General features: G+C 36.2%; 29 protein-coding genes and 1 pseudogene across 53 annotated transcripts; 20 read left to right on the top strand and 10 right to left on the bottom strand.

Annotated features, from left to right (window-relative positions):
* The first annotated feature begins 768 nt into the window (after window positions 1-768).
* Window positions 769-3,970, top strand: LOC143449433 (uncharacterized). The gene is made up of 11 exons (XM_076949642.1): window positions 769-915; window positions 989-1,120; window positions 1,248-1,349; window positions 1,627-1,821; window positions 1,930-2,057; window positions 2,185-2,305; window positions 2,422-2,544; window positions 2,763-2,882; window positions 3,000-3,061; window positions 3,198-3,402; window positions 3,624-3,970. Exons 1-11 carry the CDS (start codon window positions 873-875, stop codon window positions 3,701-3,703), a joined length of 1,311 nt encoding a protein of 436 aa, XP_076805757.1. The 5' UTR covers window positions 769-872; the 3' UTR covers window positions 3,704-3,970.
* Window positions 3,971-6,143: 2,173 nt separating this feature from the next.
* Window positions 6,144-12,816, top strand: LOC143450356 (uncharacterized). Of its 4 annotated transcripts, XM_076950868.1 has the most exons (17): window positions 6,144-6,307; window positions 6,439-6,549; window positions 6,743-6,850; window positions 7,039-7,140; window positions 7,286-7,438; window positions 7,874-7,969; window positions 8,686-8,781; window positions 9,495-9,593; window positions 10,117-10,200; window positions 10,340-10,411; window positions 10,480-10,638; window positions 10,784-10,899; window positions 11,120-11,237; window positions 11,373-11,639; window positions 11,746-11,807; window positions 12,019-12,223; window positions 12,465-12,816. In XM_076950868.1, exons 1-17 carry the CDS (start codon window positions 6,268-6,270, stop codon window positions 12,539-12,541), a joined length of 1,965 nt encoding a protein of 654 aa, XP_076806983.1. In that variant the 5' UTR covers window positions 6,144-6,267; the 3' UTR covers window positions 12,542-12,816. The 4 variants fall into 4 exon arrangements, with proteins under 4 accessions (XP_076806983.1, XP_076806985.1, XP_076806984.1 ...); XM_076950870.1 differs by lacking the exon at window positions 9,495-9,593; XM_076950869.1 differs by lacking the exon at window positions 8,686-8,781.
* Window positions 12,817-14,017: 1,201 nt separating this feature from the next.
* Window positions 14,018-19,313, top strand: LOC143450764 (uncharacterized). Its single transcript, XM_076951439.1, has 17 exons — window positions 14,018-14,172; window positions 14,365-14,475; window positions 14,659-14,766; window positions 14,882-14,974; window positions 15,162-15,350; window positions 15,430-15,495; window positions 15,591-15,692; window positions 15,894-16,019; window positions 16,884-17,036; window positions 17,119-17,277; window positions 17,405-17,520; window positions 17,596-17,713; window positions 17,827-17,970; window positions 18,081-18,206; window positions 18,342-18,403; window positions 18,538-18,739; window positions 19,080-19,313. The coding sequence occupies exons 1-17, from the start codon at window positions 14,130-14,132 to the stop codon at window positions 19,157-19,159; spliced, it is 1,998 nt and encodes a 665-aa protein (XP_076807554.1). The 5' UTR covers window positions 14,018-14,129; the 3' UTR covers window positions 19,160-19,313.
* Window positions 19,314-21,672: 2,359 nt separating this feature from the next.
* LOC143450829 (uncharacterized) lies at window positions 21,673-32,211 on the top strand. Its single transcript, XM_076951549.1, has 8 exons — window positions 21,673-21,828; window positions 27,569-27,665; window positions 27,845-27,930; window positions 28,088-28,240; window positions 28,666-28,788; window positions 29,077-29,172; window positions 30,060-30,143; window positions 30,347-32,211. Exons 1-8 carry the CDS (start codon window positions 21,733-21,735, stop codon window positions 30,548-30,550), a joined length of 939 nt encoding a protein of 312 aa, XP_076807664.1. The 5' UTR covers window positions 21,673-21,732; the 3' UTR covers window positions 30,551-32,211.
* A 708-nt stretch (window positions 32,212-32,919) lies between these two features.
* LOC143450828 (uncharacterized) lies at window positions 32,920-42,815 on the bottom strand. The gene is made up of 18 exons (XM_076951548.1): window positions 42,621-42,815; window positions 42,215-42,340; window positions 39,038-42,067; window positions 38,782-38,896; window positions 38,420-38,589; window positions 38,111-38,260; window positions 37,836-38,000; window positions 37,646-37,750; window positions 36,968-37,144; window positions 36,371-36,535; window positions 36,049-36,165; window positions 35,764-35,903; window positions 35,470-35,646; window positions 35,102-35,334; window positions 34,744-34,923; window positions 34,437-34,630; window positions 34,024-34,186; window positions 32,920-33,748 (listed from the first exon to the last, which is right to left on the bottom strand). Exons 1-18 carry the CDS (start codon window positions 42,669-42,671, stop codon window positions 33,678-33,680), a joined length of 5,529 nt encoding a protein of 1,842 aa, XP_076807663.1. The 5' UTR covers window positions 42,672-42,815; the 3' UTR covers window positions 32,920-33,677.
* Window positions 42,816-50,384: 7,569 nt separating this feature from the next.
* Window positions 50,385-52,439, bottom strand: LOC143449169 (uncharacterized). The gene is made up of 3 exons (XM_076949264.1): window positions 51,541-52,439; window positions 51,334-51,455; window positions 50,385-51,120 (listed from the first exon to the last, which is right to left on the bottom strand). Exons 1-3 carry the CDS (start codon window positions 51,599-51,601, stop codon window positions 50,869-50,871), a joined length of 435 nt encoding a protein of 144 aa, XP_076805379.1. The 5' UTR covers window positions 51,602-52,439; the 3' UTR covers window positions 50,385-50,868.
* Window positions 52,440-54,180: 1,741 nt separating this feature from the next.
* LOC143448331 (heat shock 70 kDa protein 12A-like) lies at window positions 54,181-60,631 on the top strand. The gene is made up of 14 exons (XM_076948021.1): window positions 54,181-54,305; window positions 54,731-54,852; window positions 55,217-55,457; window positions 55,624-55,691; window positions 56,964-57,132; window positions 57,711-57,779; window positions 57,879-57,999; window positions 58,068-58,184; window positions 58,254-58,358; window positions 58,421-58,537; window positions 58,759-59,118; window positions 59,384-59,560; window positions 59,753-60,044; window positions 60,131-60,631. The coding sequence occupies exons 1-14, from the start codon at window positions 54,241-54,243 to the stop codon at window positions 60,535-60,537; spliced, it is 2,430 nt and encodes an 809-aa protein (XP_076804136.1). The 5' UTR covers window positions 54,181-54,240; the 3' UTR covers window positions 60,538-60,631.
* A 2,947-nt stretch (window positions 60,632-63,578) lies between these two features.
* Window positions 63,579-69,841, top strand: LOC143448334 (membrane metallo-endopeptidase-like 1). The gene is made up of 15 exons (XM_076948028.1): window positions 63,579-63,808; window positions 64,220-64,351; window positions 64,637-64,798; window positions 65,009-65,089; window positions 65,308-65,513; window positions 66,565-66,726; window positions 66,855-67,111; window positions 67,269-67,491; window positions 67,702-67,985; window positions 68,204-68,357; window positions 68,594-68,752; window positions 68,820-68,885; window positions 68,997-69,098; window positions 69,174-69,250; window positions 69,367-69,841. Exons 1-15 carry the CDS (start codon window positions 63,637-63,639, stop codon window positions 69,473-69,475), a joined length of 2,346 nt encoding a protein of 781 aa, XP_076804143.1. The 5' UTR covers window positions 63,579-63,636; the 3' UTR covers window positions 69,476-69,841.
* Window positions 69,842-70,796: 955 nt separating this feature from the next.
* LOC143448332 (membrane metallo-endopeptidase-like 1) lies at window positions 70,797-103,693 on the top strand. 3 transcript variants are annotated; one of them, XM_076948022.1, is made up of 17 exons: window positions 95,996-96,002; window positions 96,204-96,305; window positions 96,398-96,527; window positions 97,590-97,685; window positions 98,607-98,768; window positions 99,000-99,080; window positions 99,259-99,464; window positions 100,813-100,974; window positions 101,142-101,398; window positions 101,577-101,799; window positions 101,989-102,272; window positions 102,393-102,546; window positions 102,685-102,843; window positions 102,911-102,976; window positions 103,090-103,191; window positions 103,267-103,343; window positions 103,544-103,693. In XM_076948022.1, the coding sequence occupies exons 2-17, from the start codon at window positions 96,207-96,209 to the stop codon at window positions 103,650-103,652; spliced, it is 2,367 nt and encodes a 788-aa protein (XP_076804137.1). In that variant the 5' UTR covers window positions 95,996-96,002; window positions 96,204-96,206; the 3' UTR covers window positions 103,653-103,693. The 3 variants fall into 3 exon arrangements, with proteins under 3 accessions (XP_076804139.1, XP_076804138.1, XP_076804137.1); XM_076948024.1 differs by lacking the exons at window positions 95,996-96,002; window positions 96,204-96,305; window positions 96,398-96,527 and adding an exon at window positions 70,797-71,051; XM_076948023.1 differs by lacking the exons at window positions 95,996-96,002; window positions 96,204-96,305; window positions 96,398-96,527; ... (12 more) ...; window positions 103,267-103,343; window positions 103,544-103,693 and adding exons at window positions 70,801-71,051; window positions 71,627-71,725; window positions 72,649-72,810; ... (10 more) ...; window positions 77,310-77,386; window positions 77,587-77,975.
* Window positions 82,855-90,570, top strand: LOC143448333 (membrane metallo-endopeptidase-like 1). Of its 2 annotated transcripts, XM_076948026.1 has the most exons (16): window positions 82,855-82,956; window positions 83,049-83,178; window positions 84,241-84,336; window positions 85,258-85,419; window positions 85,651-85,731; window positions 85,910-86,115; window positions 87,456-87,617; window positions 87,780-88,036; window positions 88,215-88,437; window positions 88,627-88,910; window positions 89,031-89,184; window positions 89,323-89,481; window positions 89,549-89,614; window positions 89,728-89,829; window positions 89,905-89,981; window positions 90,182-90,570. In XM_076948026.1, exons 1-16 carry the CDS (start codon window positions 82,858-82,860, stop codon window positions 90,288-90,290), a joined length of 2,367 nt encoding a protein of 788 aa, XP_076804141.1. In that variant the 5' UTR covers window positions 82,855-82,857; the 3' UTR covers window positions 90,291-90,570. The 2 variants fall into 2 exon arrangements, with proteins under 2 accessions (XP_076804141.1, XP_076804142.1); XM_076948027.1 differs by lacking the exons at window positions 82,855-82,956; window positions 83,049-83,178 and adding an exon at window positions 83,640-83,667.
* Window positions 103,694-108,276: 4,583 nt separating the features above from the next.
* Window positions 108,277-116,538, top strand: LOC143450634 (membrane metallo-endopeptidase-like 1). Of its 2 annotated transcripts, XM_076951261.1 has the most exons (18): window positions 108,277-108,364; window positions 108,524-108,609; window positions 108,811-108,912; window positions 109,005-109,134; window positions 110,197-110,292; window positions 111,214-111,375; window positions 111,607-111,687; window positions 111,866-112,071; window positions 113,419-113,580; window positions 113,748-114,004; window positions 114,183-114,405; window positions 114,595-114,878; window positions 114,999-115,152; window positions 115,291-115,449; window positions 115,517-115,582; window positions 115,696-115,797; window positions 115,873-115,949; window positions 116,150-116,538. In XM_076951261.1, exons 1-18 carry the CDS (start codon window positions 108,292-108,294, stop codon window positions 116,256-116,258), a joined length of 2,529 nt encoding a protein of 842 aa, XP_076807376.1. In that variant the 5' UTR covers window positions 108,277-108,291; the 3' UTR covers window positions 116,259-116,538. The 2 variants fall into 2 exon arrangements, with proteins under 2 accessions (XP_076807376.1, XP_076807377.1); XM_076951262.1 differs by lacking the exons at window positions 108,277-108,364; window positions 108,524-108,609; window positions 108,811-108,912; window positions 109,005-109,134 and adding an exon at window positions 109,596-109,623.
* Window positions 116,539-120,824: 4,286 nt separating this feature from the next.
* LOC143448528 (membrane metallo-endopeptidase-like 1) lies at window positions 120,825-139,116 on the top strand. Of its 3 annotated transcripts, none has more exons than XM_076948321.1 (10): window positions 120,825-120,967; window positions 135,039-135,124; window positions 135,325-135,426; window positions 135,523-135,652; window positions 137,174-137,242; window positions 137,559-137,720; window positions 138,094-138,174; window positions 138,373-138,578; window positions 138,659-138,820; window positions 138,979-139,116. In XM_076948321.1, the coding sequence occupies exons 1-8, from the start codon at window positions 120,895-120,897 to the stop codon at window positions 138,552-138,554; spliced, it is 885 nt and encodes a 294-aa protein (XP_076804436.1). In that variant the 5' UTR covers window positions 120,825-120,894; the 3' UTR covers window positions 138,555-138,578; window positions 138,659-138,820; window positions 138,979-139,116. The 3 variants fall into 3 exon arrangements, with proteins under 3 accessions (XP_076804436.1, XP_076804434.1, XP_076804435.1); XM_076948319.1 differs by lacking the exon at window positions 120,825-120,967 and adding an exon at window positions 134,728-134,877; XM_076948320.1 differs by lacking the exon at window positions 120,825-120,967 and adding an exon at window positions 134,728-134,877 and having other exon boundaries at window positions 138,663-138,820.
* Window positions 121,093-129,135, top strand: LOC143448525 (membrane metallo-endopeptidase-like 1). 3 transcript variants are annotated; one of them, XM_076948313.1, is made up of 17 exons: window positions 121,093-121,212; window positions 121,411-121,512; window positions 121,605-121,734; window positions 122,797-122,892; window positions 123,814-123,975; window positions 124,207-124,287; window positions 124,466-124,671; window positions 126,020-126,181; window positions 126,345-126,601; window positions 126,780-127,002; window positions 127,192-127,475; window positions 127,596-127,749; window positions 127,888-128,046; window positions 128,114-128,179; window positions 128,293-128,394; window positions 128,470-128,546; window positions 128,747-129,135. In XM_076948313.1, exons 2-17 carry the CDS (start codon window positions 121,414-121,416, stop codon window positions 128,853-128,855), a joined length of 2,367 nt encoding a protein of 788 aa, XP_076804428.1. In that variant the 5' UTR covers window positions 121,093-121,212; window positions 121,411-121,413; the 3' UTR covers window positions 128,856-129,135. The 3 variants fall into 3 exon arrangements, with proteins under 3 accessions (XP_076804428.1, XP_076804429.1, XP_076804430.1); XM_076948314.1 differs by having other exon boundaries at window positions 121,138-121,278; XM_076948315.1 differs by lacking the exons at window positions 121,093-121,212; window positions 121,411-121,512; window positions 121,605-121,734 and adding an exon at window positions 122,196-122,223.
* Window positions 139,117-139,956: 840 nt separating the features above from the next.
* Window positions 139,957-142,367, top strand: LOC143448527 (endothelin-converting enzyme homolog). Of its 2 annotated transcripts, XM_076948317.1 has the most exons (7): window positions 139,957-140,243; window positions 140,868-141,021; window positions 141,148-141,306; window positions 141,487-141,552; window positions 141,648-141,749; window positions 141,943-142,019; window positions 142,229-142,367. In XM_076948317.1, exons 1-7 carry the CDS (start codon window positions 139,966-139,968, stop codon window positions 142,332-142,334), a joined length of 942 nt encoding a protein of 313 aa, XP_076804432.1. In that variant the 5' UTR covers window positions 139,957-139,965; the 3' UTR covers window positions 142,335-142,367. The 2 variants fall into 2 exon arrangements, with proteins under 2 accessions (XP_076804432.1, XP_076804433.1); XM_076948318.1 differs by lacking the exon at window positions 141,943-142,019.
* A 153-nt stretch (window positions 142,368-142,520) lies between these two features.
* Window positions 142,521-145,337, top strand: LOC143448526 (uncharacterized). The gene is made up of 2 exons (XM_076948316.1): window positions 142,521-144,350; window positions 144,451-145,337. Exons 1-2 carry the CDS (start codon window positions 142,954-142,956, stop codon window positions 144,794-144,796), a joined length of 1,743 nt encoding a protein of 580 aa, XP_076804431.1. The 5' UTR covers window positions 142,521-142,953; the 3' UTR covers window positions 144,797-145,337.
* A 383-nt stretch (window positions 145,338-145,720) lies between these two features.
* On the bottom strand, window positions 145,721-149,653 carry LOC143449848 (uncharacterized). The gene is made up of 3 exons (XM_076950177.1): window positions 147,181-149,653; window positions 146,878-147,078; window positions 145,721-146,730 (listed from the first exon to the last, which is right to left on the bottom strand). The coding sequence occupies exons 1-3, from the start codon at window positions 149,651-149,653 to the stop codon at window positions 146,045-146,047; spliced, it is 3,360 nt and encodes a 1,119-aa protein (XP_076806292.1). The 3' UTR covers window positions 145,721-146,044.
* A 314-nt stretch (window positions 149,654-149,967) lies between these two features.
* On the top strand, window positions 149,968-157,628 carry LOC143448523 (membrane metallo-endopeptidase-like 1). 6 transcript variants are annotated; one of them, XM_076948306.1, is made up of 18 exons: window positions 149,969-150,739; window positions 150,900-150,985; window positions 151,190-151,291; window positions 151,385-151,532; window positions 152,638-152,718; window positions 153,032-153,193; window positions 153,561-153,641; window positions 153,837-154,042; window positions 154,123-154,284; window positions 154,444-154,691; window positions 154,987-155,209; window positions 155,715-156,001; window positions 156,112-156,268; window positions 156,398-156,556; window positions 156,765-156,830; window positions 156,926-157,027; window positions 157,212-157,288; window positions 157,500-157,628. In XM_076948306.1, exons 1-18 carry the CDS (start codon window positions 150,658-150,660, stop codon window positions 157,603-157,605), a joined length of 2,535 nt encoding a protein of 844 aa, XP_076804421.1. In that variant the 5' UTR covers window positions 149,969-150,657; the 3' UTR covers window positions 157,606-157,628. The 6 variants fall into 6 exon arrangements, with proteins under 6 accessions (XP_076804426.1, XP_076804421.1, XP_076804422.1 ...); XM_076948307.1 differs by having other exon boundaries at window positions 152,641-152,718; XM_076948309.1 differs by having other exon boundaries at window positions 151,385-151,514; window positions 152,641-152,718.
* A 2,842-nt stretch (window positions 157,629-160,470) lies between these two features.
* Window positions 160,471-171,787, bottom strand: LOC143448522 (prominin-1-A-like). Of its 2 annotated transcripts, none has more exons than XM_076948305.1 (23): window positions 171,403-171,787; window positions 170,979-171,090; window positions 170,339-170,412; window positions 168,968-169,176; window positions 168,157-168,341; window positions 167,607-167,690; window positions 167,231-167,442; window positions 166,905-167,052; window positions 166,549-166,702; window positions 165,910-166,062; window positions 165,710-165,836; window positions 165,501-165,601; window positions 165,081-165,215; window positions 164,629-164,701; window positions 164,387-164,461; window positions 164,129-164,266; window positions 163,767-163,916; window positions 163,552-163,638; window positions 162,691-162,797; window positions 161,624-161,677; window positions 161,458-161,496; window positions 161,248-161,304; window positions 160,471-161,154 (listed from the first exon to the last, which is right to left on the bottom strand). In XM_076948305.1, the coding sequence occupies exons 2-23, from the start codon at window positions 171,082-171,084 to the stop codon at window positions 161,124-161,126; spliced, it is 2,499 nt and encodes an 832-aa protein (XP_076804420.1). In that variant the 5' UTR covers window positions 171,085-171,090; window positions 171,403-171,787; the 3' UTR covers window positions 160,471-161,123. The 2 variants fall into 2 exon arrangements, with proteins under 2 accessions (XP_076804420.1, XP_076804419.1); XM_076948304.1 differs by having other exon boundaries at window positions 171,233-171,787.
* A 149-nt stretch (window positions 171,788-171,936) lies between these two features.
* LOC143448530 (protein FAM72A-like) lies at window positions 171,937-178,353 on the bottom strand. The gene is made up of 4 exons (XM_076948322.1): window positions 178,105-178,353; window positions 176,075-176,152; window positions 174,141-174,265; window positions 171,937-173,567 (listed from the first exon to the last, which is right to left on the bottom strand). Exons 1-4 carry the CDS (start codon window positions 178,272-178,274, stop codon window positions 173,479-173,481), a joined length of 462 nt encoding a protein of 153 aa, XP_076804437.1. The 5' UTR covers window positions 178,275-178,353; the 3' UTR covers window positions 171,937-173,478.
* A 318-nt stretch (window positions 178,354-178,671) lies between these two features.
* Window positions 178,672-179,879, top strand: LOC143449849 (uncharacterized; annotated as a pseudogene).
* Window positions 179,880-180,632: 753 nt separating this feature from the next.
* On the bottom strand, window positions 180,633-183,370 carry LOC143449850 (membrane metallo-endopeptidase-like 1). Its single transcript, XM_076950178.1, has 8 exons — window positions 183,149-183,370; window positions 182,747-182,952; window positions 182,505-182,666; window positions 182,099-182,346; window positions 181,483-181,705; window positions 181,122-181,408; window positions 180,856-181,010; window positions 180,633-180,802 (listed from the first exon to the last, which is right to left on the bottom strand). The coding sequence occupies exons 1-8, from the start codon at window positions 183,156-183,158 to the stop codon at window positions 180,633-180,635; spliced, it is 1,461 nt and encodes a 486-aa protein (XP_076806293.1). The 5' UTR covers window positions 183,159-183,370.
* A 1,159-nt stretch (window positions 183,371-184,529) lies between these two features.
* Window positions 184,530-191,971, bottom strand: LOC143448521 (coatomer subunit beta'-like). Of its 5 annotated transcripts, none has more exons than XM_076948300.1 (22): window positions 191,806-191,971; window positions 191,461-191,566; window positions 191,027-191,145; window positions 190,785-190,911; window positions 190,474-190,677; window positions 190,019-190,210; window positions 189,752-189,843; window positions 189,317-189,467; window positions 189,003-189,213; window positions 188,394-188,589; window positions 188,034-188,180; window positions 187,733-187,863; window positions 187,552-187,621; window positions 187,322-187,459; window positions 187,089-187,199; window positions 186,796-186,967; window positions 186,467-186,602; window positions 186,148-186,325; window positions 185,901-185,969; window positions 185,622-185,687; window positions 185,391-185,465; window positions 184,530-184,941 (listed from the first exon to the last, which is right to left on the bottom strand). In XM_076948300.1, exons 1-22 carry the CDS (start codon window positions 191,806-191,808, stop codon window positions 184,852-184,854), a joined length of 2,784 nt encoding a protein of 927 aa, XP_076804415.1. In that variant the 5' UTR covers window positions 191,809-191,971; the 3' UTR covers window positions 184,530-184,851. The 5 variants fall into 5 exon arrangements, with proteins under 5 accessions (XP_076804415.1, XP_076804414.1, XP_076804417.1 ...); XM_076948299.1 differs by having other exon boundaries at window positions 185,355-185,465; XM_076948302.1 differs by lacking the exon at window positions 185,622-185,687.
* A 974-nt stretch (window positions 191,972-192,945) lies between these two features.
* On the bottom strand, window positions 192,946-200,123 carry LOC143449786 (activating molecule in BECN1-regulated autophagy protein 1B-like). Of its 2 annotated transcripts, none has more exons than XM_076950112.1 (11): window positions 198,854-200,123; window positions 198,561-198,758; window positions 197,542-197,647; window positions 196,951-196,985; window positions 195,800-196,808; window positions 195,550-195,637; window positions 195,191-195,334; window positions 194,853-195,029; window positions 194,299-194,412; window positions 193,969-194,051; window positions 192,946-193,792 (listed from the first exon to the last, which is right to left on the bottom strand). In XM_076950112.1, exons 1-11 carry the CDS (start codon window positions 199,226-199,228, stop codon window positions 193,641-193,643), a joined length of 2,481 nt encoding a protein of 826 aa, XP_076806227.1. In that variant the 5' UTR covers window positions 199,229-200,123; the 3' UTR covers window positions 192,946-193,640. The 2 variants fall into 2 exon arrangements, with proteins under 2 accessions (XP_076806227.1, XP_076806226.1); XM_076950111.1 differs by having other exon boundaries at window positions 195,541-195,637; window positions 198,854-200,122.
* A 469-nt stretch (window positions 200,124-200,592) lies between these two features.
* On the top strand, window positions 200,593-204,873 carry LOC143449787 (F-box only protein 24-like). The gene is made up of 14 exons (XM_076950115.1): window positions 200,593-200,687; window positions 200,922-200,987; window positions 201,140-201,289; window positions 201,750-201,957; window positions 202,035-202,197; window positions 202,358-202,439; window positions 202,545-202,669; window positions 202,735-202,909; window positions 203,020-203,164; window positions 203,266-203,378; window positions 203,478-203,647; window positions 203,779-203,908; window positions 204,124-204,267; window positions 204,536-204,873. The coding sequence occupies exons 1-14, from the start codon at window positions 200,655-200,657 to the stop codon at window positions 204,845-204,847; spliced, it is 2,016 nt and encodes a 671-aa protein (XP_076806230.1). The 5' UTR covers window positions 200,593-200,654; the 3' UTR covers window positions 204,848-204,873.
* An 11,300-nt stretch (window positions 204,874-216,173) lies between these two features.
* On the top strand, window positions 216,174-220,679 carry LOC143448271 (E3 ubiquitin-protein ligase COP1-like). The gene has a single exon (XM_076947922.1). The coding sequence runs from the start codon at window positions 218,293-218,295 to the stop codon at window positions 220,240-220,242; it is 1,950 nt and encodes a 649-aa protein (XP_076804037.1). The 5' UTR covers window positions 216,174-218,292; the 3' UTR covers window positions 220,243-220,679.
* LOC143448272 (3'-5' exoribonuclease 1-like) lies at window positions 220,270-222,605 on the top strand. Its single transcript, XM_076947923.1, has 5 exons — window positions 220,270-220,875; window positions 220,975-221,188; window positions 221,297-221,490; window positions 221,710-221,824; window positions 222,075-222,605. The coding sequence occupies exons 1-5, from the start codon at window positions 220,700-220,702 to the stop codon at window positions 222,384-222,386; spliced, it is 1,011 nt and encodes a 336-aa protein (XP_076804038.1). The 5' UTR covers window positions 220,270-220,699; the 3' UTR covers window positions 222,387-222,605.
* Window positions 222,606-223,380: 775 nt separating this feature from the next.
* LOC143448273 (uncharacterized) lies at window positions 223,381-228,017 on the top strand. Its single transcript, XM_076947924.1, has 4 exons — window positions 223,381-223,574; window positions 225,231-226,863; window positions 226,973-227,139; window positions 227,524-228,017. Exons 2-4 carry the CDS (start codon window positions 226,679-226,681, stop codon window positions 227,796-227,798), a joined length of 627 nt encoding a protein of 208 aa, XP_076804039.1. The 5' UTR covers window positions 223,381-223,574; window positions 225,231-226,678; the 3' UTR covers window positions 227,799-228,017.
* A 10,448-nt stretch (window positions 228,018-238,465) lies between these two features.
* On the bottom strand, window positions 238,466-248,443 carry LOC143450170 (uncharacterized). Its single transcript, XM_076950609.1, has 3 exons — window positions 247,301-248,443; window positions 245,126-245,342; window positions 238,466-239,263 (listed from the first exon to the last, which is right to left on the bottom strand). The coding sequence occupies exons 1-3, from the start codon at window positions 248,337-248,339 to the stop codon at window positions 239,086-239,088; spliced, it is 1,434 nt and encodes a 477-aa protein (XP_076806724.1). The 5' UTR covers window positions 248,340-248,443; the 3' UTR covers window positions 238,466-239,085.
* A 4,016-nt stretch (window positions 248,444-252,459) lies between these two features.
* Window positions 252,460-267,605, bottom strand: LOC143449970 (nephrocystin-4-like). Of its 2 annotated transcripts, none has more exons than XM_076950332.1 (28): window positions 267,057-267,605; window positions 264,181-264,336; window positions 263,749-263,951; window positions 263,392-263,450; window positions 262,973-263,134; window positions 262,500-262,693; window positions 262,102-262,232; window positions 261,078-261,211; window positions 260,847-260,959; window positions 259,373-259,458; window positions 259,024-259,144; window positions 258,682-258,785; window positions 258,407-258,560; window positions 257,960-258,191; window positions 257,696-257,856; window positions 257,236-257,402; window positions 256,914-257,044; window positions 256,729-256,828; window positions 256,495-256,630; window positions 255,891-256,117; window positions 255,553-255,661; window positions 255,235-255,408; window positions 254,696-254,852; window positions 254,374-254,518; window positions 253,998-254,169; window positions 253,574-253,759; window positions 253,233-253,376; window positions 252,460-253,091 (listed from the first exon to the last, which is right to left on the bottom strand). In XM_076950332.1, exons 1-28 carry the CDS (start codon window positions 267,219-267,221, stop codon window positions 252,948-252,950), a joined length of 4,167 nt encoding a protein of 1,388 aa, XP_076806447.1. In that variant the 5' UTR covers window positions 267,222-267,605; the 3' UTR covers window positions 252,460-252,947. The 2 variants fall into 2 exon arrangements, with proteins under 2 accessions (XP_076806447.1, XP_076806446.1); XM_076950331.1 differs by having other exon boundaries at window positions 258,407-258,563.
* Window positions 267,606-274,567: 6,962 nt separating this feature from the next.
* On the top strand, window positions 274,568-277,883 carry LOC143448424 (kelch-like protein 9). The gene has a single exon (XM_076948173.1). It carries the CDS (start codon window positions 274,659-274,661, stop codon window positions 276,558-276,560), a length of 1,902 nt encoding a protein of 633 aa, XP_076804288.1. The 5' UTR covers window positions 274,568-274,658; the 3' UTR covers window positions 276,561-277,883.
* Window positions 277,884-278,749: the final 866 nt, after the last annotated feature.

Consider the following 278,749-nt stretch of genomic DNA (forward strand, 5'->3'; position numbering starts at 1 on the left):
ACCAAAAAAGGAACAAAGCTATATTTAACTTGATTTCTGGAGATCGGTCAAAGTTTCACATAACATAGTGCCCAGTGCAGTTTGTTTTTCAGCCTGAAAAACTTCCAAGCCTATAAATTATCATTCGCAAGAACAACCACCAGTTGTTGGAACGTTTTTCACAAATTCAAATTCGAACAAACTGTTTTCAAAACAAAATACTACAGTTTTTATCTGCGAGAAGAAGGCTTATAACACTTTTACTCACGCCCAGTAATATCTACCTTGTTTTGGCGATGACGTTTCTTTTATCAATTTTGTACCTTTATTATCAAATAGAAAAACTTTTGGGTGTTCGTATAATGAAGAAACTCCGAAATTATTGAATTGGGAGAGAGATTCGTAATGTTTTTGAAAAACAATGTCAAAAATATTTCAAGGTTAGATTTATTTACACTCATGATCTTAACCAGCCCTTCTGCTAACAAACTGACGTGACAAACTTTCCTCATAGAATTGTTTAAAAACATTTCTTCGGTTATAAGCTTATTGACTTAGTGACGTGACAATAACTACCTTATAAAACTGCTTTGTTATAGTTGTTAAAATTCCAAGTTTACAAGCCGCTAAGTGACATGTTTTTGTTTGACTTACAGCCGGAAAACATGTGCACGAATTGTATATATACCAGGTTGGACTTTCAATCTCCATCAGTCGTCTCTTACATGGAGACAGTGAGCACATTTCAAAAATGTTTCAAAACCTGACGTAAGCTATGGAGCTACATGGCAAATAGAATTTAGCGAAATTGAAACAGGGATCGCGGACAAACTATAATATATCTGATGTGTTTTGCAGAGTTTTTATACCTGATTTAATTTGCATTCTCAAAAATGTTCAAAAAACTTTGTGTCTCTTTTCTCTTGCTGTGTGTTGGTAAGTGGAAATGGCCTATAGCATTTAACGCGATTTAGTTGCATTATAGCGCTAACCACAGTTTTGTTTTCAGCAAAAGCAATCGCTGTTCCCACTGGATGGGGCTACATCGTTCCTGATCCAGAGGGTCGTTGCACGGGGCGGGAAAGTCCCGACCACTTCGCTATTCCGGGGATTTGTGACAAGTTTTACCGCTGCGTTTACGGTAAGTGATACTGAGTAGCATGCAAGGTTGGTGATACACAATGTTTAATGCGGTAACCTTATGAACAATACTTTGTATGATTGTGCCGTAACTTGATCTCCTTCATATAATAACTTTATCACTGCAGGTTACTTGTATGAACACCAATGTCCGGACGGTTTAGTTTTCAATCCTTCCATCAGTGTGTGTGACTGGCCACGGAACGTTCGCGGATGTGAAGACGGCGGAGGTTGGTGTTCTTCTAGTTAGATTTTTTTTATAAATCTAAAATTGTGAGTTGTGAATAGAATTTATAGCATTGTTGCTCTGAAATGCTTTGTGTTAGAAATATTTATATCACTCATATTTTTGATCCCAAAACAACAACTACAGACACCCCAGCAGGTTATTCTTTGAACAAATGTTTTAAACAAGTTATTTCTTTTCTTCTGCTTTCTGTAAACAGTAAAAACATTGCACACATTGGAACACAAATAATTTTAACTTCTATGTTTGTTTTGTGACAGATAAGCCAACTTATGTTGGATTTGTCTTGGACGACTCGGGTTCAATGAGCAGCGAAATCTCGGCAGTCAAACAATGGATGCAAAACTGTGTGAGCGGAAGTTATGCAACGTGCGCTTCTGCGCCAACTGGCGGATGGATTGTTTCGACTTTTAATGATCCATATCCATCTGGATCTTCTACCCCATATCCACCAAGTATATAAAAAGATTACAACGGATAACTTTAATTATTTATAGATTAATGACTGGTTTTTCATTTTTAACAACAACCATGAAAATAAAAAACACTTGTTTGGGTTTCAGCTTTCCCGTCTTCCTTCTTCACTCGTTTCGGGCCATCTACTGATGCCAGCGCTGTTGTCGACTTCATCGATGACATCGCGATTCACAGCGGGTATGACTGCCCCGAGTATGCATTCTTCGGAAACAAAGTGAGTCTTCGTTAAGAATGAAGGCAATTGATATACAATAAAGTTATAACATATCAAGTGAGATAAAGTTTATTGAAGCTTATAGATAAATTAAAGATAACTAAAGTTGAACTTTACGAAATTCCAGAATGCGCTTGACGTCATCCCTGACGACAACGGTGGCTGCAAAATATTCTTTTTCTCTGACGCAACAGCCAAGGACCCGTCAAGCGCCCTTGCTCCTCTTATTGTTCAATTTGCCGCCAAAGGTAAGAACCATGAAGTATAAAAGCACGCAACGTCGCTATGTTGATAAGATGTGGTTGTTTATCGTCCTACATGAGTTCCAGCTCTAAGCGAATGAGCACGTTGCGTTTAAATCCAGGTTGTTCCTTCATCCCGGTGCTGACTGGATGCTGCCATAGGTGCGAGGATCCTTGCGCATCACTCGATTCAACTTATTGTCACGAACACGTTGTAGATGACAGAAGTTTTGGCTCAAGCTCAGGTAAACCTAATTATTCCAGTGTCTGGAAAATCACTACAAAAGCTCATAGTTTAGTCTGTGATAAATATCTCCTTGAATTGGACCTTTAAGTTTCGTAGCAGCGTAAATGATGTTGAAAGATAAGTTTATTTGATGGCCAAGGGCCAATGCAAGATAGATGTTTAAATCGATAAAAAAATTCGTTTTTATTAATTAATCTTGTTCATGTTTGCAATCAGGCGGATTTGAGGAGCGTGCTTACTATGATCTTGCTTACGTCACCGGAGGTTCTATTTATCTGACGGACAAAGCCAGTGCCGATGATTTTCTGAAATTTTTGGAGGACAAAATCACACTTGGTAAAATATGAAACTTGTTTGCAAATTCTAAAACTTTAAATGATATTCATAATTGCTTTATATGATTTGCTGGTCTATGCATCATACAGTGAATGTGACGCAAATTTTGTGTTACAGGATTCTGTCCGACCACTTCTATCGCTGGACCACTTCCAGAAGGTTATACGAGTAAAACTGACGTAAGTGCTTATTGATGATTACAGCAATACGTATAATTCAAATGTTAAACGAGAATTCATTATATCCTTAAAATATAAAGAAATGTATTTTATTCACTCATGGTAAGTTCTAATACCAAGACAACTTGGTTTTTAGTGCGAATCAACCGGATCTTGCTGGGACAGCAGCGTTGGTAAATGTTACTGCTCGAGTGCAAATGAAACCTGTTCCCACCACCCTATTGTTAAGAAACCAAAATGCCTTGTCACTGACGTTCACACGTTTAAAGCCGACCCAGAAGACTGTACAAGATATTACGAGTGCGCAAGCGGCAGGCAATGGAACAGGCCTTGTGCACCAGGTATGGATAATTATAACTTAGTTGATGGTTTGTACATTTTTCGCGAAGGTTGGCTTTTATTTTTATTAAAAGAGATGAGTTAACATTTTATAACATATGGCAATATTGATAAGTTTCAAATACTTTTACTCTTTTAATTCAACTTCTTGTTAAAAATCGTTTCATTAACTATAAACGGGTTCATGGAAGGAAATTTTACTATGGTGTTATCTTGTTTTCAGGAACCGTATTTGATCCTGCTGTCGGCGTTTGCAATCACCCTTACCTTACAGCTCCACCGTGCGGAACTAAAATTGACTGAAAACATTTTTATCGGAAGACATAAAAATTTAAAAAAATTATGTTATATGTCGTCGATTTTTAATTGAAATGATTAACTGAAATTTTAAAAATTTATTAAATTTATAAAAAGAATATCAGATAATTGATTGACTTTATTATAATACTTTTATGAGTGTAAGAAAATAATGTTTTTTGTGATGTTTAACTACTTTTTTCACGTTATTTAAAAATGAACATTCGTGTTTCTTGTTGTGTATTTCAAGAAATAAAATTTCAATCTTCCTAAAAGCTTGTTTTGGAAATTTTAGGTACAGCATCGAAAAAATTAAGGAGACCTGTATCTACACGTCAGTTTAAACTTAGTAATTTAAACGTTTTTCAATTGTCTTTAGTTATAGTTTAGAAAATTACGTTTTCGAAATTTGCTACAACGAAAACAAAATTCTGCTTTTTCTAACTTCCCTAAATAAAAAGTGCCATGTACCACCAACGGCTTGAAGTTATACCGATTCCCTGGTAACTTCTTCATATTATTATTGTATTTAAATTATTGTTATTATTTTTTTTTATAATTACTTATCAAAAATTTGAATTTGGTTAATACTGGTTACTGGTTACTTATTTGCAGTTCAAGGTTTTTTCCCCATAAGCAGTTGCTGATTGTTGTATAAGCTATATTTAAAAAAAAATCATATAAATTAAGTTAAATCAAAATGATTTTATACCAATTTAATTGGGTTGATTTCAAGTTATGTTAATTGTTAAAAGCTAAAATGAAGCCGATTCCTAGCCAACCGGACTATGGCTGCCACGAGATGGCGTATCAGCGCTTCGCAGGCACGAATCTACATTTAAAAGTAAATCGTTTCCGTTTGTCAATGATCACATTAATCAGTAATCAATAACTCATAAATTTCCGTTCATAAAACCCTTTTTGTAGTTAGCCTGCTTGTATATATAGCCGACATAAAAAGACAGCCATAAAACTTTAGCAAGTAAATAAAAGTAGTAGTGCTCCCTACAGACGACGCAAAGATTACAAGAAACAGTCTCGAGATATAGAAAAAGATTTTGTTTAGATCAATTCAGTCGATAAAAAATATATTTTGGCGGAACAATCTATAAAAAAGCATGAAAATACTCAGCTAATATATCAAAACACTTTAAGCGTGGTAAAAATTAAAAATGCTTTTCGATTTGAGGAATTAGAGCTCATGCTTTCAGCACGGATTCGTGCATGCATGGTTGGTAAATGGAGATGATACTATAAAATTACTCAATTAAAAATTTTGTACATTCAACGCGAGTTATTTCAATTCAGTGATAGTGAAGACTATAAAACTCCTTCTCTGTCCGACTATATTTGAACAGGAACTGAGTTCTATTAAATGACTATACTTTGGAGAGAACTTGTGTAACGAAATTATGTCACGCGTTATTCACAGTTTTTTGTATTTTACCGTTTTTGTGAGTTTGTTCTCTAGTGCGTTGATTGGTTGCAATTACCGTTGTTTATCTCACGTTTTGTGCACTTTTATCTTATCACTAATTTGGCGCCTTGCCTTTTGTACCCTATAAAAGCCGTTCGTTAAGTGATTTGAGAAAGTCGGTTTTAGTTTTGGGTCGTAGAGGCTGTTGAATAAAATGAGTTGATTAGTTGGGTTTTACTAGTGGTGTCGCGGTTCACCGTGAATGTGGAAATTGAGCCTGGCTACACGAAAGAAAAAGTTCTGTTACACTTGCACACTACAAGTTTAACGGCTTTAACCAATTGGTATACGTATAACTTAGTTTGATCGAAAACACTTTTCACATAAAAAGTTCATAAAATTTACGGATACTGTGGACTTGAATTTCTCACAACGTTTATATGAATTTCGGTGCTTTACAACAAACATGAACTTCTCATAAACTTTCCTTACCGGACATTTTTCACTTTAAATACTTTATTGTCCTTTAAATGTAAAAGGTTTATCTTTAAAAAATGTAATGGAGTTGAATGACATAACAGTTAAGGTTAAATGACTTGCTTTTGTCCATGCAATTTGTTTTTCAAACCAACTGTCACTACATAAATAAAAGTTGAGCCATAACCTTTAAAACACACAAAACATTCCGATTCCTGTTTGCAAAGAAGTGTCTGAATTTTGCTGAGGCAGCCTAACGTATATTACTTACTTTAACAGAAGAATACCAAATTGCGCAAGCAAGCAACAAAGACATGAAAAAAAGCGAAAGTACGCAGCCCATTGTTTGCAAATGGCGTTGCTAAAGTAATATTGACACTTGAGGAGAGAAAAGGTTTATTTACCTGCCTGTTTAAAGACAGGGACTTTTTTCAACACTTAAAACTTTATTTTGGATTCAAATAAAAAGAAAAAGTTTTATCAGTTATATCTACTCAGAAACTTTGCATATAAACTTCAGACGTTAATGAAACTGTGTTCTTTCAATGCAATGCACGCTAGAGACAGGTTTAAGTTCAATTTTTCAGCAATTTTTATCGCCCATTCTTTTCCAGTCTTTAGGTTTCTCTTTCTTTTCAACTTTAAAATTTTTAGAAAAGTGGAACATTTTGAAATTATGAAAACTTTGAAGTTGTTTTCCGCGCTTTTGCTTGCAGGTAAGCACTGTACAAGGTTAATTTAATTATGATCAGGCAACAAAGCTCGGAATATTCATATCTGCAAAAATGTTTCTCATAATTTTACGAATGAAATTTAAACTATACTATAGCTTTGCTTTAAATTTCAGTTTGTGCGGCTGCTGAGCGGATAGAAGATGTCGATGGATTGTGTGTGGGTAGAGACAGCACGTTATTTGCTGTTGAAGGAGACTGCACAAATTATTATCAATGTGTTTCAAGTAGGGTACATGTTGTTTGTCCAAAATTCTTAGTTAAGTGTGATTTGTGGCAAATTCTTAAATTTCTTGATCAAAATGTCAATTGATACAAAACACCCGATATGGCATTTGGAAACTATATTGAAACTTGCTTCTATAAAGTTCTAACATTAGTATAAAGTAATACTAACAACCAAATTGTTGATTGTTGTAGATGAACTTCATCAAGTTGCTTGTCCAGAAGGACTTGCTTTCGATGAAAGCATTGGGATTTGCAATTGGCCAAGAGACGTAAAAGGATGTGAGCACGTGGACGGAATAGGTAATTTCAATAATTTCATTCCAATGTTAAGATAAAATAATCAAATATATAGTAAACGTTCATAAAGTTATTAACATTTATTATATATTCAAAACATTTATTAAAAACAATTTTACTGAAAGTGCATGAAAGGGTGGCCTGTTGCAACGCTTTCAATTCACAATCGAATTGTCGCTTTTGTGTTTAAGGAGCCGAAGAGCTATATTGCCTCGATGAAGTGGGAAACCCGGTAACTGGAGAACATTTCCTCAAACCAGGAACCTGTGACGTTTACTACAAATGCGAAAATGGTAAAGTCCTGCGAATTTGTCCAATTCGAGCCGGTTCTTTCAAACATTTTGCTTTTTTGTACGTTTTGCTCAAACATTTAGAGCACGTAGGCCAATAAAACGTTATTGTATTTACCTTCAAGTAAACATTTTGTCTTCTTGAAAGGATTTCTTCATGAGTGGAAATGTCCACCGGGGCTAATTTTCAACAGCGAAACCAAAGTGTGTGACTGGGAACAGAACGCACCGGAGTGCACCCCAGGACCAACCCAGTATCCTTCAATATATGAAACGCCAAAAGCAACCGAAAAGCCCGAAGGTATATACATAGCCTACTTGCATAGGCTACTATAAGGAGAATTTATTGTATTTACTCTGCAACGAATAAAGAAGCACAACTGTATTGTGCTGATACTGACTTTGATAAATATCGCAGCATTTAAAATCGATAAAACAAACTGGTTTTAATTCTCTGTGAAAAAGCGTTACAGTTTCTTGCAAAGAGTGAGTATAACTGCTTTTATATTGAAGATATTTTGAATAGGTATAACTTAGTGTAAAACTTACCCACTCTCTGTGAACAATACAAAATAATATTATTGTACTGTTCTGAATTTAGCAACTGAAATCTCTAAACCGCAAAATGCAACCAACGGAATATCACAAGTGCAACCACTTGCTTTTAAATAACTCTAAGTTAAAAGTGTTTTAGTTTTGATAACGAATGATTTATTGCTGACATGCTGAACTACAGGGCCAGACGAAGGTACGCATGATCCCCCATTCGAACCAAGCTCAAGTACGAGTTCCACCACTACAAGTACGTCCACCACTACCACCACAACGGAAGGTAAAATGTAAAGTTGTTTAAATTGTTAGTGTTATGCTCATTGTGGCAAATTTAGGAATGATAGAAAATGTTCTTGATATATAGTACATGGCATAGGTTGCACTTTCGGGTAAAATTTATTTACATTTTGTAAAAGAACAAAAAAGCACAGTTGGTGCTTTGCCAAAGATGACCATGAATAAGCCTAAAGTTACAAAAGAGAATTTAGTTAATTTGGTTTTGAAACTAACACGAACGCATTGCGGTGTTACATCTTACTGATTCTGAAGTGGGACAAAGCATGAAAATTTTGCTTCTGCTCGTTGACTTGTTTCTGTTGTAGCAGTAAAACTTGTAGAAACATTCCTAGATAGCTTATCTACAAAACTTTAAAATGTTTGTACTACTTCTCTGTGTACAATGCTTGCACTATAGCATCGAAATAGATGATTTATATACTGCGGATATTTTGGGCATAGTTAAGTGCAGAACTTTTTCCCTACCCTCTCTTCGTAAAAAACAGAAAATAAATAATTAGCAAATTAATTAGTAAAAAAAAGCTAATAATTAGTAAATGGTTTTTGTGATCTACAAAATGCTACAAAAAATTTAGCTGCCAATATAATAGGTGCAACCGTTTGCTTGCAGCCTTTTGGAAAAATATAATTATAAATTGCTCATACTTAAGTGCGTAGCTTTAGTAACGCGTAATTCATTGCTGACATGTTGAACTACAGGCCCAGACGAAGGTACGCATGATCCCCCATTCGAACCAAGCTCAAGTGCGAGTTCCACCACTACAAGTACGTCCACCACTACCACCACAACGGAAGGTAAAATGTAAAGTTGTTTAAATTGTTTTTGTTGTGCTCATTGTGGAAATTTCAGGAATGATAAAAAAATGTTCTTGGTATATAGTACATCATATAGGTTGCACTTTTGGGTAAAAATTATTTACATTTTGTAAAAGAACAAAAAAGAACAGTTGGTGCTTTGCCAAAAATGACCAAGAATAAGCCTAAAGTTACAAAAGAGAACTTAGTTAATTTGGTTTTGAAACTAACACGAACGCATTGCGGTGTTACATCTTACTGATTCTGAAGTGGGACAAAGCATGAAAATTTTGCTTCCGCTTGTTGACTTGTTTCTGTTGTAGCAGTAAAACTTGTAGAAACATTCCTAGATAGCCTATCTACAAAACTTTAAAATGTTTGTACTACTTCTCTGTGTACAATGCTTGCACTATAGCATCGATGTAGATGTTTTATATACTGCGGATATTTTGGGCATAGTTAAGCGCAGAACGTTTGCCCTACCCTCTTTTTGTAAAAAAACAGAAAATAAATAATTAGTAAAAAAAGCTAATAATTAGTAAATGGTTTCTATGATCTACAAAATGCTACAAAAAATTTAGCTTCCAATATTATAGGTGCAACTGAAGCCTTTTGAACTTGAAGCCTTTTGAAAAACTATAATTAGAAATTGCTCATACTTAAGTGCGTAGCTTTAGTAACGCATAATTCATTGCTGACATGCTGAACTACAGGGCCAGACGAAGGTACGCATGATCCCCCATTCGAACCAAGCTCAAGTACGAGTTCCACCACTACAAGTACATCCACCACCACTACCACCACAACGGAAGGTAAAATGTAAAGTTGTTTAAATTGTTTGTGTTATGCTTATTGTGGCAATGTCAGCAAGATGAAAAACTCTACTTGCGAAGCACTTTTGGTCAAAACTTATATCCATTTTCTGTTTTCGATTTGAAATCTTGTTCTAAAGATTCAATTTGGTTCTAAAGTACAAGAAATAACAGTTGAGATTTTGCCAAAAGCAACTATGAATAAGTTTTTTATTGCAATCTAACAAAATTATTAAGTACAAGGATCAATATTTAAAAAGGACCCCATGGAAACCTCTAGTTAAAGTAGGCCGGGTCTTGAAAACCTGAAACACTTCAAAGATAAAGTTGACTTCACCTTCTCCGACTTATTATAACTTCTTTGTCTCAAATAAAAATGAAGGCCACACAAACTCTGAAGCTATGTTTCGATTTTTATCTGTCTTGTCAAATAACTTTAAAATCTTGAACAACTACAAAACCACTCAACTTGTTTGCATTGGATCAGAGCAGTTTAATTAACTTTTCAAACATGTCTATACAGGACCAGATAAAAACACTCCTCCGTTTACACCGAGTGAGGCTCCTCCAATTGAGACCACGCTTGATGACAAAAGCGATATCAGAGGTAAATATTTCATAAACAAACACTATAGGCGGTAAATAAGCAGTTCCAAGAATTCCTCTATTTCTTCGTATAGCGGCAAACCTCCTAATACGCATATAAAGGTTCTATTGTCGGTTTAATCTGGGCTTTCTGTTTGTAGACGATACAAAACCCGCCAGCACAACCACCACGACATCCACAACCACAACCACAACGACTTTGCCTGATGCGGGTAAGTCTATTGTAGATGTTGTTACTATTGATCTCATGATTTATTTTACTCTTCCTCGAATTGTTCAGCTAAAACTTACATTGGTTTCGTGGTCGACGACACTGGATCAATGAGCAAAGAAATCATCGCCGTCAAAGAATGGATTGAAAATTGCGTCGATGGCAGCTATACGCAGTGCGCAAAGAAACCCACTGGTGGATGGGCTGTAACCTCTTTCAACGATCCAGGTACAAACTTTTCCATAATGTCACAATGAACATACAATACGCAAAATAAGATTTCTCCTTTCTCTTATAGCTTTAGGTAAATATTAATAGCACGGGATAATATAACGAACTAAAGAAATGGTTTTCTGTAATTCTTCGCTTGCAGATACTGGAGACGTGTTGGGTCCTCTTACAGACGTCGATAAAGTCATTGAATTTATTGATGATTTGACGGCACACGGCGGTGGAGACTGCCCCGAATACTCTATGACAGGACTAAGGGTATAAATACGTCTTTCATAGTTAACTTATAATCAGATCTTTTACATTCGCCGTTCAACATACAATTGAAGATTTGTTGATACGCAATACATCACTATACTATATTTTAAGCAGTGTTCACCTTATTTTTCAATGCAGACTATTTAACATTTAACACGTAATAGGCTATATTTTAGACTGTATATAGCCTACTCAAAATTGGCTTGGGTTCCTGTTATAGAAACTCGCGGACGCCATACCAGCTGAAAATGGTGGATGTAAGATTTTCTTCTTTACGGATGCAATAGCTAAAGACGAAGTTTACGCAAGCAGCACTTCACAAGCGTTTAAGGAAAAAGGTTTTGCAAAAAAGACATTTTCTTATCTGTGACATGCACTTTCCTTTTCTAACTTATTAAGATGTATAACTTCATTTAAAAAATGTATGATAATGATATGAAAGGATAATTGTATCCCATTGTTCTTCTCATCAGGTTGTTCTTTTGTCCCGATGCTAACTGGATGTTGCGGAACATGCTCTGATCCTTGCACTTCCCTCGATCCAGAGTATTGCATAAATAACGTAGTGAACAACGCATCGGGAAAACGGAAGCGAAGATCCATTTCACGAAGATCCACTTCGTCAGGCGAGGCATTGTATTATGAGCTTGCTATGGACACAGGCGGCACAATTTACTTGACGGATAAGCCAAGTTCCCCGGATGATTTCCTTGATTTTTTGGAGGAAGAGGTTACGTTAGGTAATAACCTTTATTTAAACCCATATACTGTTGCGCTACAATTTTGTAACAAATATTGCCCCTTATCTAAACAATTCATTTTGATGTGAGTGTCTCGATTGTACAGGTTTTTGTCCAACTGATTCCATAGCAGGACCATTGCCACACGGTTACACCAATGAAAAAGACGTAAGTGAGAGGAATTAACCAATGAAACCATTACATTATATTGTTTACCTGCAAAGCCATTAAGAGCAAATCACGTATTTGTGAAGGCAATTGTTATTAATTTAATTGTCGGGTTGTCGGAATTTTTCACAGAATAACGGAATTTTTTACTGGTCTCAAATAATTAATTAAGTTACAAAAATTTTTATTATCTTGATTTATCATATTGCAGTGCAACTCCACTGCTTCCTGCTGGGACAGAAGCGTTAGCAAATGCTATTGCACCGGTTCCATTGAAACCTGTCCTCACCACGAGATCACTCTGGATCCAATATGTCCGGAAGGAGGAGAACACGTTTTCCTTGAAAAACCCGGGGAGTGCGAAAAATACATCGAATGCTTTGGTGGACAACAGCTGACTAGGCCTTGTGCGCCAGGTAGAGTAGCAGTATATTGGCCTGCATGTATAGTGATGGTGTACAATAAATTAAGCATTGGTACTTGATGGTTGACAGCAACACACAGCAAGATAACATAAACAAACGTTTTGCAGATTCTATCTAGCTTACTTTCAAGCATGTTTTGCATGTTACGATTTCGAACCAAACTATTTCGAGATAAAACTGTTCACTTTAAGTTATTGTGCTAAACATGTCGTTCATTTGGTTTTTTCCTCAGGTACCGTATTTGACGGAGAGAAAAAGCAATGTAACCATCCTTACCTTGTGGCGCCACCATGTGGGACTGCTGGCTAGTGTGTAACACAAAAATTAGCCCTCTTTATTTTATGTTGAAATAATTCAAGTCGCCTGTTACATTACTTTTGAATTTCAATGCGTAATTTCATGTCATCTACAAATATTCTTTTTTTAATTTCTCTCCAAGCATTATCTCTTAATTCCACCCTATTGAGACATTGTTCCGTATTGAAATAAATAATAAGCTTTTTAACAAAAAGAAAAATGCAAGTTTCTTATTACGTGATCGTTATAGAGTTATTATAATAAAGTTTCGGACGTTTGTGACTACAGCATGCTGTCTGGATTCTATGTCATCGTCGTCCTGTAGATTTAACGATGTTAGCTAAGCACTTCAGGTATAGTATATATTTTAAATTATCCGATAGATATAAATTTAACACGATAAAGAAATAGGGTCCTGCGGTTATAATTTTGACTCCACACGTCCCGACGAGGCTGTTGACCTCAGACAAATTTGACATTTTATGACTTTGGCACTCAAAGCCATCTCATGGTTCCGCTTATACAGATATTTCGCAATAATCGGCTGAGATGGTGTAACTAAGTCCAAACCTGCCAATACCGGTATAATCTTGTTCAACAACAAAACCGTATATCACCGTTAAACAAACAGAATGGTGGGCGAGAACAAATAAAGTTTTTTTACGAGAATTTGAAAAAAATGCATAATTGCAAAAAAAAAAAAAACTAATTTGGCTCGTATACGTGTGTGTATATCCTTGTCAAACACGCTTTGTTAATGCTCCGGCTCGCTTATGACGTCACGAGCACGTCAAACTCATTACAAGCAAACCGTAATTTCCAGAATCAATTATATTATCAAGCAAACCGACTTCCTTAGCCATGGAACACGAGGAATTCACGACAAAGGGTTGAAAGGACTTGGAACTAATCTGCAAGAACAAACATTTCTGAGAATTTCAACAGCAAACCGCAAAGAAGAAAATATTTACACAGGCTGTATGAGGACAAAACATTGATTTAAAAGCCCTGGTTCGTTTGTTGAATGTCGACTAGATGTTGAAATAAAAAACAACCGCATGTCTGACTCCAAGTAATTGAAATTTCATTTTTTCTTAAACGGCGAATCATCGATTTTCATCGTTTTATGTTAAATAAACCAGTAGCAAAGGATTCTGCTTTTTGTATTTTAAAATAATTTGTTGAATGAAGGAGACAGACAGTTGGCTTTCCGCTTTCTGACACCTCTGAAGCTTTCCCCATAGACTTAAAACTTTGTCGGTGACGTATGGTTGAGGCAAAGCAAAAAGCAAACTTTGCCTCAAATGTTTTGCAACAAACTTCTCGATGCTCTCCAAAACCGTAGCTTTAACTGAACAAAAGAAATAATTTTCTATAACAGTCAAGAACGTTGTAAAAAAGATGGAGTAGTGTATATTGTTGCGATGAAGCCTACGTACGGAATTTTACAGATTCAAATTATTTTGTCATGGTGGATATGCTGTTTTGTTTCACATCAAACATTTTTCTGAATTTAGAACAACTGTAAAAAGACGTAATATTCTAAACAAAAAGTTATTTGCAAATAATTTACTTAGAAGATTAGTTCCATTTCGAAGTAATGATTGTTTCCTCATCGATTTTCCTATTGTTAGCCTCTATCGGTAAGTAGGATAATGTTTTTATTTCACCATCAAATTTTTGTAATTATCAAGAGAAATTCAACATTTTTGAATCAATGAACTACGGCATCAAGCAAGATTAAAAGTATTGATAGATAATAAATATTTATGCATTTCTAAAATTGGAAATATTGTACGGAACTTTTTGCATTATCACAAGAATATTTTACACAGCCCTTGCAAGCGCGGAGGGCAAAAGAGTGGCCATTGAGGTTTCCTGTGGCCCAGATAGTCCCATTTATGGGAACAAAGGAGACTGTATACACTTTTATCAATGCAGCGGAGGTAAAAATTTTTAGTCAGATATAATTTTTGCAGTAAAAAAGTATCTAAATCATTTAAACGATTGACTGATAGTTTCAATTTCAGTTACACAAGTTAGCTGTACAGCTGTCGTGTTTCAAGTATAGGCCTGTTTTTTTATCTTAAAATATAGGTAAATAAATTATTCTTATGCTCCGTTTGTAGATGTACTCTACCAGTTTACCTGTCCAGATAATCAGGCGTTCGATCCAATACATCTGACCTGCACGTGGCCAAATTCTGTCGAAGGATGCGAGCACGTAGATGGTATAGGTCAGTCAGCTTAGTCAGAAAAATCGTACTGTTTATCCGCAATTGTGTATAAATGATAAGAGAAGTAGTTGAATAAGTTGGAAATATTATGCAAGACTTTTAATTAAACTTACAGGCGCAGAAGAAACATACTGCAAAGGAAACAATGTCCCAATTAAACCGTTTCTTAAACCTGGGACTTGTGATGTCTATTACGAATGTCTTGGGGGTCAGTTAGTATGTTTTACTGTAGTTTCGCGTACCGCATTTGAAGTTTACTTGTGATTTTTATAACATATTTTATTTTGTTAACTTTTCAATATTTTAAAACTTGTCCATATACAATGGATTAAGTGCAACTCTAAAAAAATCTTATACATGTACGTGAAGAAAAGTGTCCAACTTTTTTATTTTAGGAAAAATATACGAAACGCAATGTGTGTCCGGGCTTTACTTTAACCCAGAAACATATCAATGTGATTGGCCCCAGGACGTGGCCCCGTGCGTTCCTGGAACAACTCAGCTTCCTCCAATATACGCGACAACAACCAACAGCCCGGATGTCATCTCTGAAACCGATGAGCTGCCTTCGCATGATGGGCGTGGTTAGAGTTTATTGAAACTTTTTGTTGTCGATGTTGTTACAAGATTAAACAAAATATTTGTCATTTGTCTTGAAAACAGTTACGACAACAATTAAAGCTCAAACCCCAGGAAACAACAAAACTCAATCACCGGAATATAAAGAAGGTGCTGGAAAGAGTTTATTGCCTTGTTGTTTCGTTGCTTTGTTTCACTGATTTGTGTCATTTATACTTATTGAAAAACCAATGTTTTTTGGGCAGATACAAGCAAACCATCTTGCAAAGACATTAACGGCAATCCGATTACTACGGAAAGATTTGCTAAGCCGGGAGAATGTGATACGTTTTACCAATGTGTTGATGGTAAGTTTGAAGTATGCTGTTTCTTACTTACGTAAACGTTTCCAAATGTTTTCCAATAACATTAAATAAAATAATATAATTAGCCTTAACTTTATGTTCGCTTAATATTGTTTGCAATATTTCTGAATGCAAATTTAAAGTTTCGACCAAACTAAGCAACAGGTTTTGTTAATTTTCGAAAACTGGAATTTTACTGCGCAGAGATCTTAACAGAAACAAGTTGCCCAGAGGGTTTAAATTTCAATCCTGAAACTCTGACATGTGATTTGGCTGAAAACGTTGATTGTGAACTCTCGGTAATCACAATGGCATCGTCTGATGGAAAAAGTTAGTAACGGTTTAGTAATAGTGACAGGTTAATCAATAATTTAAGAAACATTCCAAAGTTTTTAATGTAGGCCTAATTTTTTATATTTGGTCCAAACATCATACTAGTCTATATCTGAAAGGATTATCAGCGGCCAAGGCCACGAACATACGTAATGTATTTATAGCGCTTTATCATCTCAAATATTAACTTAGCTATTAAAACGTAGTTCCACGGTGCTGCAATATTTGTTTTCGCTCTTAAGAAATTTATTCCTATTAATTATATTCGTTCTATAAACGAAGCACGAAATGACAACATAGGTGAGTCAATTCTAGCTCTTCAACTTTATATCAAAGAGGCGATTACATAATCATGAGGATATCAAACAAACGTTTTCTTTGGAAATTTTCAGCGACTCGATAAAAGAAATAAACAAATGCCGTTTACCCTGACTTTGTAAGCTTTAAATACTCTCGTTTTAAAATATTCAGGCTACTGTTTGATATTTGCTGGACACTCTCGAAGCGGTTAACTAAAAACTCAACCATTTTTCCAAACATTATTCTCGCAGCTTTCCTTTTGAAAAGAATAAGCCAAAATTAGTGGTATTACCTGGAGACAAAGATATGTTGCTAACTTACCGTAACAGGTATTAATCAAAGATCAGTTAATCAATTATCAGAAGACAGAAATTTTCTTTTCGTTTTCCTTGTCAAAACATTTAGATCATTTGAAAATAGTTTTAGCGACTTCCACAAAATATATCAACAAACCAGTCAACTATGACGTTGCTGTGACGAGGTGCTGTATTTAATCGACGTAAGTTTTTTTTCTTCCCACGTTCTTGTGTTACAAACTTTTTAAACAATGCATATGACCAGGTACAACAGCGGAAAACAAGCCATCGCCAGTTACAACAACAATAAACGTGCCGGAGAGGACAGCAACAAAAATACCGCCAAAAACTACAACATCTACCCCGCCACAGACAACAACGAATACGACAACCGTGACGCCGACAACTGAAAAACAAGGTAATTTATGAGAAACTTTTCAAAAGCAAAATATTGCAAATTGAAATTTGTAGGTGGCTTAAAATTCCTTTACAAAATGCAGGCGATACGTTTGTTGGTTTCGTGGTTGACGACACTGGATCGATGAGCAATGAAATAATCGCTGTCAAAGAATGGATTCGAAACTGTGTTGATGGCAGTTATGATCACTGCGCCACAGGGCCATCTGGCGGTTGGGTTATAACCTCTTTTAACGATCCTGGTAAGAGTGTCCACGTCATATAAGAATGGTATGCAGAGCATCCACCGAGATAAAAAGTTTAGCCCTTTCAAGGAGATAACAGTTTGCATGCGGAATTTTAAAAGTGTATCCTATTGTTCCTGTTTAGACACTAAGACAGTGGTAGGGCCAACTACCAACGTCAATGACGTAATTAACTTCATCGATCACCTCAGCGCTGACGAAGGCGAGGAGTGCCCGGAATATTCGATGACAGGAATAAAGGTGAGAAAAAGTTGGCAAAGAATTAACTTTCTTGTATAGTTTCTTACAAAACCATAAAGTGTTTAATTTTGTCAGAGTGTTGGCGACGTGATCCCGACAGACAACGGAGGATGCAAAGTTTACTTCTTCACAGATGCTATTGCGAAAGATTCAAGATACGCAGATGACGTACACCAAGTGTATTTAAAGAAAAGTAATACATATCCAATAGGAATGGGAAACTAAAAATATGAAAATCTTTCTCTCACAAGGTGTTTACAGTACATACTGTAGCTGTAGGAAATATTGACTAAGATTAATTTTTAGAATGCGTATTCATCCCGATGTTGACCGGATGCTGTGGGACTTGCGCAGACCCGTGCATCTCTACGCAGCCGGAGTATTGCATCAATTTTGTCACCGACGGAAGAGATACAAGCAAAAGGAAAAGAAGAGATGCCACGTCATACTGTAAGGCATCATCGACCTTAAACGATTATTCTGTTGATTAATCTGAATTTACTTCGCCAAACGTAAAATTTGCGAAGTCCAGGTACTAAACTGTTTACGCAATATTTCAGCCACATCGTCAGACGAATCTATCTACTACCAGCTCGCTAGCAACACTGGTGGCAGAATTTATTTAACGGATAAACCCAGTTATCCCGTTGATTTCTTGGAATTCTTAGAAGATGAGGTCACATTAGGTACAAAAGAAAATTTTTCACCACACACATCATCGTGAACGATAGATCAACAACCACTCACGTAGCTTCGATTAAATTATGGATGCAAGTTAACCGCACTGCAAAGGTTGACCTTTGACGTTTTAATTTTTTCAGGTTTTTGCCCAACCGATCTGATTGCTGGACCACTGTCCCTCGGCTACACTAACGAAGAACATGTAGGTCTTGATAAGTCTAAACACAGTTGAAGTAGATAATCGTTTTCGGTTTGTTTATCATTGGACGGACGAGCTATCCGCTTAACTGCCAAGACACGAAGAAATTGTTTTTCAACAATTTAAACAATTTTTAGTGCAATATTTCTGGATCTTGCTGGGATAGAAGCGTGAGCAAATGTTATTGCATGAACACCACAGAGCCTTGTCCACATTACGAGATTCTTGCTAAGACAGAGTGCCCGAAAACCGGCCAAGTGCTATTGCCTGTTCCAAACGACTGCAGTTCTTATTATCACTGTAATGAAGGCGTGAAGTGGGAACGACCTTGTGCTGAAGGTTTGAATGCGCTTATGCAATAGCCTGAGGCTTATGCTTTCCAGAATCATTTATATACCAGCTCTTATTACTTCTTTGACTTGAGCCTATGTACTTGAAACATGAATTTTTAGTGGCACAATTTCAACTATAGCGTATACACATCCCAACAAAAATATATAAATTCACTTATATACAGTAGCTTATGCTATAAAATAACATGTGAACTTACTTATACACAGCACATGTGCCATGGATTCCATAGCTGTATCCGGTAGATACATTTCCTGTACATTGTACATTGTTATTTGCTTTTCCGTTTTAAAGATTTCATTTATTTAAAAAAAACTCATTCTGCCAGGAACCGTCTTTGACCCAAAAGTTGGAGTCTGCAACCATCCATGGAAGGTTACAGGAGACTGTGGAACACCAATTGCTTGAAGAGCTTGTAGTCACAATCTGAAAAAAATTTGAGAAAACTCTGACTTCGCTGCACTTTATGAACTGTCACTTTCATTTCTTTTGTCATGTCGTGTCGGTTGATCATACGCTATGATGCTGTATCAACAACTTTAAGTTTTTATATGGTTTTCTAAAAAAAAATAACGTAAAAACGTAATTTCAAAGTAAATCTTGCGAGCAAGGTACTGTTTTGTTTTTACTGAACCCGATATGCCATGAAAACTCGATGGTACCTCAGCGGACAGTACAGCAAAGGCTGCAGTTAAAAAGCGGATAAGACAGAGGCGTATTTCTGCAACAAAACGAGTCTTCACCTAAACACAACTTCAAACTATAGGCTATCTGTACAAGGCCTTGACATTACAGACCAACGTAAGGAAGATTACTTTCGATCATTCTTTGAATCAACGGTTATATAACAGAATTGTTTGCGTATAATGCTAATGCTCAGTACAAACTTTCTGAGTGATCGAGAATCGAGATGCAGTACTCAGTTTTGCCAGCCATTCTGTTATAAGGAAGAAGGTTCGGATAACAGTTAATGGTATTTAGCCTACTGTCCCGATAACGGATATTTCTGTTTTAGCTCCTGTGCTATATATGTATAGAACCGTAAGTGTACGGCAACCTTTCTCCTAACTTTCACAGTAAAGGAAACTATGAGTTTTGTTTTGACAATGACAACACATGTATAAGAAAAATTCACAAAGTCTTCAGGACTTTGAAACTGCCCAGCAGTTCTTAAGGTGCCAAGCGCCTACGAAAATATCAACGCCTGGAGCTGAAAGTTAATTTGCAATTTTACGGTCACATTTCAGTTGCTTTGCGTGATGTTTGTGCTATAACACTGTAGAAGGAATTCTTTCTAGCAATCTGCGACTTGAAGAGAATAGTGGACAAAGGTTCAAATTACAGGGGTCAAGTCAATCATCCTACGGGGTTATAAGCTGCCAGTAACTGCAAACAAAGGAATTTTTGCTAAAAAGATAAAACGATACGTTAATAACTCATTTGTTATACCCGGTTAACCGATTTATTCGGACATCGCATAGGTAAAGTTGCTTCAGTCAACAGGTTATGACTATGAGTTAAGAAGCGATATCTGATTACTTTAACCCTAGTTAGAGTTACCACGTTGAATAAAAAAAAAGAAATCCTCTTGCTTTGAACTTAGGTTGACCAACGAGTAATCCAATATTGAAGCAGTAAAAACTATAAGTTGCACGTTATAGCAACTATTGGTAACCTTGTTACAGTTGGCATAATAATATAACCAGTCTTTTTCATAATGGCTTTAATGCCGATTCTAATTTTGGACGTTCTATGACGTAATTAAAGATGGAAAATTTGAAGTGTTACAATTCATCCATCTTACAGTTGTTCCAGGTTTTTCACAATATATTCTAGGAAACAAAATTTTAAATACCAGGCAGATGCAAAGAAAAAGTAAGACAATTTATACAGTAGTGTGTTTCTGTAACAGTATTTTCCTGTAGTCGTGCTCATTTCATTCTACCGCGAGAGGACGCTCAAGGTGAAGGTACAGCTGCTAAATCTCTGGTGCCTTTTTTCTGATGCAAATTAGCGCAGAACCAGAAGGCTTCAATGCTGGTTGATTAGTGAGGTGCTGTGGTGAATGCGGTCGCAGTGTGCTGGCCTTGGGCATTGCATATGTCACGTAAGAGTGTTGAGATAAGACGTGCTACCGATAACAGAAAAGATTAAGATCTTGTACAGGAAAGCGCCAGATTAGAAACATTGTTTTCTTAACTTTCAAATTATTCTTTAAAGTTGAGTTTTGTTAAGGCATGATAATGTTTTTGTAGAGAGCTCCATGGCAAGGCCATCGTTTCAGACGTTTCACCATTTCTGATGTGGAATCAAAGGTTAAGTTATCACTATAGAAGTATAATAAAGTAGAGATAACATTATATTGATGACAGTGGCAATTACTTAACCCAGAATATCTCAGCATTATAGTAAGTTGGTAAAGTTGTTCAGTTATTTTCATCATATATCCGCCCTAGGTCAACTATTTAACTCCTATCTCTTTGGTGACGTCAATTTAAGACAAACAGAGCTTTATTTGCTCATCAAGTCCCACCGCGTAGCTCTGGCTACATTGTCAGATTGTTGACAGGCAGAACTTATCAGAGAAACAGCGCACAAAACAAAGATTAACCTTCTTGTAGAGTCGGTAAACGTTATAAACAGCAGAGAAAATTGACGCTATAAACGCAGTATTTATGAAAGCAGAAAGGCTAGAAGAGTTTACTACAGTTGTTCAAGCTTCTAGCTGGCTGGTGACCATGCGTCATTTTACATCACAGAGGTGGCATTTTTGAGTCATAGTAAACAGGAGGGTGCACAACTTCTCAGGCTAGACGTGAGGAAACACAACCCCCAGTGTCTTACGCAGTATTACTTATTATGACGTCACGTTTTGCCCCAATCAGTGGCGGTCAGTAGACAATGATGCGTATTGAGCACGTGATCCTTTTACTATAAAGACGTTGTTCGATCACAGGGAATCTTATACTTAAAATAGGAAAATGAAATTAAAATGTAAAGCAACACATTTTTTCTTCTGTTTTCATCCAAAGTTTGACACAGGAACCTGGAGCATTGCGATTGCATTCGCTTGCGCGGTAAGTTGTTATTGTTACGTCATACCGGTATTGGTAGGTAATTAAATAATTTTTTCTGTATTTCATAAGACCATGAAAAACAACTGATTGAAGTTTTGAAATTTCCAAAATGTACTTTTTGGTTGTACGTTGCATTTTTTGCTTAGTTGGTAACGATTGAGTCAAAGGGCATTTCTACACAGCATGTAACTGCTCATGGCTGCTTTTCAATCCGACTCGACTCGATATCCAGCTGTGGTGCAATTTTAACTGTGTCAGTTCGCCGTTCCATATCGCTGAATTTCATCGTGTAGTGCAGATACGTCACAGATCTGCAATTTAGGTCACCAGTAGCGTCACAGATGTGATTGCCAGAGAAAAACCTCACAGTTTGTAGAAACGTCTTTGTCCAGAGCAAAAGAAAATCGTTCTTTCTCATGAATGTTTCCAATTTTCCATATCATTAAGCGCTTCAGTGGAAGATGGTAATTTCGAAATGCCACAGTAAAGACGCCAATTACCTGAACAGTAGCAGATTTATTGCCGAGTTAATTTATATTTTTTAGAAAATAGCGTCGGACAACCCACACCGATATCGATTGTTTGGACAGACGTAACTTATAAAGTGCCCTTTACCTTTACGACATTTTCCAACGTCACTTGTGGCTTAGTTCTGCAAAATGCTGCCTTTCATTTCGTTTGTATTTTGCCGATAAATAAAGTTGGTGGCCTGGCGGCAAATACAATGCAAGGTTATTCGAGAAGGCTTGCCACTCGCTGCCGGCGTGAAACAGTATTTAAAGAAAGATCACCCGCTAACCTTTGGACTATTTTTATACCTTTTGCTTTAGTGATGTGTTTGTATTAGATCAGTTATTGACATTTGCGGCGTATAAGATGTATCAATCATCAACATATTGTCCGGGTGGTTTGTTATAGAAAACATAAATCTGTATTTAGGCTGCCGCTACGTCATTTTAAACTATCCGCTGAGCGTATAAAGAATTAAATTAACCTCCTTCTGAAGCGGTTGATTGTTGGAACGGCTGTAAAAGTTTGCACATAAAACAGCTTAAGTTCTATTCCGTGGTTAAGACAGTAGACATAAAATGTTAGCAAGGCCGGACAAATTACTTTAGAGCTCACATGCTGTAGTTTTATTATGTCAAATCCCAAATGAATTCCAGTGTTTAATTTGATGCGTAGGGTATCGGCGTGCGACATGACACTAGACACTCCAGTCAACGAACGAAATGTAACTCTACACCACAACCTACCTATAATCTTTCCAGAAGAGTTATTTGGCTTTCTGTGTTTCAGTATTGCTGGTTAAAGGACACCATAATTCCCAACTCGATGTAATCCTAAGAACGAATACCGAACATTGTAACCGCTCTAAATGTTCACATTTTGTCAACGTTGCACAGATGCTCCAGATAGCATTCGAAATGTTCAATAATAATTTAATAGACCGTACATACCGTACTGAAAACGTACACAATATGAACACATTTTGATTTTCACGTCGTTGTTAGGTCTACTTATTCGTAATGTGATTGCATGCGTGACGCTATAATAAACAGTCCCTGTCCCTGTAACATCATTTTTGTTAATTACTGACTATCTGTGTGTAGTCTCTGCAGATTAATCGTTCACAACTGCCAGGTTGCGTTGGCAGAATGCTTAATGATTCAGTTGTTAGGCAATAGCAGTCATAGTAAAAGTATTTTGGTACAATCTACTCTAACATATGTAACACTAATAAAGGATAAACATGTATGCTGATCGCCCTTCGTTTTCGTTTAATTGTTAAAAGCGGGTATAGTTTCATTGCTTGACGACGGTCGCTTTATGAAGTGTGTTTAAGTGTTGAAGTTACGCTCCGATGACCTAAAAGTTGAAGTACCCTCAAGCAAAATAACCCATAAAACAAAGAATTGGTAAACGTGTTTCTTTGCTGCAGGCCGATACATATGTTATTGAATTGCCTTGTGTCGATATTATACACGCTATACTGTACTACTTTGGGTGGAAAGTTTGGTTTGCGCCAAATGTTCCTGCTGATAACTTCGTTGCGTTTTCAAACGGGTTTCTTTGTAAAAGGACCAGTCGAGACGCTATATAGCGGTGTTTCATGACGTATATAGCGGATGGTTTTGCGGTGAAACCTCTTTTCCAAGCACATTACCCTTTCAAATATGTATTTGTAGGCGCCCGATTTCACCAGGATATATATTCTTTGGAGTGTGCGTGTATAGGGTAATGTACTTGGAAAAGAGGTTTCACCGCAAAACCATCCGCTATATACGTCATAAAACACCTCTATATAGCGTCTCGATTGGTCCTTTTACAAAGAAAACCGTTTGTTCAAGCAGAGAAATTTGTGAGTTTTATCTTAGCAAACGTCCGCCACTAAAACAACACATCGATCCTCCTGCGAAGAACGCAGACTGTATCGTCATAATGTATAATTATGATGTGACAAAATCTGTACTAAAGCACTTCGCGTCTTGGACAGTATTGGTACGAAAGATTTGAACTTTAAACCGCTCGCTTGGTCGCTTGATTGATATTTCGTTATTGAAATTGTCAATTTATTTAGATTCATTTGGGGTAAATAGGCTCATGCGTTTTGAATAGCAATATTTTTCGATCTATTTGTTATCGTTTTTTTAAGAAAAGTTTCCAGGTTCACAAAAAAGCGTTTTTACTAATAATTATTAATATCAAGCATTTTGTCCTATAATATTTACAGTGGAAATTTTTCCTTCGCTTATACGCATACATAATAATTAGTTCTTTTATGGTAATAATTTCACCCAACATTTACACAACTTGCTCGGGTGCGGATGATTTGATTTATTTCCAGGGTAAAATCGGGTAAATCCGATACGAATCCTGTTCAAATTTGCCAGACCGTAAAATTTCTTCAGATTTTGGTCGAAGAAAAATGCTTGTAACTGTTGAAAGATGTTTAAGCCGACTTTAAAGTTTTAAAGCGCCAAATTTTGTACTTTGATTTTTTCACGTGGGTTATTGTTGGGAAATTATCTAGTTATTAATTATTTAATGGTGACTAACGAGTTCGCATTAATGATAACGCGATCTTAAAATCAAAAGTCTGCTTTTCAAAACACCGTTTTTTTTTCAAGATTAACCCAAAAACCATTATAGCTCTTCTTACAGTTTTTCCGTTTTAACTTGGATTGAAAAACGCGCGCACTTCATGTTACTACGTCACAATACCTTTACAAAAGAATTTGCAATCGTGACAATGGACGCTTCTGTTAACAAAGGCACTGAAAACAGTGATTTACGGCGGGACAAAAACTTACACCATAACATGACGTCGCTATTTTGGACGGGAAGAACATGCGCAATAAACAAATTTTCATTCCGCTTTTGCCAGTCTCTCACAGGTTGTCTTCTTACACAAAGCATCCGGTAATTAGCGGTTAAAAGCTTTGAAGAAAACGGAAACTGATTTCCTCCTTGGCAAAAATTACTCTGAAATCTATGTTGTAGCAGACGTTGGAAAAATCCCATTGAAACAAAAAGCGTGATGTACAGCAAATAGGTCACGAATCAAACCGCACCGTTCCATTTTTAAAGTCGATGTATATTTTTGACACAATCTGTGAATTTCTGACGTAATATGTCGCGCATATCGATCCCTGGCCCTGATTGACGATATGACACGATGCATTGGCCTCGTAATATTACATTTCTTGTTCGAATTTTTATTTTTGGCTCTTGCTGATTGGGCTTGTCTTGTTGTGAAGCAGGTTTCGTTTCGGCACCATCGTCGTTTGTTACGTAATAATAGCCTCTGAACGTGACTGGACGGAACCCAAAAGCAATAATTTTCGCTTTTACAATGAAATGATCTGGCACGTAATTAGAAACTTCCATGTCGTGATTCTGTTCTATAAATAGTTAAAAAAACTACCGATGTATAATTATATTGCTGGAAAATAGCCACTAGCGATACGTGTGTTTACGATCCATGGTCACTTTGAAAAGCATTTCCCCAACGTCACAATATAAGGTTTTACGTGTATGACGTCATAAAACGGATAGATTGGCAGATGTTTCAATCAAATGATCAAAACCCGTTGCATTCGATCGGCCACGATGGACAAAATTAAACAAGAGAAGTCGGTAGTACGTCACAAATGAATCGAGCTTCTTCGACATGCTTTCTCAAACTTATTCGAACGTTGTCAGACTAACTTTTCTAATTTTGTCAAAATATTGTATGTCGTCGCTGAGACATGTTTAATCCGGCTGAGGTCCATTATTTGGCGAGTCACACTGTAAATTCTGTTGACTTTTTGTGAGTTTTAGTTTTATCCTTTGTTAGATCACTGACGTCACAATACGAATGTAAATAAAAGTTAAATGCATCCCTTTCATAGACATCGATCCTATTATAGGAACTTTTCTACAAAACTAAATTTTTGTTTAAACAGTCGAAAGGTTAAAACAGTTTCAACTCCGGGCTAAAAACTTTAATAAACAGCATTCAGAAAGCTTTAATTTACATCAAGTAAACATTGTAAAGTGGTAACGTGATGCTTAAAATTGGTCTTCGAAAAGTTAAAACTATTTCGTATGCCGAAAAAGCGCCTTGTCTAAATGAGAAACCAAGCCAAAAAAATTTCGTTACATCACGAGGCGTTTACGTGTTTTACACAACGCGAAATGCTTAGTTAATAAGTAACTTTACACCCAACAATTCTTGCTGGTAATACTGTAGGTCTACCACTTGGTGTAAGTCGGTCATAAAACCAGCTTCTTACTTGTGTTTCTTGTCAAGTGTTTTGTCGTTTAAGGTGTTAGCTCACCATATTGTGGCACAGTTTTTATGAAATCCATTCTAATTAAATTTTTTTCTGTTAAATTATGCAGGATATCGATTCTAAGCGATCCCAGGTACCTTGTCATGTGCCTTTCATGTTTCATCATAAATTACCATTCTGTCGTCATAATAAGACGAATGATAACAATTTTTCTTTTGTTGAGTAATCACTGTTCAAACTTCTTTTGTTTTGTAACTATGGGCAGCCAATAAGTGTTGTCGTCTCACGTGATGTGACGTCGTATGTTATAATCAGGTGTTTGTGACGACACCGATATCGTACGATATGCGAGCCATCTCTAAAACCAACAAGGAGTGATTGAACGTTTCACAAGGACAAAACTTCATAACCTTAATCATGAACACTTTGTTAAAATATTCGTTTACCGCCGTTTTAAGTACGCACCGCGGCATAATTATGAATTGAGTTGTTTCGTTGCTAACGCAAGCCGTAAAAAAAGCAACAAACAACAAATTGGCAACTGTGTGAAACCAAATGCAGTAATACACGCACCACTGCAATTGCTAAACCGCTCATAGTTTACAAAACACAGTAATCTAAACCAAACCGAGAAACTAGACATGAATTTATATCAGACTTGGCAATTTTTGGTTTGGCTACAACTTAAAAGTGATTTTCTCCTAAATATACCCCCACCCCCTACGAAACAGATTTTTTCCTAGAATTTTAAGGAGACCACTTTCAGCCGATATACGATGACGCAATCTGCTTTTCTCGTTTACGTAATCTGAGGTACAAATCTAGAGCGTTTGTCATTATGACGTCAAACTGTTTGTTATCAGATCCACTATTACTCTTTGGCATCAGCTAGTGGTCGAAGTTGTTTATCATAAACACTTCTTTATTCTCACGTATCAATTTTATGTTATCGATTTCAGGTTTTGTTTGCTGCCATGTTCACATTGACGTTGTCATATTCTGCCCCAAAATGTGCCTGCCCACAAATTTGGGAACACATTGACGTTTTGCCGACGGGTAAGTCATCTAAAATAACTTGCTCTTAGCATTTGCTAACGTTAAATTTTAAATGGTTTTAGGCTAATGAGAATTATAGTTTGAACATTCAGTTGTTATTTCCCATGCAAATTCGTTTTTGATATTCAATACGTTAACTGAACTGAAGCCTTTTCTAAATTCTGTTTTTTGTTTTTCAGCATTTAAAGTGATTTATGTTCTACTTCTGTTATATTTTACTGCCCTACTGGTTGCGTGCGTTTTAACCATTTATGGGACATTTAAGGTGAGTTTAACGACCGTTATTCAGTCGTGAAACATAAACTTATTAAAATTTATTCATTCCAATAGCTATTGCTGCTTGTAACGTTAGGTCAGACCTAAGAGCCTGCATACCTTTGTTGCCGCGATTGCGATAACGGTATGTTGATATTTTTCGACAGGCGCAATACAAGAAACTCCCAATGTTCATTATAATGATGATATTCACCGAACTGGCTTTTATTGGAATTTCCATCTTCGTATTCGTGCAGTTGGCTCATATCGAAGAATATCTCTTGTTTGACAACGATACTTACTGGAATATGGCCAGGATGGTATATGATGTTGATTTATTATTTATTTTTCCTTTATACGACTCTGCTTTAATAGATTAGTGTTCTTAGATTGCAATGCTAACATCTTGTATTGTTTCAATAACAATATTACCAACACTCACCTAGTTATTAGTAGTTATTGGTTTGCTAACAAGTTGTTTAACTTGTTTTAACTCACGTTGTTTATCCGACCAGCACATGCTTGGCGCTGAGATCTAATCACATACAGTCATACCCATGGCAAAAATATGGAAAGCAAAACACAGCTTACGTCTTGATATGGGGCTGTGCGGCATTATTGCACCATTTTGATCAATGTTTAAATCGGTTAAAGGGCGTTTACTCATCATAAATTAGAAAATTATTCCTCTGTGAATCCTAAACAAACCTCACCTATGCTACGTTAAAAATAGCACATTGTCTAGGTATTGAAAGACGACCTGATGAATAGCGTCGAAAAGATGATGGATTTGATGAGTGAGTTGCTCAAACAATTGCTTGACATTGACATGTCTGAAAGTCTCAATCTGGATATGCTTATGGATGCTGTATGTGTTTCACTAATTTTTCAGTAAAGTTCGTTTAGTTTTCTTAGCGTTTAATTCATATGTGTTGTGAATTTTAATAACACAGCCAATCTTTCCCGCTGTTCTTTGAAATTGATTTGTGTGAGTGGCGATATTAACATAATTAAAACTTACCGTTATATCGCATTATATTATTATACCGTACTGTTATCGTCTTTTACATGGCCATATCATTTTCTTACAAGTACGTCATGAGGTTAGACTCAATTTTGATACATGGTACTTACCGACTACTTTTCATATGCGCAGGCTTTGAAAGACGAAGTGCTGGTTGTACTGGGAGGAATGAAAAGACTTATGTACATGTCAGCTGTCTTGTTGCTTTTGGGAATTAACACGTTCTTCGTAAGTTCAATTAATTTTTATAGCAGAAATATTTCATAAATTTTGATGACTCTCTGAAGTAAATTCTTATGCGATTACCTAAAGCACCCAATCCCGTAAACACCCAGTTAAACGTTATTGTGGTCATTGTAACTATGACTTTCAGGTTTTGAAATTTAAATAACGTTATCAAAGTATATCTGAAAGGAATAAAAAAATGCCATATGTAAGGAAACTGAAGCAAGTTGACTTGTGCTGTGCTGATATTAATCAAGTATAGACGACCTTGCTGTAAAGCAAATACAATTAGTTCGTTTCTCTGCTGTTACGACAATTTTGTGATATTGCCATTAAACGTGTGTAACCCCGTCCAAGGTCCTGTAGACACAACACACTGTTACGCTCTAGTAACCCGCTTTTTCATGCAAGAAGAAATGCGGTATCGAATGACCTGTATAACGTGAGTCTCTTAACGTTTTTCTGTGTTTATTGACGGAAAACTTCGAGCTTGGTCATTTCCCCATGTCGGTCGACCTATATAAGCTTGCCAATAGTACAGTAGTTTGACACACTGTGGCCCCTATCTGTTGTAAAGTGTCTACGTAACATTACACAGCAACAAGCAACCAGGGTATAACACATTGAGACACCCTGCACAGCACCACACGATATGGTTGGCATTTCGGTTTCTATCAAATTAACCCATGTTCCATGTGTATCCTTGTTCATCCATGTTCCATGTGTATTTTCCCTTATAGGACACTTAGATACTGTAATTACCGAAGCGTTTTTCATCTACGTTTCGAAGCTTTCTTTCAATTTTAATTAATAACGATTTTATGCCTGGTGCGATCAGAATTGATCCCCCAGTGGTTCGTTTCATAACTTTTGTGTTCTCTGTGTTCCAGATTACGTCGGTGCTAGTGGTTGGATCGCATTATATGAGATTAAAGAATGGCCTGGTACGAACTTACACGGGGGTGCCTGGTCTGGTAAGTCTATTAACCATATAGATAAACGTGTCTGTGTTATTGATAAATTTCAAGCAAACGGAGAGATAAGATAATCGTTTTGATCTGGAGCGTCTTAATGACATTTCCACGTGGTTCAGACTTTGTTATTTAAAACGTAAGGACAACAAGTGACACATACGGGCTAGTCCTGCGTAGGATACAAAAGTTGTTTTTTCTTGCAGGTCATGTCAAAAGTGGTTTTGTCGAACTCTGCTAGGAGCACGGCATCTGATACTATGAGCGACGATTGTTCGGGAACTCCTTTGAAGGAGATAAGGCGACTTCGCTCCAAGGATTATAACAGCTCGACCCGGAGTTCAAAGAGGCTTTACAATCTGGAAAAATTAGACGTCGAAAATCACTTTCCTAAAGGAGACTTCTTATGATCGCTACGTGACATGATAAGCCAATTATCATATGAATTAGCACGCGATAAGCCGCTGTACACTGAACCTATCAGAAAGGTCCTAGCCCACTCACTGTCCTGCCGTGTTTGACCTGAAAATCCATGACATGCTTTTTCTCTATATTGCCTGTGTCATAGGTCACTAATTATTTTTACACATTCACTGGTACTACCGGGCTACAGCACTTACTGGGGCGGTGTGTTTCTTTAATTTTTGAAGGAATTGGTATTTTTTCCAGTGCCCGAGGAATTGCATCCACGCAAACTTTACATCCTCAAGCTACTAAAAGGCATTATGTTTTGATAACAAGTACTGCTAAACCGTATAAAGTAATAATTTTAACGAAACCGGTTAAAACTGGTTATCACACAACAAATTGTGTCCTTGGGTGCAACTACGCGTGGGTGTAAGACCGTGGTTGCCAATTTTACCTGCTAAATAGATATCTTATTTATTGTGTAGGCACGGTTCTGTTTTAAAACAAATCTAAAGTCGTACTAATTTTGTATCAGATTTTTTACTTCATAGATATTACACCATTATTACCACCTTGTATCCTAAAACGAACAACAATTTCGACGTAGTTTGACGTAACGATTTTCGTCATTTTTACAAAAGAATTGCTCCTTTATTACGTCTTCCCCACTTCTTGTATCTTTCGCTAGAGACGCATTGCTTTAATTTAACGTCGAAGTGCATTCGTACGCCCCCAGTGTTCTTATGTCTCTTCTGCAATCTTTATGCAAATGAAATGACAGCTGTTAGCTAGCTAGATGAAGTATTATTACGTCATACATATTTACGTAATTAAGGTTAATCCTGTTTTTCTTCGTTGTTGCTTGGTCCCAGTTATGTTGTCTGATGATCTTACAGACTGTGCCAAATTTACTGCAATTATTTTACTATTATTATTTCTTTTTGTGTAACAAGCGCGTTTTTGATACAACACGGTTGTATTTGTAGCTGTATGTGAAACTGCACGAAGGATGATTAATTCATCCTGTCGACTTGCCAACTGTTTGGTTAAAAGTTCTAAGTATATTTCGAGAAGCATTATTCGAGTATAAGATGCTCGTATGCTTTGTCATATGCGCGAGCAATGATTGTAAAAGCCGAGTAAGTTCTGTTATCACACCATCTTCGCTGTTATTACATTTAATTATTGTCATTGTGCCTTGTCCTAATGTACTTGGGGACGTTTCAATACGGACAGAAACTTTTCCGATGAATTATTTTATCAACGTAACAGAATTGATCCAGGCTTAAATGGAGTCTCTCTCAACGATTTCGTCTAAAATCTTAAAAACGATTTTAATTGATGTGGTCATTATGGAAATAGTTAAAACTGATATTGTTTCGTTGCAACAACTATTTGGCATCTTTTGTATTAACCAAAATCGAACATTTTTCACTCGGCAATTACCGCGCTTGCTTGCTTCAGCGAAGTCTTTATTGGCAAACCACGTAATTTGAATTATTTGTTACACTAAATCATAATCATTATTGACTGTTGTTAACCACTTTGTTTAATTTTGCTGTAAGTTTTTGTATGTTTGCTGTTTTTATGAAATACTGACACGGCCTAGCATTGTGCATCACCGAACGAGACGCTGCAATACAACACCAGTATGTTAACTCAACCGTTGCCGTGTGAAACCAAATGTTTTCAGGAAACGTTATCATAATAGCCTACCCTAGAGTCTAGACTCTAGACCAGGGGTGGGCAACATACGGCCCGCGACGGGATTTTGAGCGGCCCGCAGACTTTCCGGTCTTACATGATAATGTGGCCGCAGGCCGCATCCCTGTATTGCGTCACTGAATAAGTCCAAGTTTGCCAACCTGAGAAAGATGGCCATGAATCTACTTGCTCTGTTCGGGTCTACATACATTTATGAGCAAACATTTTCGACCATGAACATTAATAAGACAAAGCTGCGTTCCAATCTATTCAGCAATCCGGCCCGCCAAGTACTTCATTTTCTCATATCAGGCCCGCCGACCGAAGAAGTTGCCCGCCCCTGCTCTAGACTATGGCAGGTAGAACCCCGTCATTTCGCATCAAACTTTACGTTGAAGCAGTTTTACACAAAAAGAAAATTTACAGTTGCGAAGTGATCATTTTGAGCTTAGCAACATTCTTTTTAGTGCAAATTCTCACCACACGGGAAGGCCGAAGAACTTCAGCTACGTGTTTGTTCAATTTCCAGCTAACAAGTCAAGGGTACGAAAGCAATGGACTGTGGTTGTTGTGATAACCTTGCTATGGTATTCTACGATGCAAATAATTGAAGCCTTCGTTTGTTTAACTTTCACGACAATGCGCCGATGGTTGTCGGAATGCAATATCAATAATGAGAAATTTATTACGTCATACCTATAGTTGTAATACATCAAGAATAAAAGAAATGCACAAGCAATAAGATAAAAAATCTACTTTGCGAACAAGGATTGAAATCCTACATCTCCGGGAATTATCATAGTTGCCTACAACATTATAAGCTTACAATGAAAAAGGCAAGTTAATTAGCCCAAACAAGCTTAATGGCTTCGTTCAGTTAGAATGCAAAGATGCGCAAACATGTTTGGAGCAGATTTATCACCCGATAACACCCAATACACAAACAATGAAGATTAACTATGGACAGAGAAAGGTGTTTCTTTGTGAAAGAGTAAAGCACAGCAGTAAGAAAATTGCAGAATCGCGAAAGAAGCACCATAGAATTTCACAGCTACGGTGGCTGTTAACAAAGAATGAGATCACCATATTGCACACTGACGCATCGTCCAACTCGACCCTGGTGAAAAATGAAGACCATTTCAAGGAATAACGCTCCCTGATGGTTTTGGTATGTTAAACCAACGCCCTTGCTGTTGTGATTTGATATAAAGCGCTTGGAAAGCAAACAAAGCTAGCTCTGCCATTGTCTTTGTCATATTAAAAACATGGCGAAAAACATTACAACAGGATTCTATAACTGGATACGTCTAAGTAAGTGCATAAAAACTTGTATACGGAAAAATATTAAAATTTCTGCATATTCCATTCATTTCGGACACGTCGTGGTGACGTCCCATAATGATGTCGTGTCACGTCTTAATGACGTCACTGCATTCCTGACCACCGCTGGAGGTAGCTTGTCCAGCCCGATGAGCTTTCCTCCAAAGATTCCTCTCCTGAAATAACAATCAAAGGTCGTCAAAAGAAGTGATCATCATAAAACAAGATCTCGCAGAATGGGAATAAGGGCTCCTTAAAAGCAGAGTTAGCCAGTGAAAACTTGGACGAAATTATAAAAATTTCACTGGCACCTTGATTTCATAATCATGTATTATATAGGCAAGTTAAATGCTGCATGATTACTTAATTAACTTGCGCAAACCACGTATTCAACCTGTTGCTATCGCCACAGAGATGTCTTGTATAAAGCATACAAAGCGCACAAACTTACCAAGAGCAAGGGTATGGAGTGTCTTCTTCTCGTCCGGGTTTAACTTTAACATCATGTCAATGACTGGAACTAAATGGACGCGTTCGTCGCACGGTGGCAGTGTGACGAACTTATAAACGACGTTTTTCAAATATTCCATGTTAGATACTGACGTGTCGCGTTCCTGAAAAAACATGGGGTTGATTTTCACTTTAATTGACTTTCTTTAATCGTCAGAAGCTTTCCTTATGAATATTCAGCATTGACAGAATATCTTGATATGTTTAACATATTCTTCTGTTTACTTTGAGTTATTTTATTTATGCTTGCTTGGTTTACAACACTACATATGAAAGCCAGTTCCGATATGTTATTTCATATGACTTGGTTAATAAAACTGGGTTTTGGTTAAAATTGGTGAGAATTGGCGTCACCTGATTCTTTTCCAGCCTTCGAATTTCCTCTTTCAAGACTTTGTTTTGATCGGCCAATCGCAAAGCAGTCGATTCATTCTCTCTGGCGACCTCCGTGGTGTGTTCAAGCTGTTTCGACTGAGCAGTGAATTTTGTTTCGAGCTGTTTCAACAAGACTTCTGACGTCACACTTGCCGATTCTGACATTTCTGTGACTAAAAAAAAACGGAACACACATGTCTGGTAATTATTATCTTAGACTGAGAATGTCTCCAATTTTCATTATACAATACTACCCCGTAACATTGAAATCTAAGCTGCTACAAACCTGATTTGATCTGGGAGCTCTGCAGGAGTTGCTCGAACGAAACGACTGATGCCTGATCGGGATTTTCTTCCCCTTCACCTGCCTCCCGTGCCACCGAGCGATAATCAACATGAGCATCCGTGGAGTGGAGTCGTGGGAAGAATGGAGGAGTACTCACTGATGAGCGTTTTGGAGTAGAAGCTGGAAAGATATTTAGAGAATAACAGAAAGCTCTGGGATCCACTACCTACGCAAGACACTTTCTTCTTTTTAAAAACGTTCGGAAATGTAAAGCAAATATAAGCTACCAAGACAGATTTTAATTTTTCTTTGAAATAAACAAAAACTTGGAAACAAACCGTCTAAAAAAACTACAAACCAATTTTTTCGTCCATTTTTGCTTTCAGCTCATTTCGAACCCTGATTAGTTCATTTTCTTTGCATGCAAGTTCTTCCTTCAAGGAACCTACTTCCTTCTCATGTTCACTCTTTAAATTAGAAACTTCATTCGCTACCGATGTGGTGATGATGTCGTCCTGTTGTGCAAGTTTGCTTGTGACATCAGAATGCTGCTTTCGAAGTGTTGCCAGTTCTTGTTGAAGACTTTTAACTCTGAAAAATAAAAGCTTAATAATTAAGTACTAGTTAACATAATTACTAGCTACTAGTTGTTATAATAGTAGCAGTTTGCCGTTATTGGTACGATAACTTCATTAATAATAACAACTCTAACAAAATAATTGTTACCTCGATTTCCATCTTGTTTCACGCTCCAGCGCACTTTCGGAAGATTGTTGTTGTTGCCGCAGCAACCTGTCATAGTCGCCCTGCAGTAGATCGAGTTCGTTGTCGCGTGACGAAAGGATGTTTTGGATCTCGACAAGTTTCAGCTGCAATTGCTCTGTCTTTTGTCGCAAAGATATTCTGCATTCAAAAACATGAAAGTTATTAAAGATTATATATTAATAACTTACGTTCATAGTTTATTAAAATTATTTTATCATGATAGCTATTAATTATTATGTTATCATGATAACCTACAGTTCAGTGTCATCCGACTGCACATGCTGGTTTGAATCTTTCGATTTCTGCTGCTTGAGAACAGAATGCACACGGACTTTGTAATTTTCATAGTCTGATGCTAATGTATCTTTCTCATTCTTAAGTAGATCCGTTTCAGCCTACAAGAGATACAATAATAAATAAATGCCAAAAAAAAATAAAGTTATTGCTATTTACTAACTACTGTAACATCATTGTAAAAAGAAATATACATCAATCCACATTCCAAAAAAATTACCAGTTCACAGATGAAGTTCAAAGTACCTGCAAATTTTTCAGTTTTCTCTCATAATTTTCAGAATTGCGCTGATTTGATGTTTGAAGAAGAGCGATTTTATCCTGAAGAACTCTCTCTTCCGATGCTTTGGAAGAGAGATCAATCTGAGACAGACTTTTATGAGAGACGGTTTTATACAAAAAGGCCAGTTAAAAAGCTCCTTATACGCATTTTAAGTTATTATTTATCAAGTTATCATCAGTTGAATAACCATAGTAAATTCCACAACACAATGTTCAAGAAGTAATCAGCATATCCCAAAACATAGTTCATGAAGATGTTACATCAGCAACTGAACACACTGTTTACCTTATACTGTTCGTTCTGCTGTTGTAACTCTTCAAGCTGGTGATTTGCATCATCGAGTTGACCTCTGATCTTTTGATCTTCTTCAACGAGTCGACTAAGTTCATCACGGGTTGTGTCGAGCAGTTGCTTGGTATCAGTAATTCGTTCTTCTGCTTCCAACCGAAGCTGTACATGACAATCACACCAGATAAACGACTTATTTTATACTAGTTGTTGTAAAATCTTAACCAGATATACGTACTTGGTGTTCTATAAGTGCTAGCAAAACAAAAGAGCATGATATTAAAAGCCCGGCACTTTAGGGTTAATTTTTAGTTTTAATTTCTCTGCACAAGTTAACCCTGTAGTGCCATCCAATATCCTGCATTTTTATTTTACTATTAACAGATTATACTGGGTTAACACGGTTCAGCCACCATCATAAATGTTATTGTACGTCAATTTATGTTGCTGCGCAAGTCACACTATTCAATTTTAGATCAAGGTTGATTATTATCTGGCGATCTTGAATAAATTTAGCAGATGATTGGATGGCAATTCAACTAGTAGTGATTTACACATTGTAGTATCTGAAAAATATAACTTCATATAAAATACCTGCTCGGTGGTTCGTCTGTCTTCATAAAGCTCAGCAATTTTCTTCTCCAAACTTTCAGCCTTCACATCACCTTCTTGCACTAATACTTGGAATTCAGCAACTTGAGATTGAAGGTCGCATATCGTCTCCTCGTACTGTGCCATTTCTAATGACATCACATCGTGCTGCTTCATGTTCTGGACAGCATGAAATGGTAAACAGATTAAGCTGCTGTTAAACAAATTTTTAAGCAATTTTTTCATCAACATTTAACAACAGTATGTATAATAGTTCGGAAGTGCGACTGAATATCATGGACTCCATATTGGGTTACAGTGTTGTCTGCATGTGTCATGCCACTATTTGTCCTTTACAATCAGTCTGGTCGATAATTAATATGCTGATTATGTAGGATGAACTAGGATAAGGTGATTTTAATAGATGTTTCGTTATGTGACGTTAAACTAAGGCACAATGTTTTCATCAGACATAAATTGTTGTTTTTGTCAGCATTTGGACCAATAATAATTTAAATACGTGCATCAACAACTCTTATTGGAGATTATATAAATGGGATTTAAATACCGGCTAGAAAACACTCGGTTATTTATAACAAAATCCATGGCGATGTTTTTCCTTCACAGGCATTGCATAATAGCGTAATAATTAAACATGTAGCTTTTTATCATAATCAGTACCTTGTTCGCTTCCAGTAAAGAAGTCTGACTATCTGTGAGTTTTCTTTCATTATCTTCCAGTTTCTTTGTGAGAGAATGCAATTGGATCTTTGAAGCTTCAAGTTCCTGTTTATAACACGGTTTGAGTCTAATGAAAAAAACTATATAAAAGAATGATCTTTGTTTGTAAAAGATACAATCTGAACCCAACCTGCTTAACAACGTTTTTCTCTTTACTTAGACCGTCTTTCTCTTTTTCAAGTGATCCAATCCTTGCCTTTGATGTTGTGACGAGCCTTTCAGTGTCTGATTTACTCTTCCTCAGTGTCTCCATGTCTTCGTTAAGTGATGTTATTTTCCTCACAAGCTCCTCTTTCTAAGACGGATGAAGAAATTAAAAGATGATGAGTATAATACAAGTTGAATTGTCAAGCTACATTTGAATGAACGTTGGTAGGTGAGACATTTGAGTTTTTGTGACAAGACCTGTGAGGTAATGGCTGCCATCTGGTTGATGCCCTCCTCAAAATGTTTTTGCAGATTTTGTTTCTCATTTGTCACTTGATCTACTTTGTCTTGTAGTTTGTCACATTCAATCTGCATCATCTGAACATTGCTTGCCTGTGCTTGGCTTCCCTGTAAAATGATGTGTGATTCTGTCAATAATTGACAGCTGCATGTTGTAAACCAACATGGGTACCCATGACAAAGTTAGTTAGAATATTTTCGTTTGGGCCAAAACTAATATATATATCATAAATCTGCATATCTTAGGTATGTTTATGTAATATGTACCATTAGTTTAGATTCTGTATTAGCTAATTTCATATTTAGTTGAGCATTTTCTTCCTGGACAGTCTGTAGTTGTTGTTTGATGACATCTAGTTCTTTCTTAGCCTTCACAGCAATTATTTTTAGTTTGGAGCTGTATGTGTCCTTATCTTTGATGCTTTGTTGAAGTGTTTCTATATGTATAACAAACATGTGTAAGCTACCAAAATTGTAGGACTTAATACAGATGTGAATCGTGTGATATATAGACAAATTAGACATACTGGTTTGCATTACATTCTAAACAATGCTGCAGGCAGCACAGCATTCATTTACTCCAGATAGATATCAAGCTTAGAGAAAAACATGTTGCACACTGCAAATACCCATTTCCTTCTGTTGTTTTGTATTATTTCCAGGGGAGGATGACTCATTGTTTGTTACAATTGATGATTCTATCTGCTCTTTTAGTTCTTCACATTTTCTGGTTAAATTTTCATTCTGTAATAGAGTTAACCATTTAAGGTAAATAGCCTTAAACATTAATTTTAGAACTAAAATATATTATGTATAGTTTCATAGCAATGGTTACAAAACCAGCACATTGTTTTAAAAGTAGTCCAGATAGCATTAGCATGTTACCTCTTTTTGCAGATTTCCATTTTCTTTTTGAGTTTTCAAAAACTTGAAATTTTCTTCTTCTAATGTGGCAGTCAATTTTCCTATTTCAGCGATTTGTTTTTCATTTTGTAATTCTCCTTCCATGCACAATTGTTGGAGGCTTTTAATTTCATCATTAAGGGCATTGATCCTTGTGACATTTTCCTGGGTCATGGACTTTTCTGCAAAAAGACTATCCTTGGCTTCACCTAAAAGCTTAGTGAGTTCTTCAACCTTAACCTCAAGACCATTGAAATCAGTTTGTTTTTCGTTCAACAAAGCATTCGAATCAGCTAATTTGTTCTTTAATTCAACATTGTGAGATTGTTCGGCCTCATATTTGTAGTTTATATCTTCTAGCAAACTCTGTGCTGACTTCAGTTTGTCTTCCAAAGCAGTGAGTTGTTCCTTGTAACTGTTCATTGCTGCATTTTCCCCATTTCGACTGGATTTAACAAAATTCTCATGCTGCAGATTGACCTTATTTAAATCATCTTGCAGCAGCAGGATTCTGCTATGAAGTTCATTTCCTTCAGAAAGACGAGCTTCCAATTGGTTCATGAGATCTTGGACTTGCTGGTCATATTTTAATTGACACTGCGTCAATTGCTCCTTTGTCTTCATTAGGTTATTTTCTGTGGTTTGAAGAGATGATCTTGCATCATCCAGAGAATTTTCCAGTTGATTTTTGTCATTTTCCAAAACACAAATTTTATTAGTCAGCTCTTCACAAGTGGAAGAAAGCTCGCGCAGCTCTAACGTTAGTTTGTCAATTTTAGCGTTTGATGATAAATTCATTCCTTTAAATTCTGCTGCAGATTTAACAACAGTTTGAAGTTTCTCTTCTAAATCTGATGCTTTGCTGGCTTGCTCAGCATATTCTTTCAGTTGTGATTTCAAATTGGTGTTCTCCGTCTTCAGCAATTCAATAACGTCGCTGTTGCTATGGGGTAGATTTTCGACTTCTTTCTGGGCAGCGTTGGACTTGTCCCACATTTCAGTCTGAAGTTTTTTGATTTCAAGTTTAAGATTTTTGCATTGTTGCTGAGTGGATTCAGCCTCAGTTTGAAGTTCAGAGTTGGTGTTTTCCATCGCTGCCAATTTGGTTTCAAATTTTTCTTTCTCATTGTGATTTTGTTGCTTTAATTCAAAGCACTCTGACCTCACTTCATTAAGGCTCAACTGCAAATTAAACATTATCTGGGTGTACTCGGCATTCTCTTTCTTATGTGAGTTTAACTCTTCCAGCAAGCTATCACCAGAAGTTTGACATTTTTTCAAGGAACTAATTTCCTCCGTGAGTTGCTCACTCTTTGATTGGTACAAGCTTAATTCACTTTCCAGATTGGTAACTTTGTTCATCAGGTCATTCATGTTTGCTGACTTCTCATTTAGCTCTGAAGATAGTCTTTGGCTGTCATTTTTAAATGTATTCACTTCGTTCTCAAGGGATTTGCGTTCCAAGTTGAGTTGGGACATTTCTTCCTTTAAATTTTCTTCTTTCTTTTGCATTTCTGTGATCTTGGATTTGTAACCTTGACATTCTTCTGTAAGTTTTTGTATTTTGCTTTCAGATTCTTCTTTTAGTGTTTCATCTTGTGAGACACGTCGTACCATAGCTTCATCTTGATTGTTCAAGCTTTTCGTAAGCATCTCTACTTCTTCTTTAAGACTGTAGATGATGGCATTTGCTGAATCCAGAGCTGATTTAGCTCCACTGCATTCACTCTGCAAAGTACTAAGTGAAGCATTCTTTGCATTGATATCTTCCATCAAATCTCCAACAGTCTTTTTATTTTCTGAAACAACTTCTGCCCACCGTTCTTTATGGAAATGACTTTCCTTCAAAATATTCTGCTTATCCAGAGATATATCTTCAAGAGACTTTTTTAGAGCCGCATTTTCGGCTACAAGCTTCTTTAAGTTTTCCTTATGAACATTTATTTCATTACTCTGCTCATCCACGACTTTGGACAATCTATCTAATTCATCAGATGAAACATTTGTTTGTTGAAGTTCCAGCTCCGAAAGCTTCAAATTTAAATCATGCATTTTTGATTTTAAACTTTTAAGTTCCTCCTCAACGGCTTCCCTACACCTTGTTGACTCAGATAGTGTGTGTTCAAGCTCTTTTTCATGGCTAGACAGTTGTTTGTTACTTGTAGATAAAGTTTCATTTCTTTGCAGCAAATCTTCAAATTCTTGCTTCAGTTTTTCAAAATTTTCTTTGTGCATCTCCTTCATCTTGTTGATTTTATCATCTGCATCTTTCAGTTGAGTTTCTTTCGTTTGCAATGAGGTTTCTAATTCATCCTTTGTATCAGTCATAGACTCCAATTTTTCCTGCAAAGTAAAGCATCTTTCTTTCGCAGTGTCACATTCCAGTTGTTGAATATCTTTTTCCTCAATGGTTTGTGCGAATTCTCCTTTCAGCTTTTGATGAATCTCTTTAAATTTTAAGAGTTTTGCAGTCAAGGTTTGAACGGTTTTGTTTAACTCTGCAATTTTTTCACTGCTTTTATCATCACTAGACTTTTGTGTGCTTTTAAACATGTCCAAAGTTATTTTAAGAGCAGCCAACTCATTTCTGATTTCTTTGTTTTCTGTTTGCAAACTCTTGTTAGTTTCTTGCAGTTTTTCATCACTGGCAGTAATTTTTTTGATATGATCTTTAAGAGCAACAAGTTGCTGTGTTTTATCATGCAGTTGGTCAGTACTGTCTTGGCGTTCATTTTGTAGTTCAGCAAATTTTTCTTTTAACTCTTTTTGCATAACCTGAGATTCTTGGTTTGTTTTGAGCAAAGTCTCTTTTTCTTGTGAAGCACTGTTAAAGTCATTTTGCAAGTATTGCAAAGATGTGAGAAGGGTTTCTTGTTTCATTTTGATGCATTCTAACTCTTCAGTCAACGAACTGTTCAGCTGCTTTAATTTTGCCTCAGAATCTTTTAAGGATGTCAACTCTTGGGAAGAACCATTAAGTTTTGTCTCAGCATCAGACAAATTTAACTTTATCTGTAACAATTAAACAAAAATATTAACAGAAGTGACATCTATTTAAAAAAAAAAACAGTAAATAATCACAACAACTTTTTGTTACAAACAACATTTTTAGTCATCAAATCACATAATGCACTGAAACAGCCAATACAACATATTTACTTCATCATAATCAGACTTCTGTTTTAATTTCGCCTGGAGTTCATCGCATTTTGCTTTGAGTTTTTGCAAAAGAACCATCTGCTTTTTACTGTTCTTGATTAGTTCCTCCGGGGACATGTTTTCAAGCTGCAACAAAACAACGTGATAATTCATTAATAATTATTGGTGAAAGAATATAAAACGTTCAACTTCTAATTTTCAGAAATTCTGTCCATAACAGCAACTGGAAGTAAAACAGAGATTGCAGCAAGAGCAACAGTACACCACCGGTCTGATGTGCTGATAAAAACTTAATAATCCGTTTGCTCATACCAGCTGAATCCACTGTCATTACTCAAGTTTCAATTGTATTTGGTCTATAGTGCAAGATTCAGAGTTAAACACAAGTTACACAAGGCATCAATACCTTTCTAGGAGTTGAAGGTGCTGAACCCGAACCTTTCTTTGGAGTTTCCATGATGAAAAACTTGACTACAGGTTTCAAAAGTTGTATAACTTTTAAATGGACACAAAAAATACTTCAGCCCTTATTTCATTTGAAATCAGACATATCATACAGTGTCCAATTCTAAAAAAACGAAACCATCTGTTCAAATGTTGAATGTAAGAAATTTATTGCAACAATTAAATTAAGCTTGTGTTAAATCAGGGTCGCGACCCGCAAGGGGTCGCGTAACGAACTTCAGGGGTCGCAGAGCGTATACCAATTTTACACGAAGTACTGCATATACTACTTATCAATGCACTGCACTGCTTATTAATTTAAACGTGAAGGGTCACGGAAAACTTCGGAAGTTTGAAAGGGGTCGCGAGCAAAAAAGTTTGGGAAGCCCTGTGTTAAATGAAGCTAAAAGTATCTATTATATAATATTTATACTGTCTATACACAACATTAAATATATATGCTAGGGCAAGATTGCACAATCTTTTCGCTATTGCCAGCCGCATTACAGACTTTATTTACTAACAGCCGCCAGTAAGTCAAAGGTAATTTTTAACAATTGCATGTTTTAAAGAAATGGAATTTATGATTACGATTCATCATTTTTAGCACACTACACTAAACCAGCTTTTGATTCTTCGGATATCACTACTGTGGTCATATTCAGTCATTAGTGGCCCATATATTCAGTCTACAGCTCGCCTTGTGTTCATTATATTATACTTTGATGTCACAATCCACATTGTTACGCTTTGTGTTGTTTAGTGTAAAAGCAGCAGCTGGAGGGGCAAGTCTGCTTAACCTGTAATATGGAAACCCTGCGTTTAGTCCTTCAAATGCACCCATACATGCCATAAAGTAGCCAAAGAGTTTTTATCAATGCATGGCCACAATAGCTTACATTTTAACATATATATATATATATGTATACGAGCACACCACATAAGTTATTATCCAAGGCCACAAAGGTTGTGAACCCTGTGCTAGGGTAACCAACTGTCATAAATTTCACATGTCTGCCAATATTTGAAAGTTTTAAATATACTATGTCAAAATGTCATGTAATTATTGGCACAAAAAAACTTTTTATACAAAACAAGCCAATTTAGAATTGAAAAATTAATAAAGACTGTCTATCAAATGAGATTATAAACCAAAAAAATTCTTATAACAATACTATATTTATATATGACTACTTAGAGAGTACCTGAGAAGTTATTTTATTTACAAGAGTATTTCTTGACTGAACAAGCAGTGGAAAAACACCGAGCTAGAAGTTACATGTTCACTTGCAAGCACTGAAAGCATTCAGTAAACGTTTACTGCCCCAGATAATCATACCCAAGTTTGAGATCTGAGTGAACCTACAGGCTTTGTTGGAGTGCAATGTCATTGATAAATAAATTTTTAACTTAAATTTATGCTTCACCCAATTTCTGAACTCCTCAAGCTCATTAAAATTTCACAGATAATTATAAGTCCACATAGGCAACATTATGCAATCTACTTTATACTGATTTAAATAGCCTACTTTCACTAGCATCATTCTACTAAAAAAGTTTAACTGGATTTGTGGCATTTGACACAAGAACAAACAAAACAATTGCCATAGGCCAACATGGCTTTGGCCAAGAAGGATCTTGGGTAAAACCAAGTTTGACCGGTTAAACCAGTTCCATTAGTAGTGATTACTTTACCATTGTAATGTTATCATGAAGAATCTGCAAATGCCTTTAAGGCATTTTTACATAATTGCAAGGAAATTAGTCTGCCGCTACCAGCTGATTGAATGACCAGTACTATTCAGATCAATCAAACTCATACGAGCATATGAGACTCACAAATTTGCAATCCACGTGAAACATTATGTGAGCATTTCCCTCATATTGATATTTTTGGCAGTCAATTTGGCTGAGAAATAATTAAAATCAGCATTTTCACATATTTACAAAGACTCCAGCTACGGTTTAGTCTATGGATTTTTATAGATTTTGCATCAATACAACCTGGAAAAAAGGCCCCCAGCCACCAATCCGCGAACCAGGGGCCACATACTATCCTTTTCGCATAAACACGAATATTTCATTATTCATCATTTTGCTATACTATGGTCTTCGGGCAAATTGGTATTCCCACTTTTATAAATTGCAAACATTCTGGGCAACGGCTTGCAAAGGTTTCGCTCAGGTAGGCAGCGTAGCAGGTATGAAAATTTTTACATAGTACAGGAAAAATAATGAATGAAGGTTGTCTAGTTTTAATTTTACAGCGCTTTGAATACTAGGCATTGGTTTTGTTCAACATGAAGTCACGTTCTGTGGTCAGCGCAGCATGTGACGTGAAATGCATTACAGCTTGTGTGGTGTTTGCGCCATGTCACGCATGTAATTTCGACTAAAATTTCATGCGAAGTTTAAAAAATTGACCAGCAGTAAATAGAAACTGAATTACTATTATCACATGCGCCGCAGAAATCACATGAAGTCTTACACATTTCACACTGCATGCTTCACTAACCACGTATCCAGATGTCATATCAAACAAGTCCCAGGCCCAGGATTCAAATACCGCTCTAAAATAAAAACTTGGACACATATTTTTCATGTTTTTTTTTATTGTGGAAAGAAATTCATATGCGACTTGTGTCAACAAAATCGCCACAATCCGATGCCTGAAACATTTGCAATTTAAAAAAAGGATCGAAGTGGGTGGACAACTTTCGTTGTTATTTGGTATGTATAGGTGATGAAATAAATCTTGCCACCCAGACAGTTACTTGGTAAAGGTCTATTATAAATTGGTGTTATAAGTAAAACATTCTGTATTCATGTTGATGAAACTTTTGCGCACGGACCTGACTGGAAAATATGGCAGTCTCTGTCAAGAAATCGTGTGTGTAAAGATGCAAATTTTGGCATGATGACAAACACCGAAGCCTCAATTCTTTGTTTACTTATTATCAATTGGCGTTCAAACAATCAGTTTTTCTTTATTTATTATCAATCGACGTGGTAAGTAAAATATTCGGTGTGCAAATTGATAAACCTCAAAATGTCATGCGTGCAAGTGTACCACTTTTCACTAAGCCTATAGCCTATGGTAAATTAGCCTCACTAAAACTTTCAGAAATACACCAATACTGCCAATACAGCAATAACAATAAATTATATAGAAGTACTTCAAACCAGTTTATTTAAAAAATCTGCCGACTTAAAATATATGTAGGTTCATCAGACCTAGTCTGCCTATGTATATTCAAAATTTACATCCGCCAAAATCCACTGGTGTAAAAGTTGCGTTCTATACATTGCGATATAGGACTAAATCTTTAAGAAGCCTGAAAGGGCTGAAATGAAGAAAATAGGCCTCGTTTGAAATCAATGTATTCGATTTCAGCCCTTTCAGCCTTTTAGTGTGTCCTGATCTTTGGCAAAAAGGCCCTAACTACTAGCCCAGTGGTTCTTAAACTTTCTTGGCTTTCGGCACCCTGCTAACAACAAAAATATTTTGCAGCACCCACAGTCGAACCTGAGAGCTTCCGTATTGAATGAAATCATATTTATGTGTAGGTTAGAGCTTGAAATCAAAATGTTACATTGAAAACAGTTTTGAAAAACTACAGAACCGGTGCATAACATTTGTGACGTCAAACATAGCACCGGTATTATGGCATTGGCTAATAAAAATTTATGACTTCAAAATTACATCACAGCACGCTACCGTATTCCCTGGACTAGTGAATAATGTGCAATAGCTTGCGGCACCCCAGCCAAACGCAAATGGTTGAAAACCAAACCAAACCCGGCCAAACAAAAAAAAGCCAAACCCGGTTGAAAACCACTGCACTAGCCAGTAAGCAATAGCTCATAGCTTGTAAAATCCAGACTGGCTCCGGGCTAAGGTTCGATTAAAATATTAAATCAATCTTTAAATGAATTGAAAATTGAGTGCGTAGAAGTCCTGTTCAAGTCAATAGATGCAAAATTATGCACCTAAATTGTGTCACTGTAGCTCTTCGAAAACAACCTTCAGTGCACCTTTGGAAAACTTTGCAATCATAACTATTTTTTTTCTCACTAACGTTAAGCACACAATGGGAGCGCAGGAAATTCACATTTGTCATCGATATACAGTTTGACTGGTGACAACAACAAAACATAATCAGTTGTAAATTTATTCATGCGTAATGATTTCCTACCACATAGAAATCTCAACTATTTGATGCCGAATTTTTGTAAGAAACTTATGTTTGAAGCGTGAACACCCGTCAGATGAACGGGCGCCCAGATTAGTTCCGTCTAAGGAATATTGTTACAATTGGAACAAGATTATTTATTATCAACCGGGGCTCCAGCAATTAGAAATCATCACCAAGTTTATGACGTGAAAGATTTCTCTCAATCCGAGGATCATGACACCGTAACAAATTTTAATTGCATCAGCATTATGTCATGCATCATAAATGATCACAATTTTCATAACAAAGGCTATGGGTACATCAGCTGGTGATTGGGTGGCCCTTTTTCATTACGTCTATTAGCAAAATGTTTTCCTTGATAATGATATAAATTTCTTTGTTACAAACTTATCGTAAACGTGAAAGTGTGAAGTCTGGGTGTCTCGCTTGGTCTGCCACTTTAAGAACCACAAACGGAAAGTCCACACAGCTTACTAGTGTCTATAATCGACCATTGGCAATAATTACCAAGGTGTGAGTCGGCTGCATATTTTTGGATATTATCAAATGGCAGGCGGGTCCAATCGCTACATATGAATGTCATGCATAAATACTGTAAATAGTGTCTTTATATACTTCCATATAAAGATATCTAACTACTCTGCTGTAACCTGTAATAGACCTTTTGCACAATTCGTTGTGCCCATGCCCGAGAAATGCGTTGTCGGAAAATTTGATGACAAATGAGCTTCAGGTCATAGGAAATGTATGTGAATTTTTTTACCGGCACTATTTTTGTTATTTTCAACGGCACCACTATTTTTCAACAAAAAATCATAGATTACGGACTCATGTATGTGTGGCGATCGTGATAAGCAAATTAAACAAGTTCTATAATTGGCATTTGTTAAGCAATTTTTGTGTTCCCAGTCAAATTCTAAACAAATTTGAAATGTATTGTTCCTAGTTTAATCCTTATTCAATCTTAGTTACAAATCGACATGTGACGTAGTTAAGTATGTCAAGTGGTTTTCTGTACCCGGTGCAAAATCGATTTTAATTCTTTGTGATAAAAGCTTAGAATGTAACATAGACAAGTAGATACGTGTCATTGTATGGCTAATTTGGCATTCGCTCATTGGTCAAAATATGGGAGTATAAAACCTAATGTTTGGTCTAAATCCCTCTCTTCTCTCTGAGTTATTTCTTCTGTTCTGCCGAATTGAAATGATTGCTGAATTATTCGGAATTTGAATCATTACTGAATTGGAGTTATAGCGATGTTTAAATGTGGAAAGATGGTGTAAATGTTCTAATTCGATACAACCTATTCGGACAATATAACAATTAGACTTTATGAAGCTGGTGTTGATTTGAAGAAACATTATAGAGACAGTAAACGCAACGGAGTCAAAGACAATTATCTCGGAGTCTAACAGTAAGACTGACAGTCTTGGCTGTAGGCCAACTAAAAGCAACACCGCACCATCATCCCCATATATGCATTCCAACAAACGTCGGACGAGTCCCGAATGGTAAACCATTCAAAAATTAGGCCATATCCTACTAGAAAAGTAGGACTTCAGACAACAGCAAGGCAATGAGCCCTGTGATAATTTTGTCATATTATGTGGCAACGTTAAAAGTTGCTGAACGAGGATAGCGTATAACTATAATTCAAATTGGCCTATTTTAGGCTTGAAATGGTACGGAACCGTTTAACCGTAGATACCGGACAACCATCAATAGAAAATGATAGGCTATAGAGTAGACCATGCAGTTTCCTTTAAGTTAGAATTTTTGTGGAAAAATAATTTTTATGATATCTATTCAAAACATAAACAAACTTCGACAATTTACTATTTTTTAACATAGTGAAAGCCACCAAAAAAAGTCTGCATTGTAGACCCTAAAAAAAATCAGCGAAACAGCCGATTTTCATAAAAAACAATCACGTGGCCGACGTCTTAATTCAAGCGTTTAGGCCTAATGTGTGCAAAAGGTTTAGGCCAGGGATGTCCAACCTTATATTATAGTGGGCCGCATTGTCACTTGAAATAATTCTACGGGCCGCAGAACCTATTAAATTTCAAGAATAATGGGTGCATGAAGTACATACTTTTGGAGTGAAAATGACTAGCGGGCCGCACAAAAATCTCAGGTGGGCCGCACTGTGGCCCGCGGGCCGCAGGTTGGACATCCCTGGTTTGGGCCTATTAGCAAGCAACGTTTTGGAAAAAATCCTGTGTGTTCTTTCCTAGATTTGGCTTTCCAAAATTATCAAAATCAATTGAAGCTTATCAATAGTTTATAAGCCGATATTATACTTTTTTGCTTGAAGTTTTCAATAACACCCGCTATATATAGATACCTTTAGGCTATCTACTTGTGTTGTTTTTATCTCCTTGATAGCAATCAAGCAAGCCCCGTTATCAAACCAATCATCATTTCCAATACTCTTTACTAGGTTATAAAGGTTAGGAGTTTGAACAGCTACCAAAGAAAGAAAAACATCAAGCGACAACAACATACAAGGAAACGTGATAACACTTTTGAATTTTTATTATAACTCGAATACCAACTTATATAAAATTAAAAAATGCCAAAATCTAGGAAATGTTTTCTCGTGAAAACTTGTGGGGAACAAAAGTAGAAACATCTACAGAGTAACACATTAGGTAAGGTCGTAAATAGTACTCACTCAAAGTAGTGTGACTTCGGACAAAGTTTGGGGATGGCCTTCCATCGGACCTCATGCGCAATAGTTTTAACGGGAGACTATAACCACTAGCGATCCGCGTATATCATCACAAACCCAACTTTTATGGGCCATAAACCTTTTTACGGCTTCAGTCTTTTTCCTTTTTTGCATTTCCTTGTTTACGACTACCTATAGCTGCAGCTGTATAACCTACATTTGAAAACATAACTAGGCGGGTAAACGACGTTTCAAAATTGTTGGATACGGCCTTAAAGTTATAGACGACGTTTCAAAAGTGTGCACTATAATTTGGCAGCTATTGTTTGTACCAATGTGAGAATATATTTTACTTCAAGGCGTTTCAAAGCGGTAGCTTAGGTGTAAAAACAATAAAATTGTTGCGCTTCGCCCATTTTGAACGTATACTATATCTACTACTATACTAACTACTATAGTAGACAAGCACGGGAATTTGAAAACCAGCTTTTAAAATTTTTTAGCTTCCCCCTAAACGCAATCCTCACTACGTCACTGATTATAATAACTTAATTGATTAAAATCAAGCACTGAAAAATAGAAAAGTTGAAGTGGTCAATAAAAGGGCTTATGTTAGACATATATGCTGCATTTTTGTAAATGGCTTTCGACCACAAGTACACAAATTTATTCGGGTAAAACAAAATTATTTTTTTTCTGCATTCCGGTTTTAGTCTAGTCAGGTTTGGTTTATAAGTAGGCTAAACCTAACTATGCCTAGACATGCACAAATCCTGTAGTCTACTGTGTCCCGAAATTATTAGTAATATCGATTTTTAAACTAGAGACAAAGCTATTAAGAAAATGTTACCAGTTACGAGACATTCGAGTTTAATCAAAATTTCAAATTGAATTGTAATGTCAAATTTATTCTTCTGGTCGAGAAAATAACTTATATTTGCAGTATTTTGAAAATACACAAGTCTCCGAGACAATATCAAGATGCAAAATACAATGAAACAATTGCAAACATGTCACTTTCGAACGGAAAGAAAGTAGAAAAACAGACTTAAGCGAGATACAGTATAGTGTGTGACGTTACAGAGAAATCGTGTTACTTCGGGACTTTTTCCCTGGCAATTAAAAAAAGTAATAACTGATGCAAAAAAAGCGTCTTTTTAATTTTTTCCAAAGACCGTGTACAGGCTTCATTTAAATCAGCAGCAATTTAAAAGCCAAGTGAGAAAAATCACATCACGATCATCACCTTGAAAAGAGGGCTGCAAACACGTGATAATTAAATAAAATCAAACACTGAACATTGTGAAGTTATAGCAACAGATTAAATAATTAATTAATTAGTCACATGTCACATCTCTTTCAAATGTAACTTTTGGTGAAGTGCATTCGTTTGTGCTTATTTGGATAGGGAGCTTTGTGTTTAAATTTTCTTTCTCATTCTTTTTATTCTGTCGGTACATTGCTTCACAAAGTTTACACTGGTTAGGAAAAGGTGTCGGTCTCCCGTCTACGAGAGCACAGATATAGTCATAATCTCTGCTGCAACGGAAAAAGGACCTCCAGTTCTTGTAAAATTGCATGCAGAATGTCTGTTAGAGAAAAGCGTTTCGGGTTAGGCTAATTCTCTTGAAGTAAATTACAAATATAAGAGATTAACTATTTGTTGTACTGCCGTTGAACATCATCTTTATAGATAATATTCAACTTAATATTGAGCGACGGGACTTCTTGTTACTATCAATAATCATTAGATTTTATACCTCTCGGTGTAATAAGTCTTCCTAAAAAGTCAATTTACCTACCAGTGATCGAGCGCAACAATTCTTTTTACAATAGGTTTTGCAAGATTCATTGCGCGTGTCGTTTTCGCACTGGCTGCAACTGCATTCAGTCAAAGACACATCAATACTTTTACTTCGAACATCTAAAAATTAAAAGAAAGATGCAGCAGTGATAAAACTTGTCTCTCACGAAAACAGACGAAAAACTATTAAGTCGCGCAAGCTTACCTTCAATGAATAATCCAAATATTACAATCACAGCTGATATCCTGAAGAAGGTGTGAGACATATTTCACTTGTTTAAAACTAGAAAATTTGAATAAAAGTAGAACGGCTCTGCGAAAATATTAATTCAAATAAGTTACAAAAAGACTTACTTTTATAGTTGTTGTCATTACAACTGTAAACACTGCTCTATCACAGAACTAATCACATTAACCATAAAGCTGTATTTTTTTAGATAGAATTATTTGTTAGCATGTTGCGTTAAACCTTAGAGATAATCTCTCTCGGTTTTCCTACAAATTTAAGTGTTTGCAGTTTTGTTCTTATGCGGTGTATGCTAAATACTGTAATGAACGTTTAGTATACTGACTGAATTACTTTTATTTTAACTTGCGAAGTTAGAAATCATTTAGGCTTTAAATTGTTTTTTTTATGCTGTCAAAAACAACATGTATATCACGATCATGTATATATACAACATGTATATCACGAGTATATGAAACTGCTTATTGTCAAACACTACCAACTTAGATACTAGAGAGTAAGAAATAAGTTTAACCTAGTCTGTAGGTTTCGCAGTAACCAACTTCTCGTAAGGCGGTAAAGTGCCTTTAGGTAAATTCACGTATTAATTCCCTGATTCTTAATTTTTAATAATTAAAACGGCTAGCTCGGAACACTTACGGAAACAATCATTAAGCTTAATAACATAGAGTAGTTGCGATCACAGAAGTTCTATAAGCTGTAAACTATTATAGACAACTTATCTATCTAGTTTAGAAAGACATTATAAAAAACATCCTAAAACCTTCATAACAGTTTATGCTGAGGGAATTGTAAAAGCTCCTTGAAGTTTACTTGACCGCAACTGATATGAACCAAGGACTCAGTTGTAAGCTCTTCGACATTTCTCTGTTCGATGTGTCTGCACGCAATCGTTATATATCGGAAACGTAACGCTTTCTTCTTCAAAGAAGGAAACCTTAGCGCTTTTTTCATGATAGGACACAGGATATTTGCCGAGAAGAACGGCCTGTAATTTTTGGCGTATCGAAATGGCTAAGTCACTGTAGCTGGCCTGTGCTTTATTCGTATTTTATTTTATTTACTACGATTTTGATAAAGTGCCATGACGCAGACAAGCCAATTATCTCGTCAATTCTGCTGCAGGCGACCTTTGCTAGGGCAGTGTGGGCATCTCACGTTACCTGACGTCATAAAGTTTTAATAGATATCTCCTGTGTTGTCACAATGATCGATTGGCAAACCTTCACACGCTTAAGGAAGAAGATATCCTATACTATGCACGTTGTCCTTTCGCTTTGCAGAATCTTTTTGAGAACAAAGTCCCACCAAAATGCTACATCACACGTGATAGGTTAAACTTCCTACAGTTTATAGGTAAAGGTTTTACGTATTAAGTGTCTGATAAAAACTAATCACGTGTGCAAACTTTACCCTTTAATTAAAAAGTTGGATGATACAGATTACAGCAAAAGCAGAACTTGAGCCGTTTTATGCAAAAATAAACTTTACTTCAGTAAACGATACATAAAACCTGCAGCATTGTATGGCTAAAAACAAATAAAACGATGTTTTTCATAAAAGTTGCCGCTATTTTACTGGAAAAAATCGTGCGTTCAAAGCTATTTTACTGTTTCTTGTGAACCTAATTTAAATGTTATAACGTTTTAACCTAAATCTACCTTCTAATTTAAAGTTAATTCCAATAAAACCTTAAATAACTAAGGTCAACTTTTTGCATATCCACTCTCCTAACTTAACCGCCTTTCTTTAGCAACAGGCTATGTTACTTACGGTAAAATAGTCACTCTCTTTCGTAAAATGTTATTGATTTTAACTTTTTTGCAAACATAAAGTTATTAGTCTTGTAATAGTAAAATTCAATTGCAAAAAGCACAAAAACAACGGCAAAGTTTAAGACATAATAAGTTAGTAACTTTTCGCCGTTCTAATTTTGCTTTTTGTAGTTTTTAACTTGGAGAGTGAGGGTTAACTGTATATTTGGATGAGAGATATTTTCCGGGAAATATATGTTTTGTGTCTATACAAGTCCATTAGACGATTACTGTGCCAAATGATTTTGATTTTTAGAATACTTACATAACCAGTAACAAATATTAAATTTGGTAAATCTTTTTATTTATTGTAACACAAAAGAAAATCCAATCGGACCTTAACGTAAAAGAATGAATCTTTTTATTCTTGTGGCCGAAAATCTTTTGATAGAAAAATGGTTTCGGCCAAAAAATCATCTTAGTCATAAAACATTTCAAATTCTAATCTTGCTTTATCGTTATTCGTTATCTTATTGCCAGTGTGCCATTTAATTCATTCATCAACAAGCCAGGAGCAAAAAAAATTCCATCGTGCAAAAGTTCTGCATTTGTTTTTGTAAAAAATGGATCCGGCCAAAATTTATTTTGAGCTAAATTTCTGCCACGTTTCGCACGATTTCCGTGAAAAATTTATCGGAAAAATTTTAGTAAGAAATATTATGTTCCCATAACATCTTGGCTACCAAGTATTCAGTAACATATTCTTTGTAATCCGTTTCTTTATTACGTTGCCATGTTGCTTTTATTACGTTGAACAATACGGGTCACATTCCAAACAGATTTATGTCATTGTTTCAATTCCCTCCATTGTTACATAACAAAAGTCATACGTCGCGCAACAATCATGGACGGTCATCAGTCCTCGAAAAGCGACATGAAGATGATACGCAATTGGGGCAAGGAATCGTAGTAAGTTTTATGTAGTTTTTATGCAGTATTCTAAGTGAAAAAATAAACTTAAAGCGTAGGCTGATTGGCAGTTATTGATGTGTTTGAAGCTCGTTTCCGCAATGAAGTTCGTAGAGTTTTTGATTAACTTCATGAAAGCCATTCGGACTCGACTCTTAGATACGAGCTTTGAAAATATCTACATCTGCTTGAAGCGCAAAGGCTTTGAAGTCAAACATCCTACAAGCAATCAGACAAGAGTTATATGTTGCGTGTTGTGTGGACTGAGAATAAACGTTCCACGCATTAACTGCCGTTCTATATTTAGAGTAAACGATGTGGTACGGTCGGAAAAATACTTTTAAAACGTTAACGTTTTGAAGCAAGAGGCCGAAACATAGTTCCGGATTAACACTTTAGCTCTTTAATTAAACGTTTTGTTGCAGCCGGGAAAAGCTTTCGGTAGTTCACGCACCAGCGCCACCTGGCTGCGAAGGGAGAACCAGAGTTGTTCCGGTTACCGTAGAAACAAGTGACGACAGCAATACAGTAAGCAGTGATGACGATGGTAGGTCAAATTTCTTAAGCTTCATTTTACTTTACTATTGACGAGTTTGATTTGTTTAATCATTTATTCTTGACAGGTGGTTTTACGTCATAATTATAATAAATTAACAGCGTATACGATCAACCCGAACCCACGTAAGCTTAACGTCCAACATCAAAGCAAATTAAGAAGCGTTCACTTTTAATAAAAGACTACTGCAGGGAGTATGAAACACGATACCGCCACGTATAGTTTATAGATTACTTGATCATTGCACTTAATGACCACATTCTACGCCCCACTCAAATCTAACGATTATTACGCGGCGGCCAAGTTGTCTGCTCTTTTATGTCTTTTTAACAGAAATTTAATTTTGCTTCAATAGAAAGTCTCTCGACTTTGTACGAGGCGGAGGAGGAACCTCTCGATATCAAAGAGCCCGACGAAGAGCTTGATGATGATGACATCATAATCGACAGTACGACGTCATCGTCAACTTTGACCGTCATCCACAGGAAAGACGACTCGCTGGATGACATTGATGACATCATAGAGACCCCTAAAAACGTCTCGATGACGAGCGTGGCAACGATTGGCTCAAAAGAAAGAACAAGAGTGACGCGACGGTCTAATAACTTTGACTCCCTTTTATATAATACCCGAAGAAATTAATATAGTCTTATAGTGTTATTTTATATGCGTTAACTTTGCGATAGTAAACAATTGCTTGATTTCCACACCAAATGTCTTCAACTAGTTTTTGTAAAGCCAAATGGTTTTTTATCTAATTAGACTGCCCGAGGAATCCAGTTTTATTGGAACGTTCATCAGAGGAAAGCTGAAAGCCATTCACAAGCCTGGTACGTTGTAAATAAAATAAGTCGCACGACACATATTTTATATTTATAAGGTTCCGGACTTGTGCTGTAAACGACGATTTTATGACGATCACTATATGCGGCCACTTTAAGTGTTGCATCAGTTTGAACTATATTAAAAACGGAATAGCGGTGTAGCCAATTCAGCAATTTTGCAGATTATAATAACTTCGTTTTCAGCAATATCATCACGCCCTGAGCAAACTTTTAACGATATTAGATTTACCACAAATCGCACCAGACAAGCAACAATGGTTAAACCGAGGAATTTAATGTAATTTGCAAGTGTAAGCTAATACTTGTGGGATTTTCCACGGGTGTCATTTGTGGTTTTGTTGGCGGATAAAGCGCTGTTATGAATTGAGCAGCATATTCGTTGAATATGGGCGTTGGCGAGATTCATATCAGCACTGTAGCGATTGTTGTCTACAATGGAACGAAATCTCTCCCGTAAGTTACATTGTGTGTTTACCGTAAAGCGCAATCAACATATCTCAATTCGAGGGACGGGCTGTAATGTTAACTCGACGCTTCGTGGTGTCAGATATCGGTTTAAATGCCCTCTGTGACATTATAAACATCTTTTAATAAGGTGAGTTTGTATGGCATTGTTGGGATAATTGCGACGTATTAGGTACAAATATAAAAAGAAATTGCCTTATTACATACCAGCAATTTGCTAAGGAATTTCCCTTTATTAAATCATACGTCTGTGGTTGCCTAAGGTGATATGGTTTGGATATTTTTATACCTTGGCTCACTTAAGCTAATCATTTTATCATTATACGTACGCATCATCTCGACATGGCATCGAATTTTTAAGAAGTAAATCGTCCGAAAATAGATCGCGGCTCTTATACTGATGAGTTCACATAATCGATGGCAAAATGTGGCAAAACACTCCAAAATGTTGACCTTTCTGCAAAAACAACCTACGCAGATATCACTGGACATGCCCTACATCACGGACTTTTTATTTAACTATAAATCCTTTTTTGTACCGATTCTGATAATGTGGGAATAGCCGATAACATGCCAACGCAGCCGCATTTGGTGGACATGCAAAGAACGGTGCTGTTATCTGAGCACATACAGCGATTCCTGCATAATGTCAAACGGGCGAAAATTCCACTGACATGCCTCTTGTAAACGTCACAGCTCTACCCCTATGTATAACGCTTCATACACACATTTATTTGGGTTCGTCCAACAATATTGCGTCATCTCACAAATGATTCGTTTTGTAAATCACAGAGATAACAAAACGTCAGCGACTGGCTACGGGACGCGAGGATGTTACACTAGTGCGTAGATCGTCATCAGCAAAAGCGGAATACGCGATGTATAAAGAGGAAGAATTTACCAGTTCTCAAAAAGATGAAACGTCATCATTAAATACGTCACGGTCTTCATTATCGTCCGGGTGAGTGAAATAGATTGTGGTACTTCTATATACTGTGTAATGTTCTAGAGCATAGGTGGGCAAAGTGTGACTTGCCGACATGTTTTTAGTGGTTCTTTTAATTGAATAGTAATATCTACTATTGTTCATTATCCATACATTGTTTACCGTATTTGTATTTACACTACTAATTTTGTGGCTCGCTGGTGTTCGTAGTTCTCCGCAAGTTCTATTTCTCTTTCATTGAACAAGTTTGCCCATCCCGCTCTAGAGAGTAAAACTTTTAGTATGAACGAGCAGCAGAAAAAAATACGATATTTGTTTGGGCAACGAGTAGTCCTATACTGTAGGCAACAATAAATATTCCAAAAAAAATTGACCCTTTAGCGCAAAGGACTTTGGTGCCTGTGGCAAATGCGGTCATGTGTCATACCAGTGCAATAGGGTATGGGATGAAAAGCTAAGTTATAAAAGTATAACTCGCTTACAAAATCTTCATGTTAAACGTGGCCTAGGGCTACGTTTGGTAAACGTTTTAGTGCTAAATATAGCTGTAGCCAGTTGTTATACCGACAGTTAAACGAGGGCATGTTTTGCAGATTTTTATCCATGACACCTAGACCTCCGCACTTCGTAGTCGTTGCGATAGACTTTGGAACGACTTACAGGTGACGTTTATCACACAGGAAATAACGAGTTTTTATGAAAAAACTTTTTATGTAACTTTAGCTTGGTTGTTAAAATCCTGATTTTTGGTGATTTTGTAGTGGATACGCGTTTAGTTTTGTCCATCAACCAGAGTCTGTCCACTTGATGCGAAAATGGTCGGGCGGTGACCCAGGAATAACCAATCAAAAAACGCCAACAGTTGTACTACTCCGTCCATCGGTATGCAGCCTTTGTGACGCCACCGTACAAATCATTGTTGTGAAATTTAATTCTTTGTGACCTCACAGGGCGAATTTCATTCTTTTGGATTCGAAGCACGTGATTTTTATCATGATCTGGACGCAAATGAAGCAAAGAAGTGGATTTACTTGGATCGATTCAAGATGAAACTTCATTGTGATCAAGTAAAATTGACCGAAAAAGTAAAAGTCCTTTAAATGGAACAATTACATTCCATCCTTTATCACATATAGACTTTGAGCAAGGCCACCCAGCTCGAAGCTGCCAACGGGACACTTGTACCTGCCCTAAAAGTGTTCGCACACGCATTACGATTCTTCAGGCATCACGCTCTTCAGGTAGACACCAGTAGTAACCTGTTCGTGCTTCTGCAAAAACTGATAACAATTTCTTTTGTCAGGAATTATCAGATGAGCTTGGCACACGCATGCGCAGTAACGACGTGCGCTGGGTAGTCACCGTACCTGCTATCTGGCGCCCTCAGGCGAAACAATTTATGAGACAAGCAGCATACCAAGTAATTATAATAAGATTGAATTTGACTTTTATTCAGAACAGGGGTTACATAGAACATTGGATATAAATTTCAAACTATTGAACAAAAGCGAGTGTCCTAGCATTGGGCAAGGTATAACTCTTGTCATAGTTATTTGCATATATTAGGAACTTTTCGATTGCTTTAAACAGTAGTAATCTTATCTTCTGATGTCTATAGCTCATTTCCGGTTGTAATTACAGGCAGGATTAGCGACTGAACATTATCCGGAGCAACTCGTTATCGCTCTTGAACCGGAAGCCGCGTCGATATTCTGCCGCAAATCACGTTTCACTCAGCTGCAGAACCCTATGAATGATGACGTCACAGTAGAAGACACCTTGACGATCGGAAGTCAGTACATGGTGGTCGATTGTGGGGGAGGTACCGTTGACGTCACAATTCATGAAGTCCTCGGAGGGGCAGGGTTAAAAGAGGTAGAAGCGGCGAGTGGAGACGCAATGGGAAGCGTGTCTGTAGACAGGGAATTCGAAAATCTTTTGAAGAAGATATTCGGGGAGAAGTTCATCTCCACTTTTCAAAGAAAGCGACCCATAGGATGGGTAAGAATATCCAAAATCGAACTAAAGTTTGAACTTTGATGCATGCAAATTGTTTTAGTAAAGAGCAACCCTAAGACATTTCAAACATTCCCACTGCTCTTTTTTTATCCGCGGATACTTCTTATTAATGTTCTCAGATTCTTGGTGTACAGGCTGATTTTACTGGTCACACAACACTCATAGGCTTCTTTATAATGCCTGTATAGGTTGAACGGGTTGAATATCCGGGAAACCGATTCGTTGATTTTGTTCAATCTTGTCTTAGGTGGACATGATGATTGCCTGGGAGTCTCGAAAGCGATCGACCACGCCCGACCGTACTTCGCCGCTAAATGTCGCTTTGCCGTTTTCATTCATCGATTTACATCGGAAAATTCGAGGTTTTTCGGTAGAGACCGCGATTCGAAATCTGTCTGACAGCAACATCAAATGGTCTCCACAGGTACTACATGTATTTGCAGCAGTAGGATATAAAGCTTTTTACACAAACAGGATGTAAGTAAATATCGACAAAGTTAAAAGTAGAACAATTTTCTCCAAATGACTGCAAATGGTATGTCCGACAAAGTAAAAGTTTTTACGTCTCTTTTTCACAAGTGTTGATTTGTCCTGTGAAAATGCGCTTATACTTCAGGGAATGCTGCGAATATCGTCATCACTCATGCAAGATTTGTTCGCTCCCACCTTGAACGCCATCACAACCCATGTTACAAGCCACTTAAATAAGACTATCTCCCATATTTTCCTCGTCGGTGGTTTTGTGGACTCCCCAATGCTTCAAAGAGCGGTCCGTAACGCGGTTGGGAACCGTGTTAAGGTCATAATCCCACCTGATGCCAGCCTGACTATTTTGAAAGGGGCCGTTTTGTTCGGATTGGACCCGACCGCAGTGCGAATGCGTACCAGTCACATGACATATGGCGTCGGTAAGTGTTTGCTTTAAAATACCAATACTTGATACAGAAGCTATTATTCAATCACACACTAACCTTCATAAAACAAACATCACCAGGGGTCTTGAACAGATACGTCACTGCTCTACACCCGACCTCGAAAATGCTCACAAGGGGATCCGATGTTTGGTGCAAGGACGTATTTGATGCTTACGTCAAATCAGGTGACGTAATTGCCCTCGGTGACGTCGTGCAACGAAGTTACGCTCCTGTTCGACCGAATCAGACCGAAATCGTCATCAACTTTTACAGCTGCCCGCGTCCTGAAATCCAATTCATCGACGAACACGACGTCATCAAATGCGCTACGTTACGCATCAAATTGCCAGTGGCGCATGCCATGCCACCAATGCGGCGTCGTGAATTAAGAATTTCGATGATGTTTGGTGACACTGAGATAAAAATAGACTGCGTTGACGTAACGACGGGATCTCGTGCCGATGCCCGAGCAGATTTTCTCTCATAATTTAATGATTTACTTTGACTACGTAACCATATACGCATTGTGTATATAACAAAGGTCAATCATGGTATGTTTGCAATAAATACGCCCGACTTTCCGGAGTGTAGTTTCTATTCGGTAACCTCGATCACCTTTCAAATAAAATAAATTGAAAGATTTAGTTACAGATACATGACGAGTCCGTGCATCGAGAATTTCATGATGAACAGCCAAGTAAAACATAAAGAGGTCCAGCTTACACCTGACAAAGCTGCTCCCATTTGTAGTATATGTCAAACATAGGCTATATATATGCAGTATTACTGTTATGTAAAGTAAATCTTTTACAAATATAAAAATAACTATAACAAATTTTACCATAATGACTTTGAAGCTGTGATGGCTTTTAGACGTGACAGCTGCAACTGCAGAGAACTGTAAACGAACCTCTGGCTGAAATCTGTGCTGCGTATCAGTGCCGGTAAACGTTGCTGAGTCAAACAAATTGACGTTTTATTTAAATTTACTCGTGCGAAGTTGTACAGTACATTGAGCAAAAAGCACTATCTGTTTGCTTGAAAATAGGTACTTGATAAGGCAATATGATATGAATATGCCGAATTAATTACGATTGGTTCACGTAAGAAAGCAATACCCAATACGCAATATTAACTTGATTGATTTAAAGGCGAATTATGCAAATCATTATCTTGCTAAATGCACGTCTTGGAAATGTGGAAATCTTGTTCTCTCAATATTATCAGCAAAGGAAGCTCGAAGAAGTACGCGTAACCACCGCGCCTCCTAATTACTGATCAATAGGGTTAGCAGAGGAGCACATGAGTACATGCCGACCTCATTGCTATGCAATTCTGGTCAAATGAATTTACTAAGGCAAGAAAAAAATAGAAGCTTCGATTAGAAAACCTAAATTAGAAATCGCACAAAATGCTTTCAAATCCAATAATAGCCGGGGCTTCTATTTGAGTGAATATAGTTTAATCAGAATCTAAAAATGTAACACGTACGTGCATAATATCTACACTCTACAGTATGGTGCCATTTCTGATTGGGATAAAGCGCTTATGACAAAACTTGATATATCAACATCTTTCAAGTTATTCAGCAAGTTCTAATAACGTCATATGTAATTGTAAGCATTGCTTAAAACTATAGGCCTAAAGATGCATTTTCCTGCTGATGGGGACACTGTTTACGGCACACTTAGAAGAAATAGATTTTAAGTTTTGAACAGCAGTGTATATGTGTCTATTCTTTTGAGTAGACAGTAGCTTGTTTTTGTCTGATTCATCAGATGTTTTTACAATGTTTTTGCAAAAAAAAGGAACTGGTAAAAAAACTGCTAACTTTGTAAAGCGTTGGTACATGGTTAATCAAAACATAAACGAATCACCCATAAACTTTTGTCAACACAAATCGCTTACAAATGCTGTGATCAGATCGACCAACATTTATCAGAAAATATGGATCGATTGAACTTTACCTAGGTCTGACTCACAATAGGTCTTGGCAAAATATTTGCTCGCGGCTCCTTCAGAACAGTTTGGTCGCTATCTACTTAGCTTTGTATGATTCTTTATCCCATTATAATTCTTCGCTAGTTCAACACGTTGCTAAAAGCCATCGCTACAACTTATAAGGGCTCATGTAATATTTGCAACAACGGTCAATGCGCTAGTAATTATACGGGTTCAAAAAACACGGTATGTAAAATTTAAAGTAGGCCATTTCAAAACAATACAGCTTGACGTTAAAACGTTTTCCGTGAACATATTACCATTCAAAGCCGGCCCCACCTTGCCAAAAATGTTTGGTTTTATGCTTTCTTACACGTACAATAATTGCCAATTTATAGTGAACACTTTTGACAAGCCGTGTACAACGATTTTGTAAAACTGTACTGTTTATAACGATTTTGAAACGTCATATACTCTCCTATTACAGACTATGTTTTTCATTAGGTTATAGCTGATAAGTGGGGGCCACAATCAAGGAAACGCGATAAACCAAGAAGATGAAAACGTAATCCAGTGCATACAATTTTTTTAATTAGTTGGTACGATTGTTTTTTAATATGCTAGAATTTTATAGCCTCTCAGGTGAAGTATAATGCAAGTGATTTTCTTAAATGCATCGTTTCTACAAATCAAAGGTAAAATAACCAAACCAGACGGCTATTTAATAGAAACTAAACAACAGGATTTAAAGCTACAACTATAGATCAGATTGTAATAAACTAGATCCATGTGAGTAAACAATCGATTTGCGATCGAAATTAAACAGGAAGTTTTCTCCCACGTTTGCCAGAAAAGTTTTAAAGTTGTCATTATTTATTGTGAAGTGCTGGAGAATAAAATTATTTTTGCAATACTGATTATTTAAAGCCAATAAACCTTGCGAGAATAACATGTGCATCCCCGTTTTTCTTTCTCTCATGTTCCTAAAAGTGCGGTTCAAAAGAAACTATATGGCAATCGAGGCCGTCATCCCGTCCAATTATTCCAAAGGCGAAAAGATTAGACTTGAGTGTACTATGCTTGCGTGCTAATCACATGAGATATGATATGAGTAAGTGTTTACATTGACGGATATAATTAATTATCCAATCGCATAAGAGCTATTACTCAGTAACAAAAAAATTTTGCTTACACAGCAAATAATGGCGTTCGGAAGTATGTTTAACAAATAGCTTACTGCCCTCCAAAATACTTACATAAGGTACAGAGGTTTAGAGCAAAGAAGTATCTACGCGTCCGAAATTTCAATTTAAAGGTTACAGAACAACGTCAAATGCGCCAATGTGCGCAAAAAGTGGCCAATGGCGCCGGCCATGCCATCAATGCGGTGTCGAAAATTAAGAATATCGAGAATGTTTCGTGACACTGGTATAAAAATAGACTGTTGATATGGCCACTGAAACTCGTGTCAACGCTCGAACGAATTTTATCTCTTAAGCTGTTGATTAACTTTTGCTTCGTATTTGCGTACGTCACAAGCTGCAAGCCAAAGGTCAATCATGGTAAGTTTGCAATAAATAGGGAATGATCCACGGACAGCTTTTATTCGACAGCAGCAGTCAGCTCGTAGATAGAGTTAAGCAAAATGACAAGTCAGAGTACCGACGTCTTAATGATGGACACGAGAAAATCGAAGAAGTCCTGCCGCGTGACATTAGTTCTTGGATTTGTGGCCGGCGCCATGACAATTGCAACCATTACTCTCGCTGTTGTTTACGGTCTTGAAGTCAATAAAACTAAAACCTGTGACGATAAGGGTAAGACAAACAACAGAGTTGTTTTATGGAAAACCACAAAATTTAATTTTTAAATAATCTTCCTAATTAACGTCTGTTCATTGACGGTTCCAATTCACAGACAAAAATACTCGCTCCAGACTCATAGACTTTCAAAAGTTAACCAACATTGATTTTTTTATTGTGAAGCATATGTTAAACTTTGAAAAGTCACTTTTTAATTTTAACTAACTTAATGGTAAAAGCAAAAAACGGTTTCTAAACAAATGAAAAATTGTTAAAACCATAACAACTTTATCTCGAGATATAGATATAATGTGTTTCAAAATTATCATTCTACCATATATTATATTTAAAAGATTATGTATGAAAGCGGTATTTTATACCGTACTTGGTGATGAAGTAAACTATTTTATTTACAATGGGTTTCAGGTACTGTAGTAACCACAGAAGCACCTACAAAAACAACGACCAAAGGTGTCACCACTACAACTGTCGCCAAAGAAACTACTGTCGCAGACACCCAGGCTGAAATCTGCGAGTCTCAAGCTTGTGTAACAGCAGGTAAATATTATAGAGTAAACATAGACAATCATATAATTTTCTACTTAAAAGTTTTAAGTAAATGCGGCAGCACAAAATTGGCCAAATATTTGTTGTTTTGAGACGACGGTTCGCAATATCGGTTTTACTTCTGAATTTATTAATATCGATCGACGACGACTCATCCATATATGAAATGGTATTCAAAGACGATGAAAAAACTATAAATAACATGTAACATAATTACAACTTCTGTCAATTATGAACAAAGCTATCATCAGCATTTTGTTTTGACACAATTTCAAGCATCACGGATATTGAACGCAATGAATCGAGACGTGGATCCGTGTGACGATTTCTATGAGTTTGCATGCGGCACCTGGAACATGGATCACATCATTCCCGATGATCAGTCATCCATATCCACCTTCAATACGCTCCGTGATGACGTGTCTAAAGTTCTTAAAAGTTAGCATTTCATATATATCAACTATAACCTTTGATGTGTTCTGTTCTACATAAAGTAATTTGTATAACATACTGTATTTATAAAATAACGTTTTTGAAAACTAGGAGTTTATGTTTAAAAAGTACCTCAAGTAAAATAAATTTTTAATCAGATAAAATGTTTCTCAACATTCACGTTGTAAATTTATATCCAATATTTCTCATTTCAAGCTGTTTTGGAAAAACCTTCTGATGACGACCGGGATTCAATTAAAAAAGCTAAAGAGTTTTACGCCTCCTGCATGAATACGAGTACGTAAATCAGGTTTTATTATCAATATCTATACCTATCGTCACCTGCAGTGCTCTATCGTTTCATCTTGTGCAGGTCACAATTTGCCACTTCTCATTTTGAAAATGTGTATAACTCTTGCAGCATGCTGTTGAGTGTTTCATGCAATTGTGGTGATCATTTTTTAAGCAGAGTTTCAAAGCATAGGATAAAAAGACATATCTCTTGTGATTTTTAGGTGTTATTGACACGCTCGGTGTTGATCCAGTAAAGGCATTGATCACTGAAATGGGCGGTTGGCCGGTTATTGGTGACGCATTTGATAGCTCTTCTTTCGATTTTGAAGACACGCTCGGTAAATTTAGGTCTGTCTATGGCACCTACGGTATCATGTCCAGTTGGGTTAGCGCTGACGACAAAGATTCATCGGTCAACATATTTCAGGTGAATTTAGTTGACTTTATGAGGAAGAATCGTGAATTTTGTCGAAACAATTCCTTTATTGAACGTTGACTATAGCAGCTCACTCATTGCAAACAATAAGAAGTTAATTTAATGATTAATTTATTGCGCTGGTGGTTGACGACGTTGGAGGCTGTACATTAATAACAATTAATTAATATAAAAAAATCAAGCACGAAAACAAACTTGATGAAAAAAATAACGTATATCAGCCCTAATATAAATTTTAAACAGGTTAAAAATCCGTGTGTTACGGATATAAATTTAGAAAAACTCAATTCCTTTTCAACGTCACCATTTACTGATTATTATAATTAAGCACACAAATTCAAATACAATAAAGAAAACATAATAAAGCTTTTCCAGTTGCAACAATGCAGAAATTTTAAGGTAATATTCGCAAACGTTTTCTTATCGCTGTCGCTGACTGTCGCTCATTGCAAACAATAAGAAGTTGATTTAATAATTAATTTATTGCGCTGGTGGTTGCTGATGTCGGGTACAGTAAATTGATAATTGTTATTAAAATGTTGGTTGACGTAAACGACTACAAAATATTTTCGCAGTGACTGGGAATCGAAAACTTTTATGTTAAATGATTTTTGTATAGCATGACAGAACTCGATACCTTTCTGCCAGCATGGAATTCATTAACACTTGAAATTCCAACTTTGAGTGTTTGCATATATTGGTCGCTCTCTTTTTTAACTGGTGTATATCGAGATTAGTTTATCATGGTTAAACAATTTGGATGAATGCATAGGTGATACTTTCTACTAATATAAATGACTTAACAGGCGGCTTTTCCTATTCTCCAATAATTCGTATTAATACCAAAGCAAATGTTATAATGATGTTTTGCGTAAAGACTTACATTTTTCCACTTACAGTCTATTTATTGGACATTTATTGTTCAATCAGCTTATCAATTGTATGAAATATATTACTCATTTACTTACAGAAAACAATACCAGACCGTAGTGAAACAAGCAGCTAACATAATCAGCAGGTCTAATTTTCCTCAAATTTTTAGATGGACCAACCTAGCCTTGGCATGCCGGATCGTGATTACTACCTCAACGAAGACACCCGTGACAAAACTGAGCCTGGTTATAGACAATTTATGATTAACTTCATGACAATGATCGCAGGTTCTTCGGCCGACGCTACGAAAATTGAGAATGTTACTACAAAGGTATATAAGCTTCTTGTTTCAGTGTACAGATCTAAACATAATGCTACTGCTTATGAAATGTGATTACGTAAAAATTAGCGCTTCTCTAAACCACAGAACAGGTTTATTCTTGACTTCGTACATTTCAGATCATCGATTTTGAAACCGAGCTAGCTAAGGCGATGGCGCCAGATAGCGAGCGACGAGACACCTTTGCAATCTACAACAGACTGACGCTAACGGAGCTGAGCACTAATGTTTCAGGCGATATTGATTGGGTTCAATACATGAATAAAGTGCTTGAGGTAACTGAAGGTCCCCTCACTGCTACTGCTGATGAAGAAGTTGTTGTCTACGATCCCGAGTATCTGAGCAACGTGTCTTCCATTATCAACATGGATTGGGAGTAAGCTAACAAATTAAATAAATTATTATTATTAAATAGTAGTTCAATCATAGAAAAGAAAGTAGATTTTAGATAAATTGCAATACGTTTCACAACAATCCTTAAACCATTTATATTCGATCACAAAACATTTCAAGTAAACAACTTTATCACTTAGGCTTGTTCAAAACTATCTGGTATGGCGAGTTCTGAAAGATAGAGTTAGCTACATGAGTGCGGATCTGAGAGAAACAAGAGCGCCATACACTGAAGCTGTATCAGGAACAACTTCGGAGGAGGCGAGATGGCTGACATGCAGCGACACCGCCGAGGGATACTTTGAGATGCCGGTTGGGTCGCTTTTTGTGGAGGAAGCTTTCCCGGAAAAGAACAAGGCAGTGGTACGAAAAATGTAAAGTAAATTTCTAACTTCAATCTAAGAAGTTTTTGAGATATAACAAACAAGTTTGAACGGAATTAAATTAGTCAAAAAGGTGGAATTGCCACAAATTTGTGTCAAGATATTGATTGCTATCTTATTTGTGTGCTAAACTTACATATTGTCTTTTGTGTTTATTAGAAATTCAAACTGAATTTTTTGTGTCCATTAGACTGAGCAACTGGTAGAGAATATAAGAGTCGCTTTCAAAGGGTTCCTGCCCGCAAACGACTGGATGGATGACCAGACAAAGTCAGCTGCTGAAGTCAAAGCTGATCAAGTAACACCGATCATCGCTTATCCTGATTATATCGTGGACGCGTCAGATCCGAAGATGGACAACGATTATGACATGATAATCACACCGAACGAATACTTCAAAAGCATCCAAGAGTTGGTTGTTTGGGGAAATAAAAATTCATTTGGCAAACTCCGAGAACCCATTGATTTCACCGAGTGAGTATATTGCATGGCAAATTCGTTATGTTGTGGCTTAAGCCATTAGAGTAGTTATTTCGATAAGTGACAATTATTACCAGTATAATTTTAGATGCACATGATGCATGTATATGATTAGGCTGCATCTAAGCCATTAATTACTACGATGAGTTACAGCTCTATTTGAATATCCTGTCGTGGTTAATAATGTCTCCTTTACGCTCGTACGTGTTTAGATGGATAACCGGACCAGCCATTGTAAATGCTTTCTATTCGCCGTCAAGAAATCAAATCGTTTTTCCGGCCGGTATTTTGCAACCACCCTTCTACGATGCTGGGCAACCTAATTCTATGAATTATGGTGGAATTGGAATGGTCATCGGCCACGAGGTGCCAACATTGTATATTTGTCATCATCGTTCATTCATACAGTCAGTCAGTCTAAGTAATACTATAATTAAAAATGAAAAGAAAACCACATAGCAACCAACTAAAAGTGAGCAATCCACTGACACGTTATACTATGTCTTTCAATGCATGAAACTTTAAAGTAAGGAAACCCATTAGATAAACCAGTTACCTAGCTGAATAAAGTAAACGTTACAACAACATTTGGTTTTCCCAAGATCACTCACGGATTTGACGATAGCGGCTCGCAATATGATGGGTATGGCAACCTGAATAACTGGTGGACCGATTCATCAAAGGAGAATTTCAACAACAAGACTCAGTGCATGATTGACCAGTACTCGTCTATGACTTGGGCAGTGGCGGATAATCGAAATGTATGTGGAGCACAATTGTGATTGAAAGACATATTACCGATGTTAAATATCGACTTTATACTTGTAGCTGAATGGTGAACTGACTCTTGGAGAAAACATTGCCGACAACGGTGGCATTAGAGAAGCATATACTGTAAGCCAATTTTCCGAACTGTGTTCAAACTATTGCAAATATTTGTGTCAATTAAGAATATGCTTTATTTATAGTTAATTTTTACCTATTTCTACTTTATTTACCACACAGGCTTATAAAACATGGCAATCCCAAAATCCTCAAGGTGACCTTAGGTTACCTGGATTAGGAAACTTCACACAAGATCAATTATTCTTCCTCGGATACGGTCAGGTAAAGCTTTGCTTTGATCAAACGAATTGTTACCTTTTGCAAAAGTAAGTCAGTTGTCTCCGTTCAAAAATGCAGGTATGGTGCGGCACATACAAAGAAGCATATGCCATTAGATTGCTCACAACTGACCCTCATAGTCCTGGAGAGTTCAGGTTCGTAAAGTCTCAACACTTAAATCGTTGTAATCTACTATATTCATTTGACGCATTTAAGCATGAAATGTACAGAGACTAATGTATAACTTTACAGCAAGCTTTCAATTTATCAGAGTTAACGTACCGAGCATGAATTTCCCTGAGTTCGGTGAGGCTTACAGTTGCCAGCAGGGCAAAGATGGAATGTATCCGAACCCAAAAGACACGTGCCGAGTTTGGTGATCTGAAGTTGATGAAAACTGGTGGTGGATTATGTGAAAATAGATAGAAGGCGCGCCCTGTAAATACAATGTATCCGATAACAAGCACTGTTTCAGTTTTTAACATTTAAGGAGATTTATTTTCTTTGCTCAAATGTTAGGTTATCATCTGAAACGCTTGAACCTGTTTTAAAAGTTCCTTTCAAATGTGATTTTTTGCATTGTAAATTTGCAATAATCTGATATTTGTTGATTGTCACGTGTGTTAAAATGCTTATTCAATTGTTTTTCTAAAAATGGCAACTTCATATAAGGGTTGTTTATATCTTCAGTTGTGGCAGCAAAGGTCGCAAAGTGATGTAATAAAATGTGACCAACAAAAGTTTAATAGCATGTACGGTGGTGCAGTAGGCCGACAGAATATCAAATAAAGATCAGTAAGTCTATATAGTATAGTCAAACAACATCAATATCGGTATAGTCTTTGTCAAACACCAGAAAAAACATGTAAGTCTATACATAGTGTATGTATAGATATGATAATGATAAGTTTTATATCCATTAAAGTTGATGCCAACAACAAGTTGAACAATAGCACCTCAATTTTTTTGGCATTCACGTCGTCCCTAAACCCATACGTCATTGACACTAAATAACTGTATTCAGTTGCACGCTTTACTTTGTTGTACTTATTACGTCCATATTTTTGATCTTTGCAGAAGTTATGTTTAATAATTTTTAGATGAATCAAGCGCAACGAAAAAACAACACGAGAAAACTAGAATTTCGTTAGCATTTGTGAAATGCTTGTTCTCAAAATTTCGATGCAAAATGTACAACTGTTGCGCAAAATTATTGATATTGCATCGGTGTGAATACTTTAAAAATAATCAAGTCCACGCTCTGGGAACGTTAAAAAGTTTTAGCTCGGTAAATCAAGAAAACCTGTGGACATACAAAGTGCCTGTGTGACATATCCCATAAAATGCAACTGGTTTTATCGCAGAGGTTTTTCAACGGCCATAAAACCGTACATCTTTTATAACAAATATTACGCAAGGTGATCTTGTGTGACGTCTACAACTTAGTGCATAGACGTATAACCTATATGATGTTTCTGTCAAATTCAGCGGCCTTTGTGCTAAGTTTGAAGCAAATCTGACGCAAATTGTCATCAATTTCAAATGGCCAAACTTTCAGTCGCATCCAGCATGTTGCCCGTATCATGCCGCCATGCTGCGTAGAAATTTATGATATCTCGTTCAATCTCTCTCTTAATTTAATGATTTACTTCTGTTGCGAGATATATGGCACGATGTGTGTGACAGCGTCGACTTTCAATAAATGCGCTCGGCAGAGCAAAGGAACCTGTATTCGGCGGCGACTGTCAGCTCGGGAGCATCTTTAAGCGCAGCATTTAGTCAACAAGATGGCAAGTCAGAGTACCGACGTTTTAATGATGGAGCCGAAGAAATCAAAGAAGTCCTGCGGGCTCACGGCAAAAATAATTGGATTTGTCGCATTTAGCATGACAGTTGCAACCATTGTTCTTGCAGTTCTTTACGGACTTGAAGTTAATAAAACCAGTGATGACAAGAGTAAGACATGACTTGATACTAAAGTTTAAAAAATAACACCAAGTATTTATCATTATACAATCAAACCCGGAAGTGAACACTTCTCCTTTGGCGATGAACGCACGGAAGGGTTATAATACTATACCACATACTTTTAAGCTATATATCTAATATTGACATCTTATTGATAAGTTACTGTTAAACCCGGAAAGTGCTCGGAATTATTAGTGTGAGCCCAGTTTATTAATAAAAACAATATTTCTTTATAAAACTATGCCCCATGTTTTTATGGGAACCTACATTGCTACAAGTCTATAGCAAGATCTTCGTTTCAGTTTTACAAAAAAGTATATAAAGTTAATAAAAGATTTTGCCCAGCCTACGAACTATCAATAGGATTTTAACCAGGATTTCAATTTAAATGTATATCTGAGGTTGATGTTTCTATATAATGAAAGTAACTTTAACTAAGAAGGAGTCGGTATAGCGAAAGTCAGCTTCACACTTTTGTCGTATTTAATGTTTTTGAAAATAGCCACAGTATACTTTTCGTGAAAACGCAAACTTTTATATTAAAAGTTTAAAATTGATTTCAGGTCCGGTTGTAATTACCACCCAGCCACCTCCAAAATCAACGACCACTGCAGGTGAGACTCAGAGTGAAATCTGCGAAAGTCCGGCTTGTGTTACTGCAGGTGAGTGTAATTGAAAAAAGTCTTGTTCTTAGATTTGCTTGAAAAGGCGATTCCGGAATAATTGTGCCCAAACGGTTGCCGTTGTCAACGGAAGTTTGAAATAACGATTTTACGAGCTGTTTGCATAATTTTTGTAAAGAAGACACAAGAAAAGTGTTTCTTTTTAATATTGAAGCAATGATGTTCGCCATGGAGACTGCATTTACACAAAAATTAAGAATAGCGTCGACACTAAGTCGTAAATTTTATGGAAGCGTTTCGCATTAACCCTGTCTAGAAAAGCAATCTAAGCAAAAATTTAAGCGCTATACTGAAAAGCAAAGTTTCTTGATAAAGCAGATATGGACATTCATTGATCACTTGCGAGTGATCCACATATAAGATTAAGAAATACGCATTGATAACACTTAACACAATTAACCCTTAAGAAGGCGTCAAACACCTAAAACTATGACCTCTATGATTTTGTTGGACTCTTACGTAGGGCTTTAAAAAGCCTATTTAGACCAATCAGAAGGCAGTATGTTTGGTGTTGCTTTCTAGCCTGGGAATTACCCCAGCAGCTGGCGTGCTTCAATGTCCCAGGTCGCGTGCAAAATTACAATAAAACTTAGCATGAAAGTAGCTAAAATTGGGTTTTTAGGCCAAAACTTCTAGGGTTTATTTTGGGCTTCTGTTAAACAGATTTTAATCATGGTTTTTCGATGGTATTGTATGAAATGGTAAACCAAATCATACTAAACTGACATGCAAAATTTCAGAGAGTCCCATGAAGGATTTTTCGAGAAATTTGTCATTTAGTAAATTCAATGTATAATAAAACAAACGATTTTATGACATTTTTGGTGTTCGACGCCTCTTTAATGTGTTTTGTCCTGTGCGGACAATAATTGTTATTTATTTTATTTTCATACATGTTCAAGCATCACGGATATTGAACGCAATGAATCGAGACGTGGATCCGTGTAACGATTTCTTCGAATATGCTTGCGGCACCTGGAATGTGGACCACATCATTCCCGATGATCAGTCATCCGTATCCACCTTCAACACGCTGCGTGATGACGTGTCCAAAGTTCTCAAAAGTTAGCATATTAAAGCTGCACTGTGTACAACATAATTAAACTAAAATTTGTAACACAATATATTTGCAATGCAAGAGAACATACATATAAAATCTATGTATATCATTTTCAACTTAAATTACTTAACTTTATAAAATACTGCAAGTATAATGCCGTATTAAATATCTTGTTCGTTTTAACTGCCTTTTCAGGCAAGTCTTACGTGTTAAAATGCGATATTTCTTATATAAGCTGTTCTGGAAAGACCTTCCGATGGCGACCGGGATTCAGTTGTTAAAGCAAAAAACTTCTACGCTTCGTGCATGAATACAAGTATGTGAATAGCGAACTTCTTTCTTGAACTAGGTAAAAAAAATACTTTTCCATGCTGCAGTATATCATGAATGGATAAATTCTAATAAAGATGTTAAGGACCACCCATAACCAATATTGATAATATAAGTTTGCCATTACTCAAAGGAAAAGACATATTTCCTGTGTTTTTAGGTGTTATTGACACGCTCGGTGTAGATCCAGTGAAGGCATTGATCACTGAAATGGGCGGTTGGCCGGTTATTGGTGACGCATTTGATAGCCCTTCTTTCAATTTTGAAGACACGCTCGGTAGATTTAGGTCTGTGTATGGCACCTACGGTATCATGTCCAGTTGGGTTAGCGCTGACGACAAAAATTCATCGGTCAACATATTTCAGGTCAGTTATTTGGCTTTATTTTTACGATTTGTACAAAGTATCCATCACACAGTTTAGATAATATTTTTACTTTGAATATTCTCGTTTAAAAACCCATATAAAATGGGTTGCGCACTGCTAGACTCGACTCATTCAACGCCGTGCTCAGTTCAATTTCGTTAATGCTTCACTGTCAGCTTCATACAAAGGAGCGACAGAAGTAAATATAAAAAACCAAAGCATCAATTAACTTATCAACATAGCATCAGCCACCAACAGAATTTTAGAACATTGAATGGTATGCGACCCAGTATCATTCAATGTAAACAAAAGGTATTGATGAAATGACTATAATTTATCGTGTTTGTCATTATTGACGTCAGGGGGCTGTAAATCGGTAATAAATGAAAGAATAGCCAAAAGTATGAAAAGTTTGACGTGTGGAAAACATTTACGTAACCTCTCCTAATATGTTCAGCAAAGCAAACATTGCACGGTGTGGCTGATACAACAGGATCGTAAATCATAAATCCATTTTAAAATCAATTACCGTTTCTAACGAAAAAAAAAAAAATCTTCCTAATTGGCGGTTAGCAAAATTTTTCAATTTCAAAAGAAAAAAGAAGGAAATAAAAACCAACCAAAACAAAAATGGCACCTTTCACTTTCCAAGAATAAATGAATGAGATCGAAAACTTTCTATCCTGCATATTACGCCTATAGCTATGCTTCTCAGATAGTGCAAAGTAAATATATACAGTTTATCCATCACGTGTAGCACCCTGACAAACGCAATAGATCAGATACTCGGCCATTATGAGATAGGAAAACGTTCCTGAAAGCATTCTTTATACATTTTATGTCACAATGTTGACTTCCACAGAGTAACGACCTGTTTGCACAGTTGCAATAGGTGTAGCCAAAAGCAAACCTTGCTACCACAGAGCTTTAGCTTGAGCTGTGTGATAAGTTAGAACTACAAATATTAATTTTGGTTCTCCAATCAGATAGACATCGTAGAATAAACTGAAAAAATGCCCTAACCGGTGCACAAGTTTGCCTGTGACGTAGTCAAGTCGGTTTGCAAATACAAAACAAAAACAGAGAAAAAACTGTCAAAGGGATCTAACCTATGTAAATATAATTTTGATCACGTATTAGCACGCTATTGTAACGTACCATGCCGCCTTGTCCTCGATTCAACAAAAACTCGTTGAACGGAGTTGTTAAATTTATCACTGACTAATTAAAACGTCGAATGCAAAGAAAAAACCATGAAATATATTACTCATTTATTTACAGCAAACAATACCAGACCGTAGTGAAACAAACAGCTAACATAATCAGCAGGTCTAATTTTCCTCAAACTTTTAGATGGACCAACCTAGCCTTGGAATGCCGGACCGTGATTACTACCTCAACGAAGACACTCGTGACAAAACTGAGCCTGGTTATAGACAATTTATGATTAACTTCATGACAATGATCGCAGGTTCTTCGGCCGACGCTACAAAAATTGCAAATGTCTCTGATGAGGTAAGAAGGCTTTGCGTCCATTCCTATAATAAGTGCTGCAATGTGTGAAATGTGATTTTGAAAATAGTAGATTTTCAAAGACAAAAACATTTTTTTATAATTCCGTTTTTGTTAAAGCCACTAAATAACTTTTTCAAATACGACTTATAGAAATCGTACATTTTCAGATCATCGATTTGGAAACCGAGCTAGCTAAGGCGATGGCCCCAGATAGCGAGCGACGAGACACCTTTGCAATCTACAACAGACTGACACTAACGGAGCTGAGCACTAATGTTTCAGGCGATATTGATTGGGTTCAATACATGAATAAAGTGCTTGAGGTAACTGATGGTCCGCTCACTGCTACTGCTGATGAAGAAATCGTTATCTACGATCCCGAGTATCTCAAGAACGTGACATCCATAATTAACAGCAGATGGGAGTAAGTTAACAAATCAAAGTTTAAACTGATTAGAACAAGTTTTGCAACAAAACTGTTTCTTTTCTTTGTCGTTTTTATTTTAGGCGAGTGTAAATTTTTAACAAGTCGACTTCAACACCTTTAACTGACGTATGCTGTTTGGCTCTACAATATTCTAAAAATTCCATCCGTTGTTTAGGCTTGTTCAAAACTATCTGGTTTGGCGAGTTCTGAAAGATAGAGTTAGCTACATGAGTGCGGATCTGAGAGAAACAAGAGCGCCATACACTGAAGCTGTATCAGGAACAACTTCGGAGGAGGCGAGGTGGCTGACATGCAGCGACACCACCGAGGGATACTTTGAGATGCCGGTTGGCTCGCTTTTTGTGGAGGAAGCTTTCCCGGAAAAAAACAAGGCAGTGGTAAGACAAATGTAAAGTAATATTCTATTCTCAACCTAAGAAGTTTTTGCGATATAACAAGCAAGTTTGAACAGAATTAAATTAGTCAAATCGTATCAAAAGTTAATTACTATATTTTTCGATATATTATTGAAATTCACAAAGTTTCAGACCCATTAAAATTTTGAACTCAATTTGTTTGTCTTCTAGACCTTGGAAATGGTGGAGAACATAAGAGTCGCTTTCAAAGGGTTCCTGCCCGCAAACGACTGGATGGATGACCAGACAAAGTCAGCTGCTGAAGTCAAAGCTGATCAAGTGACACCGATCATCGCTTATCCTGATTATATCGTGGACGCGTCAGATCCGAAGATGGACAACGATTATGACATGATAATCACACCGAACGAATACTTCAAAAGCATCCAAGAGTTGGTTGTTTGGGGAAATAAAAATTCATTTGGCAAACTCCGAGAACCCATTGATTTCACCGAGTGAGTAGGCTACTGCATGCATACCATTAAGGTGCAGCTAAGTCATTAATTACCACGACAGCTCTATCTGAACATCCTGTCGTGGTTAATAATGTCTCCTTTACGCTCGTACGTGTTTAGATGGATAACCGGACCAGCCATTGTAAATGCTTTCTATTCGCCGTCAAGAAATCAAATCGTATTTCCGGCCGGTATTTTGCAACCACCCTTCTACGACGCAGGGCAACCTAATTCTATGAATTATGGTGGAATTGGAATGGTCATCGGCCACGAAGTGAGTCATCGTTGCAGTTGCAATCATTATTCGTTAATTTGGAAAGTCGGTCTGTAAGCGTTAGAGAAAAGTAAACGGTTCAACAAACGAGAAACCTTGAGTAAAGTAAAAATTGCAACAAAATATACTTTTACCAAGATCACTCACGGATTTGACGATAGCGGCTCGCAATATGATGGGCACGGCAACCTGAATAACTGGTGGACCGATTCATCAAAAGAGAATTTCAACAACAAGTCTCAGTGCATGATTGACCAGTATTCGTCTATGACATGGGCAGTGGCGGATAATCGAAATGTATGTGGAGCACAATTGTAATTAAAAGACATATTAGCGATGTTAAATATCGACTTTATACTTGTAGCTGAATGGTGAACTGACCCTTGGAGAAAACATTGCTGACAACGGTGGTATAAGAGAAGCATATACTGTAAGCCAAATTTTCCAAACTATATTCAAACTATTGCAAATATTTGTGTCAATTATGAAAAAACTTTATTTATAGTTAATTTTTGGTCTATTTCTACCTTATTTACCATACAGGCTTATAAAACATGGCAATCCCAAAATCCTCAAGGTGATCTGAGGTTACCTGGATTAGGAAACTTCACACAAGATCAATTATTCTTCCTCGGATACGGTCAGGTAAAGCTTTGCTTTGATCAAACGAATTGTTACCTTTTGCAAAAGTAAGTCAGTTGTCTCCGTTCAAAAATGCAGGTGTGGTGCGGCACATACAAAGAAGCATATGCCATTAGATTGCTCACAACTGACCCTCATAGTCCTGGAGAGTTCAGGTTCGTAAAGTCTCAACAATGAAACAAATGCGTTTTAAACTAATTAGTTTGACCCATTGAAACATAATGTAAAGAAAGCATGATCAAATGGATCATATCAATTTCCAAGACAAAGCAAAGATTTCAAATTAGTAAGCTAAATCTTCTGTAGGTTATGTTAATACAATTAGGCTACTCACGAAAAGTATTCTCTTTATCAGAGTTAACGTACCGAGCATGAATTTCCCTGAGTTCGGTGAGGCTTATGGTTGCCAGAAGGGTAAAGATGGAATGTATCCAAACCCAGAAGACACGTGCCGAGTTTGGTGATTAAATGAAAAAATTGATACTGACAAAACAGATGGACGGTAAAAGACGGGCCCTGTAAATACAACACTGTTTCAGATTTTTTCATCTATCATTCCATATAATCGTTTCATGTTTAATTTATATACAGTATTTTGATAACATTGAACTAACTTCACGAATTCGTTCCACGTCACCCTATGCAATATGCATTTTAAATCTGCAGTAATCTGATGTCTGGTAATTTTCACTTGTATTCTAGCGTTTTGCAAATCAAGTTTTTAATAAAAGGCGTTTTGCGAAGTATCGGTTTTTCTTTCAGGTCGGGAAGAAAAAATTGAAAAATAATTGAAATTGAAAATTAATCCAATAAAATTTGCTAAACGAAATCTTGGCAGTATTTATCATAGCACAATATTAAAGGGGTAAATTAATTTACAGTAAGTATCAATATAGTGATCATTCGTTTCTTAAGACCAGCAGTAACGTACTGCAAATTCAGATGAAGCCTTAAATCGAGTGCAAGGCGCCCAGTTTTATAAAAAGATCACTTTGTAACTTCGCAAATAAAAAGTTGCTTTAGAGTTTAGACAGTTGGAGTGCAGCAATAAAGGTAAGTTTTGAAGTTATACAAACAATTTGTGTTGCCTGTCTGTATATTTTGCTATGTACATTACATTATTAACTATTGTGAAACAGGTAAGTTTTCGTTTCGTTTCATTTCATTTCATTTCTGAAATAATGATACCATACATGTAATTACTAATTACGAGTTACGATATAATTTTAGCATATCAAACAAATTACCTGTAGAAGACATTTCTATATGGGGAAGATAAATTGCGAGAAGGCATTCGATAAAACTATAGAGAAAGTGCCAAAAGCGCTTGTTTGGTGCGTGGTAAATGAAAATATGTCAATAAGGTAATATTTTTGCTTTTAAAGTAGATGTCTGACGGTTTTAGCAGAAACTATACGCAAGTTGTGTTTAAGAAGATTATTCGCAAATCATAATCTTGAAAGCGTGTGATTGGTGGTTGTTGATCTAACGCCAAAAGGCTTACATCAACTGTGTAAGATTAAACCTTTTAACTATAAACAAGCGGAACAGCTTTGACCACCTGGTCACCACCTGATCAGATACTTTTGACAAGGCAACTGCTCTGTGTATTGCACTGTATATATCAGCGTTGAACCGGCGCCTGCCAGAAATTTTCAAAACAATGCATATGACATCGAAAAAGACTTATTTCACCAACCTTTAACGCAGTGCATATATCTGGGTAACAGTAATAATGAATATGTTTAAATAAGACTGTGATCTCGTTAATGAAATAAAAACACCATCAAAGAAAAAGTTGTAAGAGGCCATAAGTTTGATTATACACAATAGGAAAGTTACAATAGGAAAGTTACACATTATTCTAAATATATGGTTACAAATAATGCTTACAGCTGTCAGGTTGTCCACTATTGTATGCAGCTGGGTAAAACGTTAAAGGTTTTGATCACTTGCCCCCAGACAAATAATAAAATCTTAAAACTTGTTTGCTCGATTCATTCCTACTTTAAATATGCGATGCGATGGAAAAATAGTATTTTGGCAAGTTCCTTTACTTTGGAGATAACTTCCAGTTAAACAAAATTTACTTACACTGTATGAAGTTTTATCAGAGTTATAAAAGTACTGTCCGAATGTTTCTTTAATAATTAATTATAATAATTTTGCTCCACACTTGAATTCATTATTTCTAATGTCAAGTACTGACACAGTGACAGCCAGTGTTGTAGATGAAACCACAGCCCGTGTTAAGAAAACTTGGATAGTCGTCAAACTACGTAACAGACCAAGTAGGCAACTTGTCTAAAATCGCTTGGCTGTCTACATTGTGTGCGTACGTACACAAAAGTGTAAGATATTCGTTTTAGGGTAAACGCTTAAAAGTGATCAAAACCAACCGACTCGAGACAAGTCGAATCGTTCGAAACATTGAATAGATTCCAATCCATTCTTTGAAAAAAATGACTCGGGTTATTGTAGGACTCCGGTAAATATTGCAGCAAACCCTGAAGACAAAGAAAATGCCCGCGTACAAGACAACAACATCAGCACAAATACATTTCTATGCTCCAATAGAATCAAATTGGCTAATCTTTGAAGTGAAACATGATTTGATATAAAAGAAGGAATTACCTGGTTAAAGTTATAGGGTGAACTAACTCTTGCAGAAAACATTGCTGACAACGGCGGCAATGTAAAACATAGTTCGTTGTCATAACGTTCTTTTGGACAATTTCATCAATCTACAGTGAACTGCGATCTAAACGTTTGTGAAGGTGGATAACACGACCAGCGCAAGTGAATGCCTTCTACGCCTGACTGAGAAATCAGATCATTTTTCCGGTTGGTTTTTACAGCCGCCCTGTTATGATGTATTGTAGACCGGTATTCGGTACGAGTATACCCTCAGGCATTGAAGCGTACATAACACACGCGGTGACTTTAACACGTGTTTCCTTCTTTCTATTTCTATAAGTGTAGCTTTTGAGGAAAAGTGAGAGCTTTTTGCTTCTTCGAACCAACAAACAAACGAAATGATCAATGACCACACCTGAAGTACTTCACAGCAGTCATCTTACAACACATGTTTTTTACGTAGATAACGCATGGATTCGACAACGTTGGTGGCCAGTTTGACAAATACGGAATCCTATAAAACTGGTGGAGCCGTACCTCGCAGCTTAATTTCTTACATAATATAACTTGTATTGTAGACTAATATTCGGCAGTTAAGTGGGATCTGGCAGATGGTCGTAATGTAAGCTTAATAAGAATGTTGAAAGAGCAACTTGGTACGGTAACAAACAAGTTATTTTAACCTTGCAATTGACAGATAAACGGCAAGCAAACCACCCATGAGAACCTTGCAGACAATGCCGCAATTCGACAAGCATAAGTTTTAAATGAAATTTTAACAAAACCGGTACTGTATGTAAAACATTGGTGTGTGTAATGTTAATATATTTGTATTTTGAAGTATTTTAGTTTGCTGATATGAAACTTCATTCATGTTTCCTTCAAAAAATTACTTTCATTTTCAAGAATAAAAACTCCAATTATGAATTTCCAATAATTTGGAAAAGCTTACAATTGCAAGAGAGGTGATGATGCCATGTATCCCCAGCAAGCCGATATATGTAAAGTATGGTCACCACCTGATCAGATACTTTTGACAAGGCAACTGCTCTGTGTATTGCACTGTATATATCATCGTTGAACCGGCACCTGCTAGAAATTTTCAAAACAATGCAAAGGCATCGAAAAAGACTTATTTCACCAACCTTTAACAAAATTGCATATCTGGGAACAGCAATAATGAGTATGTTTAAGTAAGACCGTGATCTCGTTAATGAAATAAAACACCATGAAAGAAAAAGTTGTAAGAGGCCATAAGTTTGATTATACACAATAGGAAAGTTAAAAATTATTCTAAATATATGGTTACAAATAATTAAAACCCTTACAGCTGTCAGGTTGTCGACTATTGTATATAGCTGGGTAAAACGTTAAAGGTTTTGATCACTTGCCCCAGACAAATAATAAAATCTTGAAACGTGCTTGCTCGATTCATTGCTACTTGTATGTAGTATTTCGGAAATTTTCTTTACTTTGGAGATAACTTCCAGTTAAACAGAATTTACTTACACTGTATGAAGCTTTGTCAGGGTTATAAAAAGGACTGTCCGAATGTTTCTTTAATGATAAATTATAATAAATTTTGCTCCCCTCTTGAATTCATTATTTCTACTGTCAAGTACTGACACAGTGACAGCCAGTGTTGTAGATGAAACCACAGCCCGTGTTAAGAAAACTTGGATTGTGGTCAAACTACGTAACAGACCAAGTAGGCAACTTGTCTAAAATCGCTTGGTTGTCTAGGCTACAAACTCTACATCGTGTGCGTTCGCAAACAAAAGTGTAAGATATTCGTTTTAGGGTAAACGCTTAAAAGTAATCAAAACCAACCGACTCGAGACAAGTCGAATCGTTCGAAACATTGAATAGTTTCAAATCCATTCTTTGAAAAGAATGACTCGAGTCATTGTAGGACTCCGGTAAATATTGCAGCGAACCCTGAAAACAATGAAAATGCCCGCGTACAAGACAACAATATCAGCACAAATACATTTTTATGCTCCAATAGAATCAAATTGGTTATTCTTTGAAGTGAAACATGATTTGATATAAAAGAATGGATTACCTGGTTCAAGTTATAGGATGAAAATTACAGCGCTACACAAAACTTAAAGTCAACAAAAAACAATTTGATTCTTTCAAAAAGGAGAAAAATCATTATTTTTCATGCTTGTGTTTAGTAGAATCACCAGAATAATTATAATAGAAAAAGTAGGCAATAGCAAGCCTAATCCATAATCACATAAAATTGTTAATTGAATATTACGGCACAACCACAAAAAAGTTAAGCTTAGCATTAGCTGTCAGCGCAAAATCAGGAGAATGCCTTCAGGTTTAAATAATCTGGCCATTTATGCTTTGCGAGAAAAAGTTAATAAAGCGAACTGAAGCTTGGGCAGAAAGTTTATAAATAGAGAAGGCAACGCACGGAAGCTCAATACAAAATAATTTATTTTAGATGTAGAATATGAAGATGTTAGGCGAAATTCGCAAATACGTGTTTTTTTGCGCAGTTTGCTATATTGTAAAGTCTGCTGTAGGTAAGTAAAACAAGCAACTAAGAGAGGTTATTACTTTACAAATGGGACCAAAAACCGTTGTTTTAATGTTGATATCAATAACATAAAAGAACACCGCTATATCTATTATAAGAGCGAGTGGATAGTTTTAATCATGTGTTGATTAATTATAATTTCCAGGTAAGATCTGCTGGGATTGTCCTCCTTCTAAAACCAAAGAAGAATGTCACGATAGAGGTCGCCTTGTGGAATGCAACGATCCTGGGGTGAAAACGATAACTCATTATATTAAAGTTCCTTGAAAACAACCAGTATAATATCAAACTTAAACAAAAGTAAAACCAGTCATGTATGCACCATCCTTTTCCCTTACTAACTTTAAATTATCTATTGTGATAAAATGTGACGTAACTGATTTCAAGGAGTTTGAGAATAACGCTTACAATAATCGCGATGCAAAATTCTAGGCAATGTGTCAAATTCAAGTTCGATACGGAGGTTGGGGAAACGACCCAATGGTGAAAAAATCTTGCAAAAAGAGATATGCTTGCAAAAATGATTATCGCCAGGTAAAATCGTTACATCGAGAAAAGTCGACTTTTGTCTAATTTACTGACATCGTTATATAATAGCGGCAACCAAATTGTTTGAAATTGCTTAGAACTTTCGCAACGCTGGAGGAAAATATGGTTCAACATTACAATGCAATGGAGGCCCGCCTACCTCGGTCTGTACATGCTGCTGTTCCAAGGATCTGTGTAATAAAGATTCTTGGGAATGCAAACCAAGAGGTAACCATAGTACTTAACTCTTGTCAAGAGTAATAGTATAGTCTATAATTGCTTGCGGAAAGAAATCACAGCTGCTAAAGTGCTCAAATACAGAAGCATATAGTCGAGTGGAAAGAACTCGAGTCAGAGACTCGTCTCCGACTCGAGTTACTTTTTCAAATACTTGATATCAGTCTTTTTCTAAGAAAGTGAATAAATGACTTGAATCGAGACTGTAGCCTACTTGAAACGACCCGACTTGACTCGGGTCGTTTCTTTATATTACGTTTTAACATTCAGATAAAACGATTCTCTATCAGTTGGTCCAAACACATGAAATTGAAGGGGCAAGTCCTGAAACAACTTGGCCTTAAATCAAAGAGTATCAGTCAGTAAATAAAATGGTGAAATAATTTGTGCTGATATGTACTGGTTCAGTAGTTATTGTCATAAATAAGTGGCAAAAAACGCAAATTGGACTTGAAGTTAATAAAACCAGTGATGACAAGAGTAAGACATGACTTGATACTAAAGTTTAAAAAATAACACTAAGTATTTATCATTACACAATCAAACCCGGAAGTAAACACTTCTCCTTTGGCGATGAACGCACGGAAGGGTTATAATACTATACCACATACTTTTAAGCTATATCTAATATTGACATCTTATTGATAAGTTACTGTTAAACCCGGAAAGTGCTCGGAATGATTAGTGTCAGCCCAGTTTATTAATAAAAAGAATATTTCTTTATAAAACTATGCCCCATGTTTTTATGGGAACCTACTTTGCTACAAGTCTATGGCAAGATCTTCGTTTGAGTTTTACAAAACAGTGTATAAAGTTAATGAAAGATTTTGCTAAGCCTACGAACTATCTATAGGGTTTTAACCAGGATTTCAATTTAACTGGATATCTGAGGTTGATGTTTCTATATAAAGAAAGTAACTTTAACCAAGAAAAAGTCGGTAAAGCGAAAGTCAGCATCACAATTTTGTCGTATTTAATGTGTTTGAAAATAGCCACAGTATACTTTTTGTGAGGACCCAAACTTTTCTATTAAAAGTTTAAAATGGATTTCAGGCACGGTTGTAACCACCCAGCCACCTCCAAAATCAACGACCACTGCAGGGGAGACTCAGAGTGAAATCTGCGAAAGTCCGGCTTGTGTTACTGCAGGTGAGTGTAATTGAAAAAAGTCTTGTTCTTAGATTTGCTTGGAAAGGCGATTCCAGAATAATTGTGCCCAAACGCTTGCCGTTGTCAACGGAAGTTTGCAATAACGATTTTACGAGCTGTTTGCATAATTTTTGTAAAGAAGACACAAGAAAAGTGTTTCTTTTTAATATTGAAGCAATGATGTTCGCCATGGAGACTGTTTACACAAAAATTAAAAATAGCGTCGATACTAAGTCGTAAATTTGATGGAAGCGTTTCGCATTAACCCTGTCTAGAAAAGCAATCTAAGTACAAATTTAAGCGCTATACTGAAAAGCAAAGTTTCTTGATAAAGCAGATATGGACATTCATTGATCACTTGCGAGTGATCCACATGTAAGTTTAAGAAATACACATTGATAACACTTAGCACAATTAACCCTTAAGAAGGCGTCAAACACCTAAAACTATGACCTCTATGATTTTGTTGGACTCTTACGTAGGGCTTTAAAAAACCTATTTAGACCAATCAGAAGGCAGTGTGTTTGGTGTTGCTTTCTAGCCTGGGAATTACCCCAGCAGCTGGCGTGCTTCAATGTCCCAGGTCGCGTGCAAAATTACAATAAAACTTAGCATGAAAGTAGCTAAAATTGGGTTTTTAGGCCAAAACTTCTAGGGTTTATTTTGGGCTTCTGTTAAACAAATTTTAATCATTGTTTTTCGATGGTATTATATGAAATGGTAAACCAAATCATACTAAACTGACATGCAAAATTTCAGAGAGCCCCATGAAGGATTTTTCGAGAAATTTGTCATTTAGTAAACTCAATGTATAATAAAACAAACGTTTTTATGACATTTTTGGTGTTCGACGCCTCTTTAATGTGTTTTGTCCTGTGCGGACAATAATTGGTATTTATTTTATTTTCATACATGTTCAAGCATCACGGATATTGAACGCAATGAATCGAGACGCGGATCCGTGTAACGATTTCTTCGAATATGCTTGCGGCACCTGGAACGTGGACCACATCATTCCCGATGATCAGTCATCCGTATCCACCTTCAACACGCTGCGTGATGACGTGTCTAAAGTTCTTAAAAGTTAGCATATTAAAAGTGCACTGTGTACAGCATAATAAAACTAAAATTTGTAACACAATATATTTGCAATGCAAGAGAACATACATATAAAATCTATGTAGATCATTTGCAACTTAAAATACTTAACTTTATAAAATACTGCAAGTATAATGCCGTATTAAATATCTTGTTCGTTTAAACGGCCTTTTCAGGCAAGTCTTACGTGTTAAAATGCGATATTTCTTATATAAGCTGTTCTGGAAAGACCTTCCAATGGCGACCGGGATTCAGTTGTTAAAGCAAAAAACTTCTATGCTTCGTGCATGAATACAAGTATGTGAATTGCGAACTTTTTTCTTGAACTAGTTAAAAAAAATACTTTTCCATGCTGCAGTACATCATGAATGGATAAATTCTCATAAAGATGTTAAGGACCACCCATAACCAATATTGATAATTAATATAAGTTCGCCATTACTCAAAGGAAAAGAGATATCTCCTGTGTTTTTAGGTGTTATTGACACGCTCGGTGTAGATCCAGTGAAGGCATTGATCACTGAAATGGGCGGTTGGCCGGTGATTGGTGATTCATTTGATAGCTCTGCTTTCAATTTTGAAGACACGCTCGGTAAATTTAGGTCTGTGTATGGCACCTACGGTATCATGTCCAGTTGGGTCAGCGCTGACGACAAAAATTCATCGGTCAACATCTTTCAGGTCAGTTATTTGGCTTTATTTTTACGATTTGTACAAAGTATCCATCACACAGTTTAGATAATATTTTTACTTTGAATATTGTCGTTAAAAAACCCATATAAAATAGGTTTCGCACAGCTAGACTCGACTCATTCCACGCCGTGCTCAGTTCAATTTCGTTAATGCTTCACTGTCAGCTTCATACAAAGGAGCGAGAGAAGTAAATATAAAAAACCAAAGCATCAATTAACTTATCAACATAGCATCAGCACCCAACACAATTTTAGAACTTTGAATGGTATGCGAGCCAGTATCATCCAATGTAAAGAAAAGGTACTGATGAAATGACTATAATTTATCGTGTTTGTCATTATTGACGTCAGGGGGCTGTAAATTGGTAAAAAATGAAAGAATAGCTAAAAGTATGAAAAGCTTGACGTGTGGAAAACATTTACGTAACCTCTCCTAATATGTTCAGCAAAGAAAACATTGCACGGTGTGGCTGATACAACAGGATCGTAAATCATAAATCCATTTTAAAATCAATTACCGTTTCTAACGAAAAAAAATAATCTTCCCAATTGGCGGTTAGCAAAATTTTTCAATTTCAAAAGAAAAAAGAAGGAAATAAAAATCAACCAAAACAAAAATGGCACCTTTCACATTCCAAGAATAAAGGAATGAGATCGAAAAATTTCTATATCGCATATTACGCCTATAGCTATGCTTCTCAGATAGTGCAAAGTACGGTTTATCCATCACGTGTAGCACCCTGACAAACGCAATAGATCAGATACTCCACTATGAGATAGAGAAATGTTCCTGAAAACATTCTTTATTCATTTTATGTCACAATGGTGACTTCCACAGAGTAACGACCTGTTTGCACAGTTGCAATAGGTGTAGCCAAAAGCAAACCTTGCTACCACAGAGCTTTAGCTTGAGCTGTGTGATAAGTTAGAACTACAAATATTAATTTTGGTTCTCCAATCAGATAGACATCGTAGAATAAACTGAAAAAATGCCCTAACCGGTGCACAAGTTTGCCTGTGACGTAGTCAAGTCGGTTTGCAAATACAAAACAAAAACAGAGAAAAAACTGTCAAAGGGATCTAACCTATGTAAATATAATTTTGATCACGTATTAGCACGCTATTGTAACGTACCATGCCGCCTTGTCCTCGATTCAACAAAAACTCGTTGAACGGAGTTGTTAAATTTATCACTGACTAATTAAAACGTCGAATGCAAAGAAAAAACCATGAAATATATTACTCATTTATTTACAGCAAACAATACCAGACCGTAGTGAAACAAGCAGCTAGCATAATCAGCAGGTCTAATTTTCCTCAAATTTTTAGATGGACCAACCTAGCCTTGGCATGCCGGATCGTGATTACTACCTCAACGAAGACACTCGTGACAAAACCGAGCCTGGTTATAGACAATTTATGATTAACTTCATGACAATGATCGCAGGTTCTTCGGCCAATGCTACAAAAATTGCAAATGTCTCTGATGAGGTAAGAAGGCTTTGCGTCATTCCTATAAGTGCTGCTATGTGTGAAATGTGATTTTGAAAATAGTAGATTTTCAAAGACAAAAACATTTTTTTATAATTCCGTTTTTGTTAAAGCCACTAAATAACTTTTTCAAATACGACTTATAGAAATCGTACATTTCAGATCATCGATTTTGAAACCGAGCTAGCTAAGGCGATGGCCCCAGATAGCGAGCGACGAGACACCTTTGCAATCTACAACAGACTGACGCTAACGGAACTAAGCACTAATGTTTCAGGCGATATTGATTGGGTTCAATACATGAATAAAGTGCTTGAGGTAACTGATGGTCCGCTCACTGCTACTGCTGATGAAGAAATCGTTATCTACGATCCCGAGTATCTCAAGAACGTGACATCCATAATTAACAGCAGATGGGAGTAAGTTAACAAATCAAAGTTTAAACTGATTAGAACAAGTTTTGCAACAAAACTGTTTCTTTTCTTTGTCGTTTTTATTTTAGGCGAGTGTAAATTTTTAACAAGTCGACTTCAACACCTTTAACTGACGTATGCTGTTTGGCTCTACAATATTCTAAAAATTCCATCCGTTGTTTAGGCTTGTTCAAAACTATCTGGTTTGGCGAGTTCTGAAAGATAGAGTTAGCTACATGAGTGCGGATCTGAGAGAAACAAGAGCGCCATACACTGAAGCTGTATCAGGAACAACTTCGGAGGAGGCGAGGTGGCTGACATGCAGCGACACCACCGAGGGATACTTTGAGATGCCGGTTGGCTCGCTTTTTGTGGAGGAAGCTTTCCCGGAAAAAAACAAGGCAGTGGTAAGACAAATGTAAAGTAATATTCTATTCTCAACCTAAGAAGTTTTTGCGATATAACAAGCAAGTTTGAACAGAATTAAATTAGTCAAATCGTATCAAAAGTTAATTACTATATTTTTCGATATATTATTGAAATTCACAAAGTTTCAGACCCATTAAAATTTTGAACTCAATTTGTTTGTCTTCTAGACCTTGGAAATGGTGGAGAACATAAGAGTCGCTTTCAAAGGGTTCCTGCCCGCAAACGACTGGATGGATGACCAGACAAAGTCAGCTGCTGAAGTCAAAGCTGATCAAGTGACACCGATCATCGCTTATCCTGATTATATCGTGGACGCGTCAGATCCGAAGATGGACAACGATTATGACATGATAATCACACCGAACGAATACTTCAAAAGCATCCAAGAGTTGGTTGTTTGGGGAAATAAAAATTCATTTGGCAAACTCCGAGAACCCATTGATTTCACCGAGTGAGTAGGCTACTGCATGCATACCATTAAGGTGCAGCTAAGTCATTAATTACCACGACAGCTCTATCTGAACATCCTGTCGTGGTTAATAATGTCTCCTTTACGCTCGTACGTGTTTAGATGGATAACCGGACCAGCCATTGTAAATGCTTTCTATTCGCCGTCAAGAAATCAAATCGTATTTCCGGCCGGTATTTTGCAACCACCCTTCTACGACGCAGGGCAACCTAATTCTATGAATTATGGTGGAATTGGAATGGTCATCGGCCACGAAGTGAGTCATCGTTGCAGTTGCAATCATTATTCGTTAATTTGGAAAGTCGGTCTGTAAGCGTTAGAGAAAAGTAAACGGTTCAACAAACGAGAAACCTTGAGTAAAGTAAAAATTGCAACAAAATATACTTTTACCAAGATCACTCACGGATTTGACGATAGCGGCTCGCAATATGATGGGCACGGCAACCTGAATAACTGGTGGACCGATTCATCAAAAGAGAATTTCAACAACAAGTCTCAGTGCATGATTGACCAGTATTCGTCTATGACATGGGCAGTGGCGGATAATCGAAATGTATGTGGAGCACAATTGTAATTAAAAGACATATTAGCGATGTTAAATATCGACTTTATACTTGTAGCTGAATGGTGAACTGACCCTTGGAGAAAACATTGCTGACAACGGTGGTATAAGAGAAGCATATACTGTAAGCCAAATTTTCCAAACTATATTCAAACTATTGCAAATATTTGTGTCAATTATGAAAAAACTTTATTTATAGTTAATTTTTGGTCTATTTCTACCTTATTTACCATACAGGCTTATAAAACATGGCAATCCCAAAATCCTCAAGGTGATCTGAGGTTACCTGGATTAGGAAACTTCACACAAGATCAATTATTCTTCCTCGGATACGGTCAGGTAAAGCTTTGCTTTGATCAAACGAATTGTTACCTTTTGCAAAAGTAAGTCAGTTGTCTCCGTTCAAAAATGTAGGTGTGGTGCGGCACATACAAAGAAGCATATGCCATTAGATTGCTCACAACTGACCCTCATAGTCCTGGAGAGTTCAGGTTCGTAAAGTCTCAACAATGAAACAAATGCGTTTTAAACTAATTAGTTTGACCCATTGAAACATAATGTAAAGAAAGCATGATCAAATGGATCATATCAATTTCCAAGACAAAGCAAAGATTTCAAATTAGTAAGCTAAATCTTCTGTAGGTTATGTTAATACAATTAGGCTACTCACGAAAAGTATTCTCTTTATCAGAGTTAACGTACCGAGCATGAATTTCCCTGAGTTCGGTGAGGCTTATGGTTGCCAGAAGGGTAAAGATGGAATGTATCCGAACCCAGAAGACACGTGCCGAGTTTGGTGATTAAATGAAAAAATTGATACTGACAAAACAGATGGACGGTAAAAGACGGGCCCTGTAAATACAACACTGTTTCAGATTTTTTCATCTATCATTCCATATAATCGTTTCATGTTTAATTTATATACAGTATTTTGATAACATTGAACTAACTTCACGAATTCGTTCCACGTCACCCTATGCAATATGCATTTTAAATCTGCAGTAATCTGATGTCTGGTAATTTTCACTTGTATTCTAGCGTTTTGCAAATCAAGTTTTTAATAAAAGGCGTTTTGCGAAGTATTGGTTTTTCTTTCAGGTCGGGAAGAAAAAATTGAAAAATAATTGAAATTGAAAATTAATCCAATAAAATTTTCTAAACGAAATCTTGGCAGTATTTATCATAGCACAATATTAAAGGGGTAAATTAATTTACAGTAAGTATCAATATAGTGATCATTCGTTTCTTAAGACCAGCAGTAACGTACTGCAAATTCAGATGAAGCCTTAAATCGAGTGCAAGGCGCCCAGTTTTATAAAAAGATCACTTTGTAACTTCGCAAATAAAAAGTTGCTTTAGAGTTTAGACAGTTGGAGTGCAGCAATAAAGGTAAGTTTTGAAGTTATACAAACAATTTGTGTTGCCTGTCTGTATATTTTGCTATGTACATTACATTATTAACTATTGTGAAACAGGTAAGTTTTCGTTTCGTTTCATTTCATTTCATTTCTGAAATAATGATACCATACATGTAATTACTAATTACGAGTTACGATATAATTTTAGCATATCAAACAAATTACCTGTAGAAGACATTTCTATATGGGGAAGATACATTGCGAGAAGGAATTCGATAAAACTAAGATAACTAACTTATAGAGAAAGTGCCAAAAAGCGCTTGTTTGGTGCGTGTTAATTGAAAATATGTCAATAAGGTAATATTTTTGCTTTTAAAGTAGATGTCTGACGGTTTTAGCAGAAACTATACGCAAGTTGTGTTTAAGAAGATTATTCGCAAATCATAATCTTGAAAGCGTGTGATTGGTGGTTGTTGATCTAACGCCAAAAGGCTTACATCAACTGTGTAAGATTAAACCTTTTAACTATAAACAAGCGGAACAGCTTTGACCACCTGGTCACCACCTGATCAGATACTTTTGACAAGGCAACTGCTCTGTGTATTGCACTGTATATATCAGCGTTGAACCGGCGCCTGCCAGAAATTTTCAAAACAATGCATATGACATCAAAAAAGACTTATTTCACCAACCTTTAACAAAATTGCATATCTGGGTAACAGCAATAATGAGTAGGTTTAAGTAAGACTGTGATCTCATTAATGAAATAAAAACATCGTCAAAGAAAAAGTTGTAAGAGGCCATAAGTTTGATTATACACAATAGGAAAGTTACACATTATTCTAAATATAAGGTTACAAATAATGCTTACAGCGGTCAGGTTGTCCACTATTGTATGCAGCTGGGTAAAACGTTAAAGGTTTTGATCACTTGTCCCCAGACAAATAATAAAATCTTAAAACTTGTTTGCTCGATTCATTCCTACTTTAAATATGCGATGCGATGGAAAAATAGTATTTTGGCAAGTTGCTTTACTTTGGAGATAACTTCCAGTTAAACAAAATTTACTTACAGTGTATGAAGTTTTATCAGAGTTATAAAAGGACTGTCCTATGGGAATAGGGTGTGTGGTTTCTAGACTGGCCTAAGCCAAGTCTGACTGTTGACTCCGCTAATTGTCTTTGACTCCGTTGCGTTTTACTGTCTCATTTGCTTCTTAAATCAACACCAACTTCATAAAGTTTAGTTGTTATATTGTCCGAATCAGTTGTATCGAATTAGCAATATTTACACCATGATCCCACTTTCTTAATAATTCAGTAATAACTTCAATTTTACAGAACAAGGGAAATAACTCAGAGAAGAGAGAATTTCCAAGAGAGCGATTTAAATCCAACACTTGTTTTATATACTAAAATATTGACCAATGAGCGAGTGCCAAATTAACTGCTATCACACGTGTACATGTGTCCATGTTATTCTAAGCTTTTCATCACAAAGAATTCAAATCGATTTTACACCAGTACAGAAAACCACTTGACACACTTACTACATCACATGTTGGTTTGAAACTACGATTGTGATTAAAGATACTAGAACAATACCTTGCTACCATAAACCACGTGTCGCATTGTACGTTATCTGAACGTTTTCAAGTACACTCAAACTTTACGCCGTGAAAACAATGCTATTTGAAACACTTCAATCTGCGTTAAATATGTCGGTTCTGAATTTCTTGTTTGAATAAGAGATTAACACGATAAATACGTCTGTTTTAACATTTACTTAATTCCAGCCAGAGAGAATGCAAAAACCGCCTTTTAAAAGTGTCAATTATAATTTGATGATATCCAAACGCCACAGTCCGAATATTTCTTTAATGATTAATTATAATAGAGTTTGCTCCACACTTGAATTCATTATTTCTAATGTCAAGTACTGACACAGTGACAGCCAGTGTTGCAGATGAAACCACAGCCCGTGTTAAGAAAACTTGGATAGTGTCCAAACTACGTAACAGACCAAGTAGGCAACTTGTCTAAAATCGCTTGGCTGTCTACATTGTGTGCGTACGTACACAAAAGTGTAAGATATTCGTTTTAAGGTAAACGCTTAAAAGTAATCAAAACCAACCCACTCGAGACAAGTCAATTCGTTCGAAACATTGAATAGATTCCAATCCATTCTTTGAAAAAAATGACTCGGGTTATTGTACGACTCCGGTAAATATTGCAGCAAACCCTGAAGACAAAGAAAATGCCCGCGTACAAGACAACAATATCAGCACAAATACATTTTTATGCTCCAATAGAATCAGATTGGCTATTCTTTGAAGTGAAACATGATTTGATATAAGACAAGGAATTACCTAGTTAAAGTTATAGGGTGAACTAACTCTTGCAGAAAACATTGCTGACAACGGCGTCAATATAAAACATAGTTCGTTGTCATAACGTTCTTTTGGACAATTTCATCAATCTACAGTGAACTGCGATGTAAACGTTTGTGAAGGTGGATAACAGGACCAGCGCAAGTGAATGCCTTCTACGCCTGACTGAGAAATCAGATCATTTTTCCGGTTGGTTTTTACAGCCGCCCTGTTATGATGTATTGTAGACCGGTATTCGGTACCAGTATACCCTCAGGCATTGAAGCGTACATAACACACGCGGTGACTTTAACACGTGTTTCCTTCTTTCTATTTCTATAAGTGTAGCTTTTGAGGAAAAGTGAGAGCTTTTTGCTTCTTGGAACCAACAAACAAACGAAATGATCAATGACCACATCTGAAGTACTTCACAGCAGTCATCTTACAACACATGTTTTTTACGTAGATAACGCATGGATTTGACAACGTTGGTGGCCAGTTTGACAAATACGGAAACCTATAAAACTGGTGGAGCCGTACCTCGCAGCTTAATTTCTTACATAATACAACTTGTATTGTAGACCAGTATTCGGCAGTTAAGTGGGATCTGGCAGATGGTCGTAATGTAAGCTTAATAAGAATGTTGAAAGAGCAACTTGGTACGGTAACAAACAAGTTATTTTAACCTTGCAATTGACAGATAAACGGCAGGCAAACCACCCATGAGAACCTTGCAGACAATGCCGCAATTCGACAAGCATAAGTTTTAAATGAAATTTTAACAAAACCGGTACTGTATGTAAAACATTGGTGTGTGTAATGTTAATATATTTGTATTTTGAAGTATTTTAGTTTGCTGATATGAAACTTCATTCATGTTTCCTTCAAAAAATTACTTTCATTTTCAAGAATAAAAACTCCAATTATGAATTTCCAATAATTTGGAAAAGCTTACAATTGCAAGAGAGGTGATGATGCCATGTATCCCCAGCAAGCCGATATATGTAAAGTATGGTCACCACCTGATCAGATACTTTTGACAAGGCAACTGCTCTGTGTATTGCACTGTATATATCATCGTTGAACCGGCACCTGCTAGAAATTTTCAAAACAATGCAAAGGCATCGAAAAAGACTTATTTCACCAACCTTTAACAAAATTGCATATCTGGGAACAGCAATAATGAGTATGTTTAAGTAAGACCGTGATCTCGTTAATGAAATAAAAACATCGTCAAAGAAAAAGTTGTAAGAGGCCATAAGTTTGATTATACACAATAGGAAAGTTAAAAATTATTCTAAATATATGGTTACAAATAATGCTTACAGCTGTCAGGTTGTCCACTATTGTATGCAGCTGGGTAAAACGTTAAAGGTTTTGATCACTTGCCCCCAGACAAATAATAAAAATCTTGAAACGTGCTTGCTCGATTCATTGCTACTTGTATGTAGTATTTCGGAAATTTTCTTTACTTTGGAGATAACTTTCAGTTAAACAGAATTTACTTACACTGTATGAAGCTTTGTCAGGGTTATAAAAAGGACTGTCCGAATGTTTCTTTAATGATAAATTATAATAAATTTTGCTCCCCTCTTGAATTCATTATTTCTACTGTCAAGTACGAACACAGTGACAGCCAGTGTTGTAGATGAAACCACAGCCCGTGTTAAGAAAACTTGGATTGTGGTCAAACTACGTAACGGACCAAGTAGGCAACTTGTCTAAAATCGCTTGGTTGTCTAGGCTACAAACTCTACATCGTGTGCGTTCGCAAACAAAAGTGTAAGATATTCGTTTTAAGGTAAACGCTTAAAAGTAATCAAAACCAACCGACTCGAAACAAGTCGAATCGTTCGAAACATTGAAAAGTTTCAAATCCATTCTTTGAAAAGAATGACTCGAGTCATTGTAGGACTCCGGTAAATATTGCAGCGAACCCTGAAAACAATGAAAATGCCCGCGTACAAGACAACAATATCAGCACAAATACATTTTTATGCTCCAATAGAATCAAATTGGTTATTCTTTGAAGTGAAACATGATTTGATATAAAAGAATGGATTACCTGGTTAAAGTTATAGGATGAAAATTACAGCGCTACACAAAACTTAAAGTCAACAAAAAAACAATTTGATTCTTTCAAAAAGGAGAAAAATCATTATTTTTCACGCTTGTGTTTAGTAGAATCACCAGAATAATTATAATAGAAAAAGTAGGCAATAGCAAGCGCAATCCATAATCACATAAAATTGTTAATTGAATATTACGGCACAACCACAAAAAAGTTAAGCTTAGCATTAGCTGTCAGTGCAAAATCAGGAGAATGCCTTCAGGTTTAAATAATCTGGCCATTTTTGCTTTGCGAGAAAAAGTTAATAAAGCGAACTGAAGCTTGGGCAGAAAGTTTATAAATAGAGAAGGCAACGCACGGAAGCTCAATACAAAATAATTTATTTTAGATGTAGAATATGAAGATGTTAGGCGAAATTCGCAAATACGTGTTTTTTTGCGCAGTTTGCTACATTGTTAAGTCTGCTGTAGGTGAGTAAAACAAGCAACTAAGAGAGGTTATTACTTTACAAATGGGACCAAAAACCGTTGTTTTAATGTTGATGTCAATAACATAAAATAACACCGCTATATCTATTATAAGAGCGAGTGGATAGTTTTAATCATGTGTTGATTAATTATAATTCATAGGTAAGATCTGCTGGGATTGTCCTCCTTCTAAAACCAAAGAAGAATGTGACGATAGAGGTCGCCTTGTGGAATGCAACGATCCTGGGGTGAAAACGATAACTCATTATATTAAAGTTCCTTGAAAACAACCAGTATAATATCAGACTTAAACAAAATTAATATCAGTCATGCATGCACCATCCTTTTCCCTTACTAACTTTAAATCATATATTGTGATAAAACGTGACGTAACTGATTTCAAGGAGTTTGAGAATAACGCTTACAATAATCGCGATGCAAAATTCTAGGCAATGTGTCAGATTCAAGTTCGATACGGAGGTTGGGGAAACGACCCAATGGTGAAAAAATCTTGCAAAAAGAGATATGCTTGCAAAAATGATTATCGCCAGGTAAAATCGTTACATCGAGAAAAGTCGACTTTTGTCTAATTTACTGACATCGTTATATAATCGCGGCAACCAAATTGTTTGAAATTGCTTAGAACTTTCGCAACGCTGGAGGAAAATATGGTTCAACATTACAATGCAATGGAGGCCCGCCTACCTCGGTCTGTACATGCTGCTGTTCCAAGGATCTGTGTAATAAAGATTCTTGGGAATGCAAACCAAGAGGTAACCATAGTACTTAACTCTTGTCAAGAGTAGTAGTATAGTCTATAATTGCTTGCGAAAAGAAATCACAGCTGTTAAATTGCTCAAATACAGAAGCATATAGTCGAGTGGAAAGAACTCGAGTCAGAGACTCGACTCCGACTCGAGTTACTTTTTCAAATACTTGATATCAGTCTTTTTCTAAGAAAGTGAATAAATGACTTGAATCGAGACTGTAGCCTACTTGAAACGACCCGACTTGACTCGGGTCGTTTCTTTATATTACGTTTTAACATTCAGATAAAACGATTCTCTATCAGTTGGTCCAAACACATGAAATTGAAGGGGCAAGTCCTGAAACAACTTGGCCTTAAATCAAAGAGTATCAGTCAGTAAATAAAATGGTGAAATAATTTGTGCTGATATGTACTGGTTCAGTAGTTATTGTCATAAATAAGTGGCAAAAAACGCAAATTGGACTTGAAGTTAATAAAACCAGTGATGACAAGAGTAAGACATGACTTGATATTAAAGTTTAAAAAATAACACTAAGTATTTATCATTACACAATCAAACCCGGAAGTAAACACTTCTCCTTTGGCGATGAACGCACGGAAGGGTTATAATACTATACCACATACTTTTAAGCTATATCTAATATTGACATCTTATTGATAAGTTACTGTTAAACCCGGAAAGTGCTCGGAATGATTAGTGTCAGCCCAGTTTATTAATAAAAAGAATATTTCTTTATAAAACTATGCCCCATGTTTTTATGGGAACCTACTTTGCTACAAGTCTATGGCAAGATCTTCGTTTCAGTTTTACAAAACAGTGTATAAAGTTAATGAAAGATTTTGCTAAGCCTACGAACTATCTATAGGGTTTTAACCAGGATTTCAATTTAACTGTATATCTGAGGTTGATGTTTCTATATAAAGAAAGTAACTTTAACCAAGAAAAAGTCGGTAAAGCGAAAGTCAGCATCACAATTTTGTCGTATTTAATGTGTTTGAAAATAGCCACAGTATACTTTTTGTGAGGACCCAAACTTTTCTATTAAAAGTTTAAAATGGATTTCAGGCACGGTTGTAACCACCCTGCCACCTCCAAAATCAACGACCACTGCAGGAGAAACTCAAAGTGAAATCTGCGAAAGTCCGGCTTGTGTTACTGCAGGTGAGTGTAATTGAAAAAAGTCTTGTTCTTAGATTTGCTTGGAAAGGCGATTCCAGAATAATTGTGCCCAAACGCTTGCCGTTGTCAACGGAAGTTTGCAATAACGATTTTACGAGCTGTTTGCATAATTTTTGTAAAGAAGACACAAGAAAAGTGTTTCTTTTTAATATTGAAGCAATGATGTTCGCCATGGAGACTGTTTACACAAAAATTAAAAATAGCGTCGACACTAAGTCGTAAATTTGATGGAAGCGTTTCGCATTAACCCTGTCTAGAAAAGCAATTTAAGCACAAATTTAAGCGCTATACTGAAAAGCAAAGTTTCTTGATAAAGCAGATATGGACATTCATTGATCACTTGCGAGTGATCCACAAGTAAAATTAAGAAATACGCATTGACAACACTTAACACAATTAACCCTTAAGAAGGCGTCAAACACCTAAAACTATGACCTCTATGATTTTGTTGGACTCTTACGTAGGGCTTTAAAAAACCTATTTAGACCAATCAGAAGGCAGTGTGTTTGGTGTTGCTTTCTAGCCTGGGAATTACCCCAGCAGCTGGCGTGCTTCAATGTCCCAGGTCGCGTGCAAAATTACAATAAAACTTAGCATGAAAGTAGCTAAAATTGGGTTTTTAGGCCAAAACTTCTAGGGTTTATTTTGGGCTTCTGTTAAACAAATTTTAATCATGGTTTTTCGATGGTATTATATGAAATGGTAAACCAAATCATACTAAACTGACATGCAAAATTTCAGAGAGCCCCATGAAGGATTTTTCGAGAAATTTGTCATTTAGTAAACTCAATGTATAATAAAACAAACGTTTTTATGACATTTTTGGTGTTCGACGCCTCTTTAATGTGTTTTGTCCTGTGCGGACAATAATTGGTATTTATTTTATTTTCATACATGTTCAAGCATCACGGATATTGAACGCAATGAATCGAGACGCGGATCCGTGTAACGATTTCTTCGAATATGCTTGCGGCACCTGGAACGTGGACCACATCATTCCCGATGATCAGTCATCCGTATCCACCTTCAACACGCTGCGTGATGACGTGTCTAAAGTTCTTAAAAGTTAGCATATTAAAAGTGCACTGTGTACAGCATAATTAAACTAAAATTTGTAACACAATATATTTGCAATGCAAGAGAACATACATATAAAATCTATATAGATCATTTGCAACTTAAAATACTTAACTTTATAAAATACTGCAAGTATAATGCCGTATTAAATATCTTGTTCGTTTAAACGGCCTTTTCAGGCAAGTCTTACGTGTTAAAATGCGATATTTCTTATATAAGCTGTTCTGGAAAGACCTTCCAATGGCGACCGGGATTCAGTTGTTAAAGCAAAAAACTTCTATGCTTCGTGCATGAATACAAGTATGTGAATTGCGAACTTTTTTCTTGAACTAGTTAAAAAAAATACTTTTCCATGCTGCAGTATATCATGAATGGATAAATTCTAATAAAGATGTTAAGGACCACCCATAACCAATATTGATAATTAATATAAGTTCGCCATTACTCAAAGGAAAAGAGATATCTCCTGTGTTTTTAGGTGTTATTGACACGCTCGGTGTAGATCCAGTGAAGGCATTGATCACTGAAATGGGCGGTTGGCCGGTGATTGGTGATCCATTTGATAGCTCTGCTTTCAATTTTGAAGACACGCTCGGTAAATTTAGGTCTGTGTATGGCACCTACGGTATCATGTCCAGTTGGGTCAGCGCTGACGACAAAAATTCATCGGTCAACATCTTTCAGGTCAGTTATTTGGCTTTATTTTTACGATTTGTACAAAGTATCCATCACACAGTTTAGATAATATTTTTACTTTGAATATTGTCGTTAAAAAACTCATATAAAATAGGTTTCGCACAGCTAGACTCGACTCATTCCACGCCGTGCTCAGTTCAATTTCGTTAATGCTTCACTGTCAGCTTCATACAAAGGAGCGACAGAAGTAAATATAAAAAACCAAAGCATCAATTAACTTATCAACATAGCATCAGCACCCAACACAATTTTAGAACTTTGAATGGTATGCGAGCCAGTATCATCCAATGTAAAGAAAAGGTACTGATGAAATGACTATAATTTATCGTGTTTGTCATTATTGACGTCAGGGGGCTGTAAATTGGTAAAAAATGAAAGAATAGCTAAAAGTATGAAAAGCTTGACGTGTGGAAAACATTTACGTAACCTCTCCTAATATGTTCAGCAAAGCAAACATTGCACGGTGTGGCTGATACAACAGGATCGTAAATCATATATCCATTTTAAAATCAATTACCGTTTCTAACGAAAAAAAATAATCTTCCCAATTGGCGGTTAGCAAAATTTTTCAATTTCAAAAGAAAAAAGAAGGAAATAAAAATCAACCAAAACAAAAATGGCACCTTTCACATTCCAAGAATAAAGGAATGAGATCGAAAAATTTCTATATTGCATATTACGCCTATAGCTATGCTTCTCAGATAGTGCAAAGTATATACGGTTTATCCATCACGTGTAGCACCCTGACAAACGCAATAGATCAGATACTCGGCCATTATGAGATAGGAAAACGTTCCTGAAAGCATTCTTTATTCATTTTATGTCACAATGTTGACTTCCACAGAGTAACGACCTATTTGCACAATTGCAATAGTTGTAGCCAAAAGCAAACCTTGCTACCACAGAGCTTTAGCTTGAGCTGTGTTATAAGTTTGAACTGCAAATATTAATTTTGGTTCTCCAATCAGATAGACATCGTAGAATAAACTGAAAAAATGCCCTAACCGGTGCACAAGTTTGCCTGTGACGTAGTCAAGTCGGTTTGTAAATACAAAACAAAAACAGAGAAAAAAACTATGAACGGGATCTAATCTATGTAAATATGATTTTGATCACGTATTAGCACGTTATTGTAACGTACCATGCCGCCTTATCCCCGATTCAACAAAAACTCGTTGAACGGAGTTGTTAAATTTATCACTGACTAATTAAAACGTCGAATGCAAAGAAAAAACCATGAAATATATTACTCATTTACTTACAGCAAATAATACCAGACCGTAGTGAAACAAGCAGCTAACATAACCAGCAGGTCTAATTTTCCTCAAATTTTTAGATGGACCAACCTAGCCTTGGAATGCCGGACCGTGATTACTACCTCAACGAAGACACCCGTGACAAAACCGAGCCTGGTTATAGACAATTTATGATTAACTTCATGACAATGATCGCAGGTTCTTCGGCCGACGCTACAAAAATTGCAAATGTCTCTGATGAGGTAAGAAGGCTTTGCGTCCATTCCTATAATAAGTGCTGCAATGTGTGAAATGTGATTTTGAAAATAGTAGATTTTCAAAGACAAAAACATTTTTTTATAATTCCGTTTTTGTTAAAGCCACTAAATAACTTTTTCAAATACGACTTATAGAAATCGTACATTTTCAGATCATCGATTTGGAAACCGAGCTAGCTAAGGCGATGGCCCCAGATAGCGAGCGACGAGACACCTTTGCAATCTACAACAGACTGACACTAACGGAGCTGAGCACTAATGTTTCAGGCGATATTGATTGGGTTCAATACATGAATAAAGTGCTTGAGGTAACTGATGGTCCGCTCACTGCTACTGCTGATGAAGAAATCGTTATCTACGATCCCGAGTATCTCAAGAACGTGACATCCATAATTAACAGCAGATGGGAGTAAGTTAACAAATCAAAGTTTAAACTGATTAGAACAAGTTTTGCAACAAAACTGTTTCTTTTCTTTGTCGTTTTTATTTTAGGCGAGTGTAAATTTTTAACAAGTCGACTTCAACACCTTTAACTGACGTATGCTGTTTGGCTCTACAATATTCTAAAAATTCCATCCGTTGTTTAGGCTTGTTCAAAACTATCTGGTTTGGCGAGTTCTGAAAGATAGAGTTAGCTACATGAGTGCGGATCTGAGAGAAACAAGAGCGCCATACACTGAAGCTGTATCAGGAACAACTTCGGAGGAGGCGAGGTGGCTGACATGCAGCGACACCACCGAGGGATACTTTGAGATGCCGGTTGGCTCGCTTTTTGTGGAGGAAGCTTTCCCGGAAAAAAACAAGGCAGTGGTAAGACAAATGTAAAGTAATATTCTATTCTCAACCTAAGAAGTTTTTGCGATATAACAAGCAAGTTTGAACAGAATTAAATTAGTCAAATCGTATCAAAAGTTAATTACTATATTTTTCGATATATTATTGAAATTCACAAAGTTTCAGACCCATTAAAATTTTGAACTCAATTTGTTTGTCTTCTAGACCTTGGAAATGGTGGAGAACATAAGAGTCGCTTTCAAAGGGTTCCTGCCCGCAAACGACTGGATGGATGACCAGACAAAGTCAGCTGCTGAAGTCAAAGCTGATCAAGTGACACCGATCATCGCTTATCCTGATTATATCGTGGACGCGTCAGATCCGAAGATGGACAACGATTATGACATGATAATCACACCGAACGAATACTTCAAAAGCATCCAAGAGTTGGTTGTTTGGGGAAATAAAAATTCCTTTGGCAAACTCCGAGAACCCATTGATTTCACCGAGTGAGTAGGCTACTGCATGCATACCATTAAGGTGCAGCTAAGTCATTAATTACCACGACAGCTCTATCTGAACATCCTGTCGTGGTTAATAATGTCTCCTTTACGCTCGTACGTGTTTAGATGGATAACCGGACCAGCCATTGTAAATGCTTTCTATTCGCCGTCAAGAAATCAAATCGTATTTCCGGCCGGTATTTTGCAACCACCCTTCTACGACGCAGGGCAACCTAATTCTATGAATTATGGTGGAATTGGAATGGTCATCGGCCACGAAGTGAGTCATCGTTGCAGTTGCAATCATTATTCGTTAATTTGGAAAGTCGGTCTGTAAGCGTTAGAGAAAAGTAAACGGTTCAACAAACGAGAAACCTTGAGTAAAGTAAAAATTGCAACAAAATATACTTTTACCAAGATCACTCACGGATTTGACGATAGCGGCTCGCAATATGATGGGCACGGCAACCTGAATAACTGGTGGACCGATTCATCAAAAGAGAATTTCAACAACAAGTCTCAGTGCATGATTGACCAGTATTCGTCTATGACATGGGCAGTGGCGGATAATCGAAATGTATGTGGAGCACAATTGTAATTAAAAGACATATTAGCGATGTTAAATATCGACTTTATACTTGTAGCTGAATGGTGAACTGACCCTTGGAGAAAACATTGCTGACAACGGTGGTATAAGAGAAGCATATACTGTAAGCCAAATTTTCCAAACTATATTCAAACTATTGCAAATATTTGTGTCAATTATGAAAAAACTTTATTTATAGTTAATTTTTGGTCTATTTCTACCTTATTTACCATACAGGCTTATAAAACATGGCAATCCCAAAATCCTCAAGGTGATCTGAGGTTACCTGGATTAGGAAACTTCACACAAGATCAATTATTCTTCCTCGGATACGGTCAGGTAAAGCTTTGCTTTGATCAAACGAATTGTTACCTTTTGCAAAAGTAAGTCAGTTGTCTCCGTTCAAAAATGCAGGTGTGGTGCGGCACATACAAAGAAGCATATGCCATTAGATTGCTCACAACTGACCCTCATAGTCCTGGAGAGTTCAGGTTCGTAAAGTCTCAACAATGAAACAAATGCGTTTTAAACTAATTAGTTTGACCCATTGAAACATAATGTAAAGAAAGCATGATCAAATGGATCATATCAATTTCCAAGACAAAGCAAAGATTTCAAATTAGTAAGCTAAATCTTCTGTAGGTTATGTTAATACAATTAGGCTACTCACGAAAAGTATTCTCTTTATCAGAGTTAACGTACCGAGCATGAATTTCCCTGAGTTCGGTGAGGCTTATGGTTGCCAGAAGGGTAAAGATGGAATGTATCCGAACCCAGAAGACACGTGCCGAGTTTGGTGATTAAATGAAAAAATTGATACTGACAAAACAGATGAACGGTAAAAGACGGGCCCTGTAAATACAACACTGTTTCAGATTTTTTCATCTATCATTCCATATAATCGTTTCATGTTTAATTTATATACAGTATTTTGATAACATTGAACTAACTTCACGAATTCGTTCCACGTCACCCTATGCAATATGCATTTTAAATCTGCAGTAATCTGATGTCTGGTAATTTTCACTTGTATTCTAGCGTTTTGCAAATCAAGTTTTTAATAAAAGGCGTTTTGCGAAGTATTGGTTTTTCTTTCAGGTCGGGAAGAAAAAATTGAAAAATAATTGAAATTGAAAATTAATCCAATAAAATTTGCTAAACGAAATCTTGGCAGTATTTATCATAGCACAATATTAAAGGGGTAAATTAATTTACAGTAAGTATCAATATAGTGATCATTCGTTTCTTAAGACCAGCAGTAACGTACTGCAAATTCAGATGAAGCCTTAAATCGAGTGCAAGGCGCCCAGTTTTATAAAAAGATCACTTTGTAACTTCGCAAATAAAAAGTTGCTTTAGAGTTTAGACAGTTGGAGTGCAGCAATAAAGGTAAGTTTTGAAGTTATACAAACAATTTGTGTTGCCTGTCTGTATATTTTGCTATGTACATTACATTATTAACTATTGTGAAACAGGTAAGTTTTCGTTTCGTTTCATTTCATTTCATTTCTGAAATAATGATACCATACATGTAATTACTAATTACGAGTTACGATATAATTTTAGCATATCAAACAAATTACCTGTAGAAGACATTTCTATATGGGGAAGATACATTGCGAGAAGGAATTCGATAAAACTAAGATAACTAACTTATAGAGAAAGTGCCAAAAAGCGCTTGTTTGGTGCGTGTTAATTGAAAATATGTCAATAAGGTAATATTTTTGCTTTTAAAGTAGATGTCTGACGGTTTTAGCAGAAACTATACGCAAGTTGTGTTTAAGAAGATTATTCGCAAATCATAATCTTGAAAGCGTGTGATTGGTGGTTGTTGATCTAACGCCAAAAGGCTTACATCAACTGTGTAAGATTAAACCTTTTAACTATAAACAAGCGGAACAGCTTTGACCACCTGGTCACCACCTGGTCACCACCTGATCAGATACTTTTGACAAGGCAACTGCTCTGCGTATTGCACTGTATATATCATCGTTGAACCGGCGCCTGCCAGAAATTTTCAAAACAATGCATATGACATCGAAAAAGACTTATTTCACCAACCTTTAACAAAATGCATATCTGGGTAACAGTAATAATGAGTAGGTTTAAGTAAGACCGTGATCTTGTTAATGAAATAAAAACACCATCAAAGAAAAAGTTGTAAGAGGCCATAAGTTTGATTATACACAATAGGAAAGTTAAAAATTATTCTAAATATATGGTTACAAATAATGCTTACAGCGGTCAGGTTGTCCACTATTGTATGCAGCTGGGTAAAACGTTAAAGGTTTTGATCACTTGTCCCCAGACAAATAATAAAATCTTAAAACTTGTTTGCTCGATTCATTCCTACTTTAAATATGCGATGCGATGGAAAAATAGTATTTTGGCAAGTTCCTTTACTTTGGAGATAACTTCCAGTTAAACAAAATTTACTTACAGTGTATGAAGTTTTATCAGAGTTATAAAAGGACTGTCCGAATGTTTCTTTAATGATTAATTATAATAGAGTTTGCTCCCCTCTTGAATTCATTATTTCTAATGTCAAGTACGAACACAGTGACAGCCAGTGTTGTAGATGAAACCACAGCCCGTGTTAAGAAAACTTGGATAGTGTCCAAACTACGTAACAGACCAAGTAGGCAACTTGTCTAAAATCGCTTGGCTGTCTACATTGTGTGCGTACGTACACAAAAGTGTAAGATATTCGTTTTAGGGTAAACGCTTAAAAGTAATCAAAACCAACCCACTCGAGACAAGTCAATTCGTTCGAAACATTGAATAGATTCCAATCCATTCTTTGAAAAAAATGACTCGGGTTATTGTACGACTCCGGTAAATATTGCAGCAAACCCTGAAGACAAAGAAAATGCCCGCGTACAAGACAACAATATCAGCACAAATACATTTTTATGCTCCAATAGAATCAGATTGGCTATTCTTTGAAGTGAAACATGATTTGATATAAGACAAGGAATTACCTAGTTAAAGTTATAGGGTGAACTAACTCTTGCAGAAAACATTGCTGACAACGACGTCAATATAAAACATAGTTCGTTGTCATAAAGTTCTTTTGGACAATTTCATCAATCTACAGTGAACTGCGATGTAAACGTTTGTGAAGGTGGATAACAGGACCAGCGCAAGTGAATGCCTTCTACGCCTGACTGAGAAATCAGATCATTTTTCCGGTTGGTTTTTACAGCCGCCCTGTTATGATGTATTGTAGACCGGTATTCGGTACCAGTATACCCTCAGGCATTGAAGCGTACATAACACACGCGGTGACTTTAACACGTGTTTCCTTCTTTCTATTTCTATAAGTGTAGCTTTTGAGGAAAAGTGAGAGCTTTTTGCTTCTTGGAACCAACAAACAAACGAAATGATCAATGACCACATCTGAAGTACTTCACAGCAGTCATCTTACAACACATGTTTTTTACGTAGATAACGCATGGATTTGACAACGTTGGTGGCCAGTTTGACAAATACGGAAACCTATAAAACTGGTGGAGCCGTACCTCGCAGCTTAATTTCTTACATAATACAACTTGTATTGTAGACCAGTATTCGGCAGTTAAGTGGGATCTGGCAGATGGTCGTAATGTAAGCTTAATAAGAATGTTGAAAGAGCAACTTGGTACGGTAACAAACAAGTTATTTTAACCTTGCAATTGACAGATAAACGACAAGCAAACCACCCATGAGAACCTTGCAGACAATGCCGCAATTCGACAAGCATAAGTTTTAAATGAAACTTTAACAAAATCGGTACTGTATGTAAAACATTGGTGTGTGTAATGTTAATATATTTGTATTTTGAAGTATTTTAGTTTGCTGATATGAAACTTCATTCATGTTTCCTTCAAAAAATTACTTTCATTTTCAAGAATAAAAACTCCAATTATGAATTTCCAATAATTTGGAAAAGCTTACAATTGCAAGAGAGGTGATGATGCCATGTATCCCCAGCAAGCCGATATATGTAAAGTATGGTCACTACCTGATCAGATACTTTTGACAAGGTAACTGCTCTGCGTATTGCACTGTATATATCAGCGTTGAACCGGCACCTGCTAGAAATTTTCAAAACAATGCAAAGGCATCGAAAAAGACTTATTTCACCAACCTTTAACAAAATTGCATATCTGGGTAACAGTAATAATAGTAGGTTTAAGTAAGACCGTGATCTCGTTAATGAAATAAAAACATCGTCAAAGAAAAAGTTGTAAGAGGCCATAAGTTTGATTATACACAATAGGAAAGTTAAAAATTATTCTAAATATATGGTTACAAATAATTAAAACCCTTACAGCTGTCAGGTTGTCGACTATTGTATATAGCTGGGTAAAACGTTAAAGGTTTTGATCACTTGCCCCAGACAAATAATAAAAATCTTGAAACGTGCTTGCTCGATTCATTGCTACTTGTATGTAGTATTTCGGAAATTTTCTTCACTTTGGAGATAACTTCCAGTTAAACAGAATTTACTTACACTGTATGAAGCTTTGTCAGAGTTATAAAAAGGACTGTCCGAATGTTTCTTTAATGATAAATTATAATAAATTTTGCTCCCCTCTTGAATTCATTATTTCTAATGTCAAGTACGAACACAGTGACAGCCAGTGTTGTAGATGAAACCACAGCCCGTGTTAAGAAAACTTGGATTGTCGTCAAACTACGTAACGGACCAAGTAGGCAACTTGTCTAAAATCGCTTGGTTGTCTACATTGTGTGCGTTCGTAAACAAAAGCATAAGATATTTGTTTTAAGGTAAACGCTTAAAAGTAATCAAAACCAACCGACTCGAAACAAGTCGAATCGTTCGAAACATTGAATAGTTTCAAATCCATTCTTTGAAAAGAATGACTCGAGTCATTGTAGGACTCCGGTAAATATTGCAGCGAACCCTGAAAACAATGAAAATGCCCGCGTACAAGACAACAATATCAGCACAAATACATTTTTATGCTCCAATAGAATCAAATTGGTTATTCTTTGAAGTGAAACATGATTTGATATAAAAGAATGGATTACCTGGTTCAAGTTATAGGATGAAAATTACAGCGCTACACAAAACTTAAAGTCAACAAAAAACAATTTGATTCTTTCAAAAAGGAGAAAAATCATTATTTTTCATGCTTGTGTTTAGTAGAATCACCAGAATAATTATAATAGAAAAAGTAGGCAATAGCAAGCGCAATCCATAATCACATAAAATTGTTAATTGAATATTACGGCACAACCACAAAAAAGTTAAGCTTAGCATTAGCTGTCAGTGCAAAATCAGGAGAATGCCTTCAGGTTTAAATAATCTGGCCATTTATGCTTTGCGAGAAAAAGTTAATAAAGCGAACTGAAGCTTGGGCAGAAAGTTTATAAATAGAGAAGGCAACGCACGGAAGCTCAATACAAAATAATTTATTTTAGATGTAGAATATGAAGATGTTAGGCGAAATTCGCAAATACGTGTTTTTTTGCGCAGTTTGCTATATTGTAAAGTCTGCCGTAGGTAAGTAAAACAAGCAACTAAGAGAGGTTATTACTTTACAAATGGGACCAAAAACCGTTGTTTTAATGATGATGTCAATAACATAAAAGAACACCGCTATATCTATTATAAGAGCGAGTGGATAGTTTTAATCATGTGTTGATTAATTATAATTTCCAGGTAAGATCTGCTGGGATTGTCCTCCTTCTAAAACCAAAGAAGAATGTCACGATAGAGGTCGCCTTGTGGAATGCAACGATCCTGGGGTGAAAACGATAACTCATTATATTAAAGTTCCTTGAAAACAACCAGTATAATATCAAACTTAAACAAAAGTAAAACCAGTCATGTATGCACCATCCTTTTCCCTTACTAACTTTAAATTATCTATTGTGATAAAATGTGACGTAACTGATTTCAAGGAGTTTGAGAATAACGCTTACAATAATCGCGATGCAAAATTCTAGGCAATGTGTCAAATTCAAGTTCGATACGGAGGTTGGGGAAACGACCCAATGGTGAAAAAATCTTGCAAAAAGAGATATGCTTGCAAAAATGATTATCGCCAGGTAAAATCGTTACATCGAGAAAAGTCGACTTTTGTCTAATTTACTGACATCGTTATATAATAGCGGCAACCAAATTGTTTGAAATTGCTTAGAACTTTCGCAACGCTGGAGGAAAATATGGTTCAACATTACAATGCAATGGAGGCCCGCCTACCTCGGTCTGTACATGCTGCTGTTCCAAGGATCTGTGTAATAAAGATTCTTGGGAATGCAAACCAAGAGGTAACCATAGTACTTAACTCTTGTCAAGAGTAATAGTATAGTCTATAATTGCTTGCGGAAAGAAATCACAGCTGCTAAAGTGCTCAAATACAGAAGCATATAGTCGAGTGGAAAGAACTCGAGTCAGAGACTCGTCTCCGACTCGAGTTACTTTTTCAAATACTTGATATCAGTCTTTTTCTAAGAAAGTGAATAAATGACTTGAATCGAGACTGTAGCCTACTTGAAACGACCCGACTTGACTCGGGTCGTTTCTTTATATTACGTTTTAACATTCAGATAAAACGATTCTCTATCAGTTGGTCCAAACACATGAAATTGAAGGGGCAAGTCCTGAAACAACTTGGCCTTAAATCAAAGAGTATCAGTCAGTAAATAAAATGGTGAAATAATTTGTGCTGATATGTACTGGTTCAGTAGTTATTGTCATAAATAAGTGGCAAAAAACGCAAATTGGACTTGAAGTTAATAAAACCAGTGATGACAAGAGTAAGACATGACTTGATACTAAAGTTTAAAAAATAACACTAAGTATTTATCATTACACAATCAAACCCGGAAGTAAACACTTCTCCTTTGGCGATGAACGCACGGAAGGGTTATAATACTATACCACATACTTTTAAGCTATATCTAATATTGACATCTTATTGATAAGTTACTGTTAAACCCGGAAAGTGCTCGGAATGATTAGTGTCAGCCCAGTTTATTAATAAAAAGAATATTTCTTTATAAAACTATGCCCCATGTTTTTATGGGAACCTACTTTGCTACAAGTCTATGGCAAGATCTTCGTTTGAGTTTTACAAAACAGTGTATAAAGTTAATGAAAGATTTTGCTAAGCCTACGAACTATCTATAGGGTTTTAACCAGGATTTCAATTTAACTGGATATCTGAGGTTGATGTTTCTATATAAAGAAAGTAACTTTAACCAAGAAAAAGTCGGTAAAGCGAAAGTCAGCATCACAATTTTGTCGTATTTAATGTGTTTGAAAATAGCCACAGTATACTTTTTGTGAGGACCCAAACTTTTCTATTAAAAGTTTAAAATGGATTTCAGGCACGGTTGTAACCACCCAGCCACCTCCAAAATCAACGACCACTGCAGGGGAGACTCAGAGTGAAATCTGCGAAAGTCCGGCTTGTGTTACTGCAGGTGAGTGTAATTGAAAAAAGTCTTGTTCTTAGATTTGCTTGGAAAGGCGATTCCAGAATAATTGTGCCCAAACGCTTGCCGTTGTCAACGGAAGTTTGCAATAACGATTTTACGAGCTGTTTGCATAATTTTTGTAAAGAAGACACAAGAAAAGTGTTTCTTTTTAATATTGAAACAATGATGTTCGCCATGGAGACTGTTTACACAAAAATTAAAAATAGCGTCGATACTAAGTCGTAAATTTGATGGAAGCGTTTCGCATTAACCCTGTCTAGAAAAGCAATCTAAGTACAAATTTAAGCGCTATACTGAAAAGCAAAGTTTCTTGATAAAGCAGATATGGACATTCATTGATCACTTGCGAGTGATCCACATGTAAGTTTAAGAAATACACATTGATAACACTTAGCACAATTAACCCTTAAGAAGGCGTCAAACACCTAAAACTATGACCTCTATGATTTTGTTGGACTCTTACGTAGGGCTTTAAAAAACCTATTTAGACCAATCAGAAGGCAGTGTGTTTGGTGTTGCTTTCTAGCCTGGGAATTACCCCAGCAGCTGGCGTGCTTCAATGTCCCAGGTCGCGTGCAAAATTACAATAAAACTTAGCATGAAAGTAGCTAAAATTGGGTTTTTAGGCCAAAACTTCTAGGGTTTATTTTGGGCTTCTGTTAAACAAATTTTAATCATTGTTTTTCGATGGTATTATATGAAATGGTAAACCAAATCATACTAAACTGACATGCAAAATTTCAGAGAGCCCCATGAAGGATTTTTCGAGAAATTTGTCATTTAGTAAACTCAATGTATAATAAAACAAACGTTTTTATGACATTTTTGGTGTTCGACGCCTCTTTAATGTGTTTTGTCCTGTGCGGACAATAATTGGTATTTATTTTATTTTCATACATGTTCAAGCATCACGGATATTGAACGCAATGAATCGAGACGCGGATCCGTGTAACGATTTCTTCGAATATGCTTGCGGCACCTGGAACGTGGACCACATCATTCCCGATGATCAGTCATCCGTATCCACCTTCAACACGCTGCGTGATGACGTGTCTAAAGTTCTTAAAAGTTAGCATATTAAAAGTGCACTGTGTACAGCATAATAAAACTAAAATTTGTAACACAATATATTTGCAATGCAAGAGAACATACATATAAAATCTATGTAGATCATTTGCAACTTAAAATACTTAACTTTATAAAATACTGCAAGTATAATGCCGTATTAAATATCTTGTTCGTTTAAACGGCCTTTTCAGGCAAGTCTTACGTGTTAAAATGCGATATTTCTTATATAAGCTGTTCTGGAAAGACCTTCCAATGGCGACCGGGATTCAGTTGTTAAAGCAAAAAACTTCTATGCTTCGTGCATGAATACAAGTATGTGAATTGCGAACTTTTTTCTTGAACTAGTTAAAAAAAATACTTTTCCATGCTGCAGTACATCATGAATGGATAAATTCTCATAAAGATGTTAAGGACCACCCATAACCAATATTGATAATTAATATAAGTTCGCCATTACTCAAAGGAAAAGAGATATCTCCTGTGTTTTTAGGTGTTATTGACACGCTCGGTGTAGATCCAGTGAAGGCATTGATCACTGAAATGGGCGGTTGGCCGGTGATTGGTGACGCTTTTGATAGCTCTGCTTTCAATTTTGAAGACACGCTCGGTAAATTTAGGTCTGTGTATGGCACCTACGGTATCATGTCCAGTTGGGTCAGCGCTGACGACAAAAATTCATCGGTCAACATATTTCAGGTCAGTTATTTGGCTTTATTTTTACGATTTGTACAAAGTATCCATCACACAGTTTAGATAATATTTTTACTTTGAATATTGTCGTTTAAAAACCCATTTAAAATAGGTTTCGCACAGTTAGACTCGACTCATTCAACGCCGTGCTCAGTTCAATTTCGTTAATGCTTCACTGTCAACTTCATACAAAGGAGCGACAGAAGTAAATATAAAAAACCAAAGCATCAATTAACTTAACAATATAGCATCAGCACCCAACACAATTTTAGAACATTGAATGGTATGCGAGCCAGTATCATCCAATGTAAAGAAAAGGTATTGATGAAATGACTATAATTTATCGTGTTTGTCATTATTGACGTCAGGGGCTGTAAATCGGTAATAAATGAAAGAATAGCTAAAAGTATGAAAAGTTTGACGTGTTGAAAACATTTACGTAACCTCTCCTAATATGTTCAGCAAAGCAAACATTGCACGGTGTGGCTGATACAACAGGATCGTAAATCATAAATCCATTTTAAAATCAATTACCGTTTTTAACGAAAAAAAATAATCTTCCCAATTGGCGGTTAGCAAAATTTTTCAATTTCAAAAGAAAAAAGAAGGAAATAAAAATCAACCAAAACAAAAATGGCACCTTTCACATTCCAAGAATAAAGGAATGAGATCGAAAAATTTCTATATTGCATATTACGCCTATAGCTATGCTTCTCAGATAGTGCAAAGTATATACGGTTTATCCATCACGTGTAGCACCCTGACAAACGCAATAGATCAGATACTCGGCCATTATGAGATAGGAAAACGTTCCTGAAAGCATTCTTTATTCATTTTATGTCACAATGTTGACTTCCACAGAGTAACGACCTATTTGCACAATTGCAATAGTTGTAGCCAAAAGCAAACCTTGCTACTACAGAGCTTTAGCTTGAGCTGTGTTATAAGTTTGAACTGCAAATATTAATTTTGGTTCTCCAATCAGATAGACATCGTAGAATAAAGTGAAAAAATGCCCTAACCGGTGCACAAGTTTTCCTGTGACGTAGTCAAGTCAGTTTGTAAATACAAAACAAAAACAGAGAAAAAAACTATGAACGGGATCTAATCTATGTAAATATGATTTTGATCACGTATTAGCACGTTATTGTAACGTACCATGCCGCCTTATCCCCGATTCAACAAAAACTCGTTGAACGGAGTTGTTAAATTTATCACTGACTAATTAAAACGTCGAATGCAAAGAAAAAACCATGAAATATATTACTCATTTACTTACAGCAAATAATACCAGACCGTAGTGAAACAAGCAGCTAACATAACCAGCAGGTCTAATTTTCCTCAAATTTTTAGATGGACCAACCTAGCCTTGGAATGCCGGACCGTGATTACTACCTCAACGAAGACACCCGTGACAAAACTGAGCCCGGTTATAGACAATTTATGATTAACTTCATGACAATGATCGCAGGTTCTTCGGCCGACGCTACAAAAATTGCAAATGTCTCTGATGAGGTAAGAAGGCTTTGCGTCCATTCCTATAATAAGTGCTGCAATGTGTGAAATGTGATTTTGAAAATAGTAGATTTTCAAAGACAAAAACATTTTTTTATAATTCCGTTTTTGTTAAAGCCACTAAATAACTTTTTCAAATACGACTTATAGAAATCGTACATTTTCAGATCATCGATTTGGAAACCGAGCTAGCTAAGGCGATGGCCCCAGATAGCGAGCGACGAGACACCTTTGCAATCTACAACAGACTGACACTAACGGAGCTGAGCACTAATGTTTCAGGCGATATTGATTGGGTTCAATACATGAATAAAGTGCTTGAGGTAACTGATGGTCCGCTCACTGCTACTGCTGATGAAGAAATCGTTATCTACGATCCCGAGTATCTCAAGAACGTGACATCCATAATTAACAGCAGATGGGAGTAAGTTAACAAATCAAAGTTTAAACTGATTAGAACAAGTTTTGCAACAAAACTGTTTCTTTTCTTTGTCGTTTTTATTTTAGGCGAGTGTAAATTTTTAACAAGTCGACTTCAACACCTTTAACTGACGTATGCTGTTTGGCTCTACAATATTCTAAAAATTCCATCCGTTGTTTAGGCTTGTTCAAAACTATCTGGTTTGGCGAGTTCTGAAAGATAGAGTTAGCTACATGAGTGCGGATCTGAGAGAAACAAGAGCGCCATACACTGAAGCTGTATCAGGAACAACTTCGGAGGAGGCGAGGTGGCTGACATGCAGCGACACCACCGAGGGATACTTTGAGATGCCGGTTGGCTCGCTTTTTGTGGAGGAAGCTTTCCCGGAAAAAAACAAGGCAGTGGTAAGACAAATGTAAAGTAATATTCTATTCTCAACCTAAGAAGTTTTTGCGATATAACAAGCAAGTTTGAACAGAATTAAATTAGTCAAATCGTATCAAAAGTTAATTACTATATTTTTCGATATATTATTGAAATTCACAAAGTTTCAGACCCATTAAAATTTTGAACTCAATTTGTTTGTCTTCTAGACCTTGGAAATGGTGGAGAACATAAGAGTCGCTTTCAAAGGGTTCCTGCCCGCAAACGACTGGATGGATGACCAGACAAAGTCAGCTGCTGAAGTCAAAGCTGATCAAGTGACACCGATCATCGCTTATCCTGATTATATCGTGGACGCGTCAGATCCGAAGATGGACAACGATTATGACATGATAATCACACCGAACGAATACTTCAAAAGCATCCAAGAGTTGGTTGTTTGGGGAAATAAAAATTCATTTGGCAAACTCCGAGAACCCATTGATTTCACCGAGTGAGTAGGCTACTGCATGCATACCATTAAGGTGCAGCTAAGTCATTAATTACCACGACAGCTCTATCTGAACATCCTGTCGTGGTTAATAATGTCTCCTTTACGCTCGTACGTGTTTAGATGGATAACCGGACCAGCCATTGTAAATGCTTTCTATTCGCCGTCAAGAAATCAAATCGTATTTCCGGCCGGTATTTTGCAACCACCCTTCTACGACGCAGGGCAACCTAATTCTATGAATTATGGTGGAATTGGAATGGTCATCGGCCACGAAGTGAGTCATCGTTGCAGTTGCAATCATTATTCGTTAATTTGGAAAGTCGGTCTGTAAGCGTTAGAGAAAAGTAAACGGTTCAACAAACGAGAAACCTTGAGTAAAGTAAAAATTGCAACAAAATATACTTTTACCAAGATCACTCACGGATTTGACGATAGCGGCTCGCAATATGATGGGCACGGCAACCTGAATAACTGGTGGACCGATTCATCAAAAGAGAATTTCAACAACAAGTCTCAGTGCATGATTGACCAGTATTCGTCTATGACATGGGCAGTGGCGGATAATCGAAATGTATGTGGAGCACAATTGTAATTAAAAGACATATTAGCGATGTTAAATATCGACTTTATACTTGTAGCTGAATGGTGAACTGACCCTTGGAGAAAACATTGCTGACAACGGTGGTATAAGAGAAGCATATACTGTAAGCCAAATTTTCCAAACTATATTCAAACTATTGCAAATATTTGTGTCAATTATGAAAAAACTTTATTTATAGTTAATTTTTGGTCTATTTCTACCTTATTTACCATACAGGCTTATAAAACATGGCAATCCCAAAATCCTCAAGGTGATCTGAGGTTACCTGGATTAGGAAACTTCACACAAGATCAATTATTCTTCCTCGGATACGGTCAGGTAAAGCTTTGCTTTGATCAAACGAATTGTTACCTTTTGCAAAAGTAAGTCAGTTGTCTCCGTTCAAAAATGCAGGTGTGGTGCGGCACATACAAAGAAGCATATGCCATTAGATTGCTCACAACTGACCCTCATAGTCCTGGAGAGTTCAGGTTCGTAAAGTCTCAACAATGAAACAAATGCGTTTTAAACTAATTAGTTTGACCCATTGAAACATAATGTAAAGAAAGCATGATCAAATGGATCATATCAATTTCCAAGACAAAGCAAAGATTTCAAATTAGTAAGCTAAATCTTCTGTAGGTTATGTTAATACAATTAGGCTACTCACGAAAAGTATTCTCTTTATCAGAGTTAACGTACCGAGCATGAATTTCCCTGAGTTCGGTGAGGCTTATGGTTGCCAGAAGGGTAAAGATGGAATGTATCCAAACCCAGAAGACACGTGCCGAGTTTGGTGATTAAATGAAAAAATTGATACTGACAAAACAGATGGACGGTAAAAGACGGGCCCTGTAAATACAACACTGTTTCAGATTTTTTCATCTATCATTCCATATAATCGTTTCATGTTTAATTTATATACAGTATTTTGATAACATTGAACTAACTTCACGAATTCGTTCCACGTCACCCTATGCAATATGCATTTTAAATCTGCAGTAATCTGATGTCTGGTAATTTTCACTTGTATTCTAGCGTTTTGCAAATCAAGTTTTTAATAAAAGGCGTTTTGCGAAGTATCGGTTTTTCTTTCAGGTCGGGAAGAAAAAATTGAAAAATAATTGAAATTGAAAATTAATCCAATAAAATTTGCTAAACGAAATCTTGGCAGTATTTATCATAGCACAATATTAAAGGGGTAAATTAATTTACAGTAAGTATCAATATAGTGATCATTCGTTTCTTAAGACCAGCAGTAACGTACTGCAAATTCAGATGAAGCCTTAAATCGAGTGCAAGGCGCCCAGTTTTATAAAAAGATCACTTTGTAACTTCGCAAATAAAAAGTTGCTTTAGAGTTTAGACAGTTGGAGTGCAGCAATAAAGGTAAGTTTTGAAGTTATACAAACAATTTGTGTTGCCTGTCTGTATATTTTGCTATGTACATTACATTATTAACTATTGTGAAACAGGTAAGTTTTCGTTTCGTTTCATTTCATTTCATTTCTGAAATAATGATACCATACATGTAATTACTAATTACGAGTTACGATATAATTTTAGCATATCAAACAAATTACCTGTAGAAGACATTTCTATATGGGGGAGATAAATTGCGAGAAGGCATTCGATAAAACTATAGAGAAAGTGCCAAAAGCGCTTGTTTGGTGCGTGGTAAATGAAAATATGTCAATAAGGTAATATTTTTGCTTTTAAAGTAGATGTCTGACGGTTTTAGCAGAAACTATACGCAAGTTGTGTTTAAGAAGATTATTCGCAAATCATAATCTTGAAAGCGTGTGATTGGTGGTTGTTGATCTAACGCCAAAAGACTTACATCAACTGTGTAAGATTAAACCTTTTAACTATAAACAAGCGGAACAGCTTTGACCACCTGGTCACCACCTGATCAGATACTTTTGACAAGGCAACTGCTCTGTGTATTGCACTGTATATATCAGCGTTGAACCGGCGCCTGCCAGAAATTTTCAAAACAATGCATATGACATCGAAAAAGACTTATTTCACCAACCTTTAACGCAGTGCATATCTGGGTAACAGCAATAATGAGTATGTTTAAATAAGACTGTGATCTCGTTAATGAAATAAAAACACCATCAAAGAAAAAGTTGTAAGAGGCCATAAGTTTGATTATACACAATAGGAAAGTTACAATAGGAAAGTTACACATTATTCTAAATATATGGTTACAAATAATGCTTACAGCTGTCAGGTTGTCCACTATTGTATGCAGCTGGGTAAAACGTTAAAGGTTTTGATCACTTGCCCCCAGACAAATAATAAAATCTTAAAACTTGTTTGCTCGATTCATTCCTACTTTAAATATGCGATGCGATGGAAAAATAGTATTTTGGCAAGTTCCTTTACTTTGGAGATAACTTCCAGTTAAACAAAATTTACTTACACTGTATGAAGTTTTATCAGAGTTATAAAAGTACTGTCCGAATGTTTCTTTAATAATTAATTATAATAATTTTGCTCCACTCTTGAATTCATTATTTCTAAAGTCAAGTACGAACACAGTGACAGCCAGTGTTGTAGATGAAACCACAGCCCGTGTTAAGAAAACTCGGATAGTGTCCAAACTACGTAACAGACCAAGTAGGCAACTTGTCTAAAATCGCTTGGCTGTCTACATTGTGTGCGTACGTACACAAAAGTGTAAGATATTCGTTTTAGGGTAAACGCTTAAAAGTGATCAAAACCAACCGACTCGAGACAAGTCGAATCGTTCGAAACATTGAATAGATTCCAATCCATTCTTTGAAAAAAATGACTCGGGTTATTGTAGGACTCCGGTAAATATTGCAGCAAACCCTGAAGACAAAGAAAATGCCCGCGTACAAGACAACAACATCAGCACAAATACATTTCTATGCTCCAATAGAATCAAATTGGCTAATCTTTGAAGTGAAACATGATTTGATATAAAAGAAGGAATTACCTGGTTAAAGTTATAGGGTGAACTAACTCTTGCAGAAAACATTGCTGACAACGGCGGCAATGTAAAACATAGTTCGTTGTCATAACGTTCTTTTGGACAATTTCATCAATCTACAGTGAACTGCGATGTAAACGTTTGTGAAGGTGGATAACACGACCAGCGCAAGTGAATGCCTTCTACGCCTGACTGAGAAATCAGATCATTTTTCCGGTTGGTTTTTACAGCCGCCCTGTTATGATGTATTGTAGACCGGTATTCGGTACCAGTATACCCTCAGGCATTGAAGCGTACATAACACACGCGGTGACTTTAACACGTGTTTCCTTCTTTCTATTTCTATAAGTGTAGCTTTTGAGGAAAAGTGAGAGCTTTTTGCTTCTTCGAACCAACAAACAAACGAAATGATCAATGACCACACCTGAAGTACTTCACAGCAGTCATCTTACAACACATGTTTTTTACGTAGATAACGCATGGATTCGACAACGTTGGTGGCCAGTTTGACAAATACGGAATCCTATAAAACTGGTGGAGCCGTACCTCGCAGCTTAATTTCTTACATAATATAACTTGTATTGTAGACTAATATTCGGCAGTTAAGTGGGATCTGGCAGATGGTCGTAATGTAAGCTTAATAAGAATGTTGAAAGAGCAACTTGGTACGGTAACAAACAAGTTATTTTAACCTTGCAATTGACAGATAAACGGCAAGCAAACCACCCATGAGAACCTTGCAGACAATGCCGCAATTCGACAAGCATAAGTTTTAAATGAAATTTTAACAAAACCGGTACTGTATGTAAAACATTGGTGTGTGTAATGTTAATATATTTGTATTTTGAAGTATTTTAGTTTGCTGATATGAAACTTCATTCATGTTTCCTTCAAAAAATTACTTTCATTTTCAAGAATAAAAACTCCAATTATGAATTTCCAATAATTTGGAAAAGCTTACAATTGCAAGAGAGGTGATGATGCCATGTATCCCCAGCAAGCCGATATATGTAAAGTATGGTCACCACCTGATCAGATACTTTTGACAAGGCAACTGCTCTGTGTATTGCACTGTATATATCATCGTTGAACCGGCACCTGCTAGAAATTTTCAAAACAATGCAAAGGCATCGAAAAAGACTTATTTCACCAACCTTTAACAAAATTGCATATCTGGGAACAGCAATAATGAGTAGGTTTAAATAAGACTGTGATCTCGTTAATGAAATAAAAACATCGTCAAAGAAAAAGTTGTAAGAGGCCATAAGTTTGATTATACACAATAGGAAAGTTAAAAATTATTCTAAATATATGGTTACAAATAATGCTTACAGCTGTCAGGTTGTCCACTATTGTATGCAGCTGGGTAAAACGTTAAAGGTTTTGATCACTTGCCCCCAGACAAATAATAAAAATCTTGAAACGTGCTTGCTCGATTCATTGCTACTTGTATGTAGTATTTCGGAAATTTTCTTTACTTTGGAGATAACTTTCAGTTAAACAAAATTTACTTACACTGTATGAAGCTTTGTCAGGGTTATAAAAAGGACTATCCGAATGTTTCTTTAATGATAAATTATAATAAATTTTGCTCCCCTCTTGAATTCATTATTTCTACTGTCAAGTACGAACACAGTGACAGCCAGTGTTGTAGATGAAACCACAGCCCGTGTTAAGAAAACTTGGATAGTGGTCAAACTACGTAACAGACCAAGTAGGCAACTTGTCTAAAATCGCTTGGTTGTCTAGGCTACAAACTCTACATCGTGTGCGTTCGCAAACAAAAGTGTAAGATATTCGTTTTAAGGTAAACGCTTAAAAGTAATCAAAACCAACCGACTCGAAACAAGTCGAATCGTTCGAAACATTGAAAAGTTTCAAATCCATTCTTTGAAAAGAATGACTCGAGTCATTGTAGGACTCCGGTAAATATTGCAGCGAACCCTGAAAACAATGAAAATGCCCGCGTACAAGACAACAATATCAGCACAAATACATTTTTATGCTCCAATAGAATCAAATTGGTTATTCTTTGAAGTGAAACATGATTTGATATAAAAGAATGGATTACCTGGTTAAAGTTATAGGATGAAAATTACAGCGTTACACAAAACTTAAAGTCAACAAAAAAACAATTTGATTCTTTCAAAAAGGAGAAAAATCATTATTTTTCACGCTTGTGTTTAGTAGAATCACCAGAATAATTATAATAGAAAAAGTAGGCAATAGCAAGCGCAATCCATAATCACATAAAATTGTTAATTGAATATTACGGCACAACCACAAAAAAGTTAAGCTTAGCATTAGCTGTCAGTGCAAAATCAGGAGAATGCCTTCAGGTTTAAATAATCTGGCCATTTTTGCTTTGCGAGAAAAAGTTAATAAAGCGAACTGAAGCTTGGGCAGAAAGTTTATAAATAGAGAAGGCAACGCACGGAAGCTCAATACAAAATAATTTATTTTAGATGTAGAATATGAAGATGTTAGGCGAAATTCGCAAATACGTGTTTTTTTGCGCAGTTTGCTACATTGTTAAGTCTGCTGTAGGTGAGTAAAACAAGCAACTAAGAGAGGTTATTACTTTACAAATGGGACCAAAAACCGTTGTTTTAATGTTGATGTCAATAACATAAAATAACACCGCTATATCTATTATAAGAGCGAGTGGATAGTTTTAATCATGTGTTGATTAATTATAATTCATAGGTAAGATCTGCTGGGATTGTCCTCCTTCTAAAACCAAAGAAGAATGTGACGATAGAGGTCGCCTTGTAGAATGCAACGATCCTGGGGTGAAAACGATAAACCATTTTTGAAGTTCCTTGAAACAACCAGTATAATACCAAATTTAAAGAAAAGTAAAATCAGTCATGCATGCATCATCCTTTTCCCTTACTAACTTTAAATCATCTATTGTGATGATACGTGACGTAACTGATTTCAAGGAGTTTGAGAATAACGCTTACAATAATCGCAATGCAAAATTCTAGGCAATGTGTCAGATTCAAGTTCGATACGGAGGTTGGGGAAACGACCCAATGGTGAAAAAATCTTGCAAAAAGAGATATGCTTGCAAAAATGATTATCGCCAGGTAAAATCGTTACATCGAGAAAAGTCGACTTTTGTCTAATTTACTGACATCGTTATATAATCGTGGCAACCAAATTGTTTGAAATTGCATAGAACTTTCGCAACGCTGGAGGAAAATATGGTTCAACATTACAATGCAATGGAGGCCCGCCTACCTCGGTCTGTACATGCTGCTGTTCCAAGGATCTGTGTAATAAAGATTCTTGGGAATGCAAACCAAGAGGTAACCATAGTACTTAACTCTTGTCAAGAGTAGTAGTATAGTCTATAATTGCTCGCGAAAAGAAATCACAGCTGTTAAATTGCTCAAATACAGAAGCATATAGTCGAGTGGAAAGAACTCGAGTCAGAGACTCGACTCCGACTCGAGTTACTTTTTCAAATACTTGATATCAGTCTTTTTCTAAGAAAGTGAATAAATGACTTGAATCGAGACTGTAGCCTACTTGAAACGACCCGACTTGACTCGGGTCGTTTCTTTATATTACGTTTTAACATTCAGATAAAACGATTCTCTATCAGTTGGTCCAAACACATGAAATTGAAGGGGCAAGTCCTGAAACAACTTGGCCTTAAATCAAAGAGTATCAGTCAGTAAATAAAATGGTGAAATAATTTGTGCTGATATGTACTGGTTCAGTAGTTATTGTCATAAATAAGTGGCAAAAAACGCAAATTGGACTTGAAGTTAATAAAACCAGTGATGACAAGAGTAAGACATGACTTGATATTAAAGTTTAAAAAATAACACTAAGTATTTATCATTACACAATCAAACCCGGAAGTAAACACTTCTCCTTTGGCGATGAACGCACGGAAGGGTTATAATACTATACCACATACTTTTAAGCTATATCTAATATTGACATCTTATTGATAAGTTACTGTTAAACCCGGAAAGTGCTCGGAATGATTAGTGTCAGCCCAGTTTATTAATAAAAAGAATATTTCTTTATAAAACTATGCCCCATGTTTTTATGGGAACCTACTTTGCTACAAGTCTATGGCAAGATCTTCGTTTGAGTTTTACAAAACAGTGTATAAAGTTAATGAAAGATTTTGCTAAGCCTACGAACTATCTATAGGGTTTTAACCAGGATTTCAATTTAACTGGATATCTGAGGTTGATGTTTCTATATAAAGAAAGTAACTTTAACCAAGAAAAAGTCGGTAAAGCGAAAGTCAGCATCACAATTTTGTCGTATTTAATGTGTTTGAAAATAGCCACAGTATACTTTTTGTGAGGACCCAAACTTTTCTATTAAAAGTTTAAAATGGATTTCAGGCACGGTTGTAACCACCCTGCCACCTCCAAAATCAACGACCACTGCAGGAGAAACTCAGAGTGAAATCTGCGAAAGTCCGGCTTGTGTTACTGCAGGTGAGTGTAATTGAAAAAAGTCTTGTTCTTAGATTTGCTTGGAAAGGCGATTCCAGAATAATTGTGCCCAAACGCTTGCCGTTGTCAACGGAAGTTTGCAATAACGATTTTACGAGCTGTTTGCATAATTTTTGTAAAGAAGACACAAGAAAAGTGTTTCTTTTTAATATTGAAGCAATGATGTTCGCCATGGAGACTGTTTACACAAAAATTAAAAATAGCGTCGATACTAAGTCGTAAATTTGATGGAAGCGTTTCGCATTAACCCTGTCTAGAAAAGCAATTTAAGCACAAATTTAAGCGCTATACTGAAAAGCAAAGTTTCTTGATAAAGCAGATATGGACATTCATTGATCACTTGCGAGTGATCCACAAGTAAGATTAAGAAATACGCATTGACAACACTTAACACAATTAACCCTTAAGAAGGCGTCAAACACCTAAAACTATGACCTCTATGATTTTGTTGGACTCTTACGTAGGGCTTTAAAAAACCTATTTAGACCAATCAGAAGGCAGTGTGTTTGGTGTTGCTTTCTAGCCTGGGAATTACCCCAGCAGTTGGCGTGCTTCAATGTCCCAGGTCGCGTGCAAAATTACAATAAAACTTAGCATGAAAGTAGCTAAAATTGGGTTTTTAGGCCAAAACTTCTAGGGTTTATTTTGGGCTTCTGTTAAACAAATTTTAATCATGGTTTTTCGATGGTATTATATGAAATGGTAAACCAAATCATACTAAACTGACATGCAAAATTTCAGAGAGCCCCATGAAGGATTTTTCGAGAAATTTGTCATTTAGTAAACTCAATGTATAATAAAACAAACGTTTTTATGACATTTTTGGTGTTCGACGCCTCTTTAATGTGTTTTGTCCTGTGCGGACAATAATTGGTATTTATTTTATTTTCATACATGTTCAAGCATCACGGATATTGAACGCAATGAATCGAGACGCGGATCCGTGTAACGATTTCTTCGAATATGCTTGCGGCACCTGGAACGTGGACCACATCATTCCCGATGATCAGTCATCCGTATCCACCTTCAACACGCTGCGTGATGACGTGTCTAAAGTTCTTAAAAGTTAGCATATTAAAAGTGCACTGTGTACAGCATAATTAAACTAAAATTTGTAACACAATATATTTGCAATGCAAGAGAACATACATATAAAATCTATGTAGATCATTTGCAACTTAAAATACTTAACTTTATAAAATACTGCAAGTATAATGCCGTATTAAATATCTTGTTCGTTTAAACGGCCTTTTCAGGCAAGTCTTACGTGTTAAAATGCGATATTTCTTATATAAGCTGTTCTGGAAAGACCTTCCAATGGCGACCGGGATTCAGTTGTTAAAGCAAAAAACTTCTATGCTTCGTGCATGAATACAAGTATGTGAATTGCGAACTTTTTTCTTGAACTAGTTAAAAAAAATACTTTTCCATGCTGCAGTATATCATGAATGGATAAATTCTAATAAAGATGTTAAGGACCACCCATAACCAATATTGATAATTAATATAAGTTCGCCATTACTCAAAGGAAAAGAGATATCTCCTGTGTTTTTAGGTGTTATTGACACGCTCGGTGTAGATCCAGTGAAGGCATTGATCACTGAAATGGGCGGTTGGCCGGTGATTGGTGATCCATTTGATAGCTCTGCTTTCAATTTTGAAGACACGCTCGGTAAATTTAGGTCTGTGTATGGCACCTACGGTATCATGTCCAGTTGGGTCAGCGCTGACGACAAAAATTCATCGGTCAACATATTTCAGGTCAGTTATTTGGCTTTATTTTTACGATTTGTACAAAGTATCCATCACACAGTTTAGATAATATTTTTACTTTGAATATTGTCGTTAAAAAACTCATATAAAATAGGTTTCGCACAGCTAGACTCGACTCATTCCACGCCGTGCTCAGTTCAATTTCGTTAATGCTTCACTGTCAGCTTCATACAAAGGAGCGACAGAAGTAAATATAAAAAACCAAAGCATCAATTAACTTATCAACATAGCATCAGCACCCAACACAATTTTAGAACTTTGAATGGTATGCGAGCCAGTATCATCCAATGTAAAGAAAAGGTACTGATGAAATGACTATAATTTATCGTGTTTGTCATTATTGACGTCAGGGGGCTGTAAATTGGTAAAAAATGAAAGAATAGCTAAAAGTATGAAAAGCTTGACGTGTGGAAAACATTTACGTAACCTCTCCTAATATGTTCAGCAAAGCAAACATTGCACGGTGTGGCTGATACAACAGGATCGTAAATCATAAATCCATTTTAAAATCAATTACCGTTTCTAACGAAAAAAAATAATCTTCCCAATTGGCGGTTAGCAAAATTTTTCAATTTCAAAAGAAAAAAGAAGGAAATAAAAATCAACCAAAACAAAAATGGCACCTTTCACATTCCAAGAATAAAGGAATGAGATCGAAAAATTTCTATATTGCATATTACGCCTATAGCTATGCTTCTCAGATAGTGCAAAGTATATACGGTTTATCCATCACGTGTAGCACCCTGACAAACGCAATAGATCAGATACTCGGCCATTATGAGATAGGAAAACGTTCCTGAAAGCATTCTTTATTCATTTTATGTCACAATGTTGACTTCCACAGAGTAACGACCTATTTGCACAATTGCAATAGTTGTAGCCAAAAGCAAACCTTGCTACCACAGAGCTTTAGCTTGAGCTGTGTTATAAGTTTGAACTGCAAATATTAATTTTGGTTCTCCAATCAGATAGACATCGTAGAATAAAGTGAAAAAATGCCCTAACCGGTGCACAAGTTTTCCTGTGACGTAGTCAAGTCGGTTTGTAAATACAAAACAAAAACAGAGAAAAAAACTATGAACGGGATCTAATCTATGTAAATATGATTTTGATCACGTATTAGCACGCTATTGTAACGTACCATGCCGCCTTATCCCCGATTCAACAAAAACTCGTTGAACGGAGTTGTTAAATTTATCACTGACTAATTAAAACGTCGAATGCAAAGAAAAAACCATGAAATATATTACTCATTTACTTACAGCAAATAATACCAGACCGTAGTGAAACAAGCAGCTAACATAATCAGCAGGTCTAATTTTCCTCAAATTTTTAGATGGACCAACCTAGCCTTGGAATGCCGGACCGTGATTACTACCTCAACGAAGACACTCGTGACAAAACTGAGCCTGGTTATAGACAATTTATGATTAACTTCATGACAATGATCGCAGGTTCTTCGGCCGACTCTACAAAAATTGCAAATGTCTCTGATGAGGTAAGAAGGCTTTGCGTCATTCCTATAAGTGCTGCTATGTGTGAAATGTGATTTTGAAAATAGTAGATTTTCAAAGACAAAAACATTTTTTTATAATTCCGTTTTTGTTAAAGCCACTAAATAACTTTTTCAAATACGACTTATAGAAATCGTACATTTTCAGATCATCGATTTGGAAACCGAGCTAGCTAAGGCGATGGCCCCAGATAGCGAGCGACGAGACACCTTTGCAATCTACAACAGACTGACACTAACGGAGCTGAGCACTAATGTTTCAGGCGATATTGATTGGGTTCAATACATGAATAAAGTGCTTGAGGTAACTGATGGTCCGCTCACTGCTACTGCTGATGAAGAAATCGTTATCTACGATCCCGAGTATCTCAAGAACGTGACATCCATAATTAACAGCAGATGGGAGTAAGTTAACAAATCAAAGTTTAAACTGATTAGAACAAGTTTTGCAACAAAACTGTTTCTTTTCTTTGTCGTTTTTATTTTAGGCGAGTGTAAATTTTTAACAAGTCGACTTCAACACCTTTAACTGACGTATGCTGTTTGGCTCTACAATATTCTAAAAATTCCATCCGTTGTTTAGGCTTGTTCAAAACTATCTGGTTTGGCGAGTTCTGAAAGATAGAGTTAGCTACATGAGTGCGGATCTGAGAGAAACAAGAGCGCCATACACTGAAGCTGTATCAGGAACAACTTCGGAGGAGGCGAGGTGGCTGACATGCAGCGACACCACCGAGGGATACTTTGAGATGCCGGTCGGGTCGCTTTTTGTGGAGGAAGCTTTCCCGGAAAAAAACAAGGCAGTGGTAAGACAAATGTAAAGTAATATTCTATTCTCAACCTAAGAAGTTTTTGCGATATAACAAGCCAGTTTGAACAGAATTAAATTAGTCAAATCGTATCAAAAGTTAATTACTATATTTTTCGATATATTATTGAAATTCACAAAGTTTCAGACCCATTAAAATTTTGAACTCAATTTGTTTGTCTTCTAGACCTTGGAAATGGTGGAGAACATAAGAGTCGCTTTCAAAGGGTTCCTGCCCGCAAACGACTGGATGGATGACCAGACAAAGTCAGCTGCTGAAGTCAAAGCTGATCAAGTGACACCGATCATCGCTTATCCTGATTATATCTTGGACGCGTCAGATCCGAAGATGGACAACGATTATGACATGATAATCACACCGAACGAATACTTCAAAAGCATCCAAGAGTTGGTTGTTTGGGGAAATAAAAATTCATTTGGCAAACTCCGAGAACCCATTGATTTCACCGAGTGAGTAGGCTACTGCATGCATACCATTAAGGTGCAGCTAAGTCATTAATTACCACGACAGCTCTCTCTGAACATCCTGTCGTGGTTAATAATGTCTCCTTTACGCTCGTACGTGTTTAGATGGATAACCGGACCAGCCATTGTAAATGCTTTCTATTCGCCGTCAAGAAATCAAATCGTATTTCCGGCCGGTATTTTGCAACCACCCTTCTACGACGCAGGGCAACCTAATTCTATGAATTATGGTGGAATTGGAATGGTCATCGGCCACGAAGTGAGTCATCGTTGCAGTTGCAATCATTATTCGTTAATTTGGAAAGTCGGTCTGTAAGCGTTAGAGAAAAGTAAACGGTTCAACAAACGAGAAACCTTGAGTAAAGTAAAAATTGCAACAAAATATACTTTTACCAAGATCACTCACGGATTTGACGATAGCGGCTCGCAATATGATGGGCACGGCAACCTGAATAACTGGTGGACCGATTCATCAAAAGAGAATTTCAACAACAAGTCTCAGTGCATGATTGACCAGTATTCGTCTATGACATGGGCAGTGGCGGATAATCGAAATGTATGTGGAGCACAATTGTAATTAAAAGACATATTAGCGATGTTAAATATCGACTTTATACTTGTAGCTGAATGGTGAACTGACCCTTGGAGAAAACATTGCTGACAACGGTGGTATAAGAGAAGCATATACTGTAAGCCAAATTTTCCAAACTATATTCAAACTATTGCAAATATTTGTGTCAATTATGAAAAAACTTTATTTATAGTTAATTTTTGGTCTATTTCTACCTTATTTACCATACAGGCTTATAAAACATGGCAATCCCAAAATCCTCAAGGTGATCTGAGGTTACCTGGATTAGGAAACTTCACACAAGATCAATTATTCTTCCTCGGATACGGTCAGGTAAAGCTTTGCTTTGATCAAACGAATTGTTACCTTTTGCAAAAGTAAGTCAGTTGTCTCCGTTCAAAAATGCAGGTGTGGTGCGGCACATACAAAGAAGCATATGCCATTAGATTGCTCACAACTGACCCTCATAGTCCTGGAGAGTTCAGGTTCGTAAAGTCTCAACAATGAAAAAAATGCGTTTTAAACTAATTAGTTTGACCCATTGAAACATAATGTAAAGAAAGCATGATCAAATGGATCATATCAATTTCCAAGACAAAGCAAAGATTTCAAATTAGTAAGCTAAATCTTCTGTAGGTTATGTTAATACAATTAGGCTACTCACGAAAAGTATTCTCTTTATCAGAGTTAACGTACCGAGCATGAATTTCCCTGAGTTCGGTGAGGCTTATGGTTGCCAGAAGGGTAAAGATGGAATGTATCCAAACCCAGAAGACACGTGCCGAGTTTGGTGATTAAATGAAAAAATTGATACTGACAAAACAGATGGACGGTAAAAGACGGGCCCTGTAAATACAACACTGTTTCAGATTTTTTCATCTATCATTCCATATAATCGTTTCATGTTTAATTTATATACAGTATTTTGATAACATTGAACTAACTTCACGAATTCGTTCCACGTCACCCTATGCAATATGCATTTTAAATCTGCAGTAATCTGATGTCTGGTAATTTTCACTTGTATTCTAGCGTTTTGCAAATCAAGTTTTTAATAAAAGGCGTTTTGCGAAGTATCGGTTTTTCTTTCAGGTCGGGAAGAAAAAATTGAAAAATAATTGAAATTGAAAATTAATCCAATAAAATTTGCTAAGCGAAATCTTGGCAGTATTTATCATAGCACAATATTAAAGGGGTAAATTAATTTACAGTAAGTATCAATATAGTGATCATTCGTTTCTTAAGACCAGCAGTAACGTACTGCAAATTCAGATGAAGCCTTAAATCGAGTGCAAGGCGCCCAGTTTTATAAAAAGATCACTTTGTAACTTCGCAAATAAAAAGTTGCTTTAGAGTTTAGACAGTTGGAGTGCAGCAATAAAGGTAAGTTTTGAAGTTATACAAACAATTTGTGTTGCCTGTCTGTATATTTTGCTATGTACATTACATTATTAACTATTGTGAAACAGGTAAGTTTTCGTTTCGTTTCATTTCATTTCATTTCTGAAATAATGATACCATACATGTAATTACTAATTACGAGTTACGATATAATTTTAGCATATCAAACAAATTACCTGTAGAAGACATTTCTATATGGGGAAGATAAATTGCGAGAAGGCATTCGATAAAACTATAGAGAAAGTGCCAAAAAGCGCTTGTTTGGTGCGTGGTAAATGAAAATATGTCAATAAGGTAATATTTTTGCTTTTAAAGTAGATGTCTGACGGTTTTAGCAGAAACTATACGCAAGTTGTGTTTAAGAAGATTATTCGCAAATCATAATCTTGAAAGCGTGTGATTGGTGGTTGTTGATCTAACGCCAAAAGACTTACATCAACTGTGTAAGATTAAACCTTTTAACTATAAACAAGCGGAACAGCTTTGACCACCTGGTCACCACCTGATCAGATACTTTTGACAAGGCAACTGCTCTGTGTATTGTACTGTATATATCAGCGTTAAACCGGCGCCTGCCAGAAATTTTCAAAACAATGCATATGACATCGAAAAAGACTTATTTCACCAACCTTTAACGCAGTGCATATATCTGGGTAACAGTAATAATGAGTAGGTTTAAGTAAGACCGTGATCTTGTTAATGAAATAAAAACACCATGAAAGAAAAAGTTGTAAGAGGCCATAAGTTTGATTATACACAATAGGAAAGTTACACATTATTCTAAATATATGGTTACAAATAATGCTTACAGCTGTCAGGTTGTCCACTATTGTATGCAGCTGGGTAAAACGTTAAAGGTTTTGATCACTTGTCCCCAGACAAATAATAAAATCTTAAAACTTGTTTGCTCGATTCATTCCTACTTTAAATATGCGATGCGATGGAAAAATAGTATTTTGGCAAGTTCCTTTACTTTGGAGATAACTTCCAGTTAAACAAAATTTACTTACAGTGTATGAAGTTTTATCAGAGTTATAAAAGGACTGTCCGAATGTTTCTTTAATGATTAATTATAATAGAGTTTGCTCCACACTTGAATTCATTATTTCTACTGTCAAGTACTGACACAGTGACAGCCAGTGTTGTAGATGAAACCACAGCCCGTGTTAAGAAAACTTGGATTGTGGTCAAACTACGTAACAGACCAAGTAGGCAACTTGTCTAAAATCGCTTGGCTGTCTACATTGTGTGCGTACGTAAGAAAACTCGGATAGTGTCCAAGTGTAAGATATTCGTTTTAGGGTAAACGCTTAAAAGTAATCAAAACCAACCGACTCGAGACAAGTCAATTCGTTCGAAACATTGAATAGATTCAAATCCATTCTTTGAAAAAAATGACTCGAGCCATTGTAGGACTCCGGTAAATATTGCAACGAACCCTGAAGACAAAGAAAATGCCCGCGTACAAGACAACAATATCAGCACAAATACATTTTTATGCTCCAATAGAATCAAATTGTCTATTCTTTGAAGTGAAACATGATTTGATATAAAAGAAGGAATTACCTAGTTAAAGTTATAGGGTGAACTAACTCTTGCAGAAAACATTGCTGACAACGGCGGCAATATAAAACATAATTTGTTGTCATAACGTTCTTTTAGACAATTGCATCAATCTACAGTGAACTGCGATGTAAACGTTTGTAAAGGTGGATAACAGGACCAGAGCGCAAGTGAATTCCTTCAACGCCTGACTGAAAAATCAGATCATTTTTCCGGTTGATTTTTACAGCCGCCCTTTTATGATGTATTGTAGACCAGTATTCTCTGAAGAAGTACTTCACAGCAGCCATCTCAACACACATGTTTTTTACGCAGATATCGCATGAATTCGACAACGCTGGTGGCCAGTTTGACAAATACGGAAACCTATAAAACTGGTGGAGCCGTACCTCGCAGCTTAATTTCTTACATAATATAACTTGTATTGTAGACTAATATTCGGCAGTTAAGTGGGATCTGGCAGATGGTGGTAATGTAAGCTTGATAAGAATGTTGAAAGAGCAACTTGGTACGGTAACAAACAAGTTATTTTAACCTTGCAATTGACAGATAAACGGCAAGCAAACCACCCATGAGAACCTTGCAGACAATGCCGCAATTCGACAAGCATAAGCTTTAAATCAAACTTTAACAAAACCGGTACTGTATGTAGAAATCTGGTGTGTGTAATGTTAATATTTGTATTTTGAAGTATTTTAGTTTGCTGATGTACAACTTCATTCATGTTTCCTTCAAAAATTTATTTTCATTTTCAAGAATAAAAACTCAAATTATGAATTTCCAATAATTTGGAAAAGCTTACAATTGCAAGAGAGGTGATGATGCCATGTATCCCCAGGAAGCCGATATATGTCAAGTCTGGTGACCACCTGATCAGAATCTTTTGACAAGGCAACTGCTCTGTGTATTGCACTGTATATATCAGCGTTGAACCGGCGCCTGCCAGAAATTTTCAAAACAATGCAAAGGCATCGAAAAAGACTTATTTCACCAACCTTTAACAAAATGCATATCTGAGTAACAGCAATAATGAGTAGGTTTAAATAAGACTGTGATCTCATTAATGAAATAAAAACATCGTCAAAAAAAGTTGTAAGAGGCCATAAGTTTGAATATACACCACAGGAAAGTTACACATTATCCTAAATATAAGGTTACAAATAATTAAATCCCTTACAGCTGTCAGGTTGTCGACTATTGTATGTAGCTGGGTAAAACGTCAAAGGTTTTGATCACTTGCCCCAAACAAATAATAAAAATCTTGAAACGTGCTTGCTCGATTCATTGCTACTTGTATGTAGTATTTCGGAAATTTTCTTTACTTTGGAGATAACTTTCAGTTAAACAGAATTTACTTACACCGTATGAAGTTTTATCAGAGTTATAAAAGGACTGTCCGAATGTTTCTTTAATGATAAATTATAATAATTTTGCTCCACTCTTGAATTTATCATTTCTAAAGTCAAGTACTGACACAGTGACAGCCAGTGTTGTAGATGAAACCACAGCCCGTGTTAAGAAAACTTGGATTGTCGTCAAACTACGCAACGGACCAAGTACGCAACTTGTCTAAAATCGCTTGGTAATTGTCTACATCGTATACGTTCGTAAACAAAAGTGTAAGATATTCGTTTTACCTAAACGCTGACGTTATCAAAACCAACCGACTCGAGACAAGTCGAATCGTTCCAAACATTGACTAGATTCAAATCAATTCCTTGAAAATAATGACTCGAGTCATTGTAGGACTCCGGTAAATATTGCAGCAAACCCTGAAGACAAAGAAAATGCCCGCGTACAAGACAACAATATCAGCACAAATACATTTTTATGCTCCAATAGAATCAAATTGGCTAATCTTTGAAGTGAAGCATGATTTGATATAAAAGAAGGAATTACCTGGTTAAAGTTATAGGGTGAACTAACTCTTGCAGAAAACATTGCCGACAACGACGGCAATATAAAACTAAGTTTGTTGTCATCCCTTTTTTTTAGACAATTGCATCAAGCTACTTTGAACTGCGATGTAAACTTTTGTGCAGGTGGATAACAGGACCAGCGCAAGTGAATGCCTTCTACGCCATACTGAGAAATCAAATCATTTTTCCGGTTGGTTTATTACAATCGCCCTTTTATGAAGTTGGTCAACCTAATTCTATAAACTACCCCAGCATTGAAGCGTACGTAACACACGAGGTGACTTTAACACGTGTTTCCTTCTTTATATTTCTATAAGTGTAGCATATGTGGAAAAGTGCGAGCATTTTGCTGCTTGGAACCAGCAATCAAACGAAATGATCAATGACCACATCCGAAGTACTTGAAAGCAGCCATCTCAAAACACATGTTTTTTACACAGATAACGCATGGATTTGACAACGTTGTTGGCCAATTTGACAAATACGGAAACAAATAAAACTGGTGGAGCCGTACCTCGCAGCTTAATTTCTTACATAACAAAAACTTGTATTGTAGAACAGTATTCGACAGTTAAGTGGGATCTGACAGATGGTGGTAATGTAAGTTTGACCACAATGTTGAGAGAGCAACTTGGTACGGTAACAAAACCTTGGAATTAACAGATAAACGCCACACAAACTGCCCACGACAACATTGCAGATCAATGCCGCAATTCGACAAACATATGGCGTAAGTTTTAAATCAAACTTTATCAAAACCGGTACCGTATGTAAAACTCTGGTGTGTGTAATGTAAATATATTTATATTTATTTATATTTTGAAGTATTTTAGTTTGCTGATATGCAACTTCATTCATGTTTCCCTGAAAAATTTAATTTCCTTTTCAAGAATAAAAGTTCCAGTTATGAATTTCCAAAAATTTGGAAAAGTTTACAATTGCAAGAGAGGTGATGATTATAGACCAGTCAGTGACTAAGAGCCTCATTTCTTACTGTTAACCGCAAAATGCCACATCATACACATTGGCACACATGATTTGTCAACTTCAGACTTTTCAAAGTGATCAACTTGTGCTTGCGAACTTCAGTCCCTTTCGGAAATTCTCGGTCTATGTTGGCATGGTGTGCGCTGATGTGACGCTGAAGATTTGAAGCTTTAAATTGCGCTAATGACGCTTGGCATATAAGGAAGAATGGCTTTCCATTACGTTCAGCAAAAAAATATAAAATCTCCCACTCGGTTAAAAACGTGTTCATCCTCATATTATCGTTTTGCTGCGCATTTTTTCCCTGCCATTTTGAGTTAAATAAACTAATACTTAGCCATACGAAGCAGTTGAATTAAAAAATCTCAGCCAAAGTTGACTTAAGCATATTCATGCGAGTTATAAGGTACCAGCTAAAAAACGCAATAATAACAACCTGAACGAAAGAGCCGCATAATACCGGGCAAAGAGCGGCGGGTTGGCCAGGCCTGTTATAGAGCATCATAAAACTTAAAGTAAACAAAAAACAATTTGATTGTTTCAAAAAGGAGAAAAATCATTATTTTTCACGCTCGCGTTTAGTAAAATCACCAGAATAATAGGTAATGTAGATTATAGCAAACGCAATCAGTAATCACATAAAATTGTGTTGAAATTGTTACTTGAATATACCGCACAACCACAAAAAAGTTAAGCTTAGCATTACCTGTCAGTGCAAAAACGGGAGAACGCCTTCAGGTTTAATTATTCTGACCATTTATGCTTTGCGAGAAAAAGGTAATAAAGCGAAATGAAGCTTGGGCAGAAAGTTTATAAATAGAGAAGGCAACGCATGGAAGCTCAATCCAGAATAATTTGTTACAGATGCAAAATACGAAGATGTTAGGCGAATTTCGCAAATACGTATTTTTATGGGTAATTTGCTACATTGTAAAGTCTGCTGTAGGTAAGTAAAACAAGCAACTAAGAGAGGTTATTACTATACAAATGGGATCATAAACCGTTGTTTTAACGTTAATATCAATAACATAACAGAATACCGGTATATCTATTATATAAGAGCGACTGGATAGTTTTAATCATGTGTTGATTAATTATAATTTCCAGGTAAGACCTGCTGGGATTGTCCTCCTTCTAAAACCAAAGAAGAATGTGAAGATAGAGGTCGCCTTGTAGAATGCAACGATCCTGGGGTGAAAACGATAACTCATTATATTAAAGTTCCTTGAAACAACCAGTATAATACCAAACTTAAACAAAATTAAAATCAGTCATGCATGCACCATCCTTTTCCTTTACTAACTTTAAATTATCTATTGTGATGATACGTGACGTAACTGATTTTAAAGAGTTTGAGAATAACGCTTACAATAATCGCGATGCAAAATTCTAGGCAATGTGTCAGATTCAAGTTCGATACGGAGGTTGGGGAAACGGCCCAATGGTGAAAAAATCTTGCAAAAAGAGACATGCTTGCAAAAATGATTATCGCCAGGTAAAATCGTTACATCGAGAAAAGTTGGCTTTTTGTCTAGTTTACTGACATCGTTATATCCTAATCGCGTCGACCAAATTGTTTGAAATTGCATAGAACTTTCGCCACGCTGGAGGAAAACATGGTGCAACATTACAATGCAATGGAGGCCCGCCCACTTCGGTCTGTACATGCTGCTGTTCCAAGGATCTGTGTAATAAAGATTCTTGGGAGTGCAAACCAAGAGGTAACCATAGTACTTACCGCTTGTAGAGAGCAGTAGTATAGTCTATAATTGCTTGCGGAAAGAAATCACAGCTGCTAAAGTTCTCAAACACAGAAACATGTAGCAGAGTGGTAATACCTCGAGTCAGAGACTCGTCTCCAACTCGAGTTGCTTTTTCAAAGACTTGAATTGAGTGTTTTTCTAAGAAAGTGTATAACTGATTTGACTTGAATCGAGACTGTAGCCTACTTGAAACGACCCGACTTGACTCGGTTCGTGTCTTTTTATGAAGTTTTAGCATTCAGATAAAACGATTCTCTATCAGTTGGTCCAAATTAACTCATTAAATTGAAGGGGCAAGTCCTAAAACAAGTTGGCCTGAAATCAAAAAGTAGCGGTCAGTAAATATAATGGTGAAAGAATTCGTGCTGATATGTACTGGTTCAGTAGTTATTGTCATAAATAAGTGGCAAAAAACGCAAATTTGTCGCTTAATTATGACAGAGGTGACGATTCGTATCGCGTCACAATAAAAGCACAAACAGATGACGTACTTGTTTAAATGAATTAGGAACAGAATGTTTCCTGGGACAGACAAGTAAATAGTAAAAGGTGTAATTATAGCGTTCTTAAGTGTATAACATTTTGCGATAAATAGGCCCAAACTATATAACCGTTGGTGTATTTGTACTAGTTGTAAATGCTAATCTACAGAGCAGTTCAGTCTTGGCTGTTGGCTCTGGCTTGATCCGGTAACTGCGCTAAAAACAATGATGCTTTACCAGTTCGCAAATTTGTCCAGAAATTTCACAGATGAAATGAATCATGCATCATGAAATTTCTTTGCTGACAATAAACATTATCTGCCAATAATCAACAACCTATTGAGATGTATTCTATACAAAACGCGTTAGTTAGCTAGCTAGCTATATAACCTAATACAAACCCCAGTTATCAGGCACATCGTTTGTACATTGTGACGTTATTTTGACCGATACCCTTGCTCATAACAAGAGGCCAAGTTTGCGATACAATTTTGGCAAAAACGGCTTATCCACTACATAGTATTAAATGTTTTTTGATTAATAAACGCTTAATAAAATTTTTAATAATCCTAAAGGTTTCTACTTGACAAAAATGGTATTTTTGCTTGGTTTCGAATCTCAATTTACTCGAGTCTTATTTACCAAATATCTCCACTTGACTTGAGCCTTAAATGGTAAATGACTTAACTTGCGACTCTGGCATATTGACAGTCGTAATGACTCGAGACGGCAGCTTGGCTCGACTCCGACTCAATCCACGTTCATCAAAGATTCCACTTGAATTGAGTCTCTTTTTAGTAAATTAAAAAAATACATAAAATTTTTAACTTGACTCGAGTCAGTATTTAAAAAAAACTTACTTAAACCTTTCACTTTACTAATACAGTATATCATAATTATTATACAGCACATAGTATCTATTTCATTATTTCATGAACACTAAAAACGCATTCAATAAGTTAATAATATATATAATTGGATTAAACAAATTACACAGCAGCAGTTTCAAACATCAGAAGAGAGACCCAAGAACAAGTATGCGAAACGCCGGACTGCGTTAGAGCAGGTAAAACGACTTTGTGCTTTGGCTATAATCATTAGAGTACGTATTGTAAATTACATCAAAACAACAAAAGTTGGTCTGATAACTTGAACTTAATTAATAATTAATGTCATACAAATCACAAAGCATATAAGCTACAGCTTACCTTAAACCAATGTACTTGATAATGTTGCAAAGCTACAGTGAAACTTCAATAGACAATAACTTTGCTCGTAATTAGATTTTCTGTTTTCGATAAGAATCAAAACTTTTGGTAGCTCATTTTTCATCGAACAAGGCATTATACTTTTGCATAAAATTATATTCACGTTTTTTTAAGCTGCCCGCATATTTAGCTACATGGATCGAGATGTTAATCCGTGTGAAGATTTCTACGGTTACGCGTGCGGAGGTTTTATCAGAGATCGGATCATTCCTGACGACCGGCCAAGAGTATCCATTTCAACAGAATTGGATAACACAAATAGACAAATACGAAAACGTAAGTACACTAGCAATCATTTTAATACGAAGAAAGCGTTACAGGGTTTTGTAAGTGAAATATAACAACAGAAAGTGCAATAAGTAGCCTACATTTTTTGAACTGACGGCTTGAAGCTTTATATACGTCGCGGCAACCGCAAAACAATCAACCGAAGAACACAGACTGAAAATATAAATATTGCTATACAGTCTACGTCTCTACGACTATACCGTAAAAGTTGCTTTTCAGCTTAAAAATATGAAAAAGATTAAGTTTTGGTTGGAACAAGTTCTCTTGCAGTAAAAGCATATTAATCTCAATTTTCAAGGCCGGGAGATATTATTTTATTTAATCTAAACACATTTAAGTTGAATAAATATTCTATATCAAGGCGTTTTGGAAACACGTTCCGAAGACGATCGAGATTCAATTAAGAAGGCGAAAGAATTTTACGCTTCGTGCATGAATACAAGTAAGCATAAAGACAACATGGTTTAAAACATTCCGTATAAAGATCATATGTACCATATACATTTAGCGCTGCCACGCAGGTTTTATAGCTTACTTATTCCTTCTTTGGTACTTAAACCTTATAGTAACAGTTATTACAAAATGTCTCTCAACAAATAATTTTTAAAGTGCAACACACAAAAATATCCACAACATTTAGCAAAACTCGATTCCCTCGGTGTGGAACCTGTACTGGAGCTCATCAAGCAAATGGGAGGTTGGCCGGTGATCGGTGATTCTTTTGATAGAGATTCCTTCAACTTGGAAAAAACGTTAGGCGCATTCACTTCTGGTTTTGGCAGTACAGCAATCTTATCGGCTTGGGTGGGGCAAGATAGGTAAAATTTTACCGTAAACATTTTCAAGGTAACTTGTTATACGAAGATGTTGCGTTCCGAATTAGCTTTGTACAAGGTAACCTTATAAATTCAAAACAACAATCATAGGTAGGTAAGCCCGATCTTGGACTAACCGATCGCAAATACTATTTGGATGATGGTTTAAGACAAAAAACACATCCTGGTTATCGCAAGTTTATGTCTGACTTTATCACAATGGTTGCTGGTGACAAGGCAAATTCTGAGACAACCAAATCTGTTGTTGATCAGGTGTGTTAATCTTGAGTAACCAAACATATCAATGTCAAACAAAAACATCGAAAAGTCCGCACGACTAATTCATGTATGGCCTATTTAAAGTGAAAAGAAAATTCCACATCGACAAATTAAATTATAAGCAATTATACAAGCTCAGGTTTTATTCACAGATTGTCCAGTTAGAAACCGATATTGCACGAGCAATCGAACTAAAAAACGAAACTGGAAATTTTACTAGCGGCTATAACAAGGTGTCGTTACAAGAACTTGCGAACGAGGTTCCTGGTCTAAACTGGACAGATTACGTCAACGCAGTTATGTCTGCAACGGCTATTACGGTGGACGCCGATGAAAAGATTGTAGTTTACGACATGAACTACGTGAAAAGCTTTGTTGGGATCATAAATGGAAAATACGAGTGAGTTAAACACCGAGGCTGGGTATTTGATTTATATATTAGGCTAATTGACTTTTTGATTATACTTCTTTTAAGATTACTAGTGGGCTATACATCTGTTCACTGTTCGACGGCCTGCACCGTACGTCAGGCATGGTTTTGTTGCCGTATAAAGGGCTATCCCAATGAGGATCCAAAAGGAAATTTAGGGCAACCAAAGCAGCATAACTTATAAAAAAAAACTTTTAAGCGTTGCTACAAATTAGACAGTAGTGCCGAAATAAAAACATTATGATTAAAACAACCAGAGGTTTTTCGTTATATGTCGACAGAAACTTACACCAAACATGCAGCGACTATAGTACACTAATTGAAGACAGTATTAATACAGTACATCTGTCATTGCAATAAAATACATATTTTTTTGCAGACTGATTCATAACTACCTCATATGGAGCGTTCTTCAATCCAGGATAATCTACATGAGCTCGAACCTAAGGGAGACACACCACCCGTTCAGAAAAGCTTTGCATGAATGCATGGTACAACAGTCGAGGCGGCGCGATGGAAATACTGCTTAGACGACACGGAGAAATTTTTTTACATGCCAGTCGTTACCCTTTTTGTATCAAAAACTGTTTCTAAAAATAAGAAGAATATGGTAAGTGAGCCCAGTAACTAGACCTATACTGATGTTTTGATAATGTATACCTACTGCATAAGCTTCAGGCTGATAAATTTTTACGCAAAGGTCGAGAAAATGGTCGAAAATCTGCGGCAAGCATTTCGTAAAATGCTAGCCACTTACAAGTGGATCGACCGACAAACAAGAAACATAGCAATCGAGAAGCTTGAATTTATGAGGGCAGTATTGGCCTACCCAGATTACATTATTGACAAGTCTAATCCAAAACTCGATTATGACTACGAAGATGTGGTTATCGAGCCAAATCAATTCGTGAAAAATATTCAAACAATGATCGCTTGGAAAACGAAGGAAGAGCTTGGCAAATTGAATACTGCTGTGGATTTCAACGAGTAATGAGTGATTTGAATTTTAGCTAGCTACATTTTTAATCAATCTTGTCGAAGTGCTTTGGCTGTTATAGCTTATAAATGTAGGTCTTAGGCATATGTGGGCAGTATCGCGGTACTATAGTACCGAATTACTGTACTGCGGTCTTTTTTCAGTATCGATACCGGTACCGTCGGTACTTTATTTCAAAAGTACCGAAACTCGGTACCGAATTACTTTTTTCAAGAAACGTTAGTCGGTTCCGGCACACGGTATTTTTCACGTGACTGTTTCATAATTTTAACAAGTATGTTTTCAAAAATACATGTTATTGATTCCTTAATACCAATTTTAGCAGCTGTATATATTTTTTAATCTAGAAATGTCAAGTAAACATGCAAACGATTAACGTCATATATCTTTTGATTTGAAGTAGCCTTTACCGGGGACATAATAGTGGCAAACATTGCATTTGCAGCAACATCTTTTACACAAATAGTACCGGTACCAAACTATTTTTTTTAAATAGTGCTGAATACCAGAACCGTCAGTTTATTATTTTCCCAAGTACCGGTACCGTTACCGACGGTACTTGCAAAATACCGACAGCCCACCTCTGTTCGTAAGCTACTTTACTGCTTTACTAGATCGATTTTTGGGCCAACTGTAGTGAATGCTTATCACAGTCCGTATAAGAACCAAATCAATTTTCCTGCCGCCATAATGCAGCCGCCGTACTTTGACATCGGCCAACCAACTTCCATGAACTACGGAGCAATCGGGAGCATAATCGGTCACGAGGTTCGTTTTAGATTAGCCTATTTGGAAGGTAAATAAATTAATTTAACAAAACACTCTTCTTTTTTTATGAAACTTTCGTGCATAACACATAAAATTATAAACACGATACTTGAAACGCTTGTACAGATAAGTCATGGATTTGATGACATTGGAGGGACTTATGACAAAAACGGAAACATCAATAACTGGTGGACCGAGAAATCAAAGAATAATTTTAAGGAAAGAGCGCAGTGTATTATCGACCAATACTCAGCCATACGGCTGTTCCCGTATATAGACCAAAACGTAAGTTGAATAAAAAGTTAACAGCTTGATACCGTTAATGCGCACTTGGAACTACATGTACTGTAAAAGTTAATTTCTTGATGCCAGAGTCTGTTGTCAACTGTCAACGTTCTTATACTGCAACAATTGTTGTAGAATGTAGATAAAGCTATATTGACGTGATATATCAAACGTTTTTAGTTAAACGGAAAACGAACTGCTGAGGAAAATATTGCAGACAATGGCGAACTTTGGCAAGCCTTCATGGTGATTATTTGATTGTGCTGACGTATTATGATTGTTACTATCACAGTACTAAACTGCCAATACTATGGTGCAACATTTTCACTGTCGTTTCATAGGCGTACAAACAATGGCAAGTTAAAAATCCTCAAGGTGATCTTCGACTACCAGGATTTGGCAACTTCACACAGGATCAATTATTCTTTCTCGCTCACGCTCAGGTACCAATATACCGATGAGTTAGATTTTAATTTCTCAAAATAAATAATTACAAACGATGACCAAGTTCAGCTGTTATGAGCTATCGCAACGTAGCGTTTACGTAAAATTTCTTATTTAATGTCCAAGATTCTTCTTGATTGCAATTTCAAAACATTTAAGTTTAACAAATTGCAATGTAAACATCTTTCATAGACACATTGCCAAATTGACACACGGCAATTTTCATTACACATCATACTATATGAAAAACATATTCCAGGAAAATACAGGTTAGTTCATTGTTAGTAGTACGCAATCCACTAGAAAAAACGAGACCATAAATGTAATTATTTTAGCAGCAATAAACTGTACTTACAGCGAGGTATCGTAAAGACTTGTGAAACTAACAGAAAGACGAAGGCATCTATTTTCTTTAGCATTAAAACCTAATCTATGCTAAGTGTAACCTTGTACATTTACACGTCTTTTGTGTTTACAGGGTTGACATTCCCAACATGAACATTCCCGCATTCGGAAAAACGTACAACTGCAAAAGAGGCGTTGATAGAATGTATCCTAACAAAAATACTTGCAGAGTTTGGTGATCAATAAAAGAACCAGCAAGAGCTTTCTAAAGATTTTTATCGTAGTTCATAGGCCTAATAAGTCTAAAACGTTTGATATAATGGACGCGCTGACGCCAACCACAATGCACTGTAGCAAAGAAGTCAGTAAGACCTAGAGGGACGAAACCATATATGATAAACTTATGTTACATACGTGGGCATGTTTGTATGTATCCTTGAAGCGTGCTGCAGCCGGTGCATGCAAAGAAAATTGCAAAACATACGCGGAAATATTGCAGCTATTAGGCTCAACAGCGGTCAGGAAACAATCGAGTTGACTACTATACAGCCACTATGTCTAAACATTTCCCTGAACCTCAGCAGTTCGTAAAGTTAGCGTATTTGGTTTTCATGGCGCAAGGTACAAAACAATTTGGGCTACAAATAATGAAAAAACATTACATGGTAGCCTTAAAAGTATTGTAAAGTAAAGGTAAGAATTGAGGTTTAGTTCATTGATGTTTACACGACAAAATGCAGAAGAATATGATGAATTGTACTAAAGCGTAAAAATGAAAACTTTATTTTACAAATTGTTATTAGAACTCGATAGGTAAAGATCACATAACAGCAAATTAAAATATCAAAGCTGAATAGAATGTACTTGTTATCAAGAATGATCACTCTATTGTTTTTTTACTGGCAAGGTGTAAAAAGCTATGGCTTTGGCGATTACAAGGGCATCATGTATGTATCAGAATACGAGATTGGAGGAGAAGATTTCTATAACAATTTTATGGTAACAAAAACGCCACTTCTTATACCTGGGGCTTGCCAGAATTGGCCAATACGCATAATGCTGCAAAGTGCTGGCAGTTTTGAAGACAAGTTTCGGAATATTAAGGTGCCATTAAAATTAGGCGATAGTAAAGACATGAGGGAAGTGACGCTTGAGGAATTTGAGCTAAAAAGTGAAGTTGGTAGTCATTACGAAATAAACGCCAACGAAAGCCATGAATTAGAAACGTTAATCTATCTCCCTGCTTTAATGGTGTCTTGCCGAGTATTATATGAAGACTTTGCGCATAATAAAAACGTGAAAGTTATTGGATCAAAGTCAAACGATTTTGTTTTGGATAGATTTTGCTCCAAAAAAGAAACACTTATAGCAATGGTGAAAGGCAACATGAAAGCTAAGTTTGAAGAAATTCCTGAGGAAGTTTGGCTTAAGGACGGAGATTTGTGGTATGTCCCACCAAACCGTTGCTTTATACTGAAAAAGCAGGGGCATGTTACATATATAAAATTCAGCTGGACAAGTACCAAAGCTTATGACACCGCAATTGATTGCGAAAGACCATCATTACATGAACTAACCAAAATAGTAACAAATATCGAAGAAGGAATAGCCGGAGAACCGTACCACGATTATACCTGGCCAGACGTACAAATGAATACTGGTTACAAAATGCCTCCAGTTGGATTAGGTACATTTCGTCTTCGTGAGAAAACATATGAGACCATGAAACTAGCTCTTAAACTGGGCTATAGGCTCTTCGACACGGCGCAAAGTTACAGCGGTGAAACACGACTGATGGATTTTGAAATTTCTTCTGAGTTTGAGATAGGACGAGCTCTTTTTGATAGCGAAGTGGAACGTGAAGAACTGTTTCTTGTCACCAAAGTCAGGGAGGACCTCATGTCACACGATGACACAGTTAACTCTGTTCTGAAGTCTTTGCAAGATCTCAAAACGAATTACATAGACGTGGTTTTGGTGCATGCTTTTATACCAGAGGAACACTGTGGACCATACGATAAAACTTGCAAATCAAGTCCCTGGATATGCTGGCGAGCTCTTGAGGAGTTACAGTTAAAAGGCTTGATCAGGAGTATTGGTGTAAGCAATATTGAATCAGACACTCTTAAGTTTCTTGTAGGACATTTTAGCAAAAGCAGTGTGAGCGTTGTTCAAAACTGGTTTGATCCCTTTCACCAAGACAGAGCAGTGAGAGAAATATGCCAAGAAAAGAACATTACCTACATGGGTTATAGGTGAGATAATACTTTTTAAATAACGATGGTAACTATTAACTGCGAGTGTTTCCGTTTATCATTAATTTATTATACTTAAGTAAAACGAGTTATTTTACAGCACACTTGGAACACTCTGGATGGAAATAGAAGGCGGCTATGACGTAAACCCGGTCTTAGAACATAAGGATGTTGTTGAAAGTGCAATGTATTCGCTTTTGCCCACAACATCAGCAGTGCTGCGCTGGGCTATTTCACGTAACGTGGTGGTCATACCAAGTACAACTAATGAAGACCATCTGCAAAAGAATCTTGAAACACGAAAGCAAAATGTGGATTCTTACTCGTCCCAATTAATTGACTCTTTAGATGGTTTGTTGGGTGACCCAGAAAAAGAAGACTGGGCGAAGCCAAGTATATCTTTTGAGAAACAAAGAAAAGTAAAGCAATCCAAAGATGAACTGTAGACTTGCAAGCTTAAAGACCTCAAAACCGGTACCTTTTACCGGAAGAAACTTCTCTTGACCACTTGAGCCAGGGGTTAGTCTTATTCCGATTTTTAAGTGGATGTCTGAAGTTTAAGCTTTTTTGTATATTATTGCAGCAATTCGGAGTAGCTTAAATTTTCCAATGTGTGAGCCCTAATAAGATAAGTATTTATAAACTACTTGGAAAATGTGGTAATCACAAACATTGCAAACAGGTATTAAATAATACTAAAGTTTATAATTATTTACGCTTTACGATGTTTTGTTATTCAATTATTTTACCAATAATAGGCGAACAAAATTCTATAAAACAGACACCAATGTGTTTTTATTTTGATTGCTGTACTAACTCCAGTAGAATGATCCTAGCACAAAATGTCAAAGAGGTTGCTTACTTTGGGGCAGTCCCGGAAATTTCATTTCCCCACATCTTTCCATCACTATTGTATATATAGCTGGGTAAAACTTTGAAGGTATTGATCACTTTCCCCCAGACAAATAATAAAAATCTTAAAACTTGCTTGCTCGATTCATTCTTACTTGAAATATGCAATGCGATGGAAGAATAATATTTCGGCAAGTTGCTTTATTTTGGAGATAACTTCAAGTTAAACAGAATTTACTTATACTGTATCAAGCTTTGTCAGGGTTATAAAAGGACTGTCCGAATGTTTCTTTAATGATAAGTTATAGTAAGATTTTCCTCGACACTTGAATGCATTATTTCTAAAGTCAAGTAGGCCTACTGACACAGTGACAGTCAGTATTGTAGATGAAACCACAACCCGTGCTAAGAAAACAGGGTTAGTGTTCAAACTATGTAACGGACTGAACTGAACAGACAGTTGTAAATATTCGTATTCTTTAATTGCACAGCTTTAAGAGACAAAAAACTAAACTAAGCTGCAACACAAAAAGGTAAAGTTAAACAAAAGCATAAAAGGAAAACTGGTAATCTTAAAATGGTGAATCGTAATCACGCAACTGAAAAGAACTGAGGGACTGAACTGAGAACATAAATGGCGTGATTACGAGATATGCGACGAAGCTACAAGGGGCGTTGATTGATGACTGCGCGGGGCGTTGCATTAATCATTACATTCTCCCAGCCCAACAACGAAGCATAGCGTAAATAAATATAACATGCGAAATAAATAAATCAAATCGTGTCAACAATATCAACAATTGCACATGAGTACAACACATCAACAATAGCGTATGACAAATCTATGGTTCGGCAACATATCTGATTGGAGGCACTCCCTTATTGCTGCGGGCCGACCGACGAATCTCCGCTTCTGCCGGTTCGATTGCCATTTGCTCAGCTGAAGTTAAGGGCACTTCAGCGGATTGTTCAGGTTTGTTAGAAATGTTCTGAGTATCTTGGATTTGCGGTGTAGCAGTGACAGGTTGTTCTTTTTCAATCTCCTGCGGTCGACAAGGGGCTAGATCCTTCAACGAGACCGTTGATTCCCTTCCATCCTGATATCGGACACGTGCGTACGTTGGATTTGTGTTGACCAAATCAACTTCATCGACTAAAGGCTCATGTTTGCTTGAGCGGACGAATCGACGAAGGAATACTTTGCCTGGACCCACCAGCCACGACGGCAGAGCCGTGCCGTTTTCCGATCGTCGGTTAAAGGCGAAAAATCTTTCGTGCGGTGTAGCATTAGTTGAGGTGCATAGGAGCGAACGGATCGAGTGTAATGCACCGGGAAGCACTTGTTCCCATTCAGAAACATTCATCCCCCTTGACTTCAGGGCGAGTGTTACGGCTTTCCATATGATACCGTTGTACCGTTCAACTTGAGCATTTCCAGTGGGATGGTATGGAGTACAGCTGCTCGTTGCTATACCGAGGCCATGCAGATAGGATTGTAGTTCCTTTGACAAGAATGATGAACCTCGGTCTGAATGAATATAATTAGGTAAACCTACAAGTACGAATAAAAGTTTCAAACTTTCGACGACAGTTGATGAGTGCATGTTCGGACATGGTATTGCAAATGGAAACCTCGAGTATTCGTCAATGATTGTGAGTATGTACTTGTTTTTACCTTTAGATGGTAGAGGTCCTTTGAAATCGATACTAACACGTTCCATAGGCTTTGTTGCTTTGATAAGGTTCATTTGAGGCATTTTATAAAACTGGGGTTTACATTCTTGACAGACACGGCAGTTCAAGCACGCTTTGCGAACTTCTTCAGTGGAAAAAGGCAGGTTTTTTGTTCGAACGAAGTGCAGTAATCTTGTTACACCTGGGTGACACAGCATGTCATGAATGTCATTGATTTGACAATTTTGATTCACGGATGCTCTGTACGCTCTGGTGAAGGAATCAGCGCCGACGTTTAGCTTACCTGGTCGGTAGTGAATGGTATAACTTAAGGACGCAAGTTCCATTCTCCAGGTTTGAATTTTGTTGTTTTTAATTTTTGTTCGGCGGCGATTGTCCAGCATGAACGCCACTGATCGTTGATCTGTTATGAGCTCGAAGTGTCGACGAAGGAGGAGATCTCTCCATTTTCTGGTGGCTTCGATAATTGCAGTCGCCTCTTTCTCTACTGCAGGATACAATAATTCCGCCCCATGGAGCATTCGAGAGAGGAAAGCAACGGGGCGACCACCTTGATTCAAGGTGGCAGAGACGGCGACATCAGATGCATCACATTCTACTACAAACGGCAATGTTTCATCAATTGACTGAAGGGATGCATTCATTAACTCGCCTTTAAGATTGCTGAATGCTTGACAAGCCTCGTCGTTTAAGGGAAAGGAGTCAGCTGTTGCTAGTGGTTTCACCTTGTCGGAAAATTTTGGAATCCACTTTGCGTAATATGCCAGCATTCCCAAGACTCGTTGTAATCCTTTTTTGTTTTGAGGAGGAGGAAACTCTTGAAGGGGTTTTAACCGTTCTGGGTCTGGCTGAATAAGTTTATGCTGGACTCTGTACCCTAAAACGTTGATGTGAGGAGCAGACTTGACGGTTTTGGTTTCATTAAACGATAAGTTTCGACGCTTGAAGGCCTTTAGAAACTTTTTTACGTTGAGATCGTGTTCATCTTGATTTCGGCCACAAACTGTTACGTCATCTTGATAAGCATAAACGTCTTTTAAGTTTTCCTCTTCAATGATGCGGTTAATAGCACGTTGAAAATTCATGCCACCGTTCGTGACTCCGAATGGGATGCGTTTGTACTGCCACAATCTACCGTTTGCTTCAAATGCAGTGTATTTACGGTCTGAAGAGAGAATAGGAATTTGATGGTAAGCAGATTTCAAGTCATATCGAGAGTAAGTGCTATACTCTGCAAGTTGATTTACCATCGCATCTATTCTGGGAAAAGGATATGCGTCTAATTCTGTATACAAATTGATCGTCTGCGAGTAATCAATGCACATACGTGTTTTCTCTCCAGTTCGTACAACAACAATTTGGGCACGCCAGGGTGAACGGCTGGTTTCGATAATGTCATCTTCGAGCAATTTCTTGATTTCGCCGGCAATGAAGTTTCTGTCTGCTTCGTTGTATTGCCGAGATTTCACAGCGATTGGCTTACAATTCCGAGGTAAGTTTGGAAATAACGTTTCGGTTGGCACTAATGCAGCAGGGAGTGCACAAGAAGAAGATTTAGATATAACAAAATCTTCAAGACAGCCGTCATACTCAATTACAAGCCGTTTATGTTGCTTTTGAAAAGTTTGGCCAAGTATAATATCCGCACAGAGATGATCCATGACACCAAAGGTTACAGCAGTGTACGTTTGATTGTTAATTGCAACATCAGCAACGCAGAAGCCGCTTATCGTACAGGATAACTTCGATTGCGCCATTGATACTGTTTGCTGCGTTGGCGAAACGTCAAGGCATAGCGACTGTATAGTTTTGTTACTTATGTAATTGTCAGAGCTCCCAGAGTCCACCAGTGCACATAATTTTCTTCCGTTTATGCAAACTGATAACGTTGCAGCGGATAAGCTGTAAGGACACAATGCACATACCCGTAGATCTGGCGTTAAAGTTGCAGAAACTTGATGGCCTGTTTTAGATTTACAAACTTTCATAAAGTGTCCAAGCTTACCACACTTGTTGCATGATGAATTCCGGGCGGGACAATATTTTCTCTCGTGGTAGTTGTAACCGCAGAAGTAGCACTTCTTCCGATTCGACGTTGCAACAAAATTCTGAGAGTGCACCATGTTAGTGGCTGAAGTTTCTGAATTTTCTTTGGGGATCGTCACCAGGGGTTCGCACGTTTCCGCAGCAGCAATCGTTGTAGTTAGATTATAAGCCAGCGAGTTCCGATGAGCCGTATCCAGGGCATTTGCTTGGTCGAATGCTGTTTTGAGGTCAAGAGTACTGTTTTCCAGTAAACGTTGTCGTATAATGGGTGATAAAATTCCATTTATGAGGGCGTCTCTACATAGTTCTTTTCGATATTGTTCACCAGAAATGTCCTTACACTGACAGTTTTTGCTTAAGATTTGTAGAGCTTGCATGAACTCTTGTAAAGATTCGCCGTTTTGTTGTTTGCGGGTCGCCAATAAATGGCGAACGAAAATCTCGTTTGGTTTTTTGACAAACAAGTCTTGAAGAATTTCGACAGCTGCTTCATACGTAGTGCAGTCTTCTATGAACTCAAAAATTTCTGCAGAAACGAAATTGGTCAATAAACGTAGTTTGTTAAATGCCGTGCTGTTCACTTGCGCTTCGTGTTCTATGGTATAGTTCTCAAATGTCTTTTTCCAATGTTTCCAAGATTTTGCAGCAGTGTCCGAGTTCACATCGATTTCTAGTCGAGAAGGCTTGAAAGCATTTATTGTAGACGACATTGATCTTTGTCTCTTAAATTGAACTGAACAGACAGTTGTAAATATTCGTATTCTTTAATTGCACAGCTTTAAGAGACAAAAAACTAAACTAAGCTGCAACACAAAAAGGTAAAGTTAAACAAAAGCATAAAAGGAAAACTGGTAATCTTGAAATGGTGAATCGTAATCACGCAACTGAAAAGAACTGAGGGACTGAACTGAGAACATAAATGGCGTGATTACGAGATATGCGACGAAGCTACAAGGGGCGTTGATTGATGACTGCGCGGGGCGTTGCATTAATCATTACACGGACCAAGTAGGCAAATTGTCTAAAATTGCTTGCTGGTCTACATCGTATGCGTTCCTAAGCAAAAATGTAAGATATTCGTTTTACCTAAACGCTGAAACGTAATCAAAACCAACCGACTCGAATCGTTCAAAACATTGACTAGATTCAAATAAATTCTTTGAAAATAATGACTCGAGTCATTGTAGGACTCTGGTAAATATTGCAGCGAACTCTGAAAACAAAGAAAATCTCCGTGTACAAGACAAAAATATCAGTACAAATAGAATAAAATCAAAATGGTTATTCTTTGAAGTGAAACATGATTTGATATAAAAGAAGGGATTACCTGGATAAAATTATAAGGTGATAATTATAGAGCTTCAAAAAACTTAAAGTAAACTAAAAACGATTTCAATGTTAAAAAGGGGAAAAATCATAATTTTTTGTGCTTGGGTTTAGTAGAATAACTAGAAATACCGGTAATGTAGTAGGCTATAGCGCAAGCAATATGTAATCACATGAAATCGTTAATTCAATATATCACACAACTGAGAAAAAGGTGCAAAAACGTTACCTGTCAGTGCAAAAACGGGAGAATGCCTTCAGGCTATAACATTCTGACCATTTATGCTTTGCGCGAAAAAGTTAATAAAGCGAAATGAAGCTTTGGCAGAAAGTTTATAAATAGAGAAGGCAACGCACGGAAGCTCAATCCAGAGTATTTTGATTTCAGATGCAAAATACGAAGATGATTGGCGAATTTCGCAAATACTTGTTTTTTTGCGCAGTTTGCTACATTGTAAAGTTTGCTGTAGGTAAGTAAAACAAGCAACTAAGAGAGGTTATTACTATACAAATGGGACCATAAACCGTTGTTTTTAACGTTGATGTCAATAACATAAAAGAATACCGCTCTATCTATTATAAGAGCGACTGGATAGTTTTAATCATGTGTTGATTAATTATAATTTCCAGGTAAGTCCTGCTGGGATTGTCCTCCTTCTAAAACCAAAAAAGAATGTGACGATAGAGGTCGCCTTGTAGAATGCAACGATCCTGGGGTGAAAACGATAACTCATTATATTAAAGCTCCTTGAAACAACCACTATAATACCAAATTTAAAGAAAAGTAAAATCAGTCATGCATGCATCATCCTTTTCCCTTACTAACTTTAAATCATCTATTGTGATGATACGTGACGTAACTGATTTCAAGGAGTTTGAGAATAACGCTTACAATAATTAATCGCAATGCAAAATTCTAGGCAATGTGTCAGATTCAAGTTCGATACGGAGGTTGGGGAAACGACCCAATGGTGAAAAAATCTTGCAAAAAGAGATATGCTTGCAAAAATGATTATCGCCAGGTAAAATCGTTACATCGACAAAAGTCGGCTTTTTGTCTAGTTTACTGACATCGTTATATAATCGCGGCGACCAAATTATTTGAAATTGCATAGAACTTTCACAACGCTGGAGGAAAATATGGTTCAATATTACAATGTAATGGAGGCCCGCCTACCTCGGTCTGTACATGCTGCTGTTCCAAGGATCTGTGTAATAAAGATTCTTGGGAATGCAAACCAAGAGGTAACCATAGTACTTCAGGTTTGTAAAGAGTAGTAATATAGTCTATAATTGCTTGCGGTCACAAATGTTAAAATGCTTAAAAACAGAAGCATATGGCATAGTTTTTATAACTCGAGTCAGAGACTCGTCTATAATACTATATATAGTATATACAAATATACGAATACTAATACTATATATATATATATATATATATACGAATAATACAAACACAAACGGATGACTTAGGTGTTTAAATGAATTTGGAATAGAATGTTTCCTGTGACAAACAAGTAAATAGTAAAAGGTGTAATTATAGCGTTCTTAAGTGTATAACAGGAACATTTTGCGATAAATAAGCCCAAACTAACTTACCTGTTGAGATGTATTCCATGCAAAACGCGTTAGTTAGCTAGCTCCATAACTAATACAAACCCCAGTTATCAGCTATATCATTTATATATTGTGATATATAACAATCGTTCTCACATTGTGACGTTATTATGACCGCCCTCTAGCTCAAAATAAGAGGTAAAGTATGCGATAACTGCTTTGCCACTACATTTCATTAAAAACCCTACAACTACTCCTTGATTTAGGCCAACTTGTTTTTGGACTTGCCCCTCACTTTAAAGTTTAACTTAAAATGAATTTATTTGTCCAGGACCGCTTAATAAAATTTGTAACAATCCTAAACGTTTCTACTTGACAGAAATGGTATTTTTGCTTGGTTTCGAATATCAATTTACTCGAGTCTTATTTTACCAAATATCTGCACTTGACTTGAACCTTAAATGGTAAATGACTTGACTTGCGACTCTGGCATATTGACAATCGTAATAACTCGAAACGGTAGCTTGGTTCGGCTCCAAGGCAATCTACGTTCATCAAAGATTCGATTCGGAACTGAGTCTCCTTATAGGAAATTTAAACAATACCTAAAAGGTTTAACTTGACTCGAATCATTATTTAAAAAAACTTGCTTAAACGTTTCACTTTACTAATACAGTATATCATAATTATTATACAGTACATAGTATCTATTTCATTATTTCGTTAATATTAAATACGCAGTTAATACAGTAACATGTATTATTAGACTAAACAAATTATGCGTTTTTCTACTCTCTGACTTCAAACACAGCAGCAATTTCAAAGAAGCCAAAGAAGACCAGAAGAGAGACTCAAGAACAAATATGTGAAACGCCGGACTGCGTTAGAGCAGGTAAAACGACTTTGTGCTTTGACCAAAGTCGTTACAGTACATTTTGCAAATTGCATCAATCAACAAAAGTTAAACTAATAACTTAAAGTTAATTAATAATTACTGTCATACAAATCACAAATCATATAGGCTACAGTTTACCACCTAATGTACTTGATAATGTTGCAAAGCTACAGTGAAACTTCAATAGACATTAACTTTGCTCGTAATTAGATTTTCTGTTTTCGGTAAAAAATGAATACTCTTGATGGCTCATTTTTCATCGAACAAGGCATTATACTTTTGCATAAAACTGTATTCACGTTTTTCAAAGCTGCTCGCATATTAAGCTACATGGATCGAGATGTTAATCCGTGTGAAGATTTCTACGGTTACGCGTGCGGAGGTTTTATCAGAGATCGGATCATTCCTGACGACATGCCAGAAGTAACCACTGTCACAGAAGTGGCAAACAAAGTTGATAAAATACGAAAACGTAAGTAGACTACCAATCATTTTAATACGAAGAAAGTGTTATAGGGTTTTGCAAATACAGCCTAAATAAAATAACAACAGAAAGTGCAATAGGTACATTTTTTGAGCTGACGGCTTGAAACTCTATGTACGTCGCGGCAATCACAAAACAATCAACCGAAGAACACTGACTGAAAATATAAATATTGCTATACAGTTTACAATTACTGTAGAAGTTGCTTTTCAGGTTAAAATTATCAAAAAGATTAAGTTTTGGTTGGAACAAGTTCTCTTGCAGTATAAGCATATTAATCTCGATTTTTAACGCCGGGAGGGATTATTTTATTTAATCTGAACATATTTAAGTTGAACAAAGATTTGATCTCAAGGCGCTTTGGAAACACGTTCCGAAGGCGATCGAGATTCAATTAAGAAGGCGAAAGAATTTTACGCTTCGTGTATGAATACAAGTAAGCATAAAGACAACATGGTTTAAAACATCTTGTATATAGGCCATATGTACCATATACATTTAGCGCTGCCACGCAGGTTTTATAGCTTACTTATTCCTTCTTGGTACTTAAACCTTAGTAACAGTTATTGCAAAATGTCTCTCAACAAATACTTTTTAAAGTGCAACACACAAAAATATCTACAACATTTAGCAAAAATCGATTCCCTCGGTTTGGAACCTGTACTGGAACTCATCAAGCAAATGGGAGGTTGGCCGGTGATTGGTGATTCTTTTGATAGAGATTCATTCAACTTGGAAAAAACGTTAGGCGCATTCACTTCTGGTTTTGGCAGTACAGCAATCTTATCGGCCACGGTGGGGCAAGATGAGAAAGATTCTAGCGCAAACATTTTCAAGGTAACTTGTAATAAGAAGCTGTTACGTGCCGAATTAGCTTTGTACAAGGTAATCTTATAAATTCAAAACAACAATCATAGATAAGTCAGCCTAAACTAGGACTACCCGATCGCGACTTCTATTTGAACGATGGTTTAAGACAAACAATGCTTCCTGCTTATCGCAAGTTTATGTCTGACTTTATCACAATGGTTGCTGGTGACAAGGCAAATTCTGCGACAACCGAATCTGTTGTTGATCAGGTGTGTATTAATCTTGAATAACGAAACATATCAATGTTCAAACAAAAACGTCGAAGTCCGCACGACTAATTCATGTATGGCCTATTTAACGTGAAAAGAAAATTCCACAACGAGAAATTAAATTATAAGCGATTATACAAGCTCAGGTTTTATTCACAGATTGTCCAGTTTGAAACCGATATTGCACGAGCAGTCAAATCAAAAAGCGAAACTCGAAATATTACTAGCAGCTATAACAAGGTGTCTTCACAAGAACTTGCGAACGAGGTTCCTGGTCTAAACTGGACAGATTACGTCAACGCAGTTATGTCTGCAACGGCTATTACGGTGGACGCCGATGAAAAGATTGTAGTTTACGACATGAACTACTTGAAAAGCTTTGTTGGCATCATAAATGGAAAATACGAGTGAGTTAAACACCGAGGCTGGGTATTTGCTTTATATATTAATTGACTTTTTTGATTATCCTCCTTTTAAGATTACTAGTGGGCTATACACCTGTTCAACGGCCTCTACTGTACGTAAGGCACGGTTTTGTTGCCGTGAAGTAGTAATTAGACAGTAGTGCCGAAATAAAAACATCATGGTTAAAACAACCGGCCATTTTTTTCATTAAATGTTGACAAAAACTTACAACAATCATACAGCGACTATAGCAAATTAATTTAAGACAGTACTATTACAGTATATCTTTCGTTGCAGACTGATTCAAAACTATCTCATATGGAGCGTTCTCCAAGCCAGGGTAATTTACATGAGCTCGGACCTAAGGGAGACACGCAAACCGTTCAAAGATACTCTGTATGGTGTATCAGCCGAGCCAGCACGATGGAAAGTCTGCACATACGACACGGAGAAATATTTTCACATGCCAGTCGCTTCCCTTTTTGTATCAGAAGCTTTTTCTGAAAATAACAAGAATATGGTAAGTTAGCCTGTAATGGAATGGTTGTTTGTCGTACCTTAACCTGTAAGGTAGACCATTTCACTACAATGTTTATTAATGAAATTGTTTATTGCGCTCGATGGTTTTATGAGTCTCAAGGTCGTTGAATGCTTCTCTCTATCTTGTTTACACAACAATGACAACTGCATATTCTGATTATATATTGAAGCTTCTTTAAACGAACACATTTAGATAAATCATTGGTACAGCAACGGCATAAGGACTGACATGTTGCGACGTTGGCTTAAAAGTACTGTATATCCTGAAGGACTGCGAATAACTCATAAAGCACACACAATAACCAGGAAGTGATCGATTACGTCACGCAGTGTTATGCTTCGCTGATTCGACACTTAAAAAGCTATATTTCCAAATGTTATTTAACCCCGAATGTTACAATAGTGTAATATCATCACAAGCCTATTAACTAGACCTATACTGATGGTTTCTAAATGTAAGCCTACTGCATAATTTTTGCACAAAGGTTGAGCAAATGTTCGAAAATCTGCGGCAAGCATTTCGTAAAATGCTAGCCACTTACAAGTGGATCGACCGACAAACAAGAAACAAAGCAGTCGAGAAACTCGAATTCATGAGGGCAGTATTGGCCTACCCAGATTACATTGTGGACAAGTCTAATCCAAAACTCGATTATGACTACGAAGATGTGGTTATCAAGCCAAATCAATTCGTGAAAAATATTCAAACAATGATCGCTTGGGAAAAGAAAGAAGAGTTTGACAAATTGAAAACTGCTGTGGATTTCAACGAGTAAGAAGTGTCTGATTTTAGCTAGCTACATTTTTAATCAATCTTGTCGAAGTGCTTTGACTGTTATAGCCTATAAATGTAGGTCGTAAGCTACTTTACTGCCTTCCTAGATGGACGACGCTTGGGCCAGCCGTAGTATATGCTTATCACAGTCCGTCTAAGAACCAAATCAATTTTCCTGCCGCCATAATGCAGCCGCCGTTCCTTGACATCGGTCAACCAACTTCCATGAACTACGGAGCAATTGGAAGCATAATAGGTCACGAGGTTCGTTTTAGATTAGCCTATTTGGAAGGTAAATAAATTAATTTAACAAAAAAACTCTTAATTCTTTTTATGAACCTGTCGTGCATAATACATAAAATTATAAACACGATACTTGAAATGCTTGTACAGGTAAGTCATGGATTTGATGACAATGGAGGGACTTATGATAGAAACGGAAACATCAATAACTGGTGGACCGAGAGATCAAAGAATAATTTCAAGGAAAGAGCGCAGTGTATTATCGACCAATACTCAGCTATACGGCCGTTCCCAGATATAGATCGAAACGTAAGTTGAATAAAAAATTAAAAAGTTAGTGGTATTGCACATTTCAACAAGTTATAACAGCGTGATGACGTTAATGCACACTTGGGACTACATGTACTGTAAAATTTAATTTCTTGATGCCAGAGTCTGTTGGCAACTGTCAACGTTCTCATACTATAACAATTGTTGTAAATAAAGCTATTTCACGTGATATATCAAACGTTTTTAGTTAAACGGAAAACTATCTGCTGGGGAAAATATTGCGGACAATGGAGAACTTTGGCAAGCCTTCATGGTGATTATTTGATTGCGCTGACATATTTCGATTGTTACTATCACTGTTACAAACTGCCACTTCTGTGAGGCAACATTTTCACTGTCGTTTCATAGGCTTACAAAAAATGGCAAGTTAAAAATCCTCAAGGTGATCTTCGACTACCAGGGTTTGGTAACTTCACACAGGATCAATTATTCTTTCTCGCTCACGCTCAGGTACCAATACCGATGAGTTAGATTCCATTTTTTTTAATCTACTAATGATGACCAAGTTTAGCTGTTATGACCTATCGCAACGCAGCGTTTACGTAAAATTTCTTGTTTAATGTCCAAGATTCTTCTTGATTGCAATTTCAAAGCATTTAAGTTTAACAAATTGCAATGTAAACATCTTTCATAGACACATTGCCAACATTCCACACGGCAATTTTCATTACAAAACGTAATATCCGGCTACCATGTTCCAGGCAAATACAGGTTAGTTCATTGTTAGTAGTACGCGATCTACCAGAAAAACGAGACCATAAATGTAATTATTATTTTAGCAACAATAAACTGTACTTACAGCGGGGTTTCGTAAAGACTTGTGAAACTAACAGAAAGACGAAGGCATCTATATTCTTTAGCGTTAAAACCTAATCCATGCTAGGTGTAACCTTGTGCATTTAAACGTATTTTGTATTTACAGGGTTGAAATTCCCAGCATAAACATTCCCGCATTCGGAAAAGCATACAACTGCAAAAGAGGCGTTGATAGAATGTATCCTAACAAAAATACTTGCAGAGTTTGGTAATCAATAAAAGAACCAGCAAGAGCTTTCTAACGATTTTTATCGCACATTTTATCGTAGTTCATAGGCCTAATAAGTCTAAAACGATTGAAAATGGACGCGCTGACACCAACCACAATGCACTGTAGCAAAGAAATCAGTAGACGTAGAGGGACGAAACCATATGACAAACGTATGTTACATACGTGGGCATGTTTGTACGTATCCTAGAAGCGTGCTGCAGCCAGTGCATGCAAAGAAAATTTGCAAAACATACACGGAAATATTGCAGCGTTTAGGCTCGACAGCGGTCAGGAAACAATCGAGTTGACTACTATACAGCCACTATGTCTAAACATTTCCCTGAACCTCAGCAGTTCGTAAAGTTAGCGTATTTGGTTTTCATGGCGCAAGGTACAAAACAATATGGGCTACAAATAATGAAAAAGCATTACATAGTACTGTACTTTAAACGTAATGTAAAGTAAAGGTAAGAATTGAGGTTTAGTTCTTTTCAAACAGCAGCCTTTTGAGTCAGGAGTCAGCAACCGAACAACGTAACCGCAATAACCTTCGCCATAACCTAACCGCCTATCTTTAAAAACAGTCTGCGTGACCTACATACAGTGAAATAGTCACTTCGTAAATCTTTTATATTCTTAATAGCCCATTTAAAATATTAAATCAAAATTAAATATAATTCAGAATAAAAGGTTTGCAAATTAAGTGGCTGGTATAAATATTTTCCCAAAAAATTGAGCAGGTAAAATTCAGCAATCAAATGTCGGAATAAGGTCCATGGTTCCAGCCTCCATGCAGGTTCATAGAAAGACAGACCTTGTTCCAAAATGTACATGAGTGAGCGCAGTAAAGGCAAATTTGTCAAAAATGCGCGGGCAATGCTGTGAATTAAGTGAGGTTAATCTGCAAACTTTCGCAAACACATTGTTACGTGTAGCACAGATACTATACATAAGTACCAGTGTCCTTACGGTAACACCAAACTCTTAGGCCAGCTTACCGGTACCATCCAGGAAAAAATGTCCGGTCTTATACTGAAGTTACAGTACGTTGTAGGCTAATGGCACATGTAAATAAAATTACAAACCTACTGGTAGGGTATTCAGTTCCGTATAAGGAATTACGTACCATCATGCTATCCTAACAGTAGCCTAGGTGCGGCTAAAATTACCGTAGGCCTATACTGCCAACTGGTACGGTATTTATTGCCGTACAAGAAAGTAGGCGCCTAGTTCGTTAGATTAGAACCTTCTTGCCTGTAACCATATTTGCCTAATACAACATTTATTCCCTTTCTTTTATCACAGCTTCCACTCTCAATGATTTTACTTCACGAATCGATGACAAGTTGATAATACCAAAAGCAAGTTAAACAATTGTCGTCCGCAGAAGACTTTTTTGTTACGTCAGAAAAAAGTATATTTGGCATCAGTAACATAGACAGCATAGGATCGGAGGGAAAAAATTAGTTTACCCCAGAATCGAAACAGAAATTGTGAAATTCTGATTGTAAATAATCGACTTTCACGCCCCCAGCTTATATTTTTTATGACATAAACCAACTTGCAAAATGTCTGACCACAGATACTAATGTTCAAAATGAACGTGAAACTGCGTCGCTTACAAAGCATATAGGGCGCTATCTACATAGCTGTCAAATGTCAATGTGTCATGTAATTAAATTCGGACCACAAATAGGTTATGGAGTGCCAGCAAAGCCCTGCAAGACTGCTCGACCGCATCCCCAACGCTGCTCTCCATTTCAGTAGACTTTTCTTGCTATTCGAAGGGTGGCTTGGTTAGCCTACATTAAAGCGCCTGCGAACTGGCGGGACCCTTCATTCGCTGAGACCCCAGTGTGCCCTGTGGTTAAACCGGCCCTGCTTGCCCACCAACAGCAATTTAATGAAAAGTACATATAACATCACACCATAGGAAAAATTACATCACAATGGAACAACGCATTTCTTTGTAAAGTATACTCTTAGATCAGGGGTGTCCAACCTTTTTGGCCGAAGGGCCACATGCGATTTACGAATGATTGCGCGGGCCACTTGAGTGTTTACTGCTAATTTCTAATTAAAACCCTCACATCAAAATTCTAATCTTAGAAATGCGTATTATCCTCTTTTACAATTATAAGAACAATAAACATACCAAGATATAGCAAATTAAACAAAGTTTTTACTACACGTCGACATTTCAATGTGAAGTTTGGCACTGTTTTTTCCTAACAAGTTTGGCAATATTCGGTGAGATGGACGATGAAGTAATGCGAAGCGAGTTTTCCATATGGCTGTCAGAAATTAGTAAACAAACATTAAATGCCAATTTATCGGAATGTAAGTTCGCCAAAAATTACGTAGGCGATTCAGTTGATAATATTAGTCATTTCGAAAAATACCGCGCGGGGCACTCAGAATCTTTCCGCGGGCCAAGGGTTAGACACACCTGTCTTAGATAAACAATGCAAAATAAATAAATCGTATTCAAAATAAATGTTTTGTTTTACTATTATGTCAAAGCACTGGTTCAAACCAAAGCAGGACCTTTAATTCTGTTTGGGCAGATGTTTTGGTGAAACCGAACCCGGGCCTGAACTCAGCCGCACGAAAGTTTTTCTAACCCAAACCGACAATTAACCATAAATGGAAAGAAGCAAAAACTCCAACTGGAGTTGAACCTTTCATGTCAATGTCCGATCGAGAAGTGCTGTAGCCGAAAATTTGTCTATTGAAAACATGTTTCATTCGCAGGCTCACAGTAACTACCTACCGTACGTTAGGATAAGAAATAGTTTTATCAATAAAATTCCTAGGAATAAGGCAGTAGGCCTGTTAACCGCTAGCTGAAAATATAGCTCAAAAGAACATTTACAATAAGATTTAATTGTTAACAAGTACGTTTGCAATATACATCTACTGTATATATATATTTGAATACTGTACACGTCAATTGGAAAACAACCAACATATTAACTAAAATATGGTGGACAAATTTATGTACTTTTAAGTTAGTGCACGGTTGATTAAAGGTATAGACATGACATGACATATACAGTAAACTGTTTATCAACGTTCAGTGTCAAGTAGACAGTATTTCCACTTTTAGTACTCTCCGTGGATTCATAAAAACAGAGAATTACATGCAGGGTGCAGGCATTATTAAAAAATTTAAGTTCATACTGGAGCCCCTGGGGTAAATACGTTTGAAAAAAACTACCATAAGATTAACATCATCATTTTAAAAATGCAAAACCTTTAGCAAAAAACTTATATATAATAATGAAATGTGTGAAGCAAACTGCTCTACTGTTAATGTCACATAATTAACACATGATATTTTATTACACAAGTTTATTTTTGTAAACTTGCGTTTCATGTATTCTGTTACTTATTAAACCTAAAAGAGAATGTATATTTCCCATCAATCATTCTGATCATTCTGTTAAACGTTGTAGCAAAAAGCTTTGTGGGATTTTGTTCTGAAACTCCTCTTCATTGCATGGAGGTGTAAAAATGTTAGAAATTCATATCAGACACCTTGTTTGATCTGTAAAAATTGTAACAACTATACAATACATTTATATTCAATATAATAAGTTGCTTCAGGGTAACGATCATGAATATAATACTTTTACTGCACCTTGTTTGATATCGTCGATTTCTTCGATGTTTTGGTAACTCCCTGTTGGTGCTAAGCCTGTGGAAACAGCTTTTCACAATAGTAAAAATTCCTTTTATGTGCATGACACTCAGAGATTTTACTGTGATGTCATGATTGCTATGCAAGTTACAGTTATTTAATGATAACACAAAAAATTTGGAAAATTGTGTTTATTGGTAAAACATTCACCAAGCATTTTGTCGGATTGTTCTGAGTTGAGGACGTGACCTGCAATATCAAGAATTATTGTTGTAAATTGTAAATTTTGCTACGATACTTTTAAATATCCTGCATTTGTGAATCATTCATGATTAATATCGCACCTAATAGTGATATCATATCAAAAATTACTTACACTTTTGTGTCTTCCAATTCCTTCATTTCCAGCTTAACCAACTTTACTGCAGGGCTACAAAAATACCTTATATTATCAAATTTCTTAATTTTTGTGACTTGTTTAGCGAAAAGTTTTTACAACTACCACCACTTTGTTAATACGTGTTTAACAACTAAACTGGGGATACACCCTGATGTACGAGTATTCCACTCTTTCGTTTGTTTGTTTGTTTTATTTGCAGAGTGCTTTGCTGCACTGTTGGGTAGTATAGTATATTACAACCAGGCATACTCACGTACATAAATTACATGCAACTTAAAAAGTTGTTCTTTTATTTGAAAAACAAATTGAAAGCAAATTTTTCATATCGATTCATTGATAATCATGACCATAACAAGAGTACATGTTAATGGTGTTATAGCTCACTGCTTCATCCCCACCCCAAGTGGAACACATCTCCTCACTTTCTAGAATCTAGATGGTGATAAGAACTAGGTGGTTTGTGACCATGTGGCTATCCCAATGTGAGCAAAAAATGTTCATTAAACAGGAATGATAATTGGGGAGTTTTCACGACCCAAAACAATTCCACCAAGCCCGTGATCAATAAAACTCGTTGATATGTAGAAATCTAGCCTTCTTGTTATCACACGACCCAAACTAGACAATTTCAGCCAACTAACGAGATATAAAATGATAAATAGTGGAATAGGCTGGTACACCTAACCATTGTTTGTTTTTAATCTGTGTTCATTAATTTTTCCTAGCCCACCCAAGATATACAATTATTATCTATATGGCAAACAATAAAAAGGTTTATCCTTCGTATCTGATTTAAAGGTACATTTAGGATTGCAGAACCTTTGCAAATGCAGTGCATGTGATTAATTACATCTCCAAATGTTTGTCTACCAAATTTTTGTAATTTTGGCTGTGAATGTGTCATAGGTTACTTTTCGACCATATAAACAGTATTTTTTTTTGCAAAAACTTACATGTATAATATACATGATGATTTATTACCTGCATTAATTCATCAGCAAGTGTTTTGGTGGAAAATCTATAGCTAAAGTATTACAACTTACACATCTGTTTCATCCATTCTTCTATAAAACTTTGCTAACTTCATGGCAAAAATGGTACCTGTGATCATGAAGAAAACAGAGCATCCAATGGAAAACCAAAGTCCATTCTATGGAAGAAACTTGTCTTAAAAATTTGTCTTAGTTTCGAGAACTACAAAAAGTATGCTAACAACATGTTTTTCTTGGTTCGATGTAACTTTACTATGATCAATAGTTTGGTGCAAAAAACATGGAACGTTTTAATGGACTTGTAGTGTGGCACTAATGAAGGGCAAAGGCTAAAACAAGTTGAAATCAAATACGAGTTGTTAGCAAGTTTGGTGCTATTTATGAAATATGTGATGGTAATCATGGCGAAGCAATGCAAAATCCATGCGCATGACGCTGATGTTTGGATCAAGTATACATAGAACATTTTGCAAAAGTGACAAGAAGTAGATAAGTTGATATGAAGTGCATAACAGGAATATCCATGTTAGTTAAGCGTAACCTAACTTACAATTGGTGCAGTTATACGAGTAAAAACTAGAAATAAGTATTAAAGTACAGCAAATTTGAGCACTGTTGGCACTAGCCTGGTATGGCACCGGTAATTGCCATAAATTTACCATGCACTTCTGCCATATATCACTCAGATGCCAGCCAACAAACCTGTTGATTTTACATTGTGATGTCACACTCGTTGAAACTCTGTCATAATTAGTGGCAAATTTGCGATATCTTTTCTAAGAGATACTTACTGACAAATAGTCTACAATTTACATACAACTTGTTGTAGCACTTGCCCCTTACTTTAAGCTTGATAAAGATCTTTAACCTTTTAAAAAACAGGTAAAACACACAAGATGTTCTGTTACATACCAGTATTGGGATAAAATGTTCACAAAATATGACCATAATGTCGTTGTAGATAGCATATATGGGATGACAAGCACCAAGATTGTTTACCTAAGGTATGTAAAAAATTAATGGCTTTTAGTATGGTTACAATAAATTCCAAAACTCAAAGCTTGACACTTTATACAACTACATCAGCAAAGTCACAAAAAACAAGTTTATTTGTTCCATATGCCTACCTGTGTATCCACCCAAGCAAAAAAAGTCTCTACATCACTAACCAGTACGTTACTGAAATTGTTTTTCACATTGGTTACTAAGATGGGAACATTTGTATTAAAATTTGTTTCTGCGGCTGGTAAGTAACTAGCTAACTCAGGAATTAGCATCTGTAATTAAAAATTAAAGGAAAATGTCAATATGACAACACATTAGTATTGAAATTCATAAATTCTTTATTTCATGGATTATAATTCTGTTTATTATGTTAGACAATAATTTAAATAATGCAGCATAAATTGTTGCACGCTGCTTAAAAATTCTATCAAAACAAGCAAACTTTAAACAGCATACTGCGTATTTGGAAATTAGAAACACTTACAGTTATTGCATCAATATTGATATTGGCTGAAGATGCTGAATCAACGTACATTTGCTCAAGTATTGACAAAGCAGATAATGTTGCTTGAATTGCGCTGAAGTCTTTGATAGCATCCGTTAACGTTACATTAAAAGATACCTACACACAGTGCAAGATGCTACAGAAATTAATATATAATTGCTTACTGTATGACAAAAACTTCAAGCATGGTTAAAAGATTTTGGAAATATCAATACACTCAAAAGCCGAACAGCTTACTGCAGTAGTTCCAAGGTTTCTTTGATATTCCTTTAATTGGGCTATTTCTGATTCATAGGACATCAGGGCTCCAGCCTTAATGAAACACAGTTTTGTGGTGAAAACAATTGGGAAACATTATTATGCAGTGTGTTACTTTTCTATATATATACTTTTTACACAACAGTTATTATTGAAACCTTGTCATAAGCTACAAATACAGTTTGTATAAAAATTCCATTAGTTGGCTATTCAATACATACCAAGGTAATAGGCTGGATAGCACTTGATAAGTTAAGCTCCATTAGGCAGTCTCCCATTTCCGATGAATACAGGCTGAAAAATCTTATATTTTCTAAAGTAGAAATCATTGAGCATGAAAAATATTTATCGCAATTAAAAAATTGCAACAGATCAATGGAAAACTTTCTTTCATCCTTACATTTCTTTTTCTCGTTATTATTGGCGTGGTGGACAAAAAAAAGCAAGGCAAAAACAATGCAAGTTGATAAATGCATGAAAAAATGACAAAACCAAAGAAGTTTAAAACGTACATGAAAATAATGATAGTATTGACTTGCTGGTGACAACTAACATGGTCATTAAACCCAAAAACACAAAGTGAAAAGCAAGTAAAGTTAATATTTAAATATTTCAGGTCATTTGATATCAATCTAAATAAAATCATAAATAAAAGGATATGCATAAAGGTAACCTTGTTGGATTATTGAGTGTAAAGTCAATCTCCTGATCGGCTATATGCTGCAAAGCGGTCTGCTTATAACTAGTTAAATTGAAGGTATTTTGAAGACCAATGACATTAATTATGCCTTCATTGCTTTCACATCGGCTATAAAATAAACGTGGTTAAAATGAACAATGTAGTTTCCACTAATACAAAATTTATCAAACATTTTACAAAGATACCAAATTTGCAAGATAAAAACAGCAGAGTTATTGTCATCTTTTAGCACAAATTTGATTGGAATTTTTACTATACTGAAATTCCAATTGTATTAATTTCCAGACCCTTTATTTAATAAACTTTTATAATGAAAATCAATGTAATAACATATCTTTTCAACAGGCTTCACATGGAGATGACCAACTTAGTTTTTAAAAACATATTACATACGTTATTATATCATAGATCTTCAAAGAATATTCAGTTGATGATCCAGAACTTAGGCCACTTGAGCCTGCCGAGATACTCCATGAATAAAGATTATCTGCGAACTACAACCTATTTCAATATCCTCTGCCTTGTATGGAACATAAAGTTCTTAATTACCCAATGTTACCAATAAAACAACAAATAATTGTGTCAGAAAAACAGAAGCTTACCTTAAAGCCTTCATAAGGACTCCTTAAACTTTCACAAATGTAACGTTGCAAAGCACCACCAACAACAAATGCCAAAATGACAATAACCATCAAAAGCCAAGAAAATATGAAAGAAAATCCGGCACCACTCAAAAACGAATATAAAGATGTTAATGTTGTAAACCAGCTGCAGCTGGACAACAAACTAGATAACTACTGACCTCATAGCAAGGATGCCTCCAAAATTTGAAAATCCTCCACGTTTTGTGGGCAGAGTTTTGCTTGAACCACACAGACAACCAAAAAAGATTCCAAAAAAGTAACAACCACCAATAAGTAGAATTACTGTTCCCAGTCCCAACCCAACAGCCCACCTACACGAAATGCAAAGAAGCGTTACATTGTCAACAGGATAACAACAAATAAAACAAGGTTATACCACCAAAATCAATATCGGCATCCAACCTGATTTTATACTTTGCTATACTAAAACATATCATCATACTAGGATTTTTTTTTTAAATAACATCATGGAAACATTACACAAGACTTTCAAATGAAAAAACTTAAGCAAGACCATTTCCCAAATTGTTTTATGGTAAGCAGTGTAGCCAGCAACCAAGGAAAAACAACTAATTCTTTATAAAATTAAATTAAGTAATTCGCTAACAAAAATAGCACAACGTATTTCTCATCTCTAACCAAGAGAAAGTTACATGGCAAACTTCTACATTTAAAAGTGAGATTCAATATAAACCTGGAAAGTGTAACAAAAAAGCACAAATCGGAGAATAAACTTTAAATGTTCCTCAGGATTTTCGGTTTCAGCAAAATCAAAATCACAAGCAAACGCATTACACCTGTAACGATCATAGTGATCTGCATATGTCGTAGCATGTGATTGGATTTCAGCCTGTATTTCTGTTATCTGCTGTTTGACTGTTGAAAATAATGTGATGCCATTTAAAGTATTTTGGATTGATGTCAGCTGTGTATTCAGAGTTGAATTGATGCCTACAAAAGTATATGAGTCAAATTAAATGACACCCTAACGTTAATTTAAAAATTATAACGCTGGAAGCTGCATTACACATTATGTTGCATACTCTGTTACAAAACATAAACAATGAATTAATATTTCACAAACAGCAGTTAATGACTTTGATACAATATAAGCTTGGAAAGGTATGCTTTTTAAAGTTTTCTATAATGGCACCTGATTCTAACGAAGAGATTAAATCTGAACTGACTGCATTGTTAATTTCATTGGTAAAATTTTGTATCACAGTTGACTCAAGATTTAAAAACAGGGTTCCACAAGAACTATTATATGTTTGCATAAAAGAAATTTCGGTAGCTTTGCTCTGAAACAAAACAAAGCTTAGAGTTTTAATTTCAATTCTAAAAGTAAGAAATAAAATAAATTTTGCAATTTATACCAATTGCTGATCCATAATTTCTGCATACATGAGGTATAACACTATTTTAATACAAGGAAAGGTTTAAAAGGTTTGTTTTAATACACTTAATAAATGCACTTACCTCAGAATATTCTTGAGAAAGTGGGGGCAGTCCATTTATTAAATCATAGGCACCTTTACATGCTGTGTCAGCAAAGCAATTCGAATCGTCAAGATTAGACATGTGGTTTGATTTAGCATTACTAAAGTTAGTAATAAGTCTCTCTATTGAATCATAGAGTATACTCCTGCTGTCTTCATAACTGTCGAGGTTGATATGGAGCTCATTTGTGTCTTGCGATAACATGAATAAATACGAAAGTCTTTAAATCATGATGCAAAACTCAAATGCTTTTCAAAGAATTACATTTTAATTTAAAAAAATTATCACTTAAAATTTCATTAATTCAATTCGTCTCCGTTCTTATCTACTTTTTCTAGTGCTTAAATATACTTACAAGTGGCTAATAATGTTGCATTACTGAGATCAAATAATGCTAGTAGAGGTCTTTGCAAAGAAGTTTGAACAAAATCTGGCAGATCTAATAAAAATATCATCCACATGATAAAAATTGTTCTGTAAAAATTGTTGTAAGGTTGTCACAAAATAATTCACAACAAAATCAACTTTGCCAGTTATGTGCATACATCGAAATAATTTTTATGTCATTGTATAGGAATACTAATGTTTGGACTGAGCAAAACCTTTGAACGTGACTTAACGGTGATTCCTCATCGTTTGAGCCCAGATTAGTGAGCTTCTCTGTGTGCATTTTTTATGAATGCCATTTAATTTATTTTTAACAGATAAGCCCGAATTCGGAGAAGTTCACCAGCGCCACTGAATGGGAGCAAACATTGTTAATGCCTTGCTCAAGAAAGGCATTGCAACGTCTGCATAGTGCTGTGAAGTGTGGATCTCTAATGGCATAAATGCAGTCTTAATACTTTAAAGTTTCACCAAGTTATTTGGTGTGCACCAATGTTGGCAAGAAGCAATCATTTTACCTCTTATTCTTCCCAAAATGATTTTGGATAGCACATTGAGCTGATCTAGGATGTGTTGCATCTGTAGGCCAATACTATCTACATATCTGATGCTGTTATCTAATATAGTATCAGTATATGGTGGAACTTCTTTCACCAATGTATTCAATGCTTCATTTGTGAAAATGACAGTTGCACCAGGAACACTGAATGACATAAATTACAGTGGTCACAGCTTTATAAGCCCACCTAGAGACAGGGCCATTCTGGGCTTAGTAAGCGGGTCAGCTAATAAAGCTAGAAGTGCGTTTTTGTCGTTCTAATTTCTATAAATGACTGTGCACAGTACTCACTGACGACTTATTGCTTTAATAAGAAACATATATTGACATACAGTACTGTATTTTACAGCACAAAACTGATCAATGCGTTGAAACTGACCTTGTGAATCGAAAACTAAGTTTGCCGTCCAAATGCAAAAATGGTGAGACATTACAACGCTTGGATTGATTGCATTTGACATGAAACACACTATGCTAAAAGCCTTCATCACCTTGTCATTGGGCTCAATTTAATTCAATTGTGTTTTGAAAATGGCTATATACAGTTTTGGGCTTTTGATTATGCGTATATTACTACAGGAAGAAATGAGTAAATGAGGACCACACAGAATTTGGCTTCATAAGCGGGTGAGCCTATAAACCATGGGCTTATAAAGCGGCGATCACTGTATAAGGTATGAGTACATTTCTCACACAATACAAGGAAATAAAAGTATGCATGTTCAAAACTAACAGCAATTCATTAAAGGAAATATTTCAATTCCACTTACACTATGAAAGCAGTGCATACAAACAGGCCAAGGCAAAGTCCAACACGCCATTTTGATTTTGTTCGTTTTCTAGTTTGGTATTTCTTTCCACCACACTTATTACAACAGCACCTGCAACAGCATATGATGCTGCCGACCAATGGGACAAATACTACAAACAGCAAGCCAAATCCCAGACATACTATCAATGGAACTTGTAGTTTCAAGAACTGAAAACAAGCAAAATTGCTGTGACTTCTTATCTGATGTTACATATATTTGGAATATTACATAGTTTAACCCTTAAATATCTATTAATTGGAATATTAACCTATCTGGGCTCCTAGCAACCTGCGAATATTTTTATCCATGTATACTTCTCTTTGGGCTATTTTGTTAAAACCTGTAGTACACTCTTACCATACTTACTGTGTTTTTCAAGGTATCACTGTTTCAAGCACAGGGCTTGTTAGGTAAAATTTTTACAAACTTTGCAATAATCTACCTTCAGCTACCGAAACATTAGTGATTTTTCTGTTTCTATTTATCAAAACTAATCTAAAGTATATTAAATGCAGAGACACAGGTTGTAAACACTCCTGTTCTGTCACTGTTGTTTTCAATAGATATTTTTCAATTTTATGATATTACCCGACATAATGTTTTCGTACAATGTTGCTCTCCGTTAGTAAAAAGTAGTTATTGTTAAAATTTCTTAATAAAAGCTAGTAATTTCAAGTAATGCTGAAGACACTTGTGAGTTAGATACACTAAACTAATATTGTCTTAAGCATTCTTTTATGCCAGGTTGCTTGCAATACAGACAGATGATAGTGTATAGAATAACACTTAAGCGTTTAAGGGTTAAAATATATGAAATTAAGAAGCTGATGCAAATGCTTGTAACAAAATTTGATTAAATGTGAGAAATTGGTTTAAACGATCTCCAATGATTGAGCAGCTCATAGGAAAAAGTGATGTTATTGATAGCAGTAATCCCTAAATTTGAATCATACGGAATACCGTATAACACCAAATTTAATTAACACAACATTTATCATAGACAACAAAAGTTGAGACCATGTTCGTTGATCCTCTATGTTAAGGTGAAACATGGCCTGTGTTAACAAGAATAATTTTCTTTACAGCCACAACCTAGAAGATCAAATTTCTGCTTCACTTTGCTGACAATAGACAAAGATTAGATTAGCAGTTTATTGTTACAGCATTGCTTTTATCAGTATTATAACTATAATGTTTCAAAAAGTATGATCAATTTTCAAGATGGATTTTTGGATATTTAACACCACTGTTTTTACAAATTTGAAGTCGATACAAACTGCTTATTGTTAAATTAACTATAATTAACAAAAAAAAACACTTCCAGCTTACATCAATCCAATATTCTTCAAGAGTTCGAACAATGTCTAAGCTGACATCATTAGAAATAGCTTGAGTCACCAGAGCTGAAAAATATTGCTGTAATAAGTTAAAAATCAACCGAGGAGGTAAATGAATCAAATTTTTTAAATATTATTTTCCTAAAAATGCTCTTTCGTAAGATGTTCATTATACTTGCGCCTATTCACTGGTTTTGGCAAACAATCCTAAATTAGGAAACCATCACTATTCATTAAAAGAGTAAAAAATCATCCATCAAATGGAGCAACATATTCATTTTACCGAAAAAACAAGACCTTCCCTAGAACATAACCACGTAGATTGGCATGGGAACATTTTCACATGGAACAAGACAAACAGCGCATTGAGCTAACCATAAAAAGAATGTAAGAACATCTTCTCTTGAGGGAGACATTCATGTCATTTTTACTTATACCCTGTGATGATATTGTTGTGTTATTGATACAAAAACGTGTCCCCTCAACAATGCACAAGAAGAAACTTGGTAACCAATGCTTGATTGGTGATGGAGTTAAAGTCATGCAAAGACTATTCTCAGTCAGGAGAAAAATATTCTAATATCATAATACTTTATCAAGTAATCAAAGGTGCATGAAATGTAACATCTTACGTGTTATTTGGCTGAATGGAACAAACACTAGATTAACAAACTCTTTAGCTGCATTGAACATTGTTGTAAGACCACTTGTATCTACATTCACCTCAACATTTGTCATAGTAACCTGAAATTCAAAATATTTCTGAGAACTACTTTACCTGAAGCTTTTATTGGTTTTAATACATACACCATTGTGATTGATGGTTTTTTTAAGAAGCTTTGGTGGAAACATTTATAAATTAAAATAACCACAAACACACTCTAACCTGTGGTATATTTCCATAGGTTGTTGAGTGGCAATAAGCCAAATTAGTAAGTAGCAAGAACAGGACAAATTTTATCATTTCTTCACTGCATTTAAACCCAAACTATCACTTTTTCATAAAAGTGCATTTGATAATACCTGGTACTGTCTTTCGTAGTGAAAAAATCTTACCTCACAAATTTTGTGGTAAACTCAACTCTTGTTCATAACAACGCTTCACATAAATAATGCTATTCTGGCAACTGCTATGATTACGTAACACTCTCTCTAACATTTTCCAGTTTAATTTTAACTGCCTGAAAACAATGTAATGTGACAAAGCATGATGAGATCACAAAACCTTTGTTATATAAAAACATGAAACCCTATCCTGACAGCAAACTTCACAATACGAGCTAAAACAAACTATATAATTTTCAGGTCTGTGATATCAGAGATATCACTTACTGAGTATTTTCTAGTTTTCACGAGTTTTCAATATTCGAATATTACAAACAACATATCGAAAATTATCTTTAGCTTGCTAGCAACTTTTCCACAAAAGTAAACTTACACACAGTACACTAAACTTGCACAGTAAACTTTGTGAATATCAAAAGTTGGGATATAATGTCAGTTAGTTTGTCCTTGGTCATAAAAGAAATCATAAAAAAGACTAACACACTAATCCAATCCCTCCATATCAACATTAACATGCTACTAACATGCACTCATAAGCAGACATGAGTATTTAATAAAAATGTTTTGAAATACCACAATGACATCAATGCGTAATAATATTATTCATTATCTTAGAGTGCTCAACTGCAATTTTGCAGTAAACAAAGATAAACTATGTAATTAATCAACAAATTTCAGAAATTATAGCATTTAGTTAAACAGTGTAGATAGAAGTCAGGAATGAATAACAGCTCTATTAACTAGCTCTCAGTTTTCAACTGCATTTTACAGTTTTACAACAATAAACTATCTAACTAATTAGCAAAATTTCAAAATTTCAGTCATTGTAGTAATAAGTTAAACATTATCTACTGAACTTAGGCAGCAGTTTGAAGACAGAGCACATGAAGAATATAACGTAACACAATTAACTGCAATTCATATTTAAGATTACCTAGAAAAGTGCTTTTGACACAAAATATGCTGCACCATGGCGTTACCATTGTGGATAAGCGTTTAATACTATCTAAGATTATGGTAAATAAATAAAAGTTTAAGCATAAAAATTTACAACTGATTGCAATGAATGATAACATACAGAAGCAAATTTGAAAATCGTCTCCTCGGCAAATATATGTGAAGCTTGATGCAATTCACTGTTGATTTTAGAACCACGTAAAAATAACTGAGATTGATCACATTCAATTATAGTCAAATTGAAAGAAATTTTTGTATATTATGAATATAACAACACAAAAAGATATTTGAAGATGGTTTTACAGTGAGACAATTATAACATCGTGTACAAACAGTAAACAACAATAATGTTATTAAATGCATTAGAAAAAATAGAATACTGGTGGTTTAAAATATGGTCCTAACATCGATGCAAGTCAAAGTATGTAAAATAAACAAGAGCAGTTTCTTAATCAAAATTTAAAGACAAACACCTCAGTGAATGAAGGGTTTCAAACGCCAATAGATAGCTATTGTAGCTATTCACTCATTGTAAGAAATTGTTAAACACTCATTCCAAAAAATGAAGGAATTATACCAACAGGGACTGCAGGTCAGAAAATCAAAAATAAACCTATTATTTATCTATATATTTTTCTGATGAGGCTTGAAATAATAAATACAAAAAATGCAAAGTTAGATTGATGATTAGCTTATTGGTGTTACTTTTTCAGTCAAAACAGGCTAATTTGGCTTTTTTTGACATGTTGATTTTTATTTTACAATATTTTAACATAAGCTTTTTGTATACGTTTAGGAAACTCTGTAAGAAATAACATACTACAAGCTTTTGTACAATAACTTTGTTTGAAAATGAAAATGATGTAATGTAATACAGTATAATGAAAACATCAAGTCGCTAAAAAAACTCCATTTATCAAAGCTTCCAGTAAAACCCAAGCGTATATAAGCACATCTTCATTAAACTAGTAAGAATAACGTTCAAACAATGCAAATATACAATGCATTGACAATGAACCTAAATTTTCTGTTTGGCAGAACTCTCTGATCAAAAATGGCATGAAATATGTAACAATAAAGGGAAATTAATGTCACAGATACACTTTGTTATCACCGACACACATCATCTGAATCATAACAGATACTTCTCTCTGCTTCCAGTTCTTTTTCCATTGCTCCCCATGTAAGGACATTGGAACCTAAACAAGAAATTCTATGTCAACACCTATTGTTAAAATTCAAGTGTACAATGTAGAAAATACAAAATTTCAATTGAGCATTAATATTGGGAGCAGTGTTATTCAGCAAAGTATACGAGGAAACATGAAATCCAGAAATAGCACTTAACTGATTAAACTTCAAGCATAAAAGATCATTATTTGCTTTCACTGACGTGTCACGTGTTCTCCTAGTTTGTTGCTTATAATGCAATTTTTATTTAAATGATGCTAGTTCTGTTAAAATTAAGTACAATGTATTTTATGATAATTAATTTTTTTGTATAAAACAGTGCAAGACTTGATCTTGGTGAGTATGATTTCAGTTCGGTGATATTGCCTTATTGGGCTGGGCTACTATATAGTCTGATTTTCTTAAAAAGTACATATTCTTGTCAGCAAGCACTGACATAATCTAATAACTCGGCATGCAAGTCGGACCAAACCAACATGCCTGCAAACGCTTAGTCTTATATACCAAACAAATTAAGTTACCGTAAATATAGCATTTTAACAAAAGATACAACAAGTAATTATAAGCCAAATTGTTCAAACCTTCTCTATTCAGACGCTGGATGGCTTTTGTTGTGTGCTGGTGAAAGATCCAAAAATGACCATTATTGCACGATTCCAAACAATTAGCACAGGGTAGCACAACATGATATCCAACGGGATTTCCACTAAAAAAATAAAAAATGAAGTAGCGAAGTAATTTAGATATACATTATATTGATATACAGTAATTTAGATATACAATAGCATTGGTATGAAATATCTCCACTCAAAACGTGATAAACTGCCCAGGCGGACTTTCTTTGCCAGTTATGGTGACAACTATTTGACATAAAAATAGAATATGGATAACATGTAAATATAACAGCATCGGGTCAATTAACTTGATGCTAACAAGATACATTGATTAACTTAAATTATTCGGAGTTGGTAATGTTCATTAACATGAAATATTGGTAAAATGAGCCTGTTCATTGCCTTGACCTGTACAGCAATGCATCAATCAATCATTAAAATCCATTAATATTTGTGGCAGTATGACAGTTCGAGTGTGGACACTCTGCTTGGTATGAATTCTTTTTATTAATTATCACTTCTGACTATTTTGGGGAGAATAAGCTTTGTTTATGGACAGGGGATGACAAATATACTTGATGTTGCAGAAACAAAAACCGTAAAATAATTAAGTTTTAGGATTTTGTCAAGAATTTTTATTTGCTGATATATAATCTTGTATTGATAGACATCTTGCCCGGATTAGTTAAGTTAGCGGTGCTTTTACGTACCGGTACATGAGGTTTTGAGTAGAAGGGGGTGGAGTTAATGAACTTTTACTGCATATATGGTATATCTGTGTTACTTGTCAAAGTCTATTATTTATACATGTATAATTAAATTTCTCTCAACTCTCATATGAACCATTTCTTCATATACAAACATAACAAAAACACCTGCATGAACAACCAGTTACAAAGTGAGTATGAATAGGGATCGACCTATTATTAATTATCAGTCCTAGTCAATATTTCGCATTATTGACACACAAAGGCATCAGCCTTTTTTTATCCGGCAGCCAATATCAGATCACTCTTAAAACCAGGTAATTTGGCTCGCTTCATAAACGGTGCTTCCAGCATTGTCTTGGTTATACACAGAGTTCAAGGCAGGAATAGACAGCCAATTAGTAGTGAAAATTTTACATGCACAGCTGTTTAACTTTCAAAATATTTTCCTTTGCCGTAATGTGTTGATGGTGTAAGATTTGGTTTGCACCACATGCTTTTGAAACAAAAGCTGTTTGATGAGTATATAAAAGTATTTCAACATAAATTTAAACATTACAGTTTGCATCTTTCAAAATTTTGACATCAAGATTTACTATTTTACTACAAATTAATACAGCCTTCAAATATTGATAATCAGCTTCTTTGACTACTAATTGATCGGTATCAGCCCTGAAAAATAACATATATATCGGTTGATGTCTAATCAGAGTAAATAAGTGTAATTTTTGTTAAAAATGTGCATGGTGCAGTTCTATTTTTGCAGATTATTTTGGTGGCATCTGACATGATTTGGATTGGTTGGTTTGGAATAACTCAGTTCCATATATTAATGATTTGACTTAGGTTTCAGGTCCAAAATAGGGAGCCCAATTAAATTTGTCAAAAACGCAAGATCAACACGAGAACAAAATCAAATATATTAGAATAAGACGGTCAGGAGATGGATTAGAAACAAGACCATTCTTTTAGTTAAGTATGGGAAAGATATAAGAACATATTGTATGGAAGGAAATTTTCAGGCCATTTTTAATTAATTGCGGCCTGATGATGTTGCTTTGTCATAAATAATATATAACTTAGTGACCGTATAAAAATGTATTTTCATAAAAGGTTACTCGCAACTTTGCATATCAGTAGGTACAAGCAAGCTTTATGGACTAAATTTAACCCTACAAAAAATAGCTCACTAACCATTTTGTGCAGGCCATGTCTCGAATTTGGCAGCTGCATGTATCAGTTGTATAATATCTTCCAATAACGTCCACAGCTCTGAAATAATAACATAAATTAGTTTCAGGTAGTCAATGATTTAAGCATGGACCAAAGGTACTTTTGTATTACATTCGTCATTCTAATTGACATTACAGACAAAATATTATCAATAGAGAATTTACACTGCAATGAACATCACAATAGTAGTTTGATACTGTGCTGTAAACACCCCGTTAATAATTAATCAGTAAGTCTACTTTCCCCTTTTTAAAATTCGTTTTAAAGATTTTTATTGCCCATCATTTCTTCAAATCTATAGCTGAATTGAGTGGACAATTTGTTGTTTAAATATAACTAAAAAGTAGGAGTGTTGTTTTTTGCAATAGGTCTAACGTAAACAGTATATATATACATCATAATGTTGATAACATAGTTAGAAAAACCTAAAGTGGGTTTATGTAACTAATAACTATATTATTAACAAAAATTTGACATAGTTATTCCTCCTAGCGCTAACTTTGTTAATATAAAAAAAAAAAACATAACTGTTCAAAATCATTGTCTTGTGGTCCTCTATGCTTTGAAGAAACAGGAATGCTGATAATATTTTGGCATACAATTTTAGAACTGGCCATATTTCAGATAGCAATATGTGAGTTTGGGCCTGATTTGTTGAACCAAGTGGATTTATTGTAATGTTGTATACATGAAAAAGTTTCTTTACTGCAACCTTTATGATATATAGGCTATTATTTGGCTTGTACACGAAAATGTGTTCATTGATACTAAACCTTTCAACATAGGAAGCTTAGTAATTCTGAAATGCTTAGTCCAAAGTTAATAAATACTCATATAATGCACTGTTTACCCAGACAAGCAAAATTTGACCTGTGACCTCTGCTTGCTAATAACAAATTAAATATTGAGCCAGATTTTAGAGTCATGTTCAAAAAAAAAGTTAATCACTATGCAAAACCAACTAGTTGGTACTCACTGCATTGAAAGTCAATTATATAATGTATTTGTTTCTTTTAACATGCATAGAGTAGAAACAAGATCAGTAGGGTTATGTGTATTGAATGTTACAGCTTTTCGTATTGGACCAGAAAAATTAAAAAAACTAAATTGTTGCAAGTTGAAATAGAAAAAAAGGAAATTTGCATCTAATGAGAGATAGGAAATTTTGGTAATTTAAAAAATGTGGCAAATTTTCATCACTAAACCAAAAAAGCTCAGCAAAAAAGAGCAAGTTTTACAATAAAATAACATCTACAATTCGTAAGGTATGATTTTATAATCTTTATGAGGACTCAGACTGGGGAAAGTTTTTGCATGACTTAAACCTGGCAATGATTTTTCATCACTCGAAACATGGATGCTGAACTAATCTGTGTTCCGGTTGTCATAAATTTTTTTATTGCGGTTTAATGATTTTTTATATAGTATTGCCCAGGTCCACTGAATATGAGCAAGTATCGTTAATGCCTTGCCCAAGGGCATAGCGCCACTTGGTATCGAACACGAAACCCAAGCCACATTTACTGCAAGGCCAACTCTCGAACCACTTTTTTATGCACTAGCCTAGCTGAAATCCAATCAATCAAACATTTTATTTTCCGTCAGAAACGTCGTGGAGACGAAAAATCAAGGTAGTTGTTACTAACATGCGCCAATAAACAGGAAAAAGCCGAAAAGGCTTAAAAAAAGTTAAAGAGAAATAACGTTATGACTTGCTGGTAACAACTAACACGGCCACTAAACCTATAATTAGTTAAATCCATCAAACATAAGTTGAAAAAGCAAAAATTAAGCAGACGAGCAGGTAGTGTGTTAAAGTAACTGATGAATGAAAATTGCTTCAATGGACATGTACGTCAGTGGATGGGAAAAGAAACCATAAAGAAGGGAAATCATTTCTGCTAGTCTATTTTGCAAGATTTTTAGTCTGGCATAAGTAAAATAAACCAAAATTTAAGTATGATGAAAGATTAAAGAACGTTTCTGCTTACGGTTTTGGAGGAAGGTCAGTGGAGTATAAATCAACTTTTATGTCAGCAAGTAGGATTGCCTTCATAGTCCGATCACTCAATTCATTGTCACAATAAACACACCATAATACATAAACATCCTTATGTCGAAAATAAGGATGGATGGTTGGTTCATGGCAAGCAGTTTCCATCTTTTCCACCCAAATTTTAATCAAAAACCGCTAAACCAGCAATATCTCATTCACCAGTTCATCTGCAATAAAGCAAAGTTTGTTAAAATCCTTACTTACTTACTTACAGCTTACTTGTCCCGATGGCATTATGACATCTTTTTAAATAAATAGATTTTTAACATTTTGGGCCAGGCTACTTTCATTTGCATATCGGAAAACTAGACCTATTTGCTGTCTTTGTTTATTGGTCTAACTTTAACATCTAGGCCTATTTAGCTTACTAAGCTAGCCTACAGTATTACTAAACAACTTCACTAGGGCTGTAGCCTGTAGGTCTGAACCTGTATTAACTGAATAACTGTTTAGGCATAGCTTGCAGGAAACAGAAGCCGGCTTTTTCCCTTCACCAGCTGGTCACCTTCACTACGCAAGCAATCAATGACACCCGATAAAGCCAGTGGCCGGGTAAAACCAATAGCCACTTGCATGGTGTATAGTAGATTATTTTCTTCTACCGTATTTTACGGACCATAAGGCGCAATTTAAATCCTTTTTTTTCATCGTAAATTGATCGTGCGCCTTATAAGCCGGTGCGCCTAATGCATGGATCAAGTAGTGCTTTATTGCCTACACTCAAAACCAGTACCGATACTATTATTATATAAATAAACCACCGTCTTACACAATAAACTACGGTAAAAGCAACTAGCAACCGTGATATTCACTAGGCTCATTTTTTCTTTTGCTCATTGTACTATTGTGACTTGCTTACATTCATTACGTAACAAGTAAACTTTTATTTCTCTTGCTCCTCAAAATGGCGCCAAGGAGACATGCTTACGAAGCGAGTTTAAAGCTTAAAGCAATCTTAAAATAAATACGTATAAAATTAAAATACGTTACGTTCGTTATGCGTTGCGTTACGTTGCGTTACCTTAAGCCTTATAGCCCGGTGCGCCTTATGTATGAACAAAAAACTAATCAAAGCAATTTATTGACAGTGCGCCTTATAATCGGGTGCGCTTTATGGTCCGCAAAATACGGGTTATTAATATTGACGGACTTCCTTTATATCGTCACTCACCAGATTTCAAAATGTACCCGGTTTTGATATCAGTTTATAGACTTCCCATGACACCAATATGTGCGGGTGTTTACACTGTTTATAGCATAGAAAAGTCAAGCGATCGAGAAATGCCACAACCTGAAATATACTTGAAAGAGTTTTTAGAAGATGCTAAAAGCCTGAGGTCAAGCAATATTTTCTCCAATAACATTGGCTTTAGATTGGCTAACAATGGAATATATGTCTGTGATGCTCCAGCTCGTAGCTCTTTAAAGTGTATTAAGTTACAGTCGGGGTACAGCAGTTGTGAACACTGCATGGTTGTCGGGGAATATGATAAAATTTCTCATCATGTGTGCTTTTTGCAAACAAATTGCAATAGAAGGACCAATGAAAATTTTAAGACTCGTTTTGACCAAGACCATCACAAAAGTTTATCCGTTTTGACTGATTTTGGTGTCAACTTGGTTGATGGATTTCCGTTGGATTATATGCATCTCTGCTGTTTGGGGGTTATGAAACGAATGCTCAAATAGTGGAAAGGAGTTAAACGTTAATGATGTAAGAACCAAATTTGGATATAGCCTACGCATGAAATAAATTTGTTGTCTCAATACCCATATATATTTATATATATATACTGCATATAGTTTTATTATCCACAAGAAAAGTTGATGTACACATTAAGCTGTTATGTAGAGTTATCAGATTTAATTTTATTTAGGCAAAAAGGAGAAAAATTATCAAACTTCAGCATATCAACATTGAACACAAAACTTCCTAGCTACTTCAGAAAGTTTCTGGCATTGAGGTAAAGCTGGACTCCTTAAAGAAAAAAAATAGAATCTAACTCATCGGAATTGGTACCTGAGCGTGAGCGAGAAAGAATAATTGATCCTGTGTGAAGTTACCAAACCCTGGTAGTCGAAGATCACCTTGAGGATTTTTAACTTGCCATTTTTTGTAAGCCTAAGAGACGATAGTGAAAATGTTGCACCATAGTAGGCTATTGGCAGTTTGTTACAGTGATAGTAACAATCAAGATACGACAGCACAATCAAATAATCACCGTGAAGGCTTGCCAAAGTTCGCCATTGTCTGCAATATTTTTCCCAGCAGATAGTTTTCCGTTTAACTAAAAACGTTTGATATATCACGTGAAATAGCTTTATTTACAACAATTGTTATAGTATGAGAACGTTGACAGTTGACAACAGACTCTGGCATCAGGAAATTAAGTGCGCATTAACGGTATCACACTGTTATGACTTGTTGAAATTTGCAATACCATTAACTTTTTAATTTTTTATTCAATTTACGTTTTGATCTATATCCAGGAACGGCCGAATAGCTGAGTATTGGTCGATAATACACTGCGCTCTTTCCTTGAAATTATTCTTTGATTTCTCGGTCCACCAGTTATTGATGTTTCCATTTTTATCATAAGTCCCTCCATTGTCATCAAATCCATGACAGAGTTTTTTGTTAAATTAATTTATTTACCTTCCAAATAGGCTAATCTAAAATGAACCACGTGACCTATTATGCTCCCGATTGCTCCGTAGTTCATGGAAGTTGGTTGGCTGATGTCAAGGAACGGCGGCTGCATTATGGCGGCAGGAAAATTGATTTGGTTCTTAGACGGACTGTGATAAGCATACACTACGGCTGGCCCAAGCGTCGTCCATCTAGGAAGGCAGTAAAGTAGCTTACGACCAACATTTATAGGCTATAACAGTCAAAGCACTTCGACAAGATTGCTTAAAAATGTAGCTAGCTAAAAGTCAGACACTTCTTACTCGTTGAAGTCCACAGCTGCTTTCAATTTGCCAAGCTCTTCTTTTGTTTCCCAAGCGATCATTGTTTGAATATTTTTCACGAATTGATTTGGCTCGATAACCACATCTTCGTAGTCATAATCGAGTTTTAGATTAAACTTGTCCACAATATAATCTGGGTAGGTCAATACTGCCCTCATGAAATCGAGTTTCTCGACTGCTTTGTTTCTTGTTTGTCGGTCGATCCACTTGTAAGCGGCCAGCATTTTACGAAATGCTTGCCGCAGATTTTCGAACATTTGCTCAACCTTTGTGTAAAAGTTATGCAGTAGGCTTACATTTAGAAACCATCAGTATAGGTCTAGTTAATAAGCTAACTTACCATATTCTTGTTATTTTCAGAAAAAGCTTCTGATAGAAAAAGGGTAGCGACAGGCATGTGAAAATATTTCTCAGTGTCATATGTGCAGACTTTCCATCGCGCCGGCTCGGCTGATACACCATACAGAGTATCTTTGAACGGTTGGCGTGTCTCCCTTAGGTCCGAGCTCATGTAGATTACCCTGGCTTGGAGAACGCTCCATATGAGGTAGTTATGAATCAGTCTACAACGATAGATGTACTGTAATAGTACTGTCTTAAGCTAATGTACTATATTTGCTGTATGATTGCCGTAACTTTTTTCAACGTTTAATGAAAAAATGGCCGGTTGTTTGTTTTAACCATAATGTTTTTATTTCGGCACTAGGCCTACTATCTAATTTGTAGCAACGCTTTAACAATTTTTTTATAAGTTATGCTGCTTTGGTTGCCCTAAATTTCCTTTTGGATCCTCATTGGGATAGCCCTTTTTACGGAAACAAAACCATGCCTGACGTACGGTGGAGGCCGTTGAACAGTCAACAGATGTATAGCCTACTAGTAATCTTAAAAGAAGAATTATCAAAAAAGTCAATAAATATTTAAAGCAAATACCCAGCCTCGGTGCTTAAACACACTCGTGTTTTCCATTTATGATGCCAACAAAGTTTTTCAAGTAGTTCATGTCGTAAACTACAATCTTTTCATCGGCGTCCACCGTAATAGCCGTTGCAGACAAAACTGTGTTGACGTAATCCGTCCAATTTAGACCAGAAACCTCGTTCGCAAGTTCTTGTAACGACATCTTGTTATAGCTGCTAGTAATATTTCGAGTTTCGCTTTTTGGTTTGACTGCTCGTGCAATATCGGTTTCTAACTGGACAATCTGTGAATAAAACCTGAGCTTGTATAATCGCTTATAATTTAATTTCTAGATGTGGAATTTTCTTTTCACTTTAAATAGGCCATACATGAATTAGTCGTGCGAACTTCGATGTTTTTGATTGACATTGATATGTTTGGTTACTCAAGATTAATACACACCTGATCAACAACAGATTCGGTTGTGTCAGAATTTGCCTTGTCACCAGCAACCATTGTGATAAAGTCAGACATAAACTTGCGATAACCAGGATGTGTTTTTTGTCTTAAACCATCGTCCAAATAGTATTTGCGATCGGTTAGTCCAAGATCGGGCTTACCTATCTATGATTGTTGTTTTGAATTTATAAGATTACCTTGTACAAAGCTAATTCGACACACAACAGCTTCTCATTACAAGTTACCTGGAAAATGTTTGCGCTAGAATCTTTCTCATCTTTCCCCACCCAGGCCGATAAGATTGCTTTACTGCTAAAACCAGAAGTGAATGCGCCTAATGTTTTTTCCAAGTTGAATGAATCTCTATCAAAAGAATCACCGATCACCGGCCAACCTCCCATTTGCTTGATGAGCTCCAGTACAGGTTCCACACCGAGGGAATCGAGTTTTGCTAAATGTTGTAGATATTTTTGTGTGTTGCACTTAAAAAATTATTTGTTTAGAGACATTTTGCAATAACTGTTAGTAAGTTTCAAGTACCAAAGAAGGAATAAGTAAGCTATAAAACCTGCGTGGCAGCGCTAAATGTATATGGTACATATGGCCTATATACGGAATGTTTTAAACCATGCTGTCTTTATGCTTACTTGTATTCATACACGAAGCGTAAAATTCTTTCGCCTTCTTAATTGAATCTCGATCGTCTTCGGAAAGTGTTTCCAAAACGCCTTGATATAGAATATTTATTCAACTTAAATGTGTTCAGATTAAATAAAACAATATCTCCCGGCCTTGAAAATCGAGATTAATATGCTTATACTGCAAGAGAACTTGTTCCAACCAAAACTTAATCTTTTTCATAATTTTAAGCTGAAAAGCAACTTCTACAATAGCTGTAAACTGTATAGCAATATTTATATTTTCAGTTAGTGTTCTTCGGTTGATTATTTTGCGGTTGCCGCGACGTGTATAGAGTTTCAAGCCGTCAGTTCAAAAAATGTACTTTTTGCACTTTCTGTTGTTATATTATTCGCTTGCAAATCCCTGTAACGCTTTCTTCGTATTAAAATGATTGGTAGTCTTCTTACGTTTTCGTATTTGTTTATTTCTTTCATCCACTTCTGTGAAAGTGGATACTGTTTGCCAGCGGTCAGGAATGATCCAATCTCTGATAAAACCTCCGCACGCGTAACCGTAGAAATCTTCACACGGATTAACATCTCGATCCATGTAGCTTAATATGCCGGCAGCTTTGAAAAACGTGAACACAATTTTATGCAAAAGTATAATGCCTTGTTCGATGACAAATGAGCTATCAAGAGTTTTGATTCTTATCGAAAACAGAAAATCTAATTACGAGTAAAGTTATTGTCTATTGAAGTTTCACTGTAGCTTTGCAACATTATGAAGTATATTGGGTTTAAGGTAAACTGTAGTATGTAGTATGACAGTAATTATTAATTAATTTCAAGTTATCAGCTCAAATTTTGTTGTTTTGCTGCAATTTACAAAACGTACTGTAATGAATATAGCCAAAGCACAAAGTCGTTTTACCTGCTCTAACACAGTCTGGCGACCTGGCGAGCCTGCGTGTGTGCCGAGGGTCAATTTCGTATATAACGGATGAATATCGCTGGTCTCGACTTGTTCGTTATATGCGAGTTCTACTGTATTTCACATTAGTTTTTATGGTTGCCGGTACTTCAGGTGAAACTTCCAACTAAGAAGCTAACTGACAAACCATCAGCAAATCACATTCAGCTTGGATTGGCCAGTCTATCGACTACCATGGTCACCTATTCGATCTAATACTAGTTCACGTTTAATCTCACCTTAGTCTGTTTCACCGTATTACGTCGTTTAGCAACAAAGCGATCGATCTAACAGTCGTACTATGAAGCGTTAATGACTAGTTTTAGCTTAAAACGAGGTTATAAGTTTCTGAAAAGATAGCCAAATTTCGAAAAAGACCAGTGCACAAAGCTAAAACTGCAACTTCCTTTCACAAACTAGTACATAGAGACCGAATTTTCAGCATATGCTTTTACTATACGTAGTGCACCAAAATGTATTTACATTGGCGATGTCCATTATTGCACAAAGGCGTTTCTTGATCTAGGAACTGTAGCACAAATATGCAATCAATATCACCACATTTTCACACATTAGAGCGTTCCGGAATATGGCATAAACAGAACTGTATCACTTCGCTTATTAATCAGTAATGGAGCGTGGACACAGGTTTAGGATATTTGATACAAATACATGAAAACGTATAAATAACCACTCTCTAAAAAGACAACTTTTCTTCAGAGGAGTTTGTACAAGCACTGTACGTTCGCGGCTACAATCAATCATCCAAAAGTTCGTCGTCTAAGTTAATATCGCTTGTGTCTACATCATCGTCTAGTTCCAGATTTTCTATGTCAAGCTCCAAATCCTGTAAAAAGATAAAAACATTATTCAAGAGTTCTATTGTGGCTAACGCAATGTACAAGCCATAAAACCAAGAACACCAAACTGAAAAGAGCAAGTTGTTATTATAACACACTTTACTACGGTTTATAAAAATTAATAAGAAGCAGACCTGGACTACTGGATTCAAATGACGACATACAAATGTATGTTGGTAAAATAATGTCATGTAGACAAATAATAAATTAATGGTGTTGATGATCAATTTTCAAATCAAAATCGGAAAATCAGTCAGAATTTTTAAACATTAAAAAATTAAAATTCATCTGTTAGCATCCAAAACAATTTATCATTAGCATTACAAACATATATTCTACGAATTGCAAAATGAAAAAAATTATAGCAGCATGCTCAGAAAGCTATTCGTGCGCTATCTACGTCAAAGTCATCCAGCGTCCTTTTGTCTTGTGACACCTTTGCGTCGTTCTGTGCTGGCTTCTGCTCTGCAATTTCAGAGGGTTCAGGTGTATCATTGTTTGCCTCTGATGCCTGGAAATTCAGTTGAAACAAATTATAAAAGGAAACGATCGACGCAATAGCAAGGATGCAGGTGAGTATTAGTTACAACCACCAGGCAAAAACAAAACCAAGCAAATGGGTTAAACTCTTTCATTTTTCTGGAAAATGAGAAAAAATTGTACAAACCTCAGGAACAGGGGATGGATCAGGTTTAATTAAAGGAATAGAAACTTCTGGAACAATCTCATCTTCCTACAAATTATATCATGCATCAGGAACAAAATTTAATTATCATTAAGAAATAAAACAAAAATCGTGCAAACTGACTCAACTCGATAAACAATTAAACATGAAACAACCAAAAAAATTTCAAAACATATAATTATGTTTTAAATTTGACGAGACATTCAAAGCACACAACTAACATGCCTAGTATAATATAATATACGACGTTACAAAAATCACCTCTGCTTTTTCGGTACTGCTGTCTTTAAAGTCAACGGATTCTTCTAGAACATTGCGGTCATCGTTGCTCTTCATAAATAAACAAAAAATTAGCATAAGCAAGTTATTAACCTAACCAGACTGGCTACTTGATTAGATGGTGGAAATGAAAAAGCATGAGCAATCGTATACTGTTTAATAGTAAGTTAATATAGTGACAAACAATAAATCTAATTAGACACAACTACTTAGAATTTAAGATACTCACTGGAGTCATAGGATAATGAGCAGCTGAGCGTGGCTCCTCTGTTGCTGCTAGATATCTCTCAGCAACCAAACTCTGAGCCATGTTGGGGAACAGATTCTCGTATTGTTCAGGATCAGCAAGTGCGTCCGATGCCCTTTTGTTCGTTTGTGCTAGATTTTCTTTCCATAGTTGCACAACTCTGTTATTTCACAAGATGCAAAAAAGTGAAGTTAGTGTGGTCAATTATACATGAGTAGCTGGTGCTCATACAATGATTTGAACCTACTGAACAATAAAAAATATTTAAAGTACCGCAAAAAAATTTTTTCGACTCATATACCTTGAAACTTGGCTAGGCAAGTATGTCCTTGCAAAGAATGCTGCTTCTGGGAGTCGGTTTGTGTTGATAAGGAGCTCCAGACACTTTGAAGTTTGTCCAGTTATGAAGTAACTCAGAAAAGCAACATTATTTTTACCTGAATAAAAAAAAGTAAAGTCATAACAACCAGAACATAGCTTTGTATCAGTAGGAGCTAGTTGCAGTAAAGTGTACAGCACTGCATTTTAACCCAAGAGAAGGAAGAAAGGCGTGACAATGATTCTGCTTCCCGAACGCATCTTGGTCTTACAAAATTAAGTAACAAACTTCTTGTTTTTATTAACTTCTACCTCCAGCTTCAGCGCCTTCAGCAAGGGATTTCACCATCGGGGCATTACCAGCAGATGTGGCTAAAAGAAGCAATCCTCCAAAATCTTCAGCTTGTTTTAAGCATTCTTGAGCTAATCCAAACTCACACTTGCTGGTGGCAAGTTCAGCAAGCTGTTTCCATTTTTGCTCAGCCTAAGGATTATCAGAATTAAATGAATTGGTAGCTTCACAACATTTCGCAATAGAACCTCTACTGGAGCAGTGTAAAGAAATATTTAGACTACTAGCTATATTCGAAGTAGCAAGCGCTAACCTGTGCTTCCTTTGCAAGTTGATATGCAACCTTGAGGTCACCGAGACCAAGAGCGAGCTCAAACTTATGCTCAGGATCACTGGTTACAGCCATGGCTTGGGGTTTGAAACCCTGTGGGCACAAAATCAACGAAACTTACTACATAACAAAACAACCTCAAACTTCGGAATTTAAGTGCAGTGAAATCTTGAAATCCAGACTGAATGAATATCAAAGCTATTTCTCATGTGCACCTGTTTTTCTAAGAAATGAGCCACTCGGGTTCGTTGGTCTTTTGGAATGGACGGAAGAACTTTATCTGCAGTTTCAAAATCCTGTCTCATCACTGCAGTTTGGTACTCAAGCACTGACAGCAGAAGTGAGTAACTCACCTGGACAAAAAATCAACAGCATAAACAATGCAGCAACTTGCAACACATTAATGTATTTAATTAAAGGGTTTGTATTTGGGTCCTATACCTACCACATTCAATTCTTTGTCACCAAGGTACAGTCTATTATCACTTGGCATATATCCAAGAAGATAAAGAGTCCTGCAGGCGAAAAAAATAAAAAATATTCAAAAGTTTTATTGCTATAACATAAGCCAGGTTGGATTGATACATAACAAAACTTCTTCGTTAGTTTAGAAGAAAGCATAGCACCTGTCCAGGTGGGCAATGGTGACAATCTCCCCACCAACAAAGTAGTTTAGTCTATTGACGGAGTTTGTGTAAATGAAACAATCACCAACCCACAAACCAGTCTTCACAATTTCTTCCACCTCGCCAAGGTCCTGGTAAATAAAGAAAACATAAAAAGTGTGCGGTCATCGTAACAGTCAATTTTGTTTATTTAACATTCCGTTATGTGTAGAAGTGTTGATTTCTTAAAATACTTGGGATTACTACAGTGTTATATTGCAGTAATATCTTTTTTAATTAGCGTATAACAATTATTACAAACATCATTAAAGACATCGGTGATTCCATCTTCTGTGATCAAGTCACTGTTTTCTTTTGCTTCTTCCACTTTAGACTGATCATATTTCAAGATGTAGAAGGACTCTTCTGTGGTTATACAAACCAAGTCTCCATTATCTGACCAGAAGACCTGCAGAAATAAGTTTAAGGTTTACCTTTCAATTACTTCTTGTGTGTATGAACAGCTGTTGTATATGAAGGCCAAATGACACGAGCCACGGCAAACATTAATGTTTTCATAGAAATGACAGAAATAATTATATAGAAGCATAAAAACATTTGTTAAATATGGTATTGTTTGTCTTGTCAACAAATGCAGTTGCACTAGCAGAGATGGACATACATTCTTCGGGTTGATTTCAATTCTTCTGACTAACTCCAGGTTTTCCCAGTCATAGAAGGCAAGTCCTTGACTGGTACGAACTCCGAGAAGGTACCCCCCATAAATTGCCTCAGCACCAAAATCAGGCTTAAAAGATTTTCTTTCCTTGAAATTCTTGAAGAGCTTCACCGAGGTGGTGCTCTCACGAACAGCATACCTTGATGACACACATGGTCAACAAATTGAACAGTCTATTACATTAGATGTGTGACGACTGATTTGACGAGTAAATTTCGAAACATGAAATTGCATCGAATATTAATGTTTATTTGCATATTTGAACCAGTTATTCTTTAAATGTTTGAAGGAAAAGAATATTGTTGCTTTTATAAAGAACATACGGTCATTTGACTCTTGACATTAATGAGTAAGTTTGCAAATATTGCTGTTATACACGTTTTTGATTTAGTGTTAATGAACTTTGCTACGGCTAAAAATGACAATTTTCTTCGATAAAATATTTTAGCACTAGATAAAATATAAAAACATTCATTTTCCTATAAAATAATAAAAATTACTTGAAACAGTTTTGTTGTGATTGATTGGTGCAAGTTAAAATAAATTTCTTACTCTGACGAATCATTGGCCCAGGTGAATTCAAGTGCTGATCCAAATGCTTTGTTTCTAAGTGCCATCGCTGTATAGATGATGTACTCTCCGTCTCCACAAACAACCACAAACCTTCCATTGGCATTGTGCTTTAGATTTTGTGGATAAACCTCGCAACTACCCATGTCTTTTACTTGTAATTGCAACCGTTCTCCATCTTTGTAATCTTGATCTAAACAAGAGATATAAATTGGGCAAAATATGACAATTACCATAACATATACAATGTGGTAAGTCATAAAATATACCCAATGCAAATATATATCATGCCCCACCTGTCATAGCTTTAAGGTTGGCCTGCTGTATTTCTGAGTGCTTGGCCCAGATAATCTTTCCATTATTATCCATGGACATGGCAGGTTCCTCTCGACCAAGCTTAATCATGATGCTGCCATCATCATAACCAAGACCAACATTATTCGAACCCTGCAATAAGAACACAAGAAAACTTAATACAAAAAAAAGCAAAACTTAAACTGAAACAAATTGAACTTAAAAACAGAAAAAATACATAAACAGGAGGAGCTTCATAGCGTAACTTTGTTTGAAAAGGATTTTATACAGCTCTAAGTAATTTAACAGGTCTGTGATAAATGCCTATGTAGTAGTAATACCATGTGTGGAACACCCTATTACTGTTATACCGTGTTTACGTACACCTAATCTATTTTGTGATCAAAACATGACTAAAACTGAAATGACTGCAATACCTTCATTGCACTGATGCACCAAACCCTTTCCATTCCATAATTTAGAGTAGTTTCCAATCTGTAAGTGTTGGCATGCCAGATTTTAATGGTACCTTTATGCAAAATAACCTTTGAAAGCTTGGTGATCAACTAGTCATGACTTACCACAAAACAATAACCAAAAACTCAATACGTGTTTCTAAGATTTTTAATGTTCACAAGGATAAATATATAATACAAGCACGAAATATGCACACATTAAATTCTTTTAACTTGCCATCAACATACCGTCCTCAGATCCAGTCAAGATAATAGGCAGCTCAGGATGAAAACTGACACAAACAACGTTTTGAGAATGACCTTCCAATGTCTGGACACAAGTTTTGTTTTGATAATCCCAGATTTTCGTCTGTCTGTCATCAGCTCCAGAAATAAGGTAGGGTTTGTCTCCACCATTGTAATAGTCAACGCAGTTTACACCTAAGGATGTAAAATGAAAGATGACCCACATAAAAAATAGACATATATATGTATATAAAAAGTAGGCTTATATTTACAATAAAGTTGACAAAAACATCTAGAATTAGTTAAAAAAGGTAAAAACATTTTCCTAAAATAAAGAAAAACTTGTAGCTTTGCAAAACTTGGTAAAAAAACAACTATGTATGTAGTATGTACATACAGTATATAGCCTACCACTTTTGCAACAAGCCCAATAAATTTTACAGTCAGTCCTATTTTACCTTTTTCATGGCCTTCCAGTGTAAAATTTGGGGTTGGTGAACCAAGCTGCCAGACTTTAATGGTATGATCTAGAGAAGCACTAGCAAACTGGTTGTTGTCTTTTGGATTGATAACTATTTGCATAACATAGTGGGTGTGTCCCTCAAAAACTTGGGCACAATTCCACTTCTTGTCCCAGTCCCATAGCTTTATAAGCATATCATCTGGAACACAAGTATGTCAACCACATTGTTAAAATAAAAATTATCATAAACACATAGGCTTCGTTTTATTGCATATAACTATATTTATAAGTAGGTCGGTAGCTTACCACTTGATGTAAGTATGTAAGACTGGGTGGGATGAATAGCGATGGAGCGAATGTAATCAGTATGAGCTTCAAATGAGTGAACGCGTTCCAACGTGTTGTAATTAAAAACACGCACGGTCATGTCATCCTGAAAAAGGAATTGGATAATATACATACAAATCTCTGAAGTTTTTAACTATCAAATACTCTGAAAGGTAATCTATCCCAACAACAAGAATAGTAGTTACAAGAAGACAACTTACAGATCCAGTAACCACCCAATTCTTCCTTGCAATAAAACGAGTGGCTCGAACTGGAAGATCACATACTTCAAATGATTTTACCAATGTTTGTGATTCATGATTCCAAATATGAACATTTCCTATAATAAAAGACCATAAAAGCAAAAATTTTATGACACCATAGAAGCAATCAGTTAATTCTTCTAATTTTCTTCGCATTAACAAAATAGATCCTTTCTGAGTTATGGCCATCATCTTGTTTTGGGTGGCAAGATTGATCGCCAATACTAACAATGGAAATTGTCGACGCACTTTGATTCTTTTTTAAATTGAAAGCATTTTGGGCATCGGCTTGCAAATATTTTGCAACTAAAAGTAATAAACAAAGTAGACCTATTGCGCAAATTTGAAATTTTCTGCACATTTTATATACTTTATTTGGGAGCTCTGCTTACCATTGTACAAAGAAACTAGCATCCATGGTTCACTTGGATGCAAGTCCACGCACTTCACACGATCAGATCGCGCACTGAGTTTCCTTTTAATGTCAAGCCGAAGTGGCTGTAAATCAAAAAATGGAATAGTAAACCTAAAGCACTTTTAAGCTTAACAGTAAACAGTTATCAAAAATGTCTTGTCAAGTAACAGTGTATCTATAGTAACACACAATTTTTCCAAAATATCTAATGCGTATATTACCGGTTAACCCAAAACTTATAAATCACAAGTTTCCAAGTTTAGGACAATGTAACTTCAGAACTTTTAAATCTAAACAAGCTAATCTTGTAAAATTGGCTTACCATTTTAATACTTTCAAGTCCACTAAATAACGGGTTGTTTTTTTTGGCTTCTTACCTACTGAAATTTAAGGATTTTCGTGAAGTATCGTCGTTGTTTTTAAAGTCAATAAACAATAAAAACTCTTCCAACCAAAATACCACAACTGCTGTCTCACCAACATGAAAATGATGACGCGTTGGAAGTTTTTTCGCAGTGATGATAGGTGGCGCCAAAGATTTATATAGGCAATACAAGGTCTATCCTTTTTCAAATACAGAGCTTTCATCGCATACTTCAGGCTTTTTTCAGATTCATTTCATGTGTTATTTTTCCCATTCAATTTGTTCATCATTAACTATCATTGCTATAAATTTTTTTTTATAAACATTACATGTATAAGCATACCTAGCATGATTGTTCGTAAAAATATAGCTATATTTGCTAGACCTGGATAATCACAAGTAATCACACGCGCACACGCCTCTCTACTATACAAAGACACATACCTGTCCAAACCGTCTGTCAATTATTTTCACATTCTTTTCGATACCGCAGTGATCTTAATATTAACTCACTTTATACATGTAACATAATTTAAGCATGTTAAGTTAAGCAGATATCAAGGTTGATTTGAGACCCAAAAATACAGATTGCTGAACATAACGCCACCCATCTCCAAATTTGATATGCATGTATGGAATAAGCACAACAGTTAAATATTTGATTTGGTATCTCCTAATGACATTTCATTTGACACGTGCCATTTCGAGTGGTTAGATAGGCTACTTCATATTTAAGGTTTGCATTAGAAGTAAAACGATCAGTTTATTCAGAATTTTCAAAATGTGCGACGCAATACGTCAGAGTTATTTTTGAATTCAGTCTTTCCTTGGTTTTTAATCTGTTCATTGCAGCAAAATGTTAACAAATGAAGTATTTTCCTATCTCACTATGCAGTCCCATGTGGTTGTAAACTTGTAATGATACTTAAAACGCGAATTACCTAACGGCATGTTTGTGAAGCGATATGTAACACAGAACATGAAAAGGCTTAGCGCCCTAGCAAAACTCATTGCCAATTACCCTAAAACTGGAGTAGGATCTAGCCTACCGTTTTAACAGACTGATACATGCTCTAGCGATTGTGAATCACTTCATAATTAAAAGGTAGCCTTGATATTTGAACACGTTTGTGACATTACATAAAACCATTTTGGAGTAGTTCAAATTTTGCAACGAGCCCCTTAAAGGTTACAACAAAATGCCAAAGCAGGAATAAAATAGAACGCTACATAGCGGCCGTTAAAACAGTGACACTTCACAGAGTAGCTGTATGAATAAAGGTTTCCACGTGGACCACGTTGGCCCAAGTTGTACAGTAAATCATGCCAATTACGTAACCAGTATCGATTAGAAATCTTTGACAAATTAATAAACTGGTTTGCTAGAACTAACGAATTGAAGTTGGTTGATAGACATTCTGACCACCATAGCTAGCCACAAGCAACATCGTAGATTTAAATAAGGAAAGCGTACACAAGAAAAAAAGACAACAGACATCATTGCACCTACGAGTGGAAAGAAGCGCAGTCATTGGTCAGCGCGGTTGCCCGGTATAATGTTTTCATGATTTTGTTTCAAAGTTATACATTTCCATCTAGTAAATTATCTGCAGACATCAATGTAGACTATAATGTCAATGATTTGCATATTATAGCACAGTTGAATATCGAGCTTTAAATACGCAATAACAGAAGCATAGCAATATAGTCCAAATAAGGCAAATTCTAGATGATCAAAATGAGAAAGGTTGCAGTTCAAAAAATCGCGCACTAACAACACCTTGCCCAATATTCTACTGCGCATTGTCCACCGTAAATTTATTAGTAGCTGTGTAACAAATTCGCAATTCTCCGTTGTTTGTTCCATACACCAGCCCCTGTCCGACACCCGGCATCCACGCTATTGTGTTGATGTTGACGTACCTTTGCGGTGTGTCTGGAGTGACTGAAAAAACAAATGGTTTGAAATAGTTATTAAGGAAACTAAACCCAACAGTGATTGGATTGTAACCGCAAAAATATAACTATTCCTAAAATAACACAGAAAATGGTGGATAAGGTGAGAATGTGAAGTCATTAGTCAGCGAAAATGGCAAAAAGCTCTTCAAGATAAACAGATACCTGGATGCATTACTTGATTGACCTGGCGTGCGCTTGTAACGTCACCAACTCTGTCCAACTTTAAAATCTGAGCCATTACGTTTCTGCAGGCAAACACAAAAGATATTAATTAGAGTTACTCGTTATGGAAGTTTTTAAATTATAACTAAAAATTTAAAAATTGGTCGGACCAGAGCAGAATACTAGCTATTCATTCACTAAGCAGTAGGTTTGATCATATTGTTCATTGGGTTTAACATTCCGAAGTTTGACCATTTTTCTCTCTATGCATTCTAGTGATCTGCGCATAGACATCTCAAGTACAAGACAAATACTTTACAAGAACTATACCTGCTTGGCAGATTACTCTCATTCAAGTAGGATAGAAAATATTTCAAACCAACTGCGAGGTAGTTTCCCAGAGGTGATAGACTGAGGCATAAAGCAGGTTGACCAAACTGCTTCCTACAAATAAATGATATTAACCTCATGCTATTGCAAGCGGATCTTACAGTTACATAAACATATGAAACATGTAATTAGTATAAGATTTAATTTCTCCCACATTGTAAATACATGTTTAAATTCAATTAAATAGGTCTGTAAATTAAGTACATAGCTCAGACTTATTGTATTTTGTAAAGTACAGCACTAGTCACATCACAGAACTATCAAAATTATGATCTGTGCACTTCGTTAATGTTTTTTGTTTTAATCCAACACTTCTCAATAACATGGCATAATGATACCAAAAATTATATATTATTATATATTATGTAAAAATTGTATTAGTTTACCCAAATGGTGTTCATGGTAACTGGACTAAAGCCTTGTTATGTGCATCGCTAAACTAGCGAGAAAAAGTTACTGCTGCAGCAAACGCGACATTCTGATTTAGAACTTACCTAAAAAGAATTTGGCCAAACGTGCTAGGCTCAAGAGAAATGATACCAACTTGTATTTTTTCTGAATAGCTGTCAGCAGACCACATCAAGGCGGCTACTTTAGAGCCATCTCGAGCTATATCAACACTGCAATCATGATGGATCTTGCATTGCGGTACAACAACGTTTACATTTGATCTGTAACAAATAAACTTGTAATAAAAACACAGACACTTGGCATAATTAGAGATGCCAACAAGAATCGTGGAACTCTAGTAAATAAGTTTCTTTAAAAGTCTATAACGTATATACAAGGCTTGTAGCTGTTATTAAAACGTAATATCACTAAAAATAGAAACCTGCTAATTTCCGGCATCTTTAACTTTGAGAAATCCCACCATTGAAGTCTGAAAGTTGTTTTGTCACGGACGCCAGCCATTAGGTCAGGAAATGTTGCAGTTGGAATGTTTCTCATACCTTGTCTGTCCCAGTGCCGTAGACGCCTATACAACAATAAACATGAGGATTTAACAGCAAGCTACATACTTGTACATATATACTGTGCATTTGAACCGGTTAACTTTCGGCAGTTAGTTAGTTAATCGATTGGTAAGTTTGTTGGTTAGTATTTCATAGCGGGAAGATATGGATAGTTAAAACAAACATTCAGCAAACAAAATTACTTTATATGTTAGTCGTGCACACCTACCATCGATACCTTGAATATCTACTCCTAAGTCTTCGTTGAGCTGTCCTCAAGTAGACATCGCTTGGTGGGGGTTCCACATCAGGAACTTCCCTGTTACCTAAACATGAATTGTGTATTTTTTATTTATATGCTTTTATTCGTACTGACAACGGGTTATATAATCAAAACTTTTCAATTAACGTAATTACTGTTAGAGTCATTGTGTTTTTGAGTGTTTTCAAAAATTAATGAATCAATATATTTTGTCAATTAATATTACTTGACGGTGGAAAAAAGAAAGGCCGTTGAAATGATGATAGTGTGGTATCATGTCGCTGACTACTTCTGCTCGGACTATTTCTGCTCGAAGTGGCACTTGTTGAAGGAGCTGATGGAATAGCGTAAGATGGCACTACCGACGGTGTCATAACCACTTCTGGCTCCTCTATCGGTGCCTCCATTAAACCCACTGGCATCAAGGGAGGCGAAATGGATGGCGGGGGTGGCACTGGAGGTGGGTTTGGAAGTGGATAACCCAATAGTAAGGGTCTGACTGAAAGGGACCTGACGGGAGCTGAAGATGTCGATGGATTAGAAGAACTTGTACTTGGGTTTGAATGATTACCTATATTTATGGAGACTTCTATGTTGGGGTCATTCAGTGCATTATGCAGCCTTGCTTGAACTCTTGCAGAAAGAAGGGCTGTTATTTCGTTATAATCATCAACGGCCTCATTTTCTTGTTGCGCCAAATTGTCAAACATAGACCGATAAGTGTCTGGAATCAGTGATGAGTTGTAGCTAGATGGATTCGGAGCTACTCTAGGAGGCGTAGGGGATGCTGTAGAGGCGTTTGCTGCAAGAGATCTTGGATGGTTTTGTAGCTGTTGGAGTCTCATCTCGAGATGACGCCGTTCTTGCCGCAAAACTTGCAACCGATTGTACTGGTGCTGGATTTCGGCATTCACACTGACACGCGCATGTAAGATGCGCTCATGATCTCGAGAATAAGTATGAGCGTGGGAGACGTCACTTAAATGCTGACGTGCAGCTGATCGCCACCGAGCAGTAATATTTTGTATCGACTGAGTATCCTCAGCTGACAGATTCAACGAATCATCATTTCCAGTTCTGCTGTCGCCGCTATTGTTTGTTCTGCTATTCTGACGACCCCTTAAGTTGTACGAAGCCGTCATAGGTCTGGAACTTGGAGGGCGACCGGCAGTAATGTTAAGAACTGGTGATGAACTGTTTAACCAGTTACGCAACCATTGTCTTCTTGTACCGGTCTAAAAGTACAGGATGGCACATGATGATTTGTTTTAGGTTATCATCATGATGTCAACTCAAAGATTTAACAATAAAAAAAGATCTACAAGAGCCACGAAATATTGTATTAAGAGGATAAAATGAAGTAACGATATTTCTTACTCTCGGAACTGATGATGAACCGGCTGTTGCCCAGTCTATTAGAGAAAAAAATAAGGTAATATTAATACAATGTAACAATCTGTAAGTGACAATTTAAAATTCAAAGCCTCACAGAGTCAGCTATGGTTCTCACAGATCAAAGTAACCATTCCAAAGTAACAATAAATGATATTTCAGCAACCTAATAGCCGGTAATAATTGTGATATCAAGGAAAACAAATCTGACAATTAATGCTGTTGTTGGATATGAATAGTGATTATAAAAATTTAAATAACTGGAACTGTTGTGCAATTAGACAAACAACAGTAATCTCAATATTATTTAAGTGGGAACAATTCTCACAAAAACTGACAACTCAATATATTAATGGATAATATGCATAAACATGTTATATAGCCTGCAGACTGGTTGTTTTTTACAAATTTTAAATTACACGTAGCCTAGCCAATATTTAATTATCACTTATCACTTCACAAAGCAGTAAAAGACCAATATCATATGAAAAGACATCTCATAGTTGAAAAAGTTAACCTACAGTTTTTGACCAAAATTTAACAAAAACTTAAAATTTCAACAAAAAATGCTTAGACCTGAATCCTCCTGATCATCTTCATCACCAGACGCTTGCTCTTCTTCAACGTTTGCAACTCCTGTCAGAATGTGACTTCCAAACGAATCAAAACGAACCAGCTGAACCTAACAAAAAACAACCTTTTTAATATAACCTAGATGTATATACAGTAGACTCCGCTTTATTATGACCACCTTTGGACCAGATCATTTTGGTCATAATATCCAAATGGTCATAGTAACCAAAATTAGTACAGTACTGTTTAACTGCGCCAGGAAAATGACAAAATATGTCAAATTCATCATTTATTTCATCAACTTTAAGCAGTAATATTAAATGAATGCCAGTATGTGAATTGGGAATACAAGTGGCATACAAGGGGTATAATTGTCACTGTCGAGTTGCAGAATTCATACGAAAAACAGATAACAAATAAGGAAAAAGTGGTCATAATATATATACAAAGCCTGGTAATACAAAATGGAGAGTCTTATATGGCAAAAGTCGGGACCACAACAAAATGGTCATATAAAGTGGGTGGTCATATTAAGCTAATTCTACTACATTAGCTACACATCTATTAGCTACAAATCTATTATCTTATTGTCTTGTGAAGGATCTATTCTAGGTAGCCCCTATTTCACCGCAAAAAAATGTGAGTTCAAAGCTTTTTTTCACAGTTTCTTATTAACCTTAGAACTTAAAAATGTTATAATATAGTCACCTGAAGCTACCTTCTAAGCAAAGTCTAACTTCAATTAAACCTAAATAACTAGACTTAAATAACTATTAGGTTTAGGGTTAATTCTAAACCTAATAACCCTAAATAATCAACTTTTTGCATATCCATTCTCCTTACCTGACCACCTATATTTAACAACAGGCTATGATACCTACATACGGTGAAATACTCACTCTCTTTATTCGAATAATACCAGTTATCAAACGTTAAATACTCAATACACATACATACAAAATTGTTATACACTAGTTTTATATAAAAAAAAATCAGTAAGTTATCAGCTGCAAATTCTTTACCCGCTCATTCGACGAACTGGTTTTGACAGATACGAATGGTTTTGCCAAACTCCAATCCCAAAAATAAATTTCATTTGCACAAGCAATTAGCAGCACATGATCTACTGGGTGAAATGATAAAGAATTTATTTTCTCTGGGTCCGACATACCACACGTCCATGACTCGCTACCACCGCCTCTTAGGTCCCACACTCTGACCTAAATATCACAGGTAAGTGAAAAACTTTCTGACAAACAGATCCAGTCACAATGTAATAAGTGAATCGTTCTGCAACACAATATCTTGAATTTACCTCTCCATTTAGGCAGCCCGTCGCAAGAATGTCACTTGAGTTTGGATGGAAAGAGATACACCACGGGGATCGCTCATGTCCAACTAAGGTCTTGACCAATTTCTTAGTTCGGATGTTTGTAACATGGACATTATGATCACCATGGCAACTAGCAACTAAATCTTGATCGGGGCTAAATGCTGTCATAAATGTGGTCCTAGTCCGAAGTGGCAAATTTGCTTTTTGATTGTCTGAACATCCAATAGCAGCACTCATCTCAGCAAACACGTGGAGAGGATCATTTCCCGTATTCGAAGCTGGAAGTCCAGTTGATCTTCTTCTTAAAGCGAGACATATATTGCTGGTTTTAGTTTTTCGGTTACGTACCGAAGACATTTCCGAAAAATTTGTTTCTCTATCTACAGTATATGCTTACATTTACTGTGTGTTAGCTAGCCAATTACTTTGCAAACACATCTATGCAACAAATAACACTGCAGTTTTCTACAAAAAGTTATGAACAACACAATAAATTAAAACTGAGGAACTATTGTCAGTCTTGGCAGACTAGAGTAATTTTTTTGCTGAACCAAACATCCTACATCCATCAAATCAGAAGGTTTTCTTGGGCCCTAGGCCTATAATACTTAAGCAAGTAAGGCACAACGTCAAAGTTAAACAGCATAACATAAAATTACATATATGATCAATCATTTTATTTTTTGTCAAAATCGCGGCAGGGACGATAAAATCAAGCCAGTTGTTATTATCATGCACTATAATGAACGGGAAAAGTGAAAAAGCCAAAATGGTTTAAAACGTGACCAAAAATAATTAAGATAATAATTGCTGGTAGCAACTAGCACGGTCACTAAACCTACAATTAGTAACGGTAAATTCACAAAACATAGATTGTTGAAAAAGGTGGTGTGATTAAGTAGCAGATTATTGAAAATTGCTTCAATGCTGCACATCAGTGGTTCATCTAACTCTGGTATAGGAGAAAGTAAAAATAAAACTAAATCCTCTTCTTTGTCTTTTCCGTTATATACTGGGTTACTTCTGTATTTTAACTCACATATTGCCGAGACAACAACCTACGGTATAGCCTACGGTAACTGTAGTAGCCTACTAAAAGGCAATACAACTACCTTGAGCTATTTCATCACATTCCTAAATATACACTTGTACGATGTAAACTTGCAGAAATACCGGTAAAACTTACCCAACAACCACACAATTCCAAAATTAAATCCCTCAAATCATTGAATTATATTTATCACAAACCATTCCCTGTTGGTGGCTTGGTAGATAAGTATGACGTAATGAAACAGCTGACTGCAAAAAATGTTACTCGTGGTGACGTAATAGGAAACAGTTTGTCATGCTTATTTGGAGCATATTGGGAATAAAATTTCTTAAAATGTTTCAAAATAATTCTAAACACTTCTTCTTCAGCGCATCCATGAAACCGTTTATGCTCTACCTGGTAAACAAAAGCGTAAAAATATTTGTTCCTTTAATGTAACAAAACAAGTGTCAAAATGTAATTTGGGTAAACGAAAAAAGCAGGAAATTATATTATTATCACAATCGAGGCCTAAAGTAAACCGGCATGAGCATATAGGAAGAAAAGTGTCGCATGGTGTAAACAGATATTAACATCGATCACTTCAAATCATTACGTCCTCATTCCGTAGCTAGGAAATTAGTTTATTTCTCATAATTATTGCGTTTGTTACGTCATATTGCCGGTGGTTACTTGGCTGTGAAATGCATTTGGGCAGTTTTTGCTCATTCCTGGGCCCAAGGTGTCGGAATCATGAGTCAAAATAAAATGGTTGAAGAGGAAAAGGTAAGCGCACAGGCACAATGAATGAAATCTTACATCAGGCCTTATCTACGCTGATACGCTTTCTGCTGTGTTCAGTTTTTTTAGCCAGTGTAGCTCGAGTAGTTTACAATGCGAATAATTTTTTCGGAGGTCTATGTGTTTACTGTATCTGAATTATATAAACCACTAGTCAGTAGCCAACAAAATAAAGTGAATTAAAGAGCACATTATATAAAGCGTTAATTTCAATTTTAGCCTTTCGAGCTTCCGAAACTCAATCATCGAAAAAGGAAATGGAAGCCTCTTACAAATGAAATCCAGGTAAGCGGTTTAAGTGCTATTATTTAAATATGCAATCACGATATAAGCGCCTATGCTTTGATCGCTTTGATGTTTGTCTTGCAACACCGCAATAATTCGATACCAGTTTTTTGCAATGTTTATCTGACAAAAATATGTATTTGTGTTTTTAGGCATATAGTTCCACTCAGTCACCTTCAAGTTCTGGTTTGAACGTAGGAAGCAAACTGCTTAAACTTGGCGCAAAAGAGTATTCACTGCGTCCTTTTAGGTCCAACGAGACTGTGCCATCGATTTCTATAACAAGTCTTCCAAACGAAGTGGTAAAAGGAACTACAGTACAGTAATTTCTCTTGGTCACGTTGTTATATCACGAGCAAAATGACATCATCACCGGAATAAGTTCGAAATGGCCTGAATAATTCCATCAAAGCAAAAAGTGCTCATATTCTTCCATGCTAATTCTTTACTAAACTAAATACGGTCTTGGTATTATTTCGCTCTTGATCGTCTCATTGGTAGTATTTTTGTTTTTCATCCATTGTTAGTCGTATTCCTTTGATGAATTAATATGTTTAGTTTAGCGGTATGTTTTACTAACCAACCCAACTAACCCTGTAATAAAGTTATATAACCGAACAACTCACCAATAAAATTGCTGTCCATTTATCGCGGTTTAAAGGGCGTCGAAAAGCCAGATTTAGAGACCGTGCATAAATCACAATGTACTTGGCTTGGCATATACGTAATAAAAACTTGCCTAGAAGTAATTTTTTATTACAGCTCAGTCACATTATTCTACATCTAAACGCAAAGGACATTGGGCGCCTAGCAGCCACGTGCAGTCGTTTCAATGCTGTCATTTCTCAATCCCATATTTGGCGGTCTTTGTGCAAGAATCATTTCCCGATGTGGATTGGTATGCTAAGGGCAAGAGCGCCTGCAAGCCAGTCATCGGCCGAAAATTGGAAAAGACAGTACAGTATTAATCGTACGTATTACTATATCATGTCTTTTTGTCCAAAATGTATGAATTTGCAAGGTAAAACAAACTCTACCAAACAACAGACACTAAAGGCATATTTTATCAACTTCTTGGTGGCGCAAGTTCAAAACGAAAAACTCCCAATCCAGCTCTTAACATGTCATCGGCGTTTGGCTTCAAGAAGCTTTGCTGTAGCAGGGATCATGTGTTCGCGCTTGACCTTGCAAATTGCCTGCACGTGTACCGGTGAGAGATTTTGAAAACCATTACATCCGTAACAGTATAGTCCTATATATCATTCTTCAAATAGATTTAAAAAACTAATGGAAAAGATTTTACGATGTGAATTTATTACTGCTAGTTTTTTCTCCATGCTGATTAGTTATTCTATTTTACTTGGGTATAGGTGGGAGAGGGAAGTCATTACAAACGAATACGTTTACAGAAGAGTTGACTGGCATAGAGAATTTGCAAAACACGTTATTGACGTGAGCAGTGTTTCAACTTACTTTCTTTACTTAAGTTATACATTTTTAACTAATGCATTTACACGAAACGCAGCACCCCAGCCTCAGTTTTGAATATTCTTTCAGGTGACGTCTGATCCGCGTTACGACAACAACCATAGACGTTACGTCTACGTATTGACGCAAAGCGAAGCGATGCGCAGTAGACGTCACCTGCCAAATACACGAAGCACCACCACCGCGAGCTCTGGGTACGAGCTAGAAGTAGCCTAGAAGTGCTACGTTTTTATTTTGTTACAAAAATATTTTTCTACAGCTGGGATATTGATGGCAACCCGATCGCTGGAGATAAAATTGATGTTTTTGACGAGCGGTCTTGCAGACGCGTGTTTAACATGACCTTTGATCCTGAAATGCGGTTTGTTTCTATGAAACTTACCACGATAACCCCCCACCAAAAAACACTCTTCATTTTGACTGATGCAGGAAAGGCAAGTGGAATCATTTTTGGTTAGATTCGCGTTTACCTGCCATCTAGCGGTTTACCGTAAAAGCACTTTTCATTGCACTTTGTATAATCAACAATCTTCTTTTGCTATAGGTATATTCCTTGCATTTATTCGAATCGTCTCTTCTCAATCTTGGATCTGAAGGAATGCAAGTTACATTGAAATCGGCGAGCAAAACTCTCGGTGAAAAAGTAAAGAAAATAGAAACCAGCGTTGGAGTCGTTGGTTTTCTGACAGGTCCATTGTTGCTCTTGCCTTGGTTGAATGCTGGAAACATATTTTCTTATGCTGTCGCTATTAGTAGACGTTGAAATTGTTTGAATTAAAACACATTGCAGATACTGGTAAGCTTCATATCGTTCTTCAAAGGAAATCTGAAATTGCCGACATTTTTGGTAGAGATGCAACTGTCAAACTTCTAGTGCCTCATCCGCTTCCGCATGTAGCAAAAGTAAGTTAATATTCCAGAAATAGGCAATACAAACATGACCAAGAATACACCGATATAAGCACGATGCTGCCATTTGTAACTACGGATTTTCTATTTCAGATTGTTCACTGTTCAATAGGGGACCGTCACCTAGGGTTCATCGATGAGTACAACAGAGCTTTCATGGTGGGAAATAATAGATACGGGCAACTTGGAACTGGAGATAGAATGGATCGATCAAGTCCGGTGCAAGTTCTCTTCAACAACCGCATAAGATTACTTTATTGCAGGTTGCACCCTCTAGTGATACGTTTAAATGCAGTTAAGAATATGCAATTATTAAAACTTGTAGTATTTATCTTCCACAATTATACCACAAGTTGGCTGCAACGTCTCTAAATTGTTTTTGTGTAACTGACAGCCTAAACCACACGTTGGCTGTGATCGAGGTAGGAAATCAATGCTTTATAATGGGAACCGGATGCGGAAGTAACGGCCGATTGCCCGGATGTCCACGTGGAAGTGTAACTTTTGTGAAATTAGACGTAAAGGTATGCTAAGATATTTATACGTTCTTCCAAATTATATGATTTGTCCGACCACTGCACTTTCGGTTTGTTATTAAAAAGTAACTAAGTTATATGATAATTGATAACTGTATTATAACCAAGTCCAGTCAAAAGATGTTAACTCTAAAAACGAATAAGTTAAGCGTTTGTAGTTTAAATCTTTATAAATTTCTTATATTGTACATATGAATTTTTAGGTTCCCTGGAGCACAAAACAAATTGATGCACACAAGGAATGCTTATTTCTTCTCTCCTGCTACGATATAAAAGATCAAGTCGAATTTAAAATGCCTCCACCTTCCAATTTCCTGGTTGAATCCTTTGCTCTTAAATCACAAAAGGTAAATGCTGTTTTGATGCCAGTTTGTTTCTATATGTACTCAAGCAGCAAAATAGCTTGTTATTATCGGTGTTGTTATATAATAGCTTGTCGGTCCTAGCTCCATGCGTGGATACGAAACTTTAAAGTATTGGCTCCGTTGGTCGGCGGAAAGTTCATTTACAGCCAGTTTTTGAATTACTTACTTGTAATGCTCATTAAGAAAAGTTCAGTGAAAGCCACAGTTTTAGCGAGCGGAAAAAATTTTTATGGTCAATTTTTGGGTATAGGAATTGCTTATCGAAATGAAAAGGACAGGCGGTTGGGTGGATAGAATGAGATTGTTAGAAGCAATGCTGGAAAAAGCCAGCTGTAGACAGCCAGTTTGCTTTCCCTTAAAAACTTCAGATCAGCAAAGTTCAAAAACTTCAACAAGCAGCGGTAGCGTCAAAAAAGAATGCTTTTCATCTCCTTTAGAAAACAGCCACCTTCCGGAAGACATGATTATTTTGAAAGAGGCAGTCGATCACTTGCGACGCACAGCGGAAAGCGACGAATTAGATAAGCATATTTTATACAATATGCAAGAAAATCAGGAGTAAATTAATAAAAGTTGTTTCGATATTTACGATACGTTTTTTCTTTTGTAAACTGGGTCAAATCGCTGTCGTTTGTAGTTAACCACGGACACTTCAAACTGAGAGATAGAGCGTATAACGACACATCCTTTTAACATAACACATACTGTTTCTAGTGAATCAGTTCTTGTACAACCCCTTTCCTGCCAACGCATAGTCTTGAGAAATTGCGCAACACAATGGCGGTTCGTTTCTTTGTGACGTCAGGTCTCATAAGATTACGTTGTTCTTTCGTCATCTTCTGTCGAGGCGTTGAACAGACTTAGGGGAATGAGGTTAAGGACAAGGACATATGTGATATATACGCTTCAATCCTCTTATTGATTGATTGCGACGGTTTTATCCATTAGCACCGTATTATAAGTCAAGACGTAGTTGTTGAAAATTTAAAGATAGGAATATAGTGGATGAAAAAATAAAGAAGGTCCGCAACAGTATATGAGGGTGCATGGTAAGCGGACAAAAAACACTTACTAGTAGGCTATGTGATTGCCAGAGACAGTTTTTTAATCATAAAATATTCTATGATGTGTGTGGTAGTAAGATTATGTTACAGAATGCATAAATCATGAAAGGGTAGTCGGTAGCCTGCTTAGATCTCACTTCTACAGGAACTCACCGCGCAGTATATTAATTAAGCAGGCTAATTTATTTTTTGGTGTTTGAATTATAGAACATTTTTTCTTACACAAAATGCCCGATTTTTAGTTTAACTATAAGCTACTGTGGTTTAAAACCCATTGGTATACAGCTAATTTCCAAAATAACTTCGAATAGCAGCTTCCAGTTGTAGTATGCTGTAGCATCCAGGACTTATTGTTTTAACTTTGGTTGCAATTGTTGCAGTAAAGATTCTCCACAGAGTTACTTAACTTTTTGAAGTTTAAAGCTAATTGTAAAATATTGAAAAAACTTTGAAATATTTGAAACCAACACAACAGAAAGCGTTTCATGTACAGGATGCGTTTCTAACAAAAATGAGTGTAGCAGTCCATTTACAGCTTTTTTAATTCTATTTACACTTCTTACAGGTGTAAACGGAAATGAGTTATATAATTGCTATCTATATTATTTCCGCTTCACACGCTAGGCTCAACTTAAAGAAAAATTCACTGCGACTTCTTCATATTACGCAATATCTGACCTTACATAATAATGTGGTATGACGAAATGTCGATATTATGGTTACGTAACAACAGAATTGTGTTTTCTTTACGTAAAGGTCAAAGTATTTCTCACTTGCTATCAAATACTGAGTGATATTTCTCTGCGATATTTACTTTCGAGGTAAATAATTTTTTTTCTTAATTTTTCGTTTGGGCGCAATTAATAATCTCACCAACAACACTTTTGTAGCGAGCTTCGTAATGTAGAAATATTACATAACTCTTTTAGAAATATGCACTTTCAAGAAATACATTTAAAAGGGCGCGTATCACCATATTAATTAATTAAAATGTGCGACTGGTTTGCATTTCACAAGGTAATTAATGTTGTCATTTTTGCGTCACAATTCTTTTTAATTAAATCATGAATAAGGTAGTTGTTACGTACTACAATTATGTGCAACATGTTAAAATCTTGAAATTCAAACTTGAATAGTGTAACGGTGTGAGCTGTACAGAAACGTTTAGTCAGGCACCTTAGAGCAGCCTGCTAAAGTAGATTTAAAGTAATATGCGTGTACTAGAAATCAACCTTGATTTTTCTTTTAGAAACAGCCTCGTAACTTGTTGCGAGTTAATTTTAGGTCTTGTAAACTTCTAAGTAGGTATCAGCAAGCAAAATTTAAAAAAAATACCAACATGGATTCTCAGTTTTTAAAATCGTCCTGGGTCTTTATCAAGGGCCAATTGAAATCACACACCTGCCTGTGGCCGCTAGTTGGAAGCTGTGTCGTGGCTGGCTCTTTATGTGCAGGTGCTTTAATTTGGGCGGGGAGAAAAGACGAAGTCAAGTTTTACAGGAGAAGAGTTATTCACCCCCACGAGTCTGTAGCCTGGGATAGAGCCGATCAAAAAGTTTTTGTGCTAACCAAAGAGGCAAAGTCTCTCTACAAGGATGATCCGGAGCTGCGAGGTCTTCTAAAAGAAATCTATGAAGATGGAAGATACGACAGGGTTTCTCCATTCGGCCGCCATCACTAAAATCCCCCCCAAACTAAGCCGATTACTGTGACTGGTATCCACTAGTCTGGAATGTGCTTACCTTAGCGAAATTAACATTTTATTTAAAACGATTTAGAAAATTTCTGTTGTATTTTTATGAAATGTAACAAAGATATTTGCACGTCGCTCGTTTCATTAATTTCAACTTCTGAGAGGAGCAACTGAATACATAAGCACTTACGCATCATTATTGAAATTCACTGCTTTATTTATTGCTTTTAAAATGGAATATGATAAACTGTGGTGAAAACTTGTAAATATAGCTGAAATAAGGAAATGCATACGTATGTGTAGCCGAAATAAACAACTGCGATTGTGATATGAAGATTGGCTTGAACCCAGCACAGCAAATTTCAATTCCTAACCCAGCCCATTTACATTTTAATCACAGTTTTTTTCAATACTTGCGCTGCCCATTTCAATTTTAGGCCTATACAGCTTGCCATTTTCAATGATCTCAGCCCATTTGAAATTGGGAATCTGAAATACTGTAACTCAGTAGAAGTGATTTAAAAGTAGCATCACACGAAATTAGGCTAGGTTTTGAAACTTGCTCCATTTAATGCTAGCTGCAAAACTTTCTTACTAAGAGTAAAAACCTAAATGTCAAATGATATATATATATACCATTTAATATAAATATACATTTAATATATACCATATAAACTGCTCAAAATGAAATAAATGTATGAAAGTTACCTCGTAAAATCTTAAATGCCCACTGTACAGTACATATTAGGTGCTTTTAAGAAAGTTAGCAAATGTTCTCTCGCCATTTAACAACTACTACAGCTAAATCTCAACCTAAAAACGAAAAAAAAATAGCCCGAAGATAAAGTTTTCTACAGCGAATCATAACTGGCAACAAAGCTCCAAGCGTCAAAAACATTATGCAACTATTAACCGTTAGATGATGATAAAGCAGCAAATTATGTCCAGACAAATAGCCAGGGTTGCCATCGGTCTCAATTCAAAAATAAGCACGACTAGGAAACGAAAGACGAATACCACCTTAAACAGTGCACAACAGGAGAAAGCAACCAATGTTCCTAAAAAAAAACTAGACACTATCTGCATGTTCTTAATCTTGGTATCTCTTTGGTACAAAATGGAATACTAAAGGTGTCAAAATGCCCAACATACGAACCTTTACCCTAAAAATAAGACGAAAATAAGCACGCAAGTGAAAATAAGGACATTTCTTAGAAAAAATGACAAAAATATTTTCTAAGACACGGACCTTTAAAATAAGGACGGTATGGCAACCCTGCAAATAGCATACAATTTTGCAGTAACAGCACCTTGTGACAAGCAGCTTTGACATAGACCAGTATACTCCAGCAAGGTTCACAAGGAATGTTATCAGATGCAGACTCTTGTTTATCACTTTTTATTTAAACCATCATATACTTGCACAGATTTGAACGTTTTTTTTGCTGGTAAATTTAACTGCAAGTAAAAATAAACGGCAAGAGAAACGTAAATTATTGAATAGTAGCCTATCGTATGATTTTAATAATTTATTATCCCCAGAGATTCTTCATCGATTACATTTTGTGTTATAGGTTGCAACATAAAATAAATTTATAAAGAATAAAGAATTTATTTAGAAAAAATCTATAAAGAAATTTATTCAAATATAAGCTATACCATAAAGATAAAAAGCCCCCAGTAGATTGGCGATGAATAGTGTTGGCTTTGTTGACAATCGCAAGACACTTCCCTGGCAAACTACCGATAATTTTTTAGCAATATTGACAAAATACGCAACCTTACGCCTCATACGCCTATTTGAGAAAATGTGTATAGACTTTTAAGCTATCGAAATAGTACATTAAGCTAATATACAGCCAACATCTGGTGTATAAGGAATCATTCCCCCCATTTTAAGCTTACCGCAGTGATGATATTGTTCTATTGTTGTTATAGACTCCGTGCAGGAAATGCGTCCAAGTTGGTAGTTCTTATTGTTTAGAAGGTCTTGTACATTGAATAAGCTAATTTTGGACGATATTGTTTATCGGGCATCGAACGCCATTTGTTAAACATTTACTTCTACCGCAATGTTGAACTTACCGTTTACACCAACCCATAAAGTTGACTTACTGACGATGAGGTGTTTGCTGACAGCGAAAAGCAAGCGTAACTCTTAAACAACGACGAAGTTGAATGTTTACAGTTTAATGCGTAAAATTGAACACAAGGTTGTTGTTTCAAGCTTGACTTCCACCTGGCCCGAAACTAACTAAACGCTCCACCGATTTGAATTAAAGGCAGCAAGCTATTCAAAACAAGTCGCGTTTTTTGTTATTTCGAAACTGCTGCTGGGGATTTTTTTCGTGATGTCATCGATGAGCGGACATTTGTCAGTCACGTAGGCACTGTTGAGAGTTGCGGTCAACAAAGTGCGCATGACCAGTTATTGCGTCGTAATACGATCTGCTTTTTCTTTCACAAGTGACGTTCAGTATATGACGTCACAATAGTTTTCAAAATATTTTTGCGTCTTGCTCGCCCCGCCCCCTTCTCCAAGCAAACTGAGTAGGCCTAATATAGGATACAATCGTTTGGTGACGTTGGCATTTTCGATGACCTGACTTCACGTTTCGTAGTGTTTCTTTCAACAACAACACGAAATGGAAAACAACACGAAATCTTTTCCCACTTTATTTCAGTCTAGTAATCCTTTTACTGCTTTGTCATTACTCACTTATGGTATGCGGTTTACTGACGTCATCACTACGTAAAGCCAAATGTATGTGTTATAGCGTAATAAACATCTCTAACTATAAAGTTTTATTGCATCAGAAAAGCAAACAGTAGTGAATATCACGAATACTGTGAATACTAATTCGCCAAACTCGTTTTCAGCTTTTGATTATAATTCGCTGCAAAAATACTATCAGTTAATATTGCTTACCATCTTGGTTTTATTTTCCCAACCTTCGCCTACACGAGTTACTTTTTATTCTTTGTTTATGTCACACTATACGAAAACGTCAAAGAATTTACTATAGAGGTAATAAAAATTGTAAAGAGAAGGAATCAAAGGTTATTTATTTACTTCACTTTCCTTATGGGTGGATCAAAACCTTTTCGTATGACAACCTTGTTCAAAGTTATATTCCCTGCGGTTTTTGTCAATCATTTGCCATACAGTGTATTACCATGATATAGGCCAAGTAATGTACATATCCCAATCATACTGCCTACGTGACCGGCCGCGCGTCGATGTTCGTGACGTCATCACATGATTGTCTAATAAATAGACGACTCCAGGATGCGAACACAGATCATTTCCAGTCTTATGGACGAAATTTTCTTCTGTAGCTCATAGCGTAAAGTGCTGGTGGTTATAGAAGTGATTTTGTGTTTTTTGTTTGACTTGTGGTAAGGGACCACTTCTAGCATGGTCAACAAAATAAATGTGGTTATATTCTGGTAAGTAAAAGTTTCATGCTTTGGTTTGACACAGCGTGAAGGGACTGGAGAAAAACGCAAACGCATTCTCAGTTCATGCTCAGTGCATATTCCGCTGACGTATAAAGTGCGAACGAATTTGTTGTGCTTGTCAGCAAAACAAGCGCAGACAGCAGAACGCAGTACTACGACAGTGATCGTGATAGCAAGATTGGATGAAGCAAAATTTGACTGTAAAGTCCTACATTGTGTAAATTATATAGAGCAGGGTCGAAAGACGACAGTTTATTCATTGCATTAATTTCAAGTCCAACGTTGTTTATTACCGCCTATATATGCAAACGCTAGACTAGATATTAACATCATAAAATTTTGCCCAGATTTCATATGAGTTAATATAAGCTTAATATACACTTCAACCAAATATACAAATATGGCTTTTCTTGGACGTCATTTAACTACGATGAATCGGATGTTAAAGGAGCATTCTGCTCTTCGTCCTCTTATCGGAGCTTGTATCTTCTCAGGATCAATGGCAGTCTTCATGATGGCTTATACCTCATTGAAAAAGCAGGACGTTGTTTATAACCGTTGGGCACAAAAATTGCCTCACTGGGCCTTGGAGAAACACAACAGACGAGAGAAATTGGTGATTCCAGGCAAACATTCTGAACAGGTGTACCTTGAATCGGACACTGTGGCAATTAAGGCATTACTTGACGAGATTTACGCAGATGGTCGCTACAGCAGAAGATAGATTAAGTTATGTCCTTCAATTACGTTCTAGTAATATGCAGTGTAATTTACGTGTACTTGGCAGTTTTTCTTTTCTTTTAATAGTCTGGCCAATTACATTTTAATTTATGAGAGATGCTATTTTAAGTTACGTTAGCGTAATTTTTTGTGTTAATCGCGAATTACTAACCTTTGTTGCACGTTTTTGGCAAATAGAGCTGTTGTTTTGGTACCATATCACGTCCGCGTATTAATATTTTATTTTCCCCAATAAAAGCTTATTGACAATTTGATTCCTTCAATACGTTCCGGTCTTTCCCAACTGAAGGCTCTTGTCACGTTACGTCATTTCCTTTTTAAGCATTCGACTTCACTGTCTCCATCCCCTTCTCCCTTCCCCCTTTCTTTCTCTCTCGCTCTGATCTATCTACGATTCTGATTGTTTTATTGCACCGTTCATGACTTATAGCTGATATTAATCAAACGTGCAGTATAGCAAGGGAACACGTTTAAATAAATAAGAAGCGAAGATGGTGACACTGTATTAACGTGTTTAACGCGTTGTCAATCTTGTTAGGCCTAAACACTTTCGCATAATTACAATCTTATGTTACCATGTTCAAGGTATAATTATAGCCTATGTTATAAAGACCTAGCTAATATTTCAAATGTTTTACAGCGCTCGTGTTTTTAGAACAATTTACGATTGTGTTTACGTTCAATGTTGTGCATTTAATGCAAAGCTTAAAATTAATGGCACTAAAGTTTTATTATGATCTGACGTCATGTTTCCGTGCACACTGCAAAGAAAAGTAGCTTCCTGAAAACAAGATTCACGTAAGCTCGTGCGCCTGGGATACGCATGTAGGCCTAGTTCTTGCACTTGCACAAGTTTGAAACAACAAAAACATGGCAAAATGTCTGCCACAGAAACGGTTTCAGTATTTATTATTCTTCCGTTTAAGGCTTTCAAACTGATGAAACATTTTCATTCAGATATTCTGCTTTGTCAGCCCTATACTCGAACTACGTAAGGCGTCGGCTGTTCAACATTGGCTATGAGTTTTGAGAACATCAGAGCTTTTTGTAAAACTTACATGATTTTCGATATGTCTTTAGAAATATGACTTCGCGCTTGTCAGTCGGTCGCAAAGTTTATTGGGTTGTGCGTTGTAAGGAAAACGGCATACTTGTGTGTACGTTTGCATCAGTTGCACGTTTTTAAGCGATTCCACGATTCACTAACTTTTGAGAATTCACCTCGAGTCAACGGCCATGAAACGGAACAAGATACACCTGATGCTAGACAGCGGGTGGCACGCAAACGTTTTTATCTACATCATTTGTTGGCAGCTCTAAGTCGCCACCTTGCGATGTAACTAACCAGTAATCACTCCTGAACTTTAATGCAATATCAGAAGCAGCTTGCGGTACGTCCAACTTCGATGGATTCATTCTTTGTAGTTTGCAATGCCTGATAAAACTTAGCCTTTACATATGTTTGCCTTTTGTTTTTCTTTATTTCGCAAAATTAAGAAAGGAAATGATGTGGTTTTTGATGTTGTCGAAAAAACTTAAGCGCTATTTTCTCAGAGCTTTCGATTTTAAAGCAAAACGCCGTATTATTTAAAATCCCTTTTTCTTATAACGTGCCCAAGGAACTCTAACCTATACTTCATTAAGTTGTTCATAAAAGAGATCTGGTTTAACACCTGTTTTTGCGCCACGTTAAGTTCTTCTGCCCAAGTGGGCTACTCCCTTTTGGCCTTTATAAAAAAAGCTAATCATCACGCAGCTACAAAACGTATTTTTATACAATATCTTTGAAATAAAAAAATTACAAGTCGAAATTTATAGACCTGGCATGCCAAAGCAATCCTTCTTGGTCGAGCATTCAACGTCGAGTAACCCTTGTAAGTTGAACAGTGTCGCGCGCTCATCGACATTTAACCTCGATGAAGGTCTCGTGGATGGTATTTCATGCCTCGGTGGGAGAGTTGCACATAAGAAAATAAATTGTATCTTACACACAAGTGCAAGTGAGGCATGCAATTAAAAAGTAGGCTATTGTAAAATATATGGTTTAAAACAATTACATTTTGAGTAGTTCACAAACTGATGCCCAGTAACTCGATTGCATATTGATTAGCCTATTGACCACATGGTAAGCCGGCAATACTTTATCCTGGGGTAAAAACGCACAGCAAGAAAACAACCATGTAAACATGAAGTAACTAAAAAGTGAAAATACTTCAACCGCTTGTGGACGGGTTGAAATTGAAAAATTTAATTGAAACCGTGCGTGTATTTAATGTAGATTGCTTCGAACGAACTCATTTCATAACAACACTAAGAAAATGCGCCAATTGAACTAGATATGATCAAGGCGTGCACATAAAACCGCGAAATCTGTTAACCGCCCTATATAAGCAAAAGGAATAAACATGTGCAAATAATCATAGTGCAACAATTAACATTAACAATGCTCTAAAAACTACCCGATCGATTTATTTTAAACATGACCCAAATAATAACTCAATGTTCGTAAAGTCAAAATTACTGCTTAGCTACACCTTAGGCTGCAATTGAATTTTAGTCTATCCTGCAATCGGCCTGCTAAGTAATTCCGAGTGTCCTGCAGGGTAAGGTTTTTCGAAAGTTATTCAACCTATAACTCTATACCAAAATAAAATTGGAGACAGATTAATTTTTTAATAAGGGTACCATCAGTGATACTCAAAATCGGGGGCAATTGGGCCTTGACCCCACCACAAACCTATTTTCTGCGGCACAGGAATTTTTACGTCTTCATTCCTTTTCGTTGATTGCATTTCTTTGTTTGCACTGATCGGCTGTAACCTAAGAAAACGTATAACAGACGGGTATAGGGCGTTTCAAAATCGTTGTATAAGTTATAGTGTTATAAAATGATTTTATATGAATCAAAATAAAAATTGTATACACCATAAATTTCAGCTATTGTACGTATAAATAAGACAATATCAATTCATTTCAAGGCGTTTTAAAGCAGTTTTTAAGGCAAACAAATCCCAAATTTTTGCGCTCCAAGCAATGTTCCCTCTAATTTTTCACGAGTCTGAGCAAACACATTAACTCCCTGAGCGGTCCCTTGGACCACTGTGAGCAACATCAGACATGCCACGTGCGCACTGTGGCCATTATTATGCGTTTATTTTATTTTCAATTCAGGTTGGATTTTTTTCTTATGCGCAGCACAGATTTTCTGTGCGCGGAGACCGCGTCAGCAGTGCGCATTTGCGCACGCGCGCAGCTTAGAGGGAACATTGGCTCCAAGCATTTTGGGCATCTGAGCCACAAAGCTGGCCCAAAATATTTTTGAGCAAGTGGCGCAAATTCGTGGTGCACAAACTACAACCGTTGTTTGAAAGTATCGCAAATACAACGCAATAATGCCAGGGCAAATAAAACTACGCCGGGAAAGACTGGCAAGGATTCACAGGTCAGAGCGCATAACGTGCATCATGGCAATAGATAAAATGATACCAGCCTATACAAAGATGAAGGTTTACCGTAGTGTGTCAGCAGACAGCAGAGCCACCAAACTGCTGATGGCTGATCATTCTGACCAAGGTAAATCCTGTCCGACGTTTTCGTTTGTTGCGTGGCGTCTACAATTTGTCGCGTTTAACAAAATTACTTCAAACAAAGTTGGAAATGAAATAAACCGCAAAATATGGATCAATTGGCAACAAAACATCTTAAATAAAAAATATACGGCTTATATTGCCAGTTCATCCTTTAATTCCATACAAATATTTCGCATAGTATTTTTAATATGTTGCTAAATTAATCGATAAGTAATTAAATACGATTCCGCATTGACAAAACAAAAAAAATTTTCCACATGCTCGTTCATCTATTACTCTAAAATACAAAATTGACTGGCATTATTTTTATTTTATACTCAAACTAATTAGCATCGTGACTTCGGTCCTCACTGCTCACAAACGGTCGCTTGCATTGATAAGGACCAAACTACGCATCAAATATAACTGCTCAAAAAAATCACTTTCCGCAAAATATATTCAAACAATTTTTCATTACACTTGTTTATCAATCACTCTAGATCAGTGGTTTTCAACCTTATTCTTACAGCGTACCAACCTGGAGGTTCTATGATGTTGCTGTGTACCAACAGATTATCAACAAACTCAACTTAACCCAAAATGTATAATTTTGGATTATTAACAGGGACTGATTAGCAAATAAATTGGCCCAGAAAAAATTACACAAATTAGCAAGGCAAAATTTAATGTGATGATTGCAATTGTTTCTTCTCTACAAGTTGACCCATGCGGGGTGGAACTGAGCTCACAGCCCATTGCAAATCGTGTCCAGGAGTGTCGAGGCGATTTCGACTCTTAGCTTTGATGCTCATCATGGAAGAGAAACCCTGCTCACCAAGTGAGAACCGTAAGCCCCATGCTGAGAAGTTAATAAAGAAAATCCAGAAGGACAGTGTACGGCTGTACCCCAAACAAAATAGTCCAGGATCCGTTTATAACTTTATCGGCAAAAATATGACTCGTTACTGTTGAGTTTTGCTAAAAATTACTGTCCATTACAAAAAATAAGCTAGAAGTCTATTTCTTCCCCTTATGCTGCAGCTGTTTACACAAGGAAAGCTAAGCAATTTGATATTCCACCTTACTTCCTAGTTCTATGTACCTTTCTGCCAAAAAGCAAGCCTACTGTGTACTGTGAAGTGTAGGGAAATGGTTTTTACTGTGAACAATAGGGAGAAAACAATAGCCAATTATGAACAAAACAGACACCTTTATTACGTCAGTCACTGCATTTAAGCAGCTTGTCCTCGCGTACTGTTGCAGACATCTAAACAACCTCTCCATGTGGATTTTTCTGTTGCAAATAAAATAAAAATAAAATTACGGTTTTTTCATCTTGATAAAACTCAAATTTTAGTTTTAACAACTGCGTTTACCGCGTACCACCTGAAATGACTTTGCGTAGGTACGCGTACCACAGGTTGAGAACCACTGCTCTAGATTGAAAAACTATTAAATTTACTGGCATTATTTTCCATTTCATATTCAAATTAATTGCGGTTTTGATTTTGGTTCTCACCGTTCGCAAGCCATCATTTGCATCGATTAGGGCCAAATTATGCGTCAAATACAACAGCTCGAAAAATTACTTTTCGCAAAAGATTCTGCTGATCTGTCAAACTCAAGAAGTCTGGAAAATAGCCTATCAGCCTACATAGCAGTTTAAACAACTACTGTACCGGAACTTTTCCAGGTCCGTTTGTTGTGAATAGGCAAATATTTTGGCATTAAGCTTCCATGGTAAAGGATGTTTTCTTGGACTTTTACTTTGAATTACAGATGTTGAGATTTTACTGCTTGATTACAACTCTTCTGCCCTTAAACTAGCCTAGCTCAGACTAACTTCCTATAGGCCTAGCTTATGTCCAACTTAAGCTGTAAAGTCGTTTTGTTAAAACCACCATAAATGACTAAACATAAAAGATAAGATGCTGTAGGCTATCTGTAATCTTATTGGAAAGTTTGCTGTTTTTGGTGGAAAATCCCCCATGCAACAAGATGAAACACAATATCCATTATACATGTACAGTATCCTACTTAGCAAACTTTCCAATCTGGGCTACAGCTTATCGTATAACTATGAGATTCAGTTTTTATAAATTTTTCCTAGATTTTTTCACCATTTTGTTCATTGGGTTAGGTCCATCTGTTATTGGTAAAACATAGAAATAACCTTTTTGCACCATGATGAACGCACATTCTAGATAACGATTAAACTATTCCTATGGGCTTAGTTGCCATGCTAACCATTATTCATTTTTATTATTTGGTTATAATACATTATTTTTGCACGCTTTTAGCCCTTGGGTTTTGCTGTTTCTTCCCTCTCATTGTTTGCTGGTGGAGTTATTTTATCGTTCTGTATATTGGTTGGCATTTTATTTTTTGTTTCCCCTCAGACAACGATGAAAAATACGGTATTCATTATGGTTGAACATGTTTAATTGTTTTTTGTTAGGAGTATTTCATTGGTGTCGCTTATTTCGCAAACTTAATGCCAGCTTCCAAAATAATATATGCCAACTTTAATATTACAGCAAAATAACTTATTTCTAAAATCCGTCATCTTAAAGAGGCATATGGGTTTCAAAAAGGGTCAATTTCTTTGTTTTATTCTATATGTTGTAAAACTCTTAAAAATGCAATTACTCGAAAATCGCCCCATAGGGATCCCTGAAATTTTGCATGTGAACCAGGCTTGCCTGATACTATCTCATACTGGAATATGGCAAAAATCACATATCTCTATATTCCACTACATAGGCCCAAAGTCAAAGGTGGATTTTTGGGCCTAAAACACACATTTTCTACTTTTTTATGCCAATTTCTATCCAAGTTTTCCATACAACCTGGAACTTTGAAACGCACCAACTGCTATTGGAATTTCCAGGCTAGAAAACAACACCAACCATCCTGCCTTCTGATTGGTCTAAACAGGTTTTTTAAAGGCTTTTCTCCTTAAAAAATATGTTTGTATATTGAGATTTACATTTATGCAGAATCCTGCCAGCATAAAAATTGCACTTGGTTTGTTGGCAAAAAGCCCCAGATTCCAGTCTGACTTTGGAATAGGAGTGTTTTCCTGGTAGTGGTGTGGCTTTACTGTACTCTGCGACTGTGTGTACTCAAGATCATCAAAATTTTTATTCAGTTCAATATGTGCCTCATCAAAAGCAGTTGTTGTACATCCCTTCTAATTTTAATTGGTATGCCAGTTTCATGATCATCCCACAAGCGTAACGCTTTCTTAAAAACATACAAAATTGTCATCCCACTAGCTGCAAATCCTTATTAAAAATATTTCAAAATCAAGGTGTTGAACAGTTGGTTGTTGAGAAAATATCAGGTTGTTATGGATGTACAATGTTAGTGAAATATTTTTTGGCATGTATGATAATATTTGATTCTGAATTATGTTTTATTTCAGAGAGAAATTTCACCACACCATTTGTCTTAGAATAGAATCATTAGATGCAAAATGAAACGTTCATCCAGCAGAACTATGCTTAACCATGCCGCCTCGTCCCCCAGTAGATCCGAGTTTGCTCAGCCCAGTGTACTTGACACTTACACATCAATTAACAATGATTTTATTTGTGCAATCTGCTTCAATATCATAGAAGAAGCGTATATGACAAAATGCGGCCACACATTTTGTTACGATTGTTTGAACCGCAGCCTTGAGCAAAGCAAAAAGTGCACGAAATGCAATACCATTATAAATAGCAAAGATGAAGTTTTTCCCAACTTTGTCCTAAACAGTGTAATAAAAAAACATAAGAAAAAGATGGAGGACCTGCTTGCCTCTTCCAAACGAATGAAGATGGACAGTCGTCTGTGGGAATGGCAAACGTTTCTTGCTTCGGAAGACGACAGCATAAATCTTTCTGATGTAGATCAGATGCTAAAACTTTTGCAGGAAAAACGTCGTCGACTAGTTCAGGAGAGTGCAGCAGCACACAATCAAGTTCTGTTGGAATTTCTATGTGATTTACGCAAACAAAAACAAACTATTCTAGATAAAGTGCGAAGTGAATTGACAGTTTTGGAGACCGACATAGCTCGTGTTGAAGAATCACTGGAACAGGACGGATCAGAAAATAAATTGCTTGACTCTGTTGTTCCGGACGAAACTGATGAAACTGTTAAAAAAGAACAGTTGGTTCCAAAGCCAGTTACGAGTGAAAGTTCTACGTCTGATGGACATGACACATCTTCTGCTCCTGTGACTTCTGAGTCATTTAACAATTTAAATCAGAAAAGCAAAAACGATGAAAGTTTGCTGCACAGAACTCTGGCTCGAAGAAGATGTCGTCTGCATGCTCATTTTGATGACTTGGAGCAGTGTTATTTTAATACTAGGTTAAGCGAAATAGCACCCGTTGAAGAGCGTAATGTTGAATTGCTTGCTGATTTTAGTCATAAACTGCGAAGGTTTACGCAGTTTTCAACCATACGTTCTGTGGCTACTCTCAATTATGCCAGTGATATTTTAAATCAATCTAGCATTGTTTCAAGCATTGATTTTGACAAAGACTCTGACCACTTTGCTGTAGCCGGAGTCACAAAAAAGATTAAAGTTTATGACTATGAGTCTGTTGTCAACAATGTGGTGGATGGTGTAAATTGTCCTATTGTCCAAATGTCTTGTAATTCGAAGATATCATGCATAAGTTGGAGCCACTACCACAAATCTTGGCTAGCCAGTAGCGATTACGAAGGTTCTGTTACATTGTGGGATGCATTTTCAGGCCAGAAACACAGAGTCTTTCAAGAACATGAGAAACGGTGCTGGAGTGTTGATTTTAACAGTGTAGATCCTAGGCTCTTGGCATCTGGTTCTGATGACGCTAGAATCAGATTATGGTCTTGCAATATACAGCATTCTGTTGCGTGTATTGAAGCAAAGGCGAATGTGTGTTGTGTGCAGTTCAATCCTCACTCTGCATTTCATCTTGCGTTTGGATGTGCTGATCATTTTGTTCATTACTACGACATTAGAAATACAAAGCAATCACTTGCCGTATTTCGTGGACACAAAAAAGCTGTCTCTTATGCTAAGTTTGTTGCAAAAGATGAGATTGTTTCAGCTTCAACAGACAGTGAACTGCGTTTGTGGAAAACCAACACCACACCATGTGTGAGATCATTCAGAGGACACACAAATGATAAAAACTTTGTCGGACTTGCAACAAACGGAGATTACATTGCCTGTGGAAGTGAGAATAATTCCTTATACGTTTATTACAAAGGTCTTTCAAAGGCTTTGTTAACATACAAGTTTAATGTTGTAAAAAGTGTCTTGGATCAGGATCACTTAGATGATGACAGCAATGAATTTGTTAGTGCTGTTGCTTGGAGAGCAAACAGTAATGTTGTTGCTGCTGCTAACAGCCAAGGCACTATCAAAATTCTTGAGTTGATATAAAGCTTTTTCAATTCATCCTGCTAGATTTTACGGCATTATAGGCCTATATATGAAAAAAAATGTTGCAAGTTTCAGTAGACACGCTGTACATGCTTATTACAATTTTCAGCTGTATGTGTCATATTTGTATGTATGTTTTAGTATTTATTTGTATTATTCATTGTGGTGCATAACAAAAACCCCACCTAATTTACCTGCTGAATGTTACTTACATTTGTCTGTTTTTTGCCAACTTTCTTAGTAACAGAATGCATTTAATTGATGTTTAGGAGGTGTGTATAAAAATATATTTCCTCATTGTTCCAATGTTGTAACTGTCTGATTGTTCAAAGTTGTAAGTTCCACATCACTCCTGCAAGGAAAACAATATGCTTTTTTGTCTTATCAATATGCTTCCCAATGCTTTTTTTTCTTGTTACAAATTCCTGTTTTGCAGATTATAAGGACCTCGGTTTGAATGCAAGTAAATACTATTATGGCCCAAAAGTCAACACGTCGCAAGGCCAGAAAAGACGACTCTGAATCAGAAATTGATCCTGTATACCATGCTTTGTCTAGAATCAATGGCAGCATCAATCGTATGACTCTCACACAACTGCAACAACAACTTAACAAGATTGGACTGAACGAAAGGTAAGTGTTAGTGACGGATTGACGTCAGTTTATGATTTTGCAGAATGGAAATATTTTACAAAACTTAATATCAATTTTATTTCAGTATCTTTTATGCAGAGGCGTCAAAGAAGTCTTGAAAAAACGTCTAAAAGCATACTACAAGAAGCAAAAACTTGCTCAGAAACCAGAATCTTTTGATGGAAAGCAATATTATCCCTATCTTATTGTGCTGGACTTCGAAGCTACATGTGAAAAAGATCCTCCTACAGATTACCTGCATGAAATAATTGAATTTCCTGCTATTCTCATAGATACAGCAGACAACAAAATTGTAAAATTCAACATATTTGCATGAAATAGTTTTTGTTTATTTTAAATATGTCACAACTTTACAATTTAATAAGTTCACGATTTCAACGTTTTCTGAATTTTGTTTCAGGTGGATGAATTTCACAGTTACTGCAAGCCGTCACTAAACCCGAAACTTTCAAATTTCTGCACCGATCTTACTGGAATTACTCAACAACAAGTTGACAGTGCCTTAGAATTTCCACATGTTTTTAACAGTTTTGAAACATGGTTAAAGAAACATGAGTTATTGCTAGCGAGGAGATGTGCGTTTGTGACAGACGGGTAAGTGATTTAATGAAAATACTTCTGCATAGAGGTTACGGTGCTGCCTCAGATATATTGTTATTGCCAGGCGTTGCTTGTAATAAACATGTTTGGGTATCTACATCCAAAGAGCCAAATCAATCGAAAATATGAATCATCAAAGTATGAATCATTGGAAGATTATTATTGATACAGCTCACAGAAATAGAATTTGAAGTGTTTTACGTCATTTTGCAGGCCTTGGGATTTTAGTCGCTTCCTCAATATACAGTGCTGTCTGAGTGAAATTAAATATCCCAAATGGGCAAAGAAGTGGATCAATCTGAAAAAGATATATGGAAATTTTTACAAGGTAGTGCTTGATGCGGAGAAAATTGCATAACCTTAGACTTCAGGAAGGGGAAAACCCTGCAAATATCGACTCTTTCACGGAAAGGACGAAATTCAAGCATGACTACAGATAGACTATTGTAGTATTGTGGACATATCTCTATCTACAGGTGTTTTGGTTCTCAGGGTCAATAGAGTGTCAAGTTTGTCAAACATCGATGTCAGTTTTTTATGACTGTATTCCTTTTCATCCAATTAATTATATTTTACAGCTCAAGAAACCAAAGTTGCTCGACATGCTCGCCAACATCGGTCTCAACTTTGAGGGTCGCCACCACTGCGGTCGAGATGATGCCAAAAATTTAGCCCGGATCGTCATCAGACTGATGCAGGATGGAGCGGTTTTCCAATTTAACGAGAGATTGAACGCTGGGAAATTGGAAAACATAACTGAGGATGAGAGGGCGTTGTTAAATGGTTTTGCAGAAAAACCGTCAAATTCTCTTCAACATATGACGGACAACTTCGAAGATTTATCAGTAACATCTGACAATCCTGGGGAAACTTCGACTGACGCGCGATGAGGTTTCATATAGTTCTGCATCGTTTTCACGTTTTTTATCCAAGTCATTGCTATCTTTTTACATTTTAATTAAATGCTTATTGCGTCTTACACAAAGCTGCTCATAAGGACAAGGTTCAGGCGAGTGAAAAAATTATTCATAGCCGATTTCTGAATGATTATTATGAGATGCGCATTTAGATTTCATTCGTTGTAAACAGTAATACAATCACGAACTCTATGCATACATTCATAGAACTATTCCTCAGTAGCTTTAAATTGGAGTTTAAAATTTTCTTACCCGTTCGTTCATCGTTTCGTTTTGGCAAGGTATGGAAAGCCAAAAGTGAAAATCGTTACTTCTTACTTGTCGTTGTTACCTGTTACCCTAACGCTAACTGATCCATGAAGAAAGTATGTGTAAAAGTAATAAGCACAATGCAACAACTTTAAAATAATTTTTGAAAAGGATGTTAAAATAATTGGCAGACAGATATGTACAGTATTTGCATAAGCAGAAATACGTATTACTGCGGGTGTGAATAAACACGGCTGGCGTTTATGCCTAGCATACATGCTTGAATTTTCACGAAAAGTCAGGCTGGGAATGCCTATACAAAAAGAAAAGCACGCATGCATACACAATAACGTTTACATTGAGTCTGGTTTTGCGAGTGATAAGCTAACTTGTAAAATTTTAGACAAAACTTGTAGGCCCAAGTGGCCTATTGTTAGGATAGCCTTTCATAAGTAGATTATTATTTTTTGACTCATTTTGCCTAACGACGTTGAAATAACATTCCGCCTTATACAGTATAAGTAGCCAATAACGATTTTTACTTAGCTGTCACTATTTTGTCGGAAATATTGTACGTTCAAATTGTTTTTTTGAAACACAAGTTAAATGTTGTAACATAGTATAGCCTAAACCTAACGTAAATCTTCTTTACAATCTAAATCTAACTTCAATTAAATTAAACCTCAATTAGCTTAAATCAACTTTTTGCGTATCCATTTAGGCCATTATTCTATAAATAACCTAACCGCATATCTTTAACAACGGGTTACTTGCCGCTGTTTTGTTGTGACCCTATTAGCCCAGGCCGAAACGTTATGAACGCGTTCTCAAAATTGCAGACTGGCAATTTTACTTACGTGTATGTATGCAATTTTGGTTACGCTCACAAAATTAGGCTTTTTGACCCTTAAGGCCAGACATGTGCAACCTTTTTCACTGGAGGGCCAAATACAAAATTTTGAATGACAACGCGGGCCACATGATTTTTTCAGAAAAAAATAGTATCATAAAACGACTTTCCTATGCAGTTTATATAGTTAACACTAGAAGGACGGGGCGCGTCAATTGACGCATTTTCAACCTAAGTGCATCTATAACTTTTAAGTGGTGCATCGCAAAACCGTGATATTTCCTGACTTTTCCTACATTAGTGTTAGGTAACTAACCCATGAATATGAAGTTTTTATTTTACCGGTAGAGATAATTAGCGTGGTCACTACCTAGGTCCTGGAAGGACGGGGTGCGTCAATTGACGCATTGTTACTTCACACTACAAAAACCAGTCTCGCGATAGAGAGCATTGTTTTCTTTCTGCTGATAATTACAGGTTTATCGAATTAGGTCACAGCTGCCAACACAGAGGTGTGACAAACGTGTCGACAAACTATGCAAGTCGACTTTTCCGCAAAACAGAGTAGTTTCGTCACAAGCGCAGCCTAATTTCGGAATTTTTGAAGTTTATCGAAGCATAAGTGTAGTAAGAGTTTCTTAGTTAGATAAATTAGATGAATTAGATAAATTCGTCGGCTTGGTGGTTGCTCGTGGCGTGATAGGAGGGCGCAACTTCCCTTTGAAGAGTTTGTGGGGGAGGTCGTGGGGATGTCCGATGTTTTCCCAAACCATGGCAATAGACAGGTTTCTGGAGCTCATACGATTCCTTCGCTTCGATCTGAAAACGGAAAGGCGTAGGAATCTATTGCATGATAAATTTGCACTCGCTTCACAACTTTGGAACAGTTTTATATCAAACTGCCAAAAAGCATTCATTCCACAGTGGAAGATAACTGTGGATGAGCAACTATTGACGTGTAAGGCACGCTGCAAGTTCATCCAATATATGGCCAATAAACCAGACAAGTTTGGTCTAAAGTTCTGGCTGGCAGTTGACGTTGAAAACAAATATTTATTCAACGGTTTTCCTTATGTTGGAAAAGATGACGCAAGGAGCCCCCACGTGAGTGTGCCCACCGACGTTGTACTGAAACTCATGGCTCCGCTTGTTCAAGGAGGTTACAACGTCACTTGCGATAATTTTTTCACCTCACTTGACCTGGCGTTGCGACTTGCGGAAAAGAAGTGCAGCCTCGTAGGGACAATGCGCCAGAACAGGAGAGAAGTCCCGGAAGAGTGCAAGAAGAAAAAGGAGTTGCGTGAAACAGAAGTGTTTAGGCACGAGTGCTTGTATTTTCAATGCGATTGCTTTTGTTAATTAAAATGCACAAAGCGGACATGAGATAGAAGTAGTTTTTTCGGAGCAACAGCGCAGTTTTCTCAACAAAAAACGTTAGATTTGCGCCGTTTTGACCTTTTGCGTCAATTGACGCACTCCGTCCTTCTAGGTATACGAAAATTGCCTTCCTTCTAGTGTTAAGAAATAGATTTAATGTAGTCCACGACACGAAAATGCGAAAATTTCGAAAATTTTCATTGCTTTGATGTAAACTGCATCAAATAGTGATGGCTAGTATGAACTTCTAACATTTTGCTGAGCACCACGCGGGCCGCTTGGAACAATCTGGCGGGCCGCAGTGCGGCCCGCGGGCCACTGGTTGCACATGTCTGCTTAAGGCCAACCGTACTATCCAATCCGTGCGGGATTTTAGGTGTTTGTGAAATTGTGAGACTACGATGGTTAGTCTTTATACGAGTAAAAAAGGTTACAAAGATATGTTTGCAGCTGCAGGTAAGAAAATGAAACACATATTCAGAGATGTTAAGCTCACACTTTGTGCTCCTGGTATTTATAGTGACGTCTGCTGGAATTACAGAACAGATAAGGGCATTTCGCTGACGAGGTGTGAGATTCCTTTGCTTAGTGTAATTTGCAGATCTTCTCGCGTTTATGATTTATTGACGTAACACAAAAGCCACAGAGTACGCTTTGTTAGACAAGTAAGTTTTGTTTCGAAAAATCAATTATTCTTGCACTCAATTGTCAAAACCGAAAAATGTAACATAATTCAACTGTCAGCTCTCTTGTAGTATAATATTATTTCATCTAGGTTTTACGTACCAGCAGATAGATAAAGATAGTCGTAGGTAGACTATAAACATGAAGTAATTTTCGTAACTATGCTAATGAAAGATGTCAACAATGGTTTCAGCGCTTTCGTGGCTAATTAGCCAGAAACTACCAGAATGTGGTCGAGAGTCAAAGTTTACGTTTGTTGTCGGTGGGCACATCAGAAAATATCCCTTTCTCATAAATACTATATTAATTGTTATGGAGATCGAATTACTAACAGGGACTATCCCTGAGTTGGGCAAGAAAAAAGATGATTTCATCGTAAATGCTTTATTGCTGTAACCGATGGACTGTTTAAATAAAGTAACCTCGTCACATAAGCGAAATGGTATTACAACGTAAGACCGTGCTGTGAATGTGTATTTAAGCGTGTCGTCCGCCTGTCTGTTCGAAAACGAAGTTATGACGTAATAGGGGAAACAAGATGACACATAAATATTGCATAACCAGTAGGCGGCTGAACAGTTTAAGAAGATTTTCAAGAAGCAGACAGGGTTTAAAATTACAGTGTGGTTATTTCACTGACACAACTCATTGTTAAAGATAGGCGGTTAGGTTAGGTTAGGGTATGGAAAAAGTCGATTCAAGCTAATTAGGGTTTAATTGAGGTTAGATTTAGATTAGGTTTAGGTTACTATGTTATAACATTCTGGTTAAGTTAACAAGAAATCTTGAAAAATAACTTTGTACGCACGATTTTTTTTCATTGAAATAGTGACAGTGGTATTTTATTGAGCTAAGTTCATGAGCTCGTGGAAGTCAAAATACTTGTTAAGGATTAATTTGCTTTCAGAATACAGCGCGCAAATATATTTACTTGTTATGTTTTTCCCTGCTTATAGAAGCCGTAGGCTGCATAACCATGGCGCATACTGTTGGATTTAGCCTTAAAGTCTTATAAAAATTATTTATGTTTTAAACAGAAATGATTATTTTAGTGCTGTACTATTTTTAGCCTTTTTATCTTTTGTTAACAACTGATTGTGACATCATGCAATTCACCAATGACATAACAAATCTTCATTTTTCTCGCAACTTGAAGCAAAAAGCCAAGATGGATGAAGTGAAGCCGTATGCTACATACCGGGACGCCCACGGTTCACTAATCGCTGAAACGCCTTGCACGTGGGAAAATGCCAAGCTAAAGCTTGGCAATAACGATATTGAATTTGGAAGGCAAGTGTGTTCAAGTAATTGACTACATCTGTTAGAGAAGATATAGCCTATTGAGATAGATGCGTTGATTACACTTAATTTTTAACAGCATGGTTGGTTGAAATTTCAGGACAATCGAATGCGCAAAAACTTACAAAGAAAACATTAAAAAAACAAAGAAAGAATGGAAATCAATTGACAGCTACTGCAAGCATCATTTCTTGAAATATCCGTATTCTAATCAAAACGAAAATGGAGGCATAGTTAAATACGTCGAAGAAAACGCCATTTCCACAGGTGATTTCATTTGGCCAATCTAAATATAGTCTCCAATTTGAATTTTGCTTCACTTTTGTCGCGTAGCGAATGTATTACGTATGTCGTATGACAACGCATGAAATGTCGTACGAGCTACGTAACGCGCACGTGACTGTAATTCGAGCTATGTCACCTTTAGCATACCGGTACTTTTTCTTACTGACGTCCTGTCATTTGTACATGTTGCTGTTAACAGCTATCCCAGCATGTATTGTTAGGAATAATTACGTCACGCCGTTCTGGTGTTGTAATTTAATCGGACTTGTTGCGTCATAATTCTTTAACTGTGTAGCTAAATGTTAGTATGGCAAACAAATTGTGCTTCAAAATCTGAATAATGCATAACTTTATTTATTTTTGCAGTGGAATCTGGCATGGTCTTGGAAAGGAATAATTACCCATATCATCTTTCTCCGGGCATCGAACATTACGTCGTATGGTCCGTTCGAAACCAATCCAAGGCAACCTATGAAAAATTTGTTAACGAACGATTTCCTAGCAACGCATATGACGTCATAATATTTGAAAACTCGGAGCAAAACAAATCGGTGAAATCAGTGGTGCATGTCCACGTTTTTGTACGTAACAAGACATTGAATCTACCTCTGCGTCCAGCACAAATCGTTTCTCGAATGTAACAAGCTCACTCATATGGTGGTGGAAAGTCTAATAGTAGTTTGCATTTAAATGTAAATTTTATTTTACTTATTTTATGTTTTTATTATTTTGATACCATATAGAATTTTTTTTTTGTTGAAAATGCACTAATCCAACGCTTGCCTCAGAAAGATTTTTCATTGTTTTAATCACTGTGCTTATTTATTTAATAATACTTCTACAAATGTTTCCTTCTCCTACATGTGCAAGTATACAGTGGTTGTCGTATGACAACTTTCACAACATATTTGACGAAATAAATTAAACAATAAACGCAGCAAAAACTCAAATACTATCATAAAATATGCCCAATGCTTATTATACAAACATATAGTGGATCTATAGAAGCATTGGTCCGCTGTAAACAATAATCGTGACATATGAAAACAGAACAGATGAACATTTCATAATTAAGTTTGTTTATGACTCTGAAGACCAAATGCATAAAATGCCAGCTGTTGTTTGAACAACGTTGAATAGAAGAGAGTAATGTGGTCATAAATGTGATGCAATCACGTAGATTTTTTTTTGCCGAAATTGATTTTTTCGGTCACGGTAATGGAAAGTGTTGGGTTTCAAGTTTTACCCTCCAGACTTCTTATAAGTCGAGTAATATACTATATAAGTGACCTCACTTGAAACTGGGTTTCCAAAAATCCACTTTTGAACGATTTCTGATGATAACATTCAAAGTTTGACAATAAAGCTGTTTAAGCATACATTTTTTTGTTAATAAGAACTTTTATTCAATTAGAAAATTACTGTAAGTAGTTTATATTTCTCAATATGCTTAGTTTCTGGAGTCGACACGGAACTGAGCATGTAAACACACATTTTTTATGTAATTCAAACGGGATATACGTAACCGGGCAGGCATGTTCATGAGTGGGAGATCTCCCAAACTGAAGTGAGGAAGTACCTTAAAATCTTGATTAATTTTGGTAGCAGTTTTTAGATTCACATTGCTGCCTCCGTTTGCAAACTTTTTAGAAAGTTCATTGTAACTGCAAACCTGGATAAGTTATTCAAAATACAAAATCAACTATTTCTTTCGCTCTTTGCAAACTTCCGTTTTTGTAATTTTTTTTTAATGTGAAGATTCTTTCGGAATAATCTGTTCCAATATTAGGTAAAAGTCAATCTGTAAGTTTATTCAGGAGATTGTTTTTACGGACTCAAAAGTCTGCTGATTAGTGGAAGATCATGGTAATAACGGTGGTGGTGATTAAGCCGATAAGGCAGATAACACAAGGTCATAAATGTTTATTGCATTCATGCATGATTGTTATTAACATCACAAAATATATCTCACGTACTTCAACACTTACGGTTTACAGCTATAGTTAAAGTTCAACTTGGAAACAATCTATCTAACGAAAGTTTATTAATGAATGACTTTATCTATACCAACAAGAATCAATGTTTAACGCTATTCTGTGATATTAATGAAATTAGAAACCTCTGTTCATTTCATATCTCTGTGCTGTAGAATTATTTTTCTTTTGCTAAGCTCATTCGTCATAGGTTACTAATAAGAATCACGATACCATAAGTCAGGGGTGTCCAACCCGTGGCCCTCGTGAAAGTTCTGAGTGGCCCGCGCGGTATTTTTCGAAATGACTAATATTATCAACTGAATCGTCTACGTAATTTATGGCGAACTTACATTCCGAGAAATTGGCATTTATTGTTTGCTTTCTTTGTCTATTGCTCTATACTATAGAGCAATGGATAGTATAGATAATAGAGATTATAAGTTAGATAATTAATAGAGCAATAGATAGATAATATACTATAGTCTCTAGTGCAGGGGTGCACTACTGTTCAAGTTAATTTTATTGCTTCACAATTTATTTCTAAGATTAGAATTTTGGTGTGAGGGTTTTAATTAGAAATTAGCAGTAAACACTCAAGTGGCCCGCACAATCATTCGTAAATCGCATGTGGCCCTTGGGCCAAAAAGGTTGGACACCCCTGCCATAAGTAAACGATTGCCTTTGGTCTGTTTTGCTAATTATGCGAATTTCAATAAACATCAAAGTATCGCAAGTCGTAGCAAAGTGTTATAGATTATAGAAATGTCAATTTCAGTCAATAAGCCTGCACATCTTTACTTTGTCAATAGATTTCAGTTTTCAATTATATTTGAGGATTAGCGACTATAATATGGCAGCTAATGCCTACAATATACTTTAACTAACGGCTAAATTCCAAACTCTAGCTTAGTCTAGCACATGTATACATATATGTACACAACTACACACAGCAATGTTCTGTGCGTTACCAACGTGATGGCATCTATTTTGAGTCGTGTTTTCTGCTTGACTGTCGACAAAAGCAAGTTTTGACAAAGCAAGGTACAAATATGCTGGCACATGTAAACATTGTTGCAGTGAGCATGATATGCAATTGCTGAAAACTGAGTGTTTACGAACGATCTTTCATCAGCAAAATCTGACAAATCAACAAAGTTTTATTACACTTAATGTTAACAAATTGCCTGAAGAAGGCATTATTTGTAAACTCAACATTTATTTGTCCTTGTTTTAAGATGTGCCGGCGTAGTAACGACAACAAACATCTTATGAGGTTATTAATTTCCTTGTCATTATTGGAAAGCACATATTAGTGGAGTATCTTCTTTTTGATACTTTTTGTAATTGAAATCGTTGCTCAAAATGTAGGCTTTTCCTATTCGTCAGTTACACTCTCTTAAAAATTTAGGGAAGACTTAATATTAATACTAAACACGTACGGAAAGATCTATTTGTTGTAAGCTGTATCATAAGAGTTTCAGAATCGTTTGATATTTCCTTATACTTATACAACGTAAGTACTAAAACTTTGATTTGTAGGTAATATGCTATTAGCATATTGTTGTTAAATTTCTATGTCTATGTACATCACCCAGCACAATGTAAAAAATTTATGGGGTTAGTAAAAAGCATAAACTATATTTAGTACATGTTTAAACCTAATTGATATCTTGGGCGGTTTTCCTACCATAAACAGCTAACAGTACGTTTCATGTTAAATTTCGAATTGGTTTTGCAGTAGGTTGTAAGAACCATGCAATACGGGCGCTGTTGTGAGTACTTTGCAAATTCTTTGATAGAAGCATTTAATTTCGATGATAAGACAAAACGTGCCGCACTGAGCAGTGGTACATGAGCAGAAACAAACACAACGAAACACGAAGCAGTTACGTAACAACTAAGAATTTGATAGAAACGACTATAGCTAATGCACAAACACATCGCAGGAAATGCGTATTGGAGATGCAAAATTTAAAATAAAAACAGTGTTAAAAACGTTAATTTAAACATCACGCCAACGATGAATACTCTGACGTACTTTACAAGCAACATAGCACATCATAAGAGTCCTACATCTTTTACAAACCATAGTAAAATGTTTTGCAGTATGTGAAACAATAAGTATTTTCATTGGGATCATCTTGATTATAAGGTAATGTATAGAGTCTATAGACATACCAATTGAGACATTGATGTGGCGTGCAAGAGAATTTTATTTATAGGATCGTATGTTACTTAGCCAACAGTAAGCCTGATATTTATTTACAGTGCAACGTTGAGAAAGAAATTTGAAAGAACGAATTAGTAGGTTCACCAATCATTTCTGAATTCGTGATTGTGATCTTGGGATCAAAGATGTTTGTTAACTTTGAAAGAGAGAGATAAGTTATAGCAACGCCAAACGCTTACAGGCCTACATAACCAACGCTAATATGACAGTTTCTGACAAAGTTTTCACAGAATCTGGTCTACAAATTGTTTTATTATGCTATGTTATATGGAATAACTTTTACACTAATTTTGTTCTTTCACTGCTTGCAACTGGTTGGTGATATTCCTTTTTGTCACAATCTTCGCCAAACAGCTGCAATTGCTGGTAAAGAAAGAATTTACAGGGATGCCTACGGCAGCTATGTAGCTGAATCGCCATTTTCGTGGCAAGAAGCTAAACAAAAACTTGTAACCAAAAGTGCGCAGTTTGGAAGGTATACTGTTGGTTTAATTTTCGTTTAATGCTTAAACTTATAAGTTTTTTTAACAAAGTACGTTATATAAGACGTAAGTTTACGTTAATTAAAAAGAAACACTTTATTGAATCTATAGAACAGTTGAAGGCCTAAAAGTTTATAGGAGATATATGAATGGAATAAAAAAAGAATGGAAATCAATTGACAGCTATTGCAAACATCGCTACTTAAAATATCCATATTCCATCCAAACTGAAAATGGAAAAATGATAAAATACGTCAAAGATGATGCAATTTCCCCGGGTAACTTGTATTGTTAAAAGTTTAACCATTAAACACAAATATCTATACATAGATGCCTTGAAGTATATGGTATCGTTTGCTGTTTCTAGTAAAATCTGGCATGGTTTTGAAAAGGAATAATTATCCATACCACCTTTCCCCGGGCATCGGTCATTACGTAGTATGGTCCGTTCGAAACCAATCCATGGCAACCTATCAAAAATTTGTTAACGAAAGATTTCCTAGCAACGCATATGACGTCATAGTATTTGAAAACATGGAAGAAAGCAAATCGGTCAAGTCTGTGGTTCATGTCCATGCTTTTGTTCGCACTAAAAAGCTAAATCTATGTTCGCTTAGAACGCATTTGGTTTCAAGGAACTATTATTATTTTTTACTATTATAAATTTGTATATTTATTATGAATTTTAGGAAGTAAATTATCTACTTATGTTTGTTGTTGGCAAATTTTTGGCATCATTTTTGAAGTGAAAGAGAAAATATTGCAAAACCGACTGCAACTAATGTACAAGTGCCAGTTGCAATTTTTTTACAAAGTTAGTTTAAAGTCACCGCACGGGAGCGATAAAGATCACCTCTTGTTGCGTTTTTTGTTGGCGATAAAATTGAAGCGTCACTAATTTTGTTCAATAGTATATCGAAATATTTTAAGACTGTAGCCGCTCCATTTGCTGTAAATAAATAAATATAATTTAATCAAACAAATTGCACTTTTCGATATTGTGAAGAAAATAAATACCTTATATTTCTTATGATATGATAATATGATATCTATTACGATAATAATAGAAACTTGCGATGTTTTTTTTGTAATTGAAATTTTAAGAGAACTTGTCAAAACGATTCCTTTCTGCAAACTAAAGTGAAATGTATAATGGGAAGAAAAAAATTGTTTTGCAAAGTTATAAAGAATACGAGTCTCTTTTATTTTAAACCGTATTGTTATACCAAACCATTAAAACCAATTCTACAAATATATATATAAATAAAAGTTAGTACAAAGCAAGCACTTCGTCAAACACAGATTGTATTAAATGTCAACAACTACTTGATCAACATATCAGAGAGAAAATTTCAATCGTTATTGATCGTTGTGTATGCCACCCACAGACTCGGTTTAATGACACGCTTAATACCAAAGTGGTATTTAAACTGTACTTTGTTTAACCTTACTAGTTTAAGAGACCTGAAAGCCATAATTAGTGCTTGGGATTTCGTTCCAAAGTTAGGTCAAAACTGTCTAAAAGTAATAAATATTTTTTTAGGCTAAATTCGGGTCATGTTGCGCGTAAATCCCGTAGTTATTGTAAAGCCTATATTCGTATAGCTAATGGTACAACCTCAAGAAAGCGGAATAAAGCATGCTAAGGTCTTCAAATCCGGTAAAATTAGACAAGAAAAATTTTAATGCGATTTGCCGCTTTGCAACTTTTCATTGGTATGACATAATTAATCTTGCCTGGGCACCTTTGTAGTGTCAAACAAATCAAGAATTAACGCGGACCCAGCCTTTGTAGTAAACATACCAAGTGCTGTTAACAAGGTAGTTACAGCGATTAAAGAGATTGATCTGTGTTTACATGAACACTTGAAGTTTGAAGCTTTATCCGGTCCTTACCAAGCAAAGTGGTTCATTGACTATAAACACTGAATTAAATCATCGGATTGATTACACATTTGACTGGCAAAGAGAAGTGGGTTATGACCGTAGCTCCGTAAACTAACATGACAATTGTGTCAACGTTAACAAAACAGAAGAATGGTAGCATAACGTTAGCATTTAGAAGAATAAAATAAACTGCTGTGTGAAAGCAAGGAGATAATCGTATGTATAAGTAGCCCAACAACCGTTTTAAACTGTACAAAAATAGAAAATATTTCCTGAAATGATTACAGCAAACTTACCTCCTTATTCAGTAAGAACACTTTTAAATACATTTTTTGTCATTAAAAATTCTCGAATGTACTTTTAGTAAATGAGAATAGTTTCAATCTGAAAAGCGTACTAAATATTTACCAAACAACTTGAAATCGTGCAAATTGTCATAGGCCTAAATTCAGTCACGATTACCATCTAGAAAGAATGTACCAGTCAGTCTCTGCTTGTGCCGCATGTCTCATATCCAGATTTACTATATTGTAATCTGATTAGAATTTTGAATTAAATCTTCTACTGGCGTCTGTGTGACTCGACGCCGACCGCCACCGATGAATGTAGTCGTGCTTGTGTTCGTTTTCTTCTAAACTTGCTTTGCATTGTAAATATCATTCAACCCATGTAAGTTGAAACGACACTTTACTTTGGAAGACTCTTAATAAAAGTTTTTGCGGTGTATTTTTTTTCACTAAGCCAGTTTTATTTAACTGGTTATAGTGTACACTAAAGTTTGTACCGGTTCATTTATTTGGGTAGGCTATAGTCTATACACGACTCCAAAACGATACATGGGTGGAGCCTTCGCTGTACAGACTCTGGTTTTATTTGGAATAAGCGTTTTCTAAAAGATCCATGGATGTGTAAAATTTCGTACACTAATAGCTAGGCGCTTTCGCTCACCTGAGGTTTAGTCTTCTTGTTTTCTAAGCATTAACACGCCTTCTGGTGCTTTGCACCAGACATCTTGAAGATAATTACTGGCGAACTATAATACGTACAGTACTGCGCCGAATTTTCTATTAAGAATTTTACGTAATATGACGTCACAATATGTTAGGACGTACGACATGTTGCAAAAGTAGCGAATTTTCTAGAGATGCATTGTTAGCTTATGCATCCTACTGTGACCGCAACAATAAAAAATTGTAGGTGTTAGAATTTAAAACAGGGTGGCTTTTAGTAATTTGCAAAGCATTTATTAGTTTGAGTAAGAGTGTTACCAAATATTCTGATTTTTATTACATTCTGTAGTTAAACACAGTTCAGCCGCCAGTAGCTATAAGTAAATACATTTAGTTTACTTTTTGTGCCTTAATAAAAAATACAGTGATTGGCAAGGTACACAAAGTTTTCTAAAAATCTTCAATGGGTGCATCAGGACAAAAAAGGTCAAAGAGCGTTGCACCAAGCGACGCTTGTTTTTTTAAATGTGACAGCCCATTTTACTGCCGTGGCACAGATGACACCTCTTTTATTTTCGATGTGGGATAGGTCAAAAGTCATCATGTCATAAGCGGTTTGCTGAAAACTCATGCCCACATTACCGCACCAACTATTGAGTGATGACAGAGAAATTTTCTGCCAGATATCATACCAGGATTTTTGGGCTACGATTGAGCAAGCGGGATGGTAAAGCCCGTTTCTTGCAAGCCTTTCGATTAATCTATGTCGACCCTGAATATCAAATAGCAGTGGAAAAGGCTAAGATAAGAAAAACGCAATCCTTGTTTCACCATGTCAATCAAGCCGGAAAAGGTTTGCGCAAAATTCCAGCCGGGCTGTGGAATTAGAATAATGAACATTTTACTTGCCCTCTTACGAAAGCCAAAGTGATAAAGGCCTGCTGTTATTCTGGCAATATGTTAAACAGCGGTGCTGGCATATGTCCACGGAAAAAGAAGCTTTTCTCTGACCACTTGTGAACCTTCTGCCCGAAGCATGACCTCTCCACGAGATCTGTGCAGCACGGTATGACCTATAACTTTCTTATACTGTACTGATAATAACTTTTGTTTCATTATGTGTTGTTTACCTCAACATGACCTAAAAACTGGATTACAATTCGTCGTGTTAAAATTCACCACGCAAGTCATAACAGTTAGTGCTACCTAGAATGTAAAACGCTACCTACTGATACCGTAATTTATATCCAAACGCGTGAAACGACGAATTGCATACTTACATGAAAGTGATTTGCCTTGACAAAACGCTGTGGCAAAATTTTCTAAACAAAGTTTATAGTTACCTTCAGTTTCAAGTTGCCTATTACAGTGCTTTTCAAGAATGTTTTTGGTTCAGTCATCTCTTTTAGAGCTCATCCAAATGCATTCAACCCTTTTGGAGTAAAACTATTATGACGATTAAAATTTGAAGGGTTATTGTACCAGCACGGACATACAGTAAAGACATTATGGGCTTTTAAGCATCACGAAGAATGTACGGAGTGGCTCCCAGGCTTCCATTTCAGACACATCTGCAGTAGTGAGTTCCAATTTTATTCATTCACCCCTTCAGTTTAGTTCATCGTTTCAAAATTCTTGAATCACCCTGAGGTGAACAGTTCACCTCGTTAAAAAACTTGGCTATTAGACTTTGAGATTTCGTTAGTTAGCTCATCAAGTACAACTTAAAACTGTTAAATGTGCTTATGGCAAAACTAATGTGTCGGTGATTCCTCATGCATCCACTATCGTACACTCGCGCTTTTTCTATCCTCTCCAAACGTTCGCCGGTTTTCAAAACAGTAAGTTTTAAAACTGACGGTTTTGAAAACCCAGTCCCTATTTACACAGCCAGGCAGGTTTCGCAATTTAATGAACGCATTTCGTTAAAATGCCCCATTCATTTTTTCATTACAGTGTTAGCCGTTAAAGCAGCCTCAGCTTACTATAGTTCTGAGTATATGCCAAATATCGCATTGTTTATATAAAGCACAACGTCACAAAGGAGTAAATTTTAGTTTCAACATTTTAACGCTAAGATGCGTGGGAAGGGAGTAAGAGAATATGTCCGTGCGTTGAGTTGGAAAGTTTTTGCACCGCCAACTTACTTATGACAAATGCCTGATTTAATGCTCTCTATTTAAACACTTATGTCTATAAACACTTTGGTAGGAAACTTTGTTATGGAATCTTCAGCATTGCTTAACCTGTTATTACTGACAATTTCGAGCAAAGTTTTAGTTGTAGGGTTTTTGAACCTGTCAAAACTTTCATTTTTCTTAATTTCCAAAGACCATTTTGTAGTTTGCCGTTTTCACTAACAAAAATTATAAAACCGATAATAGTAATGAAAGTTTTGAACAAAACCATGGAATTTTAAACTTGTCACATTTAGCTCACATTAGAATAGCTAAATTGGCAAGTAACATTCTTGATTGAATTTTAGAAGCTACTATATGCGCTTTCTTAAAACTTTGTTTTTCCTAGAAATTAGAATGGATTACTTTGTGGAAGATAGGAAACGCAGTGCTTAAGTTTTTCGCGTGAGATCCTGTGGTATTTTAAACTTTTGATCGTTTATTTTTTGCTGCCTTAATTAATACAATTAATGGGTTTATTGCTTGATAAATTGCTTTGGCTAACTTTTAACATTTGAAAAGAGCTTTCACTACGCGATCGCGGCTTGGTCAGTTTTTCTCACGAGGTTTTTCGCCAACCTAACGTTACTACAGCTAGTTATCGGGCACATGTCATTTCTGATGACATGAGGTTACAGGGCACATGTTATGTGATGACGTGTATTTATCTAAACCGTCATCATGTAAATGTCTTCGTCAGAAAGTCATTTGTCTTGTTAGCGTTTATTCGGTACTGCTCGCAAAATTCTAGAAGTCTAAATTTAAATGGCGTGGACAACTGGTGGATAGTAAACAGATTTCAACGAGACAATTGGCGACTGTAAATCCGACAAGTAGCGCGTTATGTTAAAGTAAAGGGCCAAAAACAGCCGCTGTGGAAACTTGTCAAAAGAAGTTAAGAGCATTGTGACATGCAACGCAACTTGCACTTTTTTTGTACTCATAAAACTTTAGCAAAACTAGAAAGGTAGCACAGCGTTTATAATTTCGGCTTTTTGACACAAAAATCGTTTAACTATCGGTCATTTCCTTTATGATTTAAGTAGTTGAAAGTGTTCAACACGTTTTATAAAACCACCATTATGCTATGAGGTGTACTTATGAAGAAATTTTCATCTTTTATTAAATGATGACCAAGGCGCACAAGATGAAACAAAAAACAACGACAGCAAGAGACGATATACGCAACAAACAAAATGGACGGAACATAAAACGGACATAAATGCTTTGCGATTTCTCGAGCAGACTTAAAGTGCATTTTTTATTTTATCGTTAAAGTTTATTATTGCTGTTTAGTGTTACAGAGTTGACATTTCGCGGAATCGCGACATCGCAATAATAACCAAGTTGTATCTATCAAAAGGACTGTAAATGTTTAGTGTTTAACTTTAAAGTAAAATATTATTAGAACAATCTCCAATTTTGCTGGTAATATTTTGCGGACGTGACGTAATTATTTTCATAACACATGTTCACGTGTGAAATGGGTTTTCGTTTGGGGGATTATTGTTTTGACCTTTTGCAAACGTTTTCAGTTAAACTCCATCCAAGAGATAAATTTTACCAAAAATTACTACTGAAATGACATTTACTTTGCGTTACAACACAAACAAACAATCAAATTCATAACTTGTTTGAACTTTATCTTGAACCATAATACACATTTCTATTGAAAATATCAAGATGAACAAGTTGTTTGCATTACTTTCTTGATATAAGTTTCATGATTATTGATAAAATACATAATAATAGATATTACAGCAAAACATTGAGAAACCAACTGTATTTTGCCAAAGTTATTCATTTTTACAAAATGAACCGAATTTACTGCAAAAGATACAAACACCTGGTTGAAAAACAACTAACATAATTTAAGGCGAAACGAAATCAACTAGACAGTGTCTCTCAATGGAATGAGCAACATGTAGCAGCGAAAAATCTGTGCTATAGGCATAATGCTGACGAAAAGCAGGCGGTTGGATGTGGCTTCAATGTTGACGACGGCAAAAACACAATTTGTTCAAAGTATCATAAAAAAATAAACAGCCGCATTATATGCACTTATAGCAACTTCTTCTGGAACTTGCAATCGAATTTCAAATGTATGTGAAGAATATGGTAAAATGTTCTACGTCTTCCCAACCCGTTGCTCAACTACCTTTTCCAGTTCTTCCAACGAAGGCCAACAGAACCATTAAATGCAAGAATATCGATTCGTAAGTCAAATCAAGGACCGTTTTGTAAACGTGCTTGAAGACTGTGCAAGGCGAAAAGCGAGGCGTTCCTAAGACAGAGTGCGTCAGGAGCGGGTATTGGCGTATGTGCCAACGCCTCTTGCTGTAGCTGATTGATCAATCGTTGGGCCGCTTGCCTTTCTGCTTCTCTTTCTTCTGTTGTTTGACGTCTGTGACATAACAAAAATAGTTTATGACATTAAGAAACATCGTTTTATTTTCACAACAGCTTCTCGTAAATCTGTTTAAAAGCACAATATTATCGTGGAAATTTTTGTCATATTCTCATAAACCAATATTTTTCGGTTTAATAATTTATTAAACAGAAAGCAATAACTAAGCAATGAATGATAAATTTAGACACTGCACTATCAATATTTCTTATTTATACGCCAAAACAGGGTTAACGCGATGAAAGCTAAATAGAGGTCTTTCTTTCACTGGCGTGAAATCCTAATGACTCGCATTAAAGCGCCACAAGATGCCAGTAAGCGTGCTAAGATAACTACCATGGGCCACAAAGTGACATTTCAAAGAGATTACAATTTTGAGATAAAATAACTAGAAAGAGTGAAATGTTATCGTAGATAAACGCAGCAGGTGTGCATAAGTAGGTGTGAAGAAGTTGCCCAAAAGAGTACAACAGCTATTTATTTTTCACCTGTTCCAGATCTACACCGTGTAGGCTTAAAAATAAATATAAATTGCTAGTTTCTGCCAATAAAGCTTAGTGTGATAAGAAAAGTTTGCAATGAACTTGAAGATCTTGTCAACTACATTTTGTTTTACATTTTGAGCATGCTTTGTAAAAAGAGGATTTCAAACTTTTCCAGCCATGGTGGAAAAACCTTCCACAAAAATAAACAAAATTGCAAATTTAAAATCAAGATAAACGAGTTTTAGATAAGAACATGTTCTAATGAAAATAGGAGATAGAATGCAATTTTTTGGGTTAAATCCAACCTGATAATAAATGCCACATAGGTGGATAATTGTTGGTTGATTCTCCAAGGCTCATTAACTTCAGGGACGATGGGTTAATTGATAGATGCTTCACCGTAACTAAGTATCATTCGTTCTTTACGTTAATGAATGGGCTCTTTCATGTTTACACACATCGCTGTAGTAATTTCCTGGCCAAATTAAATTTCATATGTTTTCCTTATTCGAGATAAGAAAATATGATTATAAAGGAATCAATCTTTATCTACAACGTTGTTGTTTTGCAAATTCGGCCGGCAAAAATATTTTTGTAATTACATAAACGATTTATTTTTTGCTGAACAGCCAAAACACCTTCTACCATTCCCCAACCGAGCGTAAACAAAAACATACCCACTAGACGTATTATAAATGCGAACTTAATTGTTTCATGGCCATCTTAAAAAAACTAGCGAAATTACCGGTAGCCTGAACTGGCAATGTTGTGAAACAAACACTGAAAAAAACATTTTTATGTCCGCCTTAATTTATGTTTTCTTGTGCTGTAAAGTTTTAACGACAAAATGAAAATTCGACTGGAGAAAAGTGTTCTTCTGTGCGTTTGCTGCAACAGACAGAGAAATTTTCATCCTATCTTTTAAGCCTAAATGTGTAAACATCCTTGATCTTTGCTAGGATTAGCCAATCGTCCAACTAAGAGACAATAATCGTGGTTTACCAAGCTCCTCAGGATCTTTAAGCAAGGAGGATTTCTGGGGATTACAGAAGTCGGTAGTTTTTAGATCGTTTTTACGTTTAAAGCTTGCGTTATTCCTTGTTTTACTTTAACACGGCGGATTACATGAGATGACCAAAGTAGTCTAAACAAAATGAGAAAGGATTTCAAATGGGGCTTGGCATACGGTGAATATTCTGGGATAATACGGCACAATAAGAAATGCCGTGCTATAAGATTCCCACGAGTTGAATGATTGGAGTCAAACCGTGAAGCGTCAATACAAACAAAGGCATCGAAATCTCGTTCCATCAGGTCTTGCAAATGCAAACACCCTTTTACAAAAATAACAAATATTGTCTCTGCACCTGCACAAAAGCGAGACCTTTTAGCTCATCATTTCACACCATCGCCCCAAAGAAAGTTGAAATACAATGCTTCCCATTCGACTAGCACTTGAGAGTCAACAGAGTAAAACCGAAACTGACCGTGAAGCAATCAATAAAGCTTTAAATAAACCACTTTTTTAAGACTTTAAAAGGGTATTCTTCATCACCTAGATAAAGTGTGTTCGAATCCGGTGCATTAATTCATTTAAAATATAATTTTTACCAATATTTTGTTGTTTCAGGACTCGCTATAAAGATGCATAGCCATGACGATTTGTCCTTTTTATAAAAGACAAAACCATGATTGTATAACCTATAAGTTTTCATAATATTAATCTTTGCTTGTTGATCTTAACATTCTACTAAGTTTGTAATACTGTCCATCAATGAACAGTTAAGGCCAAAATGAACTTTCATTGCCTTATTTTATTATGTTTATGATTAACGGACTTATCACATGCCCTGAACATGTAACTTTTTTATAATCAATTAAGTCACAAATCACGTTCTTATGTCTTATAACTATAAACAAATTTCTTTAGCAAGTATCAATTAATTGCAAAGGTCATACACGGCGTATGTGTAAAAGGTTGTAAGTGGATGTGTAGATCACTATTATATGGGAGTTGCTGGGCACTAGGCACGTCTTTTTCAAATGTCAAGAGAAAAACTCTGATGACCAATGCACATGCGTCATCAACTCCGGGATTAGTGTTTGGAAATTAAGTTGATGACGTCATCAAAGATATTTTTAGGAAAACTCTGAATAGTACAGCTGGTCTACATGTTAACGAAGTAAACAGTTTGACTCAACCCGGCAAAAAAGAAACCGAAATCTGTTTGTTAATGATTTATCAAATCGTTTGCTATACAACAGTTTTAATTACGGAAACTCTGTTTAGCTTGAATATATTCAATATAGGTTACTATAGCGTTTTTATGAAGTGTTTCTTATAGGTTTTTATTGCCTGTCATGCAAACCGTCACTGACGAATGCAAACGTTCATCAAACAAAATGGCGTTGAATTTGACGCTAGGAAGCGTAGCCGCGTCTGCAGAAAACGAGTTTTATTGTTGTTGTAGACTGAAGAGTGTCCCTTGTATTAGGTACGGTCAGGATTTTCCTAGTCTGGCTATAGCGCTAGTCTCACCAATATTAAACTTAGAAAATTATTATTTGATTTTGTATCCTGTCTGACCGACTGATTTCACACCAAACTTCATTGAAACAGGATTTTTAACAGTTTTTTTTATCCATGTTTGACTTATGAGCAAATGAAATTCGTAATCGAATTCAATTTTTGCAATTTGAAACGGATTTTAATAAGTTTTGGAACATCTTTACACCGAGTAATGAAGTAAAGCAGACAATTTTTCACACTTTCCTATTTCTCATTCTCCTACTAACCTTATCTTATGACCTTGGATTTCACGCTAAAGGTGATTATAAGGTTTTAATGGGCAAAATTCGATACCGTCATTTTTAGTTGGCTACTATCGCTATGGTAATAAGCACGTAATAACTTTATAGTGTCTATTAATATTTAATGCATGAAAACATCATTGAAGTATGGAAAGAAGCTCATATTATTATTGAACAAGCGTCTCTGAGAAAACAGCTATTGATTTTAAACGACAGAAAATATTTGATTTCTATAGAAAAAATGTTTAAACTTATTAAAGCATCAAATCACGGCAATCTGCATTGGTAAAGTAGGAGGTGAAAATTTAATCAAAAGCCAATCTCCGTGATTGACAGACGCACACAATTTTACGTTAAGCCAATCAAATTTAATCCTTTCAACTTTTATAGAAATTTAATTTCCGTTTCCGTGGAAAAAATGCACTCATTCTTAATTACTTAATGGCATCAGATCAGAAAATATTCGCAACAGAAGTCTTATCAATTGCATCCTAAGAACGTTTAAGCTCTATCCAGGTTGTTTTTGGTAGTGAAGCTTGATTTTACAGATAAAAAACGTTATATTTTACACCCATTGATTAGATGAATCATCTTTTACCTTTTAATATTCTTGAAATGAGGTATTGCGCAATAATAATCGCAGCAAACAATATTCTTTTTAACTTTTAATTACGTGCGTCGAGTTGGATGATAATTCATCAAAATCATAGCAAGCTGGCTTCCAAGGGAAGCTCGTCAGCTCAAGGTGCTACCCTGTCCACGGCCCATTACTACACAGATCGTTACACGCCGTCGTTGTTTACAACTTTGTTTCGTCATAATGCTGTCGTTATGGCTTCCAGCAGTGCCCGACGGAAGTATTAGTTTAGGACAGGTGGTGGGGTGGCAAAGAACGCCAAATGAAACGCCTACGGGATTAAGTTTACAACGAGGATAATTTATCATCATTCGGGGACAAATGATAAAGCGGTAATTGTATTTAAAATGATTTGTGTTGGCGACTTTAAAGAAAACGAAGTATAACTAACACGTTTTAATTACTTTATATTTGATGGGACGTTAACCGGCTAACAGTCATTTCCAAGCATAGAGAGTATGGTGCTGATTAGAATATACTATAAGACGCTTTCATCAATTCAGGACTCTGCCGTTGCCGTCTTCTGTATAGGGAATGAAATTATGCAAGTATAGCTTAAAAAATTCCAACGCTTTATTTTAGTTTTTAATTTTTTTTTCTAATAGCTTTCCAGGGTGGAATGTTTCGTTTGAAAATGAAAGGTGTTTATTTCGCTTAATCTTGACTTAATCCGACAAAATTTAAAAAAAAATTAAGACAACAAAAGTTGGGTGACTCATCATTTCGTGTAAAACTTTGCAGTACAAAACATCGTTTCTTTACTATTTTGTGTTGTTTTAGATTTGTTGATTTCAGTATTATTTTTCAAAGTTATGAACGATTCTAGCATTCCACTGGGATGTGTTTACCCTCAGTTTATGAAAAATCGCATAGGAACGGTCTTGGGCTAGTCCTAATTACATTAGCGTGGGTTCTACTAAGAAAAATCGGACCACAACGAGCAAAAACAAGTAATTAATCTAATTCAACAATTTTTTGAAAAAACAGAGCTACAATTACTTTTTGCCTTCATGAAAGTAAGCAAGTTTATCATACTAAGCCTTTAGCATGCTGGCGGTATAATACAACTGTTAAGTGGACTATTGATTTAAATAAATACATATATATGTCTCAGAGATTATTCAAACTATTTTACATCAGAAATATGCATTTGATTAATATTTGATCTGTGACGCAATCTTCTTTTTTAGCAACGCTGAGCTCTTTTAATTGCTATAGCTCAGAGTTGAAGCGTTTTTATTTTGCGGTTATTCCCCGATAGAGCATTAAACTTTATAAGGAATATTAATAATTATTTTTATAAGGTATAGTTGTAAAAATTTTGCGCTTGAAAATGTTAAACAAATATTATTTTTTTACACGTGAAAGTTTCATTACCAAACCTTATACGAAATGGATAACTTGACTATTGTTATTGCAGAACGCAAACTTGCAAATTAACGTATCGAAATTGTTTGAAATATGGGTTTGTTTGGACAGCTTACGTCTCATAAACTCCAATCTATAAAACGAACGTCGTTTCAGGGCAACGCGATAACGCATCACACACCAAAGGTTGTTTTACCATTTACTTCGAAACAACGAGAAAATGCTCTAGGGAGTACATACCTTAAACGGCTTAATTTGAGGCGTATTTTTGTAATATTTTAGTTCATCTGGATTTAGGGCTTTGATCAAATTTATATAAACCGCTTCACATTATGGCAAAATTTATAACCTTGGCACATTGTTGTTGTAACCATTTGGAATTCTACTGAACCAAGTTTCAGTATAAACTTTCTTTTACCGTAATGCTGATTTAAATTTATTCGTTAGAAACAGGGATACGTTTCATGCGTACCTTATTTTATACGCAGCACAGAGTGCTCAAAGAGTTGAAAGAAAATTCATCGGAACATTGTCACAAATATTACTTGAAATAATCACCTCCATTTCGTTCTCCTGTTCTGAAACCAGGTCTTGACTTGGGCGTCTGTCATCTTTAAACTTTTTGCGAGCGATGCTCGTTCTGAGCTTGCCAAATACTTCTGCCTGTGGAACCTCTTCTCTAGTTCGCAGATTTGAATTCTGCTAAACGAGGTTCGGGGTTTCTTTTTCTTCGGTGGGGTGCGGTTTTGATAAGGATGCCCAATACGACGTGTTACTGTTGGAAAACAACGATAAAAAAGTGAAAACGTCGTTTTAACTTTGACCAATTACACAACATTTTCCCGTGTGCATGGGAAGTATCTGTCAACTTTCTGATTTTACCACGCACTGGGATTTGACTGCTCTTTATCTTCATGAAAACGACTTTTTGCCCGTTTTGCCCCAATTGTCTTTTAACGAGCTGGGCAGTTTCGAATATTTTTGGATGGAACTGATTCTTTTTTGGACCTCAGTTCACCGCGGTCGACAGAGTTAACCACTACTTTTATATTTAAAGTAAGTAAAACAAAGACAACTTTATCAGGAAAAGCAAGTATAGATGCTGCGTATAGTTATGCATACAAAGACCAAAATTATTTTTTTTATAAAATGTGTGCTTCATAACATGCATTGTTCGGTGGTACAGCTCAAATTTTTGTGTGAATTGGGTAATGTGTTATAGCTAAATCTTACAGCTGTTTGTAAATCTTTTTATCGTGGGCGGACGAGGTTCATGATTTTTGCAATGAATCACAGTGATTTTCCTGCTTTAAGTATTGTATTAACCTGTCATTCATGTTATCTTATACATGATTAAGAACTGTGAGAAGCGGTGTATTATATGAGAAAGACGAACCATATTTAGTTGAACATTCCAATAAACTATTAACTCTTATCAATTAGCAAATTCGGTTTTTTAAAGATAATGAGCTGAGACCTGTATCTCGGTTTTTGTGATGAGATTTGTTTAATTTACCCAGGTTATCCAAATCTATCTTTCAAAGCTCAATAAACTATCTTTCGCAATCTTTAAGAACTAAAGTGGATTTTGTTAAACTTTATAAGACGCTTCATGTATATATATGTAAGCCTATTTGTCGTAATTAAAATTGCAAAGGGACCAGAAATGGAGCAACGCTACATCTTTATAAATAAAGTAATCCCCCACATAAAAGAGTAAAATAAATCGTACAACTTGTCTAAAAGATAAGCGCCGTTAGTCTTAACACTTGAGGCGATTGCGCGTATGAATGCGAAGATTGTATCTTAATTTCGCTGATGGAACCACTTTTGATGACAACATGTAAAATTACACGACAGCATAAACAGTCTTTCTCTCTTTCGACTGACTCACGTGACGTCAGACGTCAAAATGGCGTCACGAAAGCCTTCCTTCAGTGCTGGGCCCGCGGTTCAGAAAATTCTTTCTAGCACCGCAGTTTTCAGCCCCAATACGTGTCAACCGCGATGTAATATTGACCAAAACTTCATAGCGTGTCTGACATTTCGCATGTGTGTATGAAAACAGGAAATTATTAGGGAGATTACAGATTATGAGTGAAGTTTTATCCACCACAACTACCGTTCAAACTGTTATTAATGAAATGGGTGTTTTAATAAAGCGCGTGTAAATTTCAAACAATTGAATCATTTTGACTCAGGAAAACCATTGTGATCAATAATAGCCAAACATGGAATGTACACTAACTACTAAACAACTTGTATAAGGTTCATACAATGACCTGCAGATGAATGGCAGTAAATTAAACATTCTTTGGAAAGCACTTGAAAAGAACTTGTCACACAAACTCATATTTTTGCACTCTAAACTATCAAAAGCCTGTCATAATTATTCAGTATGAAATTCGTTTGATTAATTTTCCAACATTTCTTTTTACCGCCATGTAATTAAATTGATTTAGTCGCAAGCGTTTTTGTTCTTTGAAAGGTGTTTACTGGTACAGATGTTTTTTGCAGTTTCATATATGGAATAACTACCCAATGTTTACCATAAAAGCATAATAAGTATTAGCATATATATTGAAATTTCGTAATTTTTCTCCTTTATCAAATGACATATTACAATGATTTTAACTTGGTGTACACACATGCATACATTTATTAATTATTATTATTACATCGAGATATGTTTAAAGTTATGCATTTTAGTTTAGTGTTACATTTTAAACTTACATGCAATTCTTTCTCTTCTGCTTTCCATCCATGGAAAATTACTGGCTAGAAGAGCACCACGGGGCATCGGTCTATGGGAAGGAACACGCAGCAGATTTCCGCTGCTTGCTGAGGCCGCAGCCACTGCGGAATCAACTGCCGCCATCGCCGCCGCTTGCTGGTTGAGAGTCTGTTGAGTAGGAGCTGTTACTGGACTAATCGCCGGAACTGAAAAGGAAGAAACCCCGCAGGAAGTCTGAGGAATTCCCCTTGTAAGAATAGCTGCTGCCGTTGCGTAACCAGAACAGCAGCTACCATAACATTTTGCGGCGGTAAACGCCCCCGAGTAGCCATGGTTTTGATAGTGATTTTCGTTTTGCTCATTTGAGTCATTTGAACCTGCATTTCGTTGCTGATTAGGGACATTTCCCTCCATTTGTTGTCTAAAGCGGCAATTACTAAAATTCTGGAATTGATCACAGCGCGATTCACCTATATTTGCTGATGACGTCAAGGTTCCGGGATCGACATTACCATCAGGAGGGGAGCCGTTTTCAGGAGTATTTAACCCGGAAAAGGGGCAATCGACTGCTATATTACTTTTATCACAATTTGAAGAGCTGCCTGTGGTGTTGTAACTGTTCGCATTTGTCTTGGCACTAATGTCTGCGGGTCGGCCATTTGTGTGTTCGTGGTTGTATGGGTGGGAGCTGCGTCCGCCGTGGTAACCATGGTAATACAGAGAAGATTCTGGAAAGCGACATCCGCTGTAATATTGTCCATTGTGCAGGTCCCCGCTCCAGTAGTTTCCCAATTGCGGATAAAAATATCCGTTAGTAGAACCGTACGACTTGTCTGCAAGAATTGCTCGCTTGGAATCGTAGGGAGTGGATCCGTACGGGTACGGATTATTTCCGTTTTCCTCTTCAACTGTTGACTCTTCGGACGCCGGACTCAGGATCTGGTTGATGCTGAAGGAAATGTTCTCTTGTCCGGCCAAGTGTCCCGGCATTGGCCTGGTCTGGTGCATCGCCAGTGAGTGGTCAAGTACGGTAGACATGTAATATTTTAGAACAGTCAACTTGACAAAAAACAATTGCTAGTGCTTACTCCATTTTGTATCAATCGATCGCCAAAGATAAACCTGTGCGGTGACAAACGGAAACGACATGTAAGGCAACGAAAGATTGCTCGAATATTATAAAGTCAGCATAAACTTTCGAGGAAAACTGTAGCTAGCTGCTGTACTCGCATCGCGGGGTGAAATTTTCTAGGCATCGAAAGAAAATGTTAGAGGCATTTCCATGAAAGGGTAACTTAACATTAACCTTTGCTGAGATAAATTACTTTGCTGATTTCCAACAGTTTAAATACTAAGTGATCCTGTGCTGTGCTTCATCCCTGTATCGATGTAGCAATCTGTAAACTTTTTATCAGAGGTCTGGTAAGCTGTTAACCTGGGCGAGGTTATTTGAGAACTGATGGACGCATCATAACTGGTACAATATGTCGGACAAAACGCGCTGACCTGACGCTTGAACCACAATTCATCTTTTTTCTTATTTCTCTCCTGTCTCTGCCCTTCACAAAACTGCTGACTTCTTTTGACAAAACCACCGTCAAAATTTTCCACGTTTAAAGCAGAGGCTTTAACTTTTCATAAAGTCACCCACATGAACGTCTACGAGTAGACCCTCACTTACGCAAACCAACAGCAAATCGTTTTGATCGGTTACTCCTTAGCGCTATCTGCTTTAATATCTCCTGTCAATTAAATCAAATTTATTGCCATAACTTTACGTAAGTTACTGCCCTCGTAATAGCCTATAGACATCAGACAGAAAGATGGTGGAGTACATAAATTGAAAATTTTCATTGCTGTAAACCGGCAACTGCGGAGCATTAATGTTATTTTAACTGTATACCCTTCCGTTATAAACGATACGTTATGGTAAAGTTATAAGAAAATTCTTTCCACGTACATGGAAACATCGTAACATAACATCGTAAAATTTTGCATTCCTCTCTTGCATATAGTAAAAAATTTTAACAATCTTCTGTAAGCCGATCATTTTAGGTTCTAATAAAAATTACGCCGGAAAAATTTTTCCATATCCAAACATTTTGAAACACAAGATTGCATTGTTTTTACTGAAAGGAATTACGTTCATCATATAAAATGAGTTGACAATTTATGAGCTTCTCAATTCCTGATAAGGTAATTCAATTACCCAAAACTATTCATTCGTTAAAAACCGAAAGCGATTCATTATTTCGGAAAAAGCTACCAACAACTACTACAAAAATAAACTCCTTGAGCGTACGTACCATGGTTATCGTTATCTAATCCACGTTGTTGCCGTTTCAAAGTTTAAAATGATATATCGCTTAACGAAGGTTGCCCAAAACACGCAAGATATTAGTCTTAACTTTGGGTTAACTGTACTTTGACAGCGAACCGCAAAGCGGGCCAATGAAAGCGATTGGTCTGTAGAATTTGGGCGGGCAATTTTTCTCACTACAGTTGGCATTGATTTGACAACGTAAACAGCCGTTTATAACCAATAAGCAATTAATGTAGAAACTGGTACGCAAATTTGAGCACTGACCGCCGTCGCGAGTAGACATCTCTTTGAGATTGTTATCCGTATGATGGTAATTAGCATTAACGCTTTAACTATTTACTTCTGTAAGGTCTATTGCGATTTCAAGGGGCCGAAAATCAGAAGACGACCCCACAAACTGGGTTATGAATGGGGTTAAGGGTGGGAGGTAAACGACTTTAGTCTGTCATCGTTGTTGCTAATGAGAAATGTCTGAAAATCAACCAGGCATAACCAGGAATCCATTGAAATTTTTGCGAATTATTCTACTTGGGTTACGGTACTCGGCTGATAAAAGTGCGTGTTTACATGTTCCCGCCCATGTCAGCTCAGGCTATATTTGTTGGAAACTTGAGCGTCTGGTCAGTGAAACTTCCAATGCCGTAAAGGAAACGTATATTTGAACTCTAATTAGCTGCTGAATTAAATTTGGTCTAATTCTGGATAATATAAGCAATCGCATGTCAATTTAGGAAGATAAGAGTTGGCTAGTTTGCAAATGATTTATGGCGATCACGACTCGTAATACCAGATAATTTCCGTAACCCAAGCTTGTTTTTAATGACGCCGCGCAGGCTTTGCCTGTCTCTCAAACTTTTCGATTTTCGAAGCAGCCGCAAAGGTCCTTTCTTAAACATATTCAAGACCTTATCGTGGGATAGAGTTTAGCCGACTTTCAGGCGGTTAGAGCCGCCTTTCATTTCAGAGTCTTTATAAAAAATCCCCAACGCTATCCAGACTAGAGCTAAAACAACAAGGCCTAAGTGAGAAAAATTGTCAGATTTTACTCAAAAAACAACATTACTTGTCGTCTTTTCACGCGTCTTCGGCAATTCTATGGTTAGTTGTCGTTAAACGACCATCGATTAACCAAAATTACTCGACTAGCCCCATTGACATCAACTTACCACCCGCAATGCGATGTCATTTTCTTAAAAACAAAGCCACATGGGTCCAAAGGTATTTGCATGTCATAACGCGAGCGATTTTTGGATCAGGGACGGCATATACGTTTTTTGAATGCTTTTTCGAGTGAAAGACACCTGGAATGATGGATAATTCGAGAAATGACACTGGCCCCGGCAAGTTTTGAGCCTATGACGAGTGGCTTACCGGATTTTGTAGACCATTTTGTTTAATTATACTGACGTATAGTTTGTTTAGCTTCTATTGTATTCTTAGTTTTGTTGAGCACTGGCTGCAGTGAGGAGTTCTTAGAAAATGTTGTGTTATACTTTTAATATATTTGTGATTTAATATAAGTCGTTATTGGTAAGTAATAACGTTTGTTTGATTTTTCATTTTATCTGAAAAAAAAGCTTAAAAAGCTTGTATTGTATTGCAATATATATACGTTAAATAATAAAATTCATAAGCTGATTTGAAATAGCTTTAATAATATGAAAACCGAATGCGCCCACAAACAAATCTGATATTCGTTGTTGTTTTAGATACCACATCGAGCTGGATACCACGTGATCCCTATGGTGACTGCAGATGGGTGCTAATGACCCGAGGAGGGTGATGTAGCCCCGTGGTTGGCCCCGTGCCAGCCCCACTGTAATAACATTTACATGATCAAAGAGAACGCTTGAGACCTCTTGCTGGCAGGTGTTGTTTTAATGTCAAGAAAATAAATGGTCGTAACAAGGATTTAGGGGGTTGTTCGCCACTGTATGGGTTTATATGTTTTAAACTTTTGTTGTTATGCAACAGATTTTTGGGGTTCATATTTTGTGGGTTTACTCAAAATGAAGCTATACCATCACTGCATATTATGAGTGCATTATGTTTCACATTAATAAAAGATGTTTGCATAAGAATTGATATGTCCTGTAGTTTTGAAAACGAGTTTGAACGCTACGATCCAAAAATCAATATTTAGTTTACCAATGGCGCCCTATTGTGACCGATAAAACGCGATCATTTTATTTTGCGAATGGTTTTCGGGACACCCGTTAAAATGTGGAAAAGGAAAACAGCACTTTAAAAGAATAGAAAAAGCGTTTAACCGCGCGATGATAATTTTTGTTGCATTCTAGGATAAAAATAATTTATTTGGAACATCAAACGATTGTTGTCATTGGCCGGAACACGGGCTTATCACAACATAATACGCGCCGATTGGTGACAAAGCAACCAATCATGGGCGGTTGAAGAAGCAGAACACGACGCAATTGGTGCATAGTATTTGTTTTTACAACATGCTCATACAAAGTTTGCTTGGAACAACAATTTCCTTTATCTCATGTACCTAATCGTGGCACAGTCATTTTGAGCGTCTTAAAATTTATTTCACCATAACCCAGAGTTCGGATATATAATTACTACTTTTAAAATCTAACTAATCTATATCCAACTACCATTGAGCTTCTTTTTATAAAAGATATCAAAAATTGTAACCTGGTATGGATGTTTGCTTCTTTTCTTTCAACCTGGCTTAACCTTGTTCAGTTGCAAAGGTTGACCGGATACTTTTTAAATAGCCGGAAGTAGTAACTTAATTATAGTAGTAGTAATTTAAGACAAGTGCAGCCACCCACCCTTAATCGTTTCAGAAACAATCTTGATCACAGCTGTTGTGCATATCGAGTTTATTGTGAAAATATCTCGTTCGTAAAAAATAATTCTTGGTACCGTGACCGAAATATTGCTATAAAAGTGTAAATTCAGGACAAAATCTACAGAATATAAATCTTTTCTACAACAACAGCATCTCATCATATAAAAAATAGAAATCAATATACAGTAAATGAATAATTCAAAAAAATACTACAAATAAAATACACCACGACGTATCATCAAGCCATAGAACTAAGTAAGAAATAAGCAACACTCTATACAAGAAAACTATTTTGTTTATACAACTTTGACACTAACTGTGTGCCGGCCATGTACTATAACTGACGTCATTACAACTTACGCTAAAAATAACTAATTTGCGCCACAGAGCAGCTAAAGGGAAACTTCTAGAACAACAATAAATGATTTATTTAACACGGCATTAAAACCGTTAGCTATGCTACATCAAAATCATTTGGTGACGTAATATTAAGTGACGCAATTCAAACGTAAGTGACGTTGATAAGAAATGTCTCTTCGTTCTTGTCCTCCAGGTCATTGATGAAGATGTGGACTGGGAATCTACCAGACTGAGCAACACCGGACGCAAATCGTAACCCGATTGTGGTCTTCTCCCCAGGTCCGAGCTGTAATGTTTTCACCGTAAGAACAAACGACGATTACTTTTCCAACAAATTATTCAGAGACACAAGAAGTTAGTTATTGCATACGTTATATGCTGGTTTATAATACTGGTTCGTCAAAGTTTGACATTTTTCAACTAATACCTCCATGTTCACGTCACGGAAATGCAAGAGATCCGATCTGCTTGTCATCAACACAAACTTCTTTCGGTTCGGGTATGGATTAGTGTACGTGATCATTTTATTGTTTCCCTTCCCGCCGGACCGGGATAACTCGATGTCAAACTCCTACAAGATGTAAATTGTACGTCACATGATCAGTAAAGCGTTTAGTTTAACTTTTATGAGGTCAGCAAATTCTTCGTTCTTGGTAAACGTCGCGTGTCATTTCAACAAAACTAAGACAAATTTACACGCTTTGTAGGTCTCAACTTGGAAAATTTTTCATTAGAGAAAACACGCGCTATACATCATCTGCCTCATACCTTTGCGATCATTGGTTCCCTTGCTTTCACGGCAACCAGCCAGGTCCTTATAAGCTGGTGATATTCAGTGTCCACCACGTTAACGTACATGTACTTGGTGTTGGAATTAACGCTGGTGGTTCGTACACCGGCATTGACTTCATATACGCCATTTGCCGGAAGTAGAAATCTTTCGGACGGCGAGAGCTAGAAAATATTCCGATGTGAAACGATTCATTAACTTTTGATATAGTATTGGCAGTTGGTAGGTATTTTGACTTTAATCCTTACGTAAAGGCAGCGTGCACAGCTTTTACATGTTAGGTCTGCCCTAGCTATCCATAGCAGTTCCATTGTACCATTACACCGGATTCGTGGTGTCAAATCATAAAGCCACAAAATATCACTAACAGCGGGTATTGCTTCTCTCTTATTGCTTCTGTACCTGCATTTCTTTTGGATGGGAAGAGAAGCATTGCACCATGGGGGCGGTCTGGGTTCCTCGCAGCACCAAAGAGAACCGGCTTGTCTGTCCCAACACGGAATTCACGTCGATGCGCTGGAGAGAGTGGACGTAAAATTGCCATATTTGGGCAGGAATGGCGAGAAACGGATCACTGCATTAAAAAATGAAGATGAAATCAAATAAACCACTGTCAATGAATGTGGCTTAAAAAGTATCCTGGCTGTGCATGCTTATTAGAAAAACGAAATTTACAAAATCTTCAAGAAAAAAATATGCTAGTCCTTAAGATTGAATTTAAAAGTCTTTAGTCGATTGAGATGCCAACTTTGATCAAGATGAAACTTTAAACTCTTACTTATAAATGGCCAGGAAAAATCTTCTTACAGACGGGGAATTACCACATGGTGCTTTTAAGAAAACTTCCCGCGGCTCGTCACGGCTGAGTGACCTAGCTTGGCAAACAATTTCTGGATCGCTGCATACGACATGGAATTGATGATCTGCGACGTAACAATTTAAACATGATCAAAAGTTTTGCAGTCGTTTTTGAAAAAGCCCGAATCTATTGCCCAGTGTTATAAGACAGAGCACTAAAATCAGAACGAGGAAAAATTAACACAACTAAAAGCAATAGAAACGAAAATAACTAAATAGAATCAAATAGAGTTGCCGCTTACCAGAGTTATTATTAAATGGGGGGAGTCTAATGCATTTTTTCAAGAAAGTTTGCTCCGGGTTGTAAAATCGGAAAGTCTGGTCAACCACATGAGGTTGTGGGTCCACTGTCAGCTGAAGGATAGAAAGTGGCCTTCCGTCACTTGTTCGTAGGATCGCCTGACAAATACAACAAGAAGACTAATATGACTCTTGCAAATATTTAAAACACATCAATATTTGATGGAACTCAGGACGAAACTTGAGGCATGTGATATTGGTGCTGGGGTTAGAAAGCAATAAGCAAGTGGCCGAGTCGAGATATGGACCACAGTAACCACTTCTAATAACTATAAGAAAACTTTATACACCCTTTCAGGTAGTCGGTCAGCCCAATCCCAGTAAACTCTGACCCGTGTAATTCAAGGGTTTTCGATCGTTAGCTTAAGATTGCCAAAGTCGAATTCACAGAGAACCATTCATTCCGTGACTTCTGCCTTCGTGCTGGTAGCAAAAATGTATAGAAATTTATCACCATCCAAAACAAATATTTATGAGTTACCTTCACAACTTTGGACTTGATGGTGCCATGACTATGTTGATCTTTGACTGGCTGGAGAGAAGTGGGAGTCGGCTTAAAAAAATGACCAGGTCCTTGAGTTGCCACCTCGTGGTCAGCTTCATAACTTTGGTAGCGAAATGGGATGTATACTGTTTCCTTTGGACGAAGGTAAATCTGTGCAAAAATACAGTATATTTAGTAGAGTCTTTTTTCTGCATGCTTAACCAAAAATTATAATCAATCTTACCGATACCATCTGTTGAATAACTTAAGCTTTACAAATTTTTCAAAAAGAGTCGTTACATTGGGTCAGTTTACCTGAGGTAGCGAACTATTCGGATCAAAGTTGAACATATTTTCCTCAACTGGGGTGTGTAAACCGGCAAGGCCTTTAAAATATCTCCATTCTCTTGAATCAGTGACCACCCTGACATATAAGTGAACTGTATTAGTGGAAATGCAAAAGTAGTTCAAAAAGAAAGCCAAGTCACCAAATGCTTTCGATTTTGCTGGTTTCAAGTTTTCAAATTGGTTTTGATTACAAAATTTGCCATTCAATGCTAGTTATGGCTTGGGCTAGTTACACAATACTCAAACAACCTGTTTCACATGAAAGCAAAGAGCTTGTAGCAATTCTGGTAAAATAATATTAAAACCTGAAATCTGTTGAATTACACTCGATGGAAACAGTTTGTTGGGTTGTAAATGGATTCTTCAGTTTTAGTTCAACAAACTCAGCAATACCCAGAGTTGGACGAATTGTGTGCTTTGTGGTAATTGACAGCATCAACATTTCCATAATATGCTCCGATTTTAATCTCTCACGGTATGAGGATATTGTTTTCAGATCGCGTTCTTTTAGCGATTTCTCTTGCCTGTTCAACTGAAACAAAATGTTAAAATTTTCAATACAGAAAATTTGCACAAACGAAGCTTGTTAAACTTGCGGCCCATTAAGTGTCTACAGTTCGAAAAAAATTCGTAATTTGCAAAAAAAAATCAAAAGAAAAAGTATGCAAATTTGTGAGGAAATATTTTAACATCAAGAGCAAAATAATATCATCATGAGTATAAGTTGAAAATGGCCTCAATGTGTCCATAAAAGCTTTAAGTTCCCATATCTTTCCACACTTAAATAAATGTGGTGCTTTTTGCATTCCATCCCTTGACAATATTAGTCCAGTAGTTCTGGTTTGTTTCCCCGATGATCTTATTCTTACGATGAAATTATTAAGGGTGGTCAAACTTGCTGAGGCTAACCAATGCACGTTGGCCAATCTTTGTCTGTGGTTTTCCACCATTTTCATCCTCCAGGTTGCGAACAGCATTCATGCGAGAAATCTTACGTTGCCTGTCTGCATCCATACCCTTGCCAGCTTCAGCATTTTCCTTATCACTGCAACAAGAAATATTTAGCTTTCACTGCAATGCCTTGGCATAAGGTGAAGCAAACATGCAATCAAGGTGTGTTCAAGGCATGTGTTCTGCATTTACCCTTCTTCATTTCTTGTAGCATTAAGCAGCAGAAGTTCAGATAACTCAGAATTGGATTCAATCATCTTTCTTCCCTTGCATCGATTAGCACGAACTGAACCTGAAAAACAACTTCCATGTTTTAGCAAAAAATATATCACGCAATGAACAAGTCCACACCGATTCATCATTGACATTTTGTTTACCAGAATTTTGTAAAGCAAATGTTAATGATCCACCGTGGAACGCACATCCAGTAAGATCTGCCACCACTAGAGGACTTTTCTTCATTCTTATTGATGATTTGTCTTCTGATGGATATCCCACATTACCCAATCTGTACAAAAAAGCCTTTTCTCACACAAAAGTTAACTCTTCTCTTTCTTCTCATACAAATTAACTTCTATTTATAGAAGGAATCTCATTAATCTAGATATAAACCACTGTCAACCGCAATCAAGTTCGAATGTATTTTAAGTTTCACATTTTCTGAGTTGTCAATGACGTACTAAAGTCACTATAATCTACCTTAGGTGAAGTCGGCCTCTGTACTGTTTGCTTAATCCTAATGGCCGCACACTTCCACCCTTGCTCAAGTCCCCTGTGAATGTTGGAGCTACATCGCTGTGCTCAGAGAAAACAACATCCACTTCATGGTTTACACAAACAGCAGAATTACCCCCTCGAAGAAGATGCTGAAGGTTCAAGATGATATATATTAGCGACGCATATGAATGGATGTCTGTTTGATAAATGATTAAAAATTTCTCATGCCCAAGATTGGGGTTTTAAACTTTCTTTTGATTATAATCAATAGAATAATATTATTCTAAACAATATTATTTAATATTATTAATAATTATTCTAAACAAGTTGCAAAGCATGTGCTTATCATTATCAGAAATAAATTCAAACAAGATGAAAAATTTTCGGCTGTAACCAACAAAAGTTATTAGAAAAACGAATAGAGTGCATGATGTCTATAAACCTTTAACGGGACTGATAACGATCCCATCAAGAGAAGAGACTCTCCATTCCAAACATCAATGTGCAGATAATGAGTTGCGAGGTATTTTAAGAAAGCGCTGTTTTCACCTGCCTTCATGTGGACTGGATCAACGTGATACTTAACTTCAAGTCCAGGCTGACCTAATAAATATTCATCACATTTACTATCACTATAACCACGAGTTATTTAAAATTTAAACTTCTGCAATAATAATTCACAAGTAAATACAATCCTCTGCAATACCTTCATCCAGCTGTTCCCCTGCTTCAATTTTGCGCAGTATACAAGGTGCCTTGTCGTTGTATCGACCATCTGAGTCGGTTTTTCTGACTAGTGACAAGCGCTGAGTCGTGACTGGTCGAAAGCGGTAGAATTGGAATGACAAAAAGATGGAGTTCATTGTCGGGGGTGGAGCCTCTGCTGGGCTTTGCACAGGAGTTGTGAATGCCAGAAATTGGACACAAACCTCATTGGTCTAAAAAATTCAAAAAAATGGATTGAAAGTTTATTGGACTTCCATCCACAAGATAACACATAAAATTTCCCTTCTGATTACCCTGAAGTGAAATTACATTTCTTTCTGGGCAGAATGAATAGAAAATGACATGTATAAACTTTTCTAGACTTGGTTGAACAACACAAGGTGCCATACAACAGGTACAACAAACAAACTGATAAATAAGAACCAACCTGCAGTGGATCTGTGATTTCTTTTTCAAGATTAAACCTAAACATTAAGTCGTTTGCATCAATAATCTGAGGAAGCAAACCCTTTCGATCAAGGATTTCGGGAAATCCAGCGTTATAAAGTCGAGCGTAGGACGCACGCGTCAAGGTCGGTATACTGCTAAATACAAGACATGTTTAATTACATGCAAAGCAACGTTGGCTTGGTAAAGATTCATAGAATATCAGCATCCTTGCTGCAATATGTACAAAGCATAGGGAGACTTATCATCATCAACCTTTGTGCAATTGGTTGGATGGGCGGAGCATGAACTGGATGTTGGTCTCCTGCCATTTCCAAGTGAGCAATTTCAACACTGTATGAATCATCTGGTTCCTTCACCTATAAGAAAACGGAAAATTAATTTCCATAATTTTCTAATAGAAATGCCTATGATCTAACATACTTCATATATTTTAACAAAAACATGTCAATGTTACAGGTCTATCACGGTATGTTTCATTCATAGGCATACACGTGCAATTCAACCGTACAAGAAGTTTAGTGGTTATAATTGCTATACTTGATTTAGCTGACGATGCAAACTTATTTCCTCCTTGTACCTAAGTTGCTACCTTACCTGAACAACATCTGGTGCATGCAATTGAGTTGTACCAATAACAGGTTCATTTGATAAAACAGACTGACCAACAATTGATGTTGAATTTGCTATCGGTTGGTCGGAAGTTAGATAACGGAACCTGAGAGATGATGAAGAAGACAAGTTAATAGTAAAATAAATAACAGGATATAGTTTCGCAGGCATAAACTTGCTTGTTCGGGTGTGCTGCAAAATCAACAAGTTAATAGTAGTTAATATAACTACTTATATAGTTAACAAGTTAATAGTTCCTACAAATTAACAACAAGTGAAATTGAGGGGCAAACCGATATAATTAATCACAGAACAATTCATGAAATTGACATACTTTATTGAACCATTATTATTCAGTCCATCTTGGTTCTTTTGAACTTTATAAAAGAGAAGACTGTCAGGATTTGCTGACAAGCCACCCTGTTAAATGAATAAAACAGTATTCTAATAGTATGAGTATACTCAAAACATTATCTCATAAATGAACAACATAAATCAACGCTATTGGTATTTACGATTGCATTAAGTGCATGGTAACAGTTTAAAAGTATAAAGTTAGTGCTAAGACAGGTAATTCCTTAACCAAAGTAGTGTCTACACTCAACAGTAAGCATACAAAAGAAAGAAGTTTTCAACAGTATTACGTGGTTAAGAAATTATTGGCACAAAAATGTATAGCAAATTTGGGGCCTTTTAAGTCGGAGATGGTGACCATTATGGTGTCCCCTAGTGAAACCAACATGCGTGATGGCTGGTGTTTTGATATTCGAATATGGTGGTAGGGTGTGGGCTAGGTACTGTACTGTAATGCACTTTGGATTTACAGTCATAGGACTTCAGAAGGATTGCAATTGCAGATCAAGTCTGCTTTCAGTATGAAAATATCATAGATTACAGTGCATGGACTATTCAAGCATTTTTCTCTTTACAGCAAACGTTGGTACTGGACTTTGCTAGCGCCAGCAGCCAAGTTTTGCTCAGCGAGCTGTAGTCTTACTCTCTCTAGCCAGTATAAATGCACTGAATGTAAGTTTGGTTAGTCCTAACTAACCCAGACATTTCAGTTTAACATTTAAACTGGGGACAATTCCAAAAATATAACCAATTCCGATACCTAGAAATTGCGATTCCTACAAAATGATTCCAACCCAATTGTTGACATCTAAAAACGTAACATTCTGTTTACAGCTACGATCAGAGCAATGTATTCATTTTGTAATTTGTAAAATCAACTAATTTAAAGCAAGGCTAATGACAAAATTGAAGCATTTCGGCCTTGAAAAAAAAACAACCCAGTCCAAGAATGAAATTATTAAAGAGTGAGTTTAACTGTAAATGTATGCATTTTAAAATAAAAAGAATTAGTTTAAAGATTGTAAATCTTATAACAAAACTTTCGATACTGATTCAATTCTTAAGAAATGCGTGATTTTCCGGTCAATCGTCCCATTACTAGTTTAATTTTTATTGTTTCTTGTCACCTACACAAGCAAATCATCCCATTCAGTATCCTTAATTGAACCATACACCATAATCACTCACATAGGTTTCACATTGTGATGCCATAATTGCCACAACATCAGCCAGAATTAGCGCCAAATTTGTCACTCAGTCAGTAAATAATAATTATTGATCTTGATTCATGAAAATTTTTTGTCTGATATATTTACTGGGATAGATGGGAGCATCACTATTAGTACGAATATTAGTATGTTATGTTAACTAACAACTCTTCTTTAATTTTGGGTTAACTTGTCTTAGAGATTGTCCCGAACATATAAGAACTACATGCGAAGGGAAAAACTTACATTTAAGGTGACAGTAACTGGTTGTTCTGGCAACCTGCTTAAGGTATATGGTGTCCAAGAGGCCCACCTGACCATTATCTTAGAAGGTTGAGAACGAAGTGATGACACAGAACCTTCAATGCAAATTGAATCGATAGATTACTGGTGAAAGTTACACTTATTGGTGACAGAATATTTCCCAACCATACATAATTTAAAATGAGAAACATCAACTATGGTCTTTATGCTCACCTGTCACATTACTTTGTGGAGCAGGTAGAGACAGAATGTATTCAAGTTGAAACACGATGGCAACTTTCGAGTGGGGAATCATCTCATTGAGTTGTATGCGACTTCGCAACACTAGATTGGTACTTGACGATAAACTTCATAAGAAAAAAATAAAACTTAAGAATATATTGGATGCAGTTACAAATAAAAACTTACAGTAAGGGGCAATTCCAATTACAAATTGGCCTCCCATAAAAGAGTAGCTGTCAGTAAATACATTGGAGAAAACATTTGTACAAATATACAGTAGTTAAGCAGTTATTGCCATAAATAAGTGGCAGCAAAACAAAACACTAATTTATTGCTTTAATGTGACGTAGACGGCGGTTCTTATTACATCACAATAACAGAAGCAATAGAGATGACTATTTCGATCAAGTATGAATAGAATGTGTCGTGTGGCCTGCAAGTGAATAGTGATAGGGATAAGTAAAGCGTACTTAACTGTATAACATAAACATTTTAAATAAGCTTAAACTAGCTTACAGTTGGGGTATTTGTACTAGTTAATGTAAATGCTAACGTACAGTACAGTGCGGTTGTGGCTGCTGGCTCTAGCCTAGTCCGGTAACGGTAACTGCGGTAAAAACAAGAATGCTCTACCAGTTCATGTGACATACCTATGCTGAAAATAAACATTACCTGCTACTAATCACCTACCTATGGAAACGTATTCCTTCCAAAACACTTTGGTTAACCTACCACTACTACCATTCCACATACAAACCACAGTCATCAAGCATGTTAATTTAACACTGTGGTCATAATGACCGCCCTCATCGTCATAATAGGAGGTCAAGTTTACGATACAATTTTGGCAATAACTGCTTAACCACGAGTCCACGACATATTATTAAAAACCCATTCAACAGTATATTTACTGGCAACTACACTTTGATTTAATTCCAACTTGTTTTTGGACTCGCATCGCTCACTTTAACCTGTAAGACCAAATTTGCTGAAGTTTAGTTCTTTCATTCCTCACCTTATTAATGAAGGATCTTTTCGCTTGCCTCTTCCAAAACTTCCCATCTTTGTTCCACCGACCAGAGCCTCCGGTTCCACTTGAGCAAACTGAGGCTTCTGGATGTAGCAAAATCCATTGTGGACTCCAATCTATGTCATACAAATGGTTGCGGTTAAAAAATACAAAACATTTTGAGAAGTGATAGTCTAGAAAGCATGAACTGATAACCAATTTGTAAGTCATAAAAACAAATTGGAGTCCCCCGTCCACTTTCACTTCCTGCAACCAAGTCTAGAAAAAGCTATAAGAAACTTCTACTGTATGTACTAAAACAAGTAAAAGAAACAACCGCAGCAATTTAAGTGTAGTATCCGTAAATATATTATTGCAACAGAATGACACATTATATGTAATACCATAAGTTTTCTTTCTGAGACGGCTACAGACTTCCCATCGTCGGTAAGTTTCTCTCGTTTAAGTCTGTCATAATTTGCCAATTTGCAGAGTTCATCCTCAAATCTCTCAATGGTTGTGCCAAGATTGATGGAAAGTTTGTCAATGTATCCAACACATTGCTTCATCAGCCTCGGTTTCCAGAAGTAATCATGAACTACAAACAAAAGAACTAAAATATGAAGCAAAGCATGCACCAAATATGAAAATGGTCTAAATTACTAACTGTAACTGGTGGTCCCATTGAAATGCATAAAAAATTAATCGGATATAACAATAGAGTATTTTATTATTACAAAACAGTATTTTGGCCAATTATACTTATAATAAACCTTTTCTATAACGATTATCTTGCCATAAAATTGCATAAATATAAAAATTATTTACACAAGCCAAGGAAAGAAACGTTTAATCCAGTGCTAGACAATTGTCTTACTATCTCCATGCTTTGTATAACTTTCTGCCATTCCTGGAAGTTTCTCATCAGCTCCATAGAGAACATTTTCTGGCATTAGATGCATGATGGTGTTCATTGCAATGTGCCTACTAAATGTTAAAGTTATCTGGCATCCTGGCACCAACTTTATCTGAGGATCGCCTAAAGGAATGTAATTATTCAGGTTGATATATTTTATTATGTACAATTGTACATACACCATGAATATAGGTTTGTGCAATACCCATTACACATTATTAATTGCTTATTAGATTTTTCCTTTAACGATACATTAATTATTATTGTTACCATAACTACAAGTTATTTTCATCATCTACTTAATTACCAACTTGTACATTTAATTTTATTTCATAAACAAAAGATGGATAAAAGTATATATATATATATAAGTGATTTACTTTCTATAGGGTCTTTCATGTACAGAAGAGCCCGGGGAGAACCTTGATACACATCCAATCTACAAATGTTCATACATTTATATGAATTAACTTGCAGTAATATATATTTACAGATTATCAAAATATTAAATGTACATATACAAATAAATCAAGTTCTGCTAATAGAAATACTGAAAAAAAATCAATAAAAGATATGATTCAGAAAAAAATATATAAATAAAATAATAACCTTTCAATTACACAGTTCTGTGATAACAAAATAATAAAACTGCTACAACTTTCAAAATAAAATAATTAAACTGCAGTGATTCAGCTGAACCAACTCATGGTAAATATGCTATGGAAAACAGACACTACCTCCTTGTTGGTATTTCTCCACCATCGCTGATGTCTTTTATCAGTACTCCACTCTGAAAAAGTCTTAATACTCCCCATCCTAATGATCGTTGTTTTGTGACATTTTCTTGTCCTGGTAGTGGGTTCTTTGGAGTTAGATAGGTGACAATCTCGATGACCAGCAAAATGGTTGAATCAAGAATGGGTGTGTGAAAATACACAGGCTGCAAAAGTTTATGTGCACAACAATTACAGTATCACATGTTTTGCATTCTTATAGATATTTTGGGATTTCACTTCACATGCCCTGCAGAGAATTGTAATTGCGGGTTTGATGTAAATTTTTTATCATGTTTTTACCATTAGAAAGCAATAAAAAACTACCAGTTGATGGTAATTTTTCGCACATAGTAAAACAAACATTACTTCATTATATATTTGTATATATCCTACCAGATCAAGCTTTATTTGAGAATGCTGACCCTGTTCTTCACTTTGCGTTGATCGGACTTTCCTGCTTCGCCATGTCCTGCCAATAAAACGGCCATACAATACATCAAACAATGTGAGGCGGATTTCATATTCCAGGTTATAAGCATCTGGGGTATTCTATGAGACAAAAATTTGGTAAATGAAACTAACAACTAAATTCAAAACTCCAAACTTTCATAGGACCAGTCACCAATTAAATACCTTACTCTGTAAAGCTGGACAATTTTTTAATCGTCTTAATAGAATGATAAATGGTGTGCTAATGTACCGACGGGCGAAATTTGTAAATCGAATTCTTCTTAAACTGCTATAGCACTTCTTTCTACATCTTTGTACATCAAAAATTGGTGTATTCCAATCAGATAAATGGTTGCTGATGTGACGTGATGGCAAAATTTTCACCAGCTCCGATGAATGACTGTTAACAAATTGGATTTCATGGTCTGATGAACATGAACTTCCAGAGTCAGATTCGAAGTGGTTAGTGGAATCAAACTTAAAATGTACAGACTTGTTTGTCATCGTTTTCAACAAAACATTTCCGCTACTTTCAAAAATACACCATATGGTACACCAAAACTTAAAAGTGCAACTTCTGGGGTATTTACATAAAGAATCCTCTCTATCATTTACATACTTTTATGCAGTCACTGTAGAAACAATTACAGCTTTTCCATTGGCAGTCATTAAAATACCACCAATACATACCTAGAAGATGTTTACGGATTTGTCAACAGGTGCATTTAGTGTAATCTTTAGATATCTAAACATTATATTTTCTGCCTGCAATGGCATCTTCAGTAACTATGAAAATATAGACACAGAAACAACGAATAGAAGTGATAAAAATATAAAACTATACTTTTTCGTTGTTTCTGTATGCCACTGAAGGAAAAAATTAAAAAATTTAAAGATTACACTAAATACACCAGTTTACAGATCCATAAATAACTTCTGCTACTAGTTCTTATTATTCTATATATCGGATCCTTCACAGAGAGAACGACAGCTAAGGAGATTTTAGTTTAATAAATAGCTAGAAACTACATATTTAGTCTTTAGCTATAACTCCCAACCTTTCCTACAAAATTAAAGCTCCCAAACTTATAAAAACAGATGCTCTATAAATATCAGAACACAAGCCACACCCATCAATGTAATCACTGCTACAAGCCACTGAACAATCTGTAGTGCCTAGCTCAAGAGCCCTTGAAATATCCCGACAAGCAATTATGATGGTTCAACCTTGGGACAAAAAACACACACGTATCTGTATGCTAAATAAAGCTGCGAAATTTAGTGGTTTAATGAAAGCTTATATATATATTACATAATCAGTTATATATATGAGAAAATTATACTGGTATCACTGAATTTATAAAAGATATGTTAAAAATGATTGTGCTTTGTAAAATCGAAAACAATAAATTATGATCAATCTAATAAAATCCTCTCATATCAGTGTATTGAGCGATATGCTTTTTACCATTATTGCATAGAAAAGCTGTGATAACATTCATGACCATATGGTAGCTGGAAGTGAGCATTAAAATGGACTTAAATCTCACACAACATTGGTTTTTATCTAATATGACCAAACTAACTGGAAATCAAGCTCAAGCTCAATGACATAGTAAGACATACTTCATAATTATTCCCTTAGATTTATTGGTTATTTTTCTAACTGAATTTAGTAAATGTAATGTATACTTTGGAGTTAGTCGTACTATAAATAAACTAATGAACTTAGTTACACAGATCTTTGTATATATACATTGTAAAGTTATTTAAACTGACCAGGATGTTATATAACACACCGAGATAAAATAAACAACTAGACCTACATCAATTTGTCACATCAAACAACTGGTTAAAAGTTTATCATCGACAGCTGTTAAAAATTTTAGCCAATATATTACTATACAATATATAATACTACATAAACATGTTCATTGGTTTTGAAACTATGTTTGACAATACAGTAGTTTGATTAGTGTCTGCATCAATGCACAGCGAAACAAAAAATGACCTAATAATGGAAAGCATTGTTCTGCTTAATGTCGACTGTAAGATATCAAATATCGAACATTCGTTGTCAATTTAGTTTTAAAAGCAATAGCTTACTATTTTGGAACTTCATCCGGCTCCTTATTAAACCATACCTGCAATTTCTCTTGATTAAAACACCTCTGAGGTGTATTGACCTAATGCCAATTACTGCATAATAAAGTAAAAAGTACAAAGAGACATTGCAAGAAGTTTAAGAGAACTTATTGTTCAACTTTTAAACAAAAATAATCTAATTTACCTATCACACAAGGAATGTTACATTATTGCAACATGAGACATATTGGACATTATTGTTTGCAGTTCACTCTGTAGGCCAAAATATTATTATTTTCACTTTGATATTCGACCAACCAATTCATGTTGGTTTGAAGAAGACATTACCAAACTTTTTTCACAAAGGGCCAGTTAAGCATGAGAGCTGATGATTGCGGGCCAGATAACCGCTTTGCTTAATGCGATACAATACAATAAGCTCATCTGTGGCGGGCCAGACAAAATATTTTCATGGACTTTTGAAAGTGACGCGTTCATGGGAAATAATCCCAGGCACATGGTTGATCTGTAACTAGAAGTTCAGGGGGAGCAATACTTTTCCCACTGCTTGCACTATTAGGCAACCAGCCTATGCTGCACTTATGTTCTAAGTGTCAGCATTGGGTCTATGCGCATGCTCATACGTGGGTACAATACATAAACCACAGTGCACAATGACTATATACAAACTGGTAATGCACAAACCAAAATTAGAGGAACAGGATGTGACCTACCAAGTTAAGATGACCAGTCACAGACTGGAGATTGAATTGATATCCAGTTGACACATCATCCGATACATGTTCTCTTGATATTTCAACTTCTTTCCATTTTTCAATTATGTCATACCACGTTCCGTTTTGTCCAGTTTCTGAATTATCATTTTTTGTACCTATCATACTGTGTATAACTTAGCTAGGCATAAAAAGCTGTCTCAAAGGCGTGAATAAATTCCTTCATTTTCCTATATCGTTTGCCACAGTGAGAAAAACTTACAGCATTAAACTAACAGAAAGAACAAGCAACTTTTGACAAAAAGGATCTTTTGGTCAACAAGCAACTCCCACAGTAGAAAGATTTCAATGGGAGGGGCTGCAATGTGCTGACAACCATTTACAAAACTAATGTATACAGATTATGATAATAGCCTTTAACACCAGTAGTCAAAAAGAACTTGTAAATTAATTCTAGATTACACACATTTATTATTAGGGTATGTTTTCAACTTTTAAAAATGTCTTGGCACATAAGCCAACATTCTTTGCCAGATAAATCCGGTGAATCATACAAAGATACATCAATAATACTGTATATATACCAACTTTCCAGTAGCAGTAAGGAACGGTATAATAATCTTTATCCTTGGACTAAGGAAAGTGTTTACACGACTTAAACCCAGCAATTATTTCTCGTTGCTTGAGCCCCGGTTACTGAATTAGCCTTTGTGAAAGTTATGATTGTCATACATTTTTTAATTTGTCATTTTTATATCATATTGCCCAAATTTAGCAACGTTCACCTGGTCCACCGAACAGCAGCAAGCGTATTTCATGTCTTGCCAAATAGCATTACATCAGTAGCGTCACTGTGTATCGAACACAGAACTCTCATTATTGTGAACCTTGAACTCTAATTACTCAGCTACCGAGCCGACAATTGACAAGAAACACTCGAAACAGTCTAGGCAACTAGCCTAGGTGTCTGTGGGCCTAGCCCAGTATGGAAGGTCTGTATGATATGCCAGAGATCTCTCGCGTGACAAAGGAACAAAAATTGTTATGCAATTGCCGTAAGTATCATCTTCAATCTTTCTGGCATAGTGTCAGAAAATCATGTCACAAGGAAAAAGCATACAAAAATTGCAAGTTCAAGCCTACAGCTTTCTAATCGACCCCTATTCATTAATGATTTAGGCTAGGGATGTCCAACCTTTTATTATAGTGGGCCGCATTGTCACTTGAAATAATTCAATGGGCCGCAAAACCTATTAAATTTCAAGAAAAATGGGTACATAAAGTACATACTTTTGGAGTGAAAATGACTAGCGGGCCGCACAAAAATCTCAGGCGGGCCGCACTGTGGCCCGCGGGCCGCAGGTTGGACATCCCTGATTTAGGCTATGCCAAGTTGCAGTGGAAAATAATTTGAGTTTTATTTTCGGCGTGGTGACATAGACCATAGTTTTGGGTCTAGTGCATAACCTCATCATTACAAGACTAGAATCTGACTTCTCAGATTATGACGTCATTTGATTGTGCAGTTCTGCATTACAGCCCTAATTTTTGGGGTCCATTTCCCTGTGCCAAAATACGGGCCATAATAGAAAGTGTGGTACCTACACACACGAGGTTTATCAATGCAAACACCGAACTTTTTATCTTTAAGTCAATTTATAATAAATAAACAAAGAATTCAACCTTCCGTAGACTAAATCATGGCAAAATGTGTGTCTTTGCATGCACGATTTCTCAGCCGAAAACGACCGTAGCCTAATTTTTGTTGGGCATAGCACACAGCCTATAGACTGACTGCGGGCTAGCCGCCACAGGCTCACAGTCAATTTTTAGTGGACTTTTGTGCGGTTTCATAGCTTTAATATCTGAACACAGGAACGTTGTGGTTAAACTATGTTCTTATAGGGACTAGTGCCAATTGCAGTTGACTATAGTAGCTCTACAGTGTTAACTACACAGCAGGCTTCTCTTATCTATAGAAATAGAAGCTATAGGCCTACTGTCATGCCGGAATGCAGAGTATGGCCGTTTTCAGCAAGATCTTGGATGCGCTAAACAACCAAAAATGACGGTGCGGTGCGCAAAAATGCTCAAACGCAATGGAAGTGCGCATTTAGGTGCACAATTACTCAGAAATGTACCGCTATACAATTTGACATATTCATTCTTTAAATCAATTTAAAACGAGTGCACAAAAGTTTTGTCCAATTCATTAAATTCGAAATAACGCATCCTAAGTGCGACACTGAAGCTCATGAAAAGAAGTATTGAATCTCCCAATGTCAAACTCTGCATTCTGGCTGTCATGACTATTTTTCAAGCAAGTTAGCCTATAGGCCTATCGGTAATGGTAAAACTAAAACTCTGACCAACTCGGGTTGCTTAAACAATCGTGTAACCCAACTCAAGTTAGCAAACAAATAACATACTAACATTCACATAGGCTACGTTACTCTCCATTGCATACGTGTCAAACTCCCAGCCCACGGGCCACATGCGGCCCGCTTTACATTAAAACTTGGCCCGCAATGTTATTTTATACATTGAACTATTTCTGGCCCGCGAGATCATTGTATAGTAAAACTTACTTTTTTCAAGCAAGAAACAAGATTATAACAAATCGTAAAATAGGCCTACAGCAGCACAGCAGTTGCCCCACAATACGACAGAATAAATCGATTTATTCCAACGCTGGTAATCTGGGCTGCTTTTTTCTTTATTGTTTGTTAATTCTTTAATGCTTTTGCAAAGAGAAAAATGAAACATACCGATGTAAGAGAAGAATAATCAAAAATAGCCCAGTCAAAAATCGTCAAAAACATCAAAAATTTGGTGTTGTTTCGCTGCCTGTTCCAACTCATGTTTCTTGTCACGAAATGTTCAATCAAGTTTTATCCTTGACCGGCCCGCGGCGTTAAATAAGTTTTGAGTTTTGGCCCCTGGTGCGATTGAGTTTGACACCCCTGCTCCATTGTAAACTTGATTGTAACATTTTTCGGTTTTTACCATTCAGCAATTGGACTGAAAATTAGACTTCTAACAAGCTTACCTTCGTCACGGTTTACTAAACCAAGTGTCAACAGACAAAATTCACTGACGCGTAAAATTTTTTATTTTTATTATCAGCAACAGGGTATAGGACTGCAGCTGAATACCATATTTTCATCACTCAAAAGGAGGACATATTACGCCACCAAACACATGCACACTGCATTTCACAGTGGTGTATTTAGGATTGCGTTGAAGAGGAGGACCATGGCCCTCCCTAAATAGCAGCATTAATTGTCTGAAATGCGTGAAATTGATTTATTTTTTACGCAAGTAAAATAAAAGTGATATTGTAATGAAAAATAGAACTTAGTTCTTGTTCTATTTAGAAATATACTGTATTTCCATTGTCAAATTGTTAGAATAAGTTTTGATAAAATTTGGAATATCTCCACAGTAATACTAGAAACGCTTGATTAAATTTAGAAACTAATCAACTTACGAGGAACCACAGTAGCGGAGTCAACCTTTTATTTTTACCACAAGAAAAATCGGGAAAAGCACTTATGCAGATCAATAACGCTTTTCTGATTTTTGAAAATAAGTTACGTGAATTACGATGATTTTAAGTTCCAACACGACAAAATCTTCAATTTTTTATTCATATACTGCACTTGCGTTTCTTACAATCACAGTACGGTAGTTGAACATGTAAGGCATTTGCTCTGCTCTAACTACAAAACTGGTCCATCAAACAAACCTCGTCATAGCCTTTGAACAGTCATTTGTAACAAAGCGTTTGTGACAACACCATGAGACGTTTACGATCATGCCACATGCTGGTATGATGAACCCATTGCCTTGGCGCCAAACACTTTCTGAGGGTTTTTCTAGTTCGATGTAACCTCAACCGTAATATACCTAAAAAACGCAACATGCATCAATATTTGTTGGACAGATGCTGCCAATTCAAATAAAAAATATCAGTACGAAAATGCTATTGCCAAAAAGAGGACATCTTAGATTTTAGCTCGTCCTCAGAGAACAGTTTAGTCGCTATGAAAAAAGAAGACAAACGAATCTTCTAAAGTTTAAAAGGAGAAAGTATGGTAGGCTTCTGATATAGTGATGAAATTTACCAACCTAAATTTGCGTTACCAACCTACGTTTGTTAGGTCAAAAACAAGATTATATACTTTACCAGCAATGGAATTGGCTTCTTCTTCTTCTTCTCTGCCAAAGATTTTGATTTGAGATGGTGAGTAACTATCTTTGATGATTTTGTAATCTTTCTAGTATAGCCTATGTAAGCAATTGTTTTTACACAACATGCATGATTTCAGCGCTATTTCCTGCTCTTTACAAAAGCTTATAGACATATAGGCCTACTGACCACTGTATTCATTGTTTATTGATACTGCTAAAATGCCGGGCAATTGAGATTGATACTGTGTTTGACGCATTTGAATATTTCAGGGAAATCTCTTTCAATTGATCGATCTTGGCTCGGATTAAATGACATTGATCCCGAAGGAAACTGGTTGTGGGTTGACGATTCGGTGGCACTTAGAAAAAATGTTCTTTGGATGGAGGACCCAAGACAGCCTGATAGCACTGGTGATGAAGACTGTGCTGAAATGATACGAAAATTTGAATACCGTACAAACGATAACATCTGTTCAAGGCAATATCCTAGATTGTGCGAAAAAAGGCTTCTTGAATAACCATATTTGAATATCTAGCCTACAAGTATAGGTCTATCTTCAGAATATAAACAAGTCATCATCGCTAGCCTATCTTATTAGTTGAACACTTCTTGCTTCAATAATAATTTATTGTTTATCAAGTGATTGTATTATTGCACATGTATCCTATTTTTTGTCGATTTTTTGTTTATTAAGCGCACAAGAACACTCAATAACACGCAACAATAATTAAGTTTAAATAACTAAAGAAAAACGAAGAAGTTAGGAAGGGACGACACCTACATAAACGCACATGGAAAAGCAAAAGAAGTGACGGGAATTCAAAGATACGGTGATTCTTGTGTTAATCAGGTACACGATATAAAAGAATAACAATCACATAAAAATGACATACTGTTCACATGCATAATGCAATTACACCCGACGAGATGTTTACAACGGACTAGAACACGAAAGAATGCTAACGAACATCAGGTTGAAAACATGTGAAACCAATCATAGGTTTGTACCAGTTTAAGCTTTTCTTTTACTGTAACTTATTTTATACGGTTGATAATCGTGTAGACTAATTTTGCTAAGCAGCTTTTTCAATACTAGTGACACCTTGACGTTAAGATTCTTACGTTAGCGTTAGCCCAACTTCAATGGCAAAAATAGGTGCAAGTGTGCATCAAGCAATATAAGAATTCAGAAACCTTTATTGAAACTTAATAGCTTTCACAGCTTTTATGTGATGAGTTTTATAAGCAAACGGAATTATTTTAAAAACATGGACGATAAAAACTTTGATTTGCTTAGGTTTGGTAAATACATCTATTTCGGTTATTATCAGTTTAATAAATTCCGTTATCATAACGCCGTTATAACAAGTTTTATTCTAAATTTTACCAGCGCACACGGCTATGATTTAATATTTAGGTATTTACAACTATTTAAAAGTAAGCTAAATAACTCTCAACATTTTCCGATAGGTCCATAATAATTAATCAATCCAAGCGATCTAAATAAATTGTCTAAGACTCTAAGCGGTTCAATCGATTCAAGCAGCTCAAACGAACCTAGCGATCCAAGTTGGTGGTGGTCCAAGCGAAACTGTAAATCTTGGGCATTCGTCATTCCTAAAGTTATTGCTATCCTCTGTCTTGAAAGTTAGACCAGGTCAGGTCAAACTAATTTTAGTAGAAAAATAAAAAAGAACAGTAAAACTCCCCAGAATAACAGTCTAGTGCCCAACTACATGACCGGCTACGTAGTACACCAGTGTATCTGTATGTATACTAGACTTCAACTGGTCAATATGCTATTGTATTGTATATTTTTCGCCATATACTTTCGCCACTGCGCAGAGCAAAAGTTAAGATGCTAACATTTGTAGTTGTAGCACAATCAAACACGTTCTCATAAACAATTAACGACCAGGAAAAAATGGCAAAGCCCGAAGGCTTAAAACATGCAAAATAACAATAATAGAATTGTGATCTAAGATGGTAGGTTAGTATGGCCACCAAACCCACAAAAGAATACCAAATTTTAACAAATTTAAAAGCAAAATAACACAAACAACGAAAAAAATAGGCTACACTATTGAAAAATGTAGAGGACATGTTCCCTAACATTAAAAACACAGATATTAACAGCCAAAATAAATAGCCTACATGAATTGACATGGTTTGATTAATATTACAATGAATGTCTTCAGTAAAATGTATTGAAATCATTTGGTTCTTTATGGTATAGCTTTGTAGTTGTGGATTTTTGCACAAGACCCCCGAAGCAACGGAATAAACGTGCTCAATAAGAACTAAAAAGTGTAAGCCTATAGTTCAGCAGAGCTTTTTGACTCTGATTTTTAGCCTACAGCATTACTAATCTATACCGGTAGCCCGGACTGCGGAGTATGGCCGCTTACAGCCAGATCTTGGGTGCACCAAACAGTTAAAATGACAAGTGCAGTGCGCAAAACTGCTCAGATGCAATGAAAGTTTGCCATTTGTTGCGCAATTACACAGTAATGTACAAAGTTTGACTTATTCAAACTTTAGCTTGAATTTAGTTGAAAATTTAGTTCCTATTTCGTACATAATTATTATTATGCTTTAATTACATGTAAATGTGATGTCAAAGTTCGTGTCTAGTGCAGAAGTCCGCAACCAAATGGTGTCACAATTTGAATAGCTGGGGTCTAGTATGCAAAAGCATCCTGTGGTTGTGCACTTCCGCACTAGACAAAGTTCTGTTTGTTACATCCATTAAGTACAACGCTAAGCATCTAGCCTATATCATTCTCAATGCAAACCACCAAACAAGGGTTTGACATCTAAATAGTTTATAGACTCAACTCTTTATATCGGGGTTTTCTTAACATTCGTTGTACTATATAAGGATCGAGTAGCCTACTTTAATTATGGATTAAGCCTATTTTATCTACATCATTAATTTTTTTGATGGAGGCTGAACTGTGTTAACTCAGTATATAGCCTAGTAAAATAAAAAAAAACAAGATATAGGTTGGCACTCTGAAGGTTATTCTTCTATACACGAGCTTTAGCAAACATAAACTTGCTTCTTGGGATATATTAAGAAAAGGCAAAAATATTTTTATTGATATTACGTCACAAAATTTGCGTTTGGTGTTTCCAAGCAGATCTTTACCTCACGATTTTGAAATATTTTTTGCTGGTTCTTAGTACACCCGAAAAAGCAAGCTTATGTTTGCGAAAGCTCGTATAGAAGTTCTAATCAAAAAAAGGTAACCTTCAAAGTGCCAACCTATATCTTGTTTGTTTGTAGTTTGCTTCTAAACATTTTTCAATTCTGATGTAAGTTATTTGTTTGTAGATAATGGCCACCATCAACAGTTTTTACTAAACATAGTGTTGCATAATATCCGATATTTAGTGATTTAAAGATGGAAAGTGATCAGTTTCCAAATTTGCATCCACATTCTTCCAACACTGGTACGTCATCCATAGCTTCTCCAAGTTCATTGGTCACCACACCAAGTGGAGATGGGCAGTCTTACACTTCTTCGAAGCATAATACGGCTGTATTAGGTGGACTTAATGAACTGAGAAAATGTGAGTCGTTGTGTGATGTTCATCTGATGGTTGATGAAAAAAAATTTAGTGTTCATCGAGCAGTATTAGCTTCGTGTAGCCCTTATTTCCGGTCAATGTTCACTTCCGAAATGAAAGAGAGCCAACAGGAAGTTATTGAATTTCATGGTTTCAGTGCAATTGGACTGCAAGCGGTCCTGGACTTCATTTATACATCTTCAGTGCACCTCACTGTTCAAAATATGCAAGATATTCTTGCCGCTGCAAATCATCTTCAGATTTTGTCAGTGGTAGAGTTCTGCTGTGAGTTTTTACAAATGGAAATCTGTGCCCAAAACTGCGTAGACATTAGCAAGATTGCAAAATTTTTCAATCTGACAGAGGTAGAGAAATGTGTGAGGTCTTACATTTTGGCAAATTTTACGCAGTTTGTTCACACCGATGAGTTCTTACGCCTTTCCCAGGACTACATTTGTGCACTGTTGTCCAGTAACAACATACGAGGTCATTCTGAAATGGAATTGTTTGAAGCTGCCCATCGATGGCTCACTCACGACTCCTCTCGGAATTCTTCCGTTTTTTCTGTGATGCAGCACATTCGATTTCCACTAATATCACCAGATGACATTGACGAAAAAGTACACAAGATTACATCCATGCAGAGTGATCCAGATTGTCTGAAGCTTCTTCTTGAGGCTACGAAATATCACATGTTGCCCTATAAACAACCACTTTTGAATTCTGTTAGAACACAAGTTCGATCAGTTATGCCGTGTCTAGTTGCTATTGGAGGAAAAGAGTCCACTAACCACGTATCAAGAGAAGTCCAGCTCTTTAACAAGGAAGCAAGCCACTGGTTGCACCTGGGTAAAATGGATCTTCCAGCGTATTGTCACTGTGTTGCTGTTATGAACGATTTCCTCTTTGTCGTTGGAGGACAAGAAATGTTTGACAACAATGGAAGCACTGCCATGTCCAATGTCTATCGATATGATCCTCGTTTTAACAGTTGGTTGAAGATGGAAAACATGCTTGAAACGAGAACCGATTTCCATGTCAGTGCTATTGATGGCTATCTATATGCCATCGCTGGAAGAAATCATACTGGACCACTCAGTTCAGCTGAACGATTCAAAGTTGACCAGAATAGGTGGGAACCGATCAGTGATCTCCCTCATGCCGTTTGTGCACATTCAGGGGCACCGTGCTGTGGTCTGATGTATATTGCAGGTGGATTTGCCACTGATGGGTTCCAACGGGAGGTATACTGCTATCATCCAAGAGAAAACAAATGGGAAGCAAAGCCGAAACTGAAAACAGAACGCGGTTTGCACTGTATGGTTGACTACAAGGAAAGGTTGTATTGCATAGGCGGCAACAACAAGACCAATGGAGCCAGACGAGATGTTTTGACCACAGAGATGTTCGATGTCAGCACACAACAATGGACAGAAGTTGCACCACTTTTTGCTGGCCAATCAGAAGCTGGTGCAGCTGTGGTAGGGGGTAAAATCTATGTGGTTGGTGGGCACACGTGGCGAGAGCGGAAGGATGTTCGGACTGTTGCATGCTATGACCCAGAGCGTGACACTTGGGAGAAAGCAACAGACTTTCCTGAGCCTTTAACAAGCGTTTCATGTTGTGCTCTGCGCATTCCCGCTACTCTGCTTTCTGGCTTGCGTTTGCAGCAGCCAAGATTACTGAACAACAGTAACGAAAATCTTCCAAATGATGAGGATATTGAGATGGCATAAGGTCAAGTAATAGCACCATGATAATTTCAGATTTAACTTGTTTGGTTGTACCTGACCATCCAAGCTTGCCGCAGAGGTTGCTTATGGTTCATATAAGCCGTCCCATATGAAATTGTACACAGAATAGTAAGAATTCAATCAAGGAATTACTTTGTTATTAACCTTATTGTGACCCAATTAATGACTCACTTCTACGCATACATACCTGGCTGTATTGTCTTCTAAACAATACTATCTAATGTTTTATGTATTTCACTCAAACTGTACTACATTTGCAATACTGTATAATACCTGACTTATACATGTACACTAATCCGTTATAAAAGATTGAGCAAGAGTGTAGGTTTGTAAATTGCTTACTTGTGAAACTTACCTGTCATAGATTTAGGCCTAAGTTGTTTTTGCTTATTTGAACATAAATAATTTGTTTTGTTGCAAACCTGCTGGTTGATTATCTTTTGCTAAGTATAATTTTAAATGTTCCTTAGTTCATTATAAAATGAAAGTGAAATTGAATGTTTTGTATATCGTACATAAAGCAATCACTTGACTTCTCTGAAAGATTTGTGTAGATTAAAACTGCTAGCAATACAATTGCTAACAGATGTATATTAGTTACTGCTCATCTGGAACAAGTGGAAAAAAGAAAGACTAGGACAACATATCCTAAAAGGTTACTGCTATGTATTCACTTCGAATGTATAGGCTGTAATGACCAGGAGATAGTGATTTGTTTACTTTAATGAATTTCATTATGATGATTGACGAGTTTATTGCTTTAAAGTGAAAGAAACTTGTTTCTTGTATATTATGTAGGGTTTAATTCTGCGTAATCATCATGCTTGATTCTCGCCATACATACATACTTTGCATATCATAATAACATATGGTATTTTGTATAATTTAAAAACTGATCGATGAAAGTATTTTTGTTCTGTTTTGCATGACATGCAAACTAAATTTACCTACATGCATTTTATGTTACAGCAACACTTCTGTGTGATTGTTTTCATGCAAGAAATCAATTGTTTATTATATGACTGCAAAAGTTTCCCTTTTTAAGTGAATTTAACATGTTACCATTATTATTGCCACCGTTGTTGGAAGGACTGTGTAATAATATTGACTTAAGTTCATTTTAGACATAAATTCATGAGCCTTTCTCACTTACTTTACTTGAATTGTATTTATTATAAAGTATATCAAGCCCTCATCTTTGCTGTTAAAGTATTCATTGCGGAGTTTTTGTTAGCATATGACTGGTTGGCTTTCTATGATCTTGCTTGGTCTATGTAATTAACAATATTGTATCTCCATTTTCAGGATATTTCTCTAAATGTTGAATCCAAAATAAGTTGAGTTTTGTTTAAACTTAGAAGAAGTAATGCTTCAGTTGTTAGCTAAGCTTTTTGGTGAAATGTCAAAATTCAAAATTGTTCCTCCGAACAACAAGTTTTGACTGTATATGGTTTGCCCATTGATTTTCACTAGTATTGTAGATGGAAACATTATGAATCTCAGATATGCAGCCTCTGCCCTTTTACGCTTGTACTTGACCTTTTAAGGATAAAACGAAGTCAGCTAAATGGTTCTGCATGTTTTGGTAAGAAATAAGACATTTTACAATTCCATAATGCTGCTTTTCTGGAGTGTTTTGTTCGTTATACATTTGTTTGGTGTACTGAAGTTATTTTGTATTAAACAGTAAACACAAATTTCCATGAAGCTGATCAAGAATGTATCAGGTGTAAAGAAAACAAGATTCACAAGAGGAAAGCTTTCATCAACATGATCGAGTTTTTCTGTGATTACAGTATCATCTGTCTTGGACTGTGATGTGTCAGTATACTACATCGTCACAATTAGTTTTTAGGTTGATCTTACAGCTTATATCCTTCCTGTAATTGTTGTTGTTGGGTCATAAAGACAACAGTAGGTTCCATAAAACCGCATGGTTCACTGTTTGTAAATTTTGTTATTTTTTCCTGCACATTCAGGGCCGCTGTTGTTATGTACAATTTTTTGGTTCCAGAAAAAGAATTTTGTCATTTACTTCAACATGACAAAAACACGTCTATAATTTATTTTCTTCGTTGTTTGAACTGCTTTGTTGTTAATGTGTCACACTTTTACTGCATGTCGCAATGGTATGATGTATGTAAAACAAACTTTATTACTCATTATGAATA

The sequence above is a fragment of the Clavelina lepadiformis genome, chromosome 3 (genome assembly GCF_947623445.1).
Source record: "Clavelina lepadiformis chromosome 3, kaClaLepa1.1, whole genome shotgun sequence".
NCBI classification, from domain to species: Eukaryota; Metazoa; Chordata; class Ascidiacea; order Aplousobranchia; family Clavelinidae; genus Clavelina; species Clavelina lepadiformis.

What these genes read in the sequence shown, in the direction of transcription:
- LOC143449433 (XM_076949642.1), top strand. Translation starts at nt 873, where the DNA reads ATGTTCAAAAAACTTTGTGTCTCTTTTCTCTTGCTGTGTGTTG. An exon ending in TTTTCTCTTGCTGTGTGTTG is followed by an intron (nt 916 to 988) that starts GTAAGTGGAAAT and finishes TTTTGTTTTCAG; the next exon opens with CAAAAGCAATCGCTGTTCCC. An exon ending in CGGATGTGAAGACGGCGGAG is followed by an intron (nt 1,350 to 1,626) that starts GTTGGTGTTCTT and finishes GTTTTGTGACAG; the next exon opens with ATAAGCCAACTTATGTTGGA.
- LOC143450356 (XM_076950868.1), top strand. Translation starts at nt 6,268, where the DNA reads ATGAAAACTTTGAAGTTGTTTTCCGCGCTTTTGCTTGCAG. An exon ending in AACCTCTTTCAACGATCCAG is followed by an intron (nt 10,639 to 10,783) that starts GTACAAACTTTT and finishes CTTCGCTTGCAG; the next exon opens with ATACTGGAGACGTGTTGGGT. An exon ending in GTTACACCAATGAAAAAGAC is followed by an intron (nt 11,808 to 12,018) that starts GTAAGTGAGAGG and finishes ATCATATTGCAG; the next exon opens with TGCAACTCCACTGCTTCCTG.
- LOC143450764 (XM_076951439.1), top strand. Translation starts at nt 14,130, where the DNA reads ATGATTGTTTCCTCATCGATTTTCCTATTGTTAGCCTCTATCG. An exon ending in CGAGCACGTAGATGGTATAG is followed by an intron (nt 14,767 to 14,881) that starts GTCAGTCAGCTT and finishes TTAAACTTACAG; the next exon opens with GCGCAGAAGAAACATACTGC. An exon ending in ATCACCGGAATATAAAGAAG is followed by an intron (nt 15,496 to 15,590) that starts GTGCTGGAAAGA and finishes TTTTTTGGGCAG; the next exon opens with ATACAAGCAAACCATCTTGC.
- LOC143450829 (XM_076951549.1), top strand. Translation starts at nt 21,733, where the DNA reads ATGAAATTAAAATGTAAAGCAACACATTTTTTCTTCTGTTTTCATCCA. An exon ending in TGGGAATTAACACGTTCTTC is followed by an intron (nt 29,173 to 30,059) that starts GTAAGTTCAATT and finishes TCTGTGTTCCAG; the next exon opens with ATTACGTCGGTGCTAGTGGT. An exon ending in ACACGGGGGTGCCTGGTCTG is followed by an intron (nt 30,144 to 30,346) that starts GTAAGTCTATTA and finishes TTTTTCTTGCAG; the next exon opens with GTCATGTCAAAAGTGGTTTT.
- LOC143450828 (XM_076951548.1), bottom strand. Translation starts at nt 42,671, where the DNA reads ATGGAAACTCCAAAGAAAGGTTCGGGTTCAGCACCTTCAACTCCTAGA. An exon ending in ATACAGAATCTAAACTAATG is followed by an intron (nt 38,261 to 38,419) that starts GTACATATTACA and finishes ATCATTTTACAG; the next exon opens with GGAAGCCAAGCACAGGCAAG. An exon ending in GAAAACTGAAAAATTTGCAG is followed by an intron (nt 35,904 to 36,048) that starts GTACTTTGAACT and finishes TATCTCTTGTAG; the next exon opens with GCTGAAACGGATCTACTTAA.
- LOC143449169 (XM_076949264.1), bottom strand. Translation starts at nt 51,601, where the DNA reads ATGTCTCACACCTTCTTCAGGATATCAGCTGTGATTGTAATATTTGGA. An exon ending in ATTTGGATTATTCATTGAAG is followed by an intron (nt 51,456 to 51,540) that starts GTAAGCTTGCGC and finishes TTTAATTTTTAG; the next exon opens with ATGTTCGAAGTAAAAGTATT. An exon ending in ATTGTTGCGCTCGATCACTG is followed by an intron (nt 51,121 to 51,333) that starts GTAGGTAAATTG and finishes TTTCTCTAACAG; the next exon opens with ACATTCTGCATGCAATTTTA.
- LOC143448331 (XM_076948021.1), top strand. Translation starts at nt 54,241, where the DNA reads ATGGACGGTCATCAGTCCTCGAAAAGCGACATGAAGATGATACGCAAT. An exon ending in AATTGGGGCAAGGAATCGTA is followed by an intron (nt 54,306 to 54,730) that starts GTAAGTTTTATG and finishes GTTTTGTTGCAG; the next exon opens with CCGGGAAAAGCTTTCGGTAG. An exon ending in GAAAGCGACCCATAGGATGG is followed by an intron (nt 59,119 to 59,383) that starts GTAAGAATATCC and finishes ATCTTGTCTTAG; the next exon opens with GTGGACATGATGATTGCCTG.
- LOC143448334 (XM_076948028.1), top strand. Translation starts at nt 63,637, where the DNA reads ATGACAAGTCAGAGTACCGACGTCTTAATGATGGACACGAGAAAATCG. An exon ending in TAAAACCTGTGACGATAAGG is followed by an intron (nt 63,809 to 64,219) that starts GTAAGACAAACA and finishes AATGGGTTTCAG; the next exon opens with GTACTGTAGTAACCACAGAA. An exon ending in TCAAGCTTGTGTAACAGCAG is followed by an intron (nt 64,352 to 64,636) that starts GTAAATATTATA and finishes CACAATTTCAAG; the next exon opens with CATCACGGATATTGAACGCA.
- LOC143448333 (XM_076948026.1), top strand. Translation starts at nt 82,858, where the DNA reads ATGTGTCAAATTCAAGTTCGATACGGAGGTTGGGGAAACGACCCAATG. An exon ending in CGTGTCTAAAGTTCTTAAAA is followed by an intron (nt 85,420 to 85,650) that starts GTTAGCATATTA and finishes TTCTTATATAAG; the next exon opens with CTGTTCTGGAAAGACCTTCC. An exon ending in CGGAAAAAAACAAGGCAGTG is followed by an intron (nt 88,438 to 88,626) that starts GTAAGACAAATG and finishes TTTGTCTTCTAG; the next exon opens with ACCTTGGAAATGGTGGAGAA.
- LOC143448332 (XM_076948022.1), top strand. Translation starts at nt 96,207, where the DNA reads ATGTGTCAGATTCAAGTTCGATACGGAGGTTGGGGAAACGACCCAATG. An exon ending in GCAAAAATGATTATCGCCAG is followed by an intron (nt 96,306 to 96,397) that starts GTAAAATCGTTA and finishes GAAATTGCTTAG; the next exon opens with AACTTTCGCAACGCTGGAGG. An exon ending in TCTTCCTCGGATACGGTCAG is followed by an intron (nt 103,192 to 103,266) that starts GTAAAGCTTTGC and finishes TCAAAAATGCAG; the next exon opens with GTGTGGTGCGGCACATACAA.
- LOC143450634 (XM_076951261.1), top strand. Translation starts at nt 108,292, where the DNA reads ATGAAGATGTTAGGCGAAATTCGCAAATACGTGTTTTTTTGCGCAGTT. An exon ending in CGTGTCTAAAGTTCTTAAAA is followed by an intron (nt 111,376 to 111,606) that starts GTTAGCATATTA and finishes TTCTTATATAAG; the next exon opens with CTGTTCTGGAAAGACCTTCC. An exon ending in GTATAAGAGAAGCATATACT is followed by an intron (nt 115,583 to 115,695) that starts GTAAGCCAAATT and finishes TTTACCATACAG; the next exon opens with GCTTATAAAACATGGCAATC.
- LOC143448525 (XM_076948313.1), top strand. Translation starts at nt 121,414, where the DNA reads ATGTGTCAGATTCAAGTTCGATACGGAGGTTGGGGAAACGACCCAATG. An exon ending in CGTGTCTAAAGTTCTTAAAA is followed by an intron (nt 123,976 to 124,206) that starts GTTAGCATATTA and finishes TTCTTATATAAG; the next exon opens with CTGTTCTGGAAAGACCTTCC. An exon ending in TTGCAAATGTCTCTGATGAG is followed by an intron (nt 126,182 to 126,344) that starts GTAAGAAGGCTT and finishes GTACATTTTCAG; the next exon opens with ATCATCGATTTGGAAACCGA.
- LOC143448528 (XM_076948319.1), top strand. Translation starts at nt 134,796, where the DNA reads ATGCAAAATACGAAGATGTTAGGCGAATTTCGCAAATACGTATTTTTA. An exon ending in AAATAGACAAATACGAAAAC is followed by an intron (nt 137,721 to 138,093) that starts GTAAGTACACTA and finishes TTCTATATCAAG; the next exon opens with GCGTTTTGGAAACACGTTCC. An exon ending in CGCTTCGTGCATGAATACAA is followed by an intron (nt 138,175 to 138,372) that starts GTAAGCATAAAG and finishes CACAACATTTAG; the next exon opens with CAAAACTCGATTCCCTCGGT.
- LOC143448527 (XM_076948317.1), top strand. Translation starts at nt 139,966, where the DNA reads ATGGTCGAAAATCTGCGGCAAGCATTTCGTAAAATGCTAGCCACTTAC. An exon ending in GGAGCATAATCGGTCACGAG is followed by an intron (nt 141,022 to 141,147) that starts GTTCGTTTTAGA and finishes ACGCTTGTACAG; the next exon opens with ATAAGTCATGGATTTGATGA. An exon ending in AACTTTGGCAAGCCTTCATG is followed by an intron (nt 141,553 to 141,647) that starts GTGATTATTTGA and finishes GTCGTTTCATAG; the next exon opens with GCGTACAAACAATGGCAAGT.
- LOC143448526 (XM_076948316.1), top strand. Translation starts at nt 142,954, where the DNA reads ATGTACTTGTTATCAAGAATGATCACTCTATTGTTTTTTTACTGGCAA. An exon ending in ATTACCTACATGGGTTATAG is followed by an intron (nt 144,351 to 144,450) that starts GTGAGATAATAC and finishes GTTATTTTACAG; the next exon opens with CACACTTGGAACACTCTGGA.
- LOC143449848 (XM_076950177.1), bottom strand. Translation starts at nt 149,653, where the DNA reads ATGTCGTCTACAATAAATGCTTTCAAGCCTTCTCGACTAGAAATCGAT. An exon ending in TACCATTCACTACCGACCAG is followed by an intron (nt 147,079 to 147,180) that starts GTAAGCTAAACG and finishes TGTGTCACCCAG; the next exon opens with GTGTAACAAGATTACTGCAC. An exon ending in AGGACCTCTACCATCTAAAG is followed by an intron (nt 146,731 to 146,877) that starts GTAAAAACAAGT and finishes ATATTCATTCAG; the next exon opens with ACCGAGGTTCATCATTCTTG.
- LOC143448523 (XM_076948306.1), top strand. Translation starts at nt 150,658, where the DNA reads ATGCAAAATACGAAGATGATTGGCGAATTTCGCAAATACTTGTTTTTT. An exon ending in TAGAATGCAACGATCCTGGG is followed by an intron (nt 150,986 to 151,189) that starts GTGAAAACGATA and finishes GCAAAATTCTAG; the next exon opens with GCAATGTGTCAGATTCAAGT. An exon ending in ACTGCTGTGGATTTCAACGA is followed by an intron (nt 156,002 to 156,111) that starts GTAAGAAGTGTC and finishes CTGCCTTCCTAG; the next exon opens with ATGGACGACGCTTGGGCCAG.
- LOC143448522 (XM_076948304.1), bottom strand. Translation starts at nt 171,310, where the DNA reads ATGATAAAATTTGTCCTGTTCTTGCTACTTACTAATTTGGCTTATTGC. An exon ending in AGAATGGATGAAACAGATGT is followed by an intron (nt 161,678 to 162,690) that starts GTAAGTTGTAAT and finishes GTATTTTTGTAG; the next exon opens with CCCTGCAGTAAAGTTGGTTA. An exon ending in ACAATCCGACAAAATGCTTG is followed by an intron (nt 161,305 to 161,457) that starts GTGAATGTTTTA and finishes CTGTTTCCACAG; the next exon opens with GCTTAGCACCAACAGGGAGT.
- LOC143448530 (XM_076948322.1), bottom strand. Translation starts at nt 178,274, where the DNA reads ATGGAAACTGCTTGCCATGAACCAACCATCCATCCTTATTTTCGACAT. An exon ending in ACTGACCTTCCTCCAAAACC is followed by an intron (nt 176,153 to 178,104) that starts GTAAGCAGAAAC and finishes TTATTATTTCAG; the next exon opens with AGCTGTGGACGTTATTGGAA. An exon ending in CCAGCGTCTGAATAGAGAAG is followed by an intron (nt 173,568 to 174,140) that starts GTTTGAACAATT and finishes TTTCTTGTTTAG; the next exon opens with GTTCCAATGTCCTTACATGG.
- LOC143449850 (XM_076950178.1), bottom strand. An exon ending in ATCATAAATGGAAAACACGA is followed by an intron (nt 181,706 to 182,098) that starts GTGTGTTTAAGC and finishes CTATCGTTGTAG; the next exon opens with ACTGATTCATAACTACCTCA. An exon ending in GCAGCTGTGGACTTCAACGA is followed by an intron (nt 181,011 to 181,121) that starts GTAAGAAGTGTC and finishes CTGCCTTCCTAG; the next exon opens with ATGGACGACGCTTGGGCCAG.
- LOC143448521 (XM_076948299.1), bottom strand. An exon ending in TTGAAATCAACCCGAAGAAT is followed by an intron (nt 188,181 to 188,393) that starts GTATGTCCATCT and finishes TTATTTCTGCAG; the next exon opens with GTCTTCTGGTCAGATAATGG. An exon ending in CTCATTTCTTAGAAAAACAG is followed by an intron (nt 187,200 to 187,321) that starts GTGCACATGAGA and finishes TTGTGCCCACAG; the next exon opens with GGTTTCAAACCCCAAGCCAT.
- LOC143449786 (XM_076950111.1), bottom strand. Translation starts at nt 199,228, where the DNA reads ATGTCTTCGGTACGTAACCGAAAAACTAAAACCAGCAATATATGTCTC. An exon ending in GTTCATCATCAGTTCCGAGA is followed by an intron (nt 196,809 to 196,950) that starts GTAAGAAATATC and finishes CTGTACTTTTAG; the next exon opens with ACCGGTACAAGAAGACAATG. An exon ending in TTTCTTTTTTCCACCGTCAA is followed by an intron (nt 195,638 to 195,799) that starts GTAATATTAATT and finishes ATTCATGTTTAG; the next exon opens with GTAACAGGGAAGTTCCTGAT.
- LOC143449787 (XM_076950115.1), top strand. Translation starts at nt 200,655, where the DNA reads ATGAGTCAAAATAAAATGGTTGAAGAGGAAAAG. An exon ending in AAATGGTTGAAGAGGAAAAG is followed by an intron (nt 200,688 to 200,921) that starts GTAAGCGCACAG and finishes TTTCAATTTTAG; the next exon opens with CCTTTCGAGCTTCCGAAACT. An exon ending in CGCTTCCGCATGTAGCAAAA is followed by an intron (nt 203,379 to 203,477) that starts GTAAGTTAATAT and finishes TTTCTATTTCAG; the next exon opens with ATTGTTCACTGTTCAATAGG.
- LOC143448271 (XM_076947922.1), top strand. Translation starts at nt 218,293, where the DNA reads ATGAAACGTTCATCCAGCAGAACTATGCTTAACCATGCCGCCTCGTCC.
- LOC143448272 (XM_076947923.1), top strand. Translation starts at nt 220,700, where the DNA reads ATGCAAGTAAATACTATTATGGCCCAAAAGTCAACACGTCGCAAGGCC. An exon ending in AAGATTGGACTGAACGAAAG is followed by an intron (nt 220,876 to 220,974) that starts GTAAGTGTTAGT and finishes TCTTTTATGCAG; the next exon opens with AGGCGTCAAAGAAGTCTTGA. An exon ending in ATACAGCAGACAACAAAATT is followed by an intron (nt 221,189 to 221,296) that starts GTAAAATTCAAC and finishes ATTTTGTTTCAG; the next exon opens with GTGGATGAATTTCACAGTTA.
- LOC143448273 (XM_076947924.1), top strand. Translation starts at nt 226,679, where the DNA reads ATGCAATTCACCAATGACATAACAAATCTTCATTTTTCTCGCAACTTG. An exon ending in AACGATATTGAATTTGGAAG is followed by an intron (nt 226,864 to 226,972) that starts GCAAGTGTGTTC and finishes TTGAAATTTCAG; the next exon opens with GACAATCGAATGCGCAAAAA. An exon ending in AGAAAACGCCATTTCCACAG is followed by an intron (nt 227,140 to 227,523) that starts GTGATTTCATTT and finishes TTATTTTTGCAG; the next exon opens with TGGAATCTGGCATGGTCTTG.
- LOC143450170 (XM_076950609.1), bottom strand. Translation starts at nt 248,339, where the DNA reads ATGTCTACCGTACTTGACCACTCACTGGCGATGCACCAGACCAGGCCA. An exon ending in CAGAAGAGAAAGAATTGCAT is followed by an intron (nt 245,343 to 247,300) that starts GTAAGTTTAAAA and finishes GTTTTCCAACAG; the next exon opens with TAACACGTCGTATTGGGCAT. An exon ending in AACAGGAGAACGAAATGGAG is followed by an intron (nt 239,264 to 245,125) that starts GTGATTATTTCA and finishes GTTATGTCACAG; the next exon opens with ACGTCAAACAACAGAAGAAA.
- LOC143449970 (XM_076950331.1), bottom strand. Translation starts at nt 267,221, where the DNA reads ATGATAGGTACAAAAAATGATAATTCAGAAACTGGACAAAACGGAACG. An exon ending in CTCAAATAAAGCTTGATCTG is followed by an intron (nt 263,952 to 264,180) that starts GTAGGATATATA and finishes AAACTTTTGCAG; the next exon opens with CCTGTGTATTTTCACACACC. An exon ending in AGAGGCCGACTTCACCTAAG is followed by an intron (nt 257,045 to 257,235) that starts GTAGATTATAGT and finishes TTTTTTGTACAG; the next exon opens with ATTGGGTAATGTGGGATATC.
- LOC143448424 (XM_076948173.1), top strand. Translation starts at nt 274,659, where the DNA reads ATGGAAAGTGATCAGTTTCCAAATTTGCATCCACATTCTTCCAACACT.